This window comes from Macaca fascicularis, chromosome 3 (assembly GCF_037993035.2).
Source record: "Macaca fascicularis isolate 582-1 chromosome 3, T2T-MFA8v1.1".
Classification (NCBI taxonomy): Eukaryota; Metazoa; Chordata; class Mammalia; order Primates; family Cercopithecidae; genus Macaca; species Macaca fascicularis.
The window spans coordinates 2,336,982-2,596,280 of NC_088377.1; the positions used below are offsets into that span (position 1 = coordinate 2,336,982).

Consider the following 259,299-nt stretch of genomic DNA (forward strand, 5'->3'; position numbering starts at 1 on the left):
GAAAAAATGTGCACTCTAAATAGCCTGCCTGTCCTTGAGTACCACAAAACACAAGGTAAACACGTGGGTGCCTCAGTGACAACATTTGCAACATTAACCTCGCGTTTTACATTAATTTTTAAATTGAGGAATAACATACATATAAAATGTACCATCTACACCATTTTAAAGCGTACAGCTCAGTGACAAGAAACACGTTTAGATTTCCCTCCTTTATTCCCCCTCTGCCTCCTTCCTCTAGGAGCCACCACTCCACTCTCGGCCTCCACGGGAGCCTCTGGTTTAGCTTCCACATGGTGACAGCATGAGATGTTTGTCTTTCTGCGCCTGGCTTATTTCACTTAACATAATGACCCCCAGTTCCATCTATGTTGCAGTAAATAACAGGATTTCATTCTTTTTGATAGCTGAATAATATTCCATTGTGTATATTTACCACATTTTCTTTATCCATTCATCCACTGATAAGCACTGAGGTTGATTCCGTATCTTGGCTATTGTGAGCAGTGCTGCAATAAACACAGGAGTGCAGAGATCTCTGACATATTAATTTCCTTTCTTTTGGATAAACACCAGTACTGGAATTGCTGGATTACATGGTAGTTCTGCTTTTCGTACTGTTTTTCGTAGGGCTGTACTGTGTTACCTTCCCACCCACATTGTCTGGGGGCTCTCCATCTCTACATCTTCACCAGCATCTGTTACTGCCTGTCTTTTTGATATAAACCATTTTCACTGGGCTGAGATGGTAATGCACTGTGGTTTGATTTGCATTTCTCTGCTGATTAGTGATGTTGAGCATATTTTAAAACACCTGGTGGCCTTTGTATGCCTTTTTCTGAGAAAAGTCTGTTCACATCTTTTCCCATTTTTAATTGGATGATTATTATTTATTTGTTTGTTTATTATTTGTTGTTGTTTTGAGATAGGGTCTCACTCTGTTGCCCAGGTTGGAGTGCAGTGGCACAATCAGGGCTCACTGCAGCCTCTGCTCCCCGGGCTCAAGCAATCAGCAATCCTCCCACCTCAGTCTCCTGAGTAGCAGGGACCACAGGTGTGCGCCACAATGCCTGGCTAATTTTTGTATTTTTGTAGAGAGAAGGTTTTGCCATGTTGCCCAGGCTGGTCTCAAACTCCTGGGCTCAAGTGATCCACTGCATTGGCCTCCCAAAGTGCTGGGATTACAGGTGTGAGCCACTGCACCTGGCTGCTTTTTTTTTGCTATTGAGTTGTCTGAGCTCCTCATATATTTGGGTTACGAATCCCTTGCCAGATGGATAGTTTGCAAATATTTTCTTCGATTCTGTGGGTTATCTCTTCACTTTGTCAACCTCACTTTTTTGAACTTGTCATTGCTGTCTTCGGCAGAATGTTAAGCAGGGCACAGGGTGGCCCTCGGGGAAGTCCACACAGTGACTGCAGCCTGGCGAGCCCTTTCCAAATGAGCCCATCTCCAAGGCTTGCCCCAGGCCTCAGGCCCCAGCAACACGCTCCAAAAGCGCCAGATGAGCCAGTCTCCGAGGCTTACCCCAGGTCTCAGATCCCTATGACATGCTTCAAAAGCGTGGTCCTAGCTTGACTTTTTTTTTTTTTTTTTTTTGAGAAGGAGTTTTGCTCTTGTCGCCCAGGCTAGAGTGCAATGGTGCGATCTCGGCTCACCGCAACCTCTGCCTCCCGGGATCAAGCAATTCTCCTGCCTCAGCCTCCCGAGTAGCTGGGATTACAGGCGCCTGCCACCACACCTGGCTAATTTTGTATTTTTAGTAGAGATGGGGTTTCTCCATGTTGGTCAGGCTGGTCTTGAACTCCCGACCTCAGGTGATCCGCCTGCCTTGGCCTCCCAAAGTGCTGGGATTACAGGCGCCTGCCACCACACCTGGCTAATTTTGTATTTTTAGTAGAGATGGGGTTTCTCCATGTTGGTCAGGCTGGTCTTGAACTCCCGACCTCAGGTGATCCGCCTGCCTCGGCCTCCCAAAGTGCTGGGATTACAGGCGTGAGCCATCGTGCTTGTCCACTTTATCAGATTTTTAAAAATGTACTAGAAAATCATAAGAAGAAAAATAGCTCATAATCCCAAATGAACCCTTTTGGTCCTTCTAGAAAAGAAGTAATCCATGATTGAAACCTGGAATATTTAAATACTACAGAAATGTGCACAGAACCAGAGCCTTCCCACCTGGCCCCACCACCTTCCACAGAACCAGAGCCTTCCCTCCTGGCCCCACCACCTTCCCCACAGAGCCAGAGCCTTCCCACCTGGCCCCACCACCTTGCCCCAAAGAGGCTCCTCTTGGATTCATTCTAGGAAGTCACTCCCACACACATGCCCGTCCACACTCACAGGCACGCTCACCCACAGAGACCCTGAGCGCCAGTCAGCACCTTGCTGCTGGAGGGTACCTCCTGCATCCGTGTCCTTAAAAAACCCAGTTTTAAAAACACCTTAAGATAACAAACATAGGACACCAATATGGAGGCCAGAACGGGGACTTGGAGTCAGTCTGGGATCAACAAGCCAACAGGCAGATGGCTGGTGGTCGGTCACCTTGAATCCCACCCTTCCTTCTCTCTGGGGGGTCCTTCTGGAAGCTTCCCCACAGCACCCTCCCCATGGCTCCTTAGGCGCGGCGGTGGGGGGGGCTCCTGCTCTCTAGCCCCTCCCTATGCGGACACCCAGGGTGGGCCCCAGCGGGGTCTGCGCTCTGGGAGCAGGGATGTGGCCAGTCCAGGCCCTGTGTCCGCAGATCCCAAAGGGTCCAAGGAGCCTGGCGGGGGGCACACCAGGGCGTCTCCATCCTGCTTCGGGGCGCTGGGGGAGCGCTGGCGGGGCGGGGTGGCCGTCCCATGCCATCGCCCCTAAGCCAGGCTTCCTGCGCCCTGACTCTGCAGGGCCTGGGCGGGAGAGGTGCGCCCGCCTCCCTTCCCTAGTTCTGGGTGATTCACATCAAACAGGAGGCGTCTTTGTTCCTCCCTGGCTCTGCGCTCCCACGCGGGCCTTTCCTTGCTCCTCGGAGGCCGCGAGGCGTGAGCAGGCCCGTGGTCGCCCGGCGGGGCCAGCACTAATTACAGCTCTGCCTCCCTCGACTCCTCCCGCGCCTTTGAAGTGGGGGCTGCGGCCCCGCCGGCCTCGCACCCGGTAATTGCAGCTTCCCTCCAGGGCCTGGGGACGGCTGGTTGCTAAGCTCCCTTGGTCTTTTCAACAGGTTGTTGGGGTAAATTACAATGCAGCTCCCAGTGGAAGGGAAAACGTTTGCCTTTACCGGGTTTAGATTAATGTGGGTTAATCTGTAAAGAATTTTAAGAACATGCTTGGCTGGGTAGGGTGGGCTTTGCCTGGGGGTGGGAACTGGTGCCTCGGGCAAGCTGCAAATGACAGGCTTAGTGAACCGGAGGGGAAGGCGCGGCCGGTGGCCTCGCACCGCACAGTGGCTGAGGCAGCCTCGTCGTCTAGGAAACAAACGGCCAACGCTCCCTTGTCTGTGCCTTTAGACCAGAAAGCCTGGTCAATTGAACGCCGGCTTCCTTTTCCTAACGAGCTGAGAAAACGAAGTTGAGTGCTTGCACTAATGCAGCTTTTGGTATTTGAAATAAGCCAAAAGTCAGTTATTGAGGGAGAAGGAGGGAAATAGTTCCTTCTTACCCCTACTCCTTTGATTCTCTGCAAGAAAACATAGCGTTGAGTCAGTCAGTCCTTCGGAGATTTTGTCTCCAGCAGTAAATGATTATAGAAATGATGACCTGGGCTGGGGGCAGGGGAGTTTTGCGTGCGGAGATGTCATACCTAGAGATGCAGGAAGCCTCACCGAGTCCCCGCTGACAGTGGCTGCCTTCTGTCTTCCCGGAGCGCATGGCTCCCTCAGCCACTCCACACCTGCCTTCCACACACGGACATCAGACCGACTGTGGACAAACCTGGCAGAGCCCGGTATCGTCAAAGAAAAACTCCAGGGCCGTCCTTAAGTTGCAAGTGTGACGTAATGTACTGAGCCCTTGGAAAGGGTTTGTCTGGGCTGAGATCATACTAAAGAGTCTCGTAGAAATTTATGGGATGTTATAGAGCAGAATATTGTGGAAAACAGTAAATAAATGCCTAATTCATGTCTCAACCTACTTAAGGAAGGGGGTCCATTGAAAACAGATCCTGGCCAGGCGCAGTGACTCACACCTGTAATCCCAACACTTTGGGAGGCAGAGGCGGGCGGATCATGAGGTCAAGAGATTGAGACTATCCTGGCTAACAGGGTGAAACCCCGTCTCTACTAAAAATACAAAAAAAAAAAAAAAAAAAAAGTTGCCGGGCGTGGTGGCGGGCGCCTGTAGTCCCAGCTACGCGGGAGGCTGAGGCAGGAGAATTGCTTGAACCCGGGAGGTGGAGGTTGCAGCGAGCCAAGATCACACCACTGCACTCCAGCCTGGGTGACAGAGTGAGACTCTGTCTCAAAAAGAAAAAAAAAAAAGAAAGAAAAAAGAAAACAGATCCTACCATCAAATAGGCCACGTTGAAATTCCCTAGAACAGTGGTTTCCAGGCTTTTACACTTTTAGGAGAATCTTTTTCCCCCAAAGTGACATTACATAGAACTCCAATATATGATAATAATAAAAGCAGAACTTCTCTGTTTGTGAAGAGGTCAAGATCCAGGAGCCTCACTCCCTCAGTTCAACCCCCTCCTCTTCCTCCACCTCCTCCACTCTCCCCACCCTACCTTAGGGTGTATGTTGGAAAATAATTTCAGAAGCACTGCCCTATCTATCTATCTTTTTCTTTCTTTCTTTATTTTTGAGACAGAGTCTCACTCTGTCACCCAGGCTGGAGTGCAGTGGTGCGATCTCGGCTCACTGCAACCTCCGCCTCCTGGGTTCAAGTGATTCTCCTGCCTCAGCCTCACGAGTAACTGGGATTACAGGTGCACGCCACCAGGCCAGGCTAATTTTTGTAATTTTAGTAGAGACAGGGTTTTGCCATGTTGGCCAGGCTGGTCTCGAATTCCTGACCTCAGGTGATCCCCCCACCTCGGCCTCCCAAAGTGCTGGGAATACAGGCGTGAGCCGTTGTGCCCGGCCTTGTCTATCTATCTGTCTCTCTCTCTCTCTCTCTATCTATCTATTATCTATCTATCAATCATCTATCTATGACATATTTTTCTGGAAAATCACCCACTTCCTCGTATGTGTGTGTGTGTAGGAGTGTGTGTGTGTATACATACATGAGTGATTTATTTTAAGGAATTGCCTTATGTGATTGTGGGGGCTGGCAAGTCCAAAATCTGCAGGTGAGTTCAGCAAGCCAGAGATCCAGGGAAGAGTTGGTACAGCAGTTCGAATCTGAAGGCCAACTTCTGGCAGAATTCCCTCTTCTTCATGGGGAGGTCAATCTTCGTCTTAAGGCTTTCAATCGATTGGAAGAGACCCACCCACATTATGAAGAGTAATCTGCTTTACTCAAAGTCTCCTAATTTAAATATTAATCTCATCTAAAAAATACCTTCACAACAATATCCAGGCATGTTTGACCAAATATCTGGGTCCCAGGGCCTAGCCAAGTTGGCACATAAAATTAACCATCACACTAGCAAATGTAAAAGCATCATTAATTTTCCAAATCAAGGCACTTTCTCTGAGGGTACTTCTCTAAGCAGGCAGTCCTGGAACCCTGGAAGAGGCGGTAGCTTTTCTGAGAGTGTGGGACTCAGTTTATGTCCAGCATATTTTTCTTTACTGACTTGGTTGAATATCATGAATGATATTTCATAGTACCACTCCTTTCAGTCTGGTGAAAAGAGGTGATTAAGAGGAAAAGCAGAGGGTGGAGATAAGCTGGGCATTAGGCTCTATTTGACATGAAACTAATTAGTTAATCCTGGGCTCCTTACCATGGAGATTTACAAAGTGTCTCTATTTCAGGACTGGTTTCAATGTCTCCTATTTTGTGACTCTTTCACCAACTCCTCAAAGCCATACACCTCCTGTAGGCTGTTGTGGTACTTCTGTTGTCAGGTGGAAATCTGTATGGTGGTGTCTGGTGAGTGAAAGCAGAGACAAGTGACATGGACATCGAACACTGTGAATGTTGGTGGAGTGAGTGCCCAGGCAGAGCTAGAGCTGCTCAGGAGAGCTTCAGGGATAAAGAGGAATGTTATGTACCAACCAGGGAAAAAGAAATTGAGAGTATTTAATGATCATAAACATATATGCACCTAACAATATAGCATCAGAATTTATAATACAACAACAGACAGAATTACAGAGAGAAATGGAACGAATAGAGAGCTCAGAAACATACACACACACTCACACAAACACACGCAAACTGTAGGAGAATGGATTGTTCTGTAGTCAATGTTGGTAAAACTGTCTACTATATGGAGAAAAAGCAGAGTAAGACCTGTACCCAAGTACTTAAAATATGTCTAAATGTGTTAAAGAGCAAAAACTGAAAGGAAGAATTATAAAGCTAATCAAATATCACATCCAGGGGAAAAACAGAGTATCTAAGGGCTTGGTAAAACATAATTTTAACATACATTTAGAAACGTGGGTATTCAAAGGACTAATAAATTACATAAACTCATGGGAAAACTTAAGGACAGAACACAAAAATATGCAACATTAAATATGAGAAAACATAATTGCAGATGCAGAAGAGATATATTTTAAGGACATTTTATGTTAATTATTTGGGAATAAATTTGAAAATTTGGAGGAAGTGGGTGATTTTCCAGAAGACTATGTCATCACCATTATCTCATGAAAGAGTAAAAAACAGAATGAACCAATAATCATAAAAGAAATAGGAAAATTTAAAGCATTTACCACCTAAAGAGTCCCCAGCTGGAATTGAAATATAGAGTGTATATTAGCTTTTTTTTACGGGATCAGTGATATTTTTCTTAGATATGATAGTCTTATTGTAGAAATTTGGAGTGTCCTTATTTTGAGGTGACAATACAGAAATATCTAAGAGTGAAAATCATGTTAATAATTTACATCCAAATGATTCAACAGCAAAAAAGAGTTTACATGGGCACATGTAGACAGGAGAGAGAAAGCAAATGTGACAAAGTAGTAACTAGCAGTGCATTGGGGTGAAGCGTGTTTGTCAAATTTTCTGTAGGCTGGAAAAGTGTTTTAAATGTTGCAAGCTGAAGAAGGCTCAAAAGTTTTCACAAACGAGTTCCAGTTTATCTTCAGGAAACAAATTTTATGATAGCCAAAATATTCTAGACCATATAAAAGCATGAAAAGCACTCCAGTGAATTTTATAAAGTTAGCATAATCCTAGTATCAGCCCACAGTCAAGATAATGAGTTCATTCACTGATTGGTTACACATTTATTGAATGGCAGGCACTGAAGACACAAGGCTAAACCTAAACATGCATGGTCTGGGCCACCTGGGGCTTCTGTTCTGGGGAAAAACACACACAATGATCACTTAAACAAGGGATGGAAACCACCACCCTGAAGGAGGGGCAACACATCGTGCAGTGAGAGCTCCTCATGGGTGACTTTCCCCAGAGGAGTTAATTGGGACGGGGAAAGAAGAAGGGTGTTCAGGGAGAGGGCTCAGCCTGGGGTCAGCCTTGGTAGGTGGAAGCTCATCATGGATGCGTGCCTGGGAGACACCAGTGGCTGGAGCAGAAAAGGGAGGGCATGTGCAGGGCTGAAATTGCAGCTGACGACTCCAGGGCCCTATAGGTCACATCCTGGAATATTGTCTTTATTCTGGGAGCAACCAGAAGTCACTGAAGGGAGTTCTGGCCTAACCAGTTCTGGGTTTTGCAGAGATTGCTCTGAATAGATCCAGGAGACCTAAAGGGGATGTGGGAGACTATCAGGCAGTGAAGGCCATGGGCAACGGAAGTGGCTGGACCAGGAAGGTGGCGGGGGGGTGGAAGGAGAGCAGGAGTGCTTGAGGTTAAACTCAGTGGGACTTCCTGAGAGAGATGCCAAGGATGACTTTAGGATTTCTAGCCTGAACCCCTGGATGGGGGTCAGTTTTGAGATGGGAAACATTTCCCACCTCAGTGGAGAGGGGTGGGCTGTGTCACCCATTTCTTAATCTCTGCATTTAGGGAAGACCAAAGCCTGAGGGCACTTTCTGGAAAGAGCACTAAGAAGAGAAGAATGTGTACAAATGCAACATCAGACTGAACTCAGAAGTGTATGAAAAGAAAAATGCATCCTCATTCTGTGTAATCTATTCCAGGAATGTAAGGATGTTCAGCATTAGGAAAGCAATACTTGTAATTAATTCTATTAATAACTAAAATTGGAAATGTGAAACCATATCAACTGATGTGCAACAGCATTTAAGAAAATTCAGCAGCCGGCCGGGCGTGGTGGCTTACGCCTGTAATTCCAATACTTTGTGAGGCCGAGGCGCGGGGATCACGATGTCGGGAGATTGAGACCATCCTGGCTAACGTGGTGAAACCCCATCTTTACTAACAAAATACAAAAGATTAGCCAGGTGTGGTAGCGGGCGCCTGTAGTCCCAGCTACTCAAGAGGCTGAGACAGGAGAATGGCGTGAACCTGGGAGGCAGAGCTTGCAGCGAGCCGAGATCGCACCACTGCACTCCAGCCTGGGTGACAGACCGAGACTTCATCTCAAAAAAAAAAAAAAAAGTAAAGAAAATTCAGCAGCCATTCCTACTCTGAGAGGAAAAGAGGAAAAATTCTTTAATATGATAATGACTACCAAACCCCACAGCCATTACCACTGAAATTAGGAATGAAATAAGAAGTCTACTATTGCCACTATTTTCAACATTTGTTTTGAAGGCTCTAGTTCATGCTATAAAATAAGAAAACAAATCTATTGGTACACATAGTAAAACTGAAGAGGAAAATTATTTATCCTAGAAAAACAAGAGATTCTAAAATCACATAGTAAATTTAAGGTTGCTAGATATAAGATAACTGTACAAAATGAAACAATTTTCTTTATACAAGCAATAACCAATTACAAATAGAAATGGGGGAATATATTTACAATAATGATAAAATCACAAAGAAATGTATAGAAAGAACTTTACAGAGAAAATACAGGACCTCTACTGTCAAAATTATAATTAAAAAAATGATTAAAGATTGGAATAAACAGAGAGATATCTTCAGTGTGAAGACTTCATATCATAAAAATGTTCATCTGAGATAAAAACGTTCATCATTCTCAAATTAATCTATAGATGTGTTGCCATTCTAATAAGTATTTCTATAGTGTTTTTTCCTTGTTTGTTTGATTTTGATTTGGGAGATGGAAACCAATAATTTTTAAAGTCCATGTGGAAGAGTAAGTATGTTAGAATTTCTAACACATTTTTGAAAAGGGAAACTAATGCATATATTATCAGTATGAACCCTTACTATAAATACTGTTATTAAAATAATATAATGCTGACAAAGGAAATTGACAGAGATAAATAGAGCCAAGATTAATGGAATAGATCCAAGTATATATAGAAGCCTAATTAATCATAAATGTGACATTTCAAGGTGGTGGGAAAGAAGTATGTAATAAATGGAGTGTGCATAATGACCTTCTGGAAACAGTTAGATTCACGGCATTCCATATGCAAAATCACATTCCAGATGGAAGAGCAATCTAAATAGACACATACAATGGCAAAAAAGTCTAAAAATTGTAATTCAAAAATTGTCTGCAAGTTTAGTGAGCATTAGAATAAAAATTGTATTTTAAGACACATAAAGTCTCGCAGAAAATATTGCTGATTAAATGAACATTTAAAATACCTGGCAAAATGACAAGGTAAAACAAAGCATCAAAAACAGGGAAGCAGGCTGGGTGTGGTGGCTCATGCCTGTAATCCCAGCACTTTGGGAGGCCAAGGCAGCTGGATTACTTGAGCTCAGGCATTCAAGACCAGCCTGGGTAACATGGCAAAACCCCATCTTTAAACACACACACATACACACACACACACACACACACACACACACACACACACACACACAGAAGCAATCAGGATAAAGCAGACAAAGGGTAACACCCTACTATTTAAAGATCTCTTTGAAAGAAAAAAAAATAGACCCTAATGTAATAGGTCAAGGGTCAGATTCTAGTGTTAGATTTTAAGAACCAAAATTTCCTCTTTGGAGGTCAAGATTAATAATTATGTTGTTCTTAGTAATATAAAAGACCTACAGTATTTTTTGTTTTAAAAAAAGAACTCTTTATGTGAGAAAATAATCTGTTATTTTCTTATTAAATAACTAATGAGATCTAAATGACTTTCAAATTGGAATTCTAGCATGTATTTTCTGGAGACAATGGACCTCACATGTGCCTGGCCAGGTGACTCAATGACTGATGGACCCAGTTGCTCAGTGACAGGAGCCCAGCCTTGGAGGGCCTGGCCCAAGAGCATATAACCCCAGTGTATTAGTTCATTCTCACACTGCTATAAAGAACTCCCTGAGACTGGGTAATCTATGAAGAGGTTTATTTGACTCACAGTTCTGCAGGCTTAACAGGAAGCATGAATGGGAGGCCTCAGGAAACTTACAATCATGGTGGAAGGTGAAGGGGAAGAAAGCACGTCTTACCATGGTGGAGCAGGAGAGAGAGAGAGTGAGGGAGGGAAGCACCACACACTTTTAAACCATCAGATCTCCGAGAACTCACTATCACGGGAGAAATCCGCCCTCATGATTCAATCACCTCCCACCAGGTCCTTCCTCCAACACTGGGAATTACAATTCAACATGAGATTTAGGAGGAGACTCAGAGCCAGGCCATATCACCCAGACAGTTGGCTAATGTTCATTATCCAGGCTTGCCAAGTACTCTCCAGTCTATCTAAACTCATTGTCAGACGTCATGTGCATGCCTTCTTTTTTTTTTCCAGATACCTTTTCAAACATCATACAACAGTGGTCATTATATACCAAGTGATGGTGTATCCTGGAAGAATTGTTGTGACTTTAAATTATTAAAAACCAGCCTGGGCAGCATAGTGAGACTCTATTTCTACAAAAAACTTAAAAACTAGCTGGGTATGGTGGTATGTGCCTCTCTGGTCCCAGCGACTTGGGAGGCTAAGGCAAGAGGATCACTTGAGGCCAGGAGTTCCAGGCTGCAGCGAGCCATGATCTTGCCACTACACCCCAGCATGGGTGACAGAGCAAGACATTATCTCTAAAAAGGAAACAACAAAAACCAAAATACAAAGTCCTTCTGGAGTTCATAGATCACAGAAGTGATGGTTTAGTTTAACAGAACCCAAAACTGGAGGAGTGAATGCAAGAGTGTTATTTTTGTAACATACGGTTATCATTTCCAGTTTCTCTTTGAGCTCCATTTCTTGTTTTCTTGGAGAATGCATTGTTCCCTGGTTGGGGTAGGTTGAACATTTAAAGACATGGACACACTTCACAGGCACCTTTGGCCAAACAATGACATGCTCAGGGTTACTTCTGCAGCTTGATGAAGCCCATAATGACCTCCTGGGGTTTGCTTACTGATCTGACTTGATTAACAACCTGTGTTCTTAGAGAATAGATGGAGCCCTCCTCCTCTTCTATTGATCGTCTCTATTTCCCTTGAAGCAGACAAATTGAGTGACAGCCTGTACCAGGAAGTGTTTGGGGGAAGTTCTTGGGACATTTTCTCTTTTATTGTTTGGAGGCAGAGTTAGCAGACCTGGGATGGGCTGCTGTTCCTTCCTATGCTGTGAGGGCCTGGTGGGCCATGAATTCCCTCATTAACAATTGCAGTGCTTACCCAACCTGCTTCCCAGGAATGAAGCTCAGCTCTGATGTCTGATGTTATGGCAGGGACATGCTTTCTTCTTTACACATGCGTTTCTCTTAGTGGGTTCTGGGGATTCGTCTCCATGAGACTTTGATACATATCATGTGGGAGATTTCTGTCTTTTCTTTTCCTCTTTCTCGCTTAGTCTGTTTTCACACTGCTATGAAGAACTACCTGAGACTGGGTAATTTATGAAGAAAAGAGGTTTAATTGACTCAGTTCCACAGGCTTAACAGGAAACATGGCTAGGAGACCTCAGGAATCTTACAATCATGGCGGAAGGTGAAAGGGAAGCAAGCACATCTTACCATGGTGGAGCAGGAGACAGAGAGAGCAAAGGGGAATGCCCTATACCTTTAAAGAAAGAGATCTCACGAGAATTCCACCATGAGACAGCACGAAGGGGATAGTGCTAAACCACTAGAAACCACCCCCATGATCCAATCACCTCCCAACAGGCCCCTTCTTCAACATGTGGGAATTACAATTTGACACGAGCTTTGGGTGGGGACTCCTTCCCCTCCCCTCCCCTCCCCTCCCTTCCCTTTCCTTCCCTTCTCTCCCCTCCCTTCCCTTCCCTTCCCTTCCCTCCCCTCCCCTCTCCTCTCCCTCTTTCCCTCCCTCCCTTCCTTCTTTCCTTCCTTCCTTCCTCCCTTCCTTCCTTCCTTCCTTCCTTCCTTCCTTCCTTCCTTCCTTCCTTCCTTTCCTTCCTCTCTCCCTCTCTTTCTCTCTCTCTCAACAGAGTCTTCCTCTGTCGCCCAGGCTGGAGTGCAGCGGTATGATCATGGCTCACTGTAACCTCCACCTCCTGGGCTCATGTGATCCTTCAATCTCAGCCTCCTGAGTAGCTGGCACTATAGGTGCACACCACCACATTCAGCTAATTTTTAAAATTTTTTGTAGACATAGGGTCTCACTATATTGCCAATGTTGGTCTTGAACTCAGTTCAAGCAATCCTCCCAGTTCAGCCTCACAAAGTGCTAGGCTTTCAGCTGGGTGCCACCTCGCCCAGCCTAGGCAGGCTTCTGATCACCAGTGTCTCAGAGCTCCGCGTGGGTGACCCAAGCTTGTGTTCCTGAGGAAGGGGCAGTGGAGTCCACCTACAAATGCACCTGCTTTTTCTCATTGAGCATTTTGGAGCTGGTGTTCCCTGGGTCACGGTTCAAGAAATGCTGCTTTAGGTACATTGTACCTATCACTTAATTTATAGGACAGTCTACCACGCAGGTCCTCCTAGGCACATTTTACAGACGTGGAAGTTAAACCTTGGGGAATTTAAGTACTTGTCCAGGGTCACACAGGGAGCTGTAGAGGAGGGAACTCTGAGCTTTCCTCCTGCACTCAGCACATCTTTGTGAAGTTTTGTATATGAGCAGTATTTCCACTGGCTCACCCTTATTTATCTTTGAGACTATTACTAGTATGACTGCATCAAATGTAACATAAGGAAAATTTCCCAGAAGGGTTCAAGGCAACATAATTGTGATTCTTTAAATGAGCTCTGGAGTGCCACCTGCCCATCCTTTGCAGGGAGTCCCCACCCCCCAGGGGCATGGTTTCAGAGGCCACTGTGACCCGCAGCTGGCCCAGGATGAAGTTCCCATCCATTGGGAAACAAAAGAGGAAGACTCCATTTATTCCAAATTTACACAACGATCAGGCCTTTTGCTCCTTTAGGGAACCACGTCCTCCCTCATCAGGTTAGGGTTGTCATGAATGGTGCTGTGTGGAGCGTTTCCAGCTGCTGAGCCCCAGAAGGGTGGGGAGCCCACTGAGGAAGCCTCTGTCCCTGCACCGTGTGCCCGCCAGAGCTGGCAGAGGGTCCTGGGGCGGAAGGAGGCACACCCCACCCCAGGGCTCACTTGGGTGCTGGAAGAGGAGTCACATACAATGGAAGACCTTCAACCTCCTTTCATATGATGCCAGTTAACTCAAACCTCATAAATAGGATTACGAATTAATATCTGTAAATTAATATTAATTATGAATTAATATCCCTGGGGGTGGGGTCGGGTAAAAGAGGAAGAGGGAGGGAGAGAGCATGAGCCTCTCTGATCACAGGTGCTGTTTATGGGAAGAGCCTCCAGTGCCCCAGGAGCTCTCTGTGTCTCCCCACTTTCTCTTTCTCCCACTCCCTCTAGGTCTTTCCTCACTCTCTGTCCCTCTCTTCGGCCCCTTTCTCCTCCCCTCCCTCTGTCTCTGTCTCTGTCTCTCTCAACAAGCCCTAATGACAGGGTCTGTGCTCTTGGAAAACTCATTGTATCTGAGGTCCTGGAGCTGGGGCTTCCTTCTGAAACCAGCGGGAGTGTGCATTTTGGGGGCCTGTGAACCAGGGAAAGCCGTCGGCCTCAGACCAGTTTGCCAGGGCCTCCGCACCAGACACAGAAACCCATCACCCAGTTGCGTTGGCAATTTCTGCAAGAACGCTGCGTTCGGTGCTGTTTGGAGAGGGTAGGGGGGCAGGGCACTTTTGTAAAAAGAACACTCCTAGTTAATAGCTGCTCCCCTCGAGTGGCATTTCATGCCCATTGCAGTGTCGAGAGGTCAGACGCGAGGGTCCTCGGCACTGGATGAGTGACCATGGCCGCGCCCCTTCCCCGAGGGACACTTGCCTCTGCTCCTTCTCATTAGCTGTTCCCTTTAAGGACCGACTTCCCTCCAGAGGGAAATTCCTGAAACCCAACAGTTGACAAACCCACACACCCTCGGGAGGGCTGGGCACCAGATAAAAAGCCCTCCGAGGGAGCCCAGCCCCTCCTGGGGACGGCCGCTGCCGCTGGGGGACTCAGCAGAGCCCGGGACCTGCCGCCTAGACCCCCAGCAGAGCCTGGGACCTGCCTCCAGGACCACCCCCCCCCCACCAGCAGAGCCCAGGACCTGACACCTGGACCCCCCACCCCCCGCAGAGCAGAGGACCTACCTCTGGGACCCCACCCCCACCCCCAGCAGAGCCCAGACCTGCCTTTAGGACTCCCTGGCAGAGCCTGGACCTGCCTCTAGGACCCTCCAGCAGACTGTGGGGACCTGCTGCCCAAACCCCAGCCAGAGTGCACCCACCCTGCCCACTCCCGGCCTGCCATGGTCGCCTGTGCCCCTGGTCCTAAAAGGCGGTGAGCCCAGGGAGCCTGTGCCCGAGGGAAACGGGTCTTCTAAGTTTCTCTGGCTTGTTCTCAGCTCTCCGCAGCACGACCTAGTTCTGTCTTTCCTTTTGGAAAGTGTGCTTTGCCAGCGACTAATCCCAGGCCGTGCCAAGATTGTTATCACCTGTCACCTGCACGCAGGACCCAAGCCCATCAGGGAAATGAGATAAACCAGCGGCTGCAGCCCCACCTGCCAGGGCCACTTGCCTCCCGCAGGCAGCAACCAGAAGCTTCCCCACTGCGACCGCCAGGGCCACCTCTGTCCCCACCGCCCGCCGCTGGCATGTGGCCGTCGCAGTGACCCCCGGGGGCCCCACGGCCGCCCCTGGAAAGGCTGACGCAGACGTCTGAGGAGCAGCCACCTCCCTGCCGGCTGAGCCGAGCCCTGGATGGAGCTTGGCACCCAAGCCCCTCATGTCTGCCCTGCTGAGGCTGTGTTTTGTGCTGCCCCTGGTGGCCCCCAGCCATGGCACCCAGCGTTGGGAGCCCTGCACAGGTAAGGCAGGGGCACAGGGACTTGGGCGGGGGGAACTTGCAGGGGAGCTGGGAGGGGTGTCGAGTTGCAAATGCCACTTTCGAACACTGATTCAAGCCGCGGTGCCCGAGGACCCTTTGGCAGGACTGGCAGGTAGCACCCTGGGGAGACGGGCAGAGGCGGGAGGAGCACAGGTGGGAAAGATGAAAGCGCAGGGCGGGCAGTTGCAATAGAAACGCGGCTCTTTAGAACGCACGCAGGGTGGGGACGAGCTTCAAGAGCTAACCAGCAGCCACCGGGGCCTCCACAAGTGCTTACCTGCTGGGCCTCCTGGGGGGAGGGGCGGGGGGGGGGAGAGGCTGACACCTGCTTTGGGAATGAAGAATGAAGTCGCAGCAGCCCAGCAGGCCGCTGTGCATGAGTCCTTTCCTTAGCTGCTGGAGATGCCCCCAGCCTGCACTCAGCAAAGCAAAAGGCCACAGCAGCCCTGCTCCTTCCCCACATGAGCGAAAAACTGGAGACACAGGCACAGCCCCAAACACAACCATCTCCGGAGTGAAGAGCTCGGTTCTTTGGGGCATAACCTGGTCTGAGTGGAGAGCACTGGGCTGGCTCACCCCGGGGGATCCTGGCGAAGCCTGGGGGTTTCCTTCCCACCTTTTAGAAAGGCGATTTGGCTTGCTCTTGACCATGGCACACTAATACTTTTCTAGAGTTTCTACTGAGGGATTTTACTTATCAAACCAAAATTTAATAAAGGAATAGGACAACTAGACCTGGTTGCTAGAAACCAGGACAGTAAATTAGTGACTCGAGCACTCAGGCTCGGCAGCGCCTGTCGGGGTAGGTGAGGAGATGGCTTGCGCTTCTGGTTTTGTTTGCAAATCATGCATCCTTGGTTCCCTGGAATAGATGAAGTCTACCCCAGGCACCAGGCCACAGCTCTCTGCTTGGATGGTGCTCAGATCCCAATGACATGACCAGGGGATGAGCACGATCACCCGAGTGTGGACCGTGCTGACTCGCGTGGGTGGTGGAGGTGGGGGTCATAAACGTCTCCACCCACCCAGGGACAGCCGACTGTGCCTCCAGGGCGGCCCTGGGGCTGTGCGGTGGGAGGCAGGCAGGTCTTCCGTGCTGGAACCATTGCTGCCTGCGTGTTGGGGACAGGACTGAAGCCCCTGCTCCCTGGGCTCCAGCACAGCTGCACCTGCCTGCAGGGACTGCCTTGGAACCGGGTGATTCTGCAAACAATACGAGAGCCAAGTCAGCTTGTCGCAGAGCAAAATCCCCTGGCTTCACGCGATCTGGGGCCCAGTGCCAGCCTTTCTCCCTCCCCGGCTTGGGGACCCCGGGGCAGCTGAGCGACTCCTCAGCACACCCTGGAGTTGGGGGGGTGGGGGGCATGAGTCACAGACATGTATTTTCATGTTCCCTTTAGCTCGGGGAACAGAATCAACCTGCATAATAATAATACAGATTATTTATAAAACCCGCCCCCTCTCCCCTGAAGCTACGTTGCAAATAGTTAAAAGATGACCCAGTTATAAATACCAAGAACCAGGGAGGAAAGATAAAAGTCAAGCAAGTAATATTGAGCTAAATTTGGAACACTCCCAAGAGAATTGCATAAGGGCCAGCCAGGGTTTCAGATCGTTTTGTAGAAGTCACCTTGGTTCCATTCCGTTTGGGGAAGCACAGGCGCCTGCTGGCGCTGTAGGGTTCTGTGGGATTCCGCCTTCGCGTGGGCCCCGCTGGCTGGGGCTGTGCCGTGTGTGCGTGAAGGCACCGGGCCCTGGCTGCGCCGTCTCAGCTTTCTAATCCTGCTCCCTGAGTCTGTGCCCGCGGCGTGGAGCCGCGGCTGGTGGTTGACCCGCAGGGTACAGGCGGTCGCGAGGCTGGGGGTTTGGGTCTGCCACGGGGCCCATGCCCCTTCTCTGGAGGAGTTGGGAGGGGAACCTGCTTTGATTTCCGGCACTCATTCCCCTCTCCTCTCGCTTTGCCTTGTCCGGCAGCTTTCTAGGACTTAGTTTGCTAATCAAGTGACTGGCAGGCTTTGGGGAAGTTGTGGGAATTTCAGACGGCCCCAGCCCGGTGGGCAGCAGTGGAGGACAAGCCTGTGCTTTCACACCCGCCGTAGGAAGCCTCAGCGCAAAGCCTCCCTGCCAAGCCTCAGTGGAAGGGCAGGGACCCTTCCGATTCTTCTAAGGAGCCTGTGGTCCGGGCTGTGTGGTGCTGCGGAGCCAGGAGAGTGGGCTGCACCCTAGGCTCAGCACCCCTCACTCAGAGCAACCCACGTCACCTCCACGTGGACAGGAGGTCAAGGCGGGAGATTCCGTGGGAACCCTCTGAGGAGGGCTGGACCCAGTGGCCGGGGTCACTGGTGGGCTCTGGGGGGCTGGGCAGAGGGAGGGCTGAGAGGCTGAGAGTGGAGGAACTGCAGGATGTGAGGGCTGCCAGGTCTCTTTCCGTTGCCTCTCCCTGTCCTGAGTGTTACCGCAGGAACGGTCAGCGGTGGGTACCGGTCACGCAGGACCCTGCTCAGTGAGGCCTCAGCCCCTGAGCTACCTAGCTCTCCTCATCCACTCCCCTTCCCCCTACATTTGCTCAGCATCTATGCCAGGAAGGGCCGTGCCCCCGCCCGGGATGTGGCAGCCACAGGCCAGGGCCCTGCCCACACGGAGCTGGTAACTTGGCCAAACTGCCGCTCTGCCTGGAGCGAGTGCTGTGAGGTCCTGTGGGCTGTGCCGGCCCTGCAGGTGTCCTGGGGGGCCTCAGGGAGCAGCATTTGGGGAGGTGACTGCAGTTTGGAAGGCTGTCAGCAGGTGGAGAGACCCCAGGGTGGGCTGAGGGAGGAATGAGAGTGGTCAGGTCTCTGGGCCTGGGGACGGGCGGGGTGCATCCCAGGAACTGGAGATGGCACTGAGGAAATGATGGTGCAGATTTGCATCTTAAAAGATCACTGGGGCCTGGAGGCTGCTGGCTGGAGCCCCTTTGCAATAGGAGGTTGGGGGAGGTTTTCCAGCCCAGCCCTCCTACTTCCACTGGTGCTCCCAGGAGCTCTGCCCTCAGCCTCTGTCCTCTGGACTTCAGTGCCTAAAGGAGTGTGAGTGGTGGGAGTCCTGGTCCCTAGCGAGGTCCCCAAGGCCGCTCTGGAAGGCTCTGTGCCAGTGACACCTTCTCTTGGCTGCGTGTGCATGACCAAAGCTCTTTGAGTGTCCTGCAGTTAGGAAGCATACCCATTCCTGACCCGCAGGCGGCCCTGTCCTCTGTCCAGTGGGCCCAGCTCCCCACTCAGAGCAGGAGCCTGAAGTCCCCCCTGCTGGGGGCTGGAGGAAGGATCTGAGCTCCAGCCTGTTACCCCCAGTGCATGCATGCACAGGTTACCCCCAGCGCACACTTGCACTCCCTCTCTCTCCCGTCCTTGCTGGCTCTTTCTCTCTCATATCTCTATTGTCTTGTGCTGTGTGTGGTGTGTGTGTGCGGGGGGCGGTGGGAGGGGGGGATCGGGGGCCACAGGCCAGGCAGCCAGGAAGGATGTGTGTGAGCCCCAGGGCTCCGGGACAGGGTGGGGGACCGAGGCTGAGGGACCCACTGGGAACGGACTGTCCAGTCCACTCCAGTGGGCCTAGGGCTTGTGGCATTTTTCTATCATGTTTATTTATTGCATCCATTCATGTTCTGAAATGAATGACACCCACCTATAGAGGCTTAGCCACCTCACCCATCACCTTTGTCTCTTGGAAAACAAATATCAGCGTTAAGGACCCCCTCATTCCCTGTCCGGAGCCAGTCAGTCACTCTGGGACACCTGAAGAGCAAACTGTCAGTGGCCATGCCTTTCCTTTTATAAAATTCTAAACTATAAGGCCAGGGCGTTTCCCCCCATCCCCCACTCCGTCCCCACGGTCATCAGGAAACAAAGAATGTTTAGTTTTAGGGCTGAGCCCCATGCACTCTGTTGGACACTAGGGTTCTGCTCCAGACAAGCCAAGGATCTCCAGCCTCCCTGTTTCCAGGATAAGGAGCCGCACACGCAGGGCCCCGACGGGTCTGGACTCGGTTCACAGCTGAATGCCCCTCCTCTGCCCCTCCCTGTGCCCCACAGCTGCGGAGCCTCGGCCTCCGCCATTACCCCTCACCCTCCCGACCCCGCGTCCTCTCTCCCCTCACCCTTTCCACCCTGCGTCCTCTCCCCACCCCCATCTTCCTGGTGGAGACTTTGGTGTTGGGGTGGGGGCGGGGGTGGAGCAGCAGGAGTGGGGAGGGCAGGTGCAGTCTTCCTGGATGTCGCCCCCGTCCTAATCCCAAATCCGCCTCCAGTGAACTTCGAACCCTGATGGCCTGGGCTGGGGCTAGGGGTGCTCGTCTGGTCCCACCCAACTGATAAATGGAGGCGACCCCGCAGGATTCCTTACTGTTCCCAGAACCCCCAACTGATGTGGGCACCAATTCCACTAGGAAAGTCGGGTGGGGACAGACGTGAAAGTGGGTGCTTCCCTGCCCGCCTCTGTCCTTGGAGGGGTTGGGGGTGGAGGGACCCCATCTCTCGATGGCTCACTTTTCATCGCCCCCACCAAGGTGGGGCTTGGGGGTGGCTTTGGCCCTGGGTGGGATCTGCATAGGGGACTCTGGCGAATCCAATCCCATGGGCACCTTGGGCACTGTCAGGGGCTTGGGGGCGCCGAAGAGAAACAGAAGAGAAACTCGCCTCACTTCTAGGGTGACCCAGTCGGGTTCAGCCTGGGGAGCCCCTCCCCAGCCCCTGACCCAGCAGCTGGGGCAGGATAGCGGTGGTGGGGCGACCCCTGAGTCCCGGGGCTGCTCAATACCCCCCACCGGCACTTCCACCTCGGTTGCCTCCTCTGAGAAGTGGGTGAAGCGCAGCGCAGCAAAATGACTGCGTGGGAAGCGTTTAGAGTGTGCTGCATGCGGGTCGGAGCCGGGAACTCCGGGAGGGTCGTACTGCACGGCTGGGGACAGCGGTGTGCGCACGGGTGTGTACATGGGTACATGCGCGTGGGTGTGTGAGCGTGGGTGCGCGCATGGGTGTGTGCTCGTGGGTGTGTGCGCGTGGGTCAGTGCTTGCGGGTACACACACCTGCGCGGAAGAACCCGGGACGCAGCCGCCCTTCCTTGGTTTTGCCGGTGCATGTTTTCTGAGGTTTCTACCAGAGCCTGGTCTTGCAACAGGGGAGGCGCTGCCAACTCTACCCGGCCTAGGCTGCCGGTGGGCACTGGGAAGGGTCTGGGGGAACCCGTGCTCACACCAGGCCTCGATCTGCAGCTGGGGGTTAGGGGCTGAGCTTGGGGCGCCAGGGAAGGGTCACCAGTCGTTGGGGACAGGCCATCGCCGGCCATGGAGAACAGGTCAGCGTATCTGGGCGGGGCGGGCATCCAGGGCTCCTTTGTAGTTAAACTGCGCCCCCCCGAGGCAGCTGGGCTCCATCCAGGGTCCATGGATGGCGTGCAGGGGCCGTGACTGGGTGGGAGCTGCTGCATCTTTCTCCTGAAAACATCTCCGCAGTGATGGGTGCGGAGGCAGCGCACCGCTGAGTGGGCAGCACCTGCCACTGTCACCCAACAAGGCTCTGCTTCTGGTCCCCATGGTAGATTTGTGGAAACTTCGTGTGGGCCCATCCTGGAGAGACCCCTGCTCCTCTTGTTCATCCAAGCCTTGGTGGAAAGATTCTCAAGCCGCTGCCCTTTGGTTCTGAACGATCTGGGTAACCAGCTCCATCCAGGTGTCCCCCTTGGAAGTCTGGTGTGTTCTGTCTCATGTGTTGAGAAACCTGTTCTGAGAAGGCCGTGGGTTTTACCTGCCGCTGGAGGCCAACAGCTCTGGCGGGTCAGGGCCACCCCCCACTGTTTGGGTTCCCTGGGGGTTGGGGGTGGACTTGGCTAGAGGGAGGCTGATGATGTCACAGACGGGGGAAAATCTGGACTGACAGGCCACAGAAAATTTCAGGCCCCAACAGCCAGGGAAGTGGGGAACTGGCTTCTCTCACCCCATGTTCCATGGTAGGGACCCCTGGAGAGTGGTGGTGGTGGTGGTGGGGTACCCCAGGGAAGCAGGGGGCAGGGTCCCAGCTACCTCCCCACCCCCAGGGGCTAGGAAGACGATGGTAGGACCCAATCCATCTGAACCTATTGTCACCAACCCTGTTCTAATTGCGGGAGGGCCCTCCTCTCACTGAGGGTCTCCTCTCACTGAGGGACCTTGCAGGGAGAGTGGCACTGGAAAAGCGGGCCCAGTCGAGGGCATCTGCCCACACTCTCCAGAGGAGACAGAGGCCAGGTGATCTTAGACCTGCACTGAGGGTCCTGGGAACGTCTTGCTGGATTTCAGGGCCTCCTGGGATTGCAGCCCTGTGCACCCCTCTCAGTCCCACCCTGTTCCAGCTCCACTGCAGCTGGGGGGTTTCAGGAGCTGGGTGGTGGCATTGGTGTGGTATGGAGGGGACAGCAGGTGAGGAGGCAGCTCTGGTGGGGAGTGAGCCTGGGTGTGGGACCCTTGGGGATCCTGAAAACACTGGCCCCAAAGGAAACCCCCAAAGAGTGGCCAGCTTGGGCCCCAGATCCCATTGTGGGATCCCTAGGTCATGTACCCTTTGGCCTCTTTCCCTCTGACCTCTGCCGCTCCTGGCTAGACCTGGGGCCAAAGAAGAGGTGTTGCATTACCCTTCACAAGCACAAACAGAAGGCGTTGGCCATTTAAATAAAATGCCAGGGCTCCAGGGGAGAGGGAGGCCCCACCCCACCCCACCCAGGAGCTGGTTGACCACAGTGACACTCAGCTTCAGCTGTGCCTGCTGAGGGCCCTGCACAGAGGCCAACCTGGGCCCTGTCCCCGGGGTTCCTCAAACTCACCAGGGACAGGGAGGCATGGGGGCACCAGGCCCCTCCTGCCAAGGAGTCCTCTGGTCAGATGTGCCACCAGAGACATCACCACCTGAATCCTGGATTTGCAGCAGGGTCACCCTGAGAGGTGCAGATCCAGGAGGCCTGGGCTGCAGGGATGGGAGCCTGGAACTCAGCACCACTAGAAATGCTCCCACGACATGGCTAGGGTTGCCAAAGCCAGGGCTGTGTTTGCACAGAGGGCCAGAGAAAGAATGAAATAGAACACTAGGCCGGGAGATGAGCACGCAGAGGCAGGCAAGGCCAGTTTATTCATTGTGTGAAGCACGTGGTGGGCAAGGGCGGCTGATGGCTTGGAGGAGAAGGGCAGGGGGGCCCAGGGACCTCCTGTGGCTGTGGGTGACTATTCTGCCAGGGAACACGTGGGGCCCCTCAATAATAGGAGAGGGCTGTCTCGTGGTCACCTGGGCCTGGCTTGGAGGTAGTGGATGGGTAAGCCGTGGTTGTGGGGTGTGAGGTCAGCCAGCTTGCACACTGCGGTGTGTACCAGTGTGGTGTGTACTAGTGCGGCGTGTATTAGTGCGTGTGCTGAGAGGTCAGCAGTGGGAGAGGTTGGGGGGAACCTGAGCCTGGCTCGTCCTAGGGGACTTGCCCGTCAGTAGCTGGGCTTCTGGCCTGAGCAGAGGCCTCAGCAGGCCAGGCAGAGCACACAGGGCGGCAGAGGCGGGACATGCAGGAGGCCAGGCAGCAGTGGCTGGGCTGGCAGGAGAAGGCGGGCACACAACAGGAGGGGACGGGCACACAGCAGGTGGGCCTGCACACAGGGCGGCAGAGGAGGGACATGGAGGAGGAGGGTCTGCAGCAGGAGGAGGTGCAGCAAACCGGCTGGCAGCTAGACTGCTGGCAGCACAGAGAGGAAGCCCCAGAGCAGACAGGCACACAGCAGACGGGCTTGCAGCAGACAAGCTTGCAGCAGATGGGCACGCAGCAGCCCTGCTGGCAGGGGGAGGAGGTGCAGCAACCCGGCTGGCAGCTAGACTGCTGGCAGCATGAAGTGGAAGCCCCAGAGCAGACGGGCACACAGCAGAGGGACTTACAGCACACACGCTTGGAGCAGACGGGCACACAGGAGGACTGCTGACACGGGGAGGAGGTGCAGCAAGCTGTTTGGCAGCTAGACTGCTGGCAGCATGAAGAGGAATCCTCAGAGCAGGTGGGCGCAAAGCAGACGGGCTTGCAGCAGATGGGCATGCAGCAGGCCTGCTGGCAGGGGGAGGAGGTGCAGCAAGCCAACTGGCAGCTAGACTGCTGGCAGCACGAGGACGTGCAGGAGCTGGTGCAGCCTGATTGGCAGGGGCTGGGCTCACAGGCCGCCTGGCAGCAGGGGCTGGACACACAGCTCACTGGGGTGCAGACCAGGGTCAGGCAGGAGGCCGGGGCGCAGCAGCTGGGGGCACAGCAGGGGGGCTCGCAGCAGCTCTCTGGGCAGTCGTCCACCTGCCAGGAGTCAAAGCAAGAGTCACAGGAACCAGGAAGGCAGACGCGGCTGCTGTAGCTCAGGTCACTGGAGCAGATAGACATGGTGGACGTGGCCATGCTGGGAGTTGAGCTAGGGGAGATGGAAGAGAGTGGGTGAGGGTGTGGGGGGGAGTGGGGGAGGGAGTAGGTGAGGGAGTAGGGGGAAGTAGGGGAGGGATGGGGGAGGGAGTGACAGAGGGAGTTGGGGGAAGTGGGGGGAGAAGGGGAGGAAGTGGGGGAGGGGTGGGTGAGGGAGTGGGAGGTGGGGGGAGTGGAGGTAGTGGGTGAGGGAGTGGGGGTAGTGGGTGAGCAAGTGAGGGGGAGAAGGAGAGGGAGTCGGGGGGAGTGGAAGGGGGAGTGAGGGGAGCGGGGGAGGGAATGGGGGAAGTGGGGGGAAGTGGAGAGGGGAGTGGATGAGGGAGTGAGGGGAAGGGGAGGGAGTGAGAGGAAGGGGAGGGAGTGGGGGAGGGGTAAGTGGGGAGTGCAGGGGGGAGTGGGTGAGCGGGGAGCGGGGGAGGGAGTGGGGGAGGGAGTGCGAGGCTCTCGGGGCTGGGAGCTTTTATATCCCTATGTGTTGGGTGTTGTCTTAGTAAGAGGCTTCTCAGTGTTCCTCTTTCCTTGTTGGTGTTTGGAGCCGGCTCTTGGGAACCCCTCATCAGGGCTGGTTTATTTTCCCCGGAGAGGCTCCCCCGTCATAAAAGCCCTGGCTGCGCTGGGTCTGGGCTGGCAGGTCCTGACTGGGTCTTCTCAGTGGGTAGGACCTACTCCTCAGTGGGTAGGGAGGATCACGCTCCGGAGTGTGAACACTTGGGTGCCGGGCTCTCATCTTGGGGGACCCAATGACAGGGTGACTTGGACTCTGAGCTCACAGAATAGCTCATGCTTGAGCCCCGCTCTGGGGCCTGGAGCCCCTTTCCATTTGTGTTTGTCGCCAGGTCTCTGCAGGTGAAGGGAGGGTGGTGATTCCAGGCCCGGCTCTGCCCGTGACTGTGGCCCACTGTTCCTGCCTCAGGCTGCGCCCTGGATGTCTGTGTCCTGCCTGGGGTGCCAGCAGCCCACGAGATTTTTCTGCCAGTTGAGACACGTGGGCTCCAGGTCGTGGGATTGTGTCTGTGGGCAGGGGACCAGGTGGCTGGCATCCGGCTCAGCAGCGGCCGGCACACGGAGGTGTGAGTCCCTTCCAGCCACACCTGCTCACAGCGCCTGTGGTGCGGGCCCAGCAGGGGCTCAGCCAGGTGTGTGGCCGCGTTGCACGTCGCAGGCTGGGGGCTCCGGAGGCCTCGTGGGCTTGGCTTTAGCCTCTGCTGCCCGCCAAGGAGGTGGTTGGCGCTGCTTCTGCATCTTCTTCTGCCACGTTGTGCGTGAGCACAGACCCTCATGCCCAGTGCACCTTTCCCGGGGGCCAAGCCGAGGCGTCTGTCCACGGGCCCGTGGACAACCCCTGGGCTGCTCATTGGTGGTCAGAAGACAGTGACTGATGCTCTGCCAGGGATGAAAGTTGTGGTGTCCACTTTCAAGGAGGCAGTGGGCAGGCACCACTGCACTCAGGCTGCCCAGGCCCTGGGCTAGCAGGACAGAGACAGCCACCTGTGGGCAGGCAGGGAGCGAGGAGACTGCACTGCAGCAGGCAGCAGGTGCCTGTGGGGCACACAGGGGCAGCTGGAACACCACAGCCACTGGAGGGTGGGAGCCCGAGGCAGGGAGGCCCTGCAAGGAGGCGAGGCAGTCAGGTCCTTGAAGACTGAGAGCACCTTCGTCCGCCAGGGATTGAAGGGGCTAGACCTGACCCATTAGAAGGCTGGGGCTCTATTTCGCGATTGCTATTTCATTATTACTGTCGTCTGAAAGATGTTTTAAACCAGAATACCCGGAAATTGTGCAAGTTACGTCGATCATACAATGCTTCACATACATTTGCAGAGTTTCTTGTGGCTGCTCTAATAAATCATCGCTAACTTGATGGTTTAAAAAACAGACATGTATTCTGTTATTCTGGAGGCCAGATGCCTGGGAGCAGTGTTACTGAGAGCGAGCGAGGAGTCCGCAGAGCTGTGCTCCCTGCCAGAGGCTCAGGGAGGCCCCTTTGTTCCTCTTCCAGCTTTTGCTCAGTGGGGTGGATGGTGGCCTCTGCCCGCATCGCTTCAGTCTCCACCCCTGTGCTCACGCGGACGCCGCCTCTCCCGGGTGGTTTCTCTGCCTCCCTCTCATAGGAACATGTGTGACGGCACTAGGGTCTCCTGGCTAAGGCAGGATCATCTCATATCTCAGAGCTCTGAACTTGGCTCAGAGATAGAAGACAGGGAACATGGATCTCGCAGAAGGAAAACAGGGCAAGAGATGCTGGAGGCTGGAAGGGCGGGGCAGGGAGGATAGGCAGAGGCTTGTTGAAGGACACAGAATTGCAGCTGGTCAGGAGGGACATGTTCTAGTATTCTATAGCAGGGGGTCCCAACCCTGGTACCGGGGACCACTATGGCCATGGCCTGTTAGGAATTGGGCTGCACAGTCGGAGGCGATTGGCAGGCGAGTGAGCGTTACCGCCTGAGCTCCGCCTCCTGCCAGATCGGTGGCAGCACTGGATTCTCAGAGGAGCATGAACCCTGCTGTGAACTGTGCGTGTGACGGGTCTATGTCGCTCCTTATGAGAATCTAATGTCTGATGATCTGCCACTGTCTCCCCTCACCCCCTGATGGGACCATCTAATTGCAGGAAAACAAGCTCAGGCTCCCACTGATTCCACATGGTGGTGAGCTGTATAATTATTTCATTATATATTACAATGTGATAGTGGAAATAAAGGGCACAATAAATGTAATGCGCTTGAATCATCCCCAAACCATCCCTTCCCTGGTCTGTGGAAAAGTCGTCTTCCGCAAAACTGGTCCCTGGGCCATAAAGGTTGGGGACCGCTCTTCTAGATAGCACTGTAGGATGACTGTAAATCAGCAAGAATATATGGTTTCAAGTCACTGGAAGGAAGGAATCAAATGTTCCCCACAGAAACAGTCCATGTTTAAGGTGATGGGAGCTCTGGGCCTCCCGACCTGACCACTCCACGCTGTCCCAATGGAAGCATCTCTGGGAACCACATGGATATGTACAACGATGATGTGTCTGTTTAAAAAATGTTCAAGGATCTTAATCAGCAACCTGTAGTCAATCTGCAAAGTGCTTTTTCTCACTATAAGGGCAGATTCACAGCTTCTAGGGATGAGGCTGGGGACATCGTCTGGGGGAGTGTCATTTCGCCACCACACCTTCTTTCCCGGTGTTCTGTTGGTTTCTGCCTCTGTCCACCTCTCACCCCTCACTTGGCTTGTGTGACCTTGGAAGATCACCCTGTGGGCTGCGGTTTCCTCTTCTGCAAGATGGGGTCATGGTCCGCCCACCCCACAGGGCCACGTGAGGATTATGTGGTTCAAAACAGGTCACGAAGGCTTCCTGAAGGTCAGCCACTGTTTTTATTGGCCACGAGGCAATATCGAGCTGAACAGTGACGCCTGAATTTCCTCTCAAGCCTGGAAAGCCTGGGATGCCCTGAGGTGGAAGGTTTCACTGCTGTAGGTGGGTTTGACCAGACACTGCTGCGGGGCTGAGGCTTCAGGGCCTCCGGGAGTTCCTTAACCATGAAGTTCCCACTGCCCGGCCCCAAGGCGGGTTCAAACCACTGACTTCATGGATATAGTGTAGTTCTAACAAAATAGAAAGCCTCATGCGGCCCCCCCGGGGCTTCCAGGCCCTGCTCACAGTGTGCTGTTTGGCTGGCAAGGCGGGGCTCTGGGAAGTCCCTGCTCCCTCCGCCCTTCTCGTGTGGACTGGCCTCCTCTCTCTGGTCCTTCAACACTGAGGGACTGCAGGGATGGGCTGAGGGACTGCACGGGGGGCGGCAGAGGAGGGGCCCCAGCAAGCACAGCGGAATGGCTCTCCCTGCCAAACACACGTGGCACCCAGCACGGCCCCCAGCCTTTCTGCCGCCGGCCCTTTGCTTCCCGCTCTCTAGCCGTCCGTCATGGTGGTGGAAGCCTGGACTGAAAGGCACAGTGTCTTCTAAAGTCACGAACTTCTTCCTGTCTTTCTCCAAAATCAGCATCTTCTCCTGGACAAAGAACATGCTTTCTTCCAAAAATAAATTCTGTAGAGGAATCTCGGTTGTCACGGGGCACTCTCAAAGCATGGGCGTCTCCCAGGATGCTCTCACCTGTGGACATGGCTGTTGACAGCCCTGCTGGCCCAGAGCTGTTGAGCAAATCGGGGCCAAAGTCACCCTAAGCTAAAGAAGTGGTGGTGGGGAGAGGCAGGGCAGACCCTGAAGATATCTGGCAGCTCAGTGAAGATGGCAGGGTAGGGGATGGGGTGGAGTCCAGCTGCCACAGCTGGTCAGGGGAGAGGGCAGTTTGGAGGAAGATGCTAGCTCAGCTTCACATGTGCCCAGGTGCAGCTTCCCTTCGATCTTGGGGCACATCTGGAGGCCGCCGTAAGCGTGGCTGGGAGCCCAAGGGAGGCACCTGGATGGAGGCCTGGAGGTTGGGGGCAGGGAGAGAACACACATAGAGGAAAGTCAGAGGAATGGGCACAGGAACTGAGACAGATGCAGCCTGGAAGCCCAGGAAGACGGCATTACAGGGCCAGGTGCAGCAGGGGCCAGCCGGCAGAGTGAGGGACAGAGGGACAGCGACCTCAGCACTGCAGTTCTTGGCCAGATGAAGAGGGAAGGGAAGAACGGTGTGTTGGAGGAGCTGGGAGTGCGATGGGGTCGCCCGGAGCCGCTTCCTCTGGGAGGTGCAAAGCAGCACTGCGATCAGGAGGCTGCAGTCAGAGGCTGCGATCAGGAGGGAGGGGCCTTCGGCTGCATCCTTTTGCTTTCTTCATTTTTTTTTTTTTTTTTTTTTTTTTTTGAGACAGGGTCTCACTCTCACCCAGGCTAGAGTGCAGTGGCTCAATCATAGCTCACTGCAGCCTTGATATCCCAGGCTCAAGTGATCCTCCCACCTCAGCCTCCTGAGTAGCTGGGATGACAGGTTCATGCCACCATGCCCAGCTATGTATTTTTTATTTTAATTAATTAATTAATTTTTTGAGACAGGGTCTCACTCTGTGGCCCAGGCTGGAGTGCAGTGGTACAATCTCGGCTCACTGCAGCCTTCGCCTCCTGGCTCAAGTGATTCTTCTGCCTCAGCCTCCTGGGTAGCTGGGACCACAGGCGCGTGCCATGATGCCCTGCTAATTCTTGTATTTTTAGAGACAAGGTCTCACTATGTTGGCCAGGCTGGTCTCGAACTCCTGGGCTCAAGTGATCTTCCCACCTCGGTCTCCCAAAGTGCTGGGACTACAGGCCTGAGCCACATGCCTGGCCTTTTTATTTTTAATGGAGACAAGGTTTCACTCTGTTGCCCAGGCTGGAGCTTTATCTATTTTCTGTTAAAAAAGACTTCAGGATATTCATGATCTGGGCAGCAGGCTTCAGACACAGGAGTTGTAGGGGCAGTAGAAGGAAACTGGGCCGCTTCAGACACGGGAGTTGTAGGGGCAGTAGAAGGAAGCTGGGCTGCTTCAGACACGGGAGTTGTAGGGACAGTAGAAGGAAGCTGGGCTGCTTCAGACACGGGAGTTGTAGGGGCAGTAGAGGGAAGCTGGGCTGCTTCAGACACGGGAGTTGTAGGGACAGTAGAAGGAAGCTGGGCTGCTTCAGACACGGGAGTTGTAGGGACAGTAGAAGGAAGCTGGGCTGCTTCAGACACGGGAGTTGTAGGGGCAGTAGAAGGAAGCTGGGCTGCTTCAGACACGGGAGTTGTAGGGGCAGTAGAAGGAAGCTGGGCTGCTTCAGACACGGGAGTTGTAGGGGCAGTAGAAGGAAGCTGGGCTGCTTCAGACACGGGAGTTGTAGGGACAGTAGAAGGAAGCTGGGCTGCTTCAGACACGGGAGTTGTAGGGGCAGTAGAAGGAAGCTGGGCTGCTTCAGACACGGGAGTTGTAGGGGCAGTAGAAGGAAGCTGGGCTGCTTCAGACACGGGAGTTGTAGGGGCAGTAGAAGGAAGCTGGGCTGCTTCCGGAGCTGGAGAGGCGGGACAGGCTTGGACAGCTGAGCCTGGGCACTTGTCCCCGGGACTCTGAATCTCTCTGTGAGGACTGAGGGGCTGGGCTGCAGGTGGAGCAAACCGTCCTCTCTGTCTGGGGCCTGGACTCCGTATCCAGTAAGCCCCCACTCGGCAGGGAGTGGCAACTCCACGGGGAAATGCAGGACGGTGGGGGCGGCTGTGCCTGCGAGTGACCCCGCTGCTGCCACCTCTGACACTCACCCATCAGGGCCCTGAGAGATGGACTTGCCTGCTGGGCTGGGGTGGGGATGGCTGCTCCGTTGATCCTCCCTGGGACTGGTACATTCCTCTGGGGACGGCACCAGTGCCAGACTAATGCGTGTTGGGGCCTGGAGAAGGGCTGAAGCTGGGCATGAGGGCCCCAGGAGGCTGCACCTGTGTCCTGGCCTCTTGTTGGGCTGGCCAGCAGTTCAACCAGAAATGACCCAAAGAAGAGAGCAAAGCGAAGCCAGACCACGTGGAGGGCGTTTATTAGGACTTCCAAGCATGGTCCTAGAATGGCAGAGGAGGCACAGCAGCTTCCAAGGAAGCGAGACCACAGAGGCCTGGAATGTGGGAAGTGGTCCAGAAGAGCAGGGGCAGTGGGTGGAGGCAAGTTCACCTGGAGCTTAGCAGGAGCCCCCAGGGCTTAGGGGAGGAGAGGCTGTGCACACATATCCAAGGAAGATACACAACAGAGCAGCTGAGGGACCAGTAGTGGGAGAGGTGGGGACTCACAGTGGTCCCGGGGGACATGCCTGGCAGCAGCTGGACTTCTGGCCTGAGCAGAGGGAGGGAGGGAGTGTCTGGGTGCTGGATGGGAAGGAGGGAGGGAGTGAGTGAGTATCTGGGTGCTGGATGGGAAGGAGGGAGTGAATGTCTGGGTGCTGGATGGGAAGGAGGGAGGGAGTGAGTGAGTATCTGGGTGCTGGATGGGAAGGAGGGAGTGAATGTCTGGGTACAGGATGGGAAGGAGTGAGTGAGTGAGTGAGTATCTGGGTGCTGGATGGGAAGGAGGGAGGGAGGGAGTGTCTGGGTGCTAGATGGGAAGGAGGGAGGGAGGGAGTGTCTGGGTGCTGGATGGGAAGGACGGAGGGAGTGAGTGTCTGGGTGCTGGATGGGAAGGAGGGAGGGAGTGAGTGAGTGTCTGGGTGCTGGATGGGAAGGAGGGAGGGAGTGAGTGTCTGGGTGGGAAGTGAGTGCTGGATGGGAAGGAGAGAGGGAAGTCAACAAGCTGCAGCCTTGTGTACGTTCTTTTCATTATAGGCAAGCAATAATTGTTGTATATTATCACTTTATCAATACATGTGTGCCAAAACTGCATATTCTTCCATTTGACTGCCTTTAAAAATGTTTTATCATGATAAAATATATATAACATAAAATAGTCATTTTAACTATTTTTATCTTTTAAACATTGTGGTAAAATATGCATAGCATAAAATTTACCATTTTAACCATTTTTAAGTGAACAATTCTGTGGGTTAAGTACATTCACAGTGCTGTGCAACCACCACCACCGTTCACCTCCAGGACTGTTTCTTCTTGCCGAACTGAAACTCTGTCCCCATTAAACACTCACTCCCCATTTCCTTCTCCCCACTGTCACTGGTCACTTCTATTCTACCTTCTGTTTCCGTGAAGTTGCCTGTTCTAGATATTTCATGTAAGAGAAATCAAACAATATTTGTTTTTTTGTGACTGACTTATTTCACTTGGCACAATGTTTCCAATGTTTATCTGTATTGTAGTATGTGTCAGGACTTCTTTCATTTTTATGGATAATTAATATTCCTTCATATGGATATACCACATGTTTCTTTTCATGTGGAAATCTAGTTTTCCCAGCACCATTTGGGGAAGAGATGATTCCTTCTCCATTGATTGGTCTTGGCACTCTTGTTGAAAATTGGTAGACCATGAATGAATAGCTTTATTTCTGGACTCTTAGATTCCATTGCTCTTTGTGTCTATCCTTATGCTACTACTGCACTGTTTTGATTAATGTAGCTTTGCAGTAGGTTTTAAAATTGGGAAGTGTGAATCCATTCATCCATTCATCTGTTGGTAGATACTTGGGTTATTCATACCTTTTGGCTATTATGAATAATGCTGCAAAGAATGTTGACATACAAGGATCTATTTGAGCCTCTCTCTTTTTATTTATTTACTCATTTTTAGTTCTTTTGGGTACTCCTTATTTCCTGAGCCATGTGGTAATTCTATGTCTAACTTTTGAGGAACCGTCAAAATGTTTCCATAGTGGTTGCATTATTCTACATTCCCACTGGTAATGTATGAGGGTTCCAGTTTCTCCACATCTTTGTCAACACTTGTTATTTTCCTTTTTTTAAAAAAGAATTACAGCCATCCTGGTAGGTGTGAAGTAGCATCTCATTGTGGTTTTGATTTCCATTTTCCTAATGAGTAATACTGTTGCGCATCTTTTCATGTACTTATTGGCCATTTGCATACCTTCACTGGAGAAGTGTCTACTCAGTCCTTTGCCTGTTTTTTAGTTGGGTTGTCTTTTTGTTGTTGAGTCACAGTCAGATGTATGATTTGCAAATATTTTCTTTCATTCTGTAGATTGTCTTTTCACTTTCTTGACAGTGTTCTCTGATTCAAAAAAGTTTCAAATTTCGGTGAAGTTCAGTTTATTTTTTCTTTTGTTGCTGGTGCTTCTTGTGTAATATCTAAGAACCCAGTGTCAAATCCAAGGTCATAAAGCATTTCTCCCATCTTTTCTTCTAAGATTTTGATGGTCTCAGCTACTATATTTAGGGCATTGATCCATTTTGAGTTAATTTTTGTATATGATATTAGGTAAGGGCCCAACTTCATTCTTTCCCATCTAGAAATCTAGTTTTCCTAGCACCATTTGTTGAAGAGATTATTCTTTTCTCGTTGAATTATCTTGACACTGTTGTTGAAAATCGATTGACCATAAATGTGTGAGTTTATTTCTGAACTTTGAGTTCTATTCTTTTGGTCTATATGTCTATTCTTAGGCCAGTACCACACTGTTTTGATTACTGTAGCTTTGTAGTAAGTTTTGAAATTAGGAAGTGTGAATCCTCCAACTTTGTCCCTCTTTTTCAAGATTGTTTTGGCTATTCTGAGCTCCTATAATCTGTATATGCTTGAAGATCAGCTTTTTCATTTCTGGAAAAAAAAAAAGACTTGGAATTTTTATAAGGACTGCATTGAATCTGTAGATTTCTTTGGGTAGTAATGCCATTTTAACAACATGAAGTCTTCTAATCCATGAACATAGATATCTTTCCATTTATTTAGATCTTCTTTAATTCTTTCAGCAATGTTTTATAGTTATTGTACAGGTCTCTTATCTCCTTGGTGTTATTTGTTACTAGGTATTTTATTCTTTAGGATGCCATTGAAATGGAATTGTTTTTCTTCATTTCCTTTTCAGATTGTTCATTGCTGGTGTATAGAAACATGTATGATTTTTGTATATTGATCTTGTACCCTGAAACTTTGGTGAATTCTTTAATAAAGCTCTAGTAGCTATCTTGTGGATTCTTTGGGATTTTCTATAGATAAAATCATGTCGCCTGTGAAAAGAAATAATTTTACTTCTTCCTTTCCAATTTTGATGACATTTATTTATTTATTTTTCTTGTTTAATAGCTCTGGCTAGAACTTCCAGTACAATGTTGAATATTGGTGGTGAAAAGGGACATCCTGTCTTGTTCCTAATCTAAGGGGGAAAGCTTTCAGTCTTTCACTGTTGAGCATGTTGCAAGCTGTGGGTTTTTCATAAATGCTGTTTAGTATGTTGAGGAAATTCCCTTCTATTCCTAGTTTTCTGAGTGTTTTAAAATCATGAAATGGTGTTGGACTTTGTCAAAGCCTTTTCTTTGTTAATTGAGATCATGTGTTTTTTTTTCCACTTCATTCTGTTCGTGTGGTATACTACATTGATTATTTTTAATCTGGAACTATCTTTGCATTCCTGGGATAAATCCAACTTGGTCATGGTATATAATCCTTTTAATATGCTGTTGGAATCACTTTGCTAGTATTTTGTTGAGAATTTTTGCATCTGTATTTAAAAGGCATGTTCGTCTGTGATTTTCTTTTCTTTTGATGTTTTATGTGGGTTTGGTATCAGCATAATGTTGGCTTCATAGGTGAGTTAGAAAGTGGTCCTTCTATTTTTTCTTTCACAAATTGAGGAGGTTTTTGTTAAATTTTTAAAAAATGTGTGGTGATATTCACCAGTAAAGCTGTTGTAGGGTGGAGTGTCCTATACATGTCTTTTGTGAGTAACTGGTTGATAGTGGGTTCAGTTCTCTATTTCTTATTGACCTTCTGACTAGATGTTCTGTTCATTATTGAAAATGAAATATTGAAGTCTCCAACTATTGTAGAACTGTCTATTTCTCACTTGAATTCTGTCAATGTTTGCTTCATGTATGTTGGGGACTCTTTGTATGGTGCATATATGTTTCTAATTCTCATACCTTTGATGAGTTGAGTCTTTTATCCATACATAATGTCTTCATGCATTTTTGCAGTTAGCACAATATGGAAAAATAGGTCCTTGATGTTCTGTCTCTCAGTTTTTAGGGTCTTTGTGTATAGATGGGGACATAAGGATTCTTGAAAAAATAAGCTTATTATAGAGAAAGTCAGACGTAAGTAATGGCTGATACATGGTACGGTGTTAACAGTTTTACTTGAGAGACATAGGGGTGAGTGCCATTGTTTGCTGTCAGCTCTGTTCCCTGGCACCTAATGAGGCACATGCTAATTCCATAATCTCTTGAAGCTTGGAGAGAGAGAGGGACTCAAAGCAACAACGTTGTAAAATCATGTTCTTAAGAGACATCTCAGATGCTACCTAGGTAAGGGGGTGAGCGGGGGAGAGAGAGAGAAGTGGGGAGAGAGGAGAGAAGGGGAGAGGAGGCGAGGGGAGATGAAGGGAAGGGAGGGGAGGAGGAAAAACTGGCAGGTGTCAGGATTCTCCATCCCACTTTAAATTAGAGAAGCTGTGTTTTAATCTGTTTGACAGACTTGACATCTAAGTCAAATATTGAAAAAATATTTCCACTACTTTAAAATATTTTGAAAAGAGCCTGGCATGGTGGTACATACCTGTAGGCCCAGCTCCTTGAGAGGCTGAGGTGGAAGGATCTCTTGAGCCCAGAAGCTTGATGCTAGACTGGCAACATGGCAAGACCACCCATCTCTATAAACAAACAGACAAACAAAAATGTAGAAAGGCAAATGACCACACACCCAGAGGATAAAATACATGCTACTGAGTCTTAGAAAAACACATATGCTTACTTAATAGTTTTATGGTTAATAAGTAGATGTCATGTTTATTGCTTATCTTAAGAACTGTTTATCTTCTGCTTAACCTGTTTCTTTAGAGCATGCTCATCTTTGGAAGTGTGGGCTGAATGTTGACCTCCTGGACATTGTGAGTGTTGTTCTGTGAGTCTATAGCATTCGGTGTTGCTGATGAGATGTCTGATGCTAATCTGATTTTTATTGCTTGTGGGTGACTTCGTTTGTTTGATTTTCTGGAAGCTCATGGGAACCACTTGTTATCTTTGATGTTATATAATTTCAACAGGACGTATCTAGGATTTTTCCATTCATTTTCTTGGCATCACTTGGTTCTTTTCGGTCTGAAGACTGTGTCTTTAACCTTGGGAAATGCTCCTCTTTAGGGGTTTATGTGCATCCTCTCCTCAATCTCACTGTCCCGCTTTTTGGGACTCCCACACATCAGGGATTACATTCATTAGATCAGTCATTTATGGTATTTTTTCCTCATATTTTTTATCTCTTTGATGTTTTGTTCCAAATCGGAGAGATTTCTCAACCTCATGGTGATGGTTAATACTGAGTGTCAACTTGATTGGACTGAAGGATACAAAGCATTGATCCTGGGTGTGTCTGTGAGGGTGTTGCCAAAGGAGATTAGCATTTGAGTCAGTGGACTGGGGAAGGCGGACTCACCCTTAATGGGGTGGGCACCAACTAATCAGCTGCCAGCAAATATAAAGCAGACAGAAAAAAACGTGAAAAGGCGAGACTGGCCCAGCCTCCCAGCCTCCATCTTTCTCCCGTGCTGGATGCTTCCTGCCCTCGAACGTTGGACTCCAAGTTCTTCAGTTTTGGGACTCGGACTGGATCTCTGCTCCTCAGCTTGCAGACGGCCTGTGGTGGGACCTTGTGATCCTGTTAGTTAATACTTAGTAACCCACCCCCATATATATGTGTGTGTGTGTGTGTATATATATATTGCTTGTGGGTAACTTTGTTTGTTTGTTTGATTTTCTGGAAGCTCATGGGAACCACTTGTTATCTTTGATGTTACATAATTTCAACAGGACATATCTAGGATTTTTCCATTCATTTTATTCATATATATTCTCTCACACACACACACACACACACACACACACACACACACACATATATATTCTATTAGTTCTGTCCCTCTAAGGGAACCCTAATACAATCACCTTTAAGCCTCTCTGTTTAATTTTAGATATGAATGAGATGTTTAATATCTATGACATTTTGGGGATCATTGTTCTAATTGTTCATTTTCAAAGCATCTTGTTCTTGTTTGATAGATGTAACATCTTCCTGAATGTCTAAGTGTATTTAGGATTTTTTAAGTTCCTTAAACCATTGGTTTCCCCTGGGTGCTGTGATATGTTAGTTTATCTTGGTCTTGCTTTTTGTGCTGCCGGCTTCTCTCCTGGTTGGGGTGAGGGGTGGTTCCGGCTCCCCTCCTGGCTGGAGAGAGGGGTGGTCCCAGCTTCCCTCCTGGCTGGGGCGAGAGTGGTCCCGGGCTGCCTGGGCTCCTCTCCTGCTGTATATGTGGTCTGTTTGCTGCTGGAGGAGCCCCCACTTAAGTGGGGAGGTTGGCCTGGTGCTCTATGCTTGGGGCGCAGGTCCATCCATTGCCAGCATCACTTTGGAGTAAAAGCGATGGAAGCCCAAGGCCAGCATGAGAGAATTGTGCCTGGTGACCCTCAGGGCCTTGGGGGGCCTGGCCAGAGGGTGCCGTGCTCACACCTTCAGTTCCCCTCTCCACTGCAGCCCTCCCCACTCTCCTTCTGCTGGGCTCGCTGGGAAGCAGAGCTGCATGGGGCTCCCGAGCAGGTGGGTCCCACCTCTGCCCTGGCCAGCAGTCCACACACCCCTCTCTTTCCTTTTCATTGCTGGAGTCCCTCATCCTTGGTAAACTCATTTCCCTTCCCCTGTGGTGGTCTTGAGAAGGTGGAAACGGGAACGGTGGGCTGGGTCTGCCATCCTGCCCTGGGGCAGCCATGCTGTTTGAGTGTTGGCTTCCTCATGACTGTCCTGCTGCTTCTGGGACATTTGGTTGACCCGCAATCTACCGTTATTCTCCTTGAATGCTGGGTACCCCAGTTCTCTGCGTGTACCGCACTTCCCTCTGATCGTACCCCAGTTCTCCAAAGCAGAGATCCCGTGTGTGTCTTCTACTTTTTATGAAAACATTTACTATTTTCATCTTCTTAACTACTTTTTAAAAACGATCTTTATTTTCATTTGGTTATGAAAAACGGAAACATACAGAAAAGTTGTAAAAATTAAACAGTGGGCATCCACGCGCCTGGCCCTGGATCTGCACCTGGCAGGGCACTCACTCTGCTTGATCGGATAGTCACCCGCGAGCCGGCCTCTGTCCGTACATCTTATTTCACATGCACTGCAGGAGGCGCAGCAACCGCGCACTCTACTCACACACTTCAGCAACGTGCCATTAACTCGAGTTCAGCATTTGTTTTGCATGTGAAATGAGACAAACCTCAAGGGTATCATTTGATGAAGTTTGCCAATCCATCAACACAGGTCACCCAGGCCCCCTCAAGGCCCAGGGGATGGTGGGCTTCTCAGACTCCATCAGGACCCTGGACTTGACCATCCTCCCCAGAACTCTTCTGCCTTCCCCAGTCAACTTCACCCAATCCCCCAGAGATGGCCGCTGCTGAGAATTTTTAAAAGCATAAACGGGTTCTCCTTGTTTTAGAACTCATTTAGATGGCATCATACAGCAAGTCCTCCTGTGCCAGCCTATCCCACCCCGCGGGTGTTTCTGCGACGCGTTCCTGTTGCCATTGTGCGTAAGAGTGCCGCCCTCAGTGCTGGTGTGGATTGCACTGTACTGCTGCGTCAGGCTGTTTATCCATCCACCGGCTGATGGACACATGGCCCATTCCAGTTTTGTCTGGCATGACACAGTGGGAGAAGTGTGCCTGCCGTTCAGAGCCCTCAGCACCCAGAAGCTGGGTAATCACCAGGCTCCAAGTATGTCACTGGGAGCCCCGGCTTTTAGGGGACTCTTCCTCCTGTTGAGCTGAAATCTGCTTCCCTGTCACACTGGCTCAGCGGCCCCAATCCAGCCTCTGGGGAAATGCATGCTAGGGAAAAGCCCTTCTGACACCCGAAGTCAGCCACCAGGTTCCCCAGGCTCAGCCTCCTCCTTCCCACAGTCCTTTGTCCTGAGGCTTGGTTTCCAGGCTCCAAAAGAGCCCTGGGTGAGAGTCCTCGTCTGAAACCACTGGGAAGGAAACACCCACTTTGGACTCAGCAGTTTCAGCCACAGCTTTTCCCAGAGCGGCTTCCTGACATCCCAGGGTCAAGCTCCACCTCTGAGCAGTGACCCACGACAGGACCCCGTGCTGACATCGTCTTGGTCAGGAAGGCAAAGGACAGTGAGAAACAGTTTCAGGGAAATTTTTAAAAAGACCCAGTGTTGAGGAGCAGAGAGACGTATTTTTGATAGGGAACTAAGCCTTCCTGGACAAGAACGTTCAGGGGAAATTCCAGCCACGGCGGGAGATGGATTCGTCACTGGGGACTGAGAAGTGCAGGGGGATTGTGATAATAGGATAAAGGGAAAGGCTTTTGGTAAATAATAGCAGAGAGCCGGCTATCAGGATAATCCGCCAGCAGCAGGCCGGTGTGGCAGGTCACAGGTCTGCAGGCCAGGGAAGGGGCAGGAGGGCCGGCAGCACCTGGAGGACCGGCAGGAGGCGGCCACTCACAGGCCTGACCTGAGCATGCGGCAGGCCAGCTGGCAGGAAGTGGACGCCTCACACAGGGGCCGGCACAGCACAGCTGCGCGGTGGGGGCGGGGGTGGTGGTGGCCAGGTGGCAGCAGGAGGTCCCACAGCCCTGGGTGGGCAGCAGGTGGTGGGGATGCAGCATGGAGCCAGGGCAGGCCATGGTTGTCCGGGCAGCAAGCGCCCTGGTGTCTTCTCCTTTGCCCTCTCCTGTTGATCTCTCTGGGTTTTCTTGTTGAGGTTACTCAGTTCAGGAAACTGAGCTGGGGACTCCTGCAACTCAGCAGACCATGTGTTTCCTGGAAACAGAGCCGGGGGTGGCTGGTGAAGGGCTGTCAGTGAGGCCAGGGGCCCGCCTCATGGATGTTCAGGGTCCCCCCGTTGTAAATACTGTCTGGAACTCAACACAAGCACAGTCACAATCACTGCACCAGGGGCCCCGTTTTGACTGAGAAGCTCAGTCATCATCAGGGTCTTCCCGAGTAATGAGAGCCAAGCTACTGGGCTCCATATTGTGGAATAATAATGATGATTATTGGGGGAACAATAATGCACAGAGGTCTAGCGCTGTGCCAGGCTGTGATTGGCATCTTACGGGGTTATCTCATTCATCTTTGCCAGCATTCGGGGTGGCCGATACCCCATTTTACAGATCATGCAAGTCCTAGATCATTTGCATGATGGGTGCGTGTCCGCGCCACTGCAGAGACGCAGGGATCTGGACTGCTTAGTTTCACTCTGGAATCCGTGGTCGTTACCACTGTGCCAAATTATACTGGGCTCAGGGTTCAATACATGGCTCATCCTGAAGTCCTGAACCAGCTGGGACAGAGAAGATGGATGAAAACATCGGCCATGTCGGCCTCTGCAGAGCATGGCTCAGGCGTGTGACCACAGTGGGCTTCCTGACACCACACCTCAGAAAAGCCCACTTCACACGAGAAGCACTAGTGGCCACAGGCCGCCGCCTCTGCAGACGGAGCCCAGGAGGACCTATCATGGAGGGGGTCTGAGCTACTCTGGTTCCTCTCCCACGCTGGTTCCTCTCCCACGCTGAGGGTCTGATCAGTCTCACCTCTGCAGAGGCAGCGTGGGGGAGAGTGAGGAGCTGGCGTGAAATTCCAGGATGCTCCTGCACTTGGGAACCAGCGGGCAGGAGTGTGGGTGGCACGTTCCTCCTCACACTCCAGCTCTGTTCTCTTGACGGATTGGCCACAGCGCTTTATTCTACGGTGGTGTCACACGGTAGGGGGATGAGCCGTCTCTCAGGGCAGAGCTACTCCCTCCACCCCAGGCAGCTCCCAGGGGCACCCTCTGCTCCCGTGTGGGTCCTCCTGTGCCTGCTGGTGGTGGATACAGGTGATTCCTGCCACAGAGCCTTTGGACAACTCAGACACCACGTTAATGAAATCCCCTCCCAGGCTGAAGACCAAGTGGGGTCTCACAGCTGTGGACAGAACTTACAAGTCTATGGATCCAGAGCTGATCGGTGGCCATGTGGTGGGAGTGACCTTAAGGCCTAGGGACAAGCTGGGTGAGGCCACAAGTTCAGTCCTGTCACAGGCAACTCCTTTCACTACTATAGCTCAGAATCACACTTAAAAACCAAGAGAATTGGTGCAGCCATGGTGACCATATGTTCTTTTTTTTTTTTTTTTAAGTGATTAAAGGCAATTTTATTACAGCAGCATGTACTTACTTTATTCTAAAAGAATAGAATTCATAAACAGAAACAGCTTTTATATTTGTTTGCAACCTGCAAAATTTAGTTATTTTGCTGATATAAAATGCTAAGAACTCACTAGAGGACCATGCCACCTTCTGAAAAGGCCACACACCTACTTCTTAAATGTGTTAAAGTTACAGCGTGTCCCAGACTCGTCCAGAGCAAAATAAGCAAGCGACTGACTGCTCTTGACTGTCCCTTCCCCAGCAATAGCACTGATTGTGTTGGGAAAAGCCACAGAGCAAGGCTGCACAGCCAGATGGAGGAGACTTTATTTAAAGGCAAAATACCAAAATGGCTCTCTGGTGTAGGTTATTTCTACTTTCACACTCAGCTTGTACAGGATCCCCTAACCTTAATTTCTTTTTCCTTCAGGGGCTGATTTGGATTGACTTGTTGAGAATGGTATCCATTATTACTGAGTCAGGAGAGAAAGGGATTTCTGTGGTTACATGTAAACTTGTGATAGGTCTGCAGAAGTTACAGGTGAAGAGGGTAGTGAGGAAGTCAGCCACGATCCATCTACGTGAAGGTCACACCAGCTTCATTGTACACTTTGAAGACTTTCTCAATGGCATTGACATAGGCAGCTGTTCTCAGGTCCAATCCCAGGTTATACTTCATGGCTGTGCGCATAATTTGCCTGGCAGATCGCTCCATTGTGTACGCCAAGCCAGAATGCACGCAACATGCACGGATGTGCTTTAGGTTGACTAGGATGAGGCCAGGTGGGCCCTGACCTGCAGGAAGGAGTAGAGGGCATGGGGGGAGGTAAAGGAGCAGGTAAATATCAAAGACGCGTCCTTGTTCTTCTGTAATCGACTCGTAAGACACCTAACCTTTAAAATGGGTTACTTGGTGACTAGGTCACGTAAGACCATATGTGACCATATGGGCGGGTCTCACTCTAGTCTGGTCCTTACTCATTTGGTGCCAGGCTGTAGGGGGTCTCGGCTGGATGTTGGTGTGGGGGCTGGAGTGGGGGCTTCACTCTTAATCCTCCAGCAGCTTCTCTCTGGTGAGCCTGTGGTGGCCTTGCCCTGGGAATACACAGCCCGGCCCATCCCACAGATTCACAGTCAACTCCCACACTGCGAGGGCTGCTCTCCACATGGACCCTTCTTTCCGCTTCTCTGCTCCTTGGACTCCAGGGCTTCAACTGCATGGGCACTGGCCCTTCCTCCTTGGCAGAGTTGGACCATTGTATTTTGCTCAGACTGCAGCTGGTGACACTGCATTTTGGAAGCCTGCCCCAGCAGAGAGCTGGGAAGTGGGAGTTTATCTCCTAAGTTTCTTCTCTCTCAGGAATCACAGTCTGCACTGCTGGTTAACCGCTGCCTGAAAACGAGCATCTCCTAAATCTCAACTGTATGGTTGATAGAGTAGCCAGTTTTGCATCACTCACTCCAGCAGGTTTCCCAGTGTGATTACATTGTTTATATTCAGTTCTGGTCTCTTCCCCAAAGTTTCTGGTTGATGCAACAGAAGTTGTGATTCGAGGAGGTTTTTTGGGTACCACTCATGTCTGCTTCAGTGTGGAACTAATGAAGGGAGGCAGATATCAGGCAGGTGGAGCTAAAACTGCCTGTGCATCACCAATAAATTTGGGCAGGTTCCAAATGTAACAAGAGCTTGAAGAAGGTGCAATTAGTCATGAAACAAAGGGCCAAATAAAAAACATGAGCATCTACAACAGAAAACTGGGTTCCAGAAAACAGCCTTGAGGAAGAAAAACAAGGAAGACAACAGGTGCATGCTTCTGTGCTGTGGGGACGCCTGGGTCCAGGTATAAAGGCTGCTCAGGGAAGCTGTCCCCAGACATCACTGCCCTCTGCCTCGACCTTATCCAGCCACACGCCACCATGTGCCATACCAGCTGCTCCTCAGGCTGCCAGCCAGCCTGCTGCGTGTCCAGTCCCTGCCAGGCATCCTGCTGCGTGCCTGTGGGCTGCCAGTCCTCCGTGTGTGTGCCCATGAGCTTCAAGCCAGCCGTGTGTCTGCCTGTGAGCTGCCAGTCTTCTGTGTGTCTGCCTGTGAGCTGCAGGCCCATTGTGTATGCGGCCCCCTCCTGCCAGTCCTCCGTGTGTGTGCCTGTGAGCTGCAGGCCCGTTGTTTATGCGGCTCTCTCCTGTCAGTCCTCCGGGTGCTGCCAGCCCTCCTGCGCCAGCGTCCTCTGCAGACCCATCTCCTGCGGCATCCCTTCCTGCTGCTGACCATGAATCTCCAGACCCGCTGCTCCCAGTGCAGATGAGGCCACACCTGCACACTCCCCGCATGAGTCCTCAGTTGGTCTTCTGCACATGGGGCAGGTGAAAAGCATGCTCAGTGAACCCTCTGAATTCTGGATCGAGAATATGACAGAATGATCTGGAGCCCTTGCTGACCTTGCCCATTCCCCCAGGGAAGTCCGGCGTCCCAGAGTCATTCTCTGACCCCACGAGAGCCAAATAAACCAACTTTCCCTATGCAGCTCTGCGTTTATGGTCTTTCTTTTTTATTTCCATACTCCCTGCTGTTTATTCAGCTGATTACATAGAATTTGCTGCTAAACCCTCTTCAGTGGTCCCTTCACACAGTCCTCATTAGCAGGTGGTGTCCCAGGTGGAGGGTGCAGCTAAAGATGCCCATGTGGTCTCTCCCAAGACTCCCAGGGCCCAGGTGCAGTGGCCACAGCAGTGACTTACCCTCCTGTGGTGGAGTGAGTGGTCTTCCCCACTGGCTGTCCACTCCTGCTCCAGGCCAGCAAGCCCTGCACTGATGGCCAAAGCCTCAGAGCACCAAGGATCGGGTTTTCCCATGTGGTTGGTAGACGTCCTGTTCCCAGGTTGCGGAGGATCTCGGGTTTACAGAACTGGATTAGTTCTGCAGCACACACTCCCATCACTGGTCCACATATGGCACTTTTTAAAAATTGATACATAATATCTTTATGTATTTATGGGGTATATGTGATACTTTACACACAGAGGATATGTAATGATGAAATCAGGATATTCATCACCTTGTCTATCACTTCTCCGTGTTGAGAACATTTTACACTCTCTCTTCCAGCTGATGTGAGACATACAATACATGGTTAACTGTAGTCACCCTATGCTGATATCAAATACTAGAACTTATTCTTTCTGTGTAACTGCATGTTTGTACCCATTAACCAAACTCACTTCCCCTCTAACACACACCCCTCTTCACCTCTGGTAATATCATTCTACTCTACTTCCACGAGATCAACTTTGTAAACTCCCACATGTGAGTGAGAACATGTAATATTTGTCTTCAGTGACCTTTGGTTCCATCCATGTTGCTGCAAATGGCATGACTTCATTCTTTTTTATGGCCGAATAAGATTCCATTGTGAATATATGCCACAGTATCTTGATTCATTTATTTATTGATAGACACTTAGGTTGAATCTGTATCTTTGCTATTGTGAATAGTGCTGCAATAAACATGGGGGTGCAGGTATCTTTTTGATACGCCAATTCCCTATCCTTTGAATAAATAGTAGCAGGATTTCTGGATAGTATGGTAGTTTTATTTTAGTTTTCTGAGAAAGCTCTGTACTGTTTTTGATAATGGCTGTACTAATTTACACTTCCACAAATGAAGTATGAGTTCTCTTTTCTCCACATCTTTACTGGCATCTGTTATTTTTTGTCTTTTTGATAATAGCCATTCTAATTGGGGTAAGATGATGCTATCTCATTCTAGTTTTGACTTCAGTTCCCTGATGATTAGTGATGTTGAGTTTTTTTTTTTTTTTTTGCATACCTGTTGGCCACTTGTATGTCTTCTTTTGGGAGATGCCTATTCAGGTGCTTTGCCCATTTATCAATGGAATTATTTGTTGTTGTTGTTGTTGTTGTTGTTGTTGTTGTTGTTGAGTTGTTTGAGTTCCTTACCTATTCTGGATATTGGTCACTTTTCAGATGCATAGTTTACAAATATTTTCTCCCATTTAACAGGTTGTCTCTTCACTCTATTGATTGTTCCCTTTGCTGTGCAGAGCTTTTCAGTTTAATATAATCTCATTTGTCTATTTTGGGTTTTGTCGCCTGTGTTTTTGTAGTCTGAGCTATAAACTGTTCGCCTAGACCGATGTCCTGGAGCATTTCATTTATGTTTTCTTCTGGTAGCTTTATGGTTTTCAGTCTTACGTTTAAGGCTTTGATCCATCTTGAGTTGATTTCTGTATATGATGTGAAGTAGGGATCCAGTTTCATTCTTCTGCATGTGGCTATCCAGTTTTCCCAGCACCATTTATTGAGGTTTTTTTTTCTGTATTGTACATTCTTGGCACCTTTGTTGAAAATCAATTGGCTGTAAATATATGGATTTATTTCTGGGTTCTCTATTCTGTTCCATTGATCTATGTGTCTGGTTTTATACCAATACTATGCTGTTTAGCCTTGTAATATATTTTGAAGTCAAGTGGTGTGATGCCTACAGGGTTTTTTTGGTTCCATATGAGTTTTAGGACTGTTTTTTCTACTTCTGTGAAACATGTCATTGGCATTTTGATAGAGAATGCATTGAGTCTGTTGATTGCTTTGGGTAGTATGATCATTCTAACAATGTCATTTCTTCTGATCCATGAACATGGAATGTCTTTCCATTTATTTGTGTCTTCTTCAATTTATTTTATCAGTGTTTTGTAGTTTTCCTTGCAGAGGTCTTTCACATCCTTGGTTATATTTATTGCCAGGTATTTTATTTTTAAAATAGCTATTGTGAATGAGATTGTGTTCCATGGTGGGCAGGTCTGTGTAAACCTACCCCCAAAGTTCAAGGAAGCTGAGAGGCCACAGAAAGAGGCTGATCTGGATAATGTGGTCAAAAAGGTCCAAGCAGCTCAATTTGAGGCTAAGGTTGTATCTCAGTATCATGAGCTGGTGGTCCAAGCTTGGGATGATTTCATTACTCCAGAAGTCCTTCCTGGGTGGAAAGGAACGAGTGTTTCTGACCTAGCGGACAAACTCTCTACTGATGACCTGAACTCCCTGATTGCTCATGCACATCGTCATATTGACCAGCTGAACAGAGAGCTAGCAGAACAGATGGCCACAGAAAAAAAAAAAGAGAAACTGACAGATCCAGTTTCTCAGGAAGAAACATTTAATAAGGACTTAAAACAGAAGCCATGTGTGACTTGGGTGGTGATAAGATAAGTTGGCGGATCCCTGTGCCATTACCCCATCCACACCCAAGGCTTATATACCATAAGGAAAGGGCATACATGATTTAGAAGGGCTCTGTAATCAATTGAAGTACAATAACATCAAGGTTGTTTTGAAGCAAGATTTATAGTATGTGCTCTTATACAATGAACAGTAGATTAAACTGGAAATCTTAGAGGCCTTCCAAGAACAGGTTAACTAGAAGTCCATATGGCAGATTAGCATCCAAGATAGAGTTGTTTTAGCCTTCATGGATTGCCTTTTTGCTTACTTTGTCAACTAGTTTGTTATTGGTGTATCAAGACACTATTGATTTTTATATGTTGATTTTGTATCCTGCAACTTTACTAAATTTGTTTATCAGTTCTAAGAGATTTTTGGTGGAGTCTTTAGGTTTTCCTAAATATAAAATCATGTCATGTGCAAAGAGGGACCATTTGACTTCCTCTGTTCCAATTGGGATGGCTTTTATTTCTATCTCTTACCTGATTGCACTGGCTTGGGCTTCCAGTACTATGTTGAATAGGTGTATTAGTCCATTCTTACATTGCTATAAAGCTATACCTGAGACTGGGTAATTTATAAAGAAAAGAGGTTTAATTGGTTCATAGTTCTGCAGGCTATACAGGAACCATAGAGGCTTCTGCTTCTGGGGCAGCCTCAGGAAGCTTACAATCATGGCAGAAGGCAAGAGGGGCACCAATGCTTCACATGTCTGGAGCGGTGTGGGGTGGTACAGGGTGCCACACACTTTTAAACAACCAGATCTCACAAGAACTCACTATTATGACACCTCCAACAGGGACAGTGCTAAACCATTCATGAGAAATGGCCCTCATGATCAAATCACCTCCCACCCGGCCCCACCTCCAGCACTGGGGATTACAATTAAATATGAGATTTGGGTGGGGACACAGATCCAAACCATGTCAATAGGAGTGATTAAAATAGGCATCCTTGACATATGCACGCATGCCTCTACTTACTCATGCCGCTATGGCAGCTCCCGTGTCCACCAGCAGCACTGTCTGCTCGACAGAGATTCTGTGGGCCTGTCAGTTATCAGGTGTGACCCCCGCTGCCCAGAGTTGTCTCTGTGGGAAGTTTGTCCTCCGCCCATTGCGACCATGCCACAGATACTCTATTTCAGGCAGCTCTGGGTTGACTACTGGCAAAATTGCTGGAGCTGGCCTCTTCTTTGTTGGTGGAGGTATTGGTGGCACTATCCTGTATGCCAAATGGGAGTCCCATTTCCGGGAAAGTGTGGAGAAAACCATACCTTACTCAGACAAACTCTTCGAGATGGTTCTTGGTTCCGCACCTTATAATGTTCCATTGCCAAAGAAATTGATTCAGTCTGGTCCACCAAAAATCTCTAGTGTATTGGAAGTAACAAAAGTCTAAATAGCCTGCCTCACAACTCCAAAAGCCAAAGGGAGATACTCCAGCTTCAGCAACAGCAGGTGATACGCTGTTGGTCCCTGGGGTTCAGCATGAGGAATCTTTAAAAACTGATCACCCTGAAATTGGTGAAGGAAAACCCACACCCCTCCACTTTCAGAAGAAGCATCCTCATCTTCTGTAAGGGAACGAGCACCTGAAGAAGTTGCAGCTTGCCTTGCACAACAGGAAAAACAAGAACAAGTTAAAATTGAGTCTCTAGCCAAGAGCTTAGAAGATGCTCTGAGGCAAACTCCAAGTGTCACTCTGCAGGCTATTTCAGCTCAGAACGCTGCGGTCCAGGCTGTCAATGCGCACTCCAACATACTGAAAGCTGCCACGGACAATTCTGAGATTGAGGGCAAGAAGAAATCTGCTAAGTGGCGTACAGTGCAGGGTGCGTTGAAAGAAGGCGGAAAGGCAGCAGAGGAAGCTGCTGATGCCCTTCTCAAAGCCAAAGAAGAGTTAGAGAAGATGAAAAGTGTGACTGAAAATGCAAAGAAAGAGGAGGTTGCTGGGGCCAAGCCTCATATAAACTTCACAACACGATAGTTGATCTGGATAATGTGGTCAAAAAGGTCCAAGCAGCTCAATTTGAGGCTAAGGTGGTATCTCAGTATCATGAGCTGGTGGTCCAAGCTTGGGATGATTTCATTACTCCAGAAGTCCTTCCTGGGTGGAAAGGAACGAGTGTTTCTGACCTAGCGGACAAACTCTCTACTGATGACCTGAACTCCCTGATTGCTCATGCACATCGTCATATTGACCAGCTGAACAGAGAGCTAGCAGAACAGATGGCCACAGAAAAGCAGCACATCACATTAGCCTTGGAGAAACAAAAGCTGGAAGAAAAGCAGGCATTTGACTCTGCAGCAGCAAAAGCATTAGAACATCACAGAAGTAAAATGCAGTCTGAATAGGACAGAAAGATAGAGGAAGTCAGAGACGCCATGGAGAATGAAATGAGAACCCAGCTTCACTGACAGGCCGCTGCCCACACTGATCACCACTTGTGAGATGTCCTTAGGGTACAAGAACAGGAACTGAAGTGTGAATTTGAGTAGAACCTGTCTGAGAAACTCTCAGAACAAGAATTACAGTTTTGTCGTCTCAGTCAAGAGCAAGTTGACAACTTTACTCTGGATATAAACACTGACTATGCCGGACTCAGAGGAATTGAACAGGCTGTTCAGAGTCATGCAGTTGCTGAAGAGGAAGCCAGAAAAGCCTACCAACTCTGGCTTTCAGTGGAGGCATTAAAGTACGGCATGCAGACCTCATCTACAGAAACGCCTACTGTCCCACTGGGTAGTGCAGTTGAGGCCATCAAAGCCAACTGTTCTGATAATGAATTTACCCAAACTTTAACCACAGCCATCCCTCCAGAGTCCCTGACCCGTAGAGTGTACAGTGAAGAGACCCTTAGAGCCTGCTTTTATACTGTTCAAAAACTGGCCCAAAGGGTAGCAATGATTGATGAAACCAGCAATAGCTTGTGTCAGTACTTCCTCTCCTACCTACAGTCCCTGCTTCTATTCCTGCCTCAGCAACTGAATCCGCCCCCGGAGCTCTGACCTGAGGATATAAACACATTTAAATTACTGTCATACGCCTCCTATTGCATTGAGCATGGTGATCTAGAGCTAGCAGCAAAGTTTGTCAATCAGCCGAAGTGGGAATCCAGACGAGTGGCACAGGACTGGCTGAAGGAAGCCCGAATGACCCTACAGTGGAAATCTTGACAGCATATGCCAGTGCCGTAGGCATAGGAACCACTCAAATGCAGCCAGAGTAAGGTCTAGGAAGATTTTCGTAAAGTCGTATTTCATGTCAAGGAAATCAGCAGTGATATATGATGGGTTTGCAACAAGGGTCCCAGCATTGTCTAGAAATGAGCAGGTTTACAAGTACTGTTCTAAATGTGAACACCTGTTGCATTTATATTCTTTCCACTTGCTATCACGCTAGTGAACTCCAGGAGTGCTTTCTTTTGCAACTCAGGTAACATTTTCTGTTTTTCAGGTTTTACTGATCAGACTTGTGAGGCCAATCAAAATAATGTTTGTGATCTCTACTACTGTTGATTTTGCCCTCGGAGCAAACTGAATAAACAAGATGAAAACTGAAAAAAAAAAATGCATCCTTGTCTCATTCAGTTCATAGAAGAAAGGCTTTCAGCTTTTTTCCATTTAATATGATGTTAGTTGTGGGTTTGTCATACATGGCCTTTATTATTTTGAGGTATGTTTCTTCTGTGCATAGTTTGTTGAGAATTTTTATCATGAAGGATATTGAATTTTGTCAAATGCTTTTTCTGCATCTATTGAGATGCTCATATACTTTCTGTCCTTCATTCTGTTGCTGTGATGTATCATGTTTATTGATTTGTGTATGTTGAGTCACCCTTGCATCTGTGTGATAATTTCCACTTGATCATGGTATATTATCTTTTCGATGGTCTGCTGGATTCAGTTTGCTAGTATTTTGTTGAGGAGTTTTGCATCTATGTTCATTGGGGATATCGGTCTGTACTTTTCTTTTTTTACTGTGCTTTTGTCTGGTTTTGGTATCAAGGTAATGTTGGCCTCATAGAATGAGTTAAGAAGAATTCCCTCCTCTTCAATTTTTTGGAACAATTTGAGGAGAATTAGTGTTGGTTCTTCATGTGTTTGGTATAATTTGGCAGTGAAGCCATTCAGGCCTGGGCTCTTCTTTGCTGGGAGACTTTTTATTACTGATTCAATCTTGTTACTCATTATTGGTGTGTTCAGGTTTTCTATTTCTTTTTGATTCAATCTTGGTAGGTTGTATATGTCCAGGAAAATATTCATTTCCTCTAGATTTTCCAGCTTTTTAGAATATAGTCTCTGATAATCTTTTATATATAAAATATAAGTATATATTATATATAAAAATATATTTTATAATTATATATTTAAAATATATATTAAAAAAAATATATATATATATTTTAAAGACAGGGTCTCCCTTTGTCACCCAGGCTGGAGTGCAGTGACCTAATCATGGCGTGGTCATGGCTCACCACAGCCTTGACCTCCTGGGCTCAGGTGATCCTCCCACCTCAGCCTTCTGAGTATCTGAGACTACAGGCATGTGCCACCATAACTAGCTAATTTTTGTATTTTTTTTTTTTTTTTTGAGACAGAGTCTTGCTCTGTCGCCCAGGCTGGAGTGCAGTGGCCGGATCTCAGCTCACTGCAAGCTCTGCCTCCCGGGTTCACGCCATTCTCCTGCCTCAGCCTCCCGAGTAGCTGGGACTACAGACGCCCGCCACCTCGCCCGGCTAGTTTTTTGCATTTTTTAGTAGAGACGGGGTTTCACCATGTTAACCAGGATGGTCTCGATCTCCTGACCTTGTGATCCGCCCGTCTCGGCCTCCCAAAGTGCTGGGATTACAGGCTTGAGCCACCGCGCCCAGCCTAATTTTTGTATTTTTTATAGAGTTGGGCATTTGCCATGTTGCCAAGGCTGGTCTCAAACTCTTGGGCTCAAGTGATCTACCTGCCTTGGCCTCCCAAAGTGCTAGGATTACAGGCATGAGTCACTGTGCCCAGCCAGATGATCTTTGGTATTTCCATGGTATCAGTTGTAATGTCTCCTTTTTCATTTCCGATTTTGTGTATTGGGGTCTTCTTTCTTTTTCACTTGGTTAGCCTAGCTAGCTGTTTATTGATTTTGTTTATCTTTTTAAAAGACCAACTTTTTGTTTTGTTAATTCTTTGTATTTTTTTAAAGTCTATTTTGTTTAGCTATATTCTTTATTGTCTCTTTCCTTCTACTAATTTTAGATTTGGTTTGTTCTTGCTCTTCTAGTTCCTTGAGGTGCATCATTAGATCGTTTATTTGAAATCTTTTTACTTTTCTTTTTGAGATGGAGTCTTACTGTGTTGCTCAGACTGGCCTTAAATTCCTGGGTTCAAGTGATCCTCTCACCTCAACCTCCCTAGTAGCTGGGACTATAGGCACTACCACATCTGCCTTTTTGATGTAGGCATTTATTACTACTAATATCCCTCTTAGCACTGTTTTTGTTGTAGCCTATAGGTTTTGATATGTTGTGTTTCCCTTTTTTTTTTTTTTGAGAAATTTTTTGATTTCCTTATTAATGTCTTCATTAACCCAATAGTCATTTAGGAGCATGTCGTTCAGTTTCCACATATTTGTATAGTTTCCAAAGCTCTTCTTGTTACTGATATCCAGTTTTAATTATTGTGGTCTGCAAAGATACTTGATATGATTTTGATTTTTTAAAGTTAGTTGAGACTTGTTTTGTGGTCAAACATAAGGTCTGTCCTGGATAATGTTCCATGTGCTTATGAGAAGAATGTGTATTCTGCAGCTGTTGGATGAAATGTTCTTTAAATGCCTATTAGGTCCATTTGTTTTAAAGTTCAGTTTAAATCCAATTTTTTGTTGTTGTTGTTGATTTTCTGTTTGGATGATATATCTACTGGTGAGAGTGGGGTGTTGAAGTCCTCAACTGTTATTGTATTAGAGTCTATCTCCTCCTTTAGATCTAATAATATTTGCTTGTATATCTGGCTCTTTTGGTGTTGGGGGCATATAGATTTAGAATTGTAATATTCTCTTAAGAATTTCCTATGTGGCCAGTCCAGTGGTGATGAATACCCTCAGCTTTTGATTGTCCACGAAAGACTTTATTTCTGTTTATTTATGAAGGATAGTTTTGCTAAGTATAGTATCCTTGGCTATCAGTTTCTTTCTTTCAGCACTTTGAATATATCATCCCATTCTCTCCTGACCTGTAAGGTTTCTGCTGAGAAATCCACTGTTAGTCTGATGGGGGTTGCCTTATATACGACTAGTTGCTTTCTTCTTTATATTTTTAGAATTCTCTCCTTGTCTTTGACTTTTGACAGTTTGACTATAATGTGCCATGGAAAAGAACTTTTTGAATTGTATCTATTTGTTGATCTGTGTTAGTACGTTCTTGCATTGCTATAAAGAACTACCTGAGACTGGGTAATTTATAAAGAGAAGAGGATTAATTGGCTCATGGTTCTGCAGGCTGTACAGGAAGTGTGGTTTGGGAAGCCTCAGGAAACTTATAATTATGGCAAAAGGTAAATGGGAAGCCGAAATGTCCTACATGGCTGGAGCAGGAGGAAGAGAGAAAATGGGGGGGTGTTACACATTTTTAAACAAACAGGCCTCATGAGAACTTACTATCATGAGAACTGCAAGGGGGAAATCTGCCCCCATGATCCAATCACCTCCCCCTCAGCCCCTTCTCCAAAACTGAGGATAACAATTCAACATGAGATTTTGGCAGAGGTAGAATTCCAAACCATATCAGGATCTCTGAGCTTTCTGCATCTGAATGTTTAAATCTCTTACTAGACTAGGGAAATTTTCACCTATCACTTTGCTAAATAGGTTTTCTATGCCTTTGGGCTGGGCTTCTCTTTGTTTTCTGGAACATCCAATATTAGCATATTTGCTCACTTTATAGTTTTCCATATGTCAGATAGGCTTTGTTTATTCTTCTTTTTTTTTTTTTGACTGAGTTGTTTAAAAAGACCAGTCTTCAACTTCTGAAATTTTTTCTTCTGCTTGATCTGCTGTATTGTTGAAGCTCTCAAATAGACTTTTTATTTCATTTATTGAATTATTCATTTCCAGGATTTCTGTTTGATTCTTCAGTTATGATGTCTGTCTCTTTGGTCATTCTCATTCATATCCTGAATTGTTTTTCAGTTTATTTGTATTGTTTATCTGTGTTCTCTTATATCTCACAGAATGCCTTTAATATCACTATTTTGAATTCTTTTTCTGCTAATTCACACATTTCTTTTTCATTTGAATCTGCTACACAATTCTTGTGTCCCTTTGGAGGTGTGACATTTCCTTGTTTTTTCACGTTTCTTGAGTCCTCGGATGTTGATATCTGCACATCTGACGTAACAATCACTTCTTCCAATTTTGGGGACTGGTTTTTTTATGAGAAGACTTTTTCCTGAAGATATGTCTATGGTGGTGGCTGGGTGGGATACTTTAGCTATTATTCTGGGTGCATGCAGTAGTTTAGTCTGTGTATGATTTCTTTGGCTATGAACAGCATCAGTAGTGTTTGTGATTTCCTCAGCGGCTTGGCTGTGATTGTCAGTGGAGGCTGTGGTGAGGCTTTTCTGGGGTCAGAAATACCAGGTTAGCCAGATCTCAGGCCCCGGTGTTGGCAGCAGTGGGCCAAATGTGCCTGTCCTTAGGCCCCTGAGTAGCATATGCTGGCACTGGTGTTACCATGTCCAGGTAGGCTGATTCTTGGGCCTCCAGACAGCTTGCTTGTGTGCTAGCAGTGGCAGCAGTAGGATGGATGCATGGATGGGTCCTTGGGCCACTGGGCAGTGTGTCTGACATGGATGATGGTAGTAGCAATGGTGAGACAGCCTTTGGGCTCTCAGAAAGCACTTACTAATGTTAGCGGTGGTTGTGACAGGCTGGGCAAGCCAGTCCCCAAGCTCCCAGGTGGCACATGCAAGTGGGCACTGGTGATAGTGGCAGGCTGGGTGGGCCCATCCCTAGGTCCCTGGGAGGAGTGCATAGATGGCCGGCATTGGTGGACTGCGTGGGGGGGATCACCAGGCCCCCAGATGGTATGCTTGGGCACTGGGGGTGCAGTGCCAGGCCACACAGTATGCATGGACACAGGCTATGGTGAATAGTGTGGGATAATTTATGATGGTGGGTGTGGAAAGCCTGTACTCAGGGTACATGCAAGTGCATGGTAACCCCTGCCTATTGATGTGTCCAGCTGGTATTGCACTCCTGCAGCCCTTCTGAGTTGGTGGGGGTTGTGGGATTCAGTAGGGCTGAAGGGATGTGGAGATACAGGATCTGTTGGGACCCAGGGCAGGATGCAGACTTTTAGGGGCTGGGCTCTCAAAATGGTACCATGCTACAGCTGGCTGCTCCGGACTTGGTGGATGTGTGGGACCCAGCGTGGGCTCTTTCTCTGGAGCAATGCCATTATGTAGCATCCTGGCAAATCCCTATGCAAGTCTCAGGGCCTGTGAAGGACAAGAGGCTCTCCCATGGCTAGGGTTTCAGGTCCATGCTGAGTCCATGGTGGAAATGTAGACAACTGGGAATCTCTCATTTACCATTTCCCTGCACTGGGGAGTCTCTGTGAGCTCCCGACTGATTCCAACTGGGCCAGCTGCCTCCCTTCCCTCTCCTTCTGTGCCTCACATATTTCCTGTCACTTCTCTGCTGAATTCCAGTGTCTCTCTTAGATGTCCCATTCAAAATGTTGTTACCTACTTACTCTTTTGGGTTCTTCTTTGTGGAAGAGGCAAGTGTCAGGTGCCTCTACTCAGCCATCTTGAGCCTGCCCACTTTTTATTGATCGATTATTAATGATTGTAACAACCCCCCCCCCAACCTATGAACCATGAACCCACTACCTGACAGAAACTAGAACATCATCAATAATTTACCATGGACTTCTTGGGGCAGCCACTGTTGGGATTGTGTGCCCCTTATTCTGTTACTTTCTAGAAAAAGTCGAGTTGAGTCATATCTCTTTGTATTCCTGAAATGTGTGTTTTCTAACTTAGTGGTTCTGAGTGATATGAAAAGGGCATTATTCTGAGTAATTTTCTGAGACTTATGTCTCCCACTCTGTATAGAGTTGCCAAAGGTCCTCTGCATTTCTCATGGGTGTATTCTGTATCCAGCGTGGCTGCTTCCTGGGATTCTGATGTTTCTACTTCAGGTTAAATGCTCTCCAGTAGATGGGCAGGCCTGTTGTTCCCAAGAGTCTGCTATTACAGATGGCGCTGATAAAAACATTTGCAAACCCATCCCACAATCTGTTTGTTAGTGTTCTGGGGGTAGGACTTCTCGGGGTGGGACTGCTAGGGCAAAGTGCACCCGGATTTTCATCCCAACAAGGTGTGTCACCTCCTGCAGGTGATCCATAAGCCGAGGAGGAGGATGGTGGGAATACTGGGACGGCTGTTTCCAGTAGCAATGGAGTGTGCCAGAACCCGATGTCATGGTCTCAGGTTTTCAACCTGGCAGCCTCAGTCCAGGCTCCAGGCTCCAGGCTCCTTAGTCTATACTGCAGGCAAACAGCTAGCTTCTCTTTAACTGAAAGTACAGCCCTCCAAACCCTCACCCTTGTCCCCTTGTTGCTGAGGGGCAGAGGAGGCTCTGTGTTTGTAGCTTTGTGTTTTAGGGGAGAATGCCCAGTGCTTTATTTTTTTGAAAAAAATTATTTTTATTTATTTATTTATTTTGAGATGGAGTCCCACTCTGTCACAGGCTGGAGTGTAGTGGTGCAATCTCTCCTTACTGCAAACTCTGCCTCCCAGGTTCAAGTGATTCTCCTGCCTCAGTCTCCCAAGTAACTGGGACTACAGGTGCGTGCCACCATACCCAGCTAATTTTTGTATTTTTAGTAGAGACAGGGTTTCACCCTGTTAGCCAAGGTCTCAATCTCTTGACCTTGTGATCCACCCACCTTGGCCTCCCAAAGTGCTGGGATTATAGTTTGATATTACATATATGCAATGCTGTTTAATGATGTCTCAGAAGCTCTTTTCATTTTTCTTAATTCTTTTTCTTCCTCTCCTTCATTTTGGATAATTTCTATTGATGTGCCTTCAAGATCATGGACTATTCTTCAATCTCATTCTACTTTTATGTCTATCATGTGGATTTTAAAATATCAGCTATTGTAGTTTTTAGTTCTAGCATTCCCATTTAAAAAATAGTTTTGATTTCTCTACTGAGATTCTCTATCTTTGATCCTGTTTGAGTTAATTTTGTATATGGTGTGAGGTAAGGGTTAAAAATAATCTTTTGTGTGTGGATATCCTGTTTTCCCATTGCCATTTGTTAAAAGTCTGTCCTTCCCTGATTGAAAGGTCTTGACAGCCTTGTCAAAAATTATTTGACTGTAGTTGTGAGTTTATTTCTGGGCTCTCTATGCTATTCCATTAGTCTATATATTGGTCTTTATGCCAGTACCACAGCTTCGATTATTGTAGTGTTGTAGTAAGTTTTGAAATCAGAAAGTGTGACTCCTCCAGCTCTGTTCTTTTTTTATGATTGATTTGGCTATTTATGGTCCCTTGAGATGCCACATAAATTTTAGGATGGGTTTTTCTATTTCTGCAATAAACATCCTTGGGATTTTGACAGGAATTGCATTGAATCTGTAGATTGCTTTGGTTAGTATGGACATATTAACAATTTCCAATTCATGAACATGGAATGTGTTTCCATTTATTTATGTTGCCTTCAATTTCTTTCAACAATGTTTTGTAGTTTTTGTTACACAATTATTTTACTTCTTTGGTTAACTCCTATTTTATTCTTTTTAATGTATTGTAAATGGAATTGTTATTGTACTTTCCTTTTGAGATTATGCTTGTTAGTTTATGGAAATAGAACTGATTTTTGTGTTTTGCTTTTGTATCCTGCTACTTTGCTGAATTCATTTATTACTTCTTATAGTTTTTTTGTGGAATATTTAGAGTTTTCTACATATAAAAATCATATCACAGAGTTAACTTTACTTCTTGCTTTCCAATTTGGATGCTTTTTGTTTGTTTCTTTCTTTCTTTTACAAAAATTTGCCTAGTTGTTCTTAGTAAAATTTCCAGTACTATGCTGGCTTTGTTCCCAATATTAGAGAAGAAGCTTTCAGTCTCTCACCATTGGGTATGAGGCTTGCTGTGGGTCTTTCATGTATGGCTTGTATTGTGTTAAGGTAGTTTTCTTCTATTCTTAGTTTGTTGATTGTTGTCATCATGAAAGCATCTTGAATTTTGTGAAATGCCTTTTCTATATCAATTGAGATGATCACGTGGCTTTTTCCTTCGTTCTGTTATTATGGTGCCAAGTTCCAAGTGATCTGGTGTTGACATCTGTAGGCTCAGAGATTCTACTGTCCCTGCAGTACGGGGTGCACATGGCTTTCTGCTGAACATGCCCAGAAGTCATTCTGGCCCTTGGAACCTTCTATATTCAGCTCACACATATCCTGCTGTGGCTGTCCACGGGGCACTTCACTGGCCTGACATGCTTCCCTGGGAACACACTTGGACCAACTTGATTTCCTTAGAGCTGTGTCTCCATGCATGAGGGCCAGTGGTGTTGTTTCATCTTGGTTCTTAACTAGGAGGATTTCTCAAGACAAAGATCCATGGTCACCACTCACAAGAAGTTCTCTGTGACCCACACCCTTTGTCCCCACTCATCCTATGGACAAGTGATTTCCATGTTCTTTCTCCATCTGCTAACTCTCTCATCCAGCTCTAAGCTCTCAGGACATCCACAGAACAGCTGGAAACACTCTATTCTATCTCACATTGACTATGGAGCCTTCCTGAGCCATGGGAGGAGTGTAAACTTCTATCTTTTAAGGACCATCATCACACAGAGAGGAAAATCTGGAGATCTGAGTTTTTTGAATCTCACAAAAGTAACTCAGGTAAAAATTTTAAAGAACAAAGAAGAATCCAGATGCAGACAGTAAAACACTCTGGCTGGTTTCCAAGCATACCAAGAGCTCAAAGAAGGTACAATTAGTCATGAAACTAAGGGCCAAACAAAACCCAGAGACACCTACAACAGAAAATTAAGCTCCAGGAGACAGCACTGAGGAAGAAAAACAAGGAAGGCAGGCGTGCTTCTGTGTTGTGGGGATGCCTCGGTCCAGGTATAAAGGCTGCCCAGGGAGGCCATCCCCAGACATCACTGTCTTCTGCCTCGACCTTATCCAGCCACACACCACCATGTGCCATACCAGCTGCTCCTCAGGCTGCCAGCCAACCTGCTGCGTGTCCAGCCCCTGCCAGGCATCCTGCTGCGTGCCTGTGGGCTGCCAGTCCTCCGTGTGTGTGCCCGTGAGCTTCAAGCCAGCTGTGTGCGTGCCTGTGAGCTGCCAGTCTTCCGTGTGCGTGCCTGTGAGCTGCAGGCCCATCGTGTGTGTGGCCCCCTCCTGCCAGTCCTCCCTGTGCGTGCCTGTGAGCTGCAGGCCCGTTGTTTATGCGGCTCTCTCCTGTCAGTCCTCCGGGTGCTGCCAGCCCTCCTGCGCCAGCGTCCTCTGCAGACCCATCTCCTGCAGCATCCCTGCCTGCTGCTGACCATGAATCTCCAGACCCGCTGCTCCCAGTGCAGATGAGGCCACACCTGCACACTCCCTGGATGAGTCCTCAGTTGGTCTTCTGCACATGGGGCAGGTGAAAAGCATGCTCAGTGAACCCTGTGAATTCTGGATCGAGAATATGACAGAATGATCTGGAGCCCTTGCTGACCTTGCCCATCCCCCCAGGGAAGTCCAGGGTCCTAGAGTCATTCTCTGACCCCACGAGAGCCAAATAAACCAGCTTTCCCTATGCAGCTCTGCGTTTCTGGTCTTTCTTTTTTATTTCCATACTCCCTGCTGTTTATTCGGCTGATTACATAGAATTTGCTGCTAAACTCTCTTCAGTGGTCCCTTCACACAGTCCTCATCAGAAGGTGGTGTCCCGGGTGGAGGGCACGGCTAAAGATGCCCATATGGTCTCGCCCAAGACTCCCAGGGCCCAGATGCGGTGGCCACAGCAGTGACTTACCCGCCTGTGGTGGAGTGAGTGGTCTTCCCCACTGGCTGTCCACTCCTGCTCCAGGCCAGCAAGCCCTGCACTGATGGCCAAAGCCTCAGAGGACCGAGGATCAGGTTTTCCCATGTGGTTGGTGGACGTCCTGTTCCCAGGTCGGGGAGGATCTCGGGTTTACAGAACTGGATTAGTTCTGCAGCACACACTCCCATCACTGGTCCCCAGAGGCTCAGCTCTTACTGATTGACTGATGACCAATTACTGAGAATCCTAATACAATAAACCCCCATGAACCCACTGCCTGACATAGAAATGAGAACATCATCAATAATTTACCACGAACTTCTTGGGGCAGCCACTATTGGGATTGTGTGCTCCTTATTCTATTACTTTCTAGAAAAAATAGAGTTGAGTCATATCTCTGTGTATTCCTGCAATGTGTGTTTTCTAATTTAGTAATTTCTGATGATATGAAAAAGGAATTATTCTGAATGTAATCTGGAACTTGCTTTTCCCAGTCTGTGTTGTGCTGGTGGCGTTCTTCCGCATTTCCCCTGTCTGGGCTGCATTCTCCTTCTGGGGGGCTCTGCTGTGGCTGTCTCAGGTTAAACGTTCCCCAGTAGATGGGCCAGCCCTCTTGCCCCAGGAGCCTACTATTCCAGATAGTATAGCCCAGAACTGTCCCCGAAGGGCATTCTCACTACTGGCTGTCTTAGATTCCAAGCTTTCTATTTGCCTTGGAGGCAGATGTTGAGTTTAGAGTTGAAAAACTTGTTTCATCATCTTTTAGGCAAGGTGATCAGGGACCTATTGTGTTGTTTAAATTGGGGGATTTTGGATAAAACTAAGCAAGAAATGGAACCAATCAATCCAGACATATAAATGCTTGCAGCTGAACACATTCAAACCCATGAACACATGCAATGTGTGCACTATACAACATGCACACACTTATGCACACATGTAAGCACTCTGGTCCCCCAGGCTGGGAGTTGGAGGTGAAACTGGAAATCAGAGCATGAGAGGAGGGAGGGCTGGTAACCAAAAAATGCTTCTGGAGGGAAGCATGGATGAGGCCTGGCTCAGCCCCTGCCCTCCAGAGCTGTGGGGCCCTCAGGGCCACTTGGAGCCCACGTTCTGTGCTGCTAGTGCTCCACATGGGGCATGTGTTAGTGAGTCCAGGTTTTTGCGTGGACATATTTGTTTCTCTCTCTTGGGTGAACGTCTAGGAGTGGAATAGCTGGGTCATATGCTAAGTGTCTTGTTGCCAACACCGTCCTGTCCTGATAAATGCAGCTTTATAGCAGGTCTTGAAATCAGCTAGTGTGAGTTCTCCAATTTTGTTCTTCTTCTAAGAAGTTGTTTAGGCTACTCTAGTTTCTTTGTCTTTCCATACAGATATTTGAATAAGCTTATCAATATCTGCAGAATTTGTGTTGAGATTTTGATTGGGAGTGTATTGAAACTATAGATCAGTTTGGGGGAGAGTGACATATCCAGCCATCCATAACATGGTCCATTTATTTAGGTTTTCTCTGATTTTTCTCATCAATATTTTGTAGTTTTCACTGTATATATTTTATTTCCTCATAATTTACCCCTAAGTATTTTATAATGTTTAATGCTATTATGGTCCTATTTTTAAGTTTCAATTTCTGATTGTTGATTGCTAGTATATTAAAATAAATTGATTTTTGTATATTGGCATTTTTTCTTTGACCTTGTTAAATTCACTTACTAGTTCTTGTAGCTTTATTGTAGAATTTGGGGGATTTTCTAGGTAGACGATAATATAATATGTTAATAGAGACTGTGTTATTTCTTCCTTTCCAGCCTGCATGCTTTTTACTTCACTGTTTGGGAAGTCCAGTATGGTAATAAACAGCAGAGGCAAAAGCGAATGTTCTTGCTTTATTCTTGATTTTAAGGGAAAGCATACAGTCTTTCATCATTAAGTATGATATTAGCTATAGGTTTTCACAGATGTTCTTTAAAAGAAGTTGCTTTTAATTTCTAGTTTGCTAACAGTTTTTGTTCTGAATGGATGTTGAATTTTATCCAAAGCCGTTTCTGAATCTATTGAGATAATAATATGGTGCTTCCTCTTTAGTCTGTTGATATGGTGAATTATATAAGTTGATTTTTTAACACTGAACCAACCTTGCATTCTTGGGATAAATCCCACATGATCACGACCTTTTATCTCTTTTACGTATTTCTGGTTTGAATTTGCTAGTATTTCGTTGATAATTTTGGCATCTATATCCATAAGAGATATTATTAGTAGTATATAGTTTTCTTGTAATACTTCTGTTCAAATTTGATATCAAGATTATGCTGGCCCTATAAATTTAATTGGGAATGATTCCTTTCCTTCTATTTTCTGTAAGAGATCATGTAGAATTGGTTATATTTCTTCTTTAAATGTTTGGTAGAATTTTCCAGGGAAGTCATTTGCCTCTAGTTTTGTTCGTTGAAAGGTTTTAACTGAAAATTCAACTTCTTTAATAGATGTGATACTATTCAGGCTACCTACTTCTCTGGAATAAGCTTTCATACTTTAAAAAAAAGTGCCAATTTTATGTACATTATTAAATTTAGTGGTACGAAGTTGTTTACGTCGTTCCTCTATCATGCTTTTAATAACTGTAAGATTTGTAATGATGCCTCTTTTTCACTCCTAATATTGCTATTTTGTGTCTCTTCTTTCTTTTTATTATAATTTTCCTGATCGCTCTGGCTAGATGCTTATTCATTTCATTGTTCTTTTCAAAGAAGCAGCTTTTGGCTTCATTGAAATTTTTTCCGTTTTCTACTTCATTATTTTTTTGCAGATTTTTAATTATTTATTTTGCTAATTTTGAGTTTAATTTGCTTTCTTTTCTTTAAAGTGCAGACTTAGATAACTGATTTCAGGACTTTCTTCTTTGTGAATATAAGCACTTACTGATATAATTTTATCCCTCTAAACACCATTTTAGCCATGTTCCATATATTTTGACATGTTTTCTTTTAATTTGTATTTAATTCAAAATATTTTCTAATTTCTCTTGTGATTCTTCTTTGAACCATGGGTTATCTAGAAGTGTGTTGGCTAGTTTACAGTTCTGCAGGGTGTTTCTAGTTATCATTTTGTTGTTAATGTCTAATTTAATTTCTTTGTGGTCAGAGAACATACATTGTGTTAGTTCAACTTTTTTTATATGGGTTGAAGTTTATTTTACGGCCAGAATATAGTCTTTTTGGTGAATGTTTCATGTGTTTGAAAAGAATGTGTATCTGTTATTGTTGGGTGGAGTGTTCTATAAATATCCATTAGGTCAAGTTGATTGATGGTGTTGTCCAGGCCTTCTGTATCCTTCCTGATTTTCTATCTACTTGTTCTCTTGAAGCTGAAGTCTAGTGACCAATCTGATTTATTTGTTTCTCCTTTACCTTCTGAGTTTTTTTGTTGAGTGTGTTTTGAAAGTTGGCTGTTTGGTGCTTACACATTTAGAGTTGTTATGTTTCCATGGTGAATTGATGCTTTATCATTATGTAATATTCCTTTTTATCCCTGGTAATATTTCTTTTGTGAAGCTGACTTTGTTTGATATTAATATAACCATTCCAATTTTATTTGATTAATGTTTGTGTGGTATATTTTTCCATCTGCTTACTTTTAACCTATCTATGTTTTTATATTTAATGTGAGGTTTCTGGTAGATAGAATATAGTTGGATCCTGAATTATTTAATCTAATTAAAAATCTCTGTTTTTTAGTTTTGGTGTTTAGATGATTTGCATTTAATTTAATTTAATTTTTGATCTACTTAATGTAAAATATCACTTTGCTATTTGTATTCTATTTGTTCCATCTGTTCCTTTTTATCTTCGCCCTCTTTCTATGCCACTTTTTGGATTAGCATTCTTAGTTTTTCCCTTTTATATCTACTTTTTGTATACATCTTGATAGAGTTTGGATTTGTGTCCCCGCCCAAATCTCATGTTGAATTGTAATTTCCATCGTTGGAGGTGGGATCTGGTGGGAGGTGATTGGATCATGGGGGTGGATTTCTCATGAATGGTTTAGCAGCATCCCCTTGGTGCTGTCCTTGAGACAGAGAGTGAGTTCTTGGGAGACCTCGTTGTTTAAAGGCGTGTGGCCCCTCCCCTGTCTTTCTCTCTTGCTCCTGCTCTGGCCACTGATGTGCCTGCTCCCCCTTCACCTTCCACCGTGCCTGTAAGTTTGCTCACAATTCTGCCTCCCCAGAAGCTGAGCAGATGCCAGGATTATGCTTCCTGTGCAGCTTGCAGAACTGTGAGCCAATTAAACCTCCTTCCTTTATAAATTACTCAGTCTCAGGTATTTCCTTATAGCAAGGCGATAATAGCCTAATACGTCTTTTCAAACTTAGTTGGCCTAAGATTTACAATATAAACCTTTACTGTAACAAAGTATACCTCCGGGTAATATGACGCCACCTCATCTGTAAGTGGCAGGACTTGACGGCGGTGTACCTCCATGTCCTCTTTTATATTCCTTGTGTGATTGTTGCCATGTTTTACTTTTACTTATGTTAAAAATCCCACAATGCATTGTCACTATTTTTGCTCTGGACAGTCAATTAGTTATAATGCTTTTTATATTTATCTTCTTTTAAAATAATTTCTAGAGCTCTTCTTTTCTTTCTCTCTCTCTTTTTTTTCCCCTCAAGACAGAGTCTTGCTCTGTCGTCCAGGCTGGAGTACAGTGGTGCAATCTTGGCTCACTGCAACCTCCGCCTCCTGGGTTCAAGCAATTCTCCTGCCTTAGCCTCCCGAGTAGCTGGGATTACAAGAGCACGCCACCATGCCTGGCTAATTTTTGTATTTTTAGTAGAGATGGGGTTTCACCATGTTGGCCAGGCTGGCCTCAAACTCTTGACCTCAGGTGATCCACCCACCTCGGCCTCCCAAAGTGCTGGGATTACAGACGTGAACCACTGCACCCAGCCAAGAGCTCTTCTTTTCTTTGTGTGAATCCAAGTTTCTATCTGCTGTCATATTCCTTGGCTCGAAGAAATTTTTAAAGAATTTCTTATAGTGCATGTGTGTGGTTAATGAAGTCTTTCAGTTTTTGTTCATCTTTTAGTGTCATGGGGTCGACAGATTTTCTTTCAGTATTTTAAAGATGTACTTTGGGTCGTGTGATTTCTGATTAGAAGTCTGATGTAAACCTTACCTTTGTCCTTATGCTCGTAGTCTGCTTTTAAAATATGGATGCTTTCAAGATTTCCCTTTTTACCTTTGGTTTTTGTCAGTCACAGATTTAATGTGACATGTCTAGTCATTTGTAGATATAGTTACTCAATTTGGGGTTCTCTGAACTTTTTGGATATGGGGCTTTATGTATTTCATTATTTTTAGAATATTTCTCAGCTATTACTTCTTTGAATATTTCTTCTGCCCTGCCCTCTCTTTCTTCTCTTTCAGGGACTCCAATTACATTCATAAATTAGGATTTGATATTGTCCCAGAGCTTTTTGATGTTTTTCTCTTGTCTTCCTGCACCCTCCTCTTTCTCTTTGTGTTTTAATTTGGTCAATTTATATTTACATGTCTTCAAATTCTAAGCTTCCACACCTGGTTGTATCAAGTATACTGATGAGCCCACTGAAGGAAGCCATCTTTGATATTGTATTTTGATTTTTACCATATCCACTTGACCCTTTCTTATAGTTTCCATCTGTCTCATGAAATTACCCATCTCTTCATATATGGTTTTAATGCTTTATCCTTGACCCTTTAATCTGTTCATTACAGTTAAAGTTACAGCCTGATAGCTGTAAACCTGTGTCATTTTACTTTTTATTTTTAGAGATAGTGTCTTGCTCTTTTACCCAGGCTGGTGCAATCTCAGCTCACTGCAGCCTTGAACTACGAGGCTTAAACAACTCTCCAGCCTCAGCCTCCCAATGTGCTGGGGTTATAGGTGTGAACTGTGCCCAGTTCTTGGGTCACTTTTGAATCCAGTTTTGTTGATTTCTTTGCCGACAATGGCTTGGTTTTTCCTTGCTTTTTTGCATGTCTTATAATTTTTTATTGAATATCAGACATCAACATTTCCTTCTGGAAATGCGTGTGTCTCTTTTTCTGTCAGGTCATTAGTGTGTAGGGGGAGGTGGATGAATCAATCTGGTCAGACAGTGACGGTGGTTTGGGTTTTGTTGTTACCGTGGTTGCCTTCAGTGCACCAGTGGCTTGCGTTTAGGGTATATCAGTGCTTGCGCTTAAGATGAGGGGTGGGGAGGTCAGTGCATTTGCTCCACCCTCAGTTTTCACACGCCCCTGCATGCCTGACATTCAGAGGAGATCTCTACACACTTCTGCCTTTCCCCAGAGGCAGGCTGATGTTGCTTTTTGAGCTGTGCCTGCTAGGCTGGAGCTGGAGACAGGAGGGCTCTCTGTCCTGGTCCAGTGTCAGTCTCAGGCAGGCCCTTTGCATGTGGGACTTGGAGAATGAGACTTTCTTGAACTTCCTGCTGCCCCTGCCCGGGACAGACGAGCTCTGCGCTGTATTTGTGGTGGTTGTTGTTTGAAAGAGTTTCCTGCCCTCTTTGCCATAGTAATCCTTTGAGGTATTGCATGGGATCTGGGGCCCAGGACTATTTCCCATCCCTCCTTCTGGGTAGAGGATTGTTTTCTTCTACCCTCCCCCTAACACTTTCCATCTGGAAGCTTCTCTCTGGTGGTCTTTATACCCGGGTCCCAGGCATCCGGGTAACATAAAAACACAACAGTTGTCTTCCTCATGGTGGTTTCCACCGTGTTTCCCAACATCTTACTATCCCACAGTGTGAAGCTTGAGGACTGAGTGTGGGGACAGCACCTTCGGGCCACTCCCCCAACCAAGAACCCTCCACTTCAGCTCAGCCATCAGGAAGGCGGCTCTCTGAAGAGGTGCTGCTGCCGTTAAAGTTGGTAGGTACCTTCAAGGAAAGAACTTACAAAATACATGAGGATAAAAGAGAGAGACGAGGTGTAAAGGGACGGCTGATTTATTTGGCTCACATGGGTTTTAGTTTCCTGCTGGAGTGAGAGAAGGACTCTGGCAGCCAGGCCTTCCTTGAGGGGGTTCCTGGGGTCACAGAAGGTCTGAATCATTTTTCCGTGTTCTCACCCCAAAGTTCAGAGGTTTCCTTGAGCATGCTTTTCATCTGCCCCATGTGTACAGTCTGGGGGTCCACCAGATGCTAGTTCATGGAGGGATACAGGTGTGTACCCCTGTGTACCAGGAGCAGCTGGTCAGCAGCAGGAAGGGGCGCTGCAGGAGATGGGTCTGCAGAGGATGGTGGTGCAGGGAGGCTGGCAACACCCAGAAGATTGGCAGGAGGGAGTCACATATATGATAGGCCTGCAGCTCAAAGGCACACACACAGAGGGCTGGCAGGAGGGGGCCACACACACAATGCGCGTGCAGCTCACGGGCACGCACACGGAGGACTGGCAGCTCACGGGCATGTAGCAGGATGCCTGGCAGGGGCTGGGTATGCAGCAGGTTGGCTGGCAGCCTGGGGAGCAGCTGGTTTGGCACATGATGGCGTGTGGCTGGGCTGGTACTGGGGAGGAGGGTGGTGACGTCTGGAAGCCGCTTCTCTGGTGGTCTTTATACCTGGGTCCCGGGCATCTGGGTAACACAAAAACACGACTGTTGTCTTCCTCGTGGTTGCTGCCACTGTGTTTCCCAACATCTTATTTTCCCGCGTGCGCTTTCCCGCGTTATGCTCTACCATAAATATCTTTGGCCTCGAGGTTAGTTTCTTCTGTAAACAGGATGTTCTGGTTTGACATTATGCAGGTTTTTTGTTGATTTTTTTCAGGCTACTACTGTGCACATAGCACCACTGGCTTGACTCAAAGTACCAAATCCTGTTTGTTCACTTTTGTTTCATGCTATCAAGGAAGATGTTGAGATAGTAATGTGTTTTGAGCTTTTATTTTGTAGAGTAAAACTTTAAGGCACAGGTTGGCAAACTATGGTCTGGGAGCCAAATTTGGCCCACTGCCTGTTTTTCAAATGAACTTTTATTGGATCACAGCATGCCATTAGTTTATGTGTCGTCTGTGGCTTCTTTTGCACTGCATTGGTACAACTGAGTAGTTATGGAAGAGATTGTAACATGCAAAGTCTAAAATATTTGCCATCTGCCCTTTGCAGAAAGTTAGTCAACCCTGCCATAGAGTAATCTATACAAGAAGTTATTTGTTCATTCAACAAATATATATTGTGTAGTAGCAGCAAAGAGGTCTTGGCCTCAAGAGCCTTCTAGCAGTGGGCAGTGAATAAATGAGTAAAGGAAGAAATGAATGCATGAAATAATTCCATACAGGGCTGAGTGCCGGGGAAAAATGGGTTCAGGAGATAGTAATGGGGGTGCCAGTGGGTGGTCTGGGGGGGCCTCTGTGAGGAGACAGTGTGGCCATGGAGAGAGTGAGGATGCTGCTGCAGAAATCGGTGTGTCCAGGGAAGGCAGGAATCCTGCACTCTGGGTATTGGGCCATGGGTGCAGGAAAACTGGTCAGATCATGAGGACTCAAGAACCAAGCATCAGAATCCCATGCTAGGGGGTCTGGGGTTTGGGGTTAGGAGTTGGATGGAAAAAGAATCAGTGAACCTGAAGACACACCAGTAGAAATTATCCTGTCTCGAAGAGGAGAAAGAATGAAGAAAAATGAAAAGACGTATGAGACAGTACTGAACTGTCTAACATACTAGCAATTTCAGCCTCGGAAAGAGAAGAGAGTGATGCTGAACCATAAATAAGTTTTGAAAAAAATAATGGCCCAAGGCACCAAATATAATTTAAAAAATAACAACTTACAGACCCAAGAATCTCAGAAACCTGTAGGAGGATCAATACAAAGAAAGCCATATTCAAGCATCAAATAGTAAAAGTGATGAAAACCAAAAATCAAAAAAATATTGAAGACAGTGGGAAGAAAAGGCGCTTTTCATACAAGGTACAAGGTTCTTGAAAGGATGAGAAAATCCCTCACTTCTCAGCAAAAACAGTGGAGGCCAGAAGACAATGGAGCAACTTCTTTAAAATTCTGAGGGAAAATTTGCCAACCCAGAGTTCTATACCTATGAAAAAAATCCTTCAAAACATGTTGAGGTAAAAACCTGTTCAGAAGAGCAAAAGCTGGGAGAAATCCTCCCCTGCAGATGCACGCTGCAGGCAACGTGCACGGATGTGCTTTAGGTTGACTAGGACGAGGCCAGGTGGACCCTGACCTGCAGGAAGGAGTAGAGGGCATGGGGGAAGGTAAAGAAGCAGGTAAATATCAGAGATGCATCTTTGTTCTTCTGTGATCGACTCGTAAGACAACTAACCTTTAAAATGAGTTACTTGGTGACTAGGTCACATAGGAACATGTGATCACCGTGGCTGCCCCAATTCTCTTGTTTTTAAGTATGATAATGAACTATAGCAGTGAAAGGAGTTGCTTGTGACAGGACTGAACTTGTGGCCTCACCCGGCTTGTCCCTAGGCCTTAAGGTCACTCCCACCACATGGCCACCGATCGGCTCTGGATCCGTAGACTTGTAAGTTCTGTCCACAGCTGTGAGACCCCACTTGGTCTTCAGCCTGGGAGGGGATTTCATTAACGTGGTGTCTGAGTTGTCCAAAGGCTCTGTGGCAGGAATCACCTGTATCCACCACCAGCAGGCACAGGAGGACCCACACGGGAGCAGAGGGTGCCCCTGGGAGCTGCCTGGGGTGGAGGGAGTAGCTCTGCCCTGAGAGACGGCTCATCCCCTACCGTGTGACACCACCGTAGAATAAAGCGCTGTGGCCAATCCGTCAAGAGAACAGAGCTGGAGTGTGAGGAGGAACGTGCCACCCACACTCCTGCCCGCTGCTTCCCAAGTGCGGGGTCATCCTGGAATTTCACGCCAGCTCCTCACTCTCCCTCACGCTGCCTCTGCAGAGGTGAGACTGATCAGAGCCTCAGCGTGGGAGAGGAACCAGAGTAGCTCAGACCCCCTCCGTGATGGGTCCTCCTGGGCTCCGTCTGCAGAGGAGGTGGCCTGTGGCCACTAGTGCTTCTCGTGTGAAGTGGGCTCTTCTGAGGTGTGGTGTCAGGAAGCCCACTGCGGTCACACGCCTGAGCCATGCTCTGCAGAGGCCGACGTGGCTGATTTTTTCATCCATCTTCTCCATCCCAGCTGGTTCAGGACTTCAGGATGAGCCACGTATTGAACCCTGAGCCCAGTATAATTTGGCACAGTGGGAACGACCACGGATTCCAGAGTGAAACTAAGCAGTCCAGATCCCTGCGTCTCTGCAGTGGCGCGGACACGCACCCATCATGCAAATGATCTAGGACTTGCATGATCTGTAAAATGGGGTATCGGCCACCCCGAATGCTGGCAAAGATGAATGAGATAACCCCGTAAGATGCCAATCACAGCCTGGCACAGTGCTAGACCTCTGTGCATTATTGTTCCCCCAATAATCATCATTATTATTCCACAATATGGAGCCCAGTAGCTTTGCTCTCGTTACTCGGGAAGACCCTGATGATGACTGAGCTTCTCAGTCAAAACGGGGCCCCTGGTGCAGTGATTGTGACTGTGCTTGTGTGAGTTCCAGACAGTATTTACAACGGGGGGACCCTGAACATCCATGAGGCAGGCCCCTGGCCTCACTGACAGCCCTTCACCAGCTACCCTTGGCTCTGTTTCCAGGAAACACACAGTCTGCTGAATGATAGGGCTCCCCCAGCTGAAAGAGTTTCCTAAGCTAAGTAACCTCAACAGGAAAACACAGAAAGATCAACCGGAGAGGGCAGAGGAGGAAAAACCACCCACGAGCAAGATGCCAGGGGGCTTGTTGCCAGGATGCCAGTGGCCTGGGTATAAAGGCCACCCAAGGAAGCAGGCTCCAGACCAGCCCTGTCCTCTGTGCCCCCACCTGTCCACACCCCATCATGTGCCACACCAGCTGCTCTTCAGGCTGCCCGATGGCCTGCCCTGGCTCCCCATGCTGCGTCCCCAGCACCTGCTACCCACCCCAGGGCTGTGGGACCTCCTGCTGCTGCTCAGCCCCCTGTGTGATTCTGCTGTGCCAGCCCCTGTGTGGGGTGTCCACCTGCTGCCAGCCGGCCTGCTGTGTGCCCAGCCCCTGTCAGGTGGCCTGCTGTGTGTCTGTGAGCTGCAAGCCTGTTTTGTGTGTGGCCTCCTTCTGCCCAACCTCTGGGTGCTGCCAGCCCTCCTGCCCCACCCTGGTCTATAGACCGGTCACCTGCAGCACCCCCACCTGCTGCTGAGTGAGTGGCCTCCTATGACCCTTGTAGGTGTGAGGTCAGAAGCCAGCAGGCTCTCTGAACTCCTGCCAGGCAGTCCCCACATCCTCCCACAGCAGACTTTCGTCACCTGACCAGACCACCTGCCTCCTTTGCAGCATGGTCACTAGATCCTGACCAGTGAGTCCATGCGCCTTTCTACAGTTTCCCCGGGTTCTCAGCCTGGGTCATCCACAGGGCCCTCTGCACTGTCTGACGCTGGGTCTCTTGCAAATATCTCATCAATACCAGACGCTGAGTGCTCACCTGAGTCTGTGTGATGCCTTCTCCTCAGCGTCTTTGCCACAATCCTTCCTCAGGAGGTTTCTTCCCCAGGATTCTGGAAAGTTCCTTCCCTGCAGAGAAGGCGCAGGTACCAGGTGACTGTTAGGCCTGGTGAGGAACCTCCCAACAGCACCCTCTCGGGCTAGAGGGCCGCGCTCCTGAGCTTGGCCTGATGCGAACCCCCAATCCCAGTCACATCAGGCTTCCTTTTGTCCCACTTTGTTCCTTAAATTTATGAGGTCAGTTCTTACTCTCTTCTGGGTGAGATTGAGGACAAATCACTAATTTTGTAGTTTGATCCATTTTAGGTAAAATAGGCCTTCTGCTTATTAGCTGGTATGTGCAACCCACTCTTGTCAAGAAATTAAAATATTAAACTGAATTTAAATCGACAGCTACTCCTTCATCCAACTGGATGGGAAAGAGGTTTGCGGTGTTGATAAACAAAAAATCAAGCTTTTAAGGAATTAAAGTGAGCTTTACTCAGAAGTTTTACCGAGGACTATAGAAGAGTGAGGTTTCTAGCCCCGGGGGCAGCTCTGTCAGAGGCTCGGCTCCCTGTTTCAGCTCACAGTTCATATGCAGGTGGTGGGAGGTCAGCATGTGCAGATCACATCAAACTGGCTCAGAAGCTGCATCGAAGCAGAATCCCATCCAGGTTTGGGGGCAGGAGCACATCTGGTTATGGACCGCGGAGGCGTCAACACTCGCCCTATAAGACATTATCTTGTGTGCAGGAAAAGGCAAGGACTAGCATCGTTTATCTTTTAAAGAATGTGGTGACTCAGGCAAGAGACATCAGGGGCCATGTGCTCTGTCTTGTTTTGTCTCAAAACCATCTCTGGAGAGCTGAGATGTGAGACACTGGGGCTTTGTGAAGTTTTGCTGGCAAGAAAAGCCAGCACACAGGGCTTCTTACGTTTGCTACTTGGTCTCACGAGTTCCCACTTTTGGTCATAAATCAACTGCCTGGTTGCATTTATAAGACCAGCGTTTATCATCCCATGTGGCTAGGAAGGTTCTTTCCTAGGAAGATCGATAGTCTACAGTTGTAGTTGTAAGGAATGAGTGCTGGGCCGAGCGTTTATTTTTGCATATTTATTGGAAAACACGCTTCAAATCGCATCTATTTTTAAATTAGCATGATCGGTGTTTTTTTCCTAATGCGATGTTTTCCTGCACCTAACACGACACCTTCATAGGACAATTACAAGGATACTACAATCATTCATAACAGCACATATTTAATTACGTCAAAGTGAGTTACAGGTAGGAAAAAAATATGATAACCATTTAACAAAACCAGAACATACGTTTGTATGTTTTTTCATTAACTGTATTCTTTAATTTTATAAATTTTTGTATCCACACTTACTAGAGTCTTCTCCATGAAAAGAGCTGATCACAAATGTTTTTAGGGAAGAATTCAGAACTATATCTGATTCCAAGTTCCAAAAACTTGGAATAGCCATGGTGAAAAGTTGATGGAAGTTTCCAACTGACAAGGAAATTTAGCATTTTAAGATAATAATCAGAAACATACTGACAGTGTCACATCAGGACTGTCAGACTTTTAAATTTCATATAATCTTTAGAATACTCACATTAATAACATTTCCATACAAACATAACTTTAGAAAAGATTTAACATAATTGAAATTATGACACTTTAGATTTTTTATGAATTTATATAATTTTTGAAACATTTATATCAACAACATTCTCATAAATGTAACTGAAAAAAGATCTAGTATAACTTATTATTTTACAATATTTTCCATACAATTTACCAAATAAGTCCTGGAGAAACCTGTCAAAGATGTAAAAAGTTTTAAAACATTTGATCAAAACAGAATTACAGGTCATTTAAAAATAATAGATATTCATTTAACCACAGTGATAATCAAAAGTCCTCAAAAGCAATATAGAAAGTGACATGGAACAATTCAGATATATCAAGAAAAACCAAGTTACAGAATCAAGTAATACTGGAGGAAAAATGCTGCTTTTCTAAACTTTCGGGATAAATATTTCAGTGTCAGGCCACATAGAGTTAGAATTGCAGGAAAAAGTTATAGGAGCTGATAAAAAGTTGAAGGAGAGAATTATCATCCCAGGTCTTCTCAAGAGAAGAAAAAGCTGAAGGTTAATGACGTATGACCTGAAAATCACATGCAGCAAGGTACAGCAGAAGCTGGATTTCTGAGGCATACATCTAAGAAGTTTTAAAAAGAAACCGATTTCAGAATTAAAAACCAAAACTTCTTGCAATTTTATTAACAGCAAATCAATACTTTAAGAAAACCTTGTTGCTCTAACATAGGGGATCAAAATTTTTAGTTGTATATTAGTATATGTTTTAATGTCAATGCTCAATCTGTAGAAAGACTATTATAAATAATTTCATTTTAACTATAGCCAACCTAATCATATACAAAATTCCTTTCATAAATTATCTTTCAAGAGCTTTATCGTGACTTACACAGACCAGTTAGAACATGCCTGGATTTTCTGCTTTGTCCTAGTCTTCCTTATTCTTTTTTTTTTTTGAGACGGAGTCTCGCTCTGTCGCCTGGGCTGGAGTGCAGTGGCCAGATCTCAGCTCACTGCAAGCTCCGCCTCCCGGGTTCACGCCATTCTCCTGCCTCAGCCTCCCGAGTAGCTGGGACCACAGGCGCCGCCACCTCGCCCGGCTAGTTTTTTGTATTTTTTAGTAGAGACGGGGTTTCACCGTGTTCGCCAGGATGGTCTCGATTTCCTGACCTCGTGATCCGCCTGTCTCGGCCTCCCAAAGTGCTGGGATTACAGGCTTGAGCCACCGTGCCCGGCCGTCTTCCTTATTCTTAAATAACCAGTCATTTTACTTAAGGATAAAAATTCACTATATAAGATTTTTTCATACAAAATTATTCTCTTTTCTTGTTAATCTTCCTTACCAAAAACACATCTTCATATCCATAACTTTCTTCACATTTCTTTCTCCTACTTACTGGTTACTTTCTATCTCGTTTCATGTTTCCTTCCTAAATCCATATTTTGAAACAACTTTTAAATAACCTTTGAATTTGGCAAATTATTCTTTTTCTCAATAAGGAACACCATTTTTATGCCTTTCTTACAATTTTTTCTTATTAAAGCTCATCTTATTTTTGGCAGTTTTTATACATATAATTATATATACTAATTAAAATTTTGAGTTCCTAGTAATCTTAAACTTTATTGAAAACCTAGGAAACAAATTTTAAATTTTCTGTCACATAACAGTATTTAACATATAAGAACAACTTTATCATTTTTAGAAACATGTTTTCTTATAATGTAAATTTTAAAATTGAAAATGACTCAGGCATGTAATGCGTATCTATTGTTTAATTTAACATAATTTTTAGATTTCAAATTACACAAAGTTTATAGATGTTTATCTCGTTTACATTTGCCTAATTTATTTTTAACAATTGTGAAAACTGACATATTAGACAACCTTAGTCATTGTTTCAAGTTATTTCCTTGTTAATCATTTTTATAGCCTGTGAATATAGGTTTCACCTAAATAAGAAACTTAAATGTATGGGGATTTTGTTGATAGCTCAGAAGATACAGTTGTTTTCATTAAACCAACAATATTAAATTAGTCTTAGTTATAAAACATGACACAAAAGTCATTCTGTTTTTGGCTGGGTTTATAGTCTTCTAAACTTTATGTTAAACTCTGACATCTTAAAATATTTATTAGAGACAAATGTAAAACTGCCTGACGAGTAAATCCAGGGAAAAACGTATGCTGACAATTTGGAAGATATTTTAATTTTTACTTTAGTTACTTTAAAACCATCTTATTTATTAAAGATTTACTTAGGTCATGTGAACTTGGAAAATAGACTTGATAATTTATGAGTGCTCATTTATTGAAAAGTCAATTTGATATCATGTAGACACAACATATAACATAATAATACATGTACATATACATAAACACATCCAAACAAACACAAAAATAAAGATCTTACCCCTTTCATTTTAGAATTTTAGTCATGAACTAGTAATACTCATTGGTTTATAAAGAATGGTTGGATCCAAATTATATTTCTGACAAAACTGAGACCTATTTACATGGCTAAACTTTGTTTGCCCAATAGATAATCTAATTAAGTTTGTGGGTCAAAATTTTGGATAAAGCGGTTTCCCTGGCAGTTTGATTTTTTAAACTTCTTTTATTCTTTCCTTCTGTTTCAAACGAGTTTAGGGTTAACTTTTCAATATTTATATTTCAGCTAGAACTGGCTGAATTGTATAAGAAAAAGTCTACAGGCAGCCTTGAATTAGTAATACCATAAGAAGTGAATTTTTTCTCAACACCAGTAGAAAAGTCAACAGATTCAAAGTAGGCAGAAAAAAAAAATAGAGAACTCAGAGGAGTCTACCTGGGGGACCATCAGGGAGTGTCGCCCTGTCTTCCCCCCGAGCATCTGCACAGATTCTGGCCTCAAACTTGGGTGTGTCAGACCCAAGCCATGGTTATCTCCTCTTCAGAGAACTCCATCCACCTCTGGGGATCTCTGTGGCTTGTCCCTTGGCCTGTAGGAGGTCACAGGCCCCAGGCACTTCCCTCAGAACTCCTTTCCCAGCTTCTAGCCCCATTTCCCTGGACTCTCCACCCTCGTTGGGGGCTGGAGCTGGAGGGTACGTTGACATCCGGGGGCTGCTGTGACAGAGCCCCACGCCGGCCACGTGACACGGCAGAAGCTCACGTCTCACGGTTCTGGAGGATTGAAGTCTGAGGCGAAGGCATTAGTGGGGCTGGTTCCTTCTGCGTTGGTGAAGGAGAGTCTGTCCCAGTCTGGGGGATGACTCTGTCCTGTTTTCTGGGCCTGTTGCCTTCTTTGGTGTCTTTGGCTTGCAGGGGCACCGCCCAGTCTCTGTTCATCATCACATGGCGTTCTCCCTGTGCCCATTTGTGTGTAATTTTTGCCTTTTTATGAAAACAGAAGTGATGTTGGCTCAGGGTCCCCCCCAGTGACTTCACTTCAACTTGACTACATCTGCAAAGATCCTGTTTCCACATAAGGTCATGTTTACAGTATGAGGGATTAGCATTAGCATCCAACATATACCTTTTCCCTTCCTTCCTTCCTTCCTTCCTTCCTTCCTTCCTTCCTTCCTTCCTTCCTTCCTTCCTTCCTTCCTTCCTCCCTCCCTCCCTCCCTCCCTCCCTCCCTCCCTCCCTCCCTCCCTTCCTTCCTTCCTTCCTTCCTTCCTCTTGCCTGGTCACCCAGGCTGGAATGCAGTGGTGTGACCACAGCTCACTGCAGCCTTGACCTCCCAGGCTCAAGCCGTCTTCCCACCAAAGTAGCTGGGACTATAAGTGCACACCACCATGTTCAGCTAAGTTTTAATTTTTTATTTTTTTGTAGAGATGGGGTCTCCCAGTGTTGCCTGGGCTGCTCTCAAACTCCTGGGCTCAAGTGATCCTCCCTCCTCAGCCTCCCACAGTGCTGGGATGACAGGTATACACCACTGTGTCTGGACCAACATGTCTTTTTTTAAGGGGACAAGGGGACACTATTCAGCCCAGGAGAGGGGTCGGCGCAAAGCCGTGAGAGCAGCCCGGGCTCCTCTGTGTGTCCGTGGGCTGTGGTTCCTTAGCAAGGAAGAGTTCACTGAGAATCCGCGTGGCTGGGTCTCTTCAGGACACAGCCTGAGCCCGCTGCACACACAGCAAGGCCCGGCGCTGGGCCTGAGGGTGGCCCAGCTCCCATCCAGGCATTGAGGCTGTTGCAGAAGGAGGGAGGCCTGCGTGGAGGATGCCTGGGCTAATTCCAGGAATGGGAAGCCTGGCCCCAAAAACCAAGGGCTGCCCTGATAGAGCCAGCTTGGTCCCTGGGGCATGAGTGTGGGTCACACAGGAGAAAGGGTGTGGGCGTGTCCTGGGTGTGAGTGGAATTTGCCTGGAGGGGGTGCTGTCCTCCGTAGAAGGAGGCTGTTGGCACACGTGGGTACCAGGGGAGCCTTTTGGGAACCAAGAAATCAGCTAAGAGGAGCACTGGCCAGTGTACCCCTCCCGCTGAGAGGCCCATATCTAGAAACTTCTGTTACCAGGATGCCCTGTGTTGACAAGCATGTGAGGTCCAAGAGGACTCCTTAGCCCCCCTCCACAGACCACTGCTCGTCCCTCCTCCCAGGCCAGCAGCCTCGCACAGGGGCTGTGCTCTCACCCTTACAACTGGGCGAGGGCGTCTGCAGGCTGGAGGGTACCTGATCACACCCTGACGAGCATGCGCTGGCCATGTCCTCGCCTTACAGACACCCTCCCCCTGTCCCCAGGGGCTGTCCGGCTCTGTCCAGCATGGCCATGTCCTCGCCTTACAGACACCTTCCCCCGTCCCCAGGGGCTGTCCGGCTCTGTCCAGCATGGCTATGTCCTCGCCTTACAGACACCCTCCCCCTGTCCCCAGGGGCTGTCCGGCTCTGTCCGGCGGGCGGTGGAGGGGCTTTTGTGGTTTCCTGTGGTTTCACGGGATGCCTTTGAAGGCAGCAACTGCCCCTGACTCAGTGGGTCCTGCGTCTCGCTCACAGCCGGGAGGGGCACTCAGAGCTGTCGCTGCGCTGTGAATACCTTCACGCAGGTTCACAAGGGAGGGGGCCCGGCCGCTGCCATCCTACTCTGTCCTCTGCATCTGACACGGCAGCTTGACCGTGTGGGCTCAGACAGCTGCATGGACACACGGCCACCAGCAGACCTGCGTGTCAGCTGCCACACAGAGCACAGGGGCCCAGGTGTCACAAGCTGTGCCCCGCTGAGGCTGTCCCTGGCTTTCCCCTCAGGAGCCGTCGGGAGGCTCAGAGGCTCTCGTGCCCTGGAGGCCATGGCCCTGGGTGCGTCTGCCGGCTGGCTGCACAGCGGCTCAGCCTCAGCAATGTTGGTGCCCGCTGTGCCGACTCCCCTGTACCTTAGACTCCCCTGTACCTTTGGTTAATGGTGAGGTGGAAGTGTCTCCCCGTCTTTTTTAACTCTTTGTGCTCTGAAGGGTCTATGAAGGCCTTTGTCCACTTATGTATGGGTATGACCATATTTTTCTTAATATTTGAATAGCAAGTAATGGACACGGGTGGAATAAACTTGCAAACTGAGAGATCTGTGAGTCATTGCAGGTTTAAATTCAGCTACTTTCTGGTTAAAGGTTCCCTTAGGGTTTTTGTTCTGTCGCCTCTTCCCTGGGCCCTCCCAGCCTCCTGAGGAGGTGCTGACCTGGCTGGTCTCACTGGCGCCCTCGTCACTCTCCAGTGCTAGGGGTCCACTGAGACTATAGCCTTATCCTCTTCCACTGTCCTAAGGGTTCGTAGATAAGGTGTCTTTTTGCTCTGTGTCTCCTCACTCAGGCCTTAAACCCTGAGTAGGATGAGTGATGTCCAAGTGACCCCAGAACCCCTCTTGGGGCCCACGGAATTGCTAGTGCTTCAGAGCACACAGGGTGGCCCTCAGGCTCTCGGGGCAGCCCTCTGTGTGGGCACCTTCTCCACGGCCCACACACCAGGAGGCCAGCATGGTGCCTGGGGCTCTCAGGTCCCAACTGAACAGGGTTTCTTCTTCTGCCCGACTCAGCTTTAGCTTGGACTGGCAGGGGACAGGTGTGGGCAGGTGGCACAAAGCTCACCAGAGGCTGAGCCTGATCAGCTCTGCTCCCCTCCCTGGCTCAGTTGGAGGCTTGTCCCCTGTGGGCAGAGCGTGGCTTCCCCTGTGGGCAGGGCGTGGCTTCCCCTGTGGGCAGGGCGTGGCTTCGGCTGCAGGAAGAGTGTGGAGATGATCACATCTGCTTTCAAATCCTGCTGTCTCTCTCGGGTGTTTGATCTCGGAATAAGAGACATTGTCCTGTCTGCCTTCAACAGGACAGTGGTCCCACACCCCAAATTTGGAGTAGGCAAAGGGGCTCAGGGGAAGAGCAGAAAGTGCACACCAGCCCATATTTCCTGACTCAAGAATTTATTGATTAGAGCAATTCTTTGTCACATTGGGTGCAAGCAGCACATTTGGAGAAGGGGGTTCCAGAAGGCCACAGTCCACCTGCTGAGGGATTTGTGGGTTGTCTCTTCCCAGAGAGGGAGGAGGGAAGTGTGATGTGCTCAAAATCCCCTTCAGGCAGCAACTATGTGGCTACTGATGGAGCTGGTGCATTCTGAGGACTCCAGGGGCTCCTGAGACTGGAGAATCCTGCTTGGCGGCAAGGACAGTCAGTAGATGAGTGAGGACTGAGCACTCAGCAGCTGGACTTCTCGCCTGAGCAGAGGACTCAGCAGGCTGGGCGGGAGCACACAGGGCGGCAGAGGAGGGACACGCAGGAGGCTGGGCGGCAGCAGCTAGGCTGGCAGGAGGAGGCGGGCGCACAGCAGGAGGAGACGGGCACGCAGCAGGCGGACCTGCACACGGGGCGGCAGATGAGGGACACGGAGGAGGAGGGTCTGCAGCAGGAGGTGGTACAGCAAGTTGGTTGGCAGCTAGACTGCTGGCAGCATGAAGTGGAAGCCCCAGAGCACACAGGCAGACAGCAGACAGACTTGCAGCAGACAGGCATGCAGCAGGCCTGCTGGCATGGGGAGGAGGTGCAGCAAGCTGGCTGGCAGCTAGACTGCTGGCAGCATGAAGAGGAATCCTTAGAGCAGGTGGGCACACAGCAGACAGGCTTGCAGCAGATGGGCACACAGCAGGCCTGCTGGCAGGAAGAAGAGGCACAGCAAGCTGGCTGGCAGCTAGATTGCTGGCAGCATGAAGAAGCAGCCCCATAGCAGACGGGCACACAGCAGATGGGTTTGCAGCAGACAGGCTTGCAGCAGATGGGCACACAGCAGGATTGCTGGCAGGGGGAGGAGGTGCAGCAAGCCGGCTGGCAGCTAGACTGCTGGCAGCACGAGGGTGTGCAGGAGCTGGTGCAGCCTGATTGGCAGGGGCTGGGCTCACAGGCCGCCTGGCAGCAGGGGCTGGACACACAGCTCACTGGGGTGCAGACCAGGGTCAGGCAGGAGGCCGGGGTGTAGCAGCTGGGGGCACAACAAGGGGGCTCGCAGCAGCTCTCTGGGCAGTCGTCCACCTGCCAGGAGTCGGTGCAGGTGCTGGAGCAGATGGACATGGTGGACGCGGCCATGCTGGGGTGGGAGGAGGTGAGCTGGGGGAGGTGTGAGGGAGTGAGTGTGGGAGTGAGTGAGTGAGTGAGTGAGCTGCTCAGGGCTGTGGGGCTTTTAAATCCCTCCCTGGCGTGTGTTGTCCTGACAGGAGGCTCCAGAAGCTTCTCTTCCTTGTTGGTGTTTAGAGCTGGTGGCTGGAGATGCGTCATTCGTGCTGGTTTATCTCTTTGTTTTTCCCTCATTAAACTTGTGTGTATGTTGCAGGGCTCTGTTTCTTCATCAGTTTTTATTTTGGCCCCAGAAATGTGGTAGAAAATATTTCAAGAAAGCTTTCGTTCAGTTGAGGTTTTAGAGATGAATGTTTCTCCAAAAGGAGCAATTCTGGTTCCACCTATCCTGTTTCTGGACTGATTAGATATATTTTATTACTTTTAGCATATTAAAACATAAACATGGAGAAAAATGTGCACTTCGTATGAAATAAAAATGGTACTGAGGATAAGAGGAAGCTGGCCAAGCATGGTGACTCATGCCTGTAATCCCAGCACTTTGGGAAGCTGAGGTGAGTGGATCGCAAGGTAGGAGTTTGAGACCAGCCTGGCCAGCATGGTGAAACCCCGTCTCTACTGAAAATACAAAAAATTAGCCAAGCATGGTGGAATGTGCCTGTAGTCCCAGTTACTCAGGAGGCTGAGGCAGGAGAATTGCTTGAACCCAGCAGGTGGAGGTTGCAGTGAGCTGAGATCGCACCATTGCACTCCAGCCTGGGTGACAGAGCCAGACTCTTTCTCAAAAAAAAAAAAAAAAAAAAAAAAAAAAAAAAGGGAAGCTAAGTGGCCCTCCCTTCAGTCACTCACACCTTGTAAGGAGAATGCTCAGTGATTCAGAGATTCAGTATCTGGTGGATCCACACTTTATCTTTGTCTCTTTAGCTCTTCCATGCCATCCTCAGAGTCCTCTCTTTGTTTTATTTGAAGCTGCACTCTGTATTCTTTCAATTTTCATTTTGCCTTGGTGAAAGATCAAGTACTTTTTCATATATGGTGATTTTAGGACACACATTTTAAGATTCCTTGCTTGTCTGAAAATATGTCAACTTTATCCTCACATTTATAATGATAGTTTAGCTGGGTATAAAATTCTGGTTTTAAATTACTTTTCCTCAAAATGGTGAACAAATGTCACCATTTCTTTGTGATGTCCAGTGCTGCTAATGACAGTCTGATGCTGGTCATTCGTCATTTTTTCATTTGTCTCTCTCTTTCCTTAACTCTCTGGGAGCTTTTGGGTTTCTTTTTATTATTCTAAAATGTCACGTTTTTGTTTCTAGGCTTATGCATTAGTTTACTTTCTGTGGTTAGACCTTATTGAGCCTTTCAATATAAAGACTCATCTCAGAAGTGTTTTTCCATTTTTAATAATAATTTCATCTTTCCTGGTCTCTCTTTTTATGACTTTTTATTTTCATCTAGTGATGAAAGAAATATGTTACCCATTCACTCTGATGATGTTATTTTGAGTTTTTAAATGTTTTTTCCTTGTTTCATTGGACATCAGATAAAGTCTACCCATTGGTGGCAGTTCATTCAGCTTTCTGAATAAAAGACTATTTTATTCCAGTGCATTAGTGTCCTGCTCCAATTTACTCTCAAACCTGTTTCTGTTTGTCTTTTCTACAAATATATGAAAGACCCTACTGAGCCTCTCTTTATTGTTAAATAATTTTGATTTCTTTTTCTTTAATAACTCGTTAAATATCCTTTCAGTGATTATTAGTACGGATGTGTGAGAACTGTGTGCTTAATCCACTTTCTGGGACTGAAGGACTTGGTGCTGCTTTCATGAGATGATAGGAAAGCCAGAAAGTCTAGGGTGACATCGTATTAGTGGGTGCACTACAGACACAGTGCACATGTGGTCTTTTTATGTCAGCCACAACATGAGGTGCAAGTTTGGAGCCCTGCACTCATTGGAGACATGACTTTTTGGATTATGGAACTTTCCACTGGGGGCCAGCAGGGCAGCTTCTGTGGACAGTCAAATGATCAAACCATTTCTTTTTTTTTTTTTTTTTGAGACAGAGTCTTGCTCTGTCACCCCAGCTGGAGTACAGTGGCACTATCTCAGCTCACTGCCAGCTCCGCCTCCCGGGTTCAAGCCATTCTCCTGCCTCAGCCTCCCGAGTAGCTGGGACTATAGGCGCCCGCCACCACGCCCGGCTAGTTTTTTGTATTTTTTAGTAGAGATGGGGTTTCACCGTGTTAGCCAGGATGGTCTCGATCTCCTGACCTAGTGATCCGCCCATCTCGGCCTCCCAAAGTGCTGGGATTACAGGCTTGAGCCACCATGCCTGGCTTTTTGCATTTTTAGTAGAGACAGGGTTTCGCCATGTTAGCCAGGATGGTCTCCATCTCCTGACCTCGTGATCACGCCTGGGATTACAGGCGTGAGCCACCACGCCTGGCCCAAACCATTTCTTAAATCAAGCAGACACTCTGGGCGATCTGAGTGAGCTGAGTGGCAGGGATTAAATGGCCCTGGTTGGAGGAGGGAGGTGCCAGGAGGGTATGTGAGTTTGCAGGGCAGGGTGGCCCACAGCTGGGTCTTCTGCAAGTGACACACATTTGGATTCTTCTTTTCTAAAATGTAGTCTTTTGTTTTATTTGACTCCCTTTTGTCGTGGCTGGCTGCCCAGCACAACGCTGGAGACGGACGCGATGACAGCAGCCCGCTGGTCTTGTTTCCAAAGTTAACAGAAGTGCCTCCCTCGGCACTAAGCCAGTGTTTGCTAGTTTGTAGCACAGCCTTGGTCTCGCGCATGCAGTGTTTTCCTACTTAAGTTTATTGTGAATTTTGCCTCGGGCTTTTAAGGAAGGAATGAGTTTGTTCGTGTGTGTGTGTGTGTGTGTGTGTGTGTGTGTATTAATCTACTGAGAGTTCCAGTGGCTTTTCTGCTTCTATTTTATGAGTATAATGATACCCTTTGTAACTTGAGCTATCTGAGATAAACATTGCTTGATAATGGCTTATTATCCCTTTTTCCCCAGCTTTATTGAGATATCATCGACAAACAAGAATTATATAAATTCAAGGTGTACAGCATGACATCTTGATCACACATTGTGTGATGATTACCAAGGTCAAGCTAATTAATATGTCCATCACCCCACATAGTTACCTTTATTTTGTGATGAGACATTTAAAATGGACTCTTAGAAGATTTCAGTGTTACTATGTTGCATTCTGTGTTACAGTCAACTGTCCTCGTGCTGCACACGAGGTTTCCGGAACTGACTCATCCTGCACAGCTGAAGCTGTATCCTGCCATCAACATGTCCCCACTCCCTGCACCCCCAGCCCCTCGAACCCCCACTCTACTCTCTGCTTTGGTGAACTTGGCTTTTTTAGATTCCACATATAAGTGAGGTCTGCAGTATTTGTCTTTCTGTGGCCTGGGTCACTTCACCTAGCATAGTGTCTGCAGGTTCATCCGTGTTGCTGCAGATGACAGGATCTCCCTCCTTTCTGTGGCTGAGTCGTATTCCGTCGTGCATATTCACCACATTTTCTTTATCCACTCATCTGTTGATGGGCACTTAGGTTGCTTCCATATCTTGGCTGTTGTGAATAGTGCTGCAGTTAGCATGGCAGTGCAGGTATCTGAGATCTGGCTTTAATTTGTCTTGTATAAATACACAGAAGTGGGATTGCTCATCACATGGTAGTTCCATTTTTAATTTTTTGAGGAACTTCTGTACTACTTCCCATAATGGCTATACATAATGGCTTAGTTTGTTAATGTAGGCTCATAGAATCTCTTATATTATTTTTTTAAACGACATTGGTCTACAGTCCTATCTTTCTCACTGTTGCTCCTGATTTTGGCATCAGGGTGTCACCAGTCATACTATAGGAATCCAGAGGACCTCTGGCTTCTTCTGATCTCTGGAATATTTCAAGTATCACAGAAAAGTCTTTATATTGAAGACTAATGGTATACACCTTTGAAACATGAGTCTGCCTTCTGAAGAATGACCTTTTTCAATACCACTTCCATATTTTCCTGGATATCATTGTATTAAATTTTTTGTTTTGTTACTCAGTGTAGGTAATTTATATTTTTTAGAACACAGTACATTTCATTTATATTTCCAAATTTTAGGATAAATATACCCATACTATTTTCTTATACTGAAAAAGGAAAATCTGAATCTGTGAGCATACTTCTTTTTCCATCTTTCAGGTCTGCTTATTTTTATTAGACTATTTTATTTAGATTTTCGTTGATGGACGTCTGTGGATTTTTGTGGAAGTTTGGAAAGAGGGGGTCGTGTTTCTTCTTGTTGGGGATTGCTTAGTAAAAGTTTCAGAAAGCATCGTGGGTGGTAAACTATCCAGATCCCTGTTGTTTAAGAACAGCCTTCCCGCTGACACCTGCCACAGCAGAGTCTACGTGCAGAATTTCTTCCCTCCATCTTGGTAGAGGCTGGGCCAGCAATGGGTCTCATATTTGCATAACTTTGATCTTCTTGTGAAGCCTTTCCTTTGTGTAGAACCTGGCACTATTGTCTCCTTCTTGTACTTCATTCATTTCACCAGACCCCTCCCCCAACACTGTCATCAGCTGTGTTCATCCCCTCGGTCCCATCTTCCTTTAGTTCAAGGAACTTTTATTTCCATATGGGTTTGATGATTTTCTTCCATTCTTGGATTTTCTCCCCACTGTGATCCTGGTGAGGATCACAGACCCTGGGTCTCCTGGGTTCTTCCCACTCAGATCTCAGGCTCTTCTTGGCTTTATCTCTGTCCTTCTGCATTGGGTTTGGGTCAATCCTTGCCTGAAATGGGGTCACTGTATCAGCAATTCTGCTTTCAGGGTCTATTATGCAGACCATCATTGAGTTTCATGTGTGTTTAGAGTGTCGCACTTTCAGTCTCCTGGAACTTGGGGTGTTTTCCTTCTTCCTCTTCCTCCTCCTTTTTGGTAGCGCCCTGTTCTTGTTTCATGTAGCGACAGCCTCTTTGTTTCCTCGCATCTGCATCATCGTTTGTTCCGACTTTGCTTCTCTGTCATACTGTGATTTCCTCACATGTCTGAGGACTCTTAGTTGTTGTTCACATTTTTAAGTGAGGGTCGAGATTGTTTGGCATTCATTGCTGAAAGGTTTTCTGCACATAGATACGCATATTCTGCACCCAGAGCTGATGCTGGGGCTCTGATGAGGGGGGCCTTGTTCATCGCTGATTGGACATGGGGGCTCCAGTTTATCTTGGCATCCAGAGCTTCCTGGGGTGTGGCCTCTTCCTCTCCAGCTTGGGACCTAGGCTGGGAGTCTCCTGGGCCAGCCCCACCCTTCCTGGTTCTCCTGCTGGTTGCAGGGCAAGGAATGGCTCTTCTTCAGAACTCGACCTCTCAGTTAAAGACGACTGAGTGCCCACAGTCATCCTCATATATGGTCCCTTTGCTAGGGTCTCCGGGAAAACTCATTTGTCTTCAGAGTCCTTCTCCTGCCTTTCTTTCTGTTGGATTTAAAGTCAATAGAACCTGATCATTTTGTCTTGCCTTTCCCAGAAAATCTTTACTGACCTGGTCTGTGGATGGCATGCCTCCATTTTCTATCACTGCTCTGGCACCATTCATTTTTATTTGGATGAACAGGAGGTGGAGGCATTGGCCAGTGGCCATCCCAAACGGAGGGCTGAGGCTATTTGTTTTTAACACATTGACCGAGAGAAAATTCACAAGCCATGGAGTTCACCCACTGCAGGTGCACGGTCCATTGGTTTTTAGTAAATTCCCAGGGTTTTTCAGCCATCACCAATATGTAATTTTATAACATTCCCACTCCAAAAACCACACCCATAAGCAGTCTCCTCTCATGAGCCCCTCCCCCAGCCTTGGTCACCCACTTATCTACTTTCTTTCTCTGTGGATTTGCCTGTTCTGAGTCTTTCATACAAATAGAATCCCACTACATGTGGCCTCTCGCTGAGCATCATGCTTTCAAGGCTCATGCATGTTGTAGCCTGTATCAGTATTTGATCCGTTTTCATGGCTGAATAATATTCCGCATGGGAATGGGCTGCGTTTTGCTTGTGTGGATAGGCTGTGTTTTGCTTGTCCATTCATCCTCTGATGGACATCTGGGCTCTTTCCACTTCTTGGCTACTGTCAGTGGTGCTGTGTACATGGGCACACAAATCTGTGTGTGAATGTTTGTTTCATTCCTCTGAGGTAGATGCCTAGAACTAGACTGACAGGGTCACAGGGTCACACAGTGAGTGACATTTTGAGGATCTGTTTTCCAAGGTGCTTTCACTAGGGGTTGAAGCTCTGATGAGGCAGGAGAACATCGAATGGAGACCCAGAGCAGGGGTCAGAGCTGAGACCCCCCACAGCTCTGGTCACCAGGAGGTGTCCTCCCTGGGGATGGCCAGACAGGCTGGGTCCTTTTGGTGCCTCGGACAAGGGCAGGTGGGGGACAATGACAAATGTGGAGGAGGTCAGAGAGCCAGCCCTGGGCCCTCCTCCTGGCTCTCTGTTCTCACCTGAGGCCATCAGTGGGCACAGTGAGGTGGGGCTCAGACACGTATGTGTGGGGAGCTCCTCCCCAGGATGGCCCTGGAGCCCTAGGATGAAGTCTTGGCCCCGCCAGCTACCTGGAGAACCAGGGCGGGAAGCAAACATCTCTGTCCCTGGAGGCCCTCATCTGTCCCTTCATGGGGACCTGGCTTTGCTTCCAAGGAGATGGACGAGGCTGTGTCAGTTTGGCCTCCGGCCCGGGGAATGGCTGCTGCTGGGTGGTCTGTCCTGGGTGGTCTGCCTCCAGGGGAGTGAGGGAGGTGGCTGTGCTGACCACGGTGAACTCTGTCAGGTGGGACTCCGGGAGGTCCCGGTGCTCGGGCTGGAGGCCTCTGGCATTGACATGCAAGGGTCATTTTCTGGAGCCGGACCTGGTCTCTCGAATGCACACAGCGACCCGGTGGAAAGAGTGTGGCGGCTCGTACCACTCGCCCAACGTGGCATCTGGGACAGAGGGTGGCAGGCAGAGCTGAGGGCTATTTGGGAGAGACCTGGGAGGTTGGGGATGTGGGGACAGGGTCCTCGGGGTCAGAGTCCAGGACCACAGGATCAGGAGGGAGCCAGGACCCTGAATCTCTAGGCGAGGCTGCATGGGGCAGGGGGGCCGCAGGCTTGGTTAGTGGGTGCCATGGTCCCTGCCCATCTGTGCTCTCGCCAGCGATGCCTGAGCAATGGGTATTCAAGAACCCCATGAAGAACTCCAGGCTTCTGGGCTCAAGTCCTGGGGGAGGGGCTGTCCCACGTCTTACTGTGGAGGAGACGAGGGCTGCAGGGACGGGCACTGTGGTCCATAGCTGGTCTCCCCAGGGGTAACAGGACCGGTGAAGCTGCTGGGTGGAGCCAGGCCCCAGGTGGGCTACCCCAGTCCTGGGGGGCAGCCATGGAGCTGGGGAGGGTGAATGTGGCTCAGGGGCCCAGAGCTGCTGCCAGGGTCCACTTTGTCCCAAAACTCCTGGCCTTGGTTCCAGAGGCAGCTTCCCTAAGATGGTCTGGGGCGTCACGTGCTGGGGCTGGGGGCCCACGGGGCTAAGAGGGAGCCTGGCCTTCAGGGTTCACAGAGGCCAGCACCAGGCGCATTGCTTCCTGCCTCATCCCACGCCCCTCGGGGTCCACAGACAGGGTCGAAGGTCGACAGAGACGGGCAGCTTTCCTAGGACTCAGAGGGGTGCTGCCCAGGGTGGAACCAGGCCTGCTGGGGGTCAGGACTGTCCCTGCAGTCAGGGGTGGCATCACTTCCCACCTCACCCTGTGCCCCCCGGGGGTCCACAGACAGGACAGAGGTTGGTGTGAGACAGAAGCGGCTTTATTAGAACTCAGAGGGGCGCTGCCCAGGGTGGAACCAGGCCTGCTGGGGTCAGTTCTGCAGAACTTGGGTCTGGGGGAGGAGCTGGGGTCCCTCGTGCAGCCAGCATCTGGGAAGGACTGGGGGAGCATCCTGGTCCCTGAAACAAAGAGCCTGCCCCATATTCTCAGGGTGTCAATGCCAGAGAGGGAGGAGCTGGTTGAGCCCGCTGGGAGGTCAGCCCCAGGTGGGAAGGGACTCTGGATGACATTCAGCGCCGTCAGCAGCTGGACTTCTGGCCAGAGCAGAGGCTGTAGCAGGCCGGGCGGGAGCACGTGGGGCGGCAGAGGAGGGACACGCAGGAGGCCGGGTAGCAGCAGCTGGTCTGGCAGGAGGAGGTGGGGGCACAGCAGGAGGAGACGGGCACGCAGCAGGCAGACCTGCACACGGGGCGGCAGAGTAGGGACACGGAGGAGGAGGGTCTGCAGCAGGAGGTGGTGCAGCAAGCTGGCTGGTAGCTAGACTGCTGGCAGCATGAGGGTGTGCAGGAGCTGGTGCACCCTGATTGGCAGGGGCTGGGCTCACAGGCCGCCTGGCAGCAGGGGCTGGACACACAGCTCACTGGGGTGCAGACCAGGGTCAGGCAGGAGGCAGGGGCGCAGCAGCTGGGGGCACAGCAGCTGGGGGCGCAGCAGGGGGGCTCGCAGCAGCTCTCTGGGCCGTCGTCCACCTGCCAGGAGTCGGTGCAGGCGCTGGAGCAGACGGACATGGTGGACGCGGCCATGCTGAGGTGGGGAGGAGGTGAGCTGGGGGAGGTGTGAGTGAGTGAGTGTGTGTCTGAGCCTGTCGGCTGCTGGGGCTTTTATATGCCCAGGACCTGTGTTTTCCTAGCAGGAGACTCAGCAACGCCCTCCCCTTCCGTGTTGGTGTTTGGAGCCGGGAGGACCCTCGTTATTTCTGCTTCCCTTGCCATGACTTGTCCTCACTCTGCTCCTAACACTCGGCTGGTCCTGGGCAGGGCCTGCACCCCTGGCTGAGCCTGTCCCCGGGAACACCAGGAGGGAGGGTGTGGCCTCTCTGGGGCTGACCTGGTGACTTCCACCTGGCAGGTCTCATGACTGTGCCCGGCGTGGGGCCAGGAGGATGCCCAGCCTCTGTCTGCAGGGACTTCATGGGGTGGGCTGGTGTGGCTGCGACTGGGAGAGCCAGGACGAAGTGCCTGTGTTGGGAAAATGTGCTTGAGGACAGTGCTTCCTGGTGGGCTCTGGGATTTTCTGAGATCCTGATGTCTGCCAAGGGTAGGAGGAGAGGGAGGACCTCTCCTCCCCTGAGAAGGAAACAGAACATTCCAGCAAGGCCTCTGGATAGTCAAGTCATTAGGAGGACAAGGCTTAGGGACTGGCCTTTGGGTCTGGACTGCTGTCCCCTGGAGCCCTGGTCAGGTGTCCTGAGAGGGGCGGGTGCAGGTCAGGGCCTGAGGTTGGGGAGGCGCCTCCACCTTGGAGAGGCAGGTGTGGAGTGAGGGTTGTGTGGTGAGTGGAGGACATCGGGGTTGGCAAAGCTGTCCTATGCTCAGGAGGTCATCGGGCAGGGCTGGCCCTGACCCTGGGGCACAGACCATCACAGGCAAGCTCCTCTGTCCCAGGGCCTGAGCCCAGCACAGCCTGAGGCTGGTTCTGACCAGGAACTGCCAACATCTCCCAATGTCCTTCCAGCCTCTTCTGGATGAGAAAAGAGTCCGATGGGGACACAGTCAGCCACACTGCCCAGACGCCTGGGAGCTTTACTGAAGACAAGAGCCTTACTCTGTGTTTGCACCTTGGCCGAAGCCACATGCCAAGAAATTGAAACGTGGTGCGAATTTGTGGTATCTGTAGGTGACATGATTGTACACCTAGGATCAGAGTGACTGTCCCAGGCCACGCTCACCGAAGGGCTAGATGAGAGACAAAGTCACTGCACCCAGCAGCCCCTACCTGTACCCCTGCCATGACAGTGTGAAAATACAATGGGAAAGGAAGCCCATCAGCCTGGCAGACCCAAGTATAAAATGCCCAGTGGGAATGTTAGAGGGTCAGATGTGAACGAAAGCATAAACCTTGACCAGAGCACCTACAACGTATGTCCCCTGGAAACCCGGCATGGTTGGGCACTGGAGACTGGTCCACGTGCCTCAGCTTAGCTCAGCATCCATGACATTCCCATCACAGCCCCGAAGGAATCGTTGGGTATACAAATGAAGATATGAATGGCCAGAAAGTACTTGCAATCTCCATGACAGATGGAAGATTAATGTGAAAATTTTAAAGTCCTTACCACGAAAACAGGATAAGATACAAAAGAATTGAATACAAGATTAAAAATTTTAAATTTCCAATAAGCCTTAATGAGATGAACAGCTAGTTGATCTCATTAATAACTAAAGTTTCTCAGATTTAAACACACACCTCCCACCTGTAAGAGCAAACAAGATTTAAAATGCCGATAGTATCCAGTACTGCGGCGCTCAGGGCTTCATTCTTAGAAACCCTTGGCAGGTGTAATTTTATTTAAACTGTGATCAACCATAACATAAAATTTACCATTTTACCCATTTTAAAGTGTGCGATTCAGTGACATTTAGTGCAGCCACAATGTTGTGCAACCATCCCCACTACCTAGTTCCAGAACTATCTTCGCTCCAGAAGGAAACCCGTAGTATTAAGCAGCCACACCCAGCCCCTGGCAACCACTGCTATTCTACTTGTCTCTATATGGATTTGCCTGTTTTGCACATTTCATATAGATGGAGTCATAGAATATGTGCTCTCTGTGTCTAGCTTCGTTCACTGAGCATGTTTTCAAGGTACACCTGTGTTGGGGTATGTTTCAGAATGCCATTCCTTTTTATGGCTGAATCGTATTCCATCATAATGACACCACATTTCATTTATCCGTTCATCTGCTGATGGACTTTTGGGTTCTTTTCAACTTTTGGCTACTGTGAATAGTGCTTCTATAAACATTCTTTTTTTTTTTTTTTTTTTTTTTTTTTTTGAGACAGAGTCTCCCTCTGTCACCCAGGCTGGAGTGCAGTGGCACCATCTCAGCTCACTGCCACCTCCACCTCCTGGGTTCAAGCGATTCTCCTGCCTCAGCCTCCCAAGTAGCTGGGATTACAGGTGTGTACCACCATACCTGGCTAATTTTTTATATTTTTGGTAGAGGTGGGGTTTCACCATGTTGGCCAGGCTGGTCTTGAACTCCTGACCTCAAGTGATCCTCCCACCTCGGCCTCCCGAAGTGCTGGGATTACAGGTGTGAGCCACTGTGCCTGGCCCTATAAACATTCTTGTACACGTTTTTGTTTGAACACCTCTTTTTAATTCTGTTGGGTATATACCTAGGATTGGGAACTGATGAGTTGTATGGAATTCCATGTTCACATTTTGAGGACCTGTCAGACTGTTTTTCACAGCATTTGTACCATTTTATATTCTCACTAGCAACGTACAGGCATTCCAGTTTCTCTTTGTCCTTGTCAACATCTGCTACCTTCTATTTGTTGGTGTATGTGTGTGTTAAATTATAACCACCTTAGTGGGTGTGAAGTATCAGTAGCATGTCATTGTGCTGTGGATTTACATTTCCCTAATGACCAATAATATTGGGCTTATTTTCCTGCGTGTATTGGCCATTTGCATATCTTCCTTGGAGAAATGTCTATTACAGGACTTTGCCTATTTTTAAATTGGGTTGACTTTTTGTTGTTGATTTGTAAGAGTTCTTTATATATTCTGAATGTTAGCTCCTCATCAGAATTATGATTTACAAGCATGTTCTCCCCTTGTATGGGTTGTTTTGCTCTCTTCATAGTGTCCTTTGATGCACAAAATTTTTTAATTTTGATGACATCCAATTTATCTATTTTTCCTTTTGTTGCTTGTGCTTCTGGTGTCGTATCTAAAAAACCATTGCCCAATATAAGGTCATGCATATTTACTCTTATGTTTCCTTCTAGGAGTTTTATGGCTTTATCTCATATATGTGGGGCTTTGATCCATTTTTAGTTAATTTGTTGGTGTGAGATATAGTGCAACTTTATGATTTCGTGTGTCGATATCCAGTTGTCCCAGCACCATTAAAACAATTAGAGACAGGGTGTTGCTTTTTTGCCCAGGCTGGAGTGCAGTGGCACAGTCATAACTCACTGCAGCCTCAAACTCCTGGACTCAAGTGATCCTCCCACCTCAGTTTCCCAGGTAGCTGGGACTACAGGTGCACACCACCATACTTCGCTAATTAAAAAAAATTTTTTTTAGGGACCAGGGTCTTGCTGTGTTACCCAGGCTGGTCTCGAACTCTTGGCCTCAAACAATCCTCTCATCTCAACCTCCCGAGTAGTTGGGATTACAGGCATAAGCCATCATTTTATAACATTTATGTACCTAACATCAGTTATAAACATTTATGTACCTAACAATTATAAACATTTATGTACCTAACATCAGACCCCCAAAATATACCAAGCATAAATGGACAGAATTGAAGACAGAAATAGGCAATTGCAGCTCAACAATAATATTTGAAGACTTCAATAAGTCACTTCCAATGATTAAAAAAAAATTTTTTAAATAGAACTAGATCAAAGATCAATAACAAAATAGAGAACTTGAAGAACACTATAAACAAGCTAGATCTAATATGGCCATATATAAAACACTCAACCCAACGACAGCAGAATACACATTCTTCCCGAATACACATTCTTCCCGAATACACATTCTTCCCGAATACACATTCTTCTCAGTCCTCCAGATTAGACCATACGTTAGTCCAAAAAACAAGTCTCAATAAATTTAAAACTATTGAAATCATATAATGTATCTTCTCTGACCACAATGGAAATTAGAAATCAATAACAAAAGGAAAACTGGAAAATTCACAAATATGTGGCAATTAAATAACACACACTTAACCAGTTGATCAAAGAAGAAATCAAAAGAGAAGTTAGAAAATACTATGGGATAAATGACAGTGATTATATAACAAATCAAAACTTATGGGATACGGCAAAACAGTTTATGGAGGGAAATTTATAGCTATAAATGCTTATGTTAAAAAACAAGAAAGATCTCAATTCGGTAATCTAACTTCACACCTTAAGGAACCAGGAAAAGGAAGAGCAAACTAAACCCAAACCTAGAAGAAGGAAGAAAATAAAGATTATATGTAGAATAAAGGGAGCAAATAAAGAAATTGAGAATAGAAAAACAATAGAACCAATGAAGCCTAAAATTAGTTTTTTGAAAGCAACAATAAAATTTACAAACCTTTAACTAGACTAAGAAAAAAGAGAAGGCTCTAATTATTAAAATCAGAAATGAAAACAGGAACATCACTACTGACCTATATAAATAAAGAAGACTATAAGAGAATATGTGAACAATTGTACACTAACACATAATATCAATAAAATTTATTCCATTTAAGCATGCTTAGTGATATTACATACATTCGTAATGTAGATAACCTAGATGTAATGGATAAATTCCTATTAACATACAAATTACCAAAACTGATACCTTTATTAGTGTTTTTTATTTCTTTTCTTCTTTTTCTTTTTGAGATGGAGTCTCACACTGTTGCCCGGGCTGGAGTGCAGTGGCACCATCTCGGCTCACTGCGACCTCTGCCTCCCAGGTTCAACTGATTCTCCTGCCTCAGCCTCCAAAGTAGCTGGGATTACAGGTGCCCACCACCACACTCGGCTACTTTTTTTTTGTATTTTTAGTAGAGATGGAGTTTCACTATGTTGGCCAGGCTGGTCTTGAACCCCTGACCTTGCAACCTGCCTACCTCAGCCTCCCAAAGTGCTGGGATTACAGGTGTGATCCACTGCACCCAGCCAGTTCTTTCTTTCTTTCTTTCTTTCTTTTTTTTTTTTTGAGATGGAGTCTTGCTCTGTTGCCCAGGCTGGAGTGCAGTGGCCGGATCTCAGCTCACTGCAAGCTCCGCCTCCCGGGTTCACGCCATTCTCCTGCCTCAGCCTCCTGAGTAGCTGGGACTACAGGCGCCCGCCACCAAGCTCAGCTAATTTTTTGTATATTTAGTAGAGACGAGGTTTCCCCATGTTAGCCAGGATGGTGTCAATCTCCTGACCTCGTGATCCACCCATCTTGGCTTCCCAAAGTGCTGGGATTACAGGCTTGAGCCACCATGCCCGGCCGACTCTTTATTTCTTAATATGGCTTCAAGTTACTGTCTAGTATCCTTTGATTTCATCCAGAGCTGTCAGTTTTTGTAGGGCAGGCCTACTGGCAATGAACTCTCTCAATATTTATTTATTCAGAAGTGTCCTAATTTCTCCTTTAGTTTCGAAGAATCATTTCACTTGACATAGACTTCTTGGTGGACAGTGTTTTCTCTTTCAGTACTTTAAGTACAACATCCCATTGCCTTCTGTTCTTTATGGTTTTTGATGAGAAATTGGCTGTTAATCTTCTCTCTTCCTGCTCTCAAGATTCTCTTTTTGTCTTTGGCTTTCAGTAATTTAATTTTGTCTTTCTGTGTGGATCTTTTTGAATTTATTCTACTTGAAGCTCATGGAGCTTCTTGAATGTGTAGATTCATAAGTTTCATCATATTTGGAAAGTTTTTGGCCATTATTACTTCAAATATTTAAAAAAGTATTGTAGTAAAATACACACGAAATTTATCCCATTTTAAGTGTACCGTTCAGTGATATTAAACACATTCATAATGCAGTGTAGTCAGCGCCACCATCTGGCCTCGTAACTTTCATCTTGGAAAACTGAAACTCTGTCCCCATCAAACACTAACTCCACATTCCTCCTCCCCACAAGCCCCTGGCAACCACCATTTTACTTTCTGTCTCTACCATTTTTCTTCAAATATTTTTGAGTGCTCCATTCTCTCTCTGCTCTTCTTCTGACCCTGCTGTTAAGTGTGCTGTTGGTATGTTTGATGTTGTCCTACAGGCCAGTTAAATTCTGTTCATTTTAAAAATTCTTTTGTTTCTGTTTGTTTTGAGATGGAGTCTCACTCTGTCATTCAGGCTGGAGTGCAGTGGCATGATCTTGGCTCACTGTAACCTCCGCTTCCCTAATTCAAGTGATTCTCCTGCCTCAGGCTCCTGAGTAGCTGAGATTACAGGCACCACGCCCAGCTATTAATTAATTTATTTTATTTTTCTGTTTGCTGTTCTCAAACTCCCAACCTCAAACAATCTGCCTTCCTCAGCCTCCCAAAGTGCTGGGATTACAGGTGTGAGCCATCATGCTCGGCCTCTTTTGGCTTTTATGCCCTTCAGACTGGAGTATTTCACATGACCTATCCACCTGGTCTCTAATTTTTCCTTCTGTCTGCTCAAATCTGCTGTGGGGCTTCTCTAGCAAAATTTTCGTATCAGTTATACTTTTCAACTCCAGAAGTTCTATTTGATTCCTCTTTATAATCTCTCTCTTTATTGATATTCTCTCTTGGTTGAGATGTTGTTTTCTTCTCTTTGTTCTTTTGCCATGGTTTCCTTTAGCTCTTTGAGTATATTTAAGAGAGTTAATGGAAAGACTTTGTCTAGTAAATTCAATCCTGGGCTGCTTCAAGGACATTTTTTACTAATTGGCCTTTTTTTTTTTTTTGTGAATGAACGGTACATTCTTGCTTCTTTGCATGCCTCATAATTTTTGCTGAAAACTTGACATTTAGAATATTATAATTTGATAATTCTGGATGGCAGATTCTCTCTCTTCCCTGTGGTTTGTTGTTGCTGGTTGCATGGCTAGTAGTTTTTTGTTTTGTTTTTAAGTGACTTTCCTAAACTATTTTAGTAATGACTATACTCTTTGTCATGAAGGGGGTCACTATTCCATTTGCTTAGTGCGCAGATAGTAATTTGACAGAGTTTCTTAAACACCTGGAGTCAAAAGATGTTTTTTTCCCAGTCTTTGTAGCTGGGCTCTGTGTGTTGGTCCACACCCTGAGCGCTCACCTGGGCGGTTTGTGACTCTGCCTTCCCCTTCACTTCCTGCCTTCCCCTTCACTTCCTGCCTTCCCCTTCACTTCCTGCCTTCCCCTTCACTTCCTGCCTTCCCCTTCACTTCCTGCTTACTCAGAGCCTGCAGTTCAGCCAGAGGTGAGCACTGAGAGCGTCTCAGGTCTTTTCTGTGCCCCATCATGGGCATGCGTGGGGGTCTTGTAGACTCCCAAGAATATGTGGAATCTTCCAACGCCCTTATTCCCCAAAGTGTCTAATTTCTCAGCTCTTCCTCCCAGGTTTTTTGGGGTGTCCATTGTTTTCCCAACAGATATCCTTTGCCCAGGTGGCAGTGACTGGTTCATTTACCTTTACATGTTCTGACCAAGCCTCTGGTAGCTGCTTCTCTGGCTGGGGGGAATCTGAGTTGGTAAAAGAAGACAAGCCCTATGTGTTAGTCCTTCTGGAAGCCATCCCTACTGTGCTCCTCCCCTGCCTTGCTCTGTTAGATCTTTGGAGAAAAAATTATTTACCTTCACATTTAACTTCCCCAGGGCTTGTTCCCCCTCCGCCTACCACAGGATGCCCCTGCCCTCAGAACATGACTGGAAAGCCCCTCATCAAGGTCTCCAAGAACTCCCATTCCTAAATCCTGAGTTGGTTTCTATCACTGTGAGTGTGTGTACTTCGGACCCTGAAGCCCTAGGTCACTCTCCATACCACTCAGGAAGCCTGTGCAAGACGCTCCTGACCCCCTCGACAGCCCTGTGGCCCCCACTTTCCCTGCACCCATCCCTGTGTGGCCTGTCTCTTCCAGCACAGATGCCTGGCCTGCGCTCCATCCCCACCTTCCCCGTCTGGACGTAAGCCATGCTTCCTGCGGCGGGACCAGTGAGAATTCCCATTAGGAGCCAGGCACTGGGGACAACAGGATGCCTAAACAGGAACCATTTGGTGGGTGTCTGAGGTCTCTGGACAGCATTGTTCAGTGGGTGAAGGGGTCCACGTGAGCAGAATTTCCCCGAGGGCCGTGTCCCTGTCCAAATGTCCATCCTTGCAGTTTATGGACAGGGAGTGCCTGCTCCAGCCAGGTGCCACTGGGGTCTTCAAGGCACAGGTGGCCTCACTGCCACCCTCACTCCTGCCTCAAGGGCCAAAGCCAGAGCCCCCTATTATGGGCTGACTTGTGATTCCCCCGAATTCACATGTTGAAGTCCTAAGTTAAAATTAGGTCCTATGGATGGGCCCTAATCCAATGACTGGTGTCCTCGTGAGAAGAGGAGAGGAGGGCAGAGACACACACAGAGGGACAGCCCCATGAGGACACAGGGAGGAGACTGTGTCTTCAAGCCCAGGAGAGAGGCTTCAGGAACCAGCCCTGCCACACCTGGGCCTCGATTTCCAGCCCCAGGACTGTGAGGGACCCCTTGTGTGTGGCTCGAGCCCCCAGACCGTGGACTTTGTCACAGCAGCCTGAGCTGACACATGCAGCCCCTCAGGTGTGGGGGTCCTTTGTGTCCACAGAGTATGGCTGAGGCCTCAAAACCCGACTGTGTTCTCCTAAGGCAAGAAGAGTGGGCAGCATTGCAGCCCCAGGTCATGGGGCAGGGGGCGTGGGTGAGGACTGGAGGGGACAGTGTGGCTCTGGCCGTCTGCCTGTCCCGTGGGAGGAGCTAAGAACCTGCCCCCAGGAGGCCTCCTTCTTGCTCTCTGGTCTGGACACATTCCCACACTGTCCTGGGACTCCTCTGTCATCGGCACCCTGAGACCTTTCTGTTCCCATGGGCCCTCCGCCCATCCAGCCCAGCACAGGGAGCTCTGGAGGCCACGTCTCTGTTCTCTGCTCTGCATCCCAGTGGCAAGCCCAGGGTTGGAGCAGGGGGCGTCCTGAGTGTCTGTGAGTGTGCGTAGGAGGCCAGGATGGCCAAGCTGTCTCCGAGTGGAACTCCTGAGCACCGGGGCAGCTGGAGCCCAAGCCTCCATACCCGCCCCCCACTGCCCGTCTCCCACCTCCCAGCACAACTGGAGCCTGCCAGCCCCTGGGATAGCCCCAACCCTTGCCATGGGAAGGAGCTGCTTCTACCCACGGTGAGTGGGACATTGGCCCGAGCCATGTAGTGTCTGTGGGATTCAGTCAGTGAGCAAAGCTTTTGGGCTCCACAGGACCTGGGAGGGGAGCCAGACAGCAGAACGTGCCACAAGGTGGACAGGAGCTTCCAAGTGTCACCCAAGAGCCCCCCACATCCCCCTGGCTGGAGATGTAAAGAGATCCACAGGGCCCAGCCCCCCAGAGCCAGGCCAGGCCCCACTCTGCCCCATCCCGCCCTGGGTGCGGACAGTCAGCACTGAGTCAGCTGGGGCTGCAGAGGCTTTACTGGTGCCCAGAGGCAGAGGGTGACACTCCTGGGTGCGAGACCTGGGTCAGGAGGGCCCATACCCGACCAGCAGAGGGTCGTGATCTGCAGCCAGGAAGCGCCATGAGGAGTAGTCAGGGCTCGCCCACCCTGGGGGAGGTCAGGGAGGAGCCAGTGAGCATCTCAGACCCCACCCCTGGGCTGGGCAGCTGTGGGTGGGGCTGCTCCTTCTCTGTGTTGAGCTGTGCTGAGGCTGGGTGGGGTGGGAGGTCAGGGGCTTCCAAGGGCTGGAAGAGAGGTGGGGCCTGAGCCTGGCTGGCCCTAGGGGACATGGCCATCAGCAGCTGGACTTCTGGCCTGAGGAGAGGCTTCAGCAGGCCGGGCGGGAGCACGCGGGGCGGCAGAGGAGGGACACACAGGAGGCTCGACGGCAACAGCTGGGCTGGCAGGAGGAGGTGGGGGCACAGCAGGAGGGCACAGGCACACAGCAGATGGGCCTGCACACAGGGCGGCAGAGGAGGGACACGGAGGAGGAGGGTCTGCAGCAGGAGGTGGTGCAGCAAGCCGGCTGGCAGCTAGACTGCTGGCAGCATGGAGAGGAAGTGCCAGAGCAGACAGGCACACAGCAGATGGGTTTGCAGCAGACAGACTTGCAGCAGACGGGCACACAGCAGGACTGCTGGCAGGGGGAGGAGGTGCAGCAGATCGGCTGGCAGCTAGACTGCTGGCAGCATGAAGAAGCCCCACAGCAGATGGGCACACAACACACAGGCTTGCAGCACACGGGCTTGCAGCAGACGGGCACACAGCAGGCCTGCTGACACGGGGAGGAGGTGCAGCAATCCAGCTGGCAGCTAGACTGCTGGCAGCACGAGGGTGTGCAGGAGCTGGTGCAGCCTGATTGGCAGGGATTGGGCTCACAGGCCGCCTGGCAGCAGGGGCTGGACACACAGCTCACTGGGGTACAGACCAGGGTCAGGCAGGAGGCTGGGGCGCAGCAGCTGGGGGCACAGCAGGGGGGCTCGCAGCAGCTCTCTGGGCAGTCGTCCACCTGCCAGGAGTCAGTGCAGGCGCTGGAGCAGAGGGACATGGTGGACGCGGCCATGCTGGGGTGGGGAGGAGGTGAGCTGGGGGAGGTGTGAGTGTGGGAGTGTGTGAGGTTCTTGGGGCTCTCTGGCTTTTATATCCCTCCTGGCCTTGTTGTTCCAGGGCCCACAGCCTCCCCTTCCTTGTAGCTGAGAGGCGGCGTCTGTTATGATTAGGGGTGTTTGTTTGCTGGTGATATTGCCCAGCTCCCAAATCTCCTTTCACACATGGGCTATAGCCTGTCACATGTGGAACCTCAGGGGTGGGAGTAGGGGTGGGCCTGATCCCAACTGGCTTCTGGAGGCAAGGAGGGCTATGGGCATCCGGCGGGTGGGATGTGGGTGGGATGTGCCTGGGGCCATCCTTGGTTGCTGGGGCATCGTCCAGCACCTGCTGGGAGGTGCTGGGGCACCACCCGGCAACCTCAGGACATGGGCTCCCTCTGCAGGAAGCCAGCCCTTAGGAATTATTTCGCGTGGTGCAAAGTCTTCCTGTAGCATGGTCCTTCCCCTGCTGCACGACACAGGACTCGCCAATTTCTAATCCCCATGGCCTCTGTGCCTCCTGCCCTCTGTTCACTGCCCACCTTGTCCTTTGCTTGGGAGGCAGCAGGACTGTTCCAGGGCCAGGATCGTGGGCTCAGCCTGCTCCTTGTTCAGACACAATGACAGCATCCTGGGCTGTGGTTTTGGGTTCTGAACCTGTGAAGTGGCTGTGCTAGGCAGCAGGCGACCACCAGCCCTCACCACTGCTGGAGCCATCTCCTCTGTGTGCCCGGCACTGCAAGCATCTTTTTCTCACCAGCCCTGCCCACAGGGCCCATCACACACCCCCAGGTCAGCCACAGGCAACTCTCACAGCAGCACAATATTTGATGATGAATTGTTGTCACCACAGGGCATAATGAAGTCCCGAGCTTCTCGCCTTCTTAAATGGCCCTGATCACTTTCCAGGAACATTGCTACCCGCCAGCTAATTATAATATTGATTGTGATTTCACATTTTTATTTAAAAATTCAAGTACACATATGTATATTTCATTGTAAAATAAGACATATTACACGATGTTGAGTAGAATGTCTTTGTTGCTCTGAATCTGGCAAAGTTGGAAACGACTTCTCATTCTAAAAATAATGCTAACCTTCTGGGTCAGACCTGTCCCTACAGGGCTTTCTAAAATAAGACAGAAGCTGACCAGCTATGGCCTGCTGCCACACCCCATCAGTGCTGCCCAGGTTGTAAGAAGCAGGTTGTGGAGGCAGGGGTGGCCTTTCAGCCTTACGCAAAGTGTGGTGTCCCAGGGAGAGAGTCCTCCAACTCTTGTCCCTGGGGGCATCTCCTCTTTGAAGTGGGTCCTCACTGAAGAGGCAGAAGCAGCCGGTAGAAGCACAGGATCACTGGAGCAGCTGGAGAGAAGGTGCAGCAGGGGCCAGTGAGCCCCACAGTGGTGGCCCTGCACATTCCTTCCCCCGTACCCATCCCTGGAGGAGATAGAGCCCAAAACAGGGATAAGAGGAGCAAGGAAGGAGAGGCCACGTCCCTCCCCACGGCCTTCCCGAGGCCCCCACAGACGTGCGTGTGGGAACGCTGGGGATAGGACTGGGTTTCAGATGGGAAAGAAAAGTTTGAACTGGTCCATTTGGGGTTGTGGATTTGGTTCTGCTCTTAAAGGCTATAATAGCTTTATGATGCGCTTCAATCATCGATAGTTCAAGTCCCATTATCAACATTTCTTTTTGTAAAAAAAAATTTGTAGAGACCAGAGTCTTGCTATGTTGCCCAACTGGTCTTGAACTCCTGGGCTTAAGTGATCCTCTTGCCTCGGCCTCCCAAATTGCTGGGACTACAGATGCGAGCCACCATGCCTGGCCCATCATCAGTATTTCTGTGCCAAGTCTCCTAACTTTTCTTGCTCATTTTCTTTGCTGTCCTCAGCTCCCATTATTCAAAGATAAGTTTCATGTGGGCAGGAAGAGTGTTTATCATGTTCACCACTCAATCTCTGAGGGCCTAAAATAATGCCTGGAATAGGGAAGATCCTTCATAAAAATGGGCTGAAATAATAAATGTTTTTGGAGAAATTATTGAAGAGTAATTCTGAGCTCTGAGAACGATTCCACTGTGCCACCTTTTTCTTATGCTGTATAAAACTCTCTGTCAAGTTCTATTTTCGTGTGTGGGGAATTGGCTTACATCAGACTGGCCATCTAGCCGAGAAAAATTAGGAAACCTGGTTTAACAAACAAAATCTGTCTTTGAGGGCACCAGGAGGCACCAAGACAGCTGAGACTTGAGTGAGTGAATCACCATTAGAGAGAAAGTGTACCGAAGTCAGTCCAATATTTCTTGTGGATTTTCTTATTGAGGCATTTACTGATTCACAGACCACAGCCGTGAGGCTGAGGCTGAGCACAGCTTTGAGTGGGTCTCATGCAACTGGAAGACAAAAACAGAGAGTTCAGGACCTGACAAGGGGGAGGGATTCTGGTAAAACAACAACAACAACAACAATAAAAACAGACTTTCAGTTGGAAACAGTGAATATAAGTGAAAGATTACTCCCTAGGATGAAGGAAAAACCAGAAAGAAGAATGAAGCCCACCTTTAAATCAGCTCGTATTCAACTCATGTAATTTGTCCATAGCCTAACTGCCTCCCGGAAACTAAAGTGATCTCTTCTGGAGATAGCAGCATCAACAGAGGCTCAAATCATCTCAGAAATTTTCATGAAGTCCTGGATTCAGTCAAAAATTACTAGGGATACTAGAAGACAAACCAACTGACCAAAGGACCAAGAGGAAAAAACAAACAAGAGAAACAGATACACAGGGCCTTTAGATATTAGAAGTGTCAAACTGGAATTTAAAGTAGTGCTGATTAGCTTGCTCGGGAAAACAGATGACAAATGGAGAATTTCAGTGTCAAACTAGATTTATGAAATGGAATCAAACAGTAATTCTGGAAATGAACATAATAGCTGAAATTAAGAACTAAGTAGATTAGCTAGACAACATATTAGACAAACCCAAAGAGATTAGTGAAGAAAGGGAGATGAGGAAATGTCAAGCCTGAGTACAGAGATGGGAAAGAAAAGAGGGAAATAAAGAAAGTGGAGTAATAAGCATGCCCTTAGGTTGTAAATAATTTGAATATAAATGGTTGAAATCATAGAAGGAGATGAGTAAAATAAGGGTAATAAAATATATGAAGGTATAATAGACAAGAAGTTTAAAGTGATGAAAAACATTAACCCATAGATGCAAAAAGCATTTAAGAATCTTGAGCAAGGTGAATACAAAGGAAACTACACCTGTGCATATTGGGGCAGAAATCCAAAGACAGAGAAAAATTTTAAAACAACCAGAGGGGAACAAAAAGATACTACCTTTAAAGAAGCAACAATAACATTTACAGATGACTTCTCAGTGGGAATGATGGAAGCCAGAGGATGATGGAATGATATATTTACTGTCTGAGAGAAAAGAAGCACCCAACTAGAATTCTACATCTGGGAAGAAGATCCTCAAAAATAAGGACAGGAAAATGACATTCTCTGGATGCTGACAGGATGTGTCACCAGCAGGATCTGCACTAAGGAAAATAAAAAGATAATTAGGCAGAATGAAAATGATCACAGATGGAAGCAAGAAGTCAAAAAGGAAATGAAGTGTAACAAAAGGAGGACACATATCCTTTTTATACATATCCTTTAAATATTCACAAATCTAAGTGAATATTTACTGTATAAGATGTCTTAGAAGTTGTAAAATATTGATAGAAATAAAATACATGGCAAGAAGATCACAAAATTCAGGAGGGGGCTACATGAAGTTAAAGTGATCTTAGTACACAATACTCTCTGGGAAATAATGTAAGATCTAATTTACATTACACTTTAAAAAGTCATAGAGTCATGTTGTAATCTCCACTAGAGTAATCAAAGAATATACAGCTCAGGAGGAAGGAGATGAGTGTAGTGGGTTGAATCTTGCCTCCCCAAAAATCATATCCACCCAGAACCTTGCTGTGTTAGGCTGGTCTTGCATTGCTATAAAGAAATATTTGAGACTGGGTTGTTTATAAAGAGAAAAGTTTAGTTGGCTCATGGTTCTGCAGGTTGCACAGGAAGCACGGTGCTGGCATCTGCTCCGCTTCTGTGGAGGCCTCAGGGAGCTTTACTCACGGTGGAAGGTGAAGGGGGAGTGGGCATGTCACATGGCAAAAGCAGCAGCAAGAGAAAGAGAGTGGAGGATGGGAGGTGCTACACACTTAAACAACCAGATCTTGCCAGAGCTCCTTCACTATCGCAAGGACAGCAGTAAGTCATGAGGGATCCACTCCCGTGACCCAGATAGCTCCCCCCAGGCCCCACCTCCAACAGTGAAGATCACATTTCACAATGAGATTTGGCAGGGCCATAGAACCAAACCATATCACTCACAGTGTGACCTTACATAGAAATAGGGTCTTTGCAGATGTAGTTAAAATGAGGTCATACCAGGTTATAGTGAATCTTAAATCCAATGACTAATGTCTTTATAAGAGAATGGAGAAGGAAGTTCAAACACACACACAAAGGGAAGAAGGCATATGACAACCAAGGCAAAGATTGGCATGAGGCAGCTATAAGCCAAGGGACGCCAAGGTTTGCTGGGAGCACCAGAAACTAGAAGGGGCAAGGACAGATTCTCCCTTGGGGCTCAGAGAAAGCATGGCTCTGTGGATACCTTCATTTCAGGGTGCCTGGCCCTCAGAACTGCGAGATAATACATTTCCACTCTTATAAGTCACTTTTTTGGTGTCATTTGCTGTGGCAACCCTAGGAACTAATATGGTGAATGGAACATGGTGGAATAACAATCTCAAAACACTAGATCCACAAACAGTAAAGCAAGGAGATAAAAGGGAGTAGATTTTTGCATAAGCAAAAACCAAAGTGAGATGGGAGGTTTAAGCTCAAACGTATCAGCAAAGCCCCACATTCTTGCCAGTCTGCACAGCAGATATGTTGTTACTTTAGTCAACACAGCTGTATAGAGAGAGTCACTGGGGTTTACGTTTGCATTGTCCTGATGACTCATGATGTGGAGCGTGTTTTCATGTATTTATTTGCCATCTGTATCTGCTCTTTAGTGAAGGGTCTATTTAAGTCAATTATTATATGGCAAAATACTAAGCACCATGGGGTTCCATGCGTATAACATTTTGGAAAAGGTAATAGTAAAGGGACCAAAAAAATATCTGTGGCTGCCAGGGGCTAGGATCGGGATATGGAATGACTACAAAGGGCCATGAGGGAAATTTATGGGATGATGAGAGGAGTCTATGTATTGATTGCGTTGGTGGAGACACAACTATTTGTCAAGACACCAAATCCACACAACAGGAAAAAAAATACAAATATCCTATATTGATTAAATAACTTGAATCTAAAATTAAAAGCTTTCCTACAGAGCCAACTACAGACCCAAGTACTTTCACTGCTGAATGTTCTCAAACACCTGGGAGAGAAATAATACCAGTCTTAAATTTGTCAGCTTATTTTATTAGGCCGCCATAATTTTCCAGACCTTAGGAAGTGAGGCCTGAAGTATTGGCCTCTAGTGAGAGCAACTGAGGAATGTTATGTGCTGCCCTGGGGGCCACATGGTGACCTGGGGACATGATGGCCCTACTGGGGAGGGGCAAGTCACAGGCCAGGAAAGGAGCCTGATGAGGAAGCCACTGTCATACAGACTGATCAGCAGGGGCTGGGCCCACAGGATGTTATGTAGTGATTAAAGTCCATCCATCAATAAGATATACCAATTATAAATATATACACATTTAACATCAGATCACCAATGTATATGAAACAAAAATGGACAGACTTGAAGAAAGAAATAGACAGTTCCAGTTCTACAATAAGAGTTTGAGACTTCAATAAGCCATTCCTCTAATTTAAAAAGTATAAAATAACAACTAAATTTTTATTCAATAAGGAAATACAGAACTTGAAAAATGACATAAATCTACTAGGTCTAACAGATATATGCAAAAGCACACAACCCAACTACAGCAGAAAACTCACTCTCCTCAAGTTCACATGGGACATTCTTCAGATTAGACTATACCTTAGGCCACAAAATTAGCCTCAATAATCTAAATGGACTTAAATCATACAGAGTATCTTCTCTGATTACAATGGAAAGAAACTAGAAATCAGTAACAAAAGAAAAGCTGGAATTCACAAATATGTGTAAACTAAATAGCACACTTTCAAACAACAAATTAGTCAATGGAGAATTCAAAGAGAAGATATAAAACTCTTTGAAAGGAAAGAAAAAGAAATCACAGTAAACCATAACTTATGAGATGCAATGAAGGCAGTACATAGAGGGAAATTGATAGCTATGAATGCTTACATTAAAAAAATAGAAACATCTCAAATCATTAATCTAACTTTACACCTTAAGGAACCAGAAAAAGAGCAAACTGAATCCAAATTTAGCAGAAGGTAGAAAATAAAGTCTAGAGCGCAGATAAATGGAATAGATATTTTAAAAATCAATAGAGAGAATCAATAAACCAAAAAGTTGGTTCTTTGAGAAGAGCAGCAGATTTAACAAACCTCTATCTAGACTGATTAAAGGAAGACAGATTCAAATAACTAAAATCGTAAATGAAAATGGGAACATCACTACTGACCTTACATTAATAAAAATAATTATAAAGGAATACTATGAATATTTGTATCCAACAAATTAGATAACCAAGATGTAATGGAGAAACTCCTATAAACACACAAACTACCAACATGGCTACCTTTGCTGTTGATCTTTCTTCATTCATATTGCTTCAGGTTACTATCTACTGCCCTTCTATTTCAGCCTGAATTAGCATTTCTTGTAAGGCACAGCTTTCAGCAATGAGCGCTCTCAGGTTTTATTTACCTCAAAATGTGTTACTTCTTCACTTTTGAAGGATCACTTTGCCAGATGCAGACGTCTTTTTGGTTATTGGGTGCTCCCTATCCCTGTGCCCAAACCCAGCATGTTAAATATGTCATCCCACTGCCTTCTGGCCTCCATGGTTTCTGATGAGAAATCCGCTGTTAGTCTTCTGTCCCGCTGCTTTCTAGATTCTCTCTTTGTTTTGACTTCTGAGAGTTTGATTATACTGTGTTTCTATCTGAATCTCTTTGAGTTAGATTGATGTGTTTCCTCAGTTTTGGAAGTTTGGGCCATTATTTCTTCAACTATTTTTTCTGCTCCCACTGTCTCCCCTCCAACTGGAAATCCTGCTAAGTGTGTTGGTATGCTTGATGGTGTCCCACAGGTCTTTTCAGATTTGTTTTTTTCTTCATTCTCTCATCTGCTACTCATTTTCTCATCTACTCTTCAGACTAGAATACTTTAATGGATCTATCTTCATGTTCACTATTTCTTATAGATGCTAAAATCTGCTGTTGAAACCATATCATGAGTTATTTATTTCAGTGATTGTACTTTCCAATTCCAGAATTTCTATTTAATTTCTTTTTCAAATTCCTCCTATCTCTTTATTGATATTCTCTATTTGGTAAGGCATTATTCTCCTGGTTTATCTTAATTCATTGTCTGTGATTTTATTTAGTATTTTGAACATGTTTAAGAGAGTTGATTGAAAGGCTTTGTCTAGTAAGTCCAATTCTGGGCTTCCTTAGGAAGATTTTCCATTAATTGCATTTCCTCCTCATGAGTAGCTCATATTTTTTGCTGCTTTTGCATGGCACATGCCTCTGGCGAAAACTGGACAGTGACTATTACAGTGGGATATTTCTGGGTATCAGGTTCTCCTCCCTCTGAGCAGTTTTGCCGTTGCTGATTGTTGTGGATTGTGGTTGTTTTTGTTTGTTTCTGTCAGTTTTAAAAATAGTTTCTTCATCATGTGTGCTCACTGTTCTGTTAGCTTAGTGCTGAGATAGTAATTTGACAGAGAGTTCCTTAAACCCCTGGAAACAAAAAATATTTTTCTTTAGGGTTTGTAGCTAGGCTCTGTGTGTTGTCCCACACCCTCAGCACTCAGCTGGGGAGTTTGCAACTCTGCCTTCCCCTTCACTTCCTGCTTGCACCTTCACTTCCTGCTTGCACCTTCACTTCCTGCTTGCACCTTCACTTCCTGCTTGCTCAGTGCCTGAAGTTCAGCCAGAGGTGAGCATTGAGAGCTTCTCAGCTCTTTTCTGAGCCATGTCATAGACATGCATGGGGGCTTTCTGGACTCTTAAAAATATGGGGAATCTTCTAACTCCCTTATTCCTCAAAGCATGTCATCTCCCAGCTTTTCCTCCCAGGCTTTTTGGGAGTTTTCAATGTTTTCCCAACTGATCATTTTTGACTTAGGTGTCAGTGACTTGTTCATTTACCTTTAAACGTTGTAACACACACCCTGCATATAGCTGTTCCTCCGCCTTGAGAAAGTCTGAGTTGGTGAAATAAAGCAAGCCCTGTGTGTTAGTCCTTCAGGGAGCCGCCAGACAGGTCGAAACAGACAACTGCACTGCCTTGCAAACAAGGTCCACTCTGCTTCCTTGGCAGCAGCACCCCACACCAGGAACTCCGGCTGCTGTCCTCCTGACTGCCACCCAGCTGGGGATGGGGAATGGGGCAAGGGGAAGTTAAAATCCACAAGCCTCTCCTATTGGGCTCTGTTGCTTTTACTTGATTATGTGTTCCCTTGCTTGCTGCAAACCTTCGACTGTTTTCCAGAGTTCAGATAAAGTTGATTTTACCAGGTAGTGTTTGTCTGTTTGTTTTTGTTTGTGTATTAGTCCTTTTTCACACTGCTATAAAGATACTCTCCAAGATTGAGTAATTAATAAAAGAAAGAGCTCTGATTGACTCACAGTTCCACATGGCTGGGGAGGCCTCAGGAAACTTACAGTCATGGCGGAAGGCAATGGGGAAGCAAGGACCTTCTTCATATGGTGGCAGGAGAAAGAAGAAAGTGAGACCAGGAAAAACTGCTTTATAAAACTGTCAGATCTGGTGGATCACGAGGTCAGGAGACCGAGACCGTCCTGGCTAACATGGTGAAAACCTGTCTCTACTAAAAAATACAAAAAATTAGCCGGGCGTGGTGTTGGGCGCTTGTAGTCCCAGTTACTGGGGAGGCCGAGGCAGGAGAATGGCGTGAACCTGGGAAGCGGAGCTTGCAGTGAGCTGAGATTGCACCACTGCACTCCAGCCTGGGTGACAGAGCGAGACTCGTCTCAAAACAAAAACAAAAACAAAAAAAACTCAAAAAACAAAAAAACTACCAGATCTGGTGAGAACTCACTCACTATCCCGAGAACAGCATGGGGGAAGCCATCTCCACGATCCAATCACCAGGTCTCTCCATCAACACCTGGGGATGACAGTTCAAGATGAGATTTGGGTGGGGACACAAAGTCCAACCATATCTGTTTGTTTTGCCAGTTTCCGATGTTCCGTGGAGGGACAGGCCCTTACAGTTACCCACTGCACCATTCCCTCTGTCATCGGTCTTAGCAGGCAGTTTGGACACTCTTTTTGAGGGTATTTCTAAGTATCTTTGTGCATTCAAAATCTGCTAACACTCCAGCTTAGAAGTGCCACTTTTAGGAATTTAGGCAAACACGTACCTGAGTGTGGAAAGGTATATGGTGGAAACACCCGCAGAAGTGTCATTTGTAATAATTAACAACTGGAGAGACATTCAGGGCCATCCACCTGGCATTGCAGCCATCAAGTGCAGCGTGTCCACACTTTGGAACACTGCGCACCTAGCTGAAGAAAACCTTAAGATATTTTTCTTTATTAAATAGGCAAAGAATAATGTGTGCCCCTGACATTGTGATTGTATAGCTGTTAAGAAGTAAAGACTCAGGGCTTCTTGCAGGCAACCTGGTGACAGCCACACCTCGCCAGCGTCCCTTGCCTGCAGTTGCATTTCTAGGAGTCTGTTCTCAGATTGGCTCCATCCTGTTTGAAACCACATCTGGCTACATCTGGACCTGTGTGTCCGTGTGTTTCTCTCGCCCTCTGGTCTGCATGTGTCCCCACGCTGTCCCGGGCTTCCCTGCCATTGGGGCCTTCCTGTTCCCACTGGCCCTCCGCCCACCCAGCCCAGCACAGGGAATTCCGGAGGCTGTGTCTCTGTTCTCTGTTCTGCATCCCAGCGGCAAGCCTGGGGCTGGAGCAGAGGGTGTCCCTGAGTGTCTGTGAGCATGCACAGGAGGCCAGGATGCCCAAGCTGTCCATGAGTGGAACTCCCTGAGCATTGGGATAGCTGGAGCCCAAGTCTCCCCCCATGTCTCACCTCCCAGCACAGCTGGGGCCTGCCACCTGCTAGGAGTCAGTGTGAGTGCTAGAGCAATGAACATGGTGGACGTGGCCATGCTGGGGGTGCGGAAGGGGTGAGCTGGGGGAGGCGTGAGTGAGTGAGTGGGTGAGTGAGTGAGGTGCGTGGGGCTTTTGGGGTTTTAGAGACCCCCCATGTGTGTTTTCTGCCAGGGCTCCCCACTGCACCTTCCTTTCCTGGTTGCTTTTCCTGGTGGGTGTCTAGGCTGTGGCACATGTTCCTCCTAGGAATTTTTAGCACAGCCTTGGGGCTGTGTTGAATTGGCTGGGCTGTTCGGCCCCAGGAGCAAAAGTCAGACAAAAAATACACCTGAGTGGGCAGGTATGGCTGGAGCAGAGGCTGAGGCTTGGGCGGACACCTGCTGCCATAGGGCTGCTTGGTGTGGTCACACCGCAGACTCTGCGCTGCCTGCGCTGAGCCAGGTGTCTGGTGCACAGCTGCATTGCCGTGGTGTCTCGTTCTCACTGCTGAGCAGAACTCTCGAAGCGGATGCTGACCAGGGTCTTGTTTCCAGGTACACAAAGCCAGGCTTGCCCCACTGATCTGAGAACAGGGACTGGAGGAGTTGTGGGAGGTGGAGGAGGAGGCTGTGAAGCTCTGGAAGGCACCTGGCAGGGAGGAGAAGGAGGCAGGGCCAGGCAGCATGGTGAGGGTCTGGGGACCCCGGGTCGGGGGTTGACGGGCTCTGAAAGGTAAGAGCCCCGTGGCTGCATGCCTGTGACATTTGGGCCAGTGTCCCAGCCTCGTGTCTGTGGCCATGTAGAAGGTGGTGTGGAGTGGAGAAGGGAGAGGCCCACCCCCAAGGCAATGTCCTGGCAGAGAAAAAGAATTGTAAGATCTCTCCCCACTTTAGAGACAAAAGGGCACTGTGAGAGCATCCACCTCCCTTGCGGTTTGTTCCCTGCTGTTGTGTTGTTGGAGCAGAGGTGACCCCGGCAGGGATGTGGGGCAGCTGCCTTTGCTGGCATCAAACGGATGCAGCCTTGGGCTGGAGAGCCTAAACGTGCATGTACTGACACATAGAAAGCCCCGTCGGGAGGCCCGGCTGACACACTGCACTCTGCCCAGGCGCTGCCAACCAGTATCTGTGGAGATGGGGTGGTCTCTCCGTGCGGCCTCCGCTGGGGGATGTGGCTCTGCAGGGACACCTTGTTGCTCAAGCACCTCCTGACAGTGGCTTTGGCGTCCCTGGTGGCCCCGCCTGAAGCACCTGTCTCATGGGAGTGTTTTCCTTGATGAAGACCTCGCAGCAGCGTCCAGAATGCTCAGGACCCGGTCCTGGGAGGGCGCTGCTGGGTTAAATGAGACGAGAACGTCAGGGTCACCAGGGCAGTGCACAGACCACTCTGATTCCAGTTTGGGGGCTTTTTGGGAAATGTGGATACGACTGTTGCATGACGCTCTGCTTCTTTTGGTAACTATATATGTAGAAGTTGGCCGTCCTCAGCTGCACTCGTGGCGGGCAGGCGGGAGAAGGCTTTGGTTCCCAGGAGGCACCTGCAGAGGCCCCCGGGGGAAGCGCCGCCATGTGGTACAACACTGAATTTCAAATGGTTCCACAGAAACCAGAATAAATGTTTTAAAAAACAAACCTTTTATCATGGAATTAATGACATCTGGTTAATCTGGGTGGTGGGATCCCCGCTGTCATTCATTCTACGATAAAAGTTTCTTTAATCCCCCAGCTATGTCTCTGGAAAATACGCTGAGAGGAAGGATCCCATCCACTTATTTAGACAAACTGCTGAGGCGTGTCCCCAGGCCAGAGAGCGTTGCCTCGCTTGGCACCTGCGCGGCCTGGGCTTTGGCCCGCAGCCTGCGCACTGGCGCTCCCGTGTGTGTGCGGCTCAGGGGAGCGCACGGCCCTCGTTCAGGGCCTCCCCGTGGTGCGGCGCTGGCTCCGTTCACCTCCATTCCCTCGTGGATGGATATTTAGGTGGTTTTTAATTTTTCATGGTAACAAACAGTGTCGCTTTCGTACATGCGCCGGAGACTTTTCAGCACTGCGGATGGCGGGGTCCAGGAGGGCCTCCCACATGGTAAGATACGGCCCCGCCTCTTCCCAAAGCAGTGGTGCCAATCCCCCAATTCCACAGCCTTTTCTTCCGGGACAGGTGGGGTGAGGTGCCTGGGGTTCCTGTCGGCAGGACCCTGCCTTCCAGGGGTGCCGATGTCTCAGGTTCCAGGGCCGTTTGGGCCACTGCGTGGGAGTAGCCTGTCCATGCCTATTTCCTCCTGGGAGTTTATGCCTTTGTCTCATTGAAATCTTCTCAGTTCAGTGTCTTCTCTCACACCGTGGCTTCCTTTTTCACTGGTTTCCTGCTATGGTCTTGTGGCATAGAGAGGTTACTGTCTGTTTATGGAGTCAAGTACATCGGCGTTTTCTTGAACTCTTGCTCTCCGTGTCTCATTGGAGAAGTCTGTCATGCATTCAACTGTCTGCTGGTGATGGTCCCTGCAGCCCAACATCCCCGGGCAGGCCCGGTCAGAGGGGAGAGGGACCAGAGCAGGAACGTCCAGGAGCCCCACCGCATGGCCCCACCAGGAACCAAGCCTGGAACCGGGAGGAGAGGAGGGCAGACCAGGGACTCTGTTCCACCATCACCCGGGCCCTGGGATTGGTCACTCACGAATAGCAGAGGTTTCTTGGACTCCCTGTCTGCGAGGGACCCACCCCAACAGCCCCCCCAGGGTGGGTGCCTGTTGTAGAGCCGGGCTCCCTCCAGCCACTATGACTACTGGTCATGTCTCTGGGTGCTGTCCCCCGGAGGTGATACAAAGTGCACGACGCAGGCCAACTTAGGGCTGCCTGACATCAGTGCGGACAGCCATCGCCAGCTCAGACTGTGCGCTGGGCTTGAATGCGTGGGGAGGGGGCAGTGATGCTGGCCGCACGGATGGTGAATCAGTCAAAGCAGAGAGGTGGGGACTTGGTGCTGTGCACGGAGCAAGATGGGGGAGCTGAGGTCCCCAGAGACAGACACCAAACACCCCAACAGACACCAGAGCAGGAGCTCATGGGGTCACCAGGTGAGGGACCTACGGCGGGATGGGCAAGCCCAGCAGAGCAGGGGCCCTCCCTATGCCTCTGGGCAGGGTAAGAGGAGGAGAGGCCTGAGCTGGAGCTGTGTGGATCCCTGATCCAGGTTGGGGGAGCAGAGCCACAGGGCCTTGAAGAACCTGGCCAGGTCTGCCCTGGGAGAGATTAGGGACAAGCCTTGAAAATCACAAGTCACGCACCTAAACGACATGCAGGATGTGCATTTCAGGGGCAGGGGGCGACAGGCCTTGGGGAATGTCCCAGTCAGCAGCAAGCATTCCACCCCCATCCCATCCCTCCACCCACTCCATGATGCTTTTGTCTCCATCAAGATCCTTGGGGAATGTTGCATATCCCTCCACCCACCCCATGATGCTTTTGTCCCCATCGAGCCCCTTGTCTCCTGTGCAGGTGCAGCACCCCTCACTCTCCCCTTGCGTTGCTGCTAAACGGGCAGAACCCTCCAGTGGGCGGCACACAGGGACAGTGACCAGGTCCGGAGGCTATGGTGCCTGGACCCCAGACCAGCTTCCTGGCAGGTGACCCTGCAGGGTGAGCTCTCCCAGGTGGCACAGTGGGTAGGATGGTCCTGGGACCTGGAGAGCCCCACAGCCCAGGGCACGGCAGTGAATGACCAGGCTCAGGAAGACCTGGGCATGGGGGCTGAGCAAGGACTGAGCCTTCCTGGGCATGGCCGTGAGTCCCACCTGGTGACCTCCCTGGAGGAGTTAGGCCACTGTCCCCTGTGACTTCTAGGTTAAGTCACTCACTCCTAGAAACAGTCATGGCTGGAGGAGACCAATGTCAGCTCAAAACCGTGTGTGCCCCCAGGAGCACAGCAGGAAAAGAGAATCAGGTGACCAAGGAGTTTATTGGGGAGCAGGAGGAGGTGCTGACAGGTTTAAGTCGAGGCCCAGTGACCCACGGCAGAAAAGCTGGGAGGGAGGACAGGGGACCCAGCAGGCAGCTGGGCACCTGCTGGGAGGCAAGAGCTGGGGAACAGCGACGATGGAGGCTCCTGGGAGTAAAGAGGGGGAGGTCACCTTAGCACAGGGGAGACACGGGGACCCCGTCTCAGGTAGGGGCAGCCACCTAACCCAGGTCGGGACCTGAGCCGGCTGGCCCTAGTGGATGTGCCCATCAGCAGCTAGACTCCTGGCCTGAGAAGAGGGCTCAGCAGGCCGGGCAGGAGCATGCAGGGTGGCAGAGGAGGGACATGTAGGAGGCCGGGCGGCAGCAGCGGGGCTGGCAGGAGGAGGCAGGGGCACAGCAGGAGGAGATGGGCATGCAGCAGGTGGACCTGCACACGGGGCGGCAGAGAAGGGACACGCAGGAGGAGGGTCTGCAGCAGGAGATGGTGCAGCAAGCCGGCTGGCAGCTAGACTTCTGGCAGCATGAAGAGGAAGACTCAGAGCAGATGGGCACGCAGTAGATGGGCTTGCAGCAGATGGGCACACAGCAGGCCTGTTGGCATGGGGAGGAGGTGCAGTAAGCTGACTGGCAGCTAGATTGCTGGGAGTGTGGGGAGGAAGCTCCAGAGCACATGGACACACAGCACACGGGCTTGCAGCAGATGGGCACACAGCACACAGGCTTGCAGCAGACGGACTTGCAGCAGACAGGCACACTGCAGGCCTGTTGGCAGGGGGAGGAGGTGCAGCAAGCCAGCTGGCAGCTAGACTGCTGGCAGCATGAGGGTGTGCAGGAGCTGGTGCAGCCTGATTGGCAGGGGCTGGGCTCACAGCTCACTGGGGCACAGACCAGGGCCAGACAGGGGGGTGGGGCACAGCAGCTAGTGGTATAGCAGCTGGGGGCACAGCAGGGGGGCTCGCAGCAGCTCTCCTGGCAATTGTCCACCTGCCAGGAGGAGCCGGTACAGGTGCTGGGGGAGGAGACTCGGCTGACACAGCCCACGTCACTGGAGCAGACAGACATGGTGGATGCAGCAATCACATATGTCCTGGTGCAGCAGGTGTCAGCCATGGTGGGTGCTGGGATGGGTGGTGTGAGTGCTGGTGTGAGGTGTGTGTGTTTGCGTTCCCTGGCTGCTGAGGTTTTATACCCTCCCTGGGTATTTTCCTCACAGGAGTCTCACAAGCATTCCTTTTCCTTGTTGTGGCTGAGACTTTGCCTCCAGGCAACCCTAATTAGTTTACTTGCTGTGGGATGTTACTGTGGTCCCAGGACTGCTGCATGTGGTTGGGTGATGCTGGCCACTTGCAGGTGTCTGTGCCCAGCAAATACACACAATGATGCTGAATGTCTGCTGGTGGAGCTGGGAGTCGAATAGTTCATGAGTTGGCGAGTCTGGAAAACCCGGCCCCACTTTCCTCCTCTCTTTGCCTGTGTGTCTTTGCTATTGGGGTATTTGGTGCCGAGGTGGGGTGTGTTTTACCAGCAGATGCTCTTCACCTGTCCCAGAGTCCTGCTCCACTGAACAATGGGTGTCTTGGCTGGGAATGCACCCCTGGCTCCACACCCTGCCACCCCCACCTGCTCCATCTGCAAACTCTGGTGGGGATGCCCCTGTATTAGTCCACTTTCACACTGCTGATAAAGACATACCCAAGACTGAGAAGAAAAAGGGTTTTAATTGGACTTACAGTTCCACATGGCTGGGGAGGCCTCAGAATCTTGGTGGGAGGTGAGAGGCACTTCTTACATGGTGGCAGCAAGAAAAAATAAGGAAGAAGCAAAAGCAGAAACCCCTGATAAACCCATCAGATCTCATGAGACTTATTCACTATCACTAGAATAGCACAGGAAAGAGCGGCCTCCATGCTTCAATTACCTCCCCCGGGTTCCTCCCACAACATGTGAGAATTCTGGGAGATGCAATTCAAGTTGAGATTTGGGCAAGGACACAGCCAAACCATATCGTTCTGTCCCTGGCCCCTCCAAATCTTATGTCTTCACATTTCAAAACCAATCATGCCTTCCCAACAGTCCCCCAAAGTCTTAACTCATTTCAGCATTAACCCAAAAGTCCACAGTCCAAAGTTTCATCTGAGACAAGGCAAGTTCCTTCCACCTGTGAGCCTGCAAAATCAAAAACAAGCTAGTTTCTTCCTAGATAAAATAGGGATACAGGTATTTGGTAAATACAGCCATTCAAAATGGCAGAAATTGTCCAAAACAAAGGGGTTACAGGAACATGCAAGTCCAAAACCCAGCAGGGGAGTCAAATTTTAAAGCTCCAAAATGGTCTCGTTTGACTCCAGGTCTCATCCAGGTCATACTTATGGAAAAGGTGGGTTCCCATGGTCTCAGACAGCTCCACCCCTGTGGCTTTGCACCCCTGTGGCCTCCTTCCTGGCTGCTTTCACAGGCCAGCATTGAGTGTCAGCAGCTTTTCCAGGCACATGGTGCAAGGTGTCAGTAGATCTATCATTCTGGGGTCTGGAGGATGGTGGCCCTCTTATCACAGCTCCACTAGGCAGTGCCCCAGTAGGGACTCTGTGTGGGGGCCCTGGCCCCACATTTCCCTTCCACACTGCCCTAGCAGAAGTTCTCCATGAGGGCTCCGCCCATGCAGCAAACTTCTGCCTTGGCATCCATGCATTTTCATACATCTTCTGAAATCTAACCTCAATTCTTGACTTCTGTGCACTTGCAGGCTCAACACAACATGGAAGCTGCCAAGGCTTGGGGCTTCCACCCTCTGAAGTCACAGCCTGAGCTGTACATTGGCCCCTTTCAGCCATGGCCGGAGTGGCTGGGATGCAGGGCACCAAGTACCCAGGCTGTACACAGCATGGGGACCCTGGACCTACAAAACCACTTTTTCCTCCTAGGCCTCTGGGCTTGTGATGGAAGGGGCTGCCATGAAGGTCTCTGACATGGCCTGGAGATATTTTCCCCAAGGTCTTGGGGATTAACATTAGGCTTCTTGTTACTTATGCAAATTTCTGCATCCAGCTTGAATTTCTCCCTAGAAAATGGGTTTTTCTTTTCTATTACATAGTCAGACTGAAAATTTTTCAAACTTTTATGCTCTGCTTTCCTTATAAAACTGAATACCTTTAACAACCCCCTCTCCCTGGTGTACATCTCTCTCAAGGCCCATCCCAGATGCTCTTCTTAGTTCTGCTTATCTCAGAATTATTAAACAATGCATATGCTCTGCTATTTCTTGCATTTTCAATTTCAGATATGATCTGATTTCCTATTGTGGAGGAAAGTACTTTCTCTTGTTTATCACCAGGCCCATGAAAAGTTCCCCTCTTCCCATCCTCAGAAGGCAAGGACAGTAAAATATCAATATTTGGTTAAATCAGTGTTCAGAATGTATATTATAATAAAGTAAGTATTGTTCATAGCCAAGTATGAATAGTGGAACCAGATTAAATTTCCTTATTTGTACATGTTTTGTTTTTGTTTATGTTTTCCCCCTCTTGGAGTTAAAAATTGCTCCTCCCCAAACTCTGACTCATTCATCCCCATGCTCCACTCAAGAGGTTCAAATATAACAATCTATTAGCTTCATTTATTTTTTGGAAACATCTCTCTTAGAACTCTCTTATTTGTGGACTGGTCTCTATTGACTGCTCCCTCAGCCTGGTACACAGGTTTCCTGGGATCTCCCTTCACTCTTGTCTTTGAATTTTCATTCATCTCTCTCCGATGTTGACTCCATTACTTCCTGGATGCCTTGTCTTTTTCTTTCTAGATTTATGCCGTTGTTTTGGTGGAGCACATCCTCCAGTAACTTTCTGAAAATGGGTGCAAGGAAGATATATTTCTGAGCCATAGCGTGACTAAAAATGCCTTTATTCTGCTCTTCTATTTGATTGATAGCTTAGTTGGATATAATCTGGGTGGAATTGTTTCCCCTTAGAATATTTTGGGGAAGTTGTGGAACATTTCCAGAATCCTAAATGATCCCTTGTGCTGTCTCTCTGTTGACCCCTCCTCCCTAAGTATTAGTTGCTGTTCTACCTTCTCTCATCATTGGTTAGCTTTGCCTGTTCTATGGAGCTCTTTTGTTTTATGATTCCTTTTGTTCAGCACAATATCTGTGAGAAGCACCTTGTTGCTGCATGCATCAGTACATCACTCTTTTTTTTTTTTTTTTTTTTTTTTTTTTTTTTTTTTTTGCTACCCCATTGCATTAAATTCTACAATGTATTATTTGTCCATTCTCTTTCACAGTGTTAGAGATTTGGATTATTTCCAGATTTTGGCTGCTATTAATAGTGCTGCTAGAAAAATTATTGTAAACTTTTTCATTGATACTTTTACTAATTTCTCTTCATTGTGCTCCCAAAAGTGGAACTGCTCAGTCATAGATAGGCATGTGTTGGTTTAGCATATACCAACAACTTTCTAAAGAAATTTACATCCCCACTAGTTGATTTTATAATTCCATTTATTCTGTATCTTTACAAAATGAGGTTTATCAGTCTTTTAAAATTGGTTTATTTTGGAAAGTGTGTAGGAATATTGCACTGTTGCACTAATGTGCATATCCCTGATGAGTAAAGCTGCTCATTGAACCTTGGATATCTTTTCTTGTGAAGTACCTGTTCAAGGCATTTGCTTGCTTTTTAAAATATGGCTACTTGTGTTTCTTATTGATTTGCAGAAATTTATTACGTATTCTGAATATGAGTGATTGTATATTTGCGATGTGTCAGTGAATGTTCAATAACTGGCTTTTGTTTTTGTAACAAAAATCAAAGCAGAAGTCCTGATTGACTGCATTTGCCAACGTCCACATGTGAATACTCCCAGCCCAGCTAAATCCAGGCTGCCAAGACAACGTCACTTAATACAGAGATGGGAAGAGAGGGGTGCACATTAGCTCCCATGAGCCAGGGCATGCTGACTGTAGTGCACCGCTTGATATGGGAATTGCAGATAACTCATCCAAGTCTGGGGTTTAAAAATAAAGTTTTTAAAAAGTCAGTTTTATTGAAGTATGATTCCATACTGTAAAAGGTACCTATTTAAAGTTATCATTTGATAAGGTTTGAGAAAATATACACTCATGTAACCACTACCTGGATTTTCTATCATCCCCAAGTTTCCAGGTGTACTTTTCATGATCAATCCCCACCCCTCCTGACTCTGCCCCAGCAAACAACTGATTTCCTCTGTATCTCAAATAGGTTTGTCTTTCCTGGAATTTCATATAAATCAAATTCTATAGTACAATTGACCCATGTGTCGATGGACACATGGCTTGTGTGGCAAAAGCTTCTTTAAACATTTGTGAGCAAGTCTTTGTGATATGATTTCACTTTTCTTGGGTAAACACATAGGAGGTGGAGTGTGTGGGGCATGTGAAGGGGGTGTGTGTCATGTTTATGACACCACCAAACTGTTTTTCAGAGGGATTGTTCCATTTCATGTTCCCACCCCAGCAAATGTAGGAGAGTTCCATTTCCTGCACACATTTGCTGACACTCGGTATTGGTCGTCTATTTCAATTTGAGTCATGGTTATGGATGTGTTGTGGTATTAATAGTATCATTTGATGAAGAGACGCTCTTAATTGTGGTAAAATCCGATTTACTAATTTACTATCTTATGTGTGGCATTTTTACCTCCTGTTCCCAAAATCTTTGCCTACCACAACATCGTGAAGACATTCCCCTATATGTGCTTCTAGAGCTTCATTATTTTTATTTCATTTATTGTTTATTTACTAATTTTTAAATTGACAAATAATAATTGTGTGTATTTACTGGGTATAATGTGATGTTTTGATCTATAATGTGATGTTTTGATCTATGCATGCATTGTAGAAAGATTAAATCAAGCCCTGTAATACCAGCACTTTGGGAGGCCAAGGCAGGTGGATGATGAGGTCAGGAGATCAAGACCATCCTGGCCAACATGGTGAAACCTTGTCTCTACTAAAAATACAAAAATTAGCTGGGTGTGGTGGCGCACACCTGTAGTCCCAGCTACTCAAGAGACTGAGGCACAAGAATCGCTTGAACCTGTAAGGCAGAGGCTGCAGTGAGCCAAGATCGTGTCACTGCACTCCAGCCTGGTGAGAGAGCAAGACTCTGTCTAAAAAAAAAAAAAAAGAGATTAAATCGAGCTACTTAACATAACCATCATCTTACCAACTTACCATTTTTCTGGTAAATTAAAAATGTATTCTTTTACCAATTTTGAAGTATGCAACACATTATTTTTATGTGTCACCATGCAATGCAATAGGTCACTAAAGCTTTTTCCTCCAGTGTGATGGAATTGTTGTTTCCTTTTATCAACATTCCCTTCCCCCATTCCTCCCCTCTGGCAGCCCCCAGCCTCTGGTAACCACCTTTCTGCTCTCTGTTTCTAAGTTTGACAGTTTTAGATTCTAGACACAAATCATGCCATTTGTCTTTCTGTGCCTGGCTTATTTCACTTAGCATAATGTCCTCCAGGTCCATTCAAGTTGTCACAAATGACAGGATTTTTCTCCTTTTCATGGCTGAATAGTATTCCGTTGTGTATATATGCCACATTTTCTTTATCCATTTGTCTATTGATGGACTTAGATTGATTCCATACCTAGGCTATTGTGAACATAGGAATGCAGACCTCTCCCCAACAGAATCATTTCAGTTATTTTAGATATAAACCCAGAAGTGGGATTTGTGGATCATAGGGAAGTTCTATTTTTAGTTTTCTGAGGAACCGCTATACTGTTTCCTGTAGTGGTTGTACTAATTTAGATTCCCACCAACAGTGTACAAGACTTCTCTCTTTTCTATGTCCTCCCTAACACTTGTTCGCTTTCATCTTTTTGATAAGAACCATTCTGACAAGTGTGAGGTGATGTTTCATTGCATCTTCAATGTGCGTTTTCCTGATGACCAGTGATGTTGAGCATTGTTAAATATACCTGCTGTCCATTTAAATGGCTTCTTTTGAGAAATGTCTGTTTAGGTCTTTTGCTCATTTTTATTTATTTATGTAGTTACAGTTTTTTGAGCCAGGGTCTTGCTCTGTTGCCAGGCTGTTTTGTCCATTTTTAAATTGGGTTATTTATTTTCTTGCTACTGGGTTGAGTTCCTTATTGTGAGCAGTAGCCCCTTGTCAAATATATGGTTTGCAGATTTTTTCTCCCAGTCCATGGATTGTTTCTTCACCCTGTTGATTGTCTCCTTGGCTGTACAGCTTTTCGTTTGATGCAATCCCATTTGTCTATGTTTTCTTTCATTGGGTGTGCTTTTGGGGTCCTATTCAAGGAATAATTGCCTGGACCAATGTAATGGAGATTTTCCACTATGCTTTCTTCTAGCAGTCTCACATTTCAGGTCTTATGCTGAGGTCTTCAGTGCATTTTGAGTTGATTTTTGCATATGACGTAAGATGAGGGTCCAATTTTAGTTTTCTGCACATGGATATTGAGTTTTCCCAACACCGTTTATTGAAGAGTCTGTCCTTTCCCCATCGTTTGTTCTTGGCACCTTTGCCAGAAATCAATTGACAGCAAACACTTGGGTTTGTTTCTGGGATTTCTGTCCCATTCCATTGGTTGATATGTCTGTTTTTATGCCAGTCCCATGGTGTTTGGATTACAATAGCTTTAAAGTATTTTGAAATTAGGGAGTGTGATGCCTCCAGCTTTGTTCTTTCTACTCAAAACTGTGTTGACTATTCAAAGTCTTCCTACTCAAGACTGTTGGCTATTCAGAGTCTTTTATGGTTTCATATGAATTTTAGGATTGTTCTTTTCTATGTATTTGTAAAAATGATATTGAAATTGTTAGAGATTGCATTGAATCTGTAGATAGCTTTAGGTAGTATGGACATTTTAACAATATTAATTCTTGTAATCCATGAATATGGGACATTGTTCCATTTATTTGTGTCTTCTCCAATTTCTTCTCCAATTTCTTTCATCAATGTTTTGTAGTTTTCAGTGTACAGATCTTTCACTTCCTTGCTTAAATATCTTTCTAAACTCTTTTTAATGCTATTGTTTCTTTATCTCTTTTTTGGATCCTTGTTCATTGTTAGTATATAGAAATGCTATTAATTTTTGTATGTTGGTTTTGTAACTCGCAACTTTATTAAATTTGTTTATCAGTCCTAACAGTTTGAAGACTAACAGGTAGAGTCTTTACAAGAAAAGAAAACTACAGGCCAATGTCCTTGATGAATATAGATGCAAAAATCCTCAAAAAAAAAGACTAGCAAACTGAATTCAACAGCACATTAAAAAGATCATTCGCTATGATCAAGTGAGATTTATCCCAGGGATGCAAGGATGGTTCAACATACATAAATCAATAAATGTGATACATCACACTAACATTAGGAACAAAAACCACACGATCATCTCAATAGATGCAAAAGAAACATTTGAAAAACTTCAGCGTTCATTCATGATTAAAACTCTCAAGAAAATAGATATAGAAGAGATGCACCTCATCGTGATAAAGGCCATATGCAACAAGCCCACAGTTGACGCCATACTCAGTGGTGAAAAGCTGAAAGCTCTTTCTCTAAGATCAAAAACAAGGCAAGGATGCCCACTCTTGTCCTGGAAGTTCTAGCCAGAGCAATTAGGCAAGAAAAAGAAATAAAAGATACTAACATAGGAAAGAAAGAAGTGAGACTGTCTCTGCTGGTGATGTGATCTTATATAGAGATCTCATTATTTTATCTTTGACATTTAAGTCTAGGGTTCACCCCTAGTTAATTTTTGTGCATGGTGTCTCGATCGTCAGTGAGATTGGCTATCTTATCCTATGATTTTTGGCCATTGGACATCTTATCCTATAATTGAGTATTTCCATCTCTTTTAGTAATTTCTTTTAATGTTTTCTTTATAAATTCTGAATTTGAATCCTTTGTTACATACTGTTGAAGATAATCAGTGCTGGTTCAGAAACCAACAGAATTCAGCACATCAATGGCTTAAGCCCACAAAGCCTTCCCCACTCCTCACATCGCCATCCAAGCATGCCGTGCCCCTACCTTGTGGACCCACTCTGGCACGGGAGCCTCCAAGATAGCCTGGCAAGGAAGAGAGGCAGCAGGGCTCCCAGAACCTGTGGCCAGGAAGTGGCAAACATCTCCTCATGCACGTTTAACCAATAGAAACTCATCGTGTGGCCCTAACTAACTGCAAATGGCTGGAACCTGCCAGCCCATGTGCCCAGGAGGGAGACAGTGAGCCCGCAGACTACCCAAGATGCCCCACAGGTGGCTTCTCTGGATGGGATTGGTGGGAACTTTGGTTGTGTGCTTGTGCTTTTGTGTGCATTTTACTGCATTCAAGATTGTCAACATTTTCTCTAATGATTTGTGCCTTTTGCATTTTTTATGAGATATTGGTTCTTTCACCAAGGATGGCAGTAGGCATTGTTGACAAGGGGCAAATAGTGAATGTCCAGGTGACAAAGGGCAGTTTCAGCCACCGTCAGCTTCTGTGGTGCAGCTGAGAATGGCCCCTTGGAGGAGGCCTCCTCTCTCCGCCCAGCCCCCTGGTGCGCCCTTCCTCTGCGCGAGCCTCTGAAGTTCCACCTTGGAAAGGAACTTGATGTTTCTTCCCCACAGCACACCTCCCTTGAAGTTCACACCCGGGGCGTGGGGGCGTGTTTGCACAGAAGCTCACATGCCTGGATGCTTGCTGGGGCCATGCCCTGGGGGAAGAGCCAAGTCTGGGATGCTCAGAGGAGGACGTGCTTCTCTGAGCAAGGCCCCTCCGTCTTGCTGTCTGTGGGATTCAGGTGCCTGTAGTTGGGGGGCTCACCACATGGTCCTCTTGGTGCCTCCTGGACAGCCAGAGGGAAGCCAGTGAGGCAAAGCCTGGCTGCCGACTTAGGGTGCAGCCCTCATGCCAGGTGGGGTATGTGGGGGCTTATTCCTTGCTGGTGCTCCAGCCCCACGCCAGAGTTTCAGGTCACAGCCTCTGTGGCCACCACAGGGGAGGGATGGCTTGTTGCAGGCGCAGGACGGCTCTGCTCCTCGTGAAACCCACGATGGCCTGGCCTCACCCAGCCTCCTCCTCTGTCTCCACCCCATCTGGAGCAGGAGTCAAAGGAAGCACCACCAGAAATGTGCCCAGCACTGTCCTAGGACAGCATTGTTGTCACTTGGGAAGGGCACCCTGGGGCCCCAAGGCCACTCAGGGTGGCGATTCTCCAGGAGGACACAGGCCACAGAGGTCGTGGTATCCACGGCTGTGAGTTCCCACAGGAGAGGACACTGAGAAAGATCAGCCAAGAGAAGGATGCCTGGGACCAAGTCCAGGGTCACCAAGCTCAGCTTTGGAGGCCTCTCCCGGGGCAGGGGTCACGCAGGACCGCCCTTACTCCCCTTGCAAGTAGCTGGGACTCTGCGTGTGTGACGTTGGGGACGCCCTGCCTGGTGGTGTACCCAGGGATTGGTCACATGAGCAGCTTCTGCCTGGGCTGCGCCAGAATTCCAGAGACTCCCAGCGGGGACGGGAGTGTCTGCCTAAACGACGTGGTACAAACAGCTCAGGCCCAGTGAGTGGGGCGGGGTAAGCCCCTCGGAAATCCCAGTTGCCATATTCTAGCCAAAGGCCAGACCAGCCAGCAGGCCTCAGGACGGCCGTCCCTGCCCACTGTGTGGACCTTTTCTGCACACACGGCCATGGGGTTTCCTTTCTGGAGCCAGGGGCTGGACACAACCCAGTTTCCGGGGAGCCCCCAGGGCAGCTCCACCCAGGGCAGGCGCTGCTGTTCGATCACTCACCTCTCCCATCCCTCAGGCCTGCCTACCCCTCGGACATCCCTGTGGTGAGGGTGGGGCGGGGCTGCCAGGACACCTGGGAAGGACAGGGACCTCGTGGCGTGGGAGCAGCCCAGGACCACCCATGGGTAGGGGGCATCAGGCAGGGGTCTTTGGTTGTGAACAACAAGAATGAATTCCAGTTGTACTTTTTAGGAAAGGAATTTATTAGAAGGGTCTGACCTGTTCCCATGGTCAGGGAAGACAGAGAAAGAGGCCCAGGCCCACAGCAGGGGAGGAGCAGAGCTTGCCACTGGGCCAGGGCAGTGACGAGAAACCCACACCGGATACGTGTCTACCCTCGTTTCTCCCCACACCGGGTCATGGGCTGGGAGGACCCACTGACTTTGCTGGGTCACTGCCCACCTGTTGCTGGGGAGGCAGGGCTGGGTAACTGGGGGAAAGTCAAGACTTGGAGAAACAGCTGAGCTGCTGCTAGGAGGAGAAGTGCACACTGGGTGGCCAGCTGGCCACTGACGCCCACTGCAGGGCTCAGGAGCGGGATGTGGAGAGCCGTCAAGGGTAAAGAACCCAGGGGTGCAGGGGCAGTGAGCACTCGGCTTTGGATGATCTTAAGGAGATCACTCAGCAGCTGGACTTCTGGGTTGAGGTGGGGCCGCAGCATGCCGGGCGGGAGCACACAGGGCGGCAAAGGAGGGACACACAGGAGGCTGGGCGGCAGCAGCTGGACTGGCAGGAGGAGGTGGGGGCACAGCAGGAGGAGACAGGCATGCAGCAGGCAGGCCTGCACACGGGGCGGCAGAGGAGGGACACGGAGGAGGAGGGTCTGCAGCAGGAGGTGGTGCAGCAAGCTGGCTGGCAGCTAGACTGCTGGCAGCATGAAGTGGAAGCCCCAGAGCAAACAGGCACGCAGCTCACAGGCTTGCAGCAGACAGGCACGCAGCAGCCCTGCTGGCTTTGGGAGGAGGTGCAGCAAGCCGGCTGGCAGCAAGACTGCTGGCAGCACAGAGAGGAAGCCCCAGAGCAGATAGGCACACAGCAGATGGGCTTGCAGCAGACAGGCTTGCAGCAGACGGGCACACAGCAGCCCTGCTGGTTTTGGGAGGAGGTGCAACAGGCTGGCTGGCAGCTAGACTGCTGGCAGCATGAAGAGGAGTCCTCAGAGCAGGTGGGCACACAGCACACAGGCTTGCAGCAGACAGGCACACAACAGGACTGCTGGCAGGGGCAGGAGGAGCAGCAATCTGACTGGCAGCTAGACTGCTGGCAGCATGAGGGTGTGCAGGAGCTGGTGCAGCCTGATTGGCAGGGGCTGGGCTCACAGGCCGCCTGGCAGGAGGGGTTGGGCACAGAGCTCACACAGCTAGACTGCTGACAGCACAAAGAGGAAATCCCAGAGCAGATGGGCTTGCAGCAGACGGGCACACAGCAGGCCTGCTGGCAGGGGGAGGAGGTGCAGCAAGTTGGCTGGCAGCTAGACTGCTGGCAGCATGAAGAAGAAGCCCCACTGTAGACGGGCACACAGCACACAGGCTTGCAGCAGACAGTCTTGCAGCAGACAGGCACGCAGCAGGACTGGTGGCACAGGGAGGAGGTGCAGCAAGCTGGCTGGCAGCTAGACTGCTGGCAGCACGAGGACGTGCAGGAGCTGGTGCAGCCTGATTGGCAGGGGCTGGGCTCACAGGCCACCTGGCAGCAGGGGCTGGACACACAGCTCACTGGGGTGCAGACCAGGGTCAGGCAGGGGGCCGGGGCACAGCAGCTGGGGGCACAGCAGGGGGGTTCACAGCAGCTCTCTGGGCAGTCGTCCACCTGCCAGGAGTCAGAGCAAGAGTCACAGGAACCAGGAAGGCAGACGCGGCTGCCGTAGCTCATGTTGCTGGAGCAGACGGACATGGTGGACGCGGCCATGCTGGGGGTTGAGCTGGAGGAGACGGGAGTGAGTGGTTGAGTGAGTGGGTGAGTGGGTGGGTGAGTGGGTAAGTGGGTGGGTGAGTGGGTGGGTGAGTGGGTGAGTGAGTGGGTGAGTGGGTGAGTGAGTGTGTGTGTTAGGTGCTCAAGGATGTTGGCTTTTATATCTGTCCCTGGCCTGTTGTCCCAGCTGGAGTGTCAACAACTCCCACCCCTTCCTTGTTTGTGTTTGAAACCTAGAGAACTCTTATTAGTGTGAGTTTCATGTTTAGTCCTATGAGATGCCGTTCAGTTTGTGAAGTCCAGAGTCTATATTTGGGTCTGTTGACACACCATCACCTCCTTTGGCTCCAGAGCATAATATTGAAGTAGACAGGGTAGAATGTCTGGAAATAGAGTGTCACGGGGGCCTATGCTGGCTGCAGGAGAGATCCATCCATCCTAATCCCAGTGTCTGTGGGCCGTCGCCAGGGGACTCTGCTTGTCTGGATGGCTGTGGCTTCTGGAATGCCAGGCTCGAGAAACCCCAGTCAGTGATGGCGTGAGGGTGGAACGTTCCTAGAAGTGACTCCCCACACTCTCTCTGTTGTATGAAGTCCCCCCTCAAGGGCTTTAGAGCAAGTGGCAAATGGGAAAGGGTGGACAGTGGTGTGAGCCATTTGCCGTCAGGTTCACAGTAGTTCCTAGGGGGCTGTGCACCCCCTCTTCCATATGGGCACTTAGGGAGGTCCCAGATCCCCGTATGGGGCCTCCCATCTCCATTTGCTTTTATCCCGAACACTGTGACCCTGTGAGTCTAACCCAGAACACCTAATGCATCTCCTCCGCGAAAAGCACAGCCACCCGCGACAGCACTGCTGTGTGAGAAGCAGAGAGCACTGCTTTCGCTTCCAGTGTATTTTCTTGATTGCTCACTAAGTCCTTGGTCACCCCAGCTAGACATCTGATCTAAGTCTCCATTTCTTCTGCAAATAATATCCAATTGGCCATCACGTCTTTTTGGTTCTTTCTGCTAAATGTTTCCGATTTTATCTGATACTTTTACTTCTCAAGCATTCATTTATTCACGATGCAGTGAGTCCTCCCCTGTGCTGGAGATTGCACCAGGTGCTGAGAATGTGAAGGTGAAGGGTCAGTAGCCCTGACGGTGCGCCCCACCAGGGAGGGAGGTGGGCTGCTTGGTGGCTGGTGATGTCAGTGATGACTGGGCAGAGCCCAGCATGCATGGGGCCCAGAGGAGTGGCCCCTTTCCAGGTGAGAGGGCTCCAGGGGCCCTTCTGGTGGGGTTTGATGCCCAGGCAAACCTCAGAGGCTCAGGGCGTTCTGTGTCTCTATCTGTGTTTCCCAGTCCAGGCCTCTTAACTCCTAGGGGATTTAAGAAAAGTACAAAAGGCCTCAGAGGGCTAGAAAGTCAGTTACGTGGTGGGATGAATTGTCTTTCTGTATATTTTGAACTATAAAAATAATATAAATTTGAGCATGGCCTGGTTCCTCCAGAGGTATAGGATCTGTTCCTATAGGATGGAAGTACATTGAGAGAGAGAGAGAGAGAGAGAGAGAGAGAGAGAGAGAGAGAGAATGGGGGCCTCTGTTTCCATCTGGGACAAAGTAGCTGTGTCAGACATATACTCCTACTGAGAACAACCTGAAAAGCTGAACAAAATGTTTTAAAAATGATTCCTTGAAAGCTCTCATAAAAGAGCTGTTGAAAAAACTAAAGGTAATAGAATGACATCTTTAAAGGGCTGAAAGAAAATCACTGCAAGCCTAGAATTCTAGACCAGGAAGAACATTGTTCAAAGGTGAAAGTGAAACAAAACATTTCTGGATAATAACTGAGCAAATTGAACATGAGCAGACCCACATTACAGTAACTGTGAACGGGAATTTTTCAGGCAGGATGACTGAAAGATAAAAATGCAGGAAAGAACCAGGAGGATCTGAAAGGGTAATATTATTATATTTATAATGTCTTGTGGGGTCTAAACTACAAGCAGAGAAGTAATGCATGATGACATTAACAATAAAAGGTGAGAAGGATAAATGGAGTGAAAGTTTTCTAAGGTTTCAGGATTGCTTTGGAAGTGGTAGAAATGCTGATGTATGAATGCTGACACTTGAATAATCTAAGAATGTGTGCTATAATCTCTAAAGTGACCACTGAAGAGACAGCAAAAACTATGTACAAACAATAATGTTAGAAGTAAGGCTCAGAGTCGTAAGGAAAAATGGGCACTTAGACAAAGGATTTCTCAGCAAAGCAAATTTACTTCTGTGCAGAAGGGTGTTTCCCATATGGCTGGTTGCCACGAGAGCACACAGAACAAAAGACACTAGAAGTTTTTATTCCTAACAAGACTCCTGCCCCGTGTCCTTTCCCCATTGGCTGCGGTTGGACTGCACAATTTAAACTAGACCCGACTGGCTAAACATTTAAACTTTCTTAGATAAGGTGGATGCGTAATGGGAGACATGGGAGAGGAGGAAGGGGTCATCTATGGCAAACTGGAGAGCCAGTCTTTTCCTAAACACGGAATGGAATGTGAGCTGGTGCTGATAACACCACCGATGCTGCGGCATGCCTGGGCATGTAGTAAAGTCAGAAAGTAGAAAAGGAGAAGAAAGAGAGGGGGCGGGGTACTAGGAATTAAAGAATAAAAGGTTGAGCACACTGAAGAGAAGCCTTGCCATATCTTATGAATAATGAATAGAACAGAAGAAGGAAAATAAATAATAAAAAATACTTGATTAATCCAAAATAGACAGGAAGTGATTTCTAAAAGAATCATTAAAATTTGGGACAAATAGAAATTGTACAATCAGATGGTAGATAGGTATAAACTAAATATCAGTCAATAAGTTAAAGTATCAGATATTCCAATTAAAATATATTGTTGATCTGAATAAAAAATAGAAAACCTAACAACTACATGCTGCTTACCAGATACAGAACCTGAATACAAGAGTACAGAGACCAGGTGCCGTGGCTCCTGCCTGTAATCCCAGCACTGTGAGAGCCTAGGGCAGTCGGATCACCTGAGGTCAGGAGTTCGAGACTAGCCTGGCCAACATGGTATAAAGCCCCATCTCTACTAAAAATACAAAATTAGCTGGGCATGGTGGTAGGCACCAGTAATCTCAGCTACTTGGGAGGCTGAGGCAGGAGAATCGCTTGAACCCATGAGGTGAAAGTTGCAGTGAGCTGAGATCGCACTACTGCCCTCCAGCCTGGGTGACAAGAGTGATACTCCATAAAAAAAAAAAAAAGAGAGAGAGAGAAAAAAAGAAAAAGAGCACAGAAAGCTTGAAAGTAACAAAATGGAATAAAATACACCATGCAAACACTAACTAAAATGCTGGCGTGACTTATGAATATCAGAAAAAGTAGATTTTAGAGCAATAGAGATGAAGAAAGAAATGTATAAAGCTAAAAGAGTCAACCTACCAGGAAGATGTAACAATTCTAAATTTGGATGTATCTAATTACATAGCTTAAAACATAAAATTAAAAAATTAAAATAAAAACTGTTTTTTAATTTTTTAACTGACAGCTAAAAGTAGAAATAGAGAAAAGGGAAAATCATAGTGGGGGATGTTAATACACCTGTCGATAATGGTAGGAAAGGAAAGAAAAATCATCTCAGAGTAGAAAGGGCTATTCTAAGTTTTGAGTAAAACACGGAAGCCATCTAAAAAACCGATAAAACTAATTACATAAGAATTTTTAAATTGCAGGAGAGAAAACATCATAAACCAAGTCGAAAGACAAACAACAATATGGGAAACACATTTCCTATTCATATATCAGAGAAAGGGCTAATTTACTTAATATCCAAAGAGCTCCCACAAGTTAAGATCAATAACAGCAACATAACAGAAAATGAGCAAAGGATACAGAGGGACAACTGAAAGAAATATACATGGTTCTTAAATGTGAAAACATGCTCGGCCCCATTTAAAATGAGATAAAACAAATTTCATGGCCATATATCATTTTTTATATTGGAAAAAATGGAAACCATTGATGTTCCCGCTACGGGTTGGTGAGGGTGTGGGCAGACTACCCAGATGACTCGCTGCTGCTGGGCTGAGGATGGTTCCACAGCTTTGGCTGGCAGTTTGCTGCTATGCATCAAAATTCAAAATCTCATGCCTTTGAGCCTGAATCACTAGGCTGACATCCTGTAGATACTCCTGGGTGGATACACGGTATGTGCAAAGGTATCACAGCCATGAGATTGTCCAGACAGTGGGAAACAGACTCTAGGGTGGCCCCACATCCCTCACCTCCTGGTGGTCATTGGCTGTGTGCCCCACACCCCTTGAGTGTGGGTGGGCCTGTGACATGTGTATAGACACAAGGAGCACAGAGACGTGATGGGACGTGCATGATCCCATTACGTAAGGTCGTAATGCTCATCTTGGGAGGAATCTGTCTCCCTGGCTGGCTGTGAAGAAGCCAGCACATTGTGAGCTGCCCATTGAGGCCACATGGAAAGAGATGGTGGCAGCCTCCGGTTGACAGCTGGTGAGAAACTGAGGCACTTAATCCAAGAAGCTGCAAGTAACTGAGTTCTGCTAACAATCACATGAGCTTGGAAGTGGATCCTTCTCCAATTGAACCTTCAGATGAGACACTCTGATACGGCCCTACAGAGACCCCAATTTAACTGTGCCTGGACTCCTGACCCACAGAAACTGAGATGATAAATGTGTGTTATTTGAACCCACTAAGCTTGTGGTACTTCATTACATGCAATGGAAAATGAACACACAGACCAACATGGAATTCTATGCAGCTGTAAACAAGAGAGAGATCATGATGTATGCAGAGGAAAGGAGCTCCATGTTTACAAAAGCATAGTAGGTAGAGTATGACATAATTTGTATTTTAAAAATTTATGTATACAGAGGCATTATATGTATGTATGTGTATGTACATATCTGTTGACAATATGCATAACAGAATGAGGTGATGTTTTGCTTTCCTGTCTCAGCTCGCATATGGTAAACAGGTGTCCTTGTTACGTTCTCCTCAGTGCCGCGCGTTCCTCCCTGATGCTGCGATCTTGTTGTTTAAAGTGTCCCAATACGGTGCTGCTGTGCTGCTCGGTGTCCGGAGCTCAGAAGGCTCCAGCACGTCTTACAGAGAAAACACATGTGTTCAACCAACTTCATTCAGGCTCTACGGGGCCGTTGGCTGTGAGTTCAGTGTTGATAAATCAACTATATAGATGCAATAAGGTGTCTTTAGACGGAAGCACTCATAAGACATGTCTATGCATTGATTGGTTGATGAGAATGTTGTGATCAGAGGCTCATGAGACCATAATCCTGTGCTTCTTCCTGTAGGAGCACTGGTTCAGTATTTGGTTATTCGCTGCTGGTGGAGACTTTATAGAACAGAACCTCTGGGAATAATGAGAAGGAGTTGTGTGTGTGTGTGTGTGTGTGTGTGTGCATATATGGAAGAGGCAGACAGTTGTGTGTATGTGTGCATACATGGAAGAGGCAGACAGACAGAGACAGACAGAGACAGAGAGAGACAGAGAGAAAGAGAATAAATGGGTGAAAGTAGCTGCTTCCTGAGAGGAGAATTGAGTGACTGCTTGTGTTCACTTAAAAAAATCACAATCTGGCCAGGTGCAATGGCTTAGGCCTGTAATCCTAGCATGTTTGGGAGGCCAAGGTAGGTGGATCACTTGAGGTCAGGAGTTTGAGACCAGCCTGGTTTCACCAACATGGTGAAACCCTGTCTCTACTAAAAATACAAAAATTAGCCAGGCATGGTGGCTTATGCCTGTAATCCCAGCTACTCAGGAGACTGAGGCAGGAGAATTGCTGGAACCGGGTGGTGGAGGCTGCAGTGAGCTGAGATTGTACCACTGCACTCCAGCCTGGGCAACAGATTGAGACTCCATCTCAAAAAAATCACAGATCTGTAAGTTTGGAAAAAAAGAGGAGACTTTGTTTCTTCTACAGGGGCACAGCCTGCAAGAAGGCCGTCCTGCAGGCTGGGAAGCACAGCTCTGGCCAAGACCAGGGCCAGGAGGAGGCACTTCAGAACGGGAGGGGCTGGGGCAGGAGCTCCACGCTGACCAGGTTGGCTAAATACACGTGTGCAATAGGTTATGGAGGAATAGTGAATATTCATGAAGGAGGAAACGAACAAACATGCATGTAACATACAACCTGTTTTCACTCTGGGGTTGTGAGAAACACGGTCACCCGTCCAAATCCAAAGAATGGAAGTAGAGGCGTGAGGAACAGTGAAAGTGAGACTCTAATGACGGTCTTACAAGACCAGGTGTCTGATGGGCAGGCACACCCAGCACAGTTTCAACAAGCAATTTATCCCCTAGCGTGCAGGTCCCTCCCCCGTTCCTCGCAGCCTGAGTCCTGTGGGGTCGCAGTCTTCCCGGACGTCACCTAGGTTTCATTATCCCCTTATAAGGTTACAGCTTGTCCCCTTCCCCACTTTACGTTTTGATTTCTCAATGGCAAAAGTTTCTTTCCTTTTATGGGTTAACCGTCCCCCACTTTTGCTTCCTCCCCTCTGACTTCTGTGAGTCTTATCACTCTTCCCAGATGTCTGTACCGTGTGGCTTGTCACATCTGCAAGGGAGCTGCCTGGACTTGCCAGGGCCTGTTTTCTGAATATGGACCACTTAAAATGTACTTCTTGGCCGGGCGCGGTGGCTCACGCCTGTAATCCCAGTGCTTTAGGAGGCCGAGGCGGGTGGATCACAAGGTCAGGAGATGGAGACCATCCTGGCTAACCCGGTGAAACCCCGTCTCTACTAAAAATACAAAAAACTAGCCGGGCGAGGTGGCGGGCGCCTGTGGTCCCAGCTACTCGGGAGGCTGAGGCAGGAGAATGGCGGGAACCCGGGAGGCGGAGCTTGCAGTGAGCCCAGATTGCGCCACTGCACTCCAGCCTGGGAGACAGAGCGAGACTCCGTATTAAAAAAAAAAAAAAAAAAGGACTTCCTGTAGGGTGGAATCTTAACACGTCAGTGTGTCTCAGTGAGGCTGTAAACCTCGGAGGTCTTCTCGGGACACAAAGGTTCTCAAGAGGTAGCTTCTGTAAATCAGCTGGAGCCGGTCCACGGTCTGGGTCCCTTATCAGGAGGAGGCTCCTGAAGTCAGTCTCCCGCCCAATCAGAGCTGTGGTCACGGCTGTGGGACGTGGTCAGTTGGCGTCTGCAGGTGGATGGGCCGTGGTCGTTTGAATCTTGCTCATCCTCATGGCGGGGCCAGTGCATGTTTAGCCGCTGGAGAAAAGGCAGCAGCCGTGGTGTGAGAGCAGAGTCCGTCCTCTCAGTGTAGGGTACTCAGCTCGACCCTTGCCTGGTGTGGCCTGAGGTCCTGTTTGTAATTTGATATCTTGTTGTCACAGAGTCTGTTCTGTGGGTCTTACCGTCTCTATTTTAACTTTAATACGGGGCAGTGTTGGTGTCTAAACCCTAAAGGGAGGGGGTGTAACGCGGCGTGTCTGACCTCCCTCCCTGTCATGGCCAGGAACACAGTGTTTCAGGGGTCCCCATGACCGAGATGGGGTCCATTTAGTCAGTTGAGGGGCTTCGGCTTTATGTTTGGTTTACACTGGCAATAAGGTTGCAGTGAGATCAATGTCCCTTGGACCCATTTTGTGTCTTCCGTGCGGGTTCTTTGGACAGATGTCCCTTAATTTTAAGGTGGTGACACTAAGAGGCCTGGCACAGGGCTTGGAAGACAGGGCTGGGAAATGGGCCCCGCAGGAGGCTGGGTGGGGACTGACGGGCTGCCTCGGAGAAGCAGAGCACACAGAGGAGCCACCCTAGGCGGGGACGAGGGCTGCTGACCGCCACCGCTCAGCCTGGTTACACTGCAGGTTCAGAACCCAAAACCACAGCCCAGGAGGATGTCATGCTGTCTAAGCAGGGAGGGGCCGAGCCCACCGTCCTTGCCTGGAACACACAGGTCCTGCTGCCTCCGAAACACAAGGACAAGGTGGGCACGAAACAGGGCAGGAGGTGCAGAGGCTGTGGGGATGACAAGTCGTCCAGAGCTCAGAGGCAAGAGGTCTGGGCACAGGTACAGCTGCCCCCGCATGGCCCCGGGCAGGTCAATGAAGGCTGCTGGGAACCAGGTTGTCCCTCAGAAGACGGCCACAGTCCTGCGTCCCATGATGGGGGAAGGACCACGCTGGATGAGGAGTTTCCACCACAAGAACACTTCCTAAGGCCAGCTGCCTGCAGAGGGAGTCTGTGTCCTGGGACTGCTGGGGCCAGGACTGGACAATGCCCCTGCCTGCAGCTTTCCCAGCTGCCAGAACCCAGCTTGGACCAGGCCCACCCCAGCTCCTGCCCCCAGGGATCCACGTGGGATGGGACACAGCCCAGATGTGATGGGAGATTTATGAGCTGGGCCACATCATAGGCAAACAAACACCCCTAATCCCGGCAGACTCCAGCTTTCAGCAACACGGAAGGGGAAGCTGTGGGCCCGGCGACAACAAGGCCAGGGGGAATAAAAGCCCGAGAACCCCAGCACCTCACAGGCTCACTCCCTCATCCGCTCACTCCCTCACCCTCTGCCAGTTCACCCCCAGCATGGCCGCGTCCACCACGTCCGTCTGCTCCAGCAACATGAGCTATGGCAGCCGCGTCTGCCTTCCTGGTCCCTGTGACTCTTGCTCTGACTCCTGGCAGGTGGACGACTGCCCAGAGAGCTGCTGTGAGCCCCCCTGCTGCACCCCCAGCTGCTGCACCCTGACCCCCTGCCTGACCCTGGTCTGCACCCCAGTGAGCTGTGTGTCCAGCCCCTGCTGCCAGGCGGTCTGTGAGGCCAGCCCCTGCCAATCAGGCTGCACCAGCTCCTGCACACCCTCGTGCTGCCAGCAGTCTAGCTGCCAGCCAGCCTGCTGCACCTCCTCCCCCTGCCAGCAGTCCTGCTGTGTGCCCGTCTGCTGCAAGCCTGTATGCTGTGTGCCCACCTGTTCTGAGGATTCCTCTTCATGCTGCCAGCAATCTAGCTGCCAGCCAGCCTGCTGCACCTCCTCCTCCTGCCAGCAGTCCTGCTGTGTGCCCGTCTGCTGCAAGCCTGTGTGCTGTGTGCCCACCTGTTCTGAGGATTCCTCTTCATGCTGCCAGCAATCTAGCTGCCAGCCAGCCTACTGCACCTCCTCCCCCTGCCAGCAGGCCTGCTGTGTGCCTGTCTGCTGCAAGTCTGTCTGCTGCAAGCCCGTCTGCTCTGGGGCTTCCACATCATGCTGCCAGCAGTTTAGCTGCCAGCCAGCTTGCTGCACCACCTCCTGCTGCAGACCCTCCTCCTCTGTGTCCCTCCTCTGCCGCCCCGTGTGCAGGTCCACCTGCTGCGTGCCCGTCTCCTCCTGCCAGACCAGCTGCTGCTACCCGGCCTCCTGCGTGTCCCTCCTCTGCCGCCCCATGTGCTCCCGCCCAGCCTGCTACAGCTTCTGCTCTGGCCAGAAGTCCAGCTGCTGACGGCGCTGAATGTCATCCAGAGTCCCTTCCCACCTGGAGCTGACCTCCAAGGGGTCCCAGCCAGCTCCTCCCTATCTGGCATTGACACCCTGAGAATATGGGGCAGGCTCTTTGTCTCAGGGACCAAGATGCTCCCCCAGTCCTTCCCAGATGCGGGCTGCATGGGGGACCCCAGCTGCTCCCCCAGACCCAAGTTCTGCAGAACTGACCCCAGCAGGCCTGGTTCCACCCTGGGCAGTGCCCCTCTGAGTTCTAATAAAGCCGCCTCTGTCTCACACCAACCTCTGTCCTGTCTGTGGACCCCCGGGGGGCACAGGGTGAGGTGGGAAGTGATGCCACCCCTGACTGCAGGGACAGTCCTGACCCCCAGCAGGCCTGGTTCCACCCTGGGCAGCACCCCTCTGAGTCCTAGGAAAGCTGCCCCTGTCTCTGTCGACCTTCGATCCTGTCTGTGGACCCCGAGGGGCGTGGGATGAGGCAGGAAGCAATGCGCCTGGTGCTGGCCTCTGTGAACCCTGAAGGCCAGGCTCCCTCTTAGCCCCGTGGGCCCCCAGCCCCAGCACGTGACACTCCAGCCCATCTTAGGGAAGCTGCCTCTGGAACCAAGGCCAGGAGTTTTGGGACAAAGTGGACCCTGGCAACAGCTCTGGGCCCCTGAGCCACATTCACCCTCCCCAGCTCCATGGCTGCCCCCCAGGACTGGGGTAGCCCACCCAGGGCCTGGCTCCACCCAGCAGCTTCACCGGTCCTGTTACCCCTGGGGAGACCAGCTATGGACCACAGTGCCCGTCCCTGCAGCCCTCGTCTCCTCCACAGTAAGACGTGGGACAGCCCCTCCCCCAGGACTTGAGCCCAGAAGCCTGGGGTTCTTCATGGGGTTCTTGAATACCCATTGCTCAGGCATCGCTGGCGAGAGCACAGATGGGCAGGGACCATGGCACCCACTAACCAAGCCTGCGGCCCCCCTGCCCCAAGCAGCCTCGCCTAGAGATTCAGGGTCCTGGCTCCCTCCTGGTCCCGTGGTCCTGAACTCTGACCCCGAGGACCCTGTCCCCACACCCCCAGCCTCCCAGGTCTCTCCCAAATAGCCCTTAGCTCTGCCTGCCACCTTCTGCTCTGGTACTGAGACGTGGTACCGGATGCCGCGGTGGGCGAGTGGTACGAGCCGCCACACTCTTTCTGCCTGGTTGCTGTGCGCATTTAAGAGCCCAGGTCTGGCTACTGCCCCAGCAAATGACCCTTGCATGTCAATGCCAGAGGCCTCCAGCCCCAGCACCAGGACCTCCCGGAGTCCCACCCGACAGAGTTCACTGTGGTCAGCACAGCCACCTCCCTCACTCCCCTGGAGGCAGACCACCCAGGACAGACCACCCAGCAGCAGCCGTTCCCCGGGCCGGAGGCCAAACTGACACAGCCTCGTCCACCTCTTTAGAAGCAAAGCCAGGTCCCCATGAAGGGACAAATGAAGGCCTCCAGGGACAGAGATGTTTGCTTCCCGCCCTGGTTCTCCGGGTAGCTGGCGGGGGCGGAGCCTTCATCCTAGGGCTCCAGGGCCATCCTGGGGAGGGGCTCCCCACATATGCATGTCTGAGTCCCACCCGCCTCACTGTGCCCACTGATGGCCACAGGGTCAGAACAGAGAGCCGGGAGGAGGGCCCAGGGCTGGCTCTCTGACCTCCTCCATGTTTGTCATTGTCCCCACCTGCCCTCGTCCGAGGCTCTGACAGGACCCAGCCTGTCTGGCCATCCCCAGGGAGGACACCTCCTGGTGTCCAGGTCTCACCTCTGACCCCTGCTCTGGGTCCTCATTCAATGTGTCTTCTGCTTCATCAGAGCTTCAACCCCAAGTGAAAGCACCTTGGAAAACCGTCCTTCAAAATGGTCACTCACGAAGTGACCCTGTGATCCTGCCACTCCAGTTCTAGGCGTCTACCCCAGAGGAATGAAACAAATGTCCACACACAGATTTGTGCACCCATGTATACAGCACCACTGACAGCAGCCAAAGACTGGTGTACCCATGTACACAGCATGACTAACAGTAGCCAAGAAGCGGAAAGAGCCTAAATGTCCATCAGAGGACAAAGCAAAACACAGCCCATCCACACAAGCAAACTGTGGCCCATTCCCTTGGGGAATATTATTCAGCCATGAAAAGGAATCCAATACTGACGCAGGCTACAACATGCACGAGCCTTGAAAGCATGATGCTCAGTGAGAGCCCACATGTGGTGACATTCTATTTGGGTTTTTTTATTTTATATTTTTATTTTATATTTTATTTAGGTTATTGGGGAACAGGTGGTGTTTGGTTACATGGATTAGTAATTTAGTGGTGATTTGTGAGATTGTGGTGCACCCATCATTTAAGCAGTATACACTGCACCCTATTTGTAGTTTTTTATCCCTCACCCCCTTCCCACCCTTTCCCCCTGAGTCCCCAAAGTCCATTGTGTCATTCTTATGCCTTTATATCCTCATAGCTTAGCTCCCACTTATGAGTGAAAACATATGATGTTTGGTTTTCCATTCCTGAGTTACTTCACTTAGAATAATAATTTCCAATCTCATCCAGATCTCTGTGAATGCCATTAATTCATTTATTTTTATTACTGAGTAGTATTCTATTATATATATATATATATCTCAGTTTCTTTATCCACTCCTTGATTGATGGGAATTTGGGTTGGTTCCACATTTTTACAATTGCGAATTGTGCTGCTGTAAACATGTGTGTGTAAGTATCTTTTTTGTATAATGACTTCTTTTCCTCTGGGTAGATACCCAGTAGTGGATTTGCTGGATCAAATGGTATTTTAGTTCTTTAAGGAATCTCCATACTGTTTTCCACAGTGGTTGTACTCGTTTAAATTCCCACCAGGAGTGTAGAAGTGTTCCCTTGTCACCACATCCTTGCCACCATCTATTCTTTTTTGATTTTTTGATTATGGCCATTCTTGCAAGAGTAAGGTGGTATCCCATTGTGGTTTTGATTTGCATTTCCTTCATCATTAGTGATGTTGAGCTTTTTTCATATGTTTGTTGGCCATTTGTATATCTTCTTTTGAGAATTGTCCGTTCACTTCCTTAGCCCACTTTTTGATGGGATTGTTTGTTTTTTTCTTGCTAATTTGTTTGAGTTTGTTGTAGGTTCTGGATATTAGTCCTTTGTCAGATGTATAGATTGTGAAGATTTTCTCCCACTCTGTGGGTTGTCTGTTTGCTCTGATGACTGTTTCTTTAGCCATGCAAAAGTGCTTTAGTTTAATTAAGTCTCAGCTATTTATCTTTGTTTTTATTGCATTTGCATTTGGGTTCTTGGTCATGAAATCCTTGCCTAAGCCAATGTCTAGAAAGGGTGTTTCAATGTTATCTTCTAGAATTTTTATAGTTTCAGGTCTTGGATTTAAGTCCTTGATCCATCTTGAGTTGATTTTTGTATAAGGTGAGAGACGAGGATCCGGTTTCATTCTCCTACATGTGGCTTGCCAATTATCCCAGCACCGTTTATTGAATAGAGTGTCCTTTCCCCACTTTACGTTTTTGTTTGCTTTGTCAAAGATCAGTTGGCTGTAAGTATTTGGGTTTATTTCTGGGTTCTCTATTCTGTTCCATTGGTCTATGTGACTATTTTTATACCAATGCTGTTTTGGTGACTGTGGCTTTATAGTATAGTTTGAAATCAGGTAATGTGATTCCTCCAGATTTGTTCTTTTTGCTTAGTCTTGCTTTGGCTATGCGGGCCCTTTTTTGGTTCCATATGAATTATATAATTTTTTTTGTAATTCGGTGATGAATGATGGTGGCATTTTGATGGGAATTGCATTGAATTGCTTTTGGCACTATGGTCATTTTCACAATATTGATTCTACCCATCCATGAGCATGGGATGTGTTTCTGTTTGTTTGTTGTCCATGATTTCTTTTAGCAGTGCTTTGTAGTTTCCCTTGTGAGGTCTTTCACCTCCTTGGTTAGGTATATTCCTGAGTATTTTATTTTTTTGCAGCTATTGTTAAAGGGATTGAGTTCTTGATTTGATTCTCAGCTTAGGTGCTGTTGGTGTATAGGAGAGCTACTGATTTGTGTACATTAATTTTGTATCTGGAAACTTTGCTGAATTCTTTTATCAGTTCTAGGAGCTTTTTGTAGGAGTCTTTGGGGTTTTCTAGGTGTACAATCATATCATCAGCAAACAGTGACAGTTTGACTTCCTCTGAACTGATCTGGATGCCTTTTATTTCTTTCTCTTGTCTGATTGCTCTGGCTAGGACTTCCAGTACTATATTGAAGAGAAGAGGTGAGAGTGGGCATCCCTATCTTTTTCCAGTTCTCAGAGGGAGTGCTTTCAACTTCTCCCCACTCAGTGTTATGTTGGCTGTGGGTTTGTCATAGACGGCTTTTCTTGCATTGAGGTATATCCCTTGGATATTGATTTTGCTGAGAGTTTTAATCATAGAGATGCTGGATTTTGTCAAAAGCTTTTTCTGCCTCTATTAAGATGATCATGTGATTTTTGTTTTTAATTCTGTTTATGTGGTGTATCATATTTGTTGAATTGTGAATGTTAAACCATCCCTGCATCCCTGGTATAAAACCTGGTGGGATTCTGTTTGTATGAAAGGCTCAGAATGGGCAAATCTACAGAGATTCTATTTGTATGAGAGGCTCAGAATGGGCAAATCTACAGAGAAAGAAAGTAGATGAGTAGGTGCCTGAGGCTGGGGGAGGGGTACATGGGGAATGGTGCTGACTGGTGTGATTTTTTGGAGGGGGGAATGTTTTAAAATTATATATTGATGATGGCTGAGAAACACTGGGAATATGCTAAAAACAAATGGAATATGTCCTTGCAGCAGGTCAGCTTCATGGTTTGTGAATTTTCTCTTGGTAAATTTTTTTTAAAAGCCTAAGCCCTATTTGGGCTGGCTACTCGCCAATGCCTCCATCTCCCCTTCATCCAAACAAAAATGAATGGTGCCAGAACAGTGATAGAAAACAGGCATGCCATCTGCAGACCACGTCACTAAGGATTTTCTGGGACAGGCAAGACAGAAAGATCAGGTTTTCTTGACTGTAAAATTCAACAGAAAGAGAGGCAGAAGCAGGACTGAAGACAAATGGTTTTTCCCGGAGACCCTGACACAGGGACAGCACAGGAGGACGGCCATGGGCACTCAGGCGTCTTTAACTGAGGGTTGAGTTCTAAAGAAGAACCGCCTGGTGCCCTGAGTCCAGCAGAAGAGCTAGGCAGGGCAGGGGTGGCCCAGGAGGCTCCCAGACTGGGTCCTAGTATGGAGAGAAAGAGACCTCACCCCAGGAAGTTCTGGTTGCCAAAATGAACCAAAGCCCCTGTGCTTAGCCAGCAGCAGACAAGGCCTCCTCCTGAGAGCCCCAGTGTCTGCTCTGTGAGAAGAATACACGTGTCTACACGCAGAGAACCTTTCAGCAATGAAAGCCAAACAATTTAGACCCTCACTTAAAAACGTGAACAACAACTAAGGGTCCTCAGATACATGAAGAAATCACAGCATGACAGAGAAGCAAAGTCTAAACAAACAATGATGCAGGAAACAAAGAGGCCGTTACTCCATGAAACAAGAAGAGAGTGCTAACAAAAAGGAGAAGGAGAAGAAAGGAAAACACCTTGGGTTTCTGGAGACTGAAATCATGACACTCTGAACATACGAAACTCAATGACAGTCTGCATGACAGACCCTGAAGGCAGAAGAGCTGACACCATGACCCCCAGTTCAGAAAATGATTGACTGAGACCCGATGCAGAAGGACAAAGAGATGAAGCCAAGAAAAGCATGAGGTCTAAGGGAGATGAACCCAGGAGACTCAGGGTCTGTGATCCTAACCAGGATCACAGCGGGGAGAGAAGCCAAGAATGGAAGAAAATCATCAAACCTATATGGGAATAAAAGTTCCTTGAACTAAAAGAAGATGGGACCGAGGGCATGAACACAGCTGATGACAGTGACTGGGGAGGGGTCTGGTGAAATGAATGAAGTACAAGAAGGAGAGAAGAGTGCCAGGTTCTGGAAAAAGTAAAAGCTTCACAAGAAGATTAAAGCTGTGCAAATATGAAACACATTCATGGCCCAACCTCTCCTAAGGCAGAGGGAAGTAATTCCACACCTAGACTCTGCTGTGGCAGGTGTCAGTGGGAAGGCTGTTCTTAAACAACAGGGATCCAGAAAGTTTACCACCCACAACGCTTTCTGAAACTTTTATTCAACAATCTCCAACAAGAAGGAACACGACCCCCTCTTTTCAAATGTCCACAAAAATCCACAGATGCTCATCAAGGAAAATCTAAAGAAAATAAACATACAGTCTAATAAAAACAAGCAGACATTAAAGATAGAAAAATAAACATGCCCACAGATTCAGAGATTTTTGTTTTTATGTAAAAGAAAGTAGCATGGATATATATATCCTAAAATTTGAAAATATAAATGAAATGTACTGTGTTCTAAAAAGTATAAATTACCAATACTGAATAATAAAATGAAAATTTTAATACAATGATGTCCAGGAAAATATGGAAATGGTCTTGAAAGATATTCTTCAGAAGGCAGATTCAGATGTTTTAAAGGTGTATATCATCAGCCTTCAATATAAGACCTTCCTGTGATACATGAAATATTCCAGAGCTCAGAAGAAGCCAGAGATCTTCTGAATTCCTCTAGTAAGACTGGTGACATCCTGATGCCAAAACCAGGAACAATTGTGTGTGTGTATGTGAGAGAGAGAGGGAGAGAGGACTGTAAATCAATCCCATTTAAAAAGATAAAGTAAGAGATTCTATGTGCCTACGTTAAAGAAAAACTAAGCTGTTACATACAGCTATTATGAAAGACAGTATCAAAGCTCCTCAGCAAATTAAAAATAGAACTACCATGTGATGAGCAATCTTGTATATACAAGACAAATTAACGCCAGATCTCAGAGAGATACCTGACCTTCCATGTTAACTGCAGCACTATTCACAACAGCCGAGATACGGAAGCAACATAAGTGTCCATCAACAGATGAGTGGATAAAGAAAATGTGGTGTATAAGCATGATGGAATACGACTCAGCCATAGAAAGGAGGGAGAGGCCGGGCGCGGTGGCTCACGCCTGTAATCCCAGCACTTTGGGAGGATGAGACGGGCAGATCACGAGGTCAGGAGCTCGAGACCATCCTGGCTAACACGGTGAAACCCCATCTCTACTAAAAATACAAAAAACTAGCCGGGCGTGGTGGCGGCGCCTGTAGTCCCAGCTACTTGGGAGGCTGAGGCAGGAGAATGGCGTGAACCCGGGAGGCAGAGCTTGCATTGAGCCAAGATCGCGCCACCGCACTCCAGCCTGGGTGACAGAGTGAGACTCCGTCTCAAAAAAAAAAAAAAAGAAAAAAAGAAAGGAGGGAGATCCTCTCATTTTGTGGCAACATGGATGAACCTGCAGACACTATGCTAGGAGAAGTGACCCAGGCCACAGAAAGACAAATACTGCAGACCTCGTTTATATGTGGAATCTAAGAGCCAAGCTCAGCAGAGCAGAGAGTAGAGTCGGGGTTCACAGGGGCCGGGGGTGCAGGGAGTTTTCATTTTTCATAACTCTTTACATATCCTTTCAGCGATTATTAATACAGGTGTGCGAGAACTGTGTGCTTCATCCACTTTGGTGTTGATGACAGGATGCAGGTTCCGCTGTGCGGGATGAGTCAGTTCTGGAAACCTCGTGTGCAGCACGGGGACAGTTGGCCGTGACACAGAATGCAACGCAGTAACACTGAAATCTGCTAAGAGTCCACCTTAAATGTCTCATCACAAAATAAAGGTAACTGCGTGGGTGATGGACATATTAATTAGCTTGACCGTGGTAATCATCACACAATGTGTACATGTCTCAAGACGTCATGTTGTACACCTTGAATTTATATAATTCTTATTTGTCAGTTATATCTCAATAAGGCTGGGAAAAAGGGGATAATGAGCCATTATCAAGTAATGTATATCTTAGATCAAAAGTTACAAAGGGTATCATTAACTATACTCATAAAATAGAAGCAGAAAAGCCACTGGAGCTCTCAGTAGATTAATACACACACACACACACAAAACACACACACACACACACACACACACACACACACACACATTCACATACACACATACACACACATACACACATACACACACACACACACACATACACACACACATACACACACACACACATACACACACATACACACACATACACACATACACACACACATACACACACACATTCACACAATACACACACACATACACACACACACATACACACACACACATACACACACACACACATTCACACAATACACACACACTCACACACACACACATACACACACACATTCACACAATACACACACACTCACACACACATACACACACACACATACACACACACACATACACACACACACACACACATTCACACAATACACACACACACACATATACACACATACACACACATACACACACATTCACACACACACACACACACACACGAACAAACACTCTTTCCTTAAAAGCCTGAGGCAAAGTTCCTGGTAACCTAGAGTGAAAAAACACTGCATGCTTGAGACCAAGGCTGTGTCAAACACTGGCTTAGTGTGGAGCTGCGGGAGGTGCTCTTGTTAACTTTGGAAACAAGACGAGAGGCTGCTGTCATCGTGTCTCCAGCGTTGTGCTGGGCAGCCAGCCATGGCGAAAGAGAGTCAAATAAAACAAAAGACTACGTTCCGGAAAAGAAGAATCCAAATGTGTGTCACTTGCAGAAGACCCAGCCGTGGGCCACCCTGCTCTCCAGACTCACATTCCCTCCCATCACCTCCCTCCCCCAGCCAAGGCCATTTAATCTCTGCAGCTCAGCTCACTCAGATCCCCAGAGTGTCCGCTTGAGTTAAGAAATGATGTGATCTGGCCGGGTGCAGTGGCTCACACCTGTAATCCCAGCGCTTTGGGAGACCAAAGCGGATGGATCGTTTGAGGCCACAAGTTCGAGACCAGCCTGGCCAACATGGCCAAACCCCATCTCTACTAAAAATACAAAAAAAGAAAGAAAGAGAGAGAGAGAGAAAGAAAGAGAAAAGGAGAGAGAGATGGAAAGGAAGGAAGGAAGGAAGGAAGGAAGGAAGGAAGGGAGGGAGGGAGGGAGGGAGGGAGGAAGGAAGGAAAGAAGGAAGGAAGGAGGGAAGGAAGGAAGCTGGATGTGGTGGCCCACACCTGTAATCACAGCTACTCGATATGCTAAGGCAGGAGAATCGCTTGAACCTGGGAGGCGGGGACTGCACCATCACAGCACTCCAGCCTGGGTGACAGAGTGAGACTATGTATCAAAAAAAAAGAAAGAGAGAAAGAGAGAAAGAGAGAGAGAGAGAAAGAAAGAAAGAGAAAGAAAGAGAAAGAAGGAAGGAAGAAAGAAAAGAAAAGAGAAGAAAAGAAAAGAAAAGAAAGGTTGGTGTGATCATTCGATTGTCTGTGGAAACTACTGTGGTGGCCCCATGAAAAGTTCCATGATCCAAAAAGACACGTCTCCACCAAGCGCAGGGTGTGGACTTAGATCGGGCACACTGAGAACCTGGAGGTGTTGTGGGCACAGCAATGACCGTGGAAAGACACTTTGGACAGTGATGGGTGGTTCAGACACCAGGAGAAGGGAGCGACAGAGGGCGTGGATCACAAATAGGAACAAAGAGATGAGGAATCACCATGCCCATTCGATTAAGGAGGCTGCCAGAGACAGCGGTGGGGAAAGTAAAGCAAATTATCATACAGGCCCCAGGGCTTGTTCCAGAAGCCACGTCAGCCTTACCACATCCCACTGGCTCAGGACCACCTCCCTCCCTGCCTGCCACTCAGGAAGCACACACTCTTCTGGGAGCTGTGTGACGGAACGGAGCCATTTATGGCCACGAGGGAAAGGAGCGAGAGCTCCTGGTTGTTGGGTTCACTGCTGGCCAGCTATCCTCTTTCAAGGTGACTTATCTTCTCAGCATTTCTGCATCTGTCAAAATGGGCTGCAGAGTCGCCCCTCACACTGTGGCTGGTGTGGAGACTGCACCTGCACTGTGCGTGTCTGTAGCACACCCGCTAATACAATGTCATCCTAGCCTTCCTGGCTTTCCTGTCATTTCCTGAAAGGAGCATCGAGTCCTTCAGTCCCAGAAAGTGGGTTAAGCCTACAGTTCTTCCACAACCTCTACTAATCACTGAAAGGATATTCAAAGAGTTATAAAAAAATAAAATCAAAATTGTCTAAGAGAAAGGGAGGCTCTTTAAAATCCTTTATATATTTGTAGAAAAGAAACAGATGGAAACAAATGAGGATGTAAACTGGATCAGGACCCCAGTGCCCTAGAATAAAATAGTCTTTTACTCAGAAAATCAAATGAACTGCCACCAGTGAGCAGAGCTTAACTGATGTCCAGTGAAATGAGGGGAAAATGTTTAAATGCTCAACAGAACATCATTACAGTGAGCCAAAAATGTGTTTCATTCATCATGAGACAAAATCAAAGTCACAAAAGGAAAGACCTCGAGAGATAAGAGTTATTTTTAAGAGTGCAAGACACTTCCTGAGTCTCCACATTGAAAGGCTCAATGAATTCTAACCACAGAAAGTAAAATTATGCATACTCAGAGAAACAAAACAAGAATAAAAAGAAAACCAAATGTTCCCAGAGAGTTAAAAAAAAAAAGGAGAGAGAGAGAGGCAAACTATAAAAAATGACAAATGACCAGCGTCAGTCTTCCATCAGCAACACTGGACACCACAGAAAAATGGTGACACGGGTTCATCATTTTGAGAAAACAGATTTTTTTATTATTATTTATAATAATAATAATTCTGATTTAAAACTAGAATTATATATCCAGCTAAACTATCATATAAGTGTGAGAGTAAAGTTGAATACATTTTTAGGCAAGAAAGAAATCTTTTTATTTTTTATTTTTTTGAGATGGAGTCTCACTCTGTCACCCAGGCTGGAGTGCAGTGGCACGATCTTGGCTCACTGTAAGCTCTCCCTCCTGGGTTCACACCATTCTCGTGCCTCAGCCTCCTGAGTAGCTGGGACTACAGGCACCCACCACCACACCCAGCTAATTTTTTTGTATTTTTAGTAGAGACGGGTTTTCACCGTGTTAGCCAGGATGGTCTCGATCTCCTGACCTCGTGATCTGCCCGCCTTGGCCTCTCAAAGTGTTGGAATTACAGGTGGGTGAGCCACCGTGCCCAGCCAGGCAAGAGAGAAATTTTAAAATGCATGTCCTAAAATCACCATATGTGAAAAAGCACTTGATCTGTCACCATGATGAAATAAACATGGAGAAAACCCAGAGCACAGCTTCAAATAAAACAGAGAGGCCTCTGAGGGTGGCATGGAAGAGCTGAAGAGACAAAGGTAAAGTGTGGATCCACCAGATACCGACTCTCTTCCCCTTACGAGGCACAAGGGGTTGAAGGGAGGGCCACTTAGCTTCGTCTTACCCTCTGTGCCAGTTGTATTTTATAAGAAATGCATATTTTTCTACATATTTATGTTTTAATATGCTAAAAGTAATAAAATATATCCAATCAGTCCAAACACAGGGTAGGTGAAACTAGAATTCCTCCCTTTAGAGAAGTCTTCATCTCTAAAACTTCAACTCAACAAAAGCTTTCTTGAAATATTTTCCACCACATTTCTGGGGCCAAAATAAAAACTGATGAAGAAACAGAGCCCTGCAACATACACACAAGTTTAATGAGGGGAAAACAAAGAGATAAACCAGCACAAATGACACATCTCCAGCCACCAGCTCTAAACACCAACAAGGAAGAGAAGCTTCTGGAGCCTCCTGTCAGGACAACACACGCCAGGGAGGGATTTAAAAGCCCCACAGCCCTGAGCAGCTCACTCACTCGTTCACTCACTCCCACACTCACTCACACCTCCCCCAGCTCACCTCCTCCCACCCCAGCATGGCCGCGTCCACCATGTCCGTCTGCTCCAGCGCTTACTCCGACTCCTGGCAGGTGGACGACTGCCCAGAGAGCTGCTGTGAGCCTCCCTGCTGCGCCCCCAGCTGCTGCACCCCGGCCTCCTGCCTGACCCTCGTCTGCACCCCAGTGAGCTGTGTGTCCAGGCCCTGCTGCCAGGTGGCCTGTGAGTCCAGCCCCTGCCAATCAAGCTGCACCAGCTCCTGCACACCCTCGTGCTGCCAGCAGTCCAGCTGTCAGCCGGCTTGCTGCACCTCCTCCCCCTGCCAGCAGTCCTGCTGTGTGCCCGTCTGCTGCAAGCCTGTGTGCTGCAAGTCCGTCTGCTGTGTGCCCACCTGCTCTGGGGATTCCTCTTCATGCTGCCAGCAGTCTAGCTGCCAGCCGGCTTGCTGCACCTCCTCCCCGTGCCAACAGTCCTGCTGTGTACCCGTCTGCTGCAAGCCTGTCTGCTGCAAACCCGTCTCCTGTGTGCCCGTCTGCTCTGGGGGTTCCATTTCATGCTGCCAACAGTCCAGCTGCCAGCCGGCTTGCTGCACCTCTTCCCCATGTCAGCAGTCCTCCTGTGTGCCCGTCTGCTGCAAGCCTGTCTGCTCCAAGTCCGTCTGCTGTGTGCCTATCTGCTCTGGGGGTTCCATTTCATGCTGCCAGCAGTCTAGCTGCCAGCCAGCTTGCTGCACCTCTTCCCCGTGCCAGCAGTCCTGCTGTGTGCCCGTCCGCTGCAAGCCTGTCTGCTGCAAACCTGTCTCCTGTCTGCCCATCTGCTCTGGGGCTTCTACTTCATGCTGCCAGCAGTCTAGCTGCCAACCGGCTTGCTGCACCACCTCCTGCTGCAGACCCTCCTCCTCCATGTCCCTCCTCTGCCACCCCGTGTGCAGGTCCACCTGCTGCGTGCCCATCTCCTCCTACTGTGCCCCTGCCTCCTCCTGCCAGGCCAGCTGCTGTCGCCCGGCCTCCTGTGTGTCCCTCCTCTGCCGCCCCGTGTGCTCCCACCCGGCCTGCTGAGGGCTTGGCTCAGGCCAGGAGTCCAGTTGCTGATGGGCACATCCCCAGGACCAACTGGTCCTGACTCGGGTTAGAGGTTGCCCCCACCTGGGACGGGGCCCCTATATGCTGAGGTGACCTCCCCCTTGCTCCCAGGAGCCCCCATCCACGCAGCTTCCCAGCTCTTGCCTCCTAGCAGGTGCTCACCTGCCTGCTGGGTCCCCTGTCCTCCCTCCCAGCTTTTCTGCCTTGGGTCACTCGGCCTTGACTTGAACCTGTCAGCACCTCTTCCTGCTCCCAAATAAACTCCCCTTGGTCACCTGATTCTCTTTTCCTGTTGTGCTCCTGGGGACACATGGTTTTGAGCTGACATTGGTCTCCTCCAGACATGACTGTTTCTAGGAATGAGTGACTTAACCGAGAAGTCACAGGGGACAGTGGCCTAACTCCTCCAGGGAGGCCACCAGGTGGGACTCACGGTCACTCCCAGGAAGGCTCAGTCCCGGCTCAGTCTCCATGCCTGGGTTTTCCCGAGCCTGGTCATTCGCTGCCCTGCCCTGGGTTGTGGGGCTCTCCAGACCCCAGGACCGTCTCACCCACTGTCCCACCTGGGAGAGCTCACCCTGCAGGGTCACCTGCCGGGAAGCTGGTTTAGGGTCCAGGCACTGCGGCCTCTGGGCCTGGTCACTCTCTCTGTGTGCCACCTGCCCCAGGGTTCTGCTGGTTTAGCAGCAATGCGAGGGGAGAGTGAGGGGCTGCTGCACCTGCATAGGAGACAAGGGGCTCGATGGGGACAAAAGCATCGTGGAGTGGGTGGATGGATGCACGTGATTCCCCAAAACCGGCACTGCCCCAGGTCCTCCTCTGGGGACACCAGGTTCCACCTGGGCTTTCAGGACCCAGAGTTCGCACCTGTAGGGCTGTGCATCAGGCCCCTCTGAGGTGAGGTTGACATGGGCGACACTGGAGGGCACAGGTGGACAAGGCCCTGCTGAGACCTTGGGGATTTTCTGGGGGGATGGCCTTCCAGGGGCTGTGGTGGTAGCTGGAACGGTTTTAGTAAGTAGGCAACTGTCCCCAACAGGTAAATTTTCAGTTCCCCTCCCTGAAAGGCCATCTCAGGGCCAAGGCGTGGCTGTTCCTCCGTGAGTCCCCCTCTCATCCCAGGGGCCTGTGTCTGTGGCAAGAGCCCACAAAGGGAGCCCCTGCCACCTGTGAGGCCTCAGCCTCCGTCCCCTAATCCCTAGCACCCTCGCCGACGCTGTGTCTACCCCACGGTTTTCTGGAAGAGTTTGGGTTAGGTTGGTTTTATTTCTCCCCTAAATGCTTGGTAGAATTCAATAGCAAAGCCATTTGGGATTGGCATTTTCTTTTTGGGAAGGGTTTTAATTATGAATCCAATCTCTTCAACTGATAAAGGACTATTCAGATTTTCTATTTCTTCTTGTATCCCTTTTCATAAATTATGTATTTCCAGTCATTTGCCTATTTCATCTAAGCTGCTGAATGTATTGACAGAGTTGTTTGCATTATTTCTTTGGTTTCCTTTAAATATCTCCAGATTCTGTAGTGGCAACCTTTTATTCATTCCTGATGTATTAGTTCATTTTCAGGCTGCTCATAAAGACATACCCAAGACTGGGCAATTTACAAAAGAAGGAGGTTTAATGGACTCACAGTTCCACATGGCTGGGGAGGCCTCACAATCATGGTGGACAGCGAAAGGCACAATTCACATGGTGGCAGACAAGAGAAGAGAGCTTGTTAAGGGAAACTCCCGTGTATAAAACCATCAGCTCTCGTGAGACTTATTCACTATCATGAGAACAGCACAGGAAAGACCCACCCCCATGATTCAATTACCTCTCACCAGGTCCCTCCCACAACATGTGAGAATTTAAGATGAGATTTGGGTGAGGACACAGCCAAACCATAACACCTAATATTGGTAATTTATTTGTCCTCTTGTTTTATAATGATCAGTAAAGTTAGAAATTTGCCAATTTTATTGGTCTATTAAAAAAACTAGGTTTGGTTTTATTTATTTCCCTGTTTGTCCACTTATTTGGTAGGTGATACGGTGGATGTGTGTCCCCTCCAAATCTCATGTTGAACCATGATCCCGTGTTGGAGGCAGGGCTTAGTGGGAGGTGACTGGATCATGGGGATGGCTCCCTCATGAGTGGCTTGGTGTCACCCCCACAATAATGAGTGAAGTCTTGCTCTGTTACTTCATGGAGAGCTGGTTGTTCACAAGGGCCTGGCACTCCTCCTCTCTGTCTCTCTTGCTCCTGTCACACCATGTGATGCCTGCTCCCCGTCCACCTTCCACCATAAGTAAAGCATCCTGAGACCTCAGCAGAAGCTGAGCAGGTGCCATGCTTGTACAGCCTGTAGAACCAGGAGCCAGATAGCAATGGGCCTTTCCTTATAAAGTGCCCAGTCTCAGGTATTCCTTTAAAGCAGTGCAAAATGGACAAACACAGTGGAGTTTTTAAATTCTTGATTATTTTATTATTTTTAGTTATTTTGGGTTTCAACATATGCTTCTTTAGCTTCTGAAGCTGGAAGCTCAGATAATTGATTTTAGGCCTTCTTTTCTGATAAAGCAAATTATTATGCATTTTCCTCTACATGCTTTGTTAGCTGCATCCCACAAGTATTGATATGTGGTGATTTCATTTTGATTTTATTCCAGATATTTCATAATTTCCATTGTGATTTATATTTTTACTCATAGGTCTTAAAGTGTGTTATTTAATTTCCAAGTATGTGGCAGTTTTCTAAATGTCTTTCTGTTAATGATTTCCAATTCTGTGTGGTCAAGCAGCACACTCAGCCCTCCTGTCATTTCATCCCTCCTGAGGACACTCAGACTTGCACTCAGGTCTCTCCGGTGGTTTACGTTGGTGGATGTTCCATGTGCACTTTAAACAATGCGCATCCCACTGTTGTTGGATGGGATTTTGTATAAATATCCCCTAAGTCAGCTTGTTTTATAGTGGTTTCTCAACTTTTCTATACACCTCCTAGAAAACTACTTTCTGAAGACAGAGTGAGGTTTGGTAAAGACACAAAGGACTGGCCAGGCGCGGTGGCTCACGCCTGTAATCCCAGCACTTTGGGAGGCCGAGGCGGGCGGATCACAAGGTCAGGAGATCGAGACCACGGTGAAACCCCGTCTCTACTAAAAATACAAAAAATTAGCCGGGCGCGGTTGTGGGCGCCTGTAGTCCCAGCTACTCGGGAGGCTGAGGCAGGAGAATGGCGTGAACCCGGGAGGCGGAGCTTGCAGTGAGCCGAGATTGCGCCACTGCACTCCAACCTGGGCGACAGAGCGAGACTCTGTCTAAAAAAAAAAAAAAAAAAAAAAAAAAACACACAAAGGACCTCAACCAGCAGTGTTCTCAGCTCACGGGAAGGGAGATAGCACTGTAGTTTAATGAAGACTCTTCCACAGAATCCCCCTTCTCTGGAGTTATTTTTAACTCTCTGGTTCCATGGGTTGCAATCAACACATTGAGTTGTGTTGCTGAAAACCATGGGCACGTTCACCCATGAGGTTTGCACCCTCACCCACCCTGGGACATCCGTGTGTTTGTTCACCCGTGAGGTGCCCACTCTCACCCACCCTGGCACATCCTTGTGTCTGTTCACCCAGGAGGTTTGCACCCTCACCCACCCTGGAACACCTGTGTGTCTGTTAACCTGTGAGATGCCCACTCTCACTTGCCCTGGGATATCCGTGTGTCTGTTCACCTGTGAGTTGTGCCCACCCTCACCCACCCTGGCACATCTGTCTGTTCACCTGTGAGTTGTGCACTCCCTTCCACCCCGGGACTGTGACTCCATGTGGCCAGTGCTCTGGGTCTGTCCTCACAACTCCACCTCCACTGCAACTGAGTTCCCAGGCCACTCTCTGACACCTGTGCATGGAAATTCTTTCTGATCTTATCATCATTGCTTTATGAGTATGTTTTATAATCATTGGAATAGTTGGCACTTCTTCCAGTGGTTACAACACATCATTATTCCAAATATAATTTTTAAAGACTTCTTAAAATGCCTAAAACTCCTCAGCCCATCCTGCTCTGGCCAGTCCACTGGCCCTGGGCTCACTGTGGTTACACGTGCTGTCTGTCATTCTTACCACTCCATTTGGAAACCTGAAAGAGGGAGTCCTATTTCTCTGACCTTAGAGAGGCTGGAGGGTCGAGGAGATGATTCTGCTCACACAGGGTGGAAGCGACAGAGACCCGATTCCAATCGCCAGCCTGTGTTCCTCCCACCACACCAGTGATGTCTGCACAGGGCGCAAGAGGATTTTAGGCAATGTTGATGAAGACTACTGATTTTGAAGCTAGGGGGGCATTTGGATACACTCTAGGCAAGCATGGCGCTATAAGACACCGTTCTTATTTGACAGGTATTGTGCAGAAGAAGGAGAATTTAAAAAGCAAATCAGCAAAAAGAACTATGACATGACAAACAACACAGGAGGGTTAGGGACAAACCCAAGGGCCTGAAATGGCCAAAGGGCTGCAAGGCTCCCCCCTGCCCATGTCCGTCTAGCCTGGACCCCTGGAAGCCACACACCCTTGGGCACAGGATAACACTCAGGGGACTGAAGGACAGCAGAGGGTTGTGCACAAAGGAGAAAACCATGGCCATGAGTTCCAGCCAAGACATCGATCAACACACCTGGATGCCAGCGCCATTGCAGTCTCAGGGCCTTTATTGGTCAGTGTGAGGGCCTCCAAAGAAGGCTCTGGGGCTCTGAGCCAGGAGGACAGAGACCACACGGGTCAAGGCTGAGCTGACCCTCACGAGAAGTAGGAGATATGGAGGGGAGGCCACTGCCATGGGAACTTTCTAGAAGCAACCCCCACCCCGCAAAAGGGCTGCAGCATTGAGTATAGACATTCAGTTCTTCCACTGTCCAGCTCAATAGCAGACACCGGGAAATGGTCAAAGTGCAGGAGCAATTCAGGACGTGACTCTCAGCTTCCAGGTGGGAGCTGAGCCTGGCTGGCACTGGGGGGCGTGTCCATCAGCAGCTGGGCTTCTGACCTGAGCACACAGGGCTGCAGAAGAGGGACATGCAGGAGGCCGGGCGGCAGCAGCTGGACTGGCAGGAGGAGGTGGGGGCACAGCAGGAGGGGACGGGCACGCAGCAGGCGGTCCTGCACACGGGGCGGCAGAGGAGGGACACGGAGGAGGAGGGTCTGCAGCAGGAGGTGGTGCAGCAAGCTGGCTGGCAGCTAGACTGCTGGCAGCATGAAGTGGAAGCCCCAGAGCAAACAGGCACGCAGCTCACAGGCTTGCAGCAGACAGGCACGCAGCAGCCCTGCTGGCTTTGGGAGGAGGTGCAGCAAGCCGGCTGGCAGCTAGACTGCTGGCAGCACAGAGAGGAAGCCCCAGAGCAGGTGGGCACACAGCAGACAGGCTTGCAGCACACAGGCTTGCAGCAGACGGGCACACAGCAGGCCTGCTGGCAGGAGGAGGAGGTGCAGCAGGCTGGCTGGCAGCTAGACTGCTGGCAGCATGAAGAGGAATCCTCAGAGCAGGTGGGCACACAGCACACAGGCTTGTAGCAGACGGGTACGCAGCAGACCTGCTGGCAGGGGGAGGAGGTGCAGCAAGCTGGCTGGCAGCTAGACTGCTGGCAGCACGAGGGCGTGCAGGAGCTGGTGCAGCCTGATTGGCAGGGGCTGGACTCACAGGCCACCTGGCAGCAGGGGCTGGACACACAGCTCACTGGGGTGCAGACCAGGGTCAGGCAGGGGGCCGGGGCACAGCAGCTGGGGGCGCAGCAGCAGGGCTCGCAGCAGCTCTCTGGGCAGTCATCCACCTGCCAGGAGTCAGAGCAAGAGTCACAGGAACCAGGAAGGCAGACGCGGCTGCTGTAGCTCAGGTCACTGGAGCAGACGGACATGGTGGACGCTGCAGTGCTGGGGGTTGGGCTGGGCGAGATGGGAGGGAGTGGGTGAGGGAGTGAGTGAGGTGATCGGGTTTCTGGGGCTTTTATACTCCTCCCAGGCGCGTGTCATCCAGACAGGAGGCTCAGCAGGCCCTCCCTTCCTTGTTGGGGTGTACAGCCAGCTCCAGGAGAATAAACAGTAGCTGTGTTTTTGTTTCCCAAGAGCTGTTGCTCAGTTTACAAAACTTGGAATTGGCCTGGGGCACGTGTGTGTTTTAGACTCAGGAGGAAGAGCTGAGGTGCAGGTCAGGCTGTGCTGCTTTGCTCCCCAGGCTCACGTGGAGGGTGGCGTGGTCTGTGTGTGCCGGGCTATGGGGAGCGGGTGCCTGCGGGTAGCTCTGCTGGGCCTTGGGTTTCTAGGCTGCTGAAGAAGATCGTGTGCCCCTGTGATTCAAAGGTTAGGGAGAGGTTCATTTGGGTTCTAAATAAAGATAACGTGAGTCGTGATTTGTATGTAGTAATGTGTTCCTTTCCTTGGGCTGCCGTGACAAACAGCACCACAAACTGGCTGGTCACACAACAGAAATTCCGTGTCTCATGGTTTTGGAGGCCAGAGGTCTGAGATCGCGGTGTGGACAGCGTGGGTTGCAGCCTTCCGAGGCTGCAGGGGGCACTGTCTCATCCCGCTCCCCTCACTCCTGTGGGCTGCTGCTATCTTTGGGGTCCTTGGCTTACAGTGGGCTCACCTGAGCTCCACCTTTATCTTCACACAGCTTCTCTGTGTGTGTGTGTGTGTGTGTGTGTGTGTGTGTCCAAATCTCCCCTTTTTATAAGGACACAAAGCATATTGCATATTGCAGTAGGGCCCATCCTAACAGCCTCCTCTTAACTTGGTCACCTACAAAGACCCTATTTCCATATAGGGTCACATTCACATGTGCCAGGGGTCAGGACTTTGGCACCTTTTGAGGGACACAATTCAATCCACAGCAAGCAGACACAATGGCAGAACCTGGGATGAGGAGGTGGGCGCGGGAGCAGAACCCAGGATGGGAAGGCAGGTACAGCAGGAGTCTTTCTCGCCGACTCGGGCCTGGGGCAGGTGGAGCATGGAGGGGTGGCGAGGGTAGCACAGGACAGCAGGTGCCCAGCACTGAGCACTCGGCAGCCTTTGCTTGTGAGGTGTGGCTTGACCTCGTGGAATGGTTTTAGGGAATAGTGGTTGAAAAGCAGAGTTCGCATCACCCTTCACCAGCTTCCTGACGCCACCGCAGGTCAGTTCCCAGCTCTGAGAAAGCGGCGCTGGTCTGTTTCTTCTCACCCAGGACAGGCTTTAAGCAGGTGCACCGGCTTCCCGCGGGCCCTGCTCAGGACCCCACATGGCGCTGGCCGAAAGGTCTCCTCGGCTGCTCTGGTTTGTGACTGTTGCCCAGTCTCTCCTGGGCCTCAGTGACCTTGACTGGTTGGGTGTTTTGTAGAATGCCCCTCGGTGTGGACTTGCCTGAGGTTTCCTTGTGGTCACAGCGGGCATCGCGTTGGGGGAGGAATCCCACAGGAGCAGTGCACGCGGGGCACGGAGGGGACGTGGCCCGTCCCATCCCTTGCGGTGCCACTGTTTCCCTCTGTAATTGGTCATGTCTGAGACTTAGCAGCTGTCCTGCATCTGCCCAGGCATTTGCCCGGTAGTGTTGGCACCCTCCGGGAGCCTGCCCCGTGCAGCCCCTGTGGGGCGCTGTTGAGGATTCTCTGCCCTGTTCCTTCCACACTTGCTAATTGAAATCTCCCGGGAGGAGGAGCTGTCCTGCTCTCCTGTGTGTCTGCTTCCTTATTTATTTACCTGGGTGTGGACTAAAGAATATTTATCTATTACTTGAGTTATAGTCCAATATCATCACTATGTATTTTGTGGTTGCAGTGGTTCCAACTTTGGCCCTCACGTTCTTTCATTTTGGCCCTGGTGCCCTTTCAACATGCTGTCCCTCCCTGACCTTTCTTTTTTTGGTTGTTTTTTGTTTTTGTTTTTGAGACGGAGTCTCGCTCTGTCACCCAGGCTGGAGTTCAGTGGTGCGATCTCGGCTCACTGCAAGCTCCGCCTCCCGGGTTCACGCCATTCTCCTGCCTCAGCCTCCCAAGTAGCTGGGACTACAGGCACCCGCCACCACGCCCGGCTAATTTTTTGTATTTTTAGTAGAGATGGGGTTTCACCGTGTTAGCCAGGATGGTCTCGATCTCCTGACCTTGTGATCCGCCCATCTTGGCCTCCCAAAGCACTGGGATTACAGGCGTGAGTCACCACGCCTGGCCCTTCCCTGACTTTTCTTACTTTTGGGTTCAAGTTCATCTCAGATTTGCCCTGTTTCATCTGTGGAATCAGACGCTTCTCCAGGAAACCCTGTGGTGGACCAAGGCATTTAGAAGCCAAGATCAGGAGCAAGGTGTGCTCACACCACTGGGGTGTCGTTTCCCAGCCCTCCCAGCAGACAGAGCAGGGAGGCCGGCACGTGCACAAACACCCCTGATCTTACGGAGCAAGGATGCGGCACGTGCACTAACACCCCTGATCTTACAGAGCAAGGAGGCCAGCACGTGCACTAACACCCCTGATCTTAGAGGGAGGGGGTTCCCCACCAAGAATAGTGTTGGTGCTGGTTTTTCCAGACTAGTGTTATCTGGTTTGAAAAGTTCCCTTCTAGGCTGGGTGTGGTGACTGATGCCTGTAATTCCAGCACTTTGGGAGGCCAAGGCAGGAGGATCATTTGAGGCCAGGAGTTTGAGATCAGCCTGGGCAACATAGCCAGGCCCCATCTCTACAACATATTGTCTTTTTTACATGTTGCTGGATTTTATTTGCTAACATTTTATTGAGGATTTTTGTGTCTACATTTATGGGGGTGGTTGGTCTCTAGTTTTCTCTTATTGCAATGCCTTTGCCTGGTTTGGTAACACTGCCTTCATGAAAAGAGTTGGTGAGTGTTTTTCCTCTTCTATCTTCTGAAAGAGATGATGTAGAATTGACATTTTTTCTTCTTTAAAGGACTCGTAGTATTTTCCAGGAAATTGTAGTTTTTCTGTGTTGGAAGGTGTCCTTTATTAGATACCAGACCTCCGAGTTATCTTTTCTTCTTTAATGAGTTCTGGTATTTGTGCCTATCAAGGAATTGGTCCACAGTATCTGAGGTTTTGAAGAGACACACATGGTATTGTTTATGGAGTTCCCTTATCAGCCTTTTAATTTCCAACAATTGTTTAGCAATATCCCCTTTTGTTTTCCATATTGTTTATCAATTTGATTGATCTCAAAGAACCAGCTTGGGTTTAATCAATTTCCTCTATTTTCCTTTTGTTTTCAGTTGCACGGATTCCTGCCCCAACCTTCCCTTTGCTTGCTGTGCGTTCCATTTCCTTGTCTTTCTCTAGTTTCTCAAGGCAAAGCTCCTATGTTGGATTCAATACCTTCCTTCATTTCAAAGCAGCACTAGGCCCCCTCCTTCTCCATCCTCGGTGGCTGTACCCGGCCTGTGCCTGAGGCTGTGAATGAGCTAATCTCTGCAGTCCCTTCTGAAATACCATAATTCCTGGCTTCTGGACCCATGTCTCATGGATGATAGAGTCAAGGAGGATGCCCCACAAGGTGGCTGTGAGGGCGGGTCAACCTCCAGAGGCCCCCACCCAGCGCTGCTGAGGCTGTGTCGGGGACTCATCTGCCCTTGGGTTTCCACTCCCAGGAGGCTGAGAGGCACACAAGAAAACTGGCTGGACTGCAAGCGTGGGGTCCGGAGCCAGGGAGAGGCTGTTTTAATTAAACAGTGGAGGGAGAGGCTCTTGCTGGGATGGGCAGAATTCTGCTTCCTGATTGCCAAAGCCCAGCGAGCGATGGGCTGACTGTCTATCCCGGGGCTCAGCAGAGCAGAGGCTCATCCTGAGTGCGGGGCAGGACACCTTCTGGATGGTGGCCCCCATGTTTCCTCAATGAGGAGGTGGCCCCTGGTTGTGCTCCAGCTAAACCCCCGGGGGTGAGCCCAGCACCAGGCAGTGCTATGCAGCAGGGTATCTCTGAGACTGGGGGGAGGGGGCGGTAGGGTGCATGGGGTTTAGTTAGAGACCCATTCACTCCAGGGGACCCAGGACACAACGCCACAGAATGTGGAGTCTCATCCCCCACCCCGGCCAGCCTGAGGTTTGGGCCAACATCAGAGCCCTGAGGCACAGAATCCCTCCACACCAAGATGCCAGAATCCTCCCAGAGTCAGCCTGGGACCCCCCAGACACACACAGCGGCCTCCCTCGGGGGTGGTCCCTGTACAAAGACCTCTCTACACACAGTGTCCACTGTTGCTGTCCCTATGTCGTGGCGTGTTTTATAGCACAAGGTCTTTCCAAGAAGCGGCAAAGCCTCCTCACACTCTACCTTTTGTGTTTAATTGCGTAAATAGTAACAATAATAATACATTTTCCTGTCCTAAAGCAGGCCACCGTCTCTTCACAGTGCTCCCCCCATCTGCATGTCCCCACACTCTCTGGTGCTGTGGGTCACACACCCCCACCACAGGACCCTCTGCGTCCTTTCCATCCTTGGCCCATGGTGTGTCCTGTCACATCTTCCCACTCCCGGCCAGGATGCTCACGGCCGCTTTGCCGGCTGTTCCTGCGCTGCACGTCTGGGTCACATCCGGTTTTTCTCACAAAGAAGTGCCCTTCACGCCCTGTGTGCAGATGGGGATGCTTTTCTAGGGTATGCTCTTCTGCAGACCTGCTCCATCCCAGGTGCTCACACTCTCTGGAGGACGTAGAGGACCCGAGTGTCACTGCAGCTGTGGCACTGTGAGCACATGGCGGTGCAAGGAAGGGCTGCCTTCTGCTGGCCTGGACTGGAGTCCTGCTCTCCAGCTGCTCACTGGGGCCCCGCCACACGCAGGCAGGGGCGGGAGGGAGGCCTCTGCTTGAGATCTTTGACCAAAGCCCTTCCAGGACCTTCACAGGAAAGCCATGACATGCCCTAGCAATGCCAGCCAGGACGGGCACGTGGGGGAAGATGAACCTAGAGGGTTGAGTGCCAGAGTGGACTGACCCGACACCCCCATGCCAGGCTGAGGCAGAAGGCCCCTCAGCAAGACTGACAGACGAAGGGAGACAGCTCTGGGAACACCTGCTTCATTCAGCCACGCCCTGGCATTTACCCAGGCTGGGGCCAGCTGCAGTGGCCGGGTCGAGGAGGGTCCAGGCATCAGCCTCAGGCTCTGCTCCCAGCCACTCAGCCTGGGCCAGGGATCTGGTCTGCAGGTCTCTGCTAGCCCCGAATGCCCTCCGCGCTCCCCATTTTCCTCCCTGTCACCCGGCCTCAGAGGAGGCCAGGCCAGCCCATCAATTATGTTCCCACCGACTTTGAACTGTGAATCCGAGGTTCCCCAGGAGCTTATCCGCTCCCCCCGGCATGCCCAGAGGGGGATGAGGGGAAGGCACCGCCAGCTCCACAGCAGCTCCAGTCTCCCATAGCGCCCGAGGGCAGCACAGGGAACCAAGGGAGGCCAGCAGACAGGAGCCTGGGCCTGCCTGGTCTCATTCCCAGCCGCTTCCTGCGTTTCCTCTGGGGTCCCCATGGCTGCAGTGGGGCCATGCATTCCTTCCTTCGTCCTGCACAGCTCACCCTGCACAGGGCCTGGCTGCCAACTTGAAAACAGCAGCCATGGGTGGAGTGTCACCTGCAGCTCAGAGGCAGCCGTGCAAGATCCCCCAGGAGCAGGAGGAGGAGTGGGGGAGGCCACACGGGCACACCTCATGTGCCTCTGTTTCCTCGCCACTGAAACAGAGATAACCGCCGTTCACAGCTCACAGGGGCTGCGGTGCTGTGTAAAGAGCCTGCCACGCTGATACATGTTGGCTGTCATGGTATCCACTTTTGGGGGTGTCCTGGCCTAATCTACCTGTGATTTCTTTGCCACAGACCTGCGCCCCCTGGACATCCTGGCAGAGGTGGTCCCTTCTGATGGCGCCACAAGCGGGATCAGGATAGTTCAGGTTCACGGTGCACGGGGACTGCAGCTCTCGGCAGCCGCCCCCCACGTCATGAGCTTCCCCGCATCCAGGATTTTCTCCCAGTGTGACCTCTTCCCTGAAGAATTTTCCATCGTTGTAACCTTGAGAGTTCCCCATCTTCCACCCAAGGTCAGTGACACTTTCTGCGCTTCGTGTTAGAATAGCGGGATTTTCCCTTGTGAGGTTCCCAGTTCCAACGCGTGCACAGGTTGAGGGGCGGCATTTGTCAAAGACTCTCTGGGTTTCTCTGGGATCAAGAGTGGCTTGCCTTGCTAGGTAATGAGGTCCCTGTCACTGGCAGTATGTGAGAGTCTGTGTGACCATTTGCTAGGGGGTTGCACAGCCAGTTCCTGCAATTGAGGGTCTAGTGCTCAGAGTTTTTATGTTGACATCCTTTAGCAGGAAGCGCTAACAATAAAATCACATCTAAAAAGGTACACTTTGTAGACCCATTTATCGAAGACTTGAAGTGCTATTAATCCCACATCTAACAGGTAAGCCCCATTCCATCCTCTGCCTACTAGTTTGGAAGGTGAAGACAATAATGTTTGTCTCTGTCCCCTCCCCATGGTTTCGGGGACAGTGCACATCATCTCTGTGCAGCAGGTCCTTCTGAAGTAAATAAAAATGAATTTGCATTTCCAATTCAGCATCGTTGATTAAGAAAGGAAAAGCCCTTCTTCCGGCAATGGCTGTTCTGGCTGTGCGATATTCCATCGAGTGTGACTCCGTGCTGGTCTCTGCATACGCACCCATCCTCTCTCCTCTTCCTTCTAACCTGCTGTAAACCCCAACCACTGAGTTCTCAGTGTCAGTATTTTCCAGTTCCCTAATTTCCATTTTTTTATATAACTTCCAGTGTTCAGGTTAAAGTCTTTATCTTCTCAGCTATTTCTTGAGCGTGGCTCCAATGTTCATTATGTGGACAACTCCAATACGTGGACCACCTAAAAGACTGGTCTGTTTTCTGCTTTATCTTTCTACTTTCTGTCACGCACCATACTTTTAAAATTTTATTTATTTATTTTGAGACTGAGTCTTGCTCTGTAACCCAGGCTGGAGTTCAGTGGCACAATCATGGCTCACTGTAGCTACCTCAAGCTACCTTCCCACCTCAGCCTCTAAACAGCTGGAACCACAGGTGCATGCCACCACTCCCGGTGAATTAAAAAAAAAAAAAATTGTGTAGAGATGGGATCTCACTATATTGCCCAGGTTGGTCTCGATCCTCCTGCCTCAGTCCCCCAAAGTGCTGGGATTATAGGTGTGATTCCCCGCACCTGGCCATGCCTCGGACTCTTTAACAGCTCTATTGAGCTATAATTCGCGTGCCCTACAATTCACCCATTTAAAGTGTATAATTTGATGGTTTTTGGTAGATTCACAGATAATATACGAGCAATTTTAGGACACTTTCCTCACTTCAGAGGAGGCCCGTACATTAAATATCACCCTGGACCCTGCATCAACCCAGCGCTAAGCAGGGACTATGCTCCTTTCTGTCTCTAGGGATTTGCCTCTCCTGCATGTTCCTTGTAAAGGGAATCGTAGGGTGTATTTCTTTTGTGACTGGCTTCTTTTGCTTAGAATGTCTTCAAGGTTTATCCATGCTGCGGCTTGTGTCAGCACTTCATTCCTTCTTATGGTCCAATAATACTCCATGGTATGGGCCTGCCACAGTGAGATTATCCTTTTCTCAGCTGGTGGACGTGTGGATTGCTTCCACCATTTGGCTATTAAGAATAACGTTACTACAGGCATTCATGCATTCCTGTGTGCACTTTTGTGTGGACGCATGTTTTCATTTCTCCTGTGGATGCACTTAGGAGTGGATGCCTGCATCCTGTGGTTAACTTTTCGAGGAACTACCAGCCCGTTTACCAAACTTGCTGGCGGCATTTTACATTCCTGCCAGCAGTGTGCAATGGTTGTGATTTCTCCACAGTCTTGCCAACACTTGTCATCTGACTTTTTGGCTATAGCCATCCTCAAGGTCATGAAGCAGTGTCTGATTATGGTTTTGAGGTACAATTCCCTGATGAACAGTGGTGTTGAGCATTTCTCATGTGTGTACTGGCCATTTGTGCATCTTCCTTGGAGAAATGTTCATTTAAAATTTTTTGCCCAGCTTTTCATGGATTAATGGACTTCTTATTGTTTAGTTGTAAAGAATTCTTTATATATTTGATGAGCCCCTTATCAGATATATGATTTGCAAATATTTGCTCCCATTCTGTGGGTTTTTCTTTTACTTTCTTGGTAGAGCCCTTTGGAGCACAAAACTTTTAAACCATGTTGATGTTCAATTTATCTATTTTTTATTTTGTTGCTTGTACTTTTGGTATCATATCCAAGAATCCAATGCCAAATCCAAGGTCATGAAGATTTACCCTTATGTTTTCTTCTAAGAGTTTTATACTTTTGGTACTTACATGTAAGTCTTCAGTCCATTTAATTTTTGTATATGGTGTGAGGTAGGGGGTCAATTTTGCTCTTTTGTATGTAGATATTCAGTTGCCCCCACACCATTTGCTAAGGAGATAGTTTTTTCCTCATTGAATGGTCTTGACAACCTTGTGAGAAATAAATTGACCACAGATATGTGTGTTTATTTCTGGACTTTTAATTTTACTTTATTCATTCGTCTATTTATATATCTGTACCACACAGTCTTGGTTACTGTAGCATTGTAGTAAATCTTTAAATTGGGAACTATGAGTCATTCAACTTTGCTCCTCTTTTTAAATTTTGTTTTGGCTATTCTGGGTCCCTTGTAATTACATATTGATTTTATAATCAACTCGTTAATGTCTACAGAGAAGTTAGCTTGAGAGTAGACAAATCTGTAGATTGACTTGGGGAGTATTGTCATGTTAACAATATTAACATGAGTGGATCATGGACTTCAGGTTCATGAAGATGCTTTTCCATTGATTTACATCTTCCTTAACAAAAAACAAAAATAATGTTTTGTAGTTTTCAGAGTGTAAGTTTTATAATTCTTCTGTTAAATCTAGTCCTATGTATTTTTTTCCTTTTTGATGCTATTATAAATAATTTCATGTTTGGCTTGTTCATTGCAAATATATAGAAATGCCATTATTTATTTATGAGACAGTGTCTCAGTCTGTCACCCAGGCTGGAATGCAGTGGTGCAATCTCGGCTCACTGCAACCTCTGTTTCCCAGGTTCAAGCGATTCTCCCACCTCAGCCTCCAGAGTAGCTGGAATTACAGGTGTACACCACCATGACCAGCTAATTTTTGTATTTTTAGTAGAGATGGGGTTTCGCTATGTTGGCCAGGCTGGTCTGGGCCTCCCAAAGTGCTGAGATCACAGACGTGAGCTACCACACCTGGCCTGAAATACCATTGATTCTTGTGTGTTGACCTTGTATCCTGCAACCTTGCTGAGCTGGCAGTTTTTTAGTGAATTTCTTAGGATTTTCTATATATAAGATCATGTCATCTGTGAATAGAGATAATTTGTTTCTTATTTTCCAATATGAATGCTTTTTATTTTTTCCCACTAAGTATGATGTTAACTGTGTATTCTTCATAGATGCCCTTAACAAATTGAGCAAATTTCCTGCTCTATCTTATTGAGTGTTTTTAACATGAAAGGATGGTGGATTTTATCAAGTGCTTTTTCTGCATCTATTGTTATAATCGTGCTATTTTTGTTTTTTATTCTATTGATATGTTGTGTTACATTAATTGATTTTTTGCATCCCAGGGATAAATCCCATTTAGCCATGGTGTATAACTCTTCTTTTATGTTGCTGGATTCAGTTTGCTAGTATCTTGTTGAGTATTTTGCATTCGTATCATGAGAGCTAGTGGTATTGTAGTTTTCTTTTCTTATGATGTCTTTATGTGATTATGGTATGAGAATAATACTAGCCTCATAGAATGAGTTAGAAAGTAATACTTCTTAGTTTTTGAAAGAGTTTGTAAAGAATTGGTTTAATTCTTTATTTATTTCCACTTTAATCTTCATTATTTCCTTCATTGTGCTTGCTTTGAGTTTGCTCTTCTTTCTCCAGAATCTTAAAGTAGGTTAGGTTATTGATTTGAGATCTTTCTTAATACAGATATTTACAACTATACATTTCTCTCTAAGCAATACTTTCACTGCATCTCATAAGTTCTGGTATTTTGGGTTTCATTTTCATTCATCTTGATGTATTTTATGATTTTCCTTTTGGTTTCTTTTTTGACTTGTTGGTTGGTTATATAAGAGGGTGCTGTTTAATTTTCACATATTTGTGTGTTTCTTCAGTTTTTTTCTATTATTGATTTCTAATTTTATTTTATTGTGGCCAGAATACATACTTTGCATTATTTCTGTCCTTTTAAATTTACTGGAGGTTTATTTTATGGCCTAACATATGTCCTATCCTAGACAATACTGCATATGCATTTCAAAAAAATGTATATTCTGCTGTCATCAGGTGGAATAGCCTAAAGATGTCTGTTAGACTTTATTGGTTTATTGTATTCAAGTTTTCCTTTTCCTTGTTGATCTTCTACCTAGTTATTCCTTCCATTGTTGAAATTACAGTGTTGAACTATTCAATTAATATTGTTGACTTGTCTATTTCTCCCTTCATTTCTGTCAGCTTTTGCTTCATGTATTTTGCTGTTCTGTTATTATTTGCACACATGTTTCTATTTATTATACCTTCATGATAGGTTGACCTTTCATAATATAAAGTGTGCCTCTTCATCTCTAATAACAATATTTGTTTTAAAATTTATTTTATCTGAGAGCAGTTGGACTACTCCAATTTTCTTGTGGTTGTTTTTTGTATAATTTATCTCTTTCTGTTTACTTTCAATCTAGTTGTATATTGGAATATAAAGAATGCCTACTTTATAGAGCATCTGGTTACATCTTGTTTTCTGTTTAATCCAGTCTGACAGCCTCTGCCTTTTGATTGGGTTATTTAATCTATTTACATTTAATGTTATTATTGATATAAAGTTGACCTCATTTTTTATGAATTTTGTATTTGCACATTCAGCTACTCTCTAAAATTAATTTGTAATCTCAAAAGAAATACTGGTGGCATTTTTGTGGTCATTCATTGACATGCACAGAGTAGTGAGAAATTTGAGTCTCCCAAAATGCATGTTCCCAGATGAGGTTAAACAAGGCACACACTGCATTCTTGCTTCAGCTCTCATATTGTAAATAAGTCTTTTTTTGTAATCTACTTAATGCCACATTTTCACATTTTTGTGATTTTTTGGGTGTCTTTACCATTTAAAATGGCCCTCAGGCATGGCGGTGAAAGGGCTGTTCAGTGTTCCCAAGTGCAAAAAGGCTGTGATGTGCCTTATAGAGAAAATAAGTATGTTAGAGAAGCTTTGTTAAGGCATAAGTTGTAGTACTGTTGGCCAAGTTCAATGTTAATGAATAAACAATAATTATTAAACACATATAACACAAGATTATATGTTGATAGTTGAAACTGTGACCAGAGGATTACAAGAACCAAACTCTGTATTTCCCCTAAGAACAATGGTATATTATTTCCTAATTCAGTATTTGCAATGACTTCGTGTAATTACTACTAACAATGAAAATCAACTGTAGTTGGATTTATGTCTACTAGTTTACTTTTTATTTCCCATATGTTTTATATGGTTCTGTGGTTTTATGTTTTTGTTTGTTTGTTTGTTTTTTTTTTTTTTTTTGTTACTGTCCTTATATTCTTTCTTCACTACTTTCTCTTACATTAAGTGAATATTTACTAAAGTAGCATTTTGATTTCTTTAATGTTTTCCCATGACACTGCTTTTGTTTTTCCTTAGTGGTTGCTCTGGGGTTTACAATATACTTATTTTGACTTATCAAGATCAACTTCAGATTTGTGCCAACTTAATACCAGTGAGATAGAAAAAGATTGCTCCTATACAAATATTTTCCTTTTTGCCCTTTTTGTAGTCTTGTTGTTATACATATTACATCTACAGATATTAAAACCCAACAATATATTGTTACACTTATTACTTTCTATAATTTTATGGCTTTTAAAGATGCTTAGAGAAGAAAGAACAAGTATATATTTATATCATTTGTTATATTAGCCTTTTTATCATTTCTGATTCTCTTCATTTTTTCCTGTGGATTCACATTATTATCTTCACTAACTTCCTTTGAACAATATAGCTTTGTTTCCATGTACCTCCTTTGTACTATTGTTGCCAAATATATTACATTTCTATATATCACATTTCTATATGTTTCTATGTGTTTACATTTCTATTTTCTCTGTAAGGCACATTACAGCCTTTTTGCACTTGGGAACACTGAACAGCCCTTTCACCGCCATGCCTGAGGGCCATTTTAAATGGTAAAGATTGTTGGTATTGTTGTTATAGGCCAAACAATACCAAATACACATTTTTATATTGCTTTTTAAAAAGCAGTTAAGAGAATAAAGGAGAAAAAATGCATTTGTACTACCTTTTATAATTACATAATTAGTTTTACTGTTGTTTTGTTTTTCTGTGTGGATTTGAATTTCTGTCTGGAGTTAACTTGCTTTTGGTCTGCAGAACTCTAGTATGACTCGTAAGATGCATCTGCAAGTAATAGATTCCCTCAGTTTTGATTTATCTGGGAATGCCTTTATTTTGCTTTCATTTCTGAAAGATAACTTTGTTGGATATAGAATTTCTGGCTGACTTTTTTTTCTTTGAGCACTTTGAATGTACTATCATACTACCTTCTGGTGTCCATTGTTTCTGATAAGAAGTCAACTGTTGCTCTTCTTATGGTTCTCTTATAAATAACTTGTTTTTCTCTTGCTGCTTTCAAGTTTTTCTCCTTGTTTTTGACTTTCAGTATTTTTACTATGATATGTCTATTTGCATATCTTTTGTGTATCTCCACCTTAGAGTTTTCTGAGGTCCCAGATGTGTAGATTAATGTTTTTCAATAATTTTGGAAAGTTACTAATTCTGTGAAGAATGTCAGTGGTAGTTTGATGGGAATAGCACTGAATCTATAAATTACTTTGGGCAGTATGGCCATTTTCATGATACTGATTCTTCCTATCCATGAGGATGGAATGTTTTTCCATTTGTTTGTGTCCTCTCTTATTTCCTTGAGCAGTGGTTTGTAGTTCTCCTTGAAGAGGTCCTTCATGTCCCTTGTTAGCTGTGTTCCTAGGCATTTCATTCTCTTTGTAGCAATTGTGAATGGGAGTTCACTCATGATTTGGCTGTCTGCTTGTTTGTTGTTGGTGTGTAGGAAGGTTTGTGATTTTTGCACATTGATTTTGCATGCTGAGACTTTGCTGAAGTTGCTTATCGGCTTAAGGAGTTTTTGAGCTGAGACGATGGGGTTTTCTAAATATAGAATCATGTCACCTGCAAACAGAGACAATTTGACTTTCTCTTTTCCTATTTGAATACTCTATTTCTTTCTCTTGCCTGATTGCCCTGGCCAGAACTTCCAATACTATGTTGAATAGGAGTGGTGAGAGAGGGCATCCTTGTCTTGTGCTGGTTTTCTAAGGGAATGCTTTCAGCTTTTACCCATTCAGTATGATATTGTCTATGGGTTTATCATAAATACCTCTTATTATTTTGAGATATGTTCTATTAACATCTAGTTTATTGAGAGTTTTTAACATGAAGGGATGTTGAATTTTATTGAAGGCCTTTTCCGCATCTCTTGAGATAATCATGTGGTTTTTGTCATTGGTTCTATTTATGTGATGGATTATGTTTATTGATTTGCATATGTTGAGCCAGCTTTGCATCCCAGGGATGAAGCTGACTTGATTGTGGTGTATAAGCTTTTCGATGTGCTGCTGGATTCAGTTTGCCAGTATTTTATTGAGGATTTTTGCATCAATGTTCATCAGGGATATCGGCCTGAAGTTTTCTTTTTTTGTTGTGTCTCTGCCAGGTTTTGGAATAAGGATGATGCTGGCCTCATAAAATGAGTTAGGGAGGAGTCCCTCCTTTTCAGTTGTTTGGAATAGTTTCAGAAGGAATGGTACCACCTCCTCTTTGTATCTCTGGTAGAATTTGGCTGTGAATCCATCTGGTCCTGGGCTTTTTTTTGGTTGGTAGACTATTAATTACAGCCTCAATTTCAGAACTTCCTATAATCTATTCAGGGATTCGGCTTCTTCCTGGTTTAGTCTTGGGAGGGTGTATGTGTCCAGGAATTTACCCATTTCTTCTAGATTTTTTAGTTTATTTGTGTAGAGGTGTTTATAGTACTCTCTGATGGTAGTTTTTGTATCTGTGGGATCAGTGGTGATATCCCCTTTATCATTTTTTATTGCATCTATTTGATTCTTCCCTCTTTTCTTCTTTATTAGTCTAACTAGCGGTCTATGTATTTTGTTAATTTTTTCAAAAAACCAGCTCCTGGATTCATTGAGTTTTTGAAGGGTTTTTCTTGTCTCTATCTCCTTTAGCTCTGTTCTGATCTTAGTTGATTTTTGTTTTCTGCTAGCTTTTGGATTTGTTTGCTCTTGCTTCTCTAGTTCTTTTAATTGTGATGTTAGGGTGTCGATTTGAGATCTTTCCAGCTTTCTGATGTGGACGCTTAGTGCTATAAATTTCCCTCTTAACACTGTTTTAGCTGTGTCCCAGAGATTCTGGGATGTTGTCTCTTTGTTCTCATTGGTTTCAAATAACTTCTTGATTTTTGCCTTAACTTCGTTACTTACCCAGGAGTCATTCGGGAGCAGGTTGTTCAATTTCTATGTAGTTGTGTGGTTTTGAGTGAGTTTCTTAATCTTGAGGTTCTAATTTGATTGCACTGTAGTCTGGGAGACTTTGTTACGATTTCAGTTCTTTTGCATTTGCTGAGGAGTGTTTTACTTTCAATTACATGGTCAATTTTAGAATAAGTGCCATGTGGCACTGAGAAGACTGTATCTTCTGTTGATTTGGGGTGGAGAGTTCTATAGATGTCTATTAGGTCCCTTTGACCCAGTGCTGAGTTCAAGTTCTGAATATCCTTGTTAATTTTCTGTCTCATTGATCTAATATTGACAGCAGGGTGTTAAAGTCTCCCACTATTATCGTGTGGGAGTCTAAGTCTCTTTGTAGGTCTCTAAGAACTTGTTTCATGAATCTGGGTGCTTTTGTATTGGGTGCATATATATTTAGGATAATTAGTTCTTCTCATTGAATTGATCCTTTTATCATTATGTAATGCCCTTCTTTGTCTTTTTTGATCTTTGTTGGCTTAAAGTCTGTTTTATCAGAGACTAGGATTGCAACCCCTGCTTATTTTGCTTTCCATTTGCTTGGTAAATTTTCCTCCATTCCTTTATTTTGAGCCTATGTGTGTCTTTGCAAGTGAGATGGGTCTCCTGAATACAGCACACTAGTGGGTCTTGACTCATCCAATTTGCCAGTCTGTGTCAAGCTATTGTTTCTACGAAATAATATATTTCCACTGTAGCCTGACTTTGCCGGGTAGTCCTCCAACAGAGCCCTTAGCCATACCCATCAAAGGTCAGAGGCTTCAAACCCTGCAGTCTGTGGGCCCCACCAAGCACTCAGTGGAGCCCTGGCCTAATTTTGGAGAGACCTGCAGCCTGGGGCATCATCAGAGCCTCTGCTCTGCCATTTCAAAGATTTAGTAAAAATAGTGATCATAGAGTGAGGAGATGAGGGATCCATGATCAGAACTTTGGGGGCTCACTAGGGCACAGGTATGTTCCCAAGCACAGGCATGGGCTGATACACACAGGTATATAGGTATTTGTGAGACAAGGCTCTGCAATCAGACCCTTTTATTTGTACATTTACTATGACAATGTCCAGGAGACAACAGTAGAACTACTACATTCTGATGACTTTCTGGCCCATAAGGGAAGAGACCTTGGAGCTCCCAAGGACACCATTGCAGGTGATGTTGCCTGAGACGTGAGAGGTGTGAACGCTATTGTGCACACCACTGGGGGAAGGTCCCATAGCAGTTCAACATGAAATGAAACAAAGGTGCTTGCCCCTCATCTCCATCCCTACTGGGCTGGGCCTGCAGCTGCCTCCCTGCTCCTCTCTGTAAGCCCATCTCTGCCCAGGAAGACATTATTCCCTCACACCTGCCCCAGGGCTCACCCCCAGCAGAGATACGCCCCACGGTTCCCACTGACAACCAGCAGTGTCAACCCACAGGGTGGATCTTGCCTTGTGGCCAGGACGACGGAGCATCATCAAACCTGAACACATCTCCCTCTCCTCCAGGCCCAGAAACTGAGGTTCTCCTAACCTCATCCCTCCTTAGGTGCAGAAGTGTTTTATAAGCGCAAACTCCTCCTGGGATGGAACCTCATCCCTCCTTAGGTGCAGAAGTGTTTTATAAGCGCAAACTCCTCCTGGGACGGAGCAGAGGGCTGTCAATTCCAGAATATCGCCTCATTGCCACTGTCCCTGCTTCTGGAGTGCGCTTTGATGCAATCAATAGATTTCTACTGGTTTATCTATGGACAAACCCACATTAGGGAAGACCCAACTCCAGTCAGGAGCCTCACAAACCAGAACATCCACAAACAATGAACCAACACTACTAACACAACAGTGCCTACAACAACAAGGAAAACGAAGGCTTCTCAAAGCCAGCCAGGGGTAGCACAATCAACACAGAGGGGTATAAAGGTTCCAACCACTCAGAACACCTGGCACGACCACTCACTCACTCACTCACTCACTCACTCACATCTCCCCAGCTCACCTCCTCCGCACCCCAGCATGGCCACATCCACCATGTCCGTCTGCTCCAGCACTTGCTCTGACTCCTGGCAGGTGGACGACTGCCCAGAGAGCTGCTGTGAGCCCCCCTGCTGTGCCCCCAGCTGCTGCGCCCCAGCCCCCTGCCTGACCCTGTTCTGCACCCCAGTGAGCTGTGTGTCCAGGCCTTGCTGCCAGGTGGCCTGTGAGCCCAGCCCCTGCCAATCAGGCTGCACCAGCTCCTGCACACCCTCGTGCTGCCAGCAGTCTAGCTGCCAGCCGGCTTGCTGCACCTCCTCCCCCTGCCAGCAGTCCTGCTGCGTGCCTGTCTGCTGTGTGCCCGTCTGCTGCAAGCCTGTGTGCTGTGTGCCTACCTGCTCTGAGGATTCCTCTTCATGCTGCCAGCAGTCTAGCTGCCAGCCAGCTTGCTGTGCCTCTTCCTCCTGCCAGCAGGCCTGCTGCGTGCCCGTCTGCTGCAAGCCTGTGTGCTGTGTGCCCACCTGCTCTGAGGATTCCTCTTCATGCTGCCAGCAGTCTAGCTGCCAGCCAGCTTGCTGCACCTCCTCCCCGTGTCAGCAGGCCTGCTGTGTGCCCGTCTGCTGCAAGCCTGTCTGCTGCAAGTCTGTCTGCTGTGTGCCCGTCTGCTCTGGGGCTTCTACTTCATGCTGCCAGCAGTCTAGCTGCCAGCCAGCTTGCTGCACCTCCTCTCCATGTCAGCAGTCCTCCTGTGTGCCTATCTGCTGCAAGCCTGTCTGCTGCAAGTCCGTCTGCTGTGTGCCCGTCTGCTCTGGGGCTTCCACTTCATGCTGCCAGCAATCTAGCTGCCAGCCGGCTTGTTGCACCACCTCCTGCTGCAGACCCTCCTCCTCTGTGTCCCTCCTCTGCCGCCCTGTGTGCAGGCCCGCCTGCTGCGTGCCCATCTCCTCCTGCTGTGCCCCCACCTCCTCCTGCCAGACCAGTTGCTGCCGCCCAGCCTCCTGCGTGTCCCTCCTCTGCCGCCCCGTGTGCTCCCGCCTCTCTTCCGCGTGCTGCGGCCTCTCCTCAGGCCAGAAGTCCAGCTGCTGACGGGCAGGTCCTGTTTCTCCAGAGTTGTTCCAGGGCCATCTCTGACTTCCGAAAATCCTTGCAGCCCTGAGCCCTGTCTGAGTCTCCTCTGCCCAGAGCCACTGCACCTCCAGCCGGCAATGCTGAGCCTTCATGCTGAGTTCCCTCCAGGCATGCATCTCTCCCACACCCTCATCTCCATCCTGGCCAGCCGGTGGTCGCTGCGTCCTGCCCCATGTGTGTGATCAGTCTGTCAACGAATAAAGTCACCACTGTGCCCTCTCAGAGGTCTTTTTTGCATGTCTGGCAAGCCCTGGGGGAAGAACTTCGATGTGCTGTGTGGGGCGGGAGCTTCGGGCCTCTGGCCTTGAGCTGCATCCAGGCTGACAGCACCAGGGGCAGAAGCAGTCCTGACTTCCCGCTGTGTGGGGTCTGCTGCTGTGGGGTCCCCTGCCAGCCTCAGCATCTCCAGGCCCCAGGGGTGCCCTTCTCTATGAATGCCCTGCACCCACTGGGCCTGGCCTCTCCCTGGGCTCCTCCCTCTCTCTCCTTTCTCTGCCTGTCTGACCCCCCACTCACCATCTTCTCACCAGCCCTCTCTTATTAAATGAAATAAATACTTCTCATTCCTGGAAGACATTTTAGAGCTGATACTTATTTCAAAGTATCTGTTTATGTTTGTTGGACAGTCTGTGTACGATCATCCCAATGCCTGAAGTCTCTGTGGGTCCATTTCAGCTTTCTGTCATTTCCGCCAGTTCTCACTCATGGTGTCTTGTTTCCTTGTGTGCTTTGCTGTTTGTGGCTGAGTAACCACCGTTGTGCTTGAAAAGTATTTGTGGGCATTTCTGAGGCCTCTAAGACAGGTGTGTTTGCTTTTTGTCTTATGTGAGGAACCCTCTGATTCCAGGATCACCTTCAACTAAATTCATGGCTTCGATTTGTGTGGGGCACCCAAAAGGTGCCAGTTTGGGCTGCAAAGCAGAATGAGGCCAGGCTTATTGGGGCAGGATGTTCTCCTCTGGGTGTGCTGAGTCCCCAGGCAGCCAGCAGCCTCCGGGATGGACGTAAGCCCATGCTTACCTCTGACTCCCTCTTCTCTGAGGGTGCAGCCTGTGCAGTCTCTAGCTTCATGTAGGGATAGTCTCCTTTAGACCCCACCACGAGGGGGGCCCTTGGCTTTGCTTTCTGTCCTCTTCATCCTGCAAAACCATTCAATCCTAAATTTAAAATTGGCAGACCAGCGAATGCCCTCAAGAACAAAGTGAATTCTGGGTGTTTCTAAATGCTATGGGTTAGAGCAAGAGTTGTTCAGCTGGGGTCTGTGATCTTGGATGAGAAGGAAAAAAATGCATCTTTATTCTCCCAAACCTCTAACTGAAATGTAGTGTTTCAATCAATCATGAATGTAGATGACAAAACTTACAGCGGCACCTGCAGCTTTGTCACCAACAGGAATGAAATGCGTGGCATCACATTACGCTGGCTGCAAATGCTCAAAACCTCATTCTGGCCACGGCTGTTTCATAATTACGGTAGTACAAGATGCACCTGCTGGGTTCCACCAGGCACGTTCCCTAGGGAAGCACATGCTAGCATGCTGTATCGCCAGTTTGCTTTTCACAGTGTAACAGCTGCGTTCTCACGTAGTTGCTTTCCTTTTACTCATCTGAAAACCTCCAAAGCTTTCATGAACTGGCCGGGAAGGTCCCAGGCGCACAAAGGGCGAAGACCCCTCCCTTCAATTTGGGCCTGTAATCCCGTAATTCTTTGTTCCTTTTCCAGTTTCCTGCTGCAACTAGGAAGATTCTTCCTAGTGTTTTCCATTGTTTTCGGCAAGATGACGGGTCAAACAATCTCACCAACAGGTTTCCAGAACTGGAATCCCTGGAGAAACGTCTACTTTTTCTTTTTTTCTTTTTTCTTTTGAGATGGAGTCTGGCCCAGACTGGAGTGCGGTGGTGCGATCTCGGCTCACTGCAACCTCCACTTCCCGAGTTCAAGGGATTCTCCTGCCTCTCCTCCTGAGTAACTGGGATTACAGGTGCCCGCCACGATGCCCAGTTAATTTTTTTTAATTTTTAGTAGAGACAGGGTTTCACCATCTTGGCCAGGCTGGTCTTGAACTCCTGACCTTGTGTTCCACCCGCCTCGGCATCCCCACAGTGCTGGGATTACAGGCGTGAGCCACCGCACCCGGCTTTTTTTGTTTTGTTTTGTTTTTTGAGAGTGGGTATCACTCTGTCGCCAGGCTGGAGTGCAGTGGCGCGATCTCAGCTCAGTGCAACCTCTGCCTCCCGGGTTCAAGCTATTCTTCTGCCTCAGCCTCCTGAATAGCTGGGATTACAGGCATGCACCACCACGCCTGGCTAATATTTGTATTTTTAGTAGTGATGGGGTTTTACCACATTGGCCAGTCTGGTCTTGAACTCCTGACATCGCGATCTGCCTGCGTTGGCCTCCCAAAGTGCTGGGATTACAGGTGTGAGCCACCATGCCCGACGCGACTTCTTAATTCTTAAGAATAACTGGAAATTTTCCATACCCTTCCCCTGTTGTTGGTAATGATTCCTTAATTCTTGAGTTGGTCTTTTCCTTTGAACCATTGTATCTATTAACTTGTCCCAGCAGTCATTTATTCCTTCGCAGTTTCCATGGCATGTCTGTGCAAATGCAATAGAGTTAGAAGTCCCTGTCCGAGTGTCACAGGCTCCCAGGATGGAAGGACACAGGCCCCTTGTCACTGTCATTTTCCTTTGCAAGCTCCCAGCCCGACCACCAGGACAAGGGGAGCGGGCAGGGCAGGAAGGGCTGTCCCCAGCCCTCTCTGTGTCCCGGGTCTGATCAGCAGCCCAGAGCAAGGCTGCCCTGCCCTGAGCCCCACGACTGTGTGTGTGCAGCCTCCGCCCTGCTTGTGAAGGGGGTGGGATGTGTTTGTGTTGGGGAGTGGGGGACTCACCACACAAGGACTGGGAGGGGATTTCTCACACTAGGGCTCCCAGATCCTGGTGCCCTTCACCACCCATCTCCCACAGCCCTTGACCAGCTGGCCTAGCCAAGTGCCCACGTCTCCCCACTGGGTGGGACTCTGTAAGGGAACGTGGTTTCTGCATCTTCAGGGAGTCCTGAGCCAGGCTGCCCTCCCTTTGGCTCATCCTGTGGGACATGGGGGCCCTGCTAGTGTGGGAGTCCCCATTTCTAGGCTGTGTGGGTCACCCCGTGGGGAGGATGGGAGGGGCAGCTCTGTGTGGCCCCCGCAGCCCTCGGACCTGGGAAACGTCTCTTTTCCCTCCCGTTACTGTTTAATTGTGACATTAGTTACCTTATCTCGGTTTTTATTTTATAAACCATTTTGAGAAATGTTTTCATCTAATTGGAAACATCTGGTGAAATTTCCTCTCCTTTCGAACTGGCCGCTTCGCTCCTCATCCTCACATTTTCAGGGTCTTCTCTGCTTTGGAGGTTTTTCTCTTGTTTCAGCTGCCTTTCCATCTTTAGAATATCCACCATGGTTTGTGTTTTTTCTCTTCTACTTTTATTTGCTGTTGTGAAAAACATACATTCTGTTTTTAATTGTACTAATAAATAACTTTTAAGTTTACCTTTATGTTTATTTTTTAATTATTAAAGTGAGGAATGGAACTGCAATTTGAGAATTTCTATTTAAAACAGAATTAATCTTGCTCTTCTTAACATCAGCCCACGTGTCCACCCCCACCCGCTTCTTAGTCTTTCTTGTTTAATTGGAAGCAACATACAGCATATTCCGGTAGAAACAGAACCACACATGCAATCCTAAATATTATAACAGCCACATTTAAAGATGGCAAAAGGAACAGGTGAAATTAAATTAATAATAGATCTTATTTGACCTGGTACATCCAGAATGCTACCATTTCAACATGTGGCAGGAGCCACATTTCAAGCACTCAAGAGCCACATGTGGCTAGTGGCCTCTCACATTAGCATGCAGTAAAGTATTAGGGTCTTATCATTGCTATTCAATTAGGATGTTGAATATGCATCTGTTGTATGCATCTGTTATAACAGATGGGAAATTTGCATTTGCAGTTTTAACTGAGCACATTGGTTATCTGGACACAGGTCAGTGTCTTCCTCTCTTCGCATCTGGGCCAACCCTTTGATACCCCAGCCTCTACAATCTGGAGCCCTTGTCTTAGATTCTTCTCTGCCATAGTCAGCTGAGGCTGCCATAACAAATTACCGTGGACTGGAGGGTCTTGAGCAGCAGGCATTTCTTTCTCCCTGTTCTGGAGGCTGGAAGTCCAGGATCAGGCAGGGTGCCACATGGTGCCACATGGTGGGGTCTTTCTCCCTGTTCTGGAGGCTGGAAGTCCAGGATCAGGCAGGGTGCCACATGCTGGGGTTCTGGAGAGGGCTCTCTTCCTGGTCTACAGACAGCCACCTTCTTGCTGTCTTCACATGGCCCAGATAATCTCTCCAGGGTTTCTTCTTTAAAGGGAACAAATCCCATTCTTGAGGGCTCCACCCTCCTGACCTAATTACCTCCCAAAGGCCCCGCATCTTAATACCCTCATATTGGAATTAGGGTCTCAACGTGTGAGTTTTGGGAGGACACAAACATTCCATCCATAACAATCACTTTGCCATTTGTCATACTTCCTTAAGTATTTTTTCCGAGAGGAATACCTGGGTGGAGTACTTTCTAAGCTCTTGCTTTTGTGAAAATGCGTCACTGTTATCTTTATTTGAGAAAGATGTAATAATTTGAATAAAGGAAAAGTAGAGCCTTAGTCCGCCAAAGATTCCCCTGGAAGCTCTAAGGATATGGCCATACCCTGGTTGGTGGGACGGGGGTCTGAGGTCAGCCTGATGCAGTTCATTTCCAGATCGTATATTACTCATCCTGCCCGCGAGAAGCCTGTTCTTAGGTCTTCTACATTGAAAAACTTGTCAATGCATGTCTAGGGTGGGCTCTGAAGGCCTGATTTTCTTGAAATTCATTAAGTTCTTCTACTCCAAATACACATACCTCTGTCCATTCAGCCCAGAATACCTGATCCTCAATTATTTCTTTGATTATTACTTTGATCCAATTTGTTTTTTTCTCCCTAGCAATTGAATTTTCATGTTTGGTCTCAGCTAAATATACCCTCTGTTTGTTATCTTTTCTCTCATTATATTTGTGGGTTTTATCCTTTACCTCGGTGTTTGGAAGAACTCATGTTTGGACTCAAAATTGAATTGATTCTCTGGGGTATTAGTTTTGTTCTTCTGCTTCTGATGTGAATTTTTAATCCAGCTGTTTGGTATTCAATTTGGTATTGAAGACTTGCTGTCTTTCATCTTCAACATTTTTTTTTTTTTTTTTTTTGTTAAGAATCAGAGACGCACTGGTTGAGAATATAGATCCTATGTACAGACCGGCTGGCTTCTAGTCCTGGTTCTGTTACTTTCTTCTGTGTGACTTTGAGCAGATTGCTCAACCTCTCTGCTGAGGCTTCCATGTCTGTCCATAGTAACTTTGACAAGGAGTTGATGCCAAAATTAAGTGAGTTAATAGATGCCAAGTGCTGGAATGCTGCCTGGCATAGCCACGTGCTTGTCAAATGCTCTCTGACCTCGCCAGCTTCATCATCAGTGCTACTAGGGGGTCGTTTTCTAAGATCGCTGAAGCTGTCACTACAGTCACATGCTAGACCTTGGGGTTCCAGGTCTGTGGGACCCACCCCCTCATACTCCATTAGGGAACGCAGCTGCCTCAGCTTCCCTTCGGCTCTCGCCCTGCCTCCCAGTGCCGACTGCCCTGTGCCTTCAGATGAGAGGCTCTTGTCAGGAGCTGAGTCTTCACAGATGTCACCCCTGCGAGGTTGGAGGGGCTTGTCTGACAACAGCCATGGAGGGCGGAGTGACTGGCACGTGCTGGAGGCCCCAGGTTCAGATGGAATTTCCATCACAATGGCAAGGCAGGTGTGCAGGGAGGGGCTGTGGGGGCTGTGAGTTTATCCCACATCCGGCCAGTGCGCATGGCCAGTGACAGTCACAATGGCAGTGACTCAGATCTTTAGTGGACAATTGTGTCACCCGCAAACAACAGACATCCACACCTCATTTCTATTTCTCGGCTTGCTGCTTTGACGCCCTGCAGGACAACAGAGAAAGGTTCTGTGACCAGGGGCCTGCTCACCTCCTGCTACGCTACGACAGGAGAGCTGCCAGTGAGCCTCCCTAGTGCTGTAGGCTTTCTGGGCCACCATGAAAGCCCGGCTCAGGCTGCCATGGCCTCATCCCCAGCTGGAAGAGGCTGGAAGGACATTGGGAGATGGTGGTGGTTCCTGGTGAGAACCAGCTTCAGGCTGTGCGGGCCTCAGGCCCTGAGAGAGAGGAGCTTGCCTGTGACCGTCCCTGCCCCGGGGTCAGGGCCCGTCCTGCCCGATGACCTCCCAAGCACAGGCTGGCTTTGCCCACCCCAGGTGTCCTTCACTGTCCACGTGACCCTCATTCCACATCCTCCTCCCCAAGGCAGAGGCCCCTCCCCACCTCCAGGCCCTAATCTGCACCCGCCCTTCTTAGGACACCTGACCAGGGCTCCAAGGGACAGCAGTCCAGACCCAAAGGCCAGTCCCCAAGCCTTGTCCTCCTAATGAGCTGACTGTGCAGAGGCCTTGCCGGAACGTTCCGTTTCCATCTCAGGGGAGGGGAGGTCCTCCCTGCCCTCCTGCCCTTGGCAGACATCAGGATCTCAGAGGATCCCAGAGCCCGCCAGGAAGCGGTGTCCTCAAGCGCCTTTTCCCAACACAGGCACCTCTGTCCTGGCTCTCCCAGTCGCAGCCACATCAGCCCACCCCGTGAGGTCCCTGCAGACAGAGGCTGGGCATCCCCTGGGCCCCACGCCGGGCACAGTCACGGGACCTGCCAGGTAGAAGTCACCAGGTCAGCCCCAGAGAGGCCGCACCCTTCCTCCTGGTGTTCCCGGGGACAGGCTCAGCCAGGGGCACCAGCCTGGTCCAGGACCAGCGAGTGTTAGGAGCAGAGTGAGGACAAGTCATGGCAAGGGAAGCAGAAATAATGAGGGTCCTTCCGGCTCCAAACACCAACACGGAAGGGGAGGGTGTTGCTGAGTCTCCTGCTAGGAAAACACAGGCCCTGGCCATATAAAAGCCCCAGCAGCCGACAGGCTCAGACACACACTCACACACACACTCACTCATTCACACACCTCCCCCAGCTCACCTCCTCCCCACCCCAGCATGGCCGCGTCCACCATGTCCATCTGCTCCAGCACCTGCACCGACTCCTGGCAGGTGGACGACTGCCCAGAGAGCTGCTGCGAGCCCCCCTGCTGCGCCCCCAGCTGCTGCGCCCCGGCCCCCTGCCTGACCCTGGTCTGCACCCCAGTGAGCTGTGTGTCCAGCCCCTGCTGCCAGGCAGCCTGTGAGCCCAGCCCCTGCCAATCAGGCTGCACCAGCTCCTGCACATCCTCATGCTGCCAGCAGTCCAGCTGCCAGCTGGCTTGCTGCACCTCCTCTCCCTGCCAGCAGGCCTGCTGTGTGCCCATCTGCTGCAAGCCTGTCTGCTGTGTGCCCATCTGCTGCAAGCCTGTCTGCTGTGTGCCCACCTGCTCTGGGGATTCTTCTTCATGCTGCCAGCAGTCTAGCTGCCAGCCGGCTTGCTGCACCTCCTCCCCCTGCCAGCAGGCTTGCTGTGTGCCTGTCTGCTGCAAGCCCGTCTTCTGCAAACCTGTCTGCTCTGGGGCTTCCCCTCCGTGCTGCCAGCAGTCTAGCTGCCAGCCAGCTTGCTGCACCTCCTCCTGCTGCAGACCCTCCTCCTCCGTGTCTCTACTCTGCCGCCCCGTGTGCAGCTCCACCTGCTGCGTGCCCGTCCCCTCCTGCTGTGCCCCCACCTCCTCCTGCCAGCCCAGCTGCTGCCGCCCGGCCTCCTGCGTGTCCCTCCTCTGCCGCCCTGTGTGCTCCCGCCCGGCCTGCTGCAGTCTCTCCTCAGGCCAGAAGTCCAGCTGCTGATGGCCATGTCCCCCAGGGCCAGCCAGGGGAACTCCCTGCCAGTCCTTGGACCTCCCAGCCCACCCAGCCCCAACACAGCCCAACCACAGAGAAGCAGCAGCCCCACCCACAGCCGTCCAGCCCAGGGGTGGGGTCTGAGATGGTCACTGGCTCCTCCCAGACCTCCCCCAGGGTGGGCGAGCCCTGGCTGCTCCTTGTGGCGCCTCCTGGCTGTAGACCACGACCCTCTGCTGGTCGGGTACGGGCCTTCCTGACCCGGGTCTCACACCCAGGAGTGTCACCCTCTGCCTCTGGGCACCAATAAAGCCTCTGCAGCCCCAGCTGACTCAGTGCTGACTGTCCGCACCCAGGGCGGGATGGGGCAGAGTGGGGCCTGGCCTGGCTCTGGGGGGCTGGGCCCCGTGGATCTCTTTACATCCCCAGCTGGGGGGCCGTGGGGGGCTCTTGTGTGACACCTGGAAGTTCCTGTCCACCTTGTGGCATGTTCTGCTGTCCAGCTCCCCTCCAGGTCCTGTGGGGCCCAAAAGCTTTGCTCACTGACTGAGTCCCACGGACACCACATGGCTCGGGCCAACGCTCCACTCACCGTGGGTAGAAGCAGCTCCTTCCCATGGCATGGGTTGGGGCTGTCCCAGCGGGTGGCAGGCCCCAGCTGTGCTGGGAGGTGGGACATGGGGGCAGACTTGGGCTCCAGCTGTCCCTGTGCTCAGGGAGTTTCACTCAGGGACAGCTTGGGCATCCTGGCCTCCTGCGCACTCACAGACGCTCGGGGACGCCCTCTGTTCCTGCGCCAGGCTTGCTGCTGGGATGCAGAGCAGAGAACAGGGACGCGGCCTCCAGAGCTCCCTGTGCTGGGCTGGGTGGGCGGAGGGCCGGTGGGAACAGGAAGGCCCCAATGGCAGAGGAAGCCCGGGACAGCGTGGGGACACATGCAGACCAGAGGTCGAGAGAAACACACGGACACACAGGTCCAGGTGTAGCCAGATGTGGTTTCAAACAGGATGGAGCCAATCTGAGAACAGACTCCTAGAAATGCAACTGTAGGCAAGGGACGCTGACAAGGCGACGGTCATCACGTTGTCCACAAGAGGCCCCGAGTCTTTACTTCTTAACAGCTACACGATCACAATGCCGGGCCACACATTGTTCTTTTTTTGCCGGGTTGATTAACAAAAATATTTTCTCATGGTTTTCTTCAGCAAGGAGTGCATCGTTCCAAAGTGTGGACACGCCACACTTGATGTCTGCAACGCCAGGTGGATGGCCTTGAACGTCTCTCCAGCTGTTAATTATTACAAACGATGCCTCTTGTGAGATATGGCAAGGTTTCTCTTCAAACAGCCTGACCAATCCTTTATTGTTTAATTCCCAGTACCCCTCCCTGTCTCTTTCTTCTTCTTTCCTTCTTTCTGCTTTTCCTGCATGCCCAGGCATGCCACAGCACCAGTGGCTGTATCAGCACCAGCTCACATTCCTTTCCTTATTTGAGAAAAGACTGACTCCCTAGCTCACCGCAGACGACCCCTTCCCCTAAACGTTTAGCCAATCGGGTTCAGCTTAGATTGCACGGTCTGACCCTGGCCAGTTAAAAAAGGGCACAGGGGCAGGATTTGCATCAAAAATAAAAACCTTCACTCTCCTTTGTTCTGTGTGCTCTCGTGGCAACCGGCCATGCGAGAGGCACCTCTCTGTGCAAAGATAATTTTGCTTTGCTAAAAAATCCTTTGTCTAAGGGCTAGTTTTCCTTACGACTCTGGTTCTATTTCTAACACCTCTGTGGGTGTTTCTACCAGATACCTTTCCACACTCAGGTACATTTTTGCTTGAATTCCTAGAAGTGGCATTGCTAGCACTGAGTGTTCATGGATTTCGAATTCATAGAGATACTGAGAAATGCCCTCAAAGATGGTCCCTAATTGTGCCCGCGAATACCGATGTCAGAGGAAATGGCGCAGCAGGGAACTGTGAGGGCCTGTCCCTCCAGGGAACATCAGAAAGTGGCAAAACCCAAACAAACCAACCCGCTGTCCCTGGCCAGCGTTCCCTAGCTGTGCAGTTGTATTTCTAGGAGTCTACCCTCGGATTTGTTCATCCTGTTTGAAACTGTCTGGCTCCATCTGCACACGTGTTCGCGTGTTCACGTATTCTCCCACCCTCTGGTTTGGACGTGGTCCCACACTGTCCTAGTCTTCCTCCACCATCCCTTCCCCAAGACCTTCCCGTCCCCACCTGCCGTCCACCCACCCACCCCAGCAGAGGGGGCTGGAGTTCAATTTTATCTGAACTCTGGAAAATATTTGAAGGTTTGCAGCAGGCAAGGGAACATATAACCAAGAAAAAGCAACAGAATCAAATAGGAGAACCTTGTGGATTTAAACTTCCCCTTGCCCCATCCCCCATCTCCAGCTGGGTGACAGTCAGGAGGACAGCAGCCAGAGTTCCTGGTGTGGGGTGCTGCTGCCAGGGAAACAGAGGGGACCTTGTTTGCAAGGCAGTGAGGTTGTCCGTTTCCACCCGTCTGGTGGCTCCCTGAAGGACTAACACACAGGGCTTGCCTTATTTCACCAACTCAGACTCAAGGCAGAGAGCAGCTACACCAAGGCTTTGTCAGAACGTTAAACAGTCACTGCCACCTGGGGCCAAAGATATCAGCCAGAAAACACTGGGCACACCTGAAAAGCCTGGGAGGAAAAGCTGGGAGATGGCATGCTTTGAGGAATAAGGGAGTTGGGAGATCCCACTTATTCTTGGGAGTCCAGAAGGTCCCCACACATGCCCATGACGGGGCACAGCCTCAGAAAAGAACTGAGAAGCTCTCAGTGCTCACCTCTGGCTGAACTTCAGGCTCTGAGCAAGCAGGAAGTGAAGGTGCAAGCAGGAAGTGAAGGTGCAAGCAGGAAGTGTGAAGGTGCAAGCAGGAAGTGAAGGGGAAGGCAGAGTCGCAAACTCCCCAGCTGAGTGCTGAGGGTGTGGACCAACATACAGAGCCTAGCTACAAGCCCTGGAGAAAAACATTTTTTTGATTCCAGGGGTTTAAGGAACTCTCTGTCAAATTACTGTCTCAGCACTAAGCTAATAGAACAGTGAGCACACATGACGAAGAAACTATTTTTTTAAGGTGACATAAACAAGCAAAAACAACCACAATCCACAACAATCAGCAACAGCAAATTGCACAGAGGGGGAGAACCTGATACCCAGAAATATCCCATTGTAATAGTCACTGTCCAGTTTTCACCAGACAGAGCAGGAAGAAATATGAGCTACTCGTGGGGGGAAAACAGTTAATAGAAAATCTTCCTGAGGAAGACCAGAATTGGACTCACTAGATAAAGTCTTTCAATCAACTCTCTTAAACTGTTCGAAAAACTAAATAAAATCACAGACAAAGAATTAAGATAAACCAGGAGAATGATGCCTCACCAAATAGACAATATCAATAAAGAGATAGGAACTTTAAAAAGAAACCAAACAAAAATTCTGGAATTGAAAAGTACAACAACTGAAATAAATAATTCATGATAGGGTTTCAACAGCAGATTTTATCAGGTGGAAGAATTAATGAACATAAAGACAGATGAATTAACATACTTTAGTCTGAAGAGTAGATGAGACAAAGGGGAGTAGATGTGAGAATGGAGAAAAATGAACAAATCTTAGAAGACCTGTGGGACGCTATCAAGCATCCCAACACGCTTAACTGGATTTCCAGATGGAGGGGAGATGGGGGAACAGAAAAAATAATTGAAGAAATAATGGCCAAAACTCCCCAAATTGAGAAAACACATCAATCTACACGGTCAAGCCACTCAGTGAACCCCAAGTAGAATAAACTCAAAGAGAGTCACACAAAAACACAGTGTAATCAAATTCTCAAAAGTCAAAACAGAATCTAGAAAGCAGCTGCACAGAAGACTATCAGCGGATTTCTCATCAGAAACCATGGAGGCCAGAGGCATTGGGATGACATATTTCATGTGCTGGCTTGGGGTACAGGGGCGGGGGAAACCAACAACCAAAAAGACATCAGCATCTGACAAAATTATCCTTCAAAAATGAAAGAGGGGTCAGGTATAGTGACTTATACCTGAAATCCAAGCACTTTGGGAGGCCGAGGCAGGTGGATCACAAGGTCAGGAGATCAAGGCCATCCTGGCTAAAACTAATATAGTGAAACCCTGTCTCTACTAAAGATACAAAAAACTAGCCGCGCATGGTGGTGGGAGCCTGTAGTCCCAGCTACTCTGGAGGCTGAGGCAGGAGAATGGTGGGAACCCAGGAGGCAGAGCTTGCAGTGAGCGGAGATCTCGCCACTGCACTCCAGCCTGGGCAACAGAGCGAGACTCCATCTCAAAAAAAAAAAGAAAAAGAAAAAAGAAAGAGAAAGTGGTTCATTTCAAGGTAAATAAAACCTGAAAGAGCTCATTGCCAATAGACTTGCCTTACAAGAAATGCTAATTCAGGCTGAAATACAAGGGCACTAGACAGTAACCTGGAGCCATATGAAGGAAAGGTAGCCATGTTGGTGGTTTGTGTGTTTATAAGAATTTTTCCATTACATATGGGTTATCTAATTTGTTGGTGTACAAATTTTCATAGTATTCCTTATAATCCTTTTTATTAATGTAAGGTCAGTAGTGATATTCCCATTTTCATTTATGATTTTAATTATTTGAATCTGTCATCTTTTAATCTAGATAAAGATTTGTCGGCCGGGCGCGGTGGCTCAAGCCTGTAATCCCAGCACTTTGGGAGGCCGAGACGGGTGGATCACGAGGTCAGGAGATCGAGACCATCCTGGCGAACACGGTGAAACCCCGTCTCTACTAAAAAATACAAAAAACTAGCCGGGCGAGATGGCGGGCGCCTGTAATCCCAGTTACTTGGGAGGCTGAGGCAGGAGAATGGTGTGAACCCGGGAGGCGGAGCTTGCAGTGAGCTGAGATCCGGCCACTGCACTCCAGCCTGGGCGACAGAGCGAGACTCCGTCTCAAAAAAAAAAAAAAAAAAAAAAAAAAAAAAAAAAAAAAATTTGTCTAGATAAAGATCTAGACAGATAAAGATTTGTCAAATCTGTTACTCTTCTCAAAGAACCAACTTTGGGGTTTATTGATTCTATTGATTTTTTACTTTCTATTCCATTTTTCTGTGTTCTAGTCTTTATTTTCTACCTTCTGCTAAATTTGGATTCAGTTTGCTCTTCTTTTTCTGGTTCCTTAAGGTATCACGTTAGATTAATGATTTGAGATCTTTCTATTTTTTAAAAATGTAAGCATTCAGTTATCAATTTCCCTCTATATACTGCTTTCACTGCATGTCATAAGTTTTGGTTTGCTGTGTTTTCTTTTTTATTCGTCTCAAAGTATTTTCTACCTTCTCTTTGAGTTTTTCCTTTGACTCATTGGTTGTTTGACAGTGTGTAATTTAATATACAAATATTTGTGAATTCCAGTTTTTCTTCTGTTATTTTCTAGTTTCTTTCCATTATAATCAGAGAAGATAGTTTGTATGAGTTTGATCATTTTAAATTATTAAGACTAGTTTTGTGGCCTAAGGTACAGTCTAACTTGGCAACTGCTCCATGTGAACTTAAGAAGAGTGTGTTGTCTGCTGTTGCTGGGTTGGGTGTTTCTGCATCTATGTTAGACCTGTTTAGGGAGTTCTTCAAGTCCTCTATTTCTTTACTGAATGTCAATTTAATTCCTTTTTTTTTTTTTAATTACAGAGAATGACTCATTGATGTCTCTAACTCTTTTTGTAGAACCAGAACTGTCTGTTTCTTTCTTCATGTCTGTCCATTTTTGTTTCACATATTTTGGTGATCTGATATTAGATATGTATATATTTACAATTGGTATATCTTCCTGATGGATTCACTTTCATCAACGCATAATGTCCTGTGGGCCCAGCCCCTACTGATGAGTCTGCTCCAGCTTCTGCATGACAGTGGCTTCCTCATTAGCCTCCTTTCTGGGCCATTCTCCTGGCCTGTGGCTGGCCCCTCCCCAGCCAGGCCATCATGTCCCCAGGTAACATCCATGTGGCCCCCTGGGCAGCACACAGCATTCCTCAGTTGCTCTCACTAGAAGACAATACTTCAGGTCCCACTTCCTAAGGTCTGGAAAATTATGATGGCCTAATGAAACAAGCTGAGAAATTTAAGCCTAGCATTATTTCTCTCCCAATTATTTGACAGCATTCTGTGGTGAAAGTCTTTGGGTCCATAGTTTGCTTTGTAGAATGGCTTTTAATCTTAGATTCATTTAATCAATATGATATATTTGGGATTTTTCCTTTTGTTGGATTCTGTGTCTTGACAAATAGACAGTTGTGTCTCCACCAACACCATCAATATACAGAGGCCTCTCATCATCCCATAAATTTCCCTCTTGCCCCTTTGTAGTCATTCCACATCCCCACCCTAACCCCGAACAGGCACTGATTTTTTGGGTCTTATTATTATTACTATTGCCATAATATCACATCTATGGATTCCCACGGTGTTTAGTATTTTGCCATATAATATATGACTTAAATAGACCCTTCACTAAAGAACAGATACGGATGGCAAATAAACACATAAAAACATGCTCCATATCATGAATCATCAGGACAATGCGAACTTAAACCCCAGTGACTCTCTCTATACAGCTGTGTTGACTAAAGTAACAACACATCTGCTGTGCAGGACTGGCAAGAATGTGGGGCTTTGCTGATACGTTTGAGTTTAAACCTCCCATCTCACTTTGGTTTTTGCTTATGCAAGGAATCTACTCCCTTTTATCTCCTTGCTTTACTGCTTTTGGATTGAGTGGTTTAAGTTTTGTTTTATTCCTTCATTGTATTGGTTCCTAGTGCTACCATAGCTAATTACATCAAAGGAGTGGCTGAAAACAATGGGAAATTATTCTCTCACAGTTCTGAGGGCCAGGCACCCGAAACGAAGCACACAGCATTCCTCAGTTGGGCAGGGCCAGGCTTTCTCTGAGCTCCAAGGGAGAATCTGTCCCTGCCACTTCTAGCTTCTGGTGGCACCCAGCAAACCTTGGTGTCCCTTGGCCTCTATCTTCACTCCAATCTTCGCCTCTGTTGTCATACCATCTTCTTCCCTTTGTGTGTACGTCTGGACTTCCTTCTCCTTTCTCTGGTAAAGACACTAGACATTGGATTTAAGGTTCACTATGATCCCATATGACTTAACTAATTATATCTGCAAATACCTTATTTCCATATAAAGTCATATTGTGCAGTTCTGGGTGGAGATGACTTTTGGGGAGGCATGAGTCAACCGAGTACATGCATCTACTTCCTAGTGAGTTGTATATTCCTCTATTATTATAGTGGAGATTATAACATAAATCCATGACTTTTTAAAGTCTAATGTAAATTAGACCTTATATTATTTTTCAGATGGTGCACTGTGCTTAAGCCACTTGAACTCCATGTAGCCCCCTGAATTTTGTGTTCTTGCTATGTATTTTATTTCTATGAATATTTTACAACGTATAAGACATTTTATACAGTGAACATTCACTTAGATTTTCCCCATGTGTTCTTCTTTTGCTACATTTCATTTCCTTATCAACTTCTTGCTTTCATCTGTGATTGTTTTTGTTCTGCCTAATGCTCTCATTAGTATTTTCTGTAGCGCAGATCCTGCTGGTGACACATCCTCTCAGTGTCCAGAGAATGTCTTTATTCTGTTCTCATTTGGGGGAATCTTCTTCCCAGGTATAGAATTCTAGCTTTGTGCTTCTCTTCTTTCAGACAGTAAATATATCATTCCATTGTCCTCTACCTTCCATCATTTCACTGAGAAGTCATCTGTTAATGTTATTGTTGCTTCTTTGAAGGTAATATGTCTTGTTTTCCTCTGGCTGTTTTTAAATTTTTCTCAGTCTTTGGATTTCAACCCCAATGTGCCCAGGTGTAGTTTGCTTTGTATTCACTTGCTAAAGATTCTTGGTTTGGGAGGTTCCTTTTTTCTTTTTGTTTTTTCTTTTCTTTTCTTTCTTTTTTTTTTTTTTTTTTTTTTTCTTTTTCAACAGGTCTCCTTCTGTTGCCCAGGTTAGAGTGCAGCGGTGCAATCTTGGCTCACTGCAGCCTCTACCTCCCAGGCTCAAGTGATCCTCCTCCTTAGCCTCTTGAGTAGCTGGGACTACAGATGTACCTCCAAGCTGGGCCAATTTTTTATATTTTTTGTAGAGTTTTTTTTTTTTTTTTTTTGAGACAGAGTCTTGCTCTGTCACCCAGGCTGGAGTGCAGTGGTGTGATCTCGGCTCACTGCACACTCTGCCTCCCACATTCACACCATTCTCCTCCTCAGCCTTCCGAGTTGCTGGGACTACAGGCACCTGCCACCATGCCCAGCTTTTTTTTTTTTTTTTTTTTTTTTTTTGTATTTTTAGTAGAGATGGTGTTTCACCATGTTAGCCAGGATGGTCTTGATCTCCTGACCTTGTGATCCGCCCACCTCTGCCTCCCAAAGTGCTGGGATTACAGGTGTGAGTCACAGCACCCGACCAAGATTGGATTTTGCTATGTTGTCCTGGCTGGTCTTCAACTCCTGAGCTCAAGCAATTTGCCCACTTTGGCCTCCCAAAGTGCTGGTATTACAGGTGTGAGCCATCACACCTGGCCTAAAGATTCTTAAATGTTTTTTGCATCTACACATTTCATCAGGTTAAAGTTCTTGTCCATTATATCTTCAAATATTTTACTACCCCTATTTTACTCCTCTCCTTGTAGGATTCAATCATTTTTCCCATAGATTTTCACAAAATACAGGCATATTTATTGCTCCACTTTCTTTATTTCCCTCTTTTCTTTCCCATCTCAGTATTCAGGCTTGAAATTTCCTCGTCTCCCTTCCTTTACTAATCTTCTCTTTGGTTTTGTCTATAGGTTGTAAAGCTAAGCTACTTAGTTCTTAATTTCAGCTATTGTGTTCTTCGTTTCCAGAATTTCTGTTTGATTCCATTTAATAAATCCAGTTTGACAATGAAATTCTCCATTTGTTCTCTTTTTTCTTGAGCAAAGTTGATCAGCATTACTTTAAATTCCAGTTTCACAATTCTAATATGTAGATCTCCTGCACATCTGTTTCTCTTGTTTGTTTTTTCCTCTTGGTCTTTTGGTCAGTTGGTCTTGTCTTCTAGTATCCCTAGTAATTTTTTGACTGAATGAAGGACTTTATGAAAATTTATAAGATTATTTGAGCTTCTGTTGATGCTGCTGTCTCCAGAAGAGATCACTTTTGTTTCTGGGAGGGAGTTAGGCTACAGGCAGATCATATGAGTTCAATACGAGCTGATTTAAAGATAGGCTTCGTTCTTCTTTATGGTTTTTCCTTCCTCCTAGGGGCAGCCCTTCACTTATATTCAGCATTTCCAACTGAAAGACTAGGTTTTTTTTTTTTTCTTTTTACTAGACTCCCTCCACCTTGTCAGGTCCTGAACTCTGTGTTTTCTTCTAATTCCGTGAGACTACTAAAAGCTCTGCTTAGCTGATCAGCCTCTCGGCCTTTTGGCTGTGGTCTGTGGATTGGTAAATGCCTCAATAAGAAAATCCACAAGGAATATTGGAGTCACTTCTGTGCACTTTCTCTCTAATGGGGATTCACTCAAGTCTCAGCTGTCTTGATACCTCCCGGCCCTTACGAACAGAGATTTTGTTTGTAAACCAGATTGCCTCATTTTTCTCAGCTAGATGTCAGTCTGATGTAAGCCACTTCCCCACACACGAAAGGAGAACTTGACAGAGCATTTTATACAGCATAAGAAAAAGGTGGCACAATGGAATTGTTTTCAGAGCTCAGAATTACTCTTCAATAATTTCTCTAAAAAAGTATAACTTGAGCCCATTTTTATAAAGGCTCTTCCTTGGGCCAGGCACTATTTTAGGCCTTTGAGGACTGAGTGGTGAACAAGACAAACACACTTCCTGCCCACATGCAGCTTACGTTTGAGGAACGGAAGCTGAGGACAGCAAGGACAATGAGCAGGAACGGGGAAGACACGTGGTGCAGAAACACTGATGATGGCCAGGCACAGGGCTCACGCCTGCAACCCCAGCACTTTGGCCAAGGCAGGAGGATCACTTGAGACCCCATCTGTACAAAAAAAAATGCACAAATAAGAAATATTGATCATGGGACTTGAGTTATCTATGATTGAAGCACATCATAAAGCTATGACCTTTAAAAGCAGAACCAAATCCATGGGCCAGTCCAAAACGTTTCTTTCCTGTCCAAAACCCAGTCCTATCCCCAGTGTTCCAACACGCACGTCTGACGGGGCCTCGGGGAAGGCCGTGGGGAGGGGCATGGCCTCTCCTTCCTTGCTCCTCTTCTCCCTGTTTTGGGCTCTAGCTCCTCCAGTGATGGGGACGGGGGAAGGAATGTGCAGGGCCACCACTGCGGGGCTCACTGGCCCCTGCTGCACTTTCTCGCCGGCTGCTCCAGTGATCCTGTGCTTCTACCGGCTGCTTCTGCCTCTTCAGTGAGGACCTGCTTTAGGGAGGAGACGCCCCCAAAATCATGAGTGGGACAGCTCTTGCCTTGGCATGCCACACTTTGCATAAGGGTGAAGGGCCACCCCTGCCTTTACAGCCCCCTTCTTACAACCTGGGCAGCACTGGAGGGGTGCAGACCAGGCCCACCTCCACTCTTGCCCCCAGGGATCCACATGGGACAGGCTACAGCCCAGACATGACAGGAGATTTATGAGCTGGGCCACATCACAGGCAAACAAACATCTCTAGTCACGACACACGCTGCCTCTCAGCAACCAGGAAGGAGAGGCTGTGGGCCCTGGAACAACAAGGCCAGGAGGGGTATAAAAGCCGGAGAGCCCCACGAAGCTCACACACTCACACACTCACTCACTCCCACACTCACTCCCTCACACCTCCTCCAGCTCACCTCCCCAACCCCAGCGTGGCCGCATCTACCATGTCCGTCTGCTCCAGCACTTACTCTGACTCCTGGCAGGTGGACGACTGCCCAGAGAGCTGCTGTGAGCCCCCCTGCTGTGCCCCCAGCTGCTGTGCCCCGGCCCCATGCCTGACCTTGGTCTGCACCCCAGTGAGCTGTGTGTCCAGCCCCTGCTGCCAGGCGGCCTGTGAGCCCAGCCCCTGCCAATCAGGCTGCACCAGCTCCTGCACACCCTCATGCTGCCAGCAGTCCAGCTACCAGCCGGCTTGCTGCACCTCCTCCCCCTGCCAGCAGTCCTGCTGCGTGCCCGTCTGCTGCAAGCCTGTGTGCTGCAAGCCTGTGTGCTGTGTGCCCACCTGCTCTGGGGATTCCTCTTCATGCTGCCAACAGTCTAGCTGCCAGCCAGCTTGCTGCACCTCCTTGCCCTGCCAGCAGGCCTGCTGTGTGCCTGTCTGCTGCAAGCCCGTCTGCTGTGTGCCTGTGTGCTCTGGGGCTTCCTCTCTGTGCTGCCAGCAGTCTAGCTGCCAGCCGGCTTGCTGCACTACCTCCTGCTGCAGACCCTCCTCCTCTGTGTCCCTCCTCTGCCGCCCCGTTTGCAGGTCCGCCTGCTGCGTGCCCGTCTCCTCCTGCTGTACCCCCACCTCCTCCTGCCAGCCCAGCTGCTGCCGCCCGGCCGCCTGTGTGTCCCTCTTCTGCTGCCCCACGTGCTCCCGCCCGGCCTGCTGAGCCCTCTGCTCAGGCCAGGAGTCTAGCTGCTGATGTGCACACCCCCCTGGGCCAGCTGGGTTCAATTCCTGACCTGGTTTAGGTGGTTGCCCCCACCTAGGATGGGTCCCTGTGTCTCCCCTGTGCTGAGGTGACCTCCCCCTCCTTGCTCCCAGGAGCCCCCATTCTCGCAGCTCCCCACCTCTTGCCTCCCAGCAGGTGCCCAGCTGCCTGCTGGGTCCCCTGTCCTCCCTCCCAGCTTTTCTGCCGTGGGTCACTTGGCCTCAACTTGAACCTGTCAGCACCTCCTCCTGCTCCCGAATAAACTCTCCTTGGTCACCTGATTCTCTTTTCCTGTTGTGCTCCTGGGGGGACACACAGTTTTGAGCTGACATTGGTCTCCTCCAGCCATGACTGTTTCTAGGAGTGAGTGACTTAACCTAGAAGTCACAGGGGACAGTGGCCTAACTCCTTCAGGGAGGTCACCAGGTGGGACTCCCGGCCACTCCCAGGAAGGCTCAGTCCTGGCTCAGCCTCCATGCCCGGGTCTTCCTGAGCCTGGTCATTCACTGTGGTGCCCTGGGCTGTGGGGCTCTCCAGGTCCCAGGGCCGTCCCACTGTCCCACCTGGGAGAGCCCACCCTTCAGGGTCACCTGCCAGGAAGCTGATCTGGCATCCGGGCACTGCAGCCTCCAGGTCTGGTCACTCGCTCTGTGCCACCCCCTGAGGGTTCTGCCCATTTAGCAGCAATGCGAGGGGAGAGTGAGGGGTGCTGCACCTGCACAGGAAACAAGGGACTTGATGGGGACAAAAGCATCATGGGGTGGGCGGATGGATGCACAGGATTCCCCGAAACCTGGGCACTGCTCGGGTTCTTCTCTGGGGGCAGCAGGTTCCACGGAGGTATAGGGATGAGGAGCCTGGGTCCCACAGATGACGCCGGTGTGGGCACACAGTCAGCGACACTCCCATCTCTCTAAGGCTTGGTCCACGCAGGGGGCATGAGCTGCCTGTGGTGTCCTGTGGGAAAGGCCCTCAGTGGGGACAGTGGTAAGATCAGGCAGCACATGGGGCTCTGAGCAGAGCAGTCTGTCCTCAGACTGAGACAAGCTCCTCCAGGCCAGCTGCAGAGACCAAAACCCTGATGAGAATGCCCGCCCGGGATACTGCAGTCGCCCCGCAGCCAGACCGGCCACAGCTTGATGGATGTGGTGCTGCCGTGGCTGTGGTCACAGCAGGCGCAGAAACGCCACAGAAAGTGAGGTGGAACCCAGGCGGGGGGCTGAGGGGGGGCGTGTGATTGCTGCCCAGTGCCCTCAGTGACTGGGGGACCCTGCGTGACCCCGGCTCGGCCTGCTCTGCTCTCAGCTCCCTGCCCTCTGCACTGACGGCTACTGGGAACCCACTATGGCCTAAGTGCATGGCCGCCCACACTGTTTCCTGTTCACATTCTTAGCCCATTTTCCATCATGCTGTGTGTTTGTCTTATGGATTTAGGGCTGGGGGACCCTCTGTCCATCACATGCACTCTAAATATTTCCAAACCCGTCATTGCTTCTGTACGGCACACTCCCTGAGACTGGAAACAGGCCTACATTTGCTGATGCTGGTTTCATTGTTATTGCCTAGATTCAACTTTTTGCCCCATTTGCTGATAGGACTTGTGTGAGGTATGACGTATTAATCTTTCTCTTCCACCAATAGCCAACTGTCCCTTTTTAAAGTTAGTTTGTTCTCTCCAACTCCCATTTGAAACATCTCTTTCACCTGATAAAAATGTTTGTATAGTCTGCTTCTGAAATCTATATTTTGTATTTTGTTCTATGAATCTCTTGATCTACCCTTGCATCCATTCCAGATGTTTTACCTATGTTATTCAGCTTCATAATACATCCTAACAGCTCATAAGGAAAGTGCCACTATCTTATTTTCTAAAAACGTTGATTCTAGCTTGTTCTCGATTAATTTTAGAAAGCTTTTCAAGTAGTTTTTAAACTGCTATAATTTTTATTGGGATTGCATTGAGCTTTTAAATATGTAGGAGGAAACTATAATTGTTCATATTGTCTTGCCTTGCAGTTACATAGTACAATAGGCCCATTTAGAATTCTATCATTTTCTTCTATAGGTCTAAAATATTCCTCTTTGGGTTAATTCCTAGGTATTTCATAGGGATGTTTTACTAGTGTGAATGGGGAACAGTTTTCTGTTATGTTGTCTTCGTACATAAATCTTACATATATATCTATATAAACTACTCGTATATATATTGTCTTCATATCAAACCATATGTTTAGCTCCTTTCCTTTGCAAGTTCTCTTATTAGTTCTTACAGTTTGTCATTGATTTTCTTGGATTTTTCTGTGTAGATGAGCTTATCATTTGAAAATAAGGAGAATTTAGCTTCTCATTTCCAATCTTTAAAACTCCCATTTCTATTGTTTTTCCTGTAGCAACATTACTTTCAACACCCAGGATAATGCTGAATAAAATTAAAAGAATCCTTGATTGTTCCTGACTTTCATGAGAAAGTGCCAAAGGTTCACCACTGCACACGGTGTTTGCTGTGGGGTTTAAGTAGAAACCTTTTATTTTTAAAGCAAGTCTTTCTATTTCCTTTTTGCTATGAATTTTCATTTACTAGAATCAAGAAGGAATGTTCAGAGGGGGAAAAGTGGATTCTAAAGACATGGTGTTCCCTGAGGCATAGTTTCTAAATCTCCCTAAATCCCAAATAGAAACAGAATTATCAGATAGAAAAAGAAAAATCCATGGTTCCATTTAGGACAGAACTTAATGGCAAGATATCACCCAAGGGCCCTAAATGCGAGTGGGTAGGAACCAGGCCCAGAAGCCAGTGTTGCTGAGGTCTGTGCAGGAGGACGCCCGGGAAGCACTCACAAAAGAAGGAGCCTGAGGATGGGAGAAGCCCAGCGCTGCCTGGAAAGGGGGCCAGAGTGCAAGCAGCCCCTGCAGCTGGGCAGGTCGCTCCTCTCCATCAGCCATGGAGCACCAGTGGCCGCAGGGAGAAGCCTGACAGGGCTGGACTCGGCCACTGTGAACTCTTGAGCCTGAGTCACCAGGGCTTCCTTCCATGGAAGGGTCCCTCTGTCTCCCAACCTGAGGGTAAGGAGCTTGGAATGGAAACAAAGTTGGGCAGGACAGAAAGTCCACTTCCGGTGGAAAAAGACCTAATAGCCCCATAGGTAGTTTTTTTGTTTTGGTTTTGTTTTGTTTTGTTTTGTTTTGATAAACATAGAAATTGATCCTTCTGGTCTCAAAGCTCAAAACTTTGCTTCATCTGTAATCCCAGAACTTTGGGAGGCCGAAGCAGGCAAATCACCTGAGGTCAGGAGTTCAAGACCAGCCTGGCTAACATGGTGAAACCCCGTCTCTACTAAAAATACAAAATTAGCTGGGTGTGGTGGCAGGCGCCTGTAATCCCAGCTACTTGTGAGGCTGAGGCAGGAAAACTGCTTGAACCTGGGAGGCGGAGGTTCCAGTGAGCAGGGATCTTGCCACTGCACTCCAGCCTGGGCAACAGAGTGAGACTCTGTCTCAAAAAAACAAAAAACAAAAATAAAAACAAACAAAACCTTTGCTTTATCTGGGCAAGGAAGCAATGATGATGAACAAGGGGCCCCATGCCTCATTGTCAGGATGTGGTGATCTGGTGATTGATTGATTGAATGAGCAAAAAAGCTCATTGATACTTTTTTGAGAGGCCTTTGTTTTACACATTGTTACATTTCTTCCCTGCTACATAAATCCCTGGTTTTAGTCAGGAAGATGGATTTGAGACTGAACTCGCATCTCCTCCGCTGCAGCACCTGACTAAAGCCTTCTTCCTGGGCAACTGATTGTCTCAGTGACTGGCTTTTTGTGTGTGAACAGCAGGACCCAGACTGAACCCCGGGTGTTTCAGTAACACACCAGGATGGAGTAAGAAGGACTAGATGGACTTTCCCACCTGGGCCAGCTGAAACAATTATCAAAATCATGCAACAGTGGTTTGGGATATTGGGCTTGAGGCAGCACAGCACAGGCACCCCTGAGAGCAGGAGGCAAACACAGAAGTCTCACGACCATCCCTCCCAACACCCTGCTTAGAGAGTTTCCAGGAGACAGTGCAGACAGGGGAACCTGGGTTTCAGAGATGGATCTGGGAGGCAAGGAAGACCAAGGCAGTTCATGTTCCTAGGACAGAGTGCCAGAGGGGAAAGGGCTGCACCAAGAGAGCTGCCAGCTTCCACAGAGGTCCCCTCAAATCTTCAGCTTAGTAATGACCAGCAAATGTGTGTGAGACTGAGACTGGAGAGAACTGATAAAATTAGGTGCCATAACCCTCAGAGACCAAACAGAGCCAGAAATAGTGCCAACTCCCACCTGCTGGGGTGGAAAAGCCTCATAGTTTTCAAGGCATTGGGTAGATGACTCTGAAGTGGGAGCACAACTAGCCCTAGAGTAACCACTGGTCCAGTCCTGCCTAACCCAGCTTATAGGCAAGCTGCAAGATAATGAGCTTTCCAGTAACTTAACTGCACCCTAGAACACAACTCAAGAGCATTCGTAGGAATCAAAATATCCAGCACCCAATAACATAAAATTCACAATGCTGGGCATCCATTCTAAAACTACCAGGCATGCAAAGAGGCAGGAAAATGTGGCACCTATTAAGGACCAGATCAGGTGAAACTAACTCAGAAATGTCACAGATCATAGAGTAAGCAAGGACATTAAAGAGTCATAACTATATTCCATATATTCAAGAAGTTAGAGAAAAGGTAGGCATATCAAGGAAAGACGAGGAGGATCTTTTTAAAGAAGACACAAAGAGAACATCTAGAGAGGAAAACAATACCTGAGGTGAAAATTGCACTGGATGAGATTAACAGCAGAATAAACACTGCAGAAGAAAAATCAAGTGAATATGAAGACATAGCAATAGAAACGATCTAAAAGGAAACACAGAGACAAAAAAACAAAGCACTAGTGAGTTGTAGGAAATATCCAGTAACCTCACATACATGTAATTGGGGTTCTCACGAAGAGAGAGGAGGAGGCATGGAAAAGAGACTGTCAGATTAGATAAAAAGGCAAATCTCAACTATGCTTCTTGCAAGAAGTACACTTTACATAAAATGACACAAAGAGGTTAAAGTTTTTAAATGAAAAAAGGACTAAATTAATCCTGAAGCAGGCATAAAGTATGAAACAGTAAAGATAAAAGCAGAAATTAAGTGAAAAATAATAAAACAATGTGATAATCAGTGAAACCAAAGCTTGGTCTTTGAAAAGATAAATTTAATAAACATCTAGTTAAACTTACTGGGAAAAGATAACAAAGACACAAATTGTCAATCTCAGGAAGGGAAGAAGAGGCATTACCACATATCCCACAAGCATTAAAAGAATAAAAACAGGCCAGAGCAGTGGATCACACCTGTAATCCCAGCATTTTGAGAGGCTGAATTGGGAGGATTGCTTGAGGTCAGGAGTTCAAGACCAGCCTGGGCAATATAGCGAGACTCCATCCATATAAAAACTTTAAAATTACCTGGGCAGGTGGCATGTGCATATCGTCCCAGCTACTCGGGAGGCTGAGGCAGGAGGATCACTTGAGCCCAGGAGTTCAAGGCTGCCAAAAACTGTACACAAACAATGTTTACAGAAGCTTTGTCCATAATCATCAAAACAGGAGACAAAACATCCTTCAGTCATTGAATGGGTAAACAACCTGTGGTATATCCATACAATGGAATACTACTGAGCAATTAAAAGCAATAAACTATTGACATACAGCACAACTTGGATGAATCCCAAGTGCATTTTGCTCAGTGAAACAAGTGAGACCTGCTGGGTGGCATATTGCATGATTCCATTCATTATTCTACACACTGAATGTCCAAGTTACATGACATTCTAGAAGAGACAGTGAGTCAACACAAGGGGATTTTTGAGGATGCTGGAATTCCTCTGTCTGGCACTGTGGTGGTAGATACAGGACTTGAAATACTTGTCAAAATTCATGGAACTATGCACCACAAAGGGTGAATTAAATGAAAAAGGAGAAAGAGGGGGAGAGGGCAGGAGGATGATGAGGAGGAGGAGGACAAGGAGGAGGAGGAGGAGGACGAGGAGGAGGAGGAGGACAAGGAGGAGGAGGACAAGGAGGAGGAGGACGAGGAGGAGAAGCAAGAGGAGGAGGAGGAGGATGAGGAGGAGGATGAGGAGGAGAAGGATGAGGATAAGGAGGAAGAGGATTAATCATTGCTACTTGGTTCTATAAGGTTAAGGGAAGCAGGTGTACTTCCTCTCCCTAAAGAAGTTAAGAACCTAATTTTTGATTTTTTTTTTTTTGCTCCTTATTCTTTTATGTATTATACTTCTCTTTGAAGTTGCTTTTTGTTTTGTGGGACTATATGCTCTGAAGACATTTCATAGTTGCATTGTGTGAAACGCTCTGATTTCCGTTAGACCAGATGATTTAGTAGAGTTCGATATTCCCAGTAACTTTCCCGCAGACTGAAGACTTGGTTCGATTGTCGTTGGACATGCAGATTTTCTAAGCTGCAGTAGGATGCCAGTCTCTCTAGAGGTTGTTAGGGTTTTTCTTTATATTTGGTGTCAGAAGTGTCACCAGCCTGTCCAGATGTGCAGCATTCTCCATTCAGTTTGTCCCATATTTGGTAAAATTTCAAATCTGAAGACCCTTGGTTTCATTCCATCCTGGGAAGTTTTCTCCGATTTTGATTTCTCCCTTTTGCCGCTCTTTCTGGAAAATCCTATTTGATGAACATTGGATATTCTGGAAGAATCATGTTTCTCTTAAGTTTTCTCCTATATATGCCATCTGTGTCATTTTGCATTGTGTGTGAGACACTTCTTTCTCTCTTCCCGTTAACTCCTTCTCGCCGCAGCGGCTCCAGCCTGCTGTTCAGCCCTTCTCTGCGTGCAGGGCGTCTTCAGCTCATGAGCAGCACTCATCAGAGGGGCCCTCACTCTGTCCTGACTTTCAGCGCCCTGTTGCCCAGGCACAGAGTCTGGGATTTCAGGTCCCCTGCAACATAACAGAGTGCACAGCTCAAAAGACAGCCTGCATGCTGAGGATACATGTTCTGTGAAATGTCTGCTTAGAGCACCAGGCACAGAACAGGGCATCAACCCAGCCCTCAACCCTAATCAGGGATTTTACAGGCTGGGCAAATAGTGTTGTGTAAATAAACTAGAATGAATGAGGACTCCAAGGACCCAGCTCAAAACACCAACAAGGAAAGGGAAGACTTGTGGAGCCTCCAGCTAGAACAACACACACCCTAGCCAGATATAAAAGCCCAGCTGCCCACAGCACCTCAGGCACTCACTCACACACACCCCCGGCTCAACCCCCAGTATGGCCGCATCCACCATGTCCGTCTGCTCCAGTGATCTGAGCTATAGCAGCCGGGTCTGCCTGCCCAGATCCGGTGACTCTTGCACTGATTCCTCCTGGCAGGTGGACGACTGCCCAGAGAGCTGCTGTGAGCCCCCCTGCTGTGCCCCCAGCTGCTGCGCCCCAGCCCCCTGCCTGACCCTGGTCTGCACCCCAGTGAGCTGTGTGTCCAGCCCCTGCTGCCAGGTGGTCTGTGAGCCCAGCCCCTGCCAATCAGGCTGCACCAGCTCCTGCACACCCTCGTGCTGCCAGCAGTCTAGCCGCCAGCCGGCTTGCTGCACCTCCTCCCCCTGCCAGCAGGCCTGCTGTGTGCCCGTCTGCTGCAAGCCTGTGTGCTGCAAGCCTGTCTGCTGTGTGCCCACCTGCTCTGGGGATTCCTCTTCATGCTGCCAGCGGTCTACCTGCCAGCCGGCTTGCTGCACCTCCTCCCCCTGCCAGCAGGCCTGCTATGTGCCTGTCTGCTGCAAGCCTGTGTGCTGTGTGCCTGTCTGCTGTGGGGCTTCCTCATGCTGCCAGCAGTCTAGCTGCCAGCCAGTTTGCTGTGCCTCTTCCTCCTGCCAGCAGGCCTGCTGTCTGCCTGTCTGCTGCAAGCCCGTCTGCTGCAAGTCCTTCTGCTGTGTGCCTGTGTGCTCTGGGGCTTCCTCACTGTGCTGCCAGCAGTCTAGCTGCCAGCCGGCTTGCTGCACCACCTCCTGCTGCAGACCCTCCTCCTCTGTGTCCCTCCTCTGCCGCCCCGTGTGCAGCTCCACCTGCTGCGTGCCCGTCCCCTCCTGCTGTGCCCCCACCTCCTCCTGCCAGCCCAGCTGCTGCCGCCCGGCCTCCTGCGTGTCCCTCCTCTGCCGCCCCACGTGCTCCCGCCCGGCCTGCTGAGGCCTCTTCTCAGGCCAGGAGTCCAGCTGCTGACAGGCATGTCCCCCAGGGCCAGCCAGGTTCAGGTCCTGACCTGGGTTAGGTGGCTGCCCCCACCTGGGATGGGGTCCCCGTGTCTCCCCTGTGCTGAGGTGACCTCCCCCTCCTTGCTCCCAGGAGTCCCATCCTTGCTGCTCCCCAGCTCCTGCCTCCCACCATGTGCCCACATGCCTGCTGGGTCCCCTGTCCTCCCTCCCAGCTTCTCTGCACTGGATCACCTGGCCTCAACTTGAGCCTCTCAGCACCTCCTCCTGCTCCCCAATAAACTGTCCTTGGTCACCATTCTCTTTTCCTGTTGTGCTCCTGGGGGGAAAACATGGTGTGAGCTGACATTGGTCTCCTCCAGCCATGACTGTTTTTAGGAATGAGGGCAGTGGCCTACCTCCTCTGGACGGGTTACCAAGTGGGACTCCGGCCACATCCAGGAAGGCTCAGTCCTGCTCAGCCCCCTTATGCCCTGGGTGTGAGCAGGGCTGGGGTGGAGACTCCCTGCCACAATTCTCCTGGCTGTGGGCTCAGCTCTCCCTTCCCAGCCAGCTCCCTGCCCCACCTCAAGGCTCCCTAACGTTCCCACCATCATTGGAAGGATTTTGTCTTTCCTTTGTCTCTTACTGGCACCCACACATCACACCCATGCTCTGAAAACCTCCAGCTGGGAGTGTTCCCTCTCATGGGGAGCGGGCTGAGTTCAGGTGGCCGCCTCCCTCCATAGCATCAAAGGGGCTGGGTTGTCCTCTCCACTCCGAGGACAACCAGGGGCATGGGACCCAAACTAGGACAAGTGGGTTTTGCTGAATTGAACATTAAATTAAATATGCAGACTGTGGCCAGGCACAGTGGCTTATGCCTGTAATCCCAGCACTTTGGGAGGCCGAGGTGGGCGGATCACAAGGCCAGGAGTTCGAGACCAGCCTGACCAACATGGTGAAACCCTGTCTCTACTAAAAAGTACAAAACTTAGCCAGGCATGGTGGTGCACACCTGTAATCCCAGCTACTCAGGAGGATGAGGCAGCAGAATCGCTTGAACCCAGGAGGGGGAGCTTGCAGTGAGCTGAGATTGCGCCACTGCACTCCAGCCTGGGTGACACAGCAAGACTCTGTCTCAAAAAAAAAAAAAAAAAAAAGCAGACCATAGGGGGTGATTGGCTTCTTTAGAAAAGTGGCTGCCTAGAATATGGCTTCCAATTTTACATGGACAAAGACTTGCTAAAAATATATATGCAGTCATGTGTTGCTTAATGACGGGATTACGTTTTGAGGAATGCATTTTTTAGGCGATTTTGTCATCGTGTGAACATCACCGAGTGTATTTACATAAACCTAGACGGTGCAGCCCACTACACACCTAGGCTGTATGGTGCACACATATGGTGCACATGCTGCACACCAAGGTTCTACGGCTCCTAGCTGCAAACCTTACAGCACGCTACAGTGTGAATACTGCAGGCAGTCGCAGTGTACAAACAGTGTATTTGTGTTTCTAAACACAGACAAGATACAGTAAGAAGTCAGTGTTGTAATCTTACAGGACCACCATCCCCTGTGCTGTGCATGGTCGGTGAAACATGGTCTGGCCTCACATGACTGTATACTCTCTGTTTTCACACCTGCTTTACCTTTCAGGCTTAATCACTTTCAGTTCTTTAATTGTGTTAGGCTAGGAGTTAATGGAATCTAAATTGCAAATAAGTATAATCAAGTACTTCATTTCACATAACCCAAGTTGGAAAGGAAGCCAAAAAGCTCTGAGGTCTTGGTGGACACTGCATTTGTATTCATTCTTGTTTTTCAACTGTGGTAAAATACACATAACATAAAATTTACCATCGAAACTATTTTTAGGGATACAGTCAGTGGCATTCAGGACATTCATGTTGTTGTGCAGCCATCACCACCATTCATCTCCAGAACTTCTTTGTCTCCCAACACTGAAACTCCACACCCATTAAACACTCACTCCCCATCACCCCCTAGCCCCAGCACCCACCATTCTACCTTTTGTCTCTGTGAATCTGACCAGTCTAGTGACCTTATATAAGCGGAACATCCCCAGGGTTCATCCATGTTGTAGTGTGTGTCAGCATTTCCTTCCCTCTTTATGGCTGATACTCCACTGTGTGGATGGACCTCATTGTGTTTACCCATGCATCTGTTCATGGACACTTGTGTTGCTTCTACCTTTTGGCAATTGTGAGTAAAGCTGCTATGAACATGGGTGTACAAGCATCTCTTTCAATTCTTTTGAGAATGGACCCAGAAGTGGAATTGCTGAATCATTTGGTCATTCTGTTTATAACTTTTTGAGCCACTGTTTTCCACAGTGGCTGTACAATTTTAGTTTCCCACCAACAGTGCACAATAGTTCCCGTTTCTCCACATTGTCGCCAGCATAACACATTCTGTTCTTTGGGCATTAGCCATCCTAGTGTGTGGGGGTGCCTTTGGTTCTACCATGGACCCGTGCTCCTGACTAAGCCAGTCCCTACTCCCTGGCGCCAGCCTTGCCCCTGGCCCAGCAGCCCCACCTCTCACACATCAGCCCTGTCACATACCACCCCCACCCCTCACACACCAGTCCCGCCCCCTCACACCAGCCCCACCCCCTCACACCAGCCCCACCCCCTCACACCAGCTCCACCCCTCACACACCAGCTCCACCCTCTCACATACCAGCCTCACAGCTCACACACCAGCCCCACCCCCTCACACCAGCCCCACCCCCTCACACCAGCTCCACCCATCCCACACCAGCTCCACCTCCTCACACCAGCCCCACCCCCTCACACCAGCCCCACCCCCTCACACCAGCCCCACCCCCTCACACCAGCTCCACCCATCCCAAACCAGCTCCACCTCCTCACACCAGCCCCACCCCCTCACACCAGCCCCACCCCCTCACACCAGCCCCACCCCCTCACACCAGCTCCACCCCCTCACACCAGCTCCACCCATCCCAAACCAGCTCCACCTCCTCACACCAGCTCTACCCATCCCACACCAGCTCCACCCTCTCACATACCAGCCTCACGGCTCACACACCAGTCCCGCCCCCTCACACCAACCCCACCCCCTCACACCAGCTCCACCCATCCCACACCAGCTCCACCTCCTCACACCAGCCTCACGGCTCACACACCAGCCCCACCCCCTCACACCAGCTCTACCCATCCCACACCAGCTCCACCTCCTCACACCAGCCCCACCCACTCACACCAGCCCCACTCCCTCACACCAGCTCCACCCCTCACACACCAGCTCCACCCTCTCACATACCAGCCTCATGGCTCACACACAAGCCCCACCCTCTCACATATCAGCCAAACCCCCCTCACACACCAGCCCCACCCCCTCACACCATCTCCACCCTCTCACACACCAGCCACGCCCCTCACGCACACCCAAACCCCACACCTACCCCACCCCCTCACAACAGCCCTGCCCCTCACACACGCACCCTTTCACACCCACCCCACCCCTCACACTAGCCCCGCCCCTCACACACCAGCTCCACCCCCTCATACACCAGCCCCACCCCCTCACACCAGTCCCACCCCCTCACAGCAGTCCCACCCCTCACACCAGCTCCACCCTCTCACATACCAGCCCCACCCCTCACACACCAGCCCCACCCTCTCAAATATCAGCTACACCCCCTTACACACCCACCCACCCCGTCACACCTACCCCACCCCTTCACACCAGCCCCACCCCCTCACACTAGCCCCACCCCCTCACACTAGCCACAACCCCTCACACCAGCCACAACCCCTCACACCAGCCCCACCCCACACTAGCCCTACTCCTCGCACCGGCCCCACCCCTCGCACCAGCCCTAGCCCTCCATCAACCCCATCCGTCCCTATTAGAGGGCCAATTAGAGGGCCCCTATCTGCCCTGCCCTTCCCATCCACCGTACCCCCTCGCCTCGCCCCGCTCCTCCAGTCAGCCCCTTCTCCTTTCACCACCTGTGCTCATCACCTCTGCCCTTCCCATCTGCCCCGCCCCCATGCCCGACCCCTACCCCCGTCCCGTCCTGAGTCTGGCCCTGTCTCCGCAGAGGAACGAGTACCTGCTGACGGTGGTGGCGGAGGAGAGCGACCTGCTGCTGCTGGGCCTGCGGTTCTCGCCTGCCCAGCTGCACTTCCTGTTCCTTCGCGAGGACACGGCCGGTGCCTGGCAGACCCGAGTGTCCTTCCGCAGCCCGGCCCTGGTGGACAGTCGCTGGCACACACTGGTCCTGGCTGTGTCTGCAGGCATCTTCTCCCTCACCACGGACTGCGGCCTCCCAGTGGACATGTAGGTACCCACCCGGGGAGGGTGCACCTGCGGCCCACAGAGTCCTGCCAGGCCGGGCGTCCTTCAGCCATGCTCACCGGGCAATGCCTGCAGGAGCCGACCAGGGCCAGGAGTCACAGGGCGGAGGGGCAGGAGCCATCCACGGGGCAGGAGCCGTCCACGGGGCAGGAGCCATCCACGGGGCAGGAGCCGCCCAGGGAGCAGGAGCCTTTCATGAGGCAGGGGCTGACCATGGGAGGTCAGGTCATGCTCCCTGCCAACCTCTGAAGGGCTGCATGGGGCGAGGCAGGCTCACCATCTGTGGGCAGAGTGGGCATTGGCGAGAGCAGGTGGTGAGTGATGCCCTGGATTTGGGCTGGAAAGGGAATCCAGGGAGAGTTTATGAAGCACACTGCTGTCAAAACCCAGATTTTAATGTTTCTCCATGTCTTAAACACAAAACCCGCTGCACATCAGACTCAGCGGCTTAGAACCAGGTAAGGACGATCACACCAAGCACACTCCTTTTCTACAAGTAGCTCAGGGGACTTGGCAGGGGACCAGCACTGTGGAGAGGGCGTTAACATCACAACAGGCAGCCGCAGGAAGTCGGAGTAACTCCTTCCCCAACCTCCAGGCTGGAGGCCCAGGCCTGGCTTGGACTCCACATGGCAGGTTCCTCGCGGACGAGGGAGCAAATATTGACAAAAACTCCAAATGAGTACAAGATTATCCTTTGAAGCCTTGGACACAATGGGGGCTTTTGGAAGCCTAGTTTGTTTCTCGTTTTTGACGTCACCTGGTTTCTGTGGCCTGACAGTAGGTCCCCTGGACAGGAGCCCTCAGTCCCCATAGCTCAGCCAGTTGGTTACCAATGTCAGGATCTACCACTGTGGAGTAGGACTGCGCTTCTGTCTTTTTAATTGCAAATGATCCAGTTTATATTAAATCTATTAAATAGTAAAGTATTATTTCATATATTACTTTTTTTTTTTTTTTTTGAGATGGAGTCTCGCTCTGTCGCCCAGGCTGGAGTGCAGTGGCCGGATCTCAGCTCACTGCAAGCTCTGCCTCCTGGGTTTACGCCATTCTCCTGCCTCAGCCTCCCGAGTAGCTGGGACTACAGGCGCCCGCCACCTCGCCTGGCTAGATTTTTTTTTTTTTAGTAGAGACGGGGGTTTCACTGGGTTAGCCAGGATGGTCTCGATCTCCTGACCTTGTGATCCGCCCATCTCGGCCTCCCAAAGTGCTGAGATTACAGGCTTGAGCCACCGCGCCCAGCCTTCAAATATTACTTTCAAAGGTAGGATCTTCTGTTTTGTTACGAAACTTGTAAGTATTTTTATTATGCAGCTAGTTTAAACACACTTTTATCATAGCCTCTCTCCCACCCTACCCCAAATTCATTCGGGCCCTCAGGAGGGTGATGAGTTCTCAGGTCCCGAGAGCTGAGAGTCTCCCAGGGAGGTGCCAGGCGGGCGGAAGACAACCTGGCCTGGCAGCGGCTTCCCACCCCGTAACGAAAGGCCTTCTGGCTGGACATCAATGCCGCCTGACTCTGGCTTTGCCACAGCAGCTAGGAATGATGCAGCGGCAGCGCCTGAGGCCTGCACAGACATTCACCTGCCTCCTCAGGAGAAAGGAAGAAATTAGGGTGGAAAGCATAATGATTAGGAATGTTCCCCGAATGTTTTAAAAGTGGACTTCCTGGGGGAGATGGTGGGACATGAGGAGTCACAGGCCTGGAGCCGATTGTGGCCACGGAAGAACTTAAGCCCTTGGCAGGTTGCCATGGAGGGTACAGGCCAGGGCTTCAGGGGCCAGAAGCCTGGACCCTAGCAGAGGCCAAGCTGTGTGCAGAGGACGGGGCCTTCTGGGACAGCAGGGCAGGAGCTGAGTTCACCATGGCCAGCTGCAGCCAGATGGCAAAGACTGGAAGGAGCAGACGTTTTACAAGAGACAGTGGCAGCGTGGGCTGGGGAGGCAAGCCCGAAGGCACCCCTGCTCCTCTGCCCAGGAGCTCTAGCCACGCCGTCCCCCAGTGGCCACCCACCTTGCTCCATCTCCGGTGCTCAGCCTCCACTCACTCATCAAGACCGCCTGCTCCTGACACCCTCGTGGGTCACCAGCCTCCTCCTGCCCTGAAGCCATGTGTCCCAGCACCCCAGGCCGGGTGATGGTGCAGGAGCTCAGTGGAGGGAGGGTGAGTGGGCCGGAGGACCCTGTACAGGTTGAAGCCATGGCACATTCACCGTGAGATGGAGAAGAACCACTAAGCATGTCACCACACACTTCTGCAGAAGGCCCTGGCCCTGGGGTGAAGTGCCCCCCAGAATTCATGTCCACGCAGCACCCATGAACGTGACCTTACCTGGAAACAGGGTCTTTGCAGTCATCAAGTCAAGCTGAGGTCATCCTGGAGTGAGGCAGGCCCTGCTTCAGTGCGACTAGGACCCTTACCAGGAGACAGATAAGGGGAGAGGTAGAGACCAGAGTGACATGGCCACAGGTCACGGGGAGCACCTGGAGCCACCGGAAGCTGATGAGTCGAGGAAGCGTCCTCCTCTGGAGCCTTCGGAGAAACCCTGCCCCAGCTTGATCCAGGCTACTGGCCTCCAGAGCTGTGCAGGCGATCGGCCGTGTGCCGTCCTTTGTGTGGCAGCCACGGCACGGTGCACGCTGCTTAGTGAGGGGCTCATTCCCGCTCCTTCTGTGAGTAAACTGGTGCGACCACTCTCCTGTGGCCCTAACACTGTCCTCTGATATTTTCAGAATGGCCGATGTGCCCTTCCCGGCCACCCTGTCGGTGAGAGGAGCCCGATTCTTCGTCGGCAGCCGGAGGAGAGCCAAAGGCCTGTTCACGGTGAGTATGGAGGGGCTGCCCTCCCAACACCCGTGCTGTGGGATGGAACTGCCCCAGGCCGGTTGTCTTACTGCTCTAAACAGATCCTTGAATGTGCTAACTGGGAAAAGAAGGCACAGCGTGTGTGGAGTCTCTGCCACAGCACCTTCACACCGCTGTTTCCTCCTGGCACCCTCTTCCCTCATGGTCTTGGGTCCCTGCCCAACGGTCCTCTTCAGGCTGCCCCCACCACACTGAGCCAATGCCCACACTCTGCCCTGCAGCCCGTTCCCTGGAGCTGTCTTTCCTCAGTAGTGCTGACTGCTCTCAGGCCAGCTGTGTGTCTGCTCAGTGCCTGTGTCTCCACTCACGTGTGAGCAGGGACCTCACTCGATGAGGCTAGAGGTCTTTGTTCCCTGCTGAGTCCGGTGGCTAGAGCCATGCCTGGCACATAGCAGATGCTCTGAATATTTATTGATGCATGTTTGGACAGATGGATGAGTGGATGGGCAGATGGAGGGATGGACGATGGATGGATGGATGGATGGATGGATGGATGGATGGATGGATAGATGGATGGATGGGTGGATGAATGGGTGGAGAGATGAACAGATGGAGAGAAAGATGAATGGATGGGGGAATGGAGGGATGAATGAATGAGTGATGGATGAATGGGTTGGATGGATGGATGGCTAAATGGACGGATGAATGGATGGGTGAATGGATGGATGGATGGAGGGGTGGATGGATGAGTGGTGGGTGAATGGGTGGATGGATGGATGGATGGATGGATGGATGGACGGATGGATGAATGGATGGGTGGATGGAGGGGTGGATGGATGAGTGGTGGGTGAATGGGTGGATGGATGGATGGATGGATGGACAGATGGATGGATGAATGGATGGGTGGATGGAGGAATGGATGGATGAGTGGTGGGTGAATGGGTGGATGGATGGATGGATGGATGGATGGACGGATGGATGAATGGATGGGTGGATGGAGGGGTGGATGGATGAGTGGTGGGTGAATGGGTGGATGGATGGATGAATGGACAGATGGATGGATGAATGCATGAATGAACAGATGGGTGGATGGAGGAATGGATGGATGAGTGGTGGGTGAATGGGTTGGATGGATGGATGGATGAATGGATGGGTGGATGGAGGAATGGATGGATGAGTGGTGGGTGAATGAGTGGATGGATGGATGGATGGACAGATGGATGGATGAATGCATGGATGAACAGATGGGTGGATGGGCTATTGGATGAGCAGAGTAGCCAGTCACTCCAGGTTCACACAAACCCTTCTGTGAGTTCCCTCGGAAGGGGGGGCAATTCTTCACCATTGCTCCCACGGCCTCGTCAGTAACCATCATGTAAATTCTTCCCACTTACCTCTGCAAAAGGTTAGATTCCATCCACCCCACCCTCCTCCGGGGTCTGGATGGGCCAAGCCCAGTGGTCCCCTCCTCAGCGGGTCCCTCCCCAGCAGCGTGGGCCTGAAGGAACTGTCCCTCTCTCCGCAGGGCCTGGTAAGGCAGCTGGTCCTGCTGCCCGGCTCAGACGCCACCCCAAGGCTGTGTCCCAGCAGGAATGCCCCGCTGGCAGTGCTGTCCATCCCACAGGTCCTGCAGGCTCTCACGGGGAAGCCAGAAGATAACGAGGTGCTAAAATATCCCTACGGTTAGTAGGGGGGCCGCCGGCCCCCGCACCAAAGGCAGACGCGAGAGCCCTGGTCTCACACCAGGCAGGAACTCAGGGCTCAGCTCTCAGCACCCCCCACCATGTGCTTGCCCCTCTCGTCACTGCCACCGGGGGCAGCGGTCACAATGGCCAGGGAGATGCTTGGGGCCCACCCCCAGGAAGGCAGGCGGCACCATCAGACAGGCCAGTGTCATCCTGCCCTCCCCTCCAAGCACTCCCATGACAGCCATCCAGCCCCTTCCTGGGGAACCCAGGCAGACAGCAGGCCTAACTTACTTTAGAAAGTCTTTGTCCAGAGCTATCTGACATCCCTCATCCCCTTTTACCCCCCAAGGACAGCGTTTGGGCCATTTCTCCCTACCCCACCTCTGTCCCACCATTATCTAGACCAGCACGCCCCAGTCGGGCCCACTCTGGCCCTACACTCACGTCTTCCACAATCCCCCTGGCCCAGAGGGCCTCCCCACTTGGCTTTCTCTTGTGTGAAGTTACAAGGGTGACTGTATTTATTTAAACCACACTACCGCCATGGAGAATCTGAAATGCCCCTCCCCGCCACATCCCCACTGCTCAGCGGCCACCCCAAGGGACAGCGAGGTGGAGAACAGCCGGGCCCCCGAGCCTCAGGGTTAGTTGTTACCAGGTAGGGGAGCCCCCACCTCCAACACATCCGGGCTGTGTGGTATACTGTGTCACACCACAGGCCAGCACCGGCTGGCAGGTGCACAGATGTCCCACGTAGAGTCAAGAGGTGGCAGAATTAGGACCCACAGTGGGGTGTGACTACTGGAAGTGATGGGATCAAACTGTCACAGATCCAAGCCAAGCCGTAGTTAAGATACACCAGTGTCAACAGGGACTCCCTCCCGAGAGGAGACCGCACCATGTGCAATCGCTGAGGACTCCCAGAGGAACAGGGCTTTTCCGTCTCAATGGGATGGAAAGCTATGCCTTCCAGAGTGGACAGAGGGTGGGCTGACCATATAGGGGGCATCACGATGTCCTTCATCACCAGTAGGCCAGGTTCTCACTTCCCCACCTGCGATGTGGCAGGCTTGTGCCAAGGTGCCTGCAGGGACCCTTCCAGGCCCGCTTGCAGAGGCTGAGGCAGGGCAGCCTGGTTTGGGGCCTCCTCCTGCGTTGTCTTCCTTGGGGGGCACTGGCTTGCTAGATACTCATCTTCCTGGTCTTCCCCTCAGAAACCAACATTCGAGTGACGCTGGGACCCCGGCCACCGTGTACCGAGATGGAAGACGCCCAGTTCTGGTTTGATGCTAGCCGGAAGGGGCTGTACCTGTGTGTTGGCAACGAGTGGGTCTCCGTGTTAGCAGGTGAGGCAGCCCTGCACCCGGGGCATCGGCATGCAGGGCCACTCTGGCACAGCATGACTGGGAGTGGAGGCTAGGAAAGGGGGCACCTCAGCCACCTCTGAATGACCTCAGGCTTGGCCGTCAGGCTGGGGCACTTCTGAGAGTGACAGGCAGCGTCAGTACTGACCCCCAAAGCAAGGGGCGGCCAGGATGGCCAGCAAGCCAGGACACTGCCCTCCCTAGAGCCGCAGGACTCCCAGCCACGGGCCCTCCTCAGGGCAGGCATCACTCAGGACGGGAAACCGCCCCACCAGGAGCCTCGAGCCTGTGCATCTCATTTGGAAATGTGAACCTCCAGGGCATGGCACATGGGCTGACAGGGCTGGGCATCACTTGGTACCTCTTCCCAATCTATGGGAAGACAATGCCTGCCTCCCTGCAGCCTCCCTGGTAGGGTGGCCTGGCCGCCGCCTCTGCCCACACCCTCCCTGTCCGCTAGATCAGAGATGAAATCCAAGGAGATGAAGAGCCTGAAAGGTTATTTTTACAGCAAGCCTTCTCAGCAGTCTGTTCCCGCTGCTGGGGAGGTGAGTGGAGGTGACGATAGATGCTCCAGACGGGTTACCCGTGAGAAACGGGCACGGGTTCCGCCTAGCGCATGTGTGAGCTGCTAACTCTCTTTCACATTATCAAGGGTACAACTTGCCACAGAAGCAGTGAGCCTTTTAACAAGGCCACGATGTGTAAGCGTCATCCTGTCGGTATCACTGGGGGCTGCACAGATCACAAGCCCCTGGCAGCAGTGAGCGGCCTCCCTTTGACAGGCCTTTCCTGTGAGAGTGAAATGTGAAAACTGATGCCCGAGGCCGAGGCGCAGGAGTCGTGGCTTGTGGCTTGGGGCTTGGGGATCGTGCTCCCGCGAGGATTACTCTCGCTTTCCGTTCTCAGAAGTCTTAACCGAGTCACAATGTTTCTATCACAAGCCAAAGAAAGACTGGACTACGTGGAGGAGCATCAGAACTTGTTCACCAACTCAGAGACCCTGGGCATCGAGGTGTTCCGCATCCCCCAGGTGGGGCTTTTCGTGGCCACAGCCAACCGCAAAGCCACATCCGCAGTCTACAAGTGGACGGAAGGGAAGTTCGTCTCCTATCAGAACATCCCCACGCACCAAGCACAGGCCTGGAGGCATTTCACCATCGGGAAAAAGGCAAGTCTGTGTTCGGTGACTTCCTCCATCCCCTTTCACTTGGAAAGCCCCGAGTCACGGGCGGGGCCCCTACACTGATTCTGCAGGTAAAGGAGTTTCTCATGGTGTCAACACCTCGTTCAGGTGGTAAAAGGCTCACAGAGTCACACACATTAGCCCACCACCCTAAATCCAGGATGTGACTTTGAGACAGTCTGCTCAGCTCCCACAAAATGGAAGACCAGACCATTTCCCAGATGCCATCCGGTTCTACATAGACCCCTTATCACTACATTTAAAACCTGTTGAGAGTGTTTACATGAGCTGGTCAAGAACCCACAAATCATTTCAGAAAGACATTAGAAGATGGACATTCCTGATCCTTCCTTTCCTCAAATGTCGAGGACACGTGATGTCCACACGCAAGGCTGAGGCCAGGCTCAGGGGAACCACGGGTGGGACCTCGCAGGCTGGCAGCCACCTTCCTGTCAGGGCTGCTCTGGGCAGAGGGTCGAGGTGGTGTGTCTGGGAGATGGTTGACATCACAATGGGAAGGACGGGGTTTCCTCTTCCCAGCTCCGTCCACTCCCTGGACTCCACGCAGCCATGTCCTGGAGACAGCACCTCCTGACTGCCCCCAAATAGTCACTCGCTGGACTACAATGTGCCAAGCACACCCACTAGGCCCTGTCTGGACACACGGCTAAAGCAGTGAGCACAGCAGATAGAAACTGCTCTCTTGTGGCTTATAGTCACCCTCATGCAGGCTGCGTTTGCATCCAGTATGGCGGGTGAATAACCATAACTATTTTTTTTTGATTGATGACATCATAAGGTTTTAATTTTTTATTATAAAGAAAAACTTTGCATCAAAGAAAAATTGGAAAATTCCAAAAAGCAAAGGGGAAAATATTTCGTTCCATCATCCAAGCGAGTATGTAGGTTCATGTCGTGTCCTTGCCTCCAAGCACATTGTCCATGAACCATGCACCTTGCCCTTCATTCTGTATGTTCACGCAGCTGCACTATGAGCCCTGGGCACACTGCGCCATGTTCATGTTTTACACACATTGCCCTGACACAGCTTTGCGTGGTGATCACACCTGTAACACGGGAGAACAGGTTGTGACAAGTTTTTTCTGGTCATCTGGGTTATGAAGAACATTTTTGTGCATGAAGCTTTTCCTGAATTTGGGAATTTTGGCTTTTGTGTTTTTTGCCTTCAGATAGCAATAGAAGTGGAAATATTGGGTAAAGAATATGGACATTTTCAAGGGTCTTGATGAATGTAATGACCAGCTCTGCGCCCATCCCACCATGATGACCTGTAATGCGGGGGCCTCGGTCCTCTGTCCCTGCACCACGTAGCAGCCGTGGATCTGGAGAGAGATGCTGATGTTCAGAAGCCTTCAGCACCAGGCCCCTGGCACCGACCCAAGCAGAACCACGTGGTCCTGGTTTACTCTCTTTCAGATCTTCCTGGCAGTGGCTAATTTTGAACCAGATGAAAAGGGTCAGGAGTTCTCTGTCATTTACAAATGGAGCCACAGAAAGCTGAAGTTTACCCCATATCAGAGCATTGCCACACACAGCGCCCGAGACTGGGAGGCCTTCGAGGTGGATGGGGAGCACTTCCTGGCGGTGGCCAACCACCGGGAAGGTAGGGCAGGTGTGGCCTTTATACTCAGAGGCAACCATTCCAGGGGCAGAGCAAGATTTGCATGCAGGGTGAATATGTATCTTATTAAAAATCAATAAGCCGCACACAGCACAGGGTGAACATGCATTCTGGACTATTCCTCACTGTCTGAGGGACGGATATCTACTGGTTGTCCCTGGGGCACCTGCCCACAGCAGAGCCACCCTAGAAACATGGACTGCCAGACTGACTCCCAGCACAGAATGCCTGCCATCCTCCCTCCTTGTCTGAAAACAACTAACTGATTGACTGACTACCTGACTGACTAGCTGACTAACTACCTGACTCACTGACTGACTACCTGACTACCTAATTACCTAACTGATGACTGATTGACTAATTACCTGACTGCTTGACTACTTGACTAACTACATGACTAACTACCTGACTGACTGATTGACTACCTGAATGACTGACTACATCACAGACTGACTGACTGACTACCTTACTGACTGACTACCTGACTCTCTGACTGACTGACTACCTGACTGATACCTGATTGGCTGACTGACTGACAACCTGAATGACTAACTAGCTGACGAGCTAACTGCCTGACTGACTGATTATCTGACTAACTACCTGACTGGCTGACTGACTGACCACCTGAATGACTGACTGTCTCACTGACTGACTGACTGACTGACTGCCTCAAAGAGTGACTGACTGACTGACCGACTGACTACCTGAATGACTATCTGACTGACTATCTAACTACCAGACTGGCTGGCTGACTAACTACTGGCTGACTACCTCACTGACTGATTGACTGACTGACTACCTGTCTGATTGACTATCTGAATGACTACTTGACTCTCTGACTACTAATTACCTGACTACCTTACTGACTGACTGACTGACTGTCTCACTGACTGATTACCTAACTACCTGACTGACTGACTAGCTGACTGACTGACTAGCTAATTACCTAACTGACTAACTGATGACTAACTACCTAACTGATGACTGACTACATGACTAATTACATGACTAACTGGCTAACTACCTGACTGACTGATTGACTGACTACCTGACTACATCACTGACTAATTACCTTACTGACTACTTGTCTGACTGATTGACTGCCTAACTACCTGGCTGACTACCTAACTACCTGACTGTATGACTGACAGATTACCTAACTACCTGATTGGCTAACTGACTCACTGAGTGACTACCTCACTGACTGACTGACTGACTGACTACCTGACTAATTACTTGACTCTCCGACTAACTGATTACCTAACTCCCTGACTGGCTGACTCATTAACTGACTTACTATCTGACTGACTAACTACCTGTCTGACTGACTGAATGATTAGTTGACTACCTGACTGGCTGGCCGGCTGGCTGACTGATGGACTACCTCACTGACTGACTGACTGACTGACAGTGACTACCTGCCTAACTACCTGACTGTCTGACTGACTGACTACCTAACTACTTGACTAGCTGACTACCTCACCAACTACCTGACTGACCGACCAACTACCTGACTACCTGACTACCTTACTTACTGACTGCCTAACTACCTGACTGACTGATGACTGACTGACTACCTGACAACTGACAGACTGACTACCTGACTGATAATTAACTACCTGACTGATTAACTACCTGACTGATGACTGGCTGACTACCTAACTACCGAACTGACTGACTACCTCACTGACTAACTGACTGACTGGCGGACTGACTGACCAACTACCTGATTAACAACCTGACTGATGACTGACCGACTGCCTGACTAACCACTGAACTGACTGGCTGACTACCTAATTACTTGACTGACTAACAAACTAACTGACTGACTACCTCACTGACTAACTACCTACCTCACTGACTGGCTGACTGACTGAGTGACTGACTACCTGACTATCTGACTGACTGACTAACTACCTGACTATCTGATTGGCTGACTAATGACTACCTGACAACTGACTACCTCACTCACTGACTGACTGATGACTGACTACCTGACTGATTAACTACCTGATGACTGACTACCTAACTGACTGACTTACTGACTGACCATCTCACTGACTTAACTGACTACCTCACTGACTGACTGACTGATGACTGACTGCCTACCTGACTGACTGACTACCGAACTAACTGCCTGGCTGACTGATTACCTTACTAACTACCTGACTGACTGACTACCTGACTACCTGACTTATTAACTACCTAACTGACTGACCAACTACCTGACTGACTGATACAACTGACCGACCACCTCACTGACTAACTACCTGACTGACTGACTGACTGACTGGCTAAATACCTCACTGACTAATTGGCTGGCTGGCTGGCTGACTGACTACCCAACTGACTGACCAACTACCCATCTGACTGACAAATTAACTGACTGGCTGACTGACTACCTCACTGACTAACTGGCTGGCTGGCTGGCTGGCTGGCTGGCTGACTGACTGACTGACCGACTGACTACCCGACTGACTGACCAACTACCTGACTACTTGACTACCTATCTCAGTGACTGACTGACTGATGACTATCTGACTGACCAACTGTAATAACTGACTGACTGACAAGTGACTGACTGACTACCTCCATGACTGACTGATTAAGCAATCTCCCCGCAGGAAAGGTCTGACCAGCACAGGGAGGGCAGATGTTGGGTATGGGCCCAGGCCCATGGCAGCGATGCTGGCCTGGTAGCTGGCCTGGCCAGGTGTGCAATGGAGGACAGCTGCCGAGGACATGGGATCTGGATGGCCTCCATGGCCTTGTTTCCTGAGGACAGGCAGCTGTCCTCCCTTGTGCCAGCAGAGACAGTGAGGAGCACCGGCCTGGGAGGCACTGGGACACCTGCTTTCCAGGCCAGGACAATGCCCTGAGTGACCACCACAAGTACCTGCCATCCTGTAGCTCCAGGAGCCGGCCCAGGTCTGAGGGCATCTCCCCACCTGCAGGACCCCCAGACCCAACCCTGCCCAGGCTCCACAGCTCTGCACTCCCCTAAGCCCACAACCCACCCAATGGGGGAGCTCCACAGTGGAGAGGGAGGAGCCTCCAGGCAGAGGTGGCAGTGCGTGGGAAGGCCTGGCCTGTGGGGACGCTGAGGAGCCATGGGCGGTGGGGCCAGGACACAGTGGGCCCCACCTCCAGGACACGGGAAGGTCCTGGGGATGTACACCTGTCCCAAGGGCGATGGGGGCCACCAAGCATTTCCACATGGGAATGGCACCTGTGAAGGCCCAGAGGTGGAGTCAGAAAGGGGCTGAGGGTGAGAGGCTAAAGGTAAGAAGGGATGTCCCCAACAGCTGGCCTTGCCCTCGTGGGCCTGTGGTCCTCAGGGCAGGGACTTGGACTGGGCTCTGGCTATGTCAGGGCTACCATGGGGCTGTGGAATCTGCCTCCCTGCCCCCAGCACAGTCCTTTGGTTCCAGGAGACAACCACAACATCGACAGCGTCATCTACAAGTGGAACCCGGCAACCCGGCTCTTCGAGGCCAATCAGACCATTGCCACCTCTGGCGCCTACGACTGGGAGTTCTTCAGTGTGGGGCCCTACTCGTTCCTGGTGGTGGCCAACACCTTCAACGGCACCTCCACAAAGGTGCACTCGCACCTCTACATCCGGCTCCTGGGCTCCTTCCAGCTCTTCCAGTCCTTCCCGGTAAGGCCCCCGGCATGAGCCCCGCCTCTCCATCGCTGGCCACTGCGTCTGCCACGTGCACCTGCAGGACAGGTGATGTGCGCTGGGGGTCCACCGAGAGCCAAACCTAGTGCTGTTCTGCACCTGTGACCCCAAAACCCAGGCAGGGCCTGCCCCTCTATGGCACAGGCTTTTTGCCTGGCGTCTGAGCCCTTCTTGCCTGGCAGCCTCTGTGTGCCCAGGGACAGTCCAGGCGCCCGGAAATGAGGCAGGAGGTGCACCCTGGCTCTGTCCCACCCTGGTGTGGTGTTCTCCATAAAGCAGTCCCCAGGCTCAGAACAGGCCCTTCGTCCCCTCGGAAGCTCCCGCGGTCTAATCCGAGTCTGTATGGGTGTCAGGGCCCTGGCCTGGGGGCAGCTGGGCAGCTTGGCTCTGACCCAGGCCAGTGTGGGGGCCCGGTCGGGGCAGCATGTGGCGTTCCCCTCCAAGCCTCAAGAGTCCCTCGGCTGGTTCCACCTCCAGGGGCGGGGACAGCGTGCTGCCTGCTCCCAGCAAGTGTGCATAGGACTGTGACCGGAGCAGAGGTGCGGGGTATGGGACAGGTGGGGGCACATCTCCCACCTCGGGCTTAGCCTCTATGTGAGTTGCAGTTCTCCGAGGGGGCAGCTTGGGGGCTTTGTAGTGCCGGTGACAGCACTCCCACTGTTTGCTAGAAGCGTGCCTCTCATAAGACAACACCTCCCTCGTGTCCTTCCGGAATCTTCTGTGCCCCCTGACCTGGCGACTCATTCCACTGCAGAAATGTTCTCAGGGCCTTCTGCACCCGAGGCAGTGAGACTAACCCAGGCCACTCTTGCCACATGAGCTGCCCTCATGCCACATCCCAGTGAGGCTGGTACAGGGGCAGAGCCATAGCGGATGCTGATGCCCGGACCCCTTGCCCCCATCAGGGAGTCTGGAAACACAGCGACAGCAGTCAGGCCTTGCCAAGCTACCCCTGCATTAGACAAGAGGTTGTGCATGTGGTGGGTGGGGCTTTACGCTGAAATGATTGAAGGCATTCTGGAACATTCCATACATTCCATACATAACATTCCATACATACATCTCATTAGGGCAAGCCTGCAGGTAGTACATGGGAATGAGCTTCCAAACAGAAGGGAGGAAAATGGAGTTCAGCGATCACAGGTTCCTGGAGCCCCTCCACCCGGCAGGAGTGAGAGCAGCTTAGGAAACCGGGAGTGTGACCACCTTGAGAAGCCCGCAGGGGCCGGACCATGAGCCGCGGCTCACAGGGACCAGCCACCCACACGTGTTAATGTGCAGAGAATTGCACTGGGGCTGCCCCGTGCTCAGCCAACCGGCAGGCTGCAGCACAGCGTCATCCAGGTGGCCACAGCCCCACCCTTCGGGCACTCATGGTCCAGTGGGGAAGGGCAGTTTTACGTGGATTTTCAAGGCACGAGGAGAGCAGACATCAGCGAGCACACCCCCCACTTTCCCAGGCCTCACCAGGAGGAAGTGAGGGCTGGGAAAGTGGGAAAGGACCTGCAGGGCAGCGGGGCTGGGAGTAGGCAGCAGGGTCACCATCCAGAGCCACAGGCTGCAAGTGAAACATGAAGCCTGCCCTCATGGGGTTGACAGGGCTGCACGATAATGACTGGTCGGTGGCTGGGAGGGAGTGAGCCATTGGGAGGCTGCTGTGGCCGCCCAGATGAGCTGCAGGTACCCAGGTGAGGAGCCAGCAGTGCCAGAAGGAACACACCTCGAGCTCGCTAGTGCTGTGGATGGAACAGATGAGCGTGCCTGGGATCCAGGAAGAGGCGGGATGAGCCTCCTGGCACGGGGGCAGAGTGAGGCTCAGTGCACTAGGGTTGGGGGTGAGCCAGATTCCTTCCAGCCACTGGCCTTAGTAACAGCCTCAGGAGGTAGACGGTGGCAGCAGCTCACACTGGCTTAGCCTCGACTTTGTAGAGCGCCTGTGCCAAGAGCTCTGCCCGCATCCTCCCACGTCACCCTTACAGGACCTTGAGAGGGCTTGCTGCCACTGGTCTCTGTTACCCACAAGGACACAGAGGCTCAGAGCAGTGGAGGGCTCTGCCCGTGGCAGAACTGGGATCAAGCCAAGCAATGTGGCCTGTTGCTTGGTTTGATGTGGCACAGGACAGAGCTGAGCACAAGTTCCTTGTCTTACTGCTCCCTGCGCAGTGCTCTCACCGCAACGTGCATGCTGCTAAGACTCTGGGAAACTACAAGGGTGTCCTGGGCTGGTGGCCACATGCTGGTGTGCAGACAGCTGACCTGAAGAAGGGTTCAGGAGCCTTCAGTCATGGGTTAGTGTGGCCACAGGGCTCAGCAGGGACGCCCCTTCTGACCAGTAGTCATTGACCTGGAGTCGGACTAGGCTGGTGAGGTTTGAGATGTGAAAGCAGCTGCAAGCCGGGGCCAAGACCATGATATGGGCTGGAAATTGGGATTCCCAAGGAGGCCTCGACACGCGGGTACAGTGGCTAAAAAGGCAAATGGTGGGCTGGGCGCAGCGGTTCACGCCTGTAATCCCAACACTTCGGGAGCCCAAGGAGGGCGGATCATGAGGTCAGGAGATCAAGACGATCCTGACTAACACGGTGAACCCTGTCTCTACTAAAAATACAAAAAAAATTAGCTGGGCGTGGTGGCGGGCGCCTGTAGTCCCAGCTACTCGGGAGGCTGAGGCAGGAGAATGGCGTGAACCTGGGAGGCGGAGCTTGCAGTGAGCCGCGATCACACCACTGCACTCCAGCCTGGGCGACAGAGTGAGACTCCATCTCAAAAAAAAAAAAAAAGGCAAATGGTGACATCGAGCAGTAAAGAAAGGGTGGCTTGTGGACCTGGGCGCAGCTGCAGAGCACAGGTGATCCGGCCGACAGCAGTTCCCATGGAAATACCCGGGGCTCCACACCAGTCACGTGTCATCGGAATCACACTGGTGCCGTAACATGAACGTGTGCCCTGCTGGCTCCAGGCTCACACATGCAGAGCCCCAGCACATTGGAGCATGTTCGAGGAGCTTTGCCAGAACCACGAAGGGATTTGAAACGTTATCACACAAGGAACAATTGCAGGGCTTGAGGCTTTATCCTGAAAGGAGGCATAGGCAGTCACTTCCAAGCATCTAACGGATGAGCTGGGGAAGGGGGAGCAGACCTCCAGGGGGTCTTGAGAGCAGAGTCGCGCACCCTGGATGGAAAGGCACCACAAGTGACTTTCTCGTCAACTAGGCAAGGTCTCCTAACAGCTGTTGAGCCATGGAGAGGCTGCTGTCCTGGGGGCCCTGCATTCTAAATCACAAAGTGAGGTGACAAAAGAAAGGATCCCTGCAGTGGGTTGGAGAGTGCATTTTGGAGATTATCATCCTAGATCTACCAACACCATAATCCTAAAGCTCCTGTGATAACACCAAGTCCAATTTACAGCGTCTTCTTCATGATACTTCACCAAGGTGCTTAAGTGCCCCAGAGCGTACCTGGCCAGCTGCGCATGTCACCCATGCCATCCTCTCCAGCTAAGGGTCTCTGGATGTTTGACAAAAATCCTGAAAACTGCAGGAGTCAGGCTAAAGAAAATAAAGATAGGCTGAAAGAAACTGAGCTAGCTCTAGAAACAGAAAGGAATTTTTTAAAGTTACAATTGTCTTCAGAAGTATTCAAGAAGATACTGCACTTATGAAATAAAAAGAATGCTACTAATGAGACAGAGAGCTTGGACATTAAAAATGCAATTGCTGGCATTAAAAGAAGACATTCATTAACATGACTGAAATAAAGTTAAGACGATCTTCTAGAATGTAGAATGAAAAGAGACAGAATCAACCCCGGAGAGTCTATATCTGGCTAACCAAAAAGGCTTTCAGAGAAAGCCTTGAAGAAAACCTCCCAGATCTCATCAGACTGAAGGGGCGCTGAGACCAAGGAGGGCGAGAGCAAAGGAAAGTTACCTTCGAAGCACACAGGAGCCGCGCAGCCTGGGATTTCCCACCGGCAGCCCTGGATATCAGGAGGCAGGAGGGCTCAGTGTTCTGAAGGCGAGTGATGGACGCAGCGCCCCCGCAGAACAAGGCCACTGGCCGCTGCCATGCACAGGTCCCACATGTCCGTGGCTTCCTGCCACATTGGGTTAGTTCTCATATCAAGTCAGACAAGGTTTCCTGTCCTGTGTCGGCTACCCCTTGAAGCACACACAGTGGGAAGCAGCAGGAAGCGGCCGACCTGATTCTGTGCTCACAACCCATTGGCTAGGGCCAGTCACATGACCCAGCCTAGCTGGACCTGTGCTCATGTGTCCTCACAGCTCATTGGCTAGTGCTGGTCATATGACCCAGCCTAGGTGGGCCTGGGCTCAAGTGTGCTCACAGCTTATTGGCTAGTGCCAGTCACACGACTCAGCCTAGCTCTCCCTGTGCTCCCGTGTCCTCACAGCTCATTGGCTAGTGCTGGTCATATGACCCAGTCTGGCCGTCAGTCTGAGACATGTGGGAGCCCTGGACGAGGCGGTGTCCCTGGGGTGCACTGACAAGCCCGGGTACTCAACCAGATGCAGGAAATCAGAACTAAAGTGGTGGCTCCACCCAAAGATGACCATAAGGAAAGTTCTGGAATGAGAACTGGTGCCTGTCCTAGAGAGAAGCCAGCCCAGATTGTCTGGGGTCAGCGAGGGCATAAGAGGGGCTTTGGGGGCTGTGGAGCCCACGGAGCACAAAGTATGTCCAGGGATGGCACGCTGAAAGAGTGACAGATACACAGACTGCAGGAGATGAGGAAGGCAGAGACACGGGGCCAGGCCAGGACGATCTTCCTGTGCAGCAGCCACTGAGGTGGGACAGGACTGACAGCCCCAGAGAGCAGGATCGAGGGGCTCCTGGGATGGGAAGATGGGAGAGCTGGGAGCGTTGTCGCCTGCAGAGCTGGTGTGTTTTCTTCCTCTGGGAAGGAGGGAAGGAGTGTAGGGCCAGACCCAGGAGGGGACAACTAGAAACTTGTTGAAAAGAAGCATACACAGATCACAGGTCCAAGTAGGAAGCAGGTGAACCCGTGCTGTGATTTTAAGCATGAAAGGAGAATGTTTACCTGGCACCCAGGATGGCACGGCAGTCAATCATCTTGACAGAAATCGCCTGGGTGGGTGGTGCCATAGCCCGGCCCCTGGCTCTGGGGGCTAACATTACCATAAGGTCAGGACCACACGAAGCTGATCATGATGTGTCACTCAGAGAATCGCCCCATGGCCGAACCCAGGGGAATCTGTCTGGGTCCAACACTGGGCACGGATGTTGGTGTTTATTAGTGGAGGTACAACCCAGGCTGCTTGGGGGAGCGGGGAGAGGGGAAGGAGGGCAGAGGCCCTGCATCTCCATCCCACACCCTACACCGTGGGTGAAGAGGCGAGGCCAGAAGCCGCCCACCAGTAATCAGAAGAGCCCCCAGCAGCACCCACTGAGGGGGACAGTTGCCACAGACCCTAAGCAGGAGCAGCTCTGCCTTTGGGTGCCCAGACCAGGTGCAGGCAGGCAGCCTGGTGCTCCCAGATAAACAAGACCTGGCAGCCCTGGCCCCTGCCCTGTGTGTGGAGCACGGCTCCCTTCACTCCTGACAGCCTCATTCTGGAAGCCCTGGAATTCCTGCTGATGGCAGCCTTCCTCGTCTTCCTGTTTTGGAAAGCCTTTTGGAGATTTCTGGAAGGTGGTCTGTGACTGCACATCCTCAGCTGGTTGGCAATTCCACCTCACACCCATCTCACAGGTGTGGAAACTGAGGCTCAGGTTCGGGGACCTGGCCACAAACACGCAGCAGTAAGTGGCTGAGCTAGGGCGTCCACAGGTGTCCCTGCGTCCACGTGAATCCCCTCCTCCGTGCCTGCCCCGTGGGGATGGAGCCTGCAGCCTGGTTCGGGCCGTGACGGGAGTGCCTGGAACGCCTCACACCATGGTGGGGTCTCAACCCTTCACTCACGGGGCCCATCCCTTTGATGGACTACCTGCTCTTCATGACATGACATCGGGACTGGATTCTGAGCTTTGTTGATCTTTGTGTGTTCTGGAAGGCAGTCGGGAGGTGTTTGTGGAACGTGGTTACTGAAAAACTCAGGGCTTCTGTTGCGGGTGAGGCGGTGGAGGTGGCAGCCCAGCCCGGAAGACGGCCGGTCTACATTTTCAGGCCGCATGTGAAGGGCAGCTTTGATCTACACCAAGGACTGGAGCAGTGGTCCTGGAGACACACGGGCATCCTCAGAAGAGGGCCAGCAGCGAAGGGGCAGAAATGGAACCACCTGAGCCAAGGGGAGGGTCTGGGCTAGCGACCCGGGGAGAAGTCCCAAGGGGTGGGTGACATCTGCCTGAAAGAAACATCAGAGAAGGCTGGAGCAGGACCACAGCGGACAGAAGGAAGCACAGCTGCAGCTCCCCCAAGCAGACCAGAACTCCAGGAATGGGGACCTGGTTGCTGGGGGCACCGCCATGGCCCAGGTCCTGCTCACGCCACAGGAGGGCCCTGGGCAGGCGCTGGGACCACGCACACATAGATGGGCTTCCTCTCCACCCGGCCTGAGCCTCATTTTCACAGCTCAGTAATTCCTCAAAACTCACAAAGCCCACTTTCATGTTTTGCCAACATTTTTCACATTGTGTTGAAATCCTTTTAGGTCCTAGAGATGTCTTAATTTGTTTACTGTTTGGTTTGAGTTTTGCAATGTCTTTCATGAACGTGAGCTTTGAAGCGGGTGAAGCCGACATGCTTTGAAAGTACGTGTGTGCCGTAGAGAGGCACCCTTCTGGAGGGTCTGCGGGGGTGTGGGGTGCAGGTGGCGTTAGAGGAGCTGTGCACACAGAGCTCACTTTCTCCCAGAAACACAGGGTGGGCATTCCCAGGGCACTGCAGGTTAAGTGCAGTGCTCCAAAGGAATGGTTGGTGGGCATGGCAGGACTTTGCAACCCAAAGGCAGGTATGAGTGAGGAGCTGGCTGCCCACACTGGGGAAGGCAGTTTGATGTCCCATTGTTCCACCTGCCCTCAAAGTCTTTCTGCCCATCCCACCAGGAATTCTAGAACTTTCTTTCAGGTGGGAGAGACCAAGCCTCCAATGACTGGGCCTTCCCAGCTTGGACCAAAGGAGGAGTGAGTTCTGTCCCTAGAAGTCTAGGCACAGGGTCCTGCTCCCTGAGCTGATGGAGTGGGGCCTGCGGTCATGGTCACCAAATGTGGCCTCCAAAATAGGTTTGGCTTCTGAGTGAGTTTGCTGCAGACCTCGGAAAGTGTTGCAGCTTCCAAAGCTTGGTGGTTCTGTGATCGTAGCTGTCGGCTTGTGGGGTCCTCACAAGGACAGCAGCAGCCACCATGTTAGCAGGGACCCCTCGTCACAGCTGGGCCCCCGACTTGGTGCCACACACTTCCCGAGGGTCCCGCCCATGGCTCCTCAACACACATGTACATGCACACTCAGGCACACGTGTGTGTACTCGCCTCCATGGTGATCGAAGGGCAAGAGGTGCTGTGGGGCAAGGACGCAGTGGGAGCCACCCTGGGAACAGGCACCCGGCAGGCAGCCGTGGGGTGGTTAGAAAAACAGGCAGGAGCCCCTAAGCACCCTCATGAGACCTGGCTGTGTCTCTCTGAGCCTCCATCTGCACATCTGTCAAGGGAGCAGCATGAAGGGGCCCCTCCCAGTGGTCAGCACTGCCCAGGACAGCCTGACGGGGCTGGGCAGAGCCTGGGCGGGAGGGCTCTGGGAAGGTGGCAACTGTGCCCTATGACTTCTGTCTTCTCTGTGACATAGGAGCTGGCAGTGGCCTAGGCAGCTTGGAGAAGGTGCCAGGTTTGCGGGTTCTGCAGGGCTGGGAAGAGCACAGAGGGGCACCCAAGAGTTGGCTGGGGAGTGTGTTGAGCCCAGTTCCCTCAGGGGAGTGACCTGTCATCCAGTAGCGTTGCCCCACCATGGCCGCCCAGAATGCTTGTCCAGCCTTAGCCAGCTACCCTTGGAGAGGATGCCAGTACGCCCCCCACCAGCGCCTGTTGGGGAACTGCCTTCTCCTGGCGGCTGGGGAGGGAGCCCCAGGGGTGCATCTTGCCTCCCTCCCCTCCCCTGGCACTCCCAGACCACAGAGGCATCCTCTTTCTTTGCCCCATCAAAGCCGGAACCCAAGAGACTCTTTGCCCAGCAACTAATCCACTGATTACCGGGTGCCCACCCGCCCTTGAGGGAGCTGTTGGGGGCTCCAGGTGCTCCTGGCTGCCAAGTCCCGGAAGCACTATCATCCCAGCAAGATGCACCTGAGCTGCCAGGCACCATGCCAGGGCAGCAGGGCCAGGCTCTGGGGAATTCCATTGGAGGGAGGGCGGGAAGGGCCTGCCCAGCCCAGCAGGTGCCCGGCCGCTTGGCTCCCGTGCCAGCCGGGGTTTGGCAGGGCCTTTGATGTGAAGATTCTTTTTCTGTCTTCTATGAGTCCCTAACGTGCTTAGAATCTGGGAGTGGCCTGACAGCGGGTCCCACGCTGCACGCCCTCTGCCTGGGTTGGCACAGCCCCTGGGGGGCACCTCTTCACTTCTGAATGAGAGAAGGCCCCAGCTTCAGCAGAGGGACAGGTTCACTCCAACCTGCGAGGGGCTTCTGACTGCCTGGCGTAGGGAGGAGGGGCTGTGGACAGCCAATGACAATGACTGCCCTGCTGTGGACTCAGCCAGCTAAATGCTGGGAGCAGGAGCCAGTGACACCCCGAGCCAGTTTCAGATAAACTAATTTTTCTTTTTGCCAGAGTATGTCTCAAGTATTACATAGGATACATGCAGACTAAAGAATTATTCGTTGTCTGAAACTTAGATTGAACAGGGACCCTGGATTTGCTAAATCAGATACACAGACCCTGGCTGGGTGCAGGGAGCAGAAGGGTGACTTGAGCAGCCTCCGAGCCTCCCCTGGCTACCCCCGCCCCCAGCCTGTCTGGCTCTGCACTCCAGCAAGGGCTCTGCTTTGTAGCGGCAGCCAGGCAGGTGGCCACACAGCGCCGACTCCCGCCACTGCCATGTCCTGGATAGCCCTCCACACCCATCCCCACAGCTGACACGTGCTTGTCCTAGAACAAATACACACCCCACCTTGGGCTCCAACCAAGATTCAACTCAAGGTTTGCTCCCTACCACCCCATGAAACGTGGGCACAGTCCCTGCCCTGGAGGCTGCAGTGCTGCAGGTCCCACCAGACCAGACTGCCCGTCTTGGGCATTCCCAACCCAGAGTCTCCACCAGCCTCGGGGCTGTGGCCAGAGCACTGCCACCTCCACCCCACGCTCCTGCCACCTGCCCCTCCCCAGGGCTCACACAGCAGCCCGTGTGCCACCCATCCCTAGGGATGTACCGAGTCCTCTGACGGGTCTCCCGAAGCCCCTGTCTCCATCCCTAGGGATGTACCGAGTTCTCTGAGGGGTCTCCAGAAGCCCCTGTCTCCAAGGACCCCACCCTTCTTTCCCCTCTTGGGAGTGGGACCCACCCCACCCCACCCCACCCCACCCCCACAGCACTTGGCTCACCTCTGTCCTGACACCTTCCTACCTCCTGTGGGTCTCAGAGCTGTCCACATACATCTGACCTCCTCCCTCTGCTCAAAAGCCTCCTCTGGCTCCCCAGTGACCTTTGGCTGGGGGCCCGACTGCTTTCCACAGCACCCAGGCCCTGTAGGCCTGCCCCAGCCCCTGCTCCGCACTCTGTGTGCACCCAGCCCTCCTGGCTCCCTCAGTCCTGTGTCTGTCCTGCAGTTCCTTCTGCCTGGATACCCTTCCCTGCTTCCTGCCGCCAACTCCCCGTCCTTCCTCCATGCCTTTGGGCCCTCGTCCTCTGTGCCCCCAAGGCCCCAGGCAGCCCCTCCATGGTTCCCCATCTGCAGCAGCCCCTGTTCCAGGGCTCCTTTGGGCAGGGAGGGCACGTGACTCATCCCTGAGATGCAATGCCCGGCTCAGCCCCAGCTTGCAGTAAGTTCTCTCTATACAGTGCGCAGAGAGCCAGCTCGGGGTCTTCCCGCACCCTGGGCTGCTACAGGGCAGGCCCTCCGGGGCTTTCCCTGAGAGGGAGTTTCAGGCTCTTCTGGCCCCAGCAGTCCATCAGGATCTGCCTCAACACAGGTGAGCATCAGCAAGTAGCTGAGAAGTGGGGGGGGGGGCTCCACTGGAGGGACGCCCAGGGCTGGAAGCATGTCTCTTCGGTCTTCCCCAGCAATGTGGGGAGAGCTGTGCGGGCGGGTGCGCGTGTGTGTAGATGAGGACATGCGGGCGGGTGCACGTGTGTGTAGATGAGGACATGCGGGCGGGTGCACGTGTGTGTAGATGAGGACATGCGGGCGGGTGCGCGTGTGTGTAGATGAGGACATGCGGGCGGGTGCACGTGTGTGTAGATGAGGACATGCGGGCGGGTGCGCGTGTGTGTAGATGAGGACATGCGGGCGGGTGCGCGTGTGTGTAGATGAGGACATGCGGGCGGGTGCACGTGTGTGTAGATGAGGACATGCGGGCGGGTGCACGTGTGTGTAGATGAGGACATGCGGGCGGGTGCACGTGTGTGTAGATGAGGACATGCGGGCGGGTGCGCGTGTGTGTAGATGAGGACATGCGGGCGGGTGCGCGTGTGTGTAGATGAGGACATGCGGGCGGGTGCGCGTGTGTGTAGATGAGGACATGCGGGCGGGTGCGCGTGTGTGTAGATGAGGACATGCGGGCGGGTGCGCGTGTGTGTAGATGAGGACATGCGGGCGGGTGCGCGTGTGTGTAGATGAGGACATGCGGGCGGGTGCGCGTGTGTGTAGATGAGGACATGCGGGCGGGTGCACGTGTGTGTAGATGAGGACATGCGGGCGGGTGCACGTGTGTGTAGATGAGGACATGCGGGCGGGTGCACGTGTGTGTAGATGAGGACATGCGGGCGGGTGCACGTGTGTGTAGATGAGGACATGCGGGCGGGTGCACGTGTGTGTAGATGAGGACATGCGGGCGGGTGCACGTGTGTGTAGATGAGGACATGCGGGCGGGTGCACGTGTGTGTAGATGAGGACATGCGGGCGGGTGCACGTGTGTGTAGATGAGGACATGCGGGCGGGTGCACGTGTGTGTAGATGAGGACATGCGGGCGGGTGCACGTGTGTGTAGATGAGGACATGCGGGCGGGTGCACGTGTGTGTAGATGAGGACATGCGGGCGGGTGCACGTGTGTGTAGATGAGGACATGCGGGCGGGTGCACGTGTGTGTAGATGAGGACATGCGGGCGGGTGCACGTGTGTGTAGATGAGGACATGCGGGCGGGTGCACGTGTGTGTAGATGAGGACATGCGGGCGGGTGCACGTGTGTGTAGATGAGGACATGCGGGCGGGTGCACGTGTGTGTAGATGAGGACATGCGGGCGGGTGCACGTGTGTGTAGATGAGGACATGCGGGCGGGTGCACGTGTGTGTAGATGAGGACATGCGGGCGGGTGCGCGTGTGTGTAGATGAGGACATGCGGGCGGGTGCGCGTGTGTGTAGATGAGGACATGCAGGCGGGTGCATGTGTGTGCCTGCAGGGATATGCCTATGTACAGGCATGTGTGCAAGTATACACATATGCACATGTGCACACACTGTACACATGTACACACATGCATGTGCATGGTTGCCATGTGTGTGCCTGCAGGGATATGCCTATGTACAGGCATGTGTGCAAGTATACACATATGCACATGTACACACACTCTACACATGTACACACATGCATGTGCATGGTTGCGTGTGTATATACATGTGTGTATGTGTATATGTGTATACATGAGCAGGCCTGTGTATCTGCATGTGTATCCACATGTGCACAGGCGTGCATGTAAAAATGTAAGCATATGTGCCTGTGTGTGTGCCTGTGTGCATACACAGTGCATATGCATATTTGTGTGTATGTATGTGTACATGCAGGTGTGCAGGTATGGGCCTGTGTGTGCCGGTGTGTGCGTGTGTGTGTGCGTGCAGGTGTGTGCAGACATGCGTATAGATGAGTACACACATGAGGATTGCCCACTCAGTTGGTTTCCTCAGCACAGGTGTGGGAGGAGCCCAGGGTTTAACCTTCTGATTACTGTTTCCCTTCTGCTAAGTCAGAGAACTGGCCTGTGTGTAACACTCCCACCCGCCCACCTGTGAGGCAAAGTCCAGATGACGCAGAAGGTCCCACCGGCCCAGAGTGTCTCAGAGTCCCCTTGAAGGACATGGGGTGGCCTTGGACAGCTGTTCTCCAGCAGATAGAATAGTCACATCTCATGGAGCCGCAGGAGGGGAGGGCGCGCTGACCCAGGAAAGCCTCAGGCAGACCCTGGCCCCGCGCCCCCACCCCCCGGGGTTCAGCGCTGCCAGGTGTCCTAGTCCCATGTCCTTGCCTGGTGAGTCTTGGTCTCTTAGCTTAAGCTCACCCATGTGCGCTCCTCTGACCGGCTGTGGATCGGCCTTGGGACCTTGCCTGGTGCCCACGGAGCTGCGTCCTCACCTGTGGCGCCCTCCCCTGCAGCACCGCGTCCTCCGGCACCGCGCCCTCCCCTGCAGCACCGCACCCTCCTCTGCAGCACCGCGCCCTCCCGCACCGCGCCCTCCCCTGCAGCACCGCGTCCTCCGGCACCGCGCCCTCCCCTGCAGCCCAGGCTCTCCGGGGTCGGGCGGGCAACGGCGCCCCCTGCTGGGCGTGGAGAACGCACGTTGACGTTGGGCCCAGAGTTTTCTCTTTCCTGCAGCACCTGAGCCGGCCGGGCAGGCGCCGGACAGTCAGGGGGACCGGAAGGCGCCTGGGCAGCCCTGTCCTGAACATACAAACAAGGGAGGGTGCCTGACCTACTGCGGAGGGCAGGTCGCATCAGACCCGGGAGCGTCTGAGCCGGGCCCTTGCCAGTTGATTTGGGCAAATAGAAAACGTCCCAGTGGTTGCTGTCACGGGAGGCTCTTAGAGCTGCCTCGCACCTGGCCCAGGTGGCGCACGATGTCCCTCAGGCAGAAGGCTCTCTGGACGGGGGTGAGTCAGGAAGAGACGCAGCCCCGCAGCAAGACCAGCTCTGTCCTCAGCCATGACTGCCTGGGACCGTGTGCAGGCATGCCCGGCCTGGGGGGACACTGTCCCCAGGGAAGCAGCCGCCCGTTCCCCGTGCAGCCCCGCCACCTTTATCCCCAGTGTGCTGGCATAAGCTTCCGCCTTGAGGGCCCCACGTGCAGACAGGCTCCTGCAGCTCAAGGATGGTGGCAGAGGTGCCTGCAGTTGGGCCTCCATGTGCAGCCCCAGACCTGTTGCCTCTTGAGGGTGGTAAGTGATTTGTGGAGGAATGGCAAGCACAGGAACCCAGAGATGGCTTCTGTCTACAGAGCCAGAGGGAAGCCTCGGCCAAACTGCAAGGCCAGGGAGAGCGTGTAAGAGAAAACTCCAGAGTTACTTCAGTGTCTGAGGCTAGGACTAGAGGGATCAGGGTGGGCTTCCTGGAAGAGGTGAAACAGCAGGTGGTGCTCATAGGACACACAGCACTGGGGCCTGGAGTAGGTGGAGGCATGGATTACTGAGAAGCAAGTCACACAGATGGTTGCTGTGGGTGGGTGGGGGTGGGCACAACTGGCACTAATATTCAGGAAGAGAGTGGTGGCCAAGGAGGCTGCCAGCAGGAGTGCCGCATCTGGCACCTGCAGCTCAGCAGGCACTGGGCTGTGCCAAGATCCCATGTCCTGCCAAGTGGCAGCCTGAGGACAGCCAGGGAGAGTGCTGCTCATCCACACCTCTGCGCCCGCTCACCCACACCTCTGTGCCCACTCACCCACAACCTCTGCGCCCGCTCACCCACACCTCTGCACCCGCTCACCCACAACTCTGCGCCCGCTCACCCACACCTCTGTGCCCACTCACCCACAACTCTGCGCCCACTCACCCACACCTCTGTGCCCACTCACCCACACCTCTGCGCCCACTCACCTACAACTCTGCGCCTGCTCACCCACACCTCTGCACAGCTCACCCACACCTCTGCACAGCTCACCCACACATCTGCACCCACTCACCCACACCTCTGTGCCCACTCACCCACACCTCTGCACCGCTCACCCACACCTCTGCACCGCTCACCCACACCTCTATACCCACTCTCCCACACATCTGCACCCACTCACCCACACCTCTGTGCCCACTCACCCACAACTCTGCGCCCACTCACCCACACCTCTGTGCCCACTCACCCACACCTCTGCGCCCACTCACCTACAACTCTGCGCCTGCTCACCCACACCTCTATACCCACTCTCCCACACATCTGCACCCACTCACCCACACCTCTGTGCCCACTCACCCACACCTCTGCACCGCTCACCCACACCTCTGCACCGCTCACCCACACCTCTATACCCACTCTCCCACACATCTGTGCCCACTCACCCACACCTCTGCACCGCTCACCCACACCTCTGCACCCACTCACCCACACCTCTGCACCGCTCACCCACACCTCTGCACCCACTCACCCACACCTCTGCACCGCTCACCCACACCTCTGCACCGCTCACCCACACCTCTGCACTGCTCTCCTTTGGTCCTAGACACTCGGTGCTGCGGACTGGGAGGTCTTCCACATTGGGGAGAGGATCTTCCTCGCTGTGGCGAACAGTCACAGCTACGATGTGGAGATGCAAGTCCAGAATGATTCCTACGTCATCAACTCAGTCATCTACGAGCTGAACGTGACCGCGCAGGCCTTTGTCAAGTTCCAGGACATCCTCACCTGCAGGTATGTGTCACCGCAGGCCGGTGGGAGGGTGGGCTGACCTCTGGGAGGCCCACCACGTCGGAATCCCCGTTAGGCTCATCCTCACCACCCTTCCTGTGGAAAGACTGGCCTGGGGAAGTCAGTGCTGCCCTGAGCCACAGGTTTGGTTCCCAGAGCCGGGCGCTGTGTGCAGAGTTCTGCCCCTTCACACCCGTCACCTCCTTTCATCCGGGCAGTGGAGGCAGGAGGGGGCTTCCTGCCCGTCGTGTGGAGGGACAGCCAAGGCCCCACGGGGACAGGTGCGAGGTGCAGGCTTCGAGTGCCCACAGCCTGCTGGTGCCAGCTGCCACCAGACACGATTACTCCCTTTCCCTGATGTTGCATCCTCCCGGACAACACCAGGACACGGAGACTGGCGTGTTGAGACAGACGTGCGGTCCAGGGAACATGGAGGGTGGGTGTGTGTGCACAAGAAAGTGACGGTTCCAGACTGACACGCTCTGCGGGGCCACAGGAGGTTGGGTGGCCCCCACATTTTGGACAGCAGGCACTGAGAATCCATAACCGTCCTGACCAGCATGGGGCTTCCTCTGGGGTGGGATTCAGAAATCTGTGAATAAACCTGCAATCGAATCTGTATTACTCAGATCCCAGAGCCAAGGGCCATGGGTCAAGCTTGGAGCTGGAATCCGGCCCGTGCCCACCCTGGGATGGAGCTGGCGGCTTTTCCAGGTTTCCTCAGGTTTCATGCACTCCTATTTCATTGGGTAACGATTCACCTACCCCTCCTGGGCACTGGGCTCTAATCTCAGCTTGAGAGACACAACAACGCATACCTTTAGACCCTTCAAGGAGAAAAGTCTCCAAGATGAACTGCTCTGTGGAAAGGGCTGGGTGAGGTGCAGCGAAATCTTATGACCCGAGTACGGAGGAGCGAGCCCAGCTGCTGTGTGCTGCTTAGCTGTGCGCACCCATGGAAGTGCAGAGAAGACTCTGGAAGAGAGTGCCTCACCGTCAGCAGTCACCCCAGGACCAGGCGGGCTGCAGGGGTGTGCAGGCAGGCCAGGAAGGAGTTTCCCTATTTGCACTGTTACTTCTGAACTGCTGATTTTACACAGGACGACAATATTAACTTACTTGTATCTTACTTATTTTATTTTTAAAAATTGAAAAAAAAAAGAACTCTCAGAATAAAGAAAAAGAGCCAGCAGCGGTGCCTGCCGGGGGCACTGGGGATTCTGGGGTGAGTGGGTTCTGTGGCCCCTGCGTGGCCTGGCAGCCGTGGCAGGAGAAATAGGCACTGAGCGGCAGCGGCATGACCCCTGCGTGGCCTGGCAGCCGTGGCAGGAGAAACAGGCACTGGGCGGCTGCGGCAATTGTGTGTCCCCAGCATGAATCCACCCCATCCAATGTCAACGCCGAGAACAAAACATAGATGAGGCTTTTTAGAACAGCGTTTAGAATAAGACAAGTTGGAGAATGAACTGGGATTAAAAATTAGTTGTGGAGACGATGCCAGTCTAGAAACGGATGAGGCAGACACCTCAGTATTTGAAAGCTGCGAGAGCTGACGGGACGCAGCTACACACTTGTGACTTACGGCCGTGTCACCACTGGACAGTGGTGTGGACAGTTTATGAACTAAATTATGAAACACAGAAGGTATTTATTAATTAATTGAGGTAATGTTTAATAATTACCATCAAAACAGCACACGAAAGTCACACTCCTAGCCCTTCTACTCAGAATGGGGAGTTCCCTGCACTTCTGGGAGATGTGCTGTGGCCTCACCGAGTCCAAAACCCTTTCCAGGGTGCTGAGGGGTTTCGCGGCTTCCGTGTGTAACCTTGGTTCTGACTGCCTTCAAACGGTCTGCTGTGTTTGCTTTCTACAATTCAGTGGTTCTGTTAAATCCACAAATATGTGCAGCCATGGCTGCAGTCAATTCTGAAACATTCTCCTCCCCTCAGAAGGAGCCCCCACACCCTTTGCCAGCCCCTCCCTCCCCACCGGGCACCCCCGGGCTCACTTCCTGTCTCTGTGATTTCCCGTTCTGGACACGCACAGAAATGGAATTGCAGAGCTGTGGCCTCTGTGCCTGGCTTTTTCTTGCAGCACCGTGTCTTCCGGGTTGGTGGTGTGGCCGCGTGGGTCCGAGCGTCCCCCTTCTCGTGGCTGAGTCACGCTCCATCCGCCCATCTGTCCGATGATGGGCATTTGCCAGAGGGCATGATTCTGAAGAATAACATCTGTCCTACAGCGAGTGTGACCCAGGGCTGCTTTGGAGGCAGAATTGGTCACTAGATGCCTTATTTTGTGGTGAAACTGAAGCCGGCTTCTGATGTGAGCCTTGGAGCAGCCAGACAGGATCTTCCACCACTGGTACATCCAGCATGGCCGCTTGTCTTCCTCGGGTCTGGGTTTTAGAGCTCAGATCCGATTGAGGAGTAACCCTGCGGATTCACACTGACTCGGAGCCCACGGCCGTGCTTCCAGACCAGAGTATGTGATCACAGGCATCCTCGTCCTCCTCCCAGCGACGAGGGAGGAGGACGAGCTGGCACGGGCTCCATGGGAACCAAATCATAACCCGCCATTAATGGAGGTGGCTCCAGATGTCACCCTGACTGACCAAAGGAGTGAGGAGCCCAAGGCCCCATGGACTCTGCCCGCCCTTCCTGTCGCTGGACACCTGCATGATCCCTCCCTCTCCCAGGGTCCTGTCTGAGCTCCTGCTGCAGGCCGGCCCCTCAACTGCCTGCAGGGAAGCACTGGGATGAGGCCCCTCTGCTGTCTGAACTGGCCACAGCCCTGAGGCTGCTGCACACACAGGCACCGGCCTGGCCTGCATGTCCGTAAGATGCTTGCGTGTGCATGGCTCCAACCTCCATTTCCTCATCTCGAGATGTGGGGCTAACACTGACACTTCAGCAGGTGGGTTCCCGGTGGGGAAAGGTTCCAGGGGAGCCGCTTATCAGACCCCACAAACTGAGCTGTCCCCAAGCACAGATGCACCCTTTGCAAATTCAGGCGAGACTCCTGTTTAAGACAGGACACAGCAAATTTGTTTGCAACAAGAAACAACTTCCGCTTGTAGGAGAATATCTGTGAACCAGCAGGTCCTGCAGGCCCCTCCTGGAGTGACCTCACGGCTGCTGACCTCCCAGCTGAGGACACAGTGCTGAGAGAAGAAGCCAGGCACAGAGGCCACAGCACTGTGATTCCATTTCTGCACAGTGTCCAGAGTGGGAAACCAAGCTCCTGCCTCCAGCAGGTGCCAGGAGCCTGAGACTTCTTCTCTGATTGATTCAACCTCTTAAAAGTGTACTTTTGTACCCCAGTGTGCATAGCACCATTATTCACAGTAGCCACATGGAGGAAATTCCCCAAGTGTCCGTCAGCGCATGGATAAACACAACGTGTGCATTCACACAGAGGAGTGAAAAAGGAAGGAGACTCGGCCTTAAAAAGGAAGGAGATTCTGACACGCACTACAACACGGATGAACCTTGAGTCACTGGAGTCTCAGCTAAGGCACAAAAGGACAAATACCGTGTGATTCCATTTATATGAGGTCCCTAGAGTGGTCAAATTCATAAAGACAGAAAGTGGCGTGGTGGGTGCCGGGGCTGGGGAGGGGGTGGGGGGCGACGTTTACTGGGTGCAGAGCCTCAGTTTTGCAGGATGAAAGCGTTCTAGAGGTGGATGGTGCTGGCGGCCACACAGCAATGTGAACGTGCTTAATGCCTGTGATCTGTGCACTTAAAGATGGTTGAGGTGGGAAATGTTATGTTATATATATTTTACCACAATTTAAAACTTGAGGCTAGACATGGTGGCTCATACCTGTAATCCCAGCACTTTGGGAGGCCGAGGTGGGCCTGACTTGAGGTCAGGAGTTCAAGACCGGCCTGGCCAACATGGTGAAACCCCATCTCTACTAAAAATACAAAACTTAGCCAGGTGTGGTGCCGCACACTTGTAATCCCAGCTACTGGGGAGGCTGAGGCAGGAGAATCGCTTGAATCTGGGAGGTGGAGGTTGCCATGAGCTGAGATCTCGCCACTGCACTCCAGCCTGGGTGACAGAGTGAGGCTCCATCTCAAAAATAAATAAAATAATAAAATAAAATAAAATTTGAAATGTTTTTTAAGCAAACAACTAATTTACATTTTCCTGGAATACACCAACACATATGTGACTGTGAGAAAGTCATTCCCCACCTTGGCCCCGGCTCCTCCTCCGTGAATTTTGGAGGTGGCTTCGGGCCAACCCCCCAGTTCCGGCGATGTCTGTTGTGTCCTAATATCCGCTCACTTGTTCCTGCAGCGCTCTGGACTGGGAGTTTTTCTCGGTGGGAGAAGATTACTTCCTGGTCGTCGCTAACTCCTTTGATGGGCGCAGCTTCTCAGTGAACAGTATTATTTACAGGTAATGAGCTGCCGAGGCCGGCTTCCCCCCAGCGCCTTGCTTCCCCTTGTGGGCTCACCGAGGCCGGCTTCCCCCCAGCGCCTTCCTTCCCCTTGTGGGCTCACCGAGGCCGGCTTCCCCCCAGCGCCTTCCTTCCCCTTGTGGGCTCACTGAGGCCGGCTTCCCCCCAGCACCTTGCTTCCCCTTGGGGGGGCTCACCTCTTCTCGCAGGTGCCATTGGCTCACAGCGAGTCCCAAGTCAGGTGTCATTTCCCGAGACTGGCTGGGCCCAGTGGACAGCCCGTTGCTGGCTGCACCTGTGTGGGGTCTGAGCGGCCCCTGCTCCAGGTGTAGCCATGACCCACGCGTGCTGGTGCTTCTGCCTTTGGATCCCGGCAGGGATGCGGCGTGTGGACATCCTAACGTGGGAGTCGTTGATATTTAATTTTTAGCTCATAGACACTGTGGTGTTCTCAACACATTTATTTCTAGGAGTTTTCCAAGTATTGTACATTTAACGAATGGGGTAGGCTTTTTTTTTTTAATTTTCATTTGCAGCTGCTCATAACAATCATTTTTTGTGTCTAGCCACCAAACCAAACTATCAGTTCTAATAGCTTCTCTTAAAAAGATTCTCAGGGGACCTAGGAATATAATTACCTCTGACAATAAAGAACATTTCCCCTTGATTTCTAGTGTTCTAATTGATTATTTAGCTTGCTTCCCTAGATAAAGCTTCCAGAACAATTTTGGATGGCGGCAGAAGTGGCAGCTGTCCTGCCTTACTCTAATTTAACGAGCACATCGGAGCATGGCCATTCGATGGGCTGTGGGCCATCCGGGTCAGGGCTGGGGTCTCCTTTGGCATCTGTGAGTGCGTGATGCAGTCCGCCACATTTACTGCTGATGTCATGATTTATAGTGAGAGATCTCCTCGCATTCTTAGACCCGATGCCACTTGGTGATGATGCAGAATTATTTAATAAGTCACTGGCTTCCAATTGCCTGTCTTTAAGCTTTTAGCATCTATAATAGGAAGTGAGATTGCTCAGTGGTTTTCTTTCAGGGACTTAGCTGTATCCAGTTTAAAATGAAGCCTACCGGTAAATACACACTGCAGGGCTTTCTAATTGCACCTGTGGACACTGCAGGGCTTTCTGACTGCACCTGTGGACTGGGATAGTCTGAAGAATAGGATTTTTCTCTCATTTCTGACAGCTGGGTTAAATTCGGTTATAAAACCATCTGGGCCTGGTAATTTTTTAATAATATCTCCTTTTTATTTATTTATTTTTTGCGGGGGAACAGGGTCTCACTCTGTGGCCCAGGCTGAAGTTCAGTGGCATAATCTCGGCTCATTGCAGGCTGAAATTCCCAGGCTCCAGCAATCGTCGCACCTCAGCCTCCCTAGTAGCTGGGACCACAGGCGTGGGCCACCGTGCCTGGCTAATTTTTTTTCTTTTTTTGAGATGGAGTCTTGCTTTGTCACCCAGGCTGGAGTGCAGTGGTGCAGTCTTGGCTCACTGCAACTCCGCCTCCTGGGTTCACGCCATTCTCCTGCCTCAGCCTCCTGAGTAGCTGGGACTACAGGCACCCGCCACCATGCCTAACTACATTTTTGTATTTTTAGTAGAGATGGGGTTTCACCGTGTTAGCCAAGATGGTCTCAATCTCCTGACCTTGTGATCTGCCCATCTCAGCCTCCCAAAGTGCTGGGATTACAGGCGTGAGCCACTGCGCCTGGCCCATGCCTGGCTAATTTTTGTATTTTTAGTAGAGATGGGGTTTCTCTATGTTGGCCAGGCTGTTCTCGAACTCCTGACCTCAAGTGATCTGCCCGTCTCAGCCTCCCAAAGTACTGAGATTACAGGTGTGAGCCACCCCACCTGGCCATAAATACTGTATTTGAAAGCAATGAGAAAAGGATGGGCTTTACTTGATAATTCCATATGATTTGGGAGATTAGCTTCATGTAATCTGGAAGAAAACAAAGCTTACTCCACTTCACATTGTACATAAAAATAAATGTTAAATGGATTAAAAGTCCAAATGTGAAAAAGAGAAAAGCTAAGGGAAGTTGCATAACCTCAGGGTTCTATGAAGAAGACAAGCCTGGAAGGAAAGGCACTGGGTCTGACCACCTGCATTAAAAGCTTTCTGTGGAAACAGATATCCTATTCAAAAGCAAAAGACAAACTCTTTGCCACACATATGACAGAAAACGAACCTTACAAACTAATAAGAGATGTGTTTTTAAATTTGGAAAAATGGACAAACAATATGAATAGGAATTGGCTGGGCGTGGTGGCTCACACCTGTAATCCCAGCATTTTGGGAAGTCAAGGCAGATGGATCATGAGGTCAGGAGATTGAGACCATCCTGGCTAACACAGTGAAACCCTGTCTCTACTAAAAATACAAAAAATTAGCCGGGCATGGTGGCGGGCGCCTGTTGTCCCAGCTACTCGGGGAGGCTGAAGCAGGAGAATGGCGTGAACCCGGGAGGCGGAGCTTGCAGTGAGCCGAGATAGCTCCGCTGCACTCCAGCCTGGGAGACACAGCGAGACTCTGTCTCAAAAAAAAGAAAGAAAAAAGATATGAATAGGAATTTTTAGAAGAATAAACATTGTAAGTGATTTGTCCTCAAAGCAAAACCCTGACAGGTTCTCCCCCATTTGTTTGGAGGCATTTTAAAGATGGGTAGTGGAGTGGGTGGGGGATCCTGGGGGATCCCACCCTGCTCTTTCCCATGAGAACAGGAGCCACCACGGCTTCTCCAGAAAGCAGTATGGAAGAATTTATTTTCATACTTTGATATTTAATATTTAATTAAATTTAAACAACTCGTGCCCTTTGATGTCGGCGCCCTGCCTTGGGGACTCCATGCCTCGGAAATGGAAGCCCTTGGGATAAACGAGTCCTTTTGAAGGCAAACCCTGGTGACCAGCGGCTGCCCAGAGCGAGAATGAGGGCCTGGGGCAGCCCCTGACGTGGGGCTGCAGAGCAGCGGGCAGAGAGCTGGGCTCCTGTGTCTGAGGACAGAGGGGCTCCCGCCTGCACGGTGGCCTGCGTGTGTTTGAGGGGGACCTGGGGAAAGTCACGTACCTCACGATTGAGGCCAGGCCGACCCTCAGAACTACACGTGTGGGAGTCCCTGGGGGCAGGATCTTGGGTGGATAGGAGGTAGCGCTGGGATCTTGGTGAGATCTGGAATCTTTCCTCTTCTGGGCCTCAGCCTCCTGCTTTGCAAGATGAGAAGGCCCTCATGGCCCAGAATCAATCTCTCTCTCCTCGTGGCCCAGAATCAATCTCTCCACGCCGTGCCAGTGGGGGATGGAAGAGGCCTGGATGTGACCCAGAGCTGCTGGGTCCCCGACAGCGCGGGTGGGAGCCCGGGAAGAAGAGCCACCCCGCAGAGCCCAGGCTGACCTGGCTGCCGCTGTCTGTCCCGCAGGTGGCAGGGCTACGAGGGCTTCGTGGCGGTGCACAGCCTCCCCACCGTCGGCTGCAGGGACTGGGAGGCCTTCAGCACCACGGCCGGCGCCTACCTCATCTACTCCAGCGCCAAGGAGCCCCTCTCCAGGGTCCTGCAGCTGAGGACGCGCTGAGGCCGCGGCTGTCCAGGAGCAACTGGGGTGGCCAGGCGAGGTGGGACCCCAGCACCTCCCCCCAAGTGGCCCTGGACATCCAGGTGGGCCGAGCCTAGGGCAGCCCAGGCCTGGGCATCAGGCAGGGTGCAGGTGGGGCCATCTGCAGCCCTAGTTCGGGCAGGGACGTCCATCCACCTCTGGGTCCTTCTGAGCCACAGCCCCAGTGACAGTCCGGGTCTTACAGGTGGAGGCCCAGAGCCCCTGCCAGCATTCGCCCATCTGAATGTCAAGCAGGGATTTCACTGTCAAGGAACCGTTTCTATAAATTTTTACCTCAAACAACAGGACCTCGGTTTGTGTCCCCACTCCTGCAGAGTGCGCCCGGCCGCCTGAGCCAGTGTGGTGCCGTCCCACCATTGCCGCCACCTATTTATTGTGTTTTATCTGAAGGGAACTGTATTTATATTGCTGTTCACAAAAGCACAGGTGCTACTCTCTCGGCAGTGGGTGGGCACAGCCCCTCACCACGGACACCTCCCTGTACAGGGAGAGGCGTCCCTCCCAGCCTCAGTTTACCCATAAATGCACTGGGGCGAGGTCAGAAATCACAAGCCTGGGCATGGCCTGTGTCACACCCTCCCCACGGCCCCACCGACAGGGACCTCAGCTCCTGGGCCCGGGATGTTTTCCCCATTCAGCAGCATTTTAACCACATGTCCTCCAGCTGACTGGGACTCAGGCTGCGTGCCTCCGTCTCTCTGTGTGCTGGCTGTCCTAGCGCCCTGGTAACAGCATCCTCTGCCGGCTCTCCTGTGGTCATCTCGTCTCTGCAGCCAGGAGAGCTGCTTGTCCATCTGTCACAGGCAGCGAGGATGAGAGGGGTTGATGGGCGCAAGGCCCCGGGGCTCCTCCCTCTTAACCTATGTGGAGGCCAGAGAAACCCCTCCCCCATGAGAAGAGGCTCAGATCGCAGCCCCCGGGGCCCTGCAGCCCAGACCAGACCTGCCAGGGTCTTGCAGGAACTGTACTCCTGCTTCTGCGACACAAATCGGAACAGCAACGGTCCTGAGAGGGTTTACAATTTGCTTTTTCCGCCAATCAGAACTGTGGACAAAACTTCCTGTTTTCTACACCGCAGCTGTCTGTTCACCTTCAGCTCAGAGAGCACTCCTGACCTTTCATAATGAAATGGAAGCCTCCCCTTGTCTGGCAAATAATAAACTCAGGGTCTACTTTACCCGGCTTTGGGACCTTCGTGTTTTCCCGGGGCTCGCTGTTTTCCAGCCATCGCTGTGGCCAGTGGAGAGCCACTCCCCTCTGGGGCAGTCTCCGAGAGCCTCCTTCCCCTCCGTCCGGCCAGCAAGGCTTTCCCAAGTGTCCTGGGCAGGGGTTCGGACTCTGCTTTCCACCAAGTCATTCAGGGGCTCCTGATCACACACGATTGGCCTCACTGGGTCAGCACTTGTGAAAGGAAGATAAAAACTCGAGACCACAATTCACTCAACCAAGAAGAAGAAGTTAAGCTGCAAGCTGAGTCCTGCAAGAAGCTGCCTTTCCCTTTGCCCCTGAGCAGACAGCGACAGATGAGAGGGTCAGCATCTCCACCGGTGACTGCTCTGTGTGCACCTTACCTCATGGAAAGTAACGATTTACTGAGCACGAGATAAACAGGTAACTGACCGTTCCCACCTGCTCCTTTTCTCCTGCAGCGTGGGGCAATCAGTCATGTGACCATACCCTCCTCCCTCTGTCCCCTCCAGCCAGCTTTTGCCCTTGACTGAAGGCCTCAACATCATCTTGGGAGAGAGGCACAGACCTGTCTCCTGGGTGCGTCCTTAGCCTTGACAAATAAACTTCTCCATTGATTGAGGCCTGTCTCCGGTACGTTTTTGGTTTGCAGACTCATCCATGTGCTTTTCCAGCTGGGCCTTGCTCTTCTCTTGTTTGGCTGAGTAATTCGTTTCTGTTTATGTGAGGCTGATGGTGCCACAGCTGTTCCAACTCCCATCCCTCAGCCAGATCCCCTCATTCCCCAAACTGTTCTAGATTTGGCATTATTTTGGAAATCAGAGCCTGGCTTGAGTAGCTGGAAATCTAAGAACTTCTGGGTAAGTTACCAGACACTCAGTATTTGGAGCGCAAAACTGAAAGTGGGTGAGCCGGTCTCAGTCAGCTTCGAGGGGTATGATGCCGAGGCTGAGGATCTGCCCGGGAGAAAGCAACACCAGTCACAGCAGGACCTGTGCCCGGGCCTTTTCCACAGAGCGTTTTGAGGTGCTGAGTATTTAAAAGAGGAAGAGAGGAGAGGGCAGGAGGGGAAGGGGAGAGAGAAAAGCGTGGGTAGGCGATGAGGCGAGTGGTCAGGTTCCTGCGAGGCTTTTATTAGCGCTCACTGAGTGCACATTACAAGTGAACGGGTGTGGGGGAAGAGCCCTTTATACACTCACCTGGCCCTCAGCAAACCTGCATCTTCCATCAGGTAGAGTGGACACAGAGCAGAAGGAAAAGCCAAGCCTGAGTTTGTCTCGAGCATTTAACCAGAAGTCATGGCTGGAGACACAAAAGCCCCTCCTTGCCTATGTAATTTTGTTCTTTCACTGCTTTAAACAAGCAAGAGGTGGTTTATATTCCTTTAGCGGCTGGTGGTGTTGACTTTGTGTTCCTGAACAAAAATAAAAGCAAGTCCTAGTCTTGCTTTTGTCCCACACTCGCGAGGATCAGCTGTTCATCGACACTGCCAGGGTGCGGGAGGCCCCTGGGGAGACACATGGCCGGCCATCTTGCAAGCTGTCTGTTCAGAAACAGACCGGTTCTCCTGAAAGGCAGGTTTTTGCGTGGCGCCATTTCCAAGTTTTCCCTTTCCCTTTGGAATAGTGAGCTTGGCATCTCAGGATTCTGATTTCCTTTCCCGGGAGGGAGCAGCTCCAGGCGTGGGCTGGCCACTGGCCTTCCATGCCCCCTCTTGGATGGAATCAGTGGGCCTTGTGCGCCTGCCCACCTCCCCAGTCTTCCCCTGGGGTTGGGAAGAGCGCTTTTCTGTCTATTAGCCGTGATTTCAAGCCAACGCTGGAAAAGCTCTGATTCCCTGGATCGTGGGGAAGGCCCTCTCTGGGCACCCCAGCCGCACATAGTTCGACCACCTCTCCCAGCCCTGGGAAGCGACTCCGGCGTGCTCTCCTGAAAACCTTCTTCCACTGCAAGTGCAGTCAGTGGGTTTTGTCTTGTGTAACTGGAATCAGAACCTTTTGAATCCTACCTGCAAATTTATGCAAACGATATGCAAAACCTTGTGACAAACATTGGCAAAGGAAGACCTTTTGCAGGTGAAGCACAGCTGCCACCTAATGGCTCTCAGGGGTGGTTTGGGGCAGCGGCGCAGGTGAGAACTGAAGCTTGGTAGGAGTCTGCAGTGGTGGTAGGAGGTGTTGGGGTCCTTCCTCCTCCCCTGCCCCCCAGTGTGGGAGTAGCCAGTGAAAGTGCAGAGTCAGGGGCTCCCTGTCTCTTCTTCACTGTGGAGGCATCGTCAGAGCTGGGGAGAGGGCAGGATCCCTTAGCCTCCCTTCAGGCCGTTCCTGATGCCACATCTGGTGTGAGAATGAGTTTGAGAAGCCCCCAGGCCCCCGACCTCCCTGTGCTGTCACACTCACTTCAAACTATGCTGTGTTAGCATTACCTTGACATTACAGCATTGAGATTGTCCCCCGGGAGGTTAAGCTTTGTGGATCTTAGTTTTCTGTGATCCTTCTCTATCATGGAACCATCGAAACTCTACATCTTAACATCGGAAGGTTCTTTCACGATCATCTGGTCCAATCCCTTTGGCGGCCAACACACGAAGAAGTGGCTGACCCTGGTTCAGCCCCAAACCGGGGCCCTAAATCAGTCACCTCCTCTCCAGGTGACACTACTCACCGGATGGAAGGCCTCACAATCTGGGTACCACTTGAGATATGGTGGGAGCAAAAAATAGTTGTGTTATTTTAAAGGGTCAAGAGTGACTTTGTAAATCCATGCCCCTGTCATTCCTAGAAAGCGATGTGGCTTATGGGCACCACCAGCTTCTCTGTGCTTTACGAACAGCTGGGCAGTTGGGCAGGCCGCATTGGTTGCTCTTAGGCTTGTAAATAACCTCTGGGCTGTCCAGAGCTGTCACGAACTGTCCCGAGTTCTATCCTGTGGCTGTTCGTAGGCAATGATGAAGTTGGGTTGTGGGGAGGAAGAGAAAGAAGGGAATGGTGGAATGGGCTGTGGGGCCAATGAGAGCAGCATTTACTGAGCACTAACTCTATTCCTGCCATTATGCTGAGTGTCACCCAACATTAGCCCCATTTTACAGTTTGAGGAAATTGAGGTTCAGAGAGGTTAAGTAATTTCCCCAAAGTGTCACAGCTAATAAGGAAGAAGACTGAGGTTTCACACTTGAGGCTTTCTGATTTCCGAGCTCAAGCTCGTCCCTACTGTGCTCGCGGGGCGACGGTGGGGAGAGAGCCAGGTTTCCAGGAAACTTCTAAATGGCTATGCAAACGTTGACCTTCTTACTTCCTGCTGCTTGGATGACCGGCTTCGATGGGATTTTTAGCATCACAGTGGAAGAGGGGCCAGCAGAAGAGCAGGGCCAATTGCTGCATTGGTCAGGATGTGCCTCATCTTGCCCACGTCTTCCCGGAGCTGACACACAGGAATTTTTCCAGCAGGCCTAGCCTGAGGGTGCTGGGGCTTTAATTTTGTGCTGGTGCAGGCAGTTTTCAGGCTCAGATAAAATTTCCTTTAGCTGTTTGTTTATCCTCCCAGCAAGCATTCTGTAGACACCTCTTCTGTCAGTTCTTGAACCAATAGGCATGGTCCCTGACCCAACAAATGGAGCTCCGATTCGGGGATGCAAAACCTGATTCCAGCAAAGCCTCCTGCAGCTTCTCTGGGGCAGTTTTCACAGCTCTTTTATCTTCTCCACTTCTCCATTGTTGCTTTACCAACGGGGCCTCTGCCACCAGGGAGCGGGGAGGACATGGAAAAGGGGCTGTGCGGCACTTGGTTGTGGGAAGGATGTGGAAGCCAGGGGCTAACCAGAAGTTTCGGCATGATCTGCGAATCTTCCCCTCTCTCCCATCCCTGTGGTGCCGTTTCGTTAGACACTGAAGCTGGGCTCATGATCTAAGGGCCACGGTTCACTTAAAATTCCATCCCAGGCCTGGTGCGGTGGCTCACGCCTGTAATCCCCACAATTTGGGAGGCCGAAGCAGAGAATCACCTGAGGTCAGAGTTCGAGACCAGCCTGACCAACATGGTGAAACCCTCTCTCTACTAAAAATACAAAAATCAGCCAGGCGTGGTGGTGCATGTCTGTAATCCCAGCTACTTGGGAGGATGAGGCAGGAGAGTTGCTTGAACCTGGGAGGTTGAGGCTGCAGTGAGTTGAGATCCTGCCATTGCACTCCAGCCTGGGTGACAGAGTGAGTCCCTGTCTCAAAAAACAAAAAAACAAACAAACAAAAAAAAAACACAAAAAAGCAAAACTCCATCCCAGCATCCTCAGCTGGAATAACTGCCACTGGCTGCCCCAACGGAATTAACAGACGCTGCCACCAGCCCTCCTGACCTCATTGGACAGAACCGCATCCTCAGCAGACACGAGCTCCTCCATCCTGAGACAGCCGTGCCCCTGTCTTGGAGTGGGAAGTCCTCTCATGCGGAGTCTGAGCTTCAGACAGGGAAGGACAGGGGCCCTTCCTGTATTCCCATCAGTATCCACCTAAAAGGAAGAGGCTGAGGCATGAAGTCTAACTTCAAAAGTTGACTTGAGCCAGGGTGAGGACAGCAGCCCAGAGGACTCACACCCACGTACGCCTGGCCGTGAGCTTCCTGGCCGTGAGCTTCCTGGCCGTGAGCTTTCTTTCTTTGGCCTTCGTTACAGGCAGGTTTTTAAAGGCAAAAGAGGGGAACATGGAGCAGGCCGACACAAAGCTGCTTGTTGGGAATCTCGCTGGCTCACAGAAATAACACTGCTGAGCTGTGTGGTGCAGGTTGCAGCATCCGGTGGGCATGATTTGTTGGTTAGCGGCTCCTGGTGGTCATGACACACAGCTCCTGAAGATGAACACACAGCTCAGAGGGCGTAGGACGGGACTCCTGTCCCCTCTCCACGTCTCTCTGTGCCCAATCATGTAAAAGGACTTGTGTTCCTCACAGAACAGTTCTTTTCTCATCAGGAACCCCATTTTCTGCTTTCTTTGAGTGTCAGGATGGGGGTCCCCTGGAGAGCTGCTTGAAGAGGCAGGAGAGTCTCAGGAGGGGAACCTAAAGCACTTAGGCAGGTGCAGCAGCTCGCATCTACAACCAGCCTTACAGAGCACGTACTGGGGCTGAGAGTGGGAGGAACCAGTTCCAGTCCCACACGTGTATTCCCCAGATAGACCTGGCAGGTCCCATCCCCAGAGATTGGGGGGCATAACTGCAGGCAGAAGGAAAAGCCATGGAAAGCATTCATCCCTGCACAAGCTCAGGGCTCACCCTTGGGAGATGCTGAGCGGCAGAAGTGCCTGGAAAATGTGTGCAGAAAGAGTGAAAGGAGCAGAGGGTTCCAGGTTTGGTGCTGGTAGAATCAGAGGATGATCTGGGGGGATGGAGACATAGACCCAAATGGTAACGGGTTCAAAAAGTGAGACTTGAAGACGGAAACAATGACGTGACCCTGAGAGTTTCTTTCTAGTTCCTGGCTTCAGGCATAGGGTTGTGGTTGATGGGTGGGTGTGTACACACAGGCAGACACATGTCCTGTTGGGAACGGGTGCTTGGTGTTGCAAAAATCAACACTGAGACAAAGGATCTCTCAGCAAGGCTAGTTTACTTTCTGCAGAAAGGGTGCCGCTCGCTAGCAGTCTTGCCATGACAGCACACACAAACAAAAGAGACAGAGTCATTTATAACCTGACGCGTCCACCCTCCTGCTGTGTCTGGTTTCCATCGGCTGGAATGGGACCTCACATCTGTACTAGACCCTATTGGCTAGCAACTTAGAACTTCCCAAAAGAGGCAAAGGCAGAGGAGAACAAAGGAAGAGAGGAAGTAACTTGTGGAATGCTGAGAGAAGCAAAAACACTTCCAAATAAGGAAGAGGCTATGACCTAATGCTTGCTTGGACCGGTTCAGGCATGCCAGGGCAAATACCTAGGCTAAAATGTGGGAGCTAAGAACAGAGTATATTGATTTCTTTATTACAGCTAGTAGAATTTAAGATTAGCACAGGTCTTTGAGTAAATTTTGCTTCTAAGAGAGGTTACTCTCTATTCTGAATTAGACTGGGAGAAAAATCCCTTTGAAGAGGAACCTCTATTTCATTTCCTACATGTACCTTCTGTCTTGGACTTTGGGAAGCTGTTCTCTGGGCTGAGGACTGTCCGCTAGGTGAAAATATCAGGGAAGGTAATTGTTGCTTTTTCTGCCTATCACCAGGAAGTTGGACTTTCATAAAACTCTAGTGCAGGTTCACTACAGCCTGGAGGGACAAGCACTGGGTTTCACTTTACTCAGCCCTGCCAAACTGTGTGCTCTAGGACAAGCCATTCAACCCTTTCAGTTGTGCTATAAGAAGAATCAATACCCATCATGCAGGACTCGTTTAGGGATTAAGAGGGAGAATCACCAGGAAAAGGATGTGTGATCTGTAAAGGGCTGTCACCCCCTTGTGATGGTGACAATGATGTGGTTAAACCCTGGACGGTGGGTGCGCATCCTTGCCTAGAGCAATGGTGTCCACAGGGTCATCCTTCACAGGGAGGAGAGGTACCGACATCGTCCAATGCTTGACACAACCAGACCCACACACATTATGCACAGATAGCAACACTGAGGGTCTCAGTGACAAATGAGTGGAACATATGGGGGTGGGGCTTTCACAACCTTGACAGCAAAAGTAAGGCAAGTTATTTCTGTTCAGAAACACAAAGCCAACAGCACCAACAGCGAAAGGAATGCAAACTGCATCTTCTTGTTTAAAGCAGTAAAGGAACAAAATTACATAGGCAAGGAGGTGCTTGTGTGTCCTCAGCCATGACTTCTGGTTAAAAAGTGCACACAAACCTCAAAGACATTCAACACCCTCACTTCAATGCCTGATGGGATGCGTTTCCTTAAGAAAAAAATCCTGGGAGGCGAACAACACTCACTGGGGCCTGCTGAGAGAGGGCTGGGTCAGGGGGGCGTGGAGAACATTAGCACAAAGAGCTAATGCATGCTGGTCCTCATGCCTAGGTGACAGGTTGATTGGCGCAGCAAACCACCATGGCACACGTTTACCTATATAACCAACCTGCACATCCTGCACATGTACCCTGGAACTTAAAAATATATATATAATAATTAAAATTTTCAAAAAGAAAAAAAAAATCCTAGGGGCCAGGTGCAGAGGCTCATGCCAGTGATCCCAGCCCTTGGGAGGCTGAGGTGGGAGGATGGCTTGAGCTCAGGAGTTCAAGGTCAGTCTGGGCAACAAAGTAAGACCCTGTCTCTCAACACATGTATTTCTTTAAAAACAGAAAAAAAAAAATCCTAAAAATAAAGCAGTGTCACATTTTCTTCTGTCTCATCTGAGCTTTCTGTTTCTATCCTGTGGAGAAAATCTCTAGACATTACCTATTACCTTTCAGTACCCGTTGGTACTTCCCAGGCATGGAGTGGGACAGGGTAACTAATTTTTCTGAGTGCATAATCATTCATTCACTCAGTGTTTATTAAGACCTACTGAAACGGGAAAGGTTCCCTTGTCCCCCTCACAGAGTGTGCGATGGGGGTGTGGCTCGCTTCCTCAGTGCCTGGCTGCCCAAACCTCTAGGCGAGCACAGACAGGTGCCCTGCTGCCCAGACCAGTAGGGGAGCACACAGACAGGCAGGCTCCAACCCCACTGCCGTGTCTAGGGGTGAATGTTTACAGCTGAAGCCCCCGTGGGTGTGTATTCCAGCGCGCTCTTCTAGTTTTGCCGTCTGTAGGCAGCTTGTGTTAACCAGGTCAATGAGGCCCTCTACTTGTGGAAAGGACAGAGGGGTGTCTGTATCCCGGGGTCCTTGCCTTCGTGTACCAGAAGAATCGGATCACACCTGGGCTTGGAGAATGAATGCAAAGTGTTATTGAGTGGAAGTAGCTCTCAGCCGATGGGGGAGCCGAAGGGAAATGCTTTTCCCCTGGAGTTGGGCCGCTTAGTGGCCCCGGCTCTCCTCCGACTGCCCTAACCAAACTCTGCCTCGTCCTGTCGGTCCATGGCCTGACAGCGTGCCAGCGTCTGTGGGTGTGCTCTTCTGCTGGCATGCTCCCTTGACGTCCTCTCCGTGTCCAGCTGCTTTTCTTCTTCCCTTCCGCTGATGTGTTCCTCTCGGCCTCCAGCAGCTTCTCTCTCTGTCTTGCTAGGGTCTCGGGTTTTTATAGGCCCAGGATGGCGGCATGGCAGGCCAGGGTGATGATCTTGGAAAATGCAACATTTGGGTGAGAAGGCAGAAGTGCCTGTCTTCACCTAGGTCCGTAGGGGTGGAGCCCTCGCCAGGGACCACACCCTCCTCTCCCCAGCACCTCCCTTCTGTATCACTTAAAGAGACCACACTCTTCCCTTCCCCACACTCCCGTATCATTTCCCCTCTCTGAAGATGTACATCTAACTGCTGTTAGAATATGGACGATGACCAGTCGTAGCTGCTTCCTGCTGACAGGGGACGTTGTTTGGGGGAAAACGGCAGTCAGATTCCTCCCAGAGGTTTGTCTGAGGGTTCCTAGCAAAGGGGAGTCATTATCTGAGGCTCTGGTTGCCTGATCACATGGAGTTTGATGGCTTCTAGGCATGAGAGAGAAAAAAAGCCAGGTTTTATAAGGTTAAGTATGCATGGGTTAAACATGTGTGTTATACAAAGAAAGAATTTACTGCCAAAGATCACAAAGATAAGAAGTGAAATATACTAACACCAAAGTTGTAGCCCAAGCTGTTTCACCCTGGTGCCAGAAATTGAACCTCGTTCAAGAGCAGATAAACTTTAGAATGAGGTAACTATTCTTGCCATATCTTTAGCAGTTAACAGGTGCATCCTGGGAATTCTGGGGTTTGTGGGCTTACACGGTGGTCACTGAAGCTTTTGTCCCTTTCCTGTGTCTCCTCTCACTTTCCTGGGCCTCCATCTCTATTATAAAAGACTGAGGTGGCCATTTTTAGGAGGTCCTCTAATGTACTATCTGGTCCCAGGCCCAGTTTTTGCAACTTCCTCCTGATGTCAGGAGCCGCCTGAGTAATAAAGTAATGCTTTGGGATTCGCTGTCCCTCAACTGAACCAGCAGAGAGAGAGCTGAGCTTTACCAAGGCCTCTCTTAGCCTTTCCTAGAAGGTGCCTGGATTTTCATCAAATTCCTGGTCAATCATGGACAACTTGGTCTTAGTGTTACGTAAGCCTTCCGTTACGCACACCTGAAAGTGTCTCCTCCTCCAGGCTTCCGTCTCATGACTGGGGTCCTATTTATGGTCATTCACTGGTACTGCTTCTCTTCCGGTTGGATAATATTTGCCCCCTTTCCTGATGCTACATGTGAGGCAAAGCTCATCCCCAAATCTCTCTGCTGCTTGTGGAGCGGCCTGTTTTTCAGTATCCATCACAGTCTGATTCAAAAGTAACATGACGTCTCTCCAGGAGAGTTCAGATGTTTGGGTGAAATTCTGGAAAGCCTCTATGTGCCTGTCAGGGTCATCTGAAAACTTGCCCAGATCCCCCTTAATTTGCTTTAAGTCCTGTAAGAAGAAGGGGACTTGGACCTTACTGGGCCCAGATTCACCAGGCATCTGTTGGAGGAGCAAGAGTGAGACTGCGGCTTGTTTAGAGCGAGAAGTTCTAGGAGGGGCCAAGTGAGAGACTGAAGCTGGACAGGGAGGTCAGGGTAGACCCAGAGGAGCAGGGCTTGAGGGAGCTGGCTTCTCTTCCAGGGGTGCCTCTAGGACTCGTATTTTTAATTCCCTGGGCTTACCCCTTGCAGCCTTCTCTGAGATGGCAAACAGGAGGGCTGGATGAATCCCACACTGTCAGCAAGGTCTGGATTGCCTTGCAAGGTATAGAAAGGCCCCTGTACATGTGGGGCCTCAGGCCATCTGTCCTCACATCTGCAGAAAAGTCTCGACTGCCCCGAATGGTATCGAAATGAATGGTTCCTTCCTAGGGCCAACCCAGTCCTTCGTAATTTGGCCAAACCTTTGTGCAGAGGGCTCCGAGGTGTTTTTGCTCCAGATTCTGAGGGTCAAAGCAGTCCCAGTGGTTCAGGGTACACTACAGAGGAGTATAAACTGGGGGTGGTGAAGAGAACCGGAAACAGTGAATAGAGGCGCCCCTCATTCCCTTCCTTCTTTCAGTGAAAACTCAGGGTGTGATGGAGAGAGAAAGCCAGCGTGATCCGTTCACTCTCCACTCCTTATCCCTGAGCCCTGGCGACCTTGGCAGGTGCCAGCCATGGGTACTAATGCGGTATGTACCCACGAAGCAGGGAAAACCTGGAGACTAGGAATGAGCCGCCCTTGCCTATGCCTCCCTTTCTCCCTGCTGTCGGCAAACCTTGAGTTCCCTGGGTCTGTTTATGCCACGAAGCATGGCCTTCTTCCGTGGGGTGGGGAATTTAGTCAGCAGGAATTGGTGCTACCCATTTACGTTGTGCCTGTTGCCTGGCTTTGGATCCCTCAGATCTGTGTTTTTTTTTTTTTTTTTTTGTAAGGCCTCAGCCTGAAGCTTGCAATCGAGTTTGGGACTGAAAAGATGTTTTAGGGGCTGTTTCTATCTGTTGAGTCTCAAATGTGCCCTGCCGAACTTGCAGCTCTCAGCCAGCAGGAGTCGCTCCTCTGCTAACGTCCCCGTCAGAAACAGAGTTGGGAGGGGAGCCCTCTCACCTAGAAAAGGAAAAAAGAGAAAACCAGTTTAAGGGGCATAAAGGGGGAGATTGTGGGGAACAACCCCTTGCTTAGTGCAACCGGGTCCCTCGAATTCTTCGAACTTTCCCATCCTTTCCCCAGTTGAGACCAGACTGAATTCCTTGGCCAGGGGGGGAAGGTTCCCTTGGCACACTTGACCAAGTTGCTCCCTGTAGGGTCCTGGCTGCCGCCTCGGCTTCCTCCCGCCCCCTTCGTGGCTGTTGGGCTCGGCCTTTGCCTGCTGTGGGCACACCCAGGTGCCTGAGCCGGGAAGGGAAAGAATAAGGAGCGGTGCCCAGAGCCATGTGTGCCTGTGGCTGTCCAGGTGGAGGCATACATGTCACCTCCAGGAAAAACCGGTCTGATGTGCACCTTCGGCGGCTGAGTCAAATGCTCATTCTACTTAGTGACATTGCCCAAGCCTGTGGCAAAACTCTTAACATTATAAAGAAGGAGATAAGAGCCATTGTTAAACCACCTGAGAGACAAAAAAAGAGATGAAAGGAAAGCAGAGCCTCTTACCCACAGGAAAGAGAGGTGGTAGGGTTTTAGAAGAAAGGCGTTCACCTTCCGAGATCCCAGACGAGGCCCCAGTTAAAAGAGGGAAAGTTCCTTTGTCCCCCCGCAGAGTGTGCGATGGGAGTGTGGCTCACTTCTCAGTGCCCCGCAGCTCAAACCTGAGGGGAGCGTACAGACAGGCAGGCTCCGGCCCCACGCAGTGCCTAGCGGCGAATGTTCACAGCCCAAGCCGCAGTGGGCGTGCGTTCCAGGGTGCTCTTTTAGTTTGGCCTCTGTAGGCAGCTTGTGTTAACCGGGTCAACGAGTACTTGTCAAAAGGACAGAGGCCCTTCTGTATCCCGGGTTCTTGCCTGGGTATACTGGAAGAATCAGATCACACGGGGGCTTGGAGAATGAGTGCAAAGTGTTATTGAGTGGAAGCAGCTCTCAGCCGATGCGGAAGCCAGAAGGGAGATGGTTTTCCCCTGAGTTGGGTCGCTTGGTGGTCCCAGCTCTCCTCCGACTGCCCTGGCCAAATTCCGCCTCGGCCTGCCCCTCGGTGGCCTGCCCCTGGGTGGCCTGCCCCTCGGTGGCCTGCCCCTGGGTGGCCTGCCCCTCGGTGGCCTGCCCCTGGGTGGCCTGCCCCTCGGTGGCCTGCCCCTGGGTGGCCTGCCCCTCGGTGGCCTGCCGGCGTGCCAGCGTCTGTGGGTGTGCTCTTCCGCCGGCATGCTCCCTTCACGTCCTCTCCGTGTCCAGCCGCTTGTCTTCCACTGATGTGTTCCTCCCACCATCCAGCAGCTTCTGTCTCTGCCTTGCTAGGGTCTCGGGTTTTTATAGGCCCAGGACGGGGGCATGGCGGGCCAGGGTGGTCTTGGAAAATGCAACATTTGGGTGAGAAGGCAGAAGTGCCTGTCCTCACCTAGGTCCATGGGGGTGGAGCCCTCCCCAGGGACCAGGCGCCCCTCTACCCAGCACCTCCCTTCTGTGTCATTTAAAGGGACCACACTCTTCCCTTCCCCACACTCCCTTATCATTGCCTTGTGCAGCGCCCTTGGGTAGGTGGAGATGACGAAAATGAACCAGAGGCCCTGCCTTTAAGGGAGGAAGACACACACCCCAGGATCTGTATTTGGGTAGAAAGTGATTTGTTAAGAGAGAGATTACAGGCTTGGGATTGGTAAACTATGCCCTGGCTTGACAAACAAAAGGGGCGCCCCATGGCTCACTGAGGTGCTCAAATTTAAAACATAACCTGGTGTCCAGGGCTGGGTGAGGGAGTAGCCACGAACTCTGTGTTCTCAGACATCGTAAACGCACCTCAGGGCCCCCCTTTTCACAATGAAGCCCAATCAGTCCCCGTTGTCAGTGCCAAGATAAACCGTAGCCAGATCTGCCCCCACCCCCCTCCCCGCCCGGCACGGCCCCCCATGCCCCCCACCACTGTTTGAAAGAAACAGCTAACAAAGACTTCCGACTTGCAGCTTGGAAACCAACCCATCAGGGCGCAGCTGTGTCAACCAATCAGAACTAAGCACGTTTCAATCCTTCATTTGCCTGCATGGACCTAATGGAGGCCCCAGGGCAGGAACGTTTTGCTCTAAAACCTGAACTCCCTCTTTGCTCTTTGAACATACCTTCCTTTTACACCAAAGGCCGCATCTCCCAGGCTTGTACACTGTTCACTGGAGTAGTCCCTTTCCTCCAGATTCCTTTTCAGAGACCTTTTTGTTGAGAGTTCAGAAGTAGGAGCAGTTATTTCTAGGAAATCTGTCTGCGGGCGGTAGGCTGAGCTGAGTGCCTGAAAAGGAAACAATGGGGGGTAGTACTAGTAGAGGTGGATTTACTAGCGCTAGTAGAGGTGGATTTACTAGTACTAGTAGAGGTAGATTTACTAGTACTAGTAGAGGTAAATTTACTAGCGCTGGTAGAGGTAGATTTACTACCCTTTGCAGAGGTAGATTTACTAGCACTAGTAGAGGTGGATTTACTAGCACTAGTAGAGGTGGATTTACTAGCGCTAGTAGAGGTAGATTTACTAGCCTTCGCAGTGGTAGATTTACTAGCACTAGTAGAGGTGGATTTACTAGCACTAGTAGAGGTAGATTTACTAGTACTAGTAGAGTTGGATTTACTAGCGCTAGTAGAGGTAGATTTACTAGCACTAGTAGAGGCGGATTTACTAGTACTAGTAGAGGTGGATTTACTAGCGCTAGTAGAGGTAGATTTATTAGCCTTCGCAGTGGTAGATTTACTAGCACTAGTAGAAGTGGATTTACTAGTACTAGTAGAGATGGATTTACTAGCGCTAGTAGAGGTAGATTTACTAGCCTTCACAGTGGTAGATTTACTAGCACTAGTAGAAGTGGATTTACTAGTGCTAGTAGAGGTAGTTTTACTAGCACTAGTAGGGGTGGATTTACTAGCGCTAGTAAAAAGGTGGATTTACTAGCGCTAGTAAAAAGGTGGATTTACTAGCGCTAGTAGAGGTGGATTTACTAGTGCTAGCAGAGGTAGATTTACTAGCACTAGTAGAGGTGGATTTACTAGCACTAGTAGAGGTAGATTTACTAGCCTTCGCAGTGGTAGATTTACTAGCACTAGTAGAGGTGGATTTACTAGTACTAGTAGAGGTGGATTTACTAGCACTGGCAGAGGTAGATTTACTAGCCTTCACAGAGGTAGATTTACTAACACTAGTAGAGGTGGATTTACTAGTACTAGTAGAGGTGGATTTACTAGTGCTAGTAGAGGTAGATTTACTAGCCTTCGCAGAGGTAGATTTACTAGCGCTAGTAGAGGTGGACTTACTAGCACTAGTAGAGGTGGATTTACTAGTACTAGTAGAGGTAGATTTACTAGCCTTCACAGAGGTAGATTTACTAACACTAGTAGAGGTGGATTTACTAGTACTAGTAGAGGTGGATTTACTAGTGCTAGTAGAGGTAGATTTACTAGCCTTCGCAGAGGTAGATTTACTAGCGCTAGTAGAGGTGGACTTACTAGCGCTAGTAGAGGTGGATTTACTAGCGCTAGTAAAAAGGTAGATTACTAGCGCTAGCAAAAAGGTGGATTTACTAGCGCTAGTAGAGGTGGATTTACTAGCCTTCACAGAGGTAGATTTACTAGCACTAGTAGAGGTGGACTTACTAGCGCTAGTAGAGGTGGATTTACTAGTACTAGTAGAGATGGATTTACTAGCGCTAGTAGAGGTAGATTTATTAGCCTTCGCAGAGGTAGTTTTACTAGCAGTAGTAGAGGTGGATTTACTAGCGCTAGTAGAGGTAGATTTACTAGCCTTCGCAGTGGTAGATTTACTAGCACTAGTAGAAGAGGATTCACTAGCGCTGGCAGAGGTAGATTTACTACCCTTCGCAGAGGTAGATTTACTAGTACTAGTAGAGATGGATTTACTAGCACTAGCAGAGGTAGATTTATTAGCCTTCGCAGAGGTAGATTTACTAGCACTAGTAGAGGTGGACTTACTAGCGCTAGTAGAGGTGGATTTACTAGCGCTAGTAAAAAGATGGATTTACTAGCGCTAGTAGAGGTGAATTTACTATCACTCACAGAGGTAGATTTAACCACATCACAAGTGGTCTTGGATGATGGGCCAGGGATTTGTGACTTTATTTTGAAGGCACAGGAATAATCAAAGCTTTTGAGCAGGGGGGCACTGAAATCGTCTGGCTGTAAATAGATCCTGAAATCTGGAATCTCATTTTTGAGAATGAACTTAGAATGTGGGTGGATTCAAGGATGGTCTGAGGACGTGTGAAAGGACACAACTGTGTTGGCCACCCTCCTGATGACGTGTTTGCTGCTTCTCACTCTGACTTTAGTGAGCACGGAGAGCTTCACACATGCACATGGGAAACGGTAATTTTCCCTAAATCATCCAGGGCAGGGCAGCCTCAGATACTTAAGAAATCTAGACAACACTTCTAACCACAATGCCAAGAGAAATTCTACATGGCTGAAAGCGGGGAGCTAGCCATCCCAGCCCAGAGATGTTTCTTCCTAAGAGGAAGCATACTGACGCAGAAATCTGTAACATGCTGTAGTGACCAGAAGGACGGAGCCCCCCACCCGCACCTGCTGTGGGGGACGGTGGTTTGTGGCAGAGCCCCAAGCTCTGCCAATCTTGGTTCAAGTCTGGGCATTGCCTCTAATTTGCCATGTGACTTTGAACAAGTCACTTGTCTTCTCTGGGCCTGAGTCTCTGGGTCTGTCAACTGGGAAGGCTGGATAGTCTCCAAAGTCCCTTTGAGTGTGGGCACTCTGTGGACTCGTGGGACTGAGATGGCTGGGAGCACTGGCGTGACCAGGCTGAGGAACCCCAGGGTCCTCTCCCCTCCCACTGATGCAGAGGGAGGCACCGCAATGAGCTGCACTTTTGCTCACAACCCTGGCCCAGTCTCATGGCCTGATTTCAAGTCCTGGCCCTTGTGAGAAACACACTCACCTGTCCAAACCCAGAGAACGGACTCACAGACCCGGAGAACAGCGAGAGTGAGACTTTTAATGACAGTCTTGCGAGATCGGGTGTCTGATGGGAAGGCATGCCCAGCCCGGTTCTGTTGTCGTTGCTGTTGTTTTGAGATGGGGTCTCGCTCTGTCGCCCAGGCTGGAGTGAGGTGGCAGGATCTCAGCTCACTGTAACTCTGCCTCCTGGGTTCAAGTGATCCTCCTGCCTCAGCCTCCTGAGTAGCTGGGATCACAGGCACTCACCACCACTCCCGGTTAATTTTTGTGTTTTCTTTTTTTTTTTTTTTTTGAGACGGAGTCTCGCTCTGTCACCCAGGCTGGAGTGCAGTGGCCGAATCTCAGCTCACTGCAAGCTCCGCCTCCTGGGTTTACGCCATTCTCCTACCTCAGCCTACCGAATAGCTGGGACTACAGGCGCCCGCCACCTCGCCCGGCTAGTTTTTTGTATTTTTTAGTAGAGACGGGGTTTCACCGTGTTAGCCAGGATGGTCTCAATCTCCTGACCTCGTGATCCGGCCGTCTCGGCCTCCCAAAGTGCTGGGATTACAGGCGTGAGCCACCGCCCCTGGCCAATTTTTGTGTTTTCAATGGAGACGGGGTTTTACGATGTTGGCCAGGCTGGTGTCAAACTCCTTACCCCAAGTGATCCGCCCGCCTCACCTCGGCCTCCTAAAGTGCTGGGATTACAGGCGTGAGCCACCGCTCCCGGCCTCCAGCGTGGTTTTAACAAGCAATTTACCCCCAGTGTGCAGGTCCCTCCCCCGGTTCCTCATAGGCTGAGCACTGTGGGGGTCACAGTCCTCCCGGACGTCACCTGGTGGTTGTGGGGCAGGGGCTTTAGGTGTCTTTTTAGGGTTGTCTTGCTGCATTTTGTTGCAGCCCACAGTGCATTGCAATCCTAGTTAGCCTTGGGGCTCTTTAAGTGTTTGACTTATGACCTAAGTCGCTGGCAGACTGATGAGAACAGACAAAGGGAGCTATTTCGCTGGTAAACTTTTATCTTAGACCAAACTTCTTTGGTTCAGGTGAGGGCAACTAAGGGGGGTCCCAACAAGCAGGTATCGGCTATCCGAGCAGGGGCCTGGGATATCGTGTTTCTTGTGTAGTTTGCAGACCTAAGCTGAGTCAAGGCACTTTGTCTTGGAAATGGACCACCATAGACATGAGCTCCTTCAGCCCTGTTTTAGGTTAGCAGTGTGAACTTGGGCAAGTCATTAGCCTCCCTGAGCCTCTGTTTCCTTTTCCGAGAAATAAACAAATGTGTCGCCGGGCGCGGTGGCTCAAGCCTGTAATCCCAGCACTTTGCGAGGCCGAGGCGGGCGGATCACAAGGTCAGGAGATCGAGACCACAGTGAAACCCCGTCTCTACTAAAAATACAAAAAATTAGCCGGGCGCGGTGGCGGGCGCCTGTAGTCCTAGCTACTCAGGAGGCTGAGGCAGGAGAATGGCGTGAACCCAGGAGGCGGAGCTTGCAGTGAGCTGAGATCGCGCCACTGCACTCCAGCCTGGGCAACAGCGTGAGACTCCGTCTCAAAAAAAATAAATAAATAAATAAACAAATGTGTCAATGCCCTCCAACCTGAGAAACATAGAGGGACAGAAATGAAAAAGCCGAGGGAGCTGGCTTCCCATAAGTATGACATGAAGTATCATATACTTCCCATAAGTACCACTATCAGGCTAAGCAGGTTCCTTTTACAAAAGGAAGTAAAGAAAGTTAGATGCAGAAAAACATATTGACAAACACACTCAAAAGCTAGTGGCATTATACTGTTTTTGACAGTAGCTTAGGCCTTTGACTGTTTTATCAAGCTATACAACAAAACACAGCGCTTATTAACCCCAGAAGTGTGGAAAGGAAGAACAAAGGAAGAAGAAGCTGTGTCTCATCTTGAGTTGTAAGCCCCGTAATCCCCATAATCCTCAAGTGTCACGGGAGAGACCAGATGGACGTGACTGGATGATGGGTGGTCCCCCCACGCTGTTCTCGTGCCCGGGAGAGACCAGGTGGAGGTGAATGGATGATGGGTGGTTCCCCCACGCTGTTCTCGTGCACAGGAGAGACCAGGTGGAGGTGACTGGATGATGGGTGGTCCCCCCATGCTGTTCTCGTGACAGTGAGCTCTCAGGAGACCTGGTGGTTTCCTACATGCTCGGTAGCTCTGCCTGCGTTGCTTCTCTTTCCTGACACCTTCTGAAGAGGGTGCCTTGCTTCCCCTTCCACCGGGATTGTGAGTGTCCTGGGGCCCTTCCAACCATGCTGAGCTATGAGTCAATTAAAGCTCTTTCCTTTCTAAATTACCCAGTCTCAGGCCGTTCTTCACAGCAGTGTGAAAACAACTAATGCAGCCACCACGCCCAGGCTGTTTCTTCTCGGTCCAGGTCCCTATCTGGGATTTTAAGACTAACCACACCCTCCTAGTTTCCAAAAGCTTTGACTTTTCCAGAGATTCCTTCAGGCCAGTAGGTAACCAGGAGCCCTGAGAGGGCTGGTGGGGGCGGACCTGTCACAGCCTCCTCAGGGAGCCAGAAGAGCAGGGCCAAGGGGCCAGGCCAGAGGACCTGTGGGCATGAGGAGCCCCAGAGGCTAGGAGAGCCCAGGGAATTCCATGACCTCAGAGGGCCGCCTCTCAGGGCTGGGGTGCTCCGATCTCACTGGGGCTGCAGGTGGTGCCTGCGGGGCCAGGAAGGATAGGGGCGACTGGAGGAAGTGCAGAGAGCATCAGGGGCCTGGCCGGCCTGTGGGAGGCAGCTTCAGGAAGGGCAGGCTGGTCATCCCGGGGCTCACCTGTGGGCAGAGCCCCCAGAAGTGCTCTCAGAGGTAGGGTGGCCACACGGGGAGAAGGGGAGAGACCACCCAGGCCAGGCGCGCTGTGGGGGCCTCTGAAAGCCCCACCCCACAGCTGTGAGGGTTAATTTCATGGGTCAATTTGGAATGTGTTTTTAGATAAGATTAATGTTTAAATCTGTGAACTTTGGGTAAAGCA

General features: G+C 49.6%; 16 protein-coding genes, 1 long non-coding RNA gene and 1 pseudogene across 40 annotated transcripts; 10 read left to right on the top strand and 8 right to left on the bottom strand.

Annotated features, from left to right (window-relative positions):
- The first annotated feature begins 15,108 nt into the window (after positions 1-15,108).
- On the top strand, positions 15,109-241,283 carry TSPEAR (thrombospondin type laminin G domain and EAR repeats). Its single transcript, XM_015446788.4, has 12 exons — positions 15,109-15,416; positions 160,184-160,404; positions 204,076-204,314; positions 207,066-207,156; positions 208,664-208,820; positions 210,041-210,172; positions 211,135-211,361; positions 212,814-213,000; positions 216,450-216,679; positions 231,247-231,434; positions 235,743-235,844; positions 239,278-241,283. The coding sequence occupies exons 1-12, from the start codon at positions 15,335-15,337 to the stop codon at positions 239,429-239,431; spliced, it is 2,010 nt and encodes a 669-aa protein (XP_015302274.3). The 5' UTR covers positions 15,109-15,334; the 3' UTR covers positions 239,432-241,283.
- Positions 21,656-23,852, bottom strand: LOC102127220 (uncharacterized). Its single transcript, XM_015446773.4, has one exon. The coding sequence runs from the start codon at positions 23,850-23,852 to the stop codon at positions 22,896-22,898; it is 957 nt and encodes a 318-aa protein (XP_015302259.3). The 3' UTR covers positions 21,656-22,895.
- Positions 42,475-43,126, top strand: LOC123572439 (uncharacterized). 2 transcript variants are annotated; one of them, XM_065541120.1, is made up of 2 exons: positions 42,475-42,739; positions 42,794-43,126. In XM_065541120.1, exons 1-2 carry the CDS (start codon positions 42,521-42,523, stop codon positions 42,869-42,871), a joined length of 297 nt encoding a protein of 98 aa, XP_065397192.1. In that variant the 5' UTR covers positions 42,475-42,520; the 3' UTR covers positions 42,872-43,126. The 2 variants fall into 2 exon arrangements, with proteins under 2 accessions (XP_065397192.1, XP_065397193.1); XM_065541121.1 differs by having other exon boundaries at positions 42,475-42,702; positions 42,763-43,126.
- LOC102126226 (MICOS complex subunit MIC60 pseudogene) lies at positions 46,600-49,411 on the top strand (annotated as a pseudogene).
- Positions 58,017-58,590, top strand: LOC102125579 (uncharacterized). The gene has a single exon (XM_045389402.2). The coding sequence runs from the start codon at positions 58,063-58,065 to the stop codon at positions 58,411-58,413; it is 351 nt and encodes a 116-aa protein (XP_045245337.1). The 5' UTR covers positions 58,017-58,062; the 3' UTR covers positions 58,414-58,590.
- Positions 66,065-66,469, bottom strand: LOC102125185 (uncharacterized). The gene has a single exon (XM_045389404.2). The coding sequence runs from the start codon at positions 66,424-66,426 to the stop codon at positions 66,136-66,138; it is 291 nt and encodes a 96-aa protein (XP_045245339.2). The 5' UTR covers positions 66,427-66,469; the 3' UTR covers positions 66,065-66,135.
- KRTAP12-4 (keratin associated protein 12-4) lies at positions 69,601-70,227 on the top strand. Its single transcript, XM_065541312.1, has one exon. The coding sequence runs from the start codon at positions 69,826-69,828 to the stop codon at positions 70,162-70,164; it is 339 nt and encodes a 112-aa protein (XP_065397384.1). The 5' UTR covers positions 69,601-69,825; the 3' UTR covers positions 70,165-70,227.
- Positions 78,750-79,668, bottom strand: LOC102124801 (uncharacterized). 3 transcript variants are annotated; one of them, XM_065541305.2, is made up of 2 exons: positions 79,278-79,668; positions 78,750-79,166 (listed from the first exon to the last, which is right to left on the bottom strand). In XM_065541305.2, exons 1-2 carry the CDS (start codon positions 79,596-79,598, stop codon positions 78,750-78,752), a joined length of 738 nt encoding a protein of 245 aa, XP_065397377.1. In that variant the 5' UTR covers positions 79,599-79,668. The 3 variants fall into 3 exon arrangements, with proteins under 3 accessions (XP_065397377.1, XP_065397379.1, XP_065397378.1); XM_065541307.2 differs by having other exon boundaries at positions 78,750-79,040; positions 79,248-79,668; XM_065541306.2 differs by having other exon boundaries at positions 78,750-79,109; positions 79,236-79,668.
- Positions 87,257-98,928, bottom strand: LOC102123493 (uncharacterized). Of its 5 annotated transcripts, none has more exons than XM_065541300.2 (3): positions 98,251-98,928; positions 93,266-93,273; positions 87,257-87,994 (listed from the first exon to the last, which is right to left on the bottom strand). In XM_065541300.2, the coding sequence occupies exons 1-3, from the start codon at positions 98,875-98,877 to the stop codon at positions 87,724-87,726; spliced, it is 906 nt and encodes a 301-aa protein (XP_065397372.1). In that variant the 5' UTR covers positions 98,878-98,928; the 3' UTR covers positions 87,257-87,723. The 5 variants fall into 5 exon arrangements, with proteins under 5 accessions (XP_065397372.1, XP_065397371.1, XP_065397373.1 ...); XM_065541299.2 differs by lacking the exon at positions 93,266-93,273 and adding an exon at positions 89,548-89,555 and having other exon boundaries at positions 87,257-88,004; positions 98,249-98,928; XM_065541301.2 differs by lacking the exon at positions 93,266-93,273 and having other exon boundaries at positions 87,257-87,883; positions 98,270-98,928.
- On the bottom strand, positions 113,413-114,269 carry KRTAP10-8 (keratin associated protein 10-8). The gene has a single exon (XM_045389401.3). It carries the CDS (start codon positions 114,220-114,222, stop codon positions 113,413-113,415), a length of 810 nt encoding a protein of 269 aa, XP_045245336.2. The 5' UTR covers positions 114,223-114,269.
- On the bottom strand, positions 124,136-125,823 carry LOC102123108 (uncharacterized). Of its 9 annotated transcripts, none has more exons than XM_065541296.1 (3): positions 125,632-125,823; positions 125,294-125,601; positions 124,136-124,825 (listed from the first exon to the last, which is right to left on the bottom strand). In XM_065541296.1, exons 1-3 carry the CDS (start codon positions 125,821-125,823, stop codon positions 124,537-124,539), a joined length of 789 nt encoding a protein of 262 aa, XP_065397368.1. In that variant the 3' UTR covers positions 124,136-124,536. The 9 variants fall into 9 exon arrangements, with proteins under 9 accessions (XP_065397368.1, XP_065397363.1, XP_065397364.1 ...); XM_065541291.1 differs by adding an exon at positions 124,948-125,127 and having other exon boundaries at positions 124,136-124,833; positions 125,347-125,796; XM_065541292.1 differs by adding an exon at positions 124,895-125,127 and having other exon boundaries at positions 124,136-124,774; positions 125,347-125,796.
- LOC102122740 (uncharacterized) lies at positions 134,364-135,330 on the top strand. Of its 2 annotated transcripts, none has more exons than XM_065541304.1 (2): positions 134,364-134,797; positions 135,005-135,330. In XM_065541304.1, the coding sequence occupies exons 1-2, from the start codon at positions 134,418-134,420 to the stop codon at positions 135,306-135,308; spliced, it is 684 nt and encodes a 227-aa protein (XP_065397376.1). In that variant the 5' UTR covers positions 134,364-134,417; the 3' UTR covers positions 135,309-135,330. The 2 variants fall into 2 exon arrangements, with proteins under 2 accessions (XP_065397376.1, XP_065397375.1); XM_065541303.1 differs by having other exon boundaries at positions 134,364-134,783; positions 134,880-135,330.
- LOC102122388 (uncharacterized) lies at positions 147,258-148,639 on the top strand. Of its 4 annotated transcripts, none has more exons than XM_065541309.2 (2): positions 147,258-148,027; positions 148,277-148,639. In XM_065541309.2, exons 1-2 carry the CDS (start codon positions 147,324-147,326, stop codon positions 148,341-148,343), a joined length of 771 nt encoding a protein of 256 aa, XP_065397381.1. In that variant the 5' UTR covers positions 147,258-147,323; the 3' UTR covers positions 148,344-148,639. The 4 variants fall into 4 exon arrangements, with proteins under 4 accessions (XP_065397381.1, XP_065397380.1, XP_065397382.1 ...); XM_065541308.2 differs by having other exon boundaries at positions 147,258-147,785; positions 147,939-148,639; XM_065541310.2 differs by having other exon boundaries at positions 147,258-147,644; positions 147,897-148,639.
- LOC102121985 (uncharacterized) lies at positions 153,161-154,322 on the bottom strand. 3 transcript variants are annotated; one of them, XM_065541320.1, is made up of 3 exons: positions 154,081-154,263; positions 153,937-154,050; positions 153,161-153,810 (listed from the first exon to the last, which is right to left on the bottom strand). In XM_065541320.1, exons 1-3 carry the CDS (start codon positions 154,255-154,257, stop codon positions 153,373-153,375), a joined length of 729 nt encoding a protein of 242 aa, XP_065397392.1. In that variant the 5' UTR covers positions 154,258-154,263; the 3' UTR covers positions 153,161-153,372. The 3 variants fall into 3 exon arrangements, with proteins under 3 accessions (XP_065397392.1, XP_065397391.1, XP_065397390.1); XM_065541319.1 differs by having other exon boundaries at positions 153,937-154,322; XM_065541318.1 differs by having other exon boundaries at positions 153,922-154,322.
- Positions 170,941-172,055, top strand: LOC123566766 (uncharacterized). The gene has a single exon (XM_045389396.3). The coding sequence runs from the start codon at positions 171,012-171,014 to the stop codon at positions 172,053-172,055; it is 1,044 nt and encodes a 347-aa protein (XP_045245331.2). The 5' UTR covers positions 170,941-171,011.
- On the bottom strand, positions 175,356-178,194 carry LOC141409785 (uncharacterized). Its single transcript, XR_012431916.1, has 2 exons — positions 176,260-178,194; positions 175,356-175,576 (listed from the first exon to the last, which is right to left on the bottom strand). It is a non-coding gene; the product is annotated as an uncharacterized lncRNA (long non-coding RNA).
- LOC102120847 (uncharacterized) lies at positions 179,202-191,901 on the top strand. 3 transcript variants are annotated; one of them, XM_065541313.2, is made up of 2 exons: positions 179,202-179,803; positions 191,121-191,901. In XM_065541313.2, exons 1-2 carry the CDS (start codon positions 179,267-179,269, stop codon positions 191,694-191,696), a joined length of 1,113 nt encoding a protein of 370 aa, XP_065397385.1. In that variant the 5' UTR covers positions 179,202-179,266; the 3' UTR covers positions 191,697-191,901. The 3 variants fall into 3 exon arrangements, with proteins under 3 accessions (XP_065397385.1, XP_065397386.1, XP_065397387.1); XM_065541314.2 differs by lacking the exon at positions 191,121-191,901 and having other exon boundaries at positions 179,202-179,617; positions 179,714-180,037; XM_065541315.2 differs by lacking the exon at positions 179,202-179,803 and having other exon boundaries at positions 190,901-191,309; positions 191,406-191,901.
- Positions 199,069-200,546, top strand: LOC123566796 (uncharacterized). The gene is made up of 2 exons (XM_065541317.1): positions 199,069-199,548; positions 199,672-200,546. Exons 1-2 carry the CDS (start codon positions 199,069-199,071, stop codon positions 199,975-199,977), a joined length of 786 nt encoding a protein of 261 aa, XP_065397389.1. The 3' UTR covers positions 199,978-200,546.
- Positions 241,284-259,299: the final 18,016 nt, after the last annotated feature.

What these genes read in the sequence shown, in the direction of transcription:
- TSPEAR (XM_015446788.4), top strand. Translation starts at nt 15,335, where the DNA reads ATGTCTGCCCTGCTGAGGCTGTGTTTTGTGCTGCCCCTGGTGGCCCCC. An exon ending in TTCCCCATCTTCCACCCAAG is followed by an intron (nt 160,405 to 204,075) that starts GTCAGTGACACT and finishes CTGTCTCCGCAG; the next exon opens with AGGAACGAGTACCTGCTGAC. An exon ending in GGTGGCCAACCACCGGGAAG is followed by an intron (nt 213,001 to 216,449) that starts GTAGGGCAGGTG and finishes CTTTGGTTCCAG; the next exon opens with GAGACAACCACAACATCGAC.
- LOC102127220 (XM_015446773.4), bottom strand. Translation starts at nt 23,852, where the DNA reads ATGGCCACGTCCACCATGTCTATCTGCTCCAGTGACCTGAGCTACAGC.
- LOC123572439 (XM_065541120.1), top strand. Translation starts at nt 42,521, where the DNA reads ATGTGCCATACCAGCTGCTCCTCAGGCTGCCAGCCAGCCTGCTGCGTG. An exon ending in CCCCCTCCTGCCAGTCCTCC is followed by an intron (nt 42,740 to 42,793) that starts GTGTGTGTGCCT and finishes CTCTCCTGTCAG; the next exon opens with TCCTCCGGGTGCTGCCAGCC.
- LOC102125579 (XM_045389402.2), top strand. Translation starts at nt 58,063, where the DNA reads ATGTGCCATACCAGCTGCTCCTCAGGCTGCCAGCCAACCTGCTGCGTG.
- LOC102125185 (XM_045389404.2), bottom strand. Translation starts at nt 66,426, where the DNA reads ATGTGCCAAACCAGCTGCTCCCCAGGCTGCCAGCCAACCTGCTGCATA.
- KRTAP12-4 (XM_065541312.1), top strand. Translation starts at nt 69,826, where the DNA reads ATGTGCCACACCAGCTGCTCTTCAGGCTGCCCGATGGCCTGCCCTGGC.
- LOC102124801 (XM_065541305.2), bottom strand. Translation starts at nt 79,598, where the DNA reads ATGGCCGCGTCCACCATGTCCATCTGCTCCAGCACCTGCACCGACTCC. An exon ending in TGCCCATCTGCTGCAAGCCT is followed by an intron (nt 79,167 to 79,277) that starts GTCTGCTGCAAA and finishes TCCTGCCAGCAG; the next exon opens with GCCTGCTGTGTGCCCATCTG.
- LOC102123493 (XM_065541298.2), bottom strand. Translation starts at nt 98,877, where the DNA reads ATGGCCGCGTCCACCATGTCCCTCTGCTCCAGCGCCTGCACTGACTCC. An exon ending in TGTGCCTGTGCCCTCCTGCT is followed by an intron (nt 88,005 to 98,237) that starts GTGCCCCCACCT and finishes CCTGCCAATCAG; the next exon opens with GGTGCACCAGCTCCTGCACA.
- KRTAP10-8 (XM_045389401.3), bottom strand. Translation starts at nt 114,222, where the DNA reads ATGGCTGACACCTGCTGCACCAGGACATATGTGATTGCTGCATCCACC.
- LOC102123108 (XM_065541289.1), bottom strand. Translation starts at nt 125,823, where the DNA reads ATGGCCGCGTCCACCATGTCCGTCTGCTCCAGCAACATGAGCTACGGC. An exon ending in ACCTGCTCTGAGGACTCCTC is followed by an intron (nt 124,907 to 125,062) that starts TTCATGCTGCCA and finishes GTGCTGCCAGCA; the next exon opens with GTCTTGCTGCCAGCCGGCTT.
- LOC102122740 (XM_065541303.1), top strand. Translation starts at nt 134,418, where the DNA reads ATGGCCGCGTCCACCACGTCCGTCTGCTCCAGCAACATGAGCTATGGC. An exon ending in TGCCCGTCTGCTGCAAGCCT is followed by an intron (nt 134,784 to 134,879) that starts GTATGCTGTGTG and finishes TCCTGCCAGCAG; the next exon opens with TCCTGCTGTGTGCCCGTCTG.
- LOC102122388 (XM_065541308.2), top strand. Translation starts at nt 147,324, where the DNA reads ATGGCCGCGTCCACCATGTCCGTCTGCTCCAGCGCTTACTCCGACTCC. An exon ending in TACCCGTCTGCTGCAAGCCT is followed by an intron (nt 147,786 to 147,938) that starts GTCTGCTGCAAA and finishes GTCTGCTCCAAG; the next exon opens with TCCGTCTGCTGTGTGCCTAT.
- LOC102121985 (XM_065541318.1), bottom strand. Translation starts at nt 154,257, where the DNA reads ATGTCCGTCTGCTCCAGTGACCTGAGCTACAGCAGCCGCGTCTGCCTT. An exon ending in AGCAGGTCTGCTGCGTACCC is followed by an intron (nt 153,811 to 153,921) that starts GTCTGCTACAAG and finishes TCCTGCCAGCAG; the next exon opens with GCCTGCTGTGTGCCCGTCTG.
- LOC123566766 (XM_045389396.3), top strand. Translation starts at nt 171,012, where the DNA reads ATGGCCACATCCACCATGTCCGTCTGCTCCAGCACTTGCTCTGACTCC.
- LOC102120847 (XM_065541313.2), top strand. Translation starts at nt 179,267, where the DNA reads ATGGCCGCGTCCACCATGTCCATCTGCTCCAGCACCTGCACCGACTCC. An exon ending in GCTGCCAGCAGTCTAGCTGC is followed by an intron (nt 179,804 to 191,120) that starts CAGCCAGCTTGC and finishes GTCTGCACCCCA; the next exon opens with GTGAGCTGTGTGTCCAGCCC.
- LOC123566796 (XM_065541317.1), top strand. Translation starts at nt 199,069, where the DNA reads ATGGCCGCATCCACCATGTCCGTCTGCTCCAGTGATCTGAGCTATAGC. An exon ending in CCTCCTCCCCCTGCCAGCAG is followed by an intron (nt 199,549 to 199,671) that starts GCCTGCTATGTG and finishes TCCTGCCAGCAG; the next exon opens with GCCTGCTGTCTGCCTGTCTG.